General features: G+C 54.8%; 6 protein-coding genes across 14 annotated transcripts; 3 read left to right on the top strand and 3 right to left on the bottom strand.

Annotated features, from left to right (window-relative positions):
• Window positions 1–3,430: 3,430 nt before the first annotated feature.
• On the bottom strand, window positions 3,431–61,734 carry SETX (senataxin). 7 transcript variants are annotated; one of them, XM_079791225.1, is made up of 28 exons: window positions 61,602–61,664; window positions 60,625–60,724; window positions 52,908–52,984; window positions 52,607–52,796; window positions 50,983–51,196; window positions 48,583–48,692; window positions 47,159–47,378; window positions 46,270–46,389; window positions 43,418–43,589; window positions 43,209–43,296; window positions 36,912–41,051; window positions 33,593–33,692; window positions 28,457–28,630; window positions 25,146–25,378; window positions 24,151–24,318; window positions 23,482–23,632; window positions 19,509–19,610; window positions 19,199–19,314; window positions 17,225–17,296; window positions 15,952–16,101; window positions 15,052–15,159; window positions 14,760–14,847; window positions 12,393–12,582; window positions 11,771–11,863; window positions 10,063–10,224; window positions 9,085–9,183; window positions 8,040–8,127; window positions 3,431–6,729 (listed from the first exon to the last, which is right to left on the bottom strand). In XM_079791225.1, the coding sequence occupies exons 3-28, from the start codon at window positions 52,916–52,918 to the stop codon at window positions 6,049–6,051; spliced, it is 8,040 nt and encodes a 2,679-aa protein (XP_079647351.1). In that variant the 5' UTR covers window positions 52,919–52,984; window positions 60,625–60,724; window positions 61,602–61,664; the 3' UTR covers window positions 3,431–6,048. The 7 variants fall into 7 exon arrangements, with proteins under 7 accessions (XP_079647351.1, XP_079647350.1, XP_079647353.1 ...); XM_079791224.1 differs by lacking the exon at window positions 52,908–52,984 and having other exon boundaries at window positions 60,642–60,724; window positions 61,602–61,734; XM_079791227.1 differs by lacking the exon at window positions 52,908–52,984.
• Window positions 61,735–67,709: 5,975 nt separating this feature from the next.
• On the bottom strand, window positions 67,710–87,286 carry TTF1 (transcription termination factor 1). 2 transcript variants are annotated; one of them, XM_079791230.1, is made up of 11 exons: window positions 87,251–87,286; window positions 84,343–85,286; window positions 82,292–82,527; window positions 80,679–80,864; window positions 79,723–79,801; window positions 78,942–79,072; window positions 78,588–78,822; window positions 76,858–76,947; window positions 76,701–76,766; window positions 72,771–72,856; window positions 67,710–71,896 (listed from the first exon to the last, which is right to left on the bottom strand). In XM_079791230.1, exons 2-11 carry the CDS (start codon window positions 85,266–85,268, stop codon window positions 71,718–71,720), a joined length of 2,214 nt encoding a protein of 737 aa, XP_079647356.1. In that variant the 5' UTR covers window positions 85,269–85,286; window positions 87,251–87,286; the 3' UTR covers window positions 67,710–71,717. The 2 variants fall into 2 exon arrangements, 1 of the variants encoding a protein (XP_079647356.1); XR_013814560.1 differs by lacking the exons at window positions 67,710–71,896; window positions 72,771–72,856 and having other exon boundaries at window positions 76,697–76,766; window positions 78,595–78,822.
• A 2,859-nt stretch (window positions 87,287–90,145) lies between these two features.
• CFAP77 (cilia and flagella associated protein 77) lies at window positions 90,146–183,397 on the top strand (the record flags this gene model as incomplete). The annotated part of the gene is made up of 6 exons (XM_079791236.1): window positions 90,146–90,334; window positions 141,026–141,125; window positions 141,543–141,771; window positions 159,934–160,039; window positions 162,532–162,633; window positions 183,275–183,397. 6 exons carry the CDS (start codon window positions 90,146–90,148, stop codon window positions 183,395–183,397), a joined length of 849 nt encoding a protein of 282 aa, XP_079647362.1.
• Window positions 183,398–192,048: 8,651 nt separating this feature from the next.
• Window positions 192,049–199,158, top strand: BARHL1 (BarH like homeobox 1; the record flags this gene model as incomplete). The annotated part of the gene is made up of 3 exons (XM_079791235.1): window positions 192,049–192,520; window positions 196,222–196,444; window positions 198,867–199,158. The coding sequence occupies 3 exons, from the start codon at window positions 192,049–192,051 to the stop codon at window positions 199,156–199,158; spliced, it is 987 nt and encodes a 328-aa protein (XP_079647361.1).
• A 4,068-nt stretch (window positions 199,159–203,226) lies between these two features.
• DDX31 (DEAD-box helicase 31) lies at window positions 203,227–259,930 on the bottom strand. The gene is made up of 20 exons (XM_079790525.1): window positions 259,715–259,930; window positions 254,709–254,965; window positions 254,534–254,609; window positions 253,556–253,599; window positions 252,415–252,485; window positions 251,511–251,575; window positions 246,009–246,053; window positions 244,714–244,755; window positions 243,481–243,545; window positions 241,755–241,874; window positions 241,534–241,640; window positions 240,256–240,530; window positions 239,105–239,281; window positions 235,955–236,014; window positions 230,255–230,305; window positions 228,592–228,731; window positions 224,036–224,117; window positions 218,265–218,376; window positions 212,596–212,764; window positions 203,227–203,880 (listed from the first exon to the last, which is right to left on the bottom strand). The coding sequence occupies exons 1-20, from the start codon at window positions 259,814–259,816 to the stop codon at window positions 203,700–203,702; spliced, it is 2,241 nt and encodes a 746-aa protein (XP_079646651.1). The 5' UTR covers window positions 259,817–259,930; the 3' UTR covers window positions 203,227–203,699.
• Window positions 259,931–260,423: 493 nt separating this feature from the next.
• GTF3C4 (general transcription factor IIIC subunit 4) lies at window positions 260,424–277,415 on the top strand. 2 transcript variants are annotated; one of them, XM_079790523.1, is made up of 5 exons: window positions 260,424–260,929; window positions 267,883–269,706; window positions 271,065–271,195; window positions 272,876–272,964; window positions 274,797–277,415. In XM_079790523.1, exons 1-5 carry the CDS (start codon window positions 260,582–260,584, stop codon window positions 274,859–274,861), a joined length of 2,457 nt encoding a protein of 818 aa, XP_079646649.1. In that variant the 5' UTR covers window positions 260,424–260,581; the 3' UTR covers window positions 274,862–277,415. The 2 variants fall into 2 exon arrangements, with proteins under 2 accessions (XP_079646649.1, XP_079646650.1); XM_079790524.1 differs by lacking the exon at window positions 260,424–260,929 and adding an exon at window positions 266,698–266,741.
• Window positions 277,416–281,997: the final 4,582 nt, after the last annotated feature.

Below are 281,997 nucleotides of genomic sequence, written 5' to 3'. Positions count from 1 at the left end.
GCGGGCGTGGCCAGCAGAGCCCTCACCGCTGGCCAGGTCCGGCCCTGACTGTGACCCACAGTTCCCCAAGCCTGGGAGGTTGCCATCCCCTTCCACTATGAGCAAGACTAAACCAGCTTATTGCACTTTGCTCAGCTGTCCGCAGCGTGCCCGCAACGTGGTGGTGATCTGCTGAGAAGTCCCAGGAAGTGCGGGCCAGCGTCCTAACAGAGCGGGACTTCCAGGCTCCCGGGCAGGAACCAGGATGGCCCAAGCCTCAGGCCCCGTGTCTGCAGCTGCTGCCTCCTTCCAGAGCCCACTGTGGGCTAGTGTCCCGGCTGCACACACAATCTCGGGGGGGGGGGGGGCACAGGAGGGATGGCCAAGGGGACGGGGCAGTGCAGGGGTTGGGAGGGGAAGCGCTGAAGAACGAGGCCCATCAGCGAGGCCCTTTGCTGGGGAAGGCGCCTGGGCGTTTCCAGGGCCGCATATGGGGCGGGGGGGGGGGGGGGGGGGAGGGGGGCTGTCTGGCGCCTCATAGGGTGTTTGCAGCGTCCGGGCCTCCAGCCATTGCTGCCAGCAGCTCCTCCTCCCCATCTGATAACCAAAAGGAGTTGAAAACTGGGAGCAAACTTGCCCCAGGTTTAGGACCACTGAGCTAGGCAGAAGGAACATCATACCCATTTTACAGAAGGTGAGTGGAGGCTAGGAGAGGGGACCAAACTCACCTGAAGTCCCACTTGGTAAGAAGCAGGGGCAGGAGTTGTCTCAGGACTGCCTGACTCCAGAGCCCAGAGTCTAACCCAGACCAGTGCCCCCCACCGCCCCCAGGGCTGGACCCAACTGCTCCTGCCCCTCCCCGCCCTCCCTGCTGCAGTGAAGGCCCTGGAGAGCCGGCTTCATCGGAATGGCTTTGCTGTCAGGGGAAATGCCTTCCCTCCGGCTCCTCAGGGCGGCCTCGCCCTCCCCCCACCCCCCAAATAAGCAGACTGCTGCGTCTGCAGTTCCTGCCTCCAGTTGAGGCGGTTTATGGGCGCCCCGGGAGCTGTTGCCGGCCAGGTCGGAGCGGCAGGGATGAAGGGGGGCCCACCCCATGCCTGCACCCGTCCTGGTCCCAGCACTTCGGCTTCGGGCTGGGCTAACCTCCCCCCTCCCAGGCCCCTGGGACTCCCAGCACAACTCGGGCCAGAAGAGTTAGGGGAAAAGGCCCCGGAAGAAAAGCTTTCCTTGCTAATTTTTCCTTTTTAAAACACAAATCACGGCCGTAGGGAAGTTAGAAAGAGGCGAGATGATCATTTTTAAATGAAAATCACCCCCGATCCTCCATCCAGAGCTAATAACTGTTACTACTTCTGATGCATGTCTCTAGTGCTTCTCCTAAAGCACACCCGCGCAGACCACCGCCCCACACTTGCTGAGCCCCCTGCGCGGCTCTGTGCGGAGGGCTGCTGGCCGGAGCTGAGCGCAGGCCCCATGCACAGAGCCCTGTGGGCCGAGAACCCTGGGGCTCCCGTGTCCTGGCCAGGAGCTGAGGCACCACACCCAAAGGCCACTCCCGGTGACGCGGGCAGAAAGGAGATCCCGTGTGGGACTCAGGCCCACACACACATCAGGGAAGCTAGAGGCATGGGGAGGCCCTGGGAAGCCACAGCAACACCCGCACCCTGCCCAGTGGCCGGAGGGCCCCCGCTGTTGTCTCTGCGGCCCAGATGCTGCCTGATCACCACCCTTGTCTCCAGGCCTGCCTCCAGCTGGCAACCCTGCCTGCGCCCTGTGCCCACCCCTACATGCCCAGCATTCCCCACTCCATCAAGGGAGGTGGACTGTCTTTCCCTAACCAGAGGAAGGGCATGAAGAAACAATCACAATCCAGCACAGAGAGGGGAGGCAAGTTGCCCAAGGTCACACAGCCCAACAGAGGCAGAGTCCAGATGCAAATCCAGTATCGGCACAGAAGCCCAAGCTTGTGTCACTGGGTTACACAGATACCCACTTCCCCCTCTATTTTTTTTTTTTAACGATAAGCTTGTCTTATACCAGTGATGGCGAACCTATGATTCTGATGACACGCGGCCGCATGCCGAGGATGAAACATTTGCTGCTCCTGAGGATGAAACATTTGCGACTAGAGTCTTGGAGTTAGTTTTTTCCTCAAAGTGACACACTACCCGAGTTATGCTCAGTTTTTTGGCGAAGTTTGACACACCAAGCTCCAAAGGTTGCCCATCACTGTCTTATACACACCCTTCTTCAGCCTACTTTATAACATTTAGCAAGTTCTCCTGAACATCAAAGGCGATCTTTTACAATAAAAAAGGCTCCATGTGCCAGCTGCTGTCCACTTCCTCTCCCACCCGTGGGTGCAGGAGCCAGGCTCTACCCCATTCAACGGGGGGGTGGGGGGGGCGTGGAGTGGCAGCTCCCTTAGTAGCGGCCAGTTCCCACGCTGGGTGTCGAGTTTGCTGCCGATTTCATGGTCGGCCTTTCACTTCCCGTTGGCCTTGCACACACTCTACCAGAGGCTTTATCTCAGCAGAGCGGTAAGAGCTGCGGAGTGCGCGCCGGGCAGTGGCCCGAGAATCACCTGGACACACACAGGCCCAGGTCACCCGTTTAGCCCCGACTCGCTAACCTTAATTCACTGGCTGCAGACTCACTAAATCAGAAACTCCGGGCTAGAGCCCAGGAGCGGAGGCTTCAAAAGCTCCCCGGTGACACCAGACGTGCCCGTGGGCCGAACACTGGTCTAATGATTCTGTTCGCAGCCGCGCTGCTTGGGAACGGGCGGCTGTGTGCACAGCCTGCAGCAGCCCCAGGCCCTGTCCCACCACCCGCCGCCACGGCACCATTTATGCCCTCTGTCTCGGCCAATGTCCTGTGCAGGAGACGACAGTAACTCGGGTCCTTCAGAAACCCCACGTGCACAGAGACCGCCCTTAGCGCCACACAACATTGGACATTCTATTTAAGCTGGGCTGTTTTCGCTTCCTCCCTGAACTGTTTATTCTACAAACAACGAATGCGGGGCGATACCATGCGGGGGGCGGGGGGGGGGGGGGGGACTGCGCCTGAGCTGGCTGGAGGGCCTGTAAAACCGCCGCTTCAGCTGTGACAAGTCCTCAGACGCCTTGGTCCTGGCAGGGCACGCACCTCATTGACGCGTTTACTGTGCGGGAACTCCCAGACACGTGACTCCGCCCCCTGGGGAGTTGTGCTCCTGGCTGTCTGCTCGCTCACCCGGGACAGTGACTCCGGGCCGAGGGCACGTTCCTTCCAACAGACGAAGTCTGACTCCACTCCCTGAAGTTCCCGCTCTCATAAAACTGGGTCCACTCCTGTGCCCATCAGCAAGGGCCCCGACATGGCATCGGGGGGCCCTGGGGGCTCCTCTCAGAGCCTGTGCACTTGTCCCCCCCGGCCCCAATCTCAGCCTAGCGGGAGCATGCATTCCTGCGGGACCACTGCGCACCTCACTGCCTTGCAAACAGGATTCCAGAGAGAGCTGGGAAGCGGAGTGGAGGGGGCTGGAGGATACGCTTGACTAAAACAAATGCCGCCACGTCACTTGGCATAAAACAATGCGGACGGCAGCCCGGCGGGCCGGCCAGGCAGCACGCGGTACCTTAGTTGAGTAACAGAGAACTCCTAACCCACTCCAGTTGTGTTTCCACTTTTTAATTCTGCTATTTTAAAACGTAGGTTTTAACAAGGATAACAGGCCTAACGTTTGCCAAATCCCAGCTGGGAATTCAGAGCATAGAAAAAGTCAAAGCTCCAGCAAAAAATATAATGTGCACAACTCACTTCAGAAAATAGTTTAGGTACATTTTGGTTATAAAACTCATTTACAGATTATTCACATGTACTTATCAAAATTCTCCTGCTGATACATGAAGACATGTCACTAAATAAGCTGTGCACAGGGAACCCAGGCAGGTCACACGGACAATAAGGCCAACAGGTACATTCATGACGGACAACTGGGCTGAAAGCAGGTACTTCCTGTGACGCCCTGGCCTGGACGCAGCAGGCGCCCCTCCACCCGTGCGCTCAGCTGCCACGCACCGCCCGGACAGCCACGGTGAGGAAGCCACACGCACACGCGGAACGCTCTATGCAAATGCTTTACCAACTGAGCCGCCAAGCGCTCCAAAGGCAAGGTCAGGTACCACTGGGCCTGCGGGAGAGCTGCCAGGGCAGGCTTACCCTTGGAAAGGATTGTGCGGGTCTCCGACTACAGCACGCATCATCAGACCAGGGGAGCCAACACGCGTGAGAACAGGCCTCGAACTTCACTGGAAATAACACTGTTGGGCATGGCAGCAAAGCACGCCTCGGGGACACCTGTCCCTGCACCCGCCTGCTGTAGCTGAGGGTGACAAGCCTCCCAGTCTGGTCTGCCTCCTTCACTAACTTGCAGAGCGTTAGACTCTGAACTGTTGTCACTCTCCGAGGATCTGCTGAGCGGAGCATTTTCCCGGGAGAGGAGAGGAAACTGAAAGGAACGCTGATTTCTTCCCACGGCCCTGCCCCTCCCTGCGGCCCTGCCCCTCCCTGCGCCTTCTCCTGCGGCCCGGCCAGGACCCCGCTCCCAGCCCGGGGAACACGCGCTCCCAGGGCGGGGCTGTCCGGGCACTGTTTAAACTTGTGGCAGCCACACCTGCTTTCTAAGGATCTCACAGGAGTCTATGCGGCAGCTTCTGGCTGACAGAGCCCTTTCTGCTTAAAGCAGAGGCCCGGACACTTCCGACGGCGCTCACCTCAGGCTGGCTCTCCTACCCCGTCCGCCAGTGGCTGCAGCGCAGCGCCCCCTCCTGTCTGTATCTGTACGCGTTCGGGAAAGTGGACTCGGGAGCGGCACCCTCCTTCTCCGTCTCTGCCTCCCCACTGCACGCTCCCCCGCCACAGAAGCGGCTCCTCCCACCCGGCGCTCGCACCCCCAAAGACCACAGGAAACGCCCCGCTCTTCCTGGTTCTCAACTCCAAGTTCTCACGCCCTCTTCCAGCCTCTGTGAAAGGGAGTTTCATTCCTGCCTAAAATTCAGGGTGTCCCACACTGAGTGCACACACACTTTGGATCAACAGTTCAATGGGTGACATCCGAAAAGAAGGAAACACCCATCCAGCAGCGGCTGAGTGTGTACATTTCTTTGGGACACCCTGCATTATCCCCGGCCTGCCCTTGTGGTTCCCACGCTGCTGGGACCAGAATCCCCCACCACCGATGTGTAACATGGAGCTTTCCAGGCTCTACCTAAACTGGTCACTCAGCGGGGCCTCTGGCAACCTGCCCAGCACTAGCCTAGCCCTGGCCCGCCCTGAACTGGGAACTCACCGTTACAGGGAGCTCACGCCATGCTGCGGTGTCTGAATGCTCACTCAAGGCTAATTTCATGGCACAGTCTATTTCAGGAAGGAGAAGAATTTTTGCTGGAGAGCTGTGTGCCTATTCAAAGGTAGCTGAATCCCTCACAGAAATGCCCTGTCCGTGCCAAGGGGCCTCGTCTAGAAACGTCCATCAGAACCTGACCTAACAGAACTCTGCTTCCCAGTGCCCTGCCCTCACTTTGTAAACAGAACCGGACACACTGGCAGCAGCGCCCGCCTGCCCCAGGCCCGCCTGCTGCGCACCTGCAGCCAGAGTGGCTCAGCCCGCCTCTCCTGCTCCTCTTCTCCTTGTCACACAGTCTGTTCTGGTGAAAGGACTCACTGTGTAAGCAGGGGAAGAGGAGTGGGCTACTACATTCAATCTTAAAAGGGTTTTGCTATTTGCTATACAAATATACATTTCAACCTTTACAATGCTCGCTCCGGGCTGACCTAACTCTTTATAGAAGAACAAGAGGTCCACGTTGCAAGCTGCACGTCAGGGCATTAGACTAACACATGCGCCCTCTGGAGTCTGGCAGCTGACAAAAAGCACTGAACATGAGCAACAGGCTCAGGGTTCAGTGACACTTCCCATGTCCCCCAACAGCACCCCAACTCCTCCGAGAACAAACAGCTGTAGCTGGCAGTCCTCGTAGCCGCCTGTAGTTTGCCTGCGGCTGACGGCGCCCGCCCGGCTTACTAGAGCTTCCTCTTCTTCCAACCACTGTCCTCCTCTCGGGTTCGCCCGTCGTCCCAGCTGGCGCTCCTCTTGGGGTGACGGCCCCCAGGGCTGAGCAGCTCCTGGTCCCTGTCACTGAAAGCCCTGCTCTCTCTCTGGTGGCTGTGACCGCCTTTCTGGTCACTTTGATTGGTGGCGTCAACGCTGGCGGCAGGAGGGTCACATGGCACGTGAGGCCTGTGGCTGCTCCCTGTGGCCGTGCACGGCTCCACGGCGTGGCCCGGAGCCTGGGGAGTCGCAGGGAAGCTGGGCTCTCCTGAGGCGGAGGCTGCTCCAGGGTGCTGGGGGCCCCAGGGCTCTGGGTTCCGTGGGCAGTTCCCTGGGGCTTCCATCCTCCTGAACAGGCGTGGGTCCCGAGGCTGGTCCTTCACAGGGGGCCGGTCAGGGTCCTTTCCAGCAGCCTCCCTAGCGTCCAGGGATGCCTGGTTCGGGGCGTCATCCTGCCACGTCCTCAGCAGGCTGCTGCCCTGGGGGCTGGAGCCCTCGGGGGCTGTAGGGGGAGGGTAGGTCACACTCCGCTGCAGCACCGACTTGAGCTTCAGGGTCTTGATGACATCCTGCTTATAGTTCTTGTCGCAGGTCTTGATGATGGCGCCACGCCTCTGCGCGTCCTGAATCAGGTGGTTCCAGTGCTGATTGTCCTTGGAACCAAGAGAAGGGAGAACAGTCAGACCCAATGAGCACGCACACACTGGGCAAGCAGCAGGCCCAGCTTCGTTTATGAACAAAGAAGCGGACCTTCGCGAACAGGTTCTCCAGCCTCCGCTACTGGCCAGACGAGGCTGAAAGGAAAAGAAGCCGGCACAGCCCCACGCCCCAGAGAGGCCACCGTGTCGGCCAGAACCCAGCCCCCTGTGGCCATGCTGCACGCTGGACGGCAGCCCCAAGGAGCTATTGACATGTCGACCGATTAAAACCAAACACAGGAGGACTGCAGGAGCACCAGCACCTTCCACAGGCTCAGAGGCACCCCGACAGCCATCAGTGTGCTGGGCACACGGACCGAGCACTTCCGCTGTCATCCCAGGAAGTGCCCCGGCCACGGGTCTGGCCCTGCCAGCCTCGCGCGAGGTACTGCCACCTGGAACTGAAGGCCTGGCTTCAGAAAGGCCCAACTCCTGAGTGCCTGCCACTGCTCCAGACAAGCGCCGGAGCTTCCACCCAGTTCTCGGGGCCTCCCACACCCCAAAGGGCAAACCCCCTTCGTTCAAGATTGAGTGTCATGCCTTTAGCAACACTTAAGCTCAAGAATAGGAGGTACACAGCTTTAAAAAATTCTTTTAAGGGGTACAACAGAGTGGTTGAAGACTGGTGAAGAGTTCAATGAGAAAGACTGTATTTGAGCGCCCTCTGGTGGTACTAACCAAAATGGGGAAATCGGGCCTAAGAGAACTTGTTAGAGAAAATTAGGAAAACCGAAAGTCCCCCCTGAGACTCAGAGCAAACCGAGCTTTAGCTGACGCTGCTCTCACCAAGGGAGGCTGACATTTGTCCACCGAACCTGCTGGCCGCCACTTCTGGAGCCGGCACGCGGAGCCCCGGCGCCGCCGTCCGGGCGCAGCAGCTCTGCGCCCCCCACGCCCTCGGCCCTTGCTGTGGTGTCCGGCTGGGCCGGCAGCAGCCCCACGGACGAGTGCGAGCACTTCACAACTGAGAGTCACACCCCCCCCCCACCCCCCTATGATGCAGACACACTTTTTAAAGGTCATCTCCACAGGACACTTGACACCTGGGCCTCCGGCTGGGGCAGGTGAGCGGCCTCCATGTATAAAGCTCCAGGGAGAAGCTGCTGGGGACACACAACTCCGGGAAGAGGCTCATTCTTTCATGCCGCCATGTGTCCCCGAAGCCACTTCCATGCTGAGGGAGAATCAGAACTAACCATCGACCAACCCACTGTCAGTAACGCCAGACAGACTTGGAGTTCTCCGGTCACCAAGAATGTACCTACCATCAGGGTCCTCAGATGCCCAAGGATGAAGAGGCTGTACTTGGCTCGTGTAATGGCGACGTTCAACCTCTGCAGACTCGCCAGGAATCTAGGTGATCAGAAAACAGTTACTTCTTTCTATGGAGGACTCAGCACAGCAGGGAGGGAGACAGGAGGAGTTTAGAGTTTTTCGTGGGCTCTGACTTTTAAAGTCACAGTCCTTTCTCACTCGTCCTCCAACACAGGGCCCCTGGCACAGAAGCAATCCCCCTTAAAAAGAGGGAACAAAACACCCCGTGCATCCCTCAAAGGGGGCATCTGTCCTTTTCCTATCTTGACTTAAATGAGATGCTGCAAATTTTAACAGTATGATTTTTAAGCCTTAAAGACATCCTAAACAGATGATACTAGATCGATTATTCTTAAATAAAGTGTATTTGAGATTACAAAAATACGGTGGAACTAGGGCAGAAGCACACAAACACCGGACAAATCTAACAATAGGTCAGAAAGACCTGGGAAATAACAGAACTGCTTGCTACACGCTGAAGCTGAGATGTCAGGTTAGCTGGAAGAGAAGAGACTATTTACAAAATGGTCCGGAGCTAACTGGCCTCCTCCATGTGTATATGCAGACTACCTCCAGGCAGGGGCGGAGAGAAATTAAGGTGCTATTTTCCTTAAGAACAAGGAAACAGTTATAATCTGCAAATTCCATCTGCTATTTATGAGAAGAGAAAAACCTCAGAGCCCGAGACCCAGGGGAGCTTTCTGACACCCACACAGTGCCCGAGCACCTCTGGGAAGTCCACGGACCGCAGTTAGGTTGACAAACTCGGCCGAAGCAGGAAACACAGAGGAGGAGGAAAATCCACGTTACGACACATCCCGGGGAGAAGAGCAAGCCCCTGCAGAACCCACTTGGCCCAACGACTTATTTCACTCTTATTAAATAAAGGAACAGATTCACACCGTCATGGGTTAATTAATATACAAGGTATCAGAGAAGCAAATGCAACAGGGGAGCAATTTCCCAACTTAAAACGCCAGCACGACAGTTACTCACCCAATGGAGCCTTGCATGGCGTTTGCCCTGACACAGGTGACAATAACACAGTCTTTCTGGCGGCCCTGGAATGCATCCACAGTATCTACTTCTGCTAGCCTGTTTGCGAAAGAGAAGTGTTCACTGAGGAAAGAGAGTTATTAACCGGACCTATCCATACCGCACTGTTTTTCAGAAACCTTTGCATGGCACTGTCCTTATGGAGATGTGCTTCACGTAATACAGAACTCACATTTTAAAGCAGACCATCCTCAACGGTTTTTAAGCCCCTTCACTGTGGTGTGCAGCCATCATCACTAATTTCACAACATGGCCATCACCCAAGAGAGAGAGCCTGTCTTGATTTCCCCTCCCCCACAGGCCCTGGCACACGACCCTGCTGTCCATCTCTCGACTTCAACACTGACATTTCCTGTCAGTGGAATGCGAGCGCGTGGCCTCACCTGGCCGTGGTGGGCCAGAGCGTCCTTCCTTTTACGACTGCATATCTGACTGTATATGGACCAACATTTACTTCTCCATTTACAGCCCGCCCCGAGTTCTTCGTTGGAAAATATTGGATCACTAACTCCATCTCTTTACTCTTTCTAGAGTCACTGTCAGTAGTTTGTGTGTTTCTAGGGTAAGGCACTTTTGAGTTAGTGGATTTCCAACATTTAATCTTTAATTTTACTGCTGAGGTGAAAAGGAGACAGAAACACGCCAACGTGACCTCCTGCACCGTGTCAGTTAGAACTCGGACCGGCCGTCCCGGAACTAAAGGGAAAGGCCGAGAGCCGCGGTCAGCTCCGCCATCAGGTCTCCCCTGATGACCGGCCCGATGGCAGGAGGCTCTGTCCACAGGGCTGCCAGCGCGCCCACCCCGACCCAGTGTCCTGTGCGGGACCGACTGCCACCCCCACACGTTTCCTTTCCTTCTAGCCCCTCCTTTAAGCAAACGGAAGAATGGAAATATCTGTAGAAATGAGGATGCCTCACCCTTTCTCTTCAAATTCTTTGTCCAGCTCCTTCTGAATCATCATCTTCTGAGCCTTGTAGTGGGTTATTATGCCGATGGTGCGGCAACGCACGTCCCTTTTATCTTTGAGAAGTTTCACCAGTTCTATCACCACTTTGATTTCCTGAATATTCACATAGGAGCTAAAGAAGATGGAGAAAAGAACACATCAGAACGAACAGCAGCCAAACAAACCAACCAAAACAACAACAACCTGACAGCAGCCCAGCCGCTCACTGAAGTGCCACGTGGCTGCCACGACTGCACGGAGGCGGCAGGGTCAGCACCCAGGCAGCAGGGACTCCGAGGCCGACCCTGACCCTCAACCCTGCCGTCTGAGCCACACAAAACCAACGGCCGGGAAGCAAAGCTGTGAGAGACCGAGAGTCTGAAGTCGGCGGAGGCGGAGGCAGCCATTTCTCAAACATCTGCTAGAACGGGAGCAGGAGCAGGAGGAACCAAAGTGTAACGGAAGAGCGACTACTACAGATCGCTGTCCTCCAACACTGAGGACAGAGCCCCGCTCACCCTCCCTAAGGCCCCACCACTGGCCCCGCCAATCAGGCACCCAGGGCTGAGCGATGCCATCCACACGGATTCGAGTGGCGCGCCCCGGAGAGGAACGCCATGGGGTCCTGCAGCGGCCCCGTCCTCACTGTCCTCCCTGCTGGCCGCACCCTGCACTTCCAACTCACTTCCCACACAGCACGCTCCCTCGGTCCCACACCAGAGGCGACACGCAGGGCCCCGGGGGACACAGCACCTGCACCTGTTCCTGAGGCTGCCTTGCCTGTGTCACTTTAAAAGCTTTAAATATCCACCGCCCGAACGTCAACACTTACTACACAGACAACCTGCTAGCTAGCTGTCTCTTCCACCCTGAAACCTTTATTCTGCTTGGTCACCTCTCAGGTCTCCATTCCTCTTGCGACCTCCCATCCCCCAAATGCTCACGGGGCTCAGCCCTCAGCCCTCTGCTCCCATCCACAATCCCTCCGGCACCGAAGCCCTGGCCGCCGGCTTCTCTGTGGGTCTGACTTCTCCACCTCTGCCGACTACTCCCCGGGCCTCAGCCAGGGCATGGCTGCGCTGCGGCTCCAGGACACAGGTGACCTTGCCTGTCCTCTCACTTCAGCACGTACAGGTGGTGCTGGCCCTGGGCGGACAGAGGGGGTGCTGGCCCTGGGCAGACAGAGGAGCCCAGGCCCTCCCGGCGTCTCCTCCTCAGCGCCCACCCTCCTTCCTGCTGTCACGCACAGATCACCGGAACAATCCAGTCCATGTCAAGCCTGTCCAGCCGCTGCCTCGCCCCTCAGTCAGCTGCATCTATACTGATCCTTCCCAACACGTGAGCCAACGGCATAACTGACGACCTTGGTGACTACCTGGCGATGCCTGTCTTCCTATCAGACCACAGTAACTGCTCGGAGCTATGGCCGTGGCCTGGATCTAGTCAAGTGCCCACCACATGTTAGGTAACCCGATCCCTGTTATACACTTAAAATTAAAAGGCTGAAATATACAGAGAAAGACACTGGCAATTTATTTTTAAAAAGGAGAAGCTATCACAACCTGGCTAAATAAAAATGATCGTGCACAACATTGGACAGTGTTTTAAGTATAAATATGAACAAAAATACTGCGACAATTCTGGGACCTCCCTTGGGAGTGAATAAGGGGAGAACATACTCATTTTCCCGTCGTTCTGAGCCGTCTCTGACATCAAACACGAGGTAGGGCTGAAACGGCCATTTTGATAAACACCGAATGCTCTCAGTCCCCCTACGAGAAAGCAGCCCCATGCGGAGCACAGTCAGGTTATAGGAAGCGTTTTACTTATTACTACCATTTTCCTTGCAGAGGAGGAGGCTGGGAAATGAGGGCACAAGAAGGATCTTCTTCAAATGCAATGTGCTTTTGTGAAAGGTACACAATGCACTTTAATTCTATTCTAGTGCTAGAGAGAACGCGCTGTGTAATTAAAACATAACAATTACAACTGGAAAGTTACTCATGACACACGAAGTAAAAAAAGCAAGCCATTTAATTCTATGTAGGATATAGTATGATTTTTTTAGTTAAAAAAATTAAAAAGATGTGAATAGTCCACAGACCAGAAGACATACCAAGATGGTAGCAGTAACTATTTCTGGGCAGTATAAACATCGGTGGTTTCCCCCTTTTTTGTCTATCTACGACTTTATAATTAGAGGAAATTACTAACCCGGTGACAAGACGTAAGAACACAGTAAACTAGCTCTTCTTCTAACCCTACAAACAGAACGGGCTCTCAGGCGGGAGCGGGGCCCACCTGTTGGTCTTCAGGCTCTTGTTGTAAATGTAGTTGGAGGGGAAGAGACAGATGTCGGGGTGCATCCTGTACTGCACGGTCAGCTGGAGCACGGGCAGCCTGCCGCTCACGTGGTGCTCCACGTTCTCCTCCAGCAGCTTGCAGAAGCGGGCCATCATGGACTGCTCGTAGCCGTACTCCTGCGCCCTCTGCAAGGGGAGAAGGAGCAGTCACTTGGGAGGCTCCGCTGTGCTGTCCCAGTTAGAAGTCACTGAGCTCTAATAGGTACACGGCAAGGTTCGGGCCATTACCAACAACCATCAGAGAAAGGTGTTTTTTTGTGTGTGTGTGTGTTTTTTTCTTTGTTTTTTTTTTGTTAATCCTCAACCGAGGATATTTTTTCCACTGATTTTTAGAGAGAGTGGAAGGGAGGATGAGAGAGCCAGAGAGAGAGAAACATCGATGTGGGAGAGAGACATCGATTGGTTGCCTTCTGCACATGACCTGACCAGGGCAGGGGATTAAGCTTGCAACCGAGGTACGTGCCCTTGACCGGAATCAAACCCGCCACCCTTCAGTTCACATGCCAATGCTCTATCCACTGAGCCAAACCGGCCAGGGCAAGAAAGATGTTTCTGACCCTGACCTTGAGAAGGCATGGAGGTTGGCCAGGCAAGCTGAGGATCTTCTCCTCATGTAGAAACCCTCACACTGCCATGAAAGGACATGATCCTGTGAATGACCACACTGAAGCTAGTCTGATGCTAACGGAGGTCAGCTGACTCAGTGATGAAAGAAGCAAATAATGTAACACAGGTTTTAACCATTATTTCTGTGTTATGCCCTCCACAAACAGAAAGATTCCTTGTCACCGTAAACAAGCCCTTGTAAATACTGACTGCCTGGACCATCCTCCCACATACACGCAGCCGTCTCCGCCGCCCAGATCCAGCCTCACAGAACTGACGCTGGCGAAGGAAACAGACAACTGACTGACGGAGGTGACTTCACACACCCACTAAGGGACTCCAACTTACAGTCTGAAAAGCAGTCACCTCACTGGCAAACTGCTGTCATGTTATCGTGGTTGAACCTTGGGACATACTTTTCAATGTGGGCATCAGACCAAGATTTGAAAAGCATTTTGTCAAATAATCTAGAAGCAAAAATGTGCTCTGAAAAACACACTAAGGGGTACTCCTCCTGAGCGGTGGCGCGGACATGGGCATTGGAGCTGTACGTGCTTCACAAACTGGGAGAGCGGAGAAAAAGACATTACTTCTAATTAATAGATTATTTGTATAGGTGAGTTTAAGTAGGATTTCATAACTAAATAAATATTAGTAATCATTTCACAATTCCATTTACATCCCCAAAAGTTTATTTATTCAAATTAGCTGAAACCTCATTTTAAATATTCTCTCTGGGGGGGAAAAAAGGACTTATATGAAGCAACACACCTATTTCCAGAAAACAGCTGAGCCCACCCTAGAAAACAGCATCCATGTGCATATTCTGACACGGAAGGGTGCTCCTGGTTGGCAATAACCAAACTGCCACAGAAGGATCCTGCACCTTTAAACAAGGCCAAGCCCTCCACGTGTGCACACGTGCACAAACCTGACAGCCACCTGACACACATCCTTCGGGGACTTTCGTGTCTGCCCCCCGCTAGGATGCAAGCTCACGAGGGCAGGGCGGCCCTCCGTAGGTAAAGACTGAACAAGGTGCATCAGTGAGCATACAAATGCCAGTGAATCTGTTAAAATACTCCCTTAACTGTTCAGTTACTATCCTTGGAAAGAGGTGGAGGAAATGAACTTCGTACTTATTTTCTGAACTTTCCTCAATAAGCCTGTATAATTTTTGCAATTAAAAAAAAAGCCCAAATGGATTTTTCTCATTTTTATTCTTCATCCATCACCAAAGCAGGCAGTCAAATTGAGGCCCATCAACACCCCTTTTCATTATATGCTGCAGCTCTTCAACAAACTGAACCCGCGCAACTTTGAAATATGTGATTTAAATTTCAAAATCAGGGTCCAGCCCCTCAGGTAACCCCAAACACCCACGAAGTCCTGCATGGCGTGCCCTTCTGGGAGCCAGCACGCAAGGCGGGGTGTGGGGGGTGTGATGCTGGTGCCTGCCTCCCACACAGAGCCAGTCGCCCTCCCGTCACCTTCCCTTCCCGCGGGCGTGAGGGCCACAGGCCCTTTCTTGTACTACAGGATTCGGAACTCTAAAGCTGCAAATGTACCCTAAATGTGTCTGTGGAAGATTTTCCTCAGGTTTGCACGTGTAAATGTAAAGCAGTAGGTGGGGGTTCTTTTCCTTGCAGTTAAAGTTTGTTTTGGTGTTCATATATTAAAATAAATCAGATACGGCCCTTAACACAGCTGCACTCTGCCTGGTGCAGAGGAAAAGCCCAGCGCGCATGGAGTAGGTTCTCTCTAGCCTCTTGTCTCTGATGCGGCTCCTGTCACACACAAACACAAGCACAATTACCAACAAAGGGACATGGTCAGATACTTGAAGACTCAAACGGTGGTTCTCTTTTCCCAGCCTTTCCAACACCTTTCCTTGCAAATAAGAGATGATGATCCAACAAAGACCTTCCTGCCCCTCCCCCCTCCACCAAAAGGCACTTCCACTTTAAAGTGGTGGGAACAGGGGGACTCACCAAGGAGATGACTGTGGGGGGGAGCTGCTTCGGGTCTCCGACGAGGATTAGCTTGTTGCAGCGGTGGATGAGGGGGGTAAGGGTTTCCACTTCACAAGCCTGCCCGGCCTGAGTAGCAAAGTGCAGGAGAAACCAGCTCAATTACCTTTTCATTGATCCACGGGCAGTTTACCTACACAGAAGCTTTCACCCTTCAGAAAAGAGCCACACTTTCTCCTTCTGCACCGAATACCAAAACAACAAAACAAAAACACTCAATAAAGACCACACACGGATTCTGAAGTCAGCCACCATTCAGGTGCCACAGACACCTGGGAGCCAGCCACGAGCCAGCAGGCCACGGACTGCCCAGGTTTGGGTCCTCTGTTCCTGCTGGAGCTGCAAGTCTGTGACCCGCTCCCCCCTGCCTTCCTCCTGGTCCTCAGCAGGTCTGGCTTCCACTGGCTGCCGCCTCATCGTGCCCGCCTGCACGTTCTCACTGGGGACTAGGGACCCGGGGCCTCCTGGACCGACTCCCTGTATCTCATTTCCATCCCCTTTGTCTTCTGGCTCTACATCTGGCCAACAGTAGGCACCTAACAAATGCTCAGTGAATGAACGAGGAAAATACTGTGGCTCAGAGCTGTCCAAAGCTACATTTAAAATGCTGCAAAAGGCAGCCTGGCCGTTCCAAGCAGCTTAGTCAGGCCCTGGGAGGGTCTGTGAGGAAGTGTGAGGCCTCTTACGAGTCCAACCCCACCACTGGGCGAGCCCGGGAGGCGCAGCACGTTTCCCCGCGAAAGGCTACGTCACGGCAGGTGCACTCGGACGCGCAGTCCGCTGTGTCGACAGCTCAGCAGCCCTTGTTCGTCTACGACGCGGCACAGCACTAGTCCGCGCTGCACGCCGCCGCTCACTGACCTCATCAACGATGACACAACTGAAGGGGACTCCTCCTTGCCCCCGGAAAGCGGACTCGAGCAGCAACCCGCCGCTCGTGCTCAGGGTGCAGCAGATGATGTGGGACTCCAGGATGATGATGCTCTGGGTTTTCTGTGGGCGCCCTTGAACCTGAGACAACAACAAAGGCTCGTTACCAGTCAGTTGTACGTGGATTCTAGGCTACGGCAGGCCAACTTTACTACAAAGCACCCATCTTTGTTATGTGGCAGAATGACATTTAGTACATGTAAGGGGAGAACCACAATCTAGAAAAGCAGCGGAAACTTCAGACCAAAGACACACGGGACTGTGGCGGAAGAAGGCAGTGTGAGTGACACCGCACTGCACAAACCAGCGTTCTCAGCAGTCAGCCAGCCTGTTTCTGCTGACCCCAACATGACCCAGGCCCACGTGAGCTCGGGCCGGGGCGGCGACGGTGGGCCCCAGGGCTCTGGGGCTGAGCGCCGTCACCCACTGCTCTCAGCCGGTGAGGAAACAGCGCCCCAGCCCAGAGCAGTGAGAGCAGCAGGAACCTGGCTCCCTGCAAACCTGAGCCTCATCCTTCCATTTGGGAGAAGTTGAGTTTGGCTCCGTTTAAAATTTTACTGAAAAGGTTCCACCTAATTTTTAATTAAAAAAAACACACAAATTGCTAATGGAAATAGGCACTGAATTCAACTGTATTTATTTAGCCACACAGAGAAGGCTGGCAACACATTCAAGAGAGAAAGCTCCTCAGAAACACGGCTAGCCTCGCTGGTGGATAGTCCGCCCTCTCCCTGACCCCACGGGAACCTGTGCTGTTTGACAGGCAACGCGGAGCTCCAGTCACTGCGCTGGGCTCAGACACGTGTGGTTTTCTTTCTTCTTACTAGGGAACCACCACAAACTCCTCCTTATTCTCTATGCATCTGGCTAGTGACCAGCTGATGCTGCAGTTCGGGGGGAGTGGAGCAGAGCCCCCCACATGAGGTTTTATTAATACTTACCCAGACCTAGAAAAGGAAAGATATTCTATAATCGCTTCTTTCTTAGAAATCTCAGGTGGTGATAAGAACTCATGATTAGGCTAAAGAAACAAATGTAAATATACATGTAATTACACCACCTCCACTTTTGTATTTGTTTGAAATTTCTCAAAATGGAAAAAATTTTAAATGCAATGGATAAAAGCCCAGAGGTTATCTCAACTATGTCATAATGAAAAAAAGAAAAGAAAAAAACAGGAAAATGCTGTAAATAAACTACTTACCTCTTTAATTTTAGACGCAAGTTCCTGCCTTTCTTTTGAAACTTGGGCAATTTTTTCATCTAATTCGTGCCTCTGGAAAAAATCAGAACGCCGTCTTTAAAGTTAAGTAAGCATTGAAAATGCTTCCCGGTGGACTGCCTCACTTCCAAGGGGAGCCTACACTGAGCACAAGCCTCTGCGCCAGTCTGTTTTCTCTCTGCAGCGGGGCCTGACGCTCTGCATCACTGCGGACCCAGACTTGGGCGGAGCGACTCGGTGCTATCGCTGCCTCCGCACCCATTGCTTGGCCAAGCAGCCTGCGCGCCTTCAGCTGACACGGGCCCTTCATACAAGCCCATGCCGGAGCAGGAGCCCCGTCACAGCACCTGTAAGCTCCGGACAGATTTCCCCACCATCCTTGTGATCAAGTCTCCCTGCCCCCAGGGCCTGTTTGCCTTGACCACCCTTTACATAACACCCCCTGGGGAGTCTGAACTGACCGATCCAGCCTTAGCCTGGGAACCGCCAAGCACTCCAACTCACAGGCCCTAATAAAGGCACGAGCCCCAGGTCCTGCCTCCCTGTCTGCACTCTGCCTGGACCTCCTGTGGCCCCTCAGGATGCGCTGTGTCTTTCCTCCAGGGCCTGTGAGGGATCTACTGCTCTCCTGGTCTGCTGCTGGCCTCTCACCACCGGCACCCAGGCTCCTCTTAGCAGCAGGCAACCTGATCATTTCCACACCACGTACATTCCGCTGGGGCCAGTACACGGCCTGTGCTACCTCGGAGCATCCCAACCCTTGGGTTGTCATTCCTTCACTCGTTGCCGGGCAGTTCAAATGAGGCTCTCAATCACACCTCCTCCGCCTCTGGCCACAGCGGCAGCAGTAATGCAGGCCTGGTCAACCATGGCACCCTTTCCCTTAACCCGACCAGACTGCTGTACCGATTTTTCGGTAATTTTCCAATCTGCTGCTATACTGCTGTACCTAATTTTCGGTACTTTGCCTAGTACGTGAAAAAAAATGCGTCACCAACTAAAAATAACCAACCAATCGTGGTCAAACTTCATGGTTTGCCATGGCAAATGTCTGCCCCATGTGTCTGAATTGACTTTGTGTGGTTTGAGGGGACAGTTAGGTTCAGGGCCTCGGGTCTGGTAGGGTTAACACAGGGAGCAGACCTGCCTGCACACCCAGGGCTCAGGGGCTTTCTCAGCTGGGGAGGAGGCCCGAGACGCTGGCACTCAGTCTTGTCCGGGAGAAGAAATGCTGAGTCACAGACAAGCGGATCAAGGGGGAGAAATGGCATCACTTGCTGAAGTTAATCACTCCTAGACGTCCCAGGTCTAGGTGCCAGGGAATTCCGTTTTTGTCTAACTTAACTTTTTCTATATTTAAAAAAATTTTATTTACTGATTTGAGAGAGAGAAACATCGATGTGTTGTTCCACTTATTTATGCACTCATTGGCTGGATTCCTGTATGTGCCCTGACCAGGGACTGAACCTGCAACCTTAGCATATCTGGACGTCACTCTAACCAACTCAGCTACCCAGCCAGGACTTTTCTAACTTAACTTGGATTAAATTTAACTTGTAATCGAAAGTACCTAATGAATTTAGTGCAATTTTAGCATAAGGCAGGCAACAGCAAACTACAGCCTATGGACCAAATTCAACTCGCCATCTGTTTTTGTAAATAAAGTTTTATTGGAACATAGCCACACCCCTTTGTTTAGGATGGTATACCTCCTGCTGTTTCTGTGCTACCACAGCAGAGCTGAGTAGTCGAAACAGAGACCTGCAAAATCTAGACCGTTTACTACCTTGTCCTTTTCAAAAAAAGTTTAACTTTTTTGTAAGGCATACCACTTTTCTCTAAATTTTTATCAACAAATTATGCTATTTCACAATGAAAAATGGCATCAAATACTTATCAACTAGTTTGTGCACCTATGATATATTAAAAACCATTCAGCAAGAAGTGTTTAGCTACCTGGATTCCTCTTCCGTATCGGCTTAAAGCACGCTGGCGGGAAAGTTCATCTAGCTGATGGTCTAGATGTTCCTTTCTTCTATGCATCTCCTGGGCGTAAGAAGGTAAGTCTTTTTCTTAAAAAAAAAAAAAAAAAAAGGTAAAGACTTGTATGCCCACTCTCACACACACATATGCCTACCGAGAAGAAAACTAGTTGTCAAAGCCACACTACCTCTAAGGTCTCCCCATTATCTTAAATGCCCCAGCCACTGTCCACTATACAAAAGGGAACAGCGCGAACGTTAGTGTGACCGGATTCAGTACTTACTCATTCTGTGGTTCACCTGGTTGTCCAAGCTGAATTTTAGGACCTCACTGTTAATAGACCTTTCTGGACCCAGACGTACTAAATTGATATCGCCACAGTTTCCTGTTGATAAGAATCACACTTCAGAGATTAATGAGGACACTGCCAACCCCTGTCCATTATCATGTGTATTTCTAAGCAAATTCATTCATCAGAGAAGGGAGCTAATGTGAACTAATGAATTGGATACCTGCAACTCCCCTGGAGCTCCCTGCACATTGTTTTAGACAGTCTTCGTAACAAGCCTATAAGATAAGTACTTACCATTTCTACTTAATGAAAGCTGGCGAGGTTGTAAAACACATTACATTGCAAAGTTGAGATTCTATTATACTAATGTTTCTCAAATTATGTTTTTTAGAACATTCCATGGTAGAATATATTTGGAAAATGGTGAGTTAAAGATAAAAAAGATTTCTTAACCACAGGATGTTTAAAAAATATAGACTCTTCTCTATCACTACATGTGCGAATTTCTAAACAATCTTATTTGAGCATCAACCCTCATCTGCAGAATATACAGAACAAAGCTTTGAAACACTGCTCCCCCTCACTTTCTACTCCACTAGAAACACCTAGAGATAGAGGCCCCATAGATTACAAACATTCTTCAAGTTGCAGGTGAGTTCATAAGAAGGCAGGACAGCTCTAACTGGTTTGGCTCAGTGGATAGAGCATCGGCCTGCAGACTGAAAGGTCCCAGGTTCGATTCTGGTCAAGGCCATGTACCTTGGTTGCGGGCACATCCCCAGTAGAAGGCATGCAAGAGGCAGCTGATCAGTGTTTCTCTCTCATTGATGTTTCTAGCTCTCTATCCCTCTCCCTTCCTCTCTGTAAACAATCAATAAAATATATTAAAAAAAAGAAAGGAAGGAAGGAAGGAAGGAAGGAAGGAAGGAAGGAAGGAAGGAAGCCGGCCGGCTGGCCAGATTCTAGGTCCCAAAACAGAGAGAAAGCTGAAAAGCAGAGTTGAAAGCCCTGAGCTGCTGTGGCTGCCCGGAGGGTGAGGGTGAGGGCGAGGGTGAGGGCTGCTCGCTGTCTCCGTGCTCAGGTGCATTTAACATTCAATAAAATGCAGATGAAAATCTTTAGCTCCACAGAGTGTGACAAACAACCACACTGGCAAAACTACCATTCCAATCAAGATACAGAAGTCCTCTAGGCGGGCTTGGATTTAAAGCCCGACAGAAAGCCAATGGGAGGACGAGAAGAATGGACCTGTCTTGTCCTGGCTCAGCTGGGAAGTTTCTCTTCTGGGACTTTCCAATCAGGCCTGTGCCACAGGTGAGTTTAGAGACTAAATAGACAATTCAGGGAATGACAAAGGTGACCCTCGAAATAGAGCTGAGGTGTAAAAAATAAGAGTACAAAGAACAACTTTATACCAATATATTTGAAAACATAAATGAAGTGAAATTTTTCTTAAAAATGTGAATTAGCAACACTCACTCAAATCTGGAAAATTTGAGTAGACTTGTAACAATTAAAGACATTAATTTTATTTTATATTAAATATTTTTTTACTGATTTCAGAGAAGGGAGAGGGAGACAAAAACATCAATGATGAGAGAGAATCATCGATTGGCCGTCTCCTGCACGCCCCCTAATGGGGATCGGGCCTGCAACCAGGCATGTGCCCTGACCGGGAACTGAACCGTGACCTCCTGGCTCATGGGGCTCAAGCACTGAGCAACACCGGCTGCAGGAAACACTTCTCTACCTGTGCTGGAGAAACACCCACAGGTACAGGGATGTTCACTGCAATAAAGTATGAAATAACAAAAAATGGAAGAGAACCTAAATGTCTATCAACAGATAATGAATACACCGTGCACTCCTACAATGAAATACCCTGCAGCAGGTGATATGAGTGACTGTGTTGATAGACAGTGATATCCACAAAATCAGGAACCTCACAAACATATCGTGGCTGGGAAAGTGGCAAGCTAACAGTGTATTGTAAGTTTTATAGCCAATGAGGTCCATTTGTAGGCAATACAAAAAAGAAACCCGGTGTGAGCCCGCCCAATAAAGACGGCACGCCCAGGCTCTGGTAGCTGGGGTAGCCATGTGAGGGGGTTCTGGCCAAAAGGAAGCAGGCAGAGGTGCCACTGGCAGTGTGTAGGAACTTTCCTGAAAACAAGCTAGGATGTGCCTCTGTCCCCTCTTGGTCTTTTCCCCGGGACACATGCTGCGGCATGTGACTGCTGGAGCTGGAGCAGCCATCTACACTGAGCGGCCAGATTATCATGACCTCTGAGCGCATCATAATCTGGCCACTCAGGGTACTTCTCTTGAGTAACTCATTTATTTGATATCAAAGATACTAGAAATCGTGCACCTGATCAGTTTTCCCCTTTGCACTGGCTGATAGAAAGCTCAGGGCAAATAGGTGGTTGATCTCCAGCAAAAGTCTAGAATACTTTTGGTACCCATTTGAGATACAAATCCACTGAGTGGCCAGATGATTATGCGTTCAGAGATCATCATAATCTGGCCACTCAGGGTATGACCATGAGGGGCACTAAGGAATGAGGCCACACACAGTGGAGCAGCAGGACAGAGGAGCCCAGGTCTCTGAGACTCAACACCAGCACGTCCTGAGCTGCCGACCTCTGACTTTCCAAGGAAGAGAGAAACTTCTATCACACTTAAGCCACTGTATTTGCAGTTGCTCTTATTTGCAGCCAAATCTAATCCTAACTGATAAAAGGTCCTGGCGGGAAACCTCAAGAAAAAGAAAATCTGGTCAGGAAAGACAGGACATATGAGCTTGGGAAAGTCTAACCGTAACCACCACTCAAGGTGAGTGCCGTGGGAATGCGGGTCGGGCAGGCAGGAGCTATCTGACATCTGCACTCAGGCGTCCTCCCTCTTCTGCGCTGCTCTCTTCACCAACAGCAACTACAATGTGCTGAACGTGACCCTGGGGCACTACAGCCCTGCGCTTCACTCCTCAGTTTTCCTCCTCCAACACGGAGTTATTTAATCCTCAGCCCCGAGAATCGCTGGCACAGTGAGCACTGCTCCAGCTCTCCAGGCACCAAGTATCTGCTCAGCCCCAGCCAGGCACTGTTCTAGGCACTGGGACACCACAGTGAAGGAGTCACCCTCACCCTTGGGGAGTGTACTCCATTCCAGCTGTACTGACCCCGTTCCGGCTGTACTGACTCCGTTCCAGCTGTACCGACCCCGTTCCGGCGTACTGACCCCGTTCCGGCTGTACTGACCCCGTTCCGGCTGTACTGACCCCGTTCCGGCTGTACTGACCCCGTTCCGGCTGTACTGACTCCGTTCCGGCTGTACCGACCCCGTTCCGGCTGTACTGACTCCGTTCCAGCTGTACCGACCCCGTTCCGGCTGTACTGACCCCGTTCCGGCTGTACTGACTCCGTTCCAGCTGTACCGACCCCGTTCCAGCTGTACTGACCCCGTTCTGGCTGTACTGACCGAGCTGGGTGTGAACTCTCACCTCTGGGCCTTTTCACTGATAGGAATTCTGCTGGCTTCCCCTCCCCTCACACACCTGCCCTGGCCACCTCCTACGCGCTCGTCAGGTTTCACCGCAGGCACCACTTCCTCCGGAAGCCTCCGAGCCCTCACATGACTGAGTCAGGGGTTGTCTGAGGGCCAGGCAGCGCCCACATTTCCCTCCTTCTAGAGAGCTGACAGCTGGTCCTCTCCCTGCCCACGCCTCCGTCCCCTTCCTCCTGGACTGTCTTGCGGAGGCTTCACTGCTGAAACCTCGGCACTCAGCACAGCGCCGGGCACCCAGGAAACGCGTACAGTATTTGCTGCAAGAATCACTGAGGACAGAGGGCCAGGCCATGGACAGTTACCCCCAGAAAGGGCTTGCTCCTTATCGTTCACAGCTGCCCACACGCAACACTAAAAACAAAACAAAACACGGATGAACAGCCCCGCAGTACCATACCCAGAGGGTTCTTCTTGTCTTTACACCTTTCTTTGAATTCGAGGATGATTTTTTTCATCAGCTCGTCCACAGCTCCGTTGGAAGGCGCACACACAAGCACGCGGTTCTGCTTGATCTTGGCGTTGGAGTTTTCATCCAGCTGCCCCCTCTTCTGGTTCCACAATTCGCCACATGCACCGAACAAACGAAACAGCGATGAGCCCGATGTGTCGTGCATCCTTTCCTCCACCTCCACGCGTGTGTGGAGTTCCCCTCACAGGCAGTTCACATATCTAAGAGCAGCTACAGCTCACACTGATATTAACATTACTCAGGCACACAATCTCCTCCCGACCTCCTCGCGCCTTACCTCACTATTCACTTATTCTACTCAGTATTCAATCCGACTAAAATGTAGCCAGGAAGACCCTCAAGACGGCTGCCTGGCAGATGTGACCTATGATGAAACCAGAAGACCACCCTCTGGCCCTTAGATTAGTTTCGCCCAAGACAGCATTTTCTGCCCTTTTTATTTCTTAGAACCTCTCTCCCTCTGCTACCCGCCCCCCGCTCTGATAAAGTTCCACACGGTAACCAAGGCACACTGACAGGAAGAGAGGCACCACGCCGGTTAATTCAAGGGCAGCGGCACCACGCCCTCAGCCACAGCGCAGACCCCGGCGTCTCTACCTCGGTCAGCAGGCGGTACAGGAGGCCAACGATGGTTCTTGATTTCCCTGTTCCAGGTGGCCCATGAATCAGACAGATCTTGGCAACCGCCGGGGAGTGCTTCACCATGGCATACGCGGTCTCTATCGCTTTCTTCTGGTCTTCGTTGAAATCTTTTAAGAAGGCCGTCTGCACAAAAGACAGGAGTGAGAAGGACAGGGCAAGACCCCAAAGGGCCCCCCCTTAATCTAAAGCCACTTTCACTGTTGGAAAGGAAGGGGCTGTGTCTGTAGGCTTTGGCCCAGCAATGAACACAGTGCGTTTGTGTTGGGATTCTTAAGATGATGATGACAATCAGCTGTTCTATACTTCTCTGCTATTTCTTCTTTGGTCCTTCCCATTTTAGTCAACTCTCTCCTTAGACAGGAAAACAAGTGATACAGTGGAAAGAGCATGGATGTGGATGCAGAGCTGAGTCTAAACCTCAGTTTTACACACAAGCTAGGGCTCTTAACACTCTTAACCTCTCTTAGCCCCCAACTTTGTAGATCTGGGGCTCCTTAAAGGGTGAGAACTGACTGAGATGGCGCATGTGAAAGCCCGAGCACACTGCAGAGGGTAAAAATATTACGTTCCTTTTGCCTTTCTCTGTGTTAACTTCCTGGAATTTATATGAAGCTCTTCCAAAGAGATATGTGTACTTGCAACACTCAATTCTCCTACGCCGAACTTTAACCACCTAATGACATCAAGGCAGAATGCTCACCTAACATTTTAATGCTGCTCTTCAAGCACACTTCCAATTCTTTACAGTACCACACCTCTCTCCTGAGGAGGCAAGCTGACCCACTAACACACACTCTGCAACACCAAAGACGACTAAGCACTAAACGACATCCTTGTGCACAAAGTATGTGTTCTGTTGTTGACATAGGAATAGGCAGCAGATACCCATGACATGATGCGTTCACATCCTGACATGAAACTTTCCCTGTGATCATACAGTCATCACTCACAATTCTCTCAGACGTTGTAGTTAGTAGATCTTTTGTACAGAAGTCCATGGGGTTTGGATTCAGAATAGCTCTGGCCAGTTGGTTTCGACTATTCAACAAAGACATTGCTTTCAACTTCCTTTGTGTAGTTACCAGAGAACTGATTACAACACATCTCACGGTTTCATTTAATTTGACTGGGAAGTTATCCTGCGTCTGGATAGAAAGGGAACACTCATACTTCCCATTATGCACTAGATCAAGAAAGAGAAAAAGCAATTTCAGTTCCCAGTGAGTAACAATGTCCAGTTAAAAAGGCTAATCAGAACTGGGTATTTTATAACATACTAGTTGCCCGGTGCCTGAAATTCGTGCACATTAAAAGGGGATTAGAGGAAATAATTTAATATTGCTACTTGCCCTTTCTCTATAATAGAAGTGTCAGAGATGAAAGAAAATTAGTAAAGTGTATATGAAAACCTTCCTCCTGTCAGAGTCTGGGGCGCACCATGGGACCCAGAGTCAAGTCCCTGCCCACCCACATGCACCTCAAAATCGCGTGAGACCCAGACCCGGGCGGGAAACGCACCCTGAGGTCCCCTGTCAAGCCTTGGTGGGGCCGTGGCCTGAGGTCCCCTGTCAAGCCCTGCCGGGTGGGGGGACACAACCTGAGGTCCCGTCAAGCCCCATGGGGGCGGGGGAGGGTGTAGCCTCAGGTCCCTGATTGCTTGTTAAGGCTCCTTATGGGAACTTGGCCTCAGCTGTGGGTGCAGCCATCTTTGTGATGGACTGATGGTCAATTAGCATATTCCCTCTTTATGAGATAGGATGGTTTTGTATGACGTGCTATACAAATAACTCACTCAATAACTACTTCTTAAAGGCCTCCTTAGAGCCGGCAATGTTCCTCTCCTCAAGAGGCTTCTTTTCTCAGCAGAGAGGCAGACAACCGATAAACACATCCGGCGGTGCTAAGCAGTGCTCTGAAGAGAGCAGCAAGGGGATGAGGGCGTGCCGGGGGTGAGGGAGGGGTCGCGGCAGACAGGAGTCAGGGAAGGTCTTCCTGATCAGGCGATACTTAAGCAAGGACTTGCAGAAGGGCCACTCAGGAGGCTCCTGCAGTCATCCAGGGACAAGTTAATGGCAGGGTGGACCAGGGTGCAGAAGCAGAGTTGGGGCCTGGGTTCGGGGTACATTGCAAAGGAAGACTTGATAGGATTTGCTGATGGATTAGGTGGGGAGTGTAAGATGAAGAGGCTCAGCCTAGTAAAGGAATAGCAGATGTTGGATGAGGTTTGCAATGTAGAGATGTCTGATGGTTGGCTACATGAGGAGTTCAGGGAAAGAGACTACTTTAGAAATACGCATTGACAAATGTAATCATTTGCAAGCGTCAGATGCACGCCTGTGTCCCGTTACTGCTCTCTAAATGCATCCTACACCAAGACTGCGCTCTGGTCACACTGACAGTAAGCACGGCCTGCTACAACGCAGCCTGATGCTGAACTTGAAGGAACTAGTCGCTGTTTTTAAAATGTGATGCAAAAGGCAAAGAATAATAAAATCATGTCTCCTCCCTGGGACTAAGAAAGCATCAATGTCAGAAAGGCAGCCTGGCCTACAATAGAGGACAGGCACTTTGCAGCCAAACAAAAGGAGGCTGCAAGTCTGGACTTACATTTAATGATGAGCATGACCTTGGCTGCAGTACTTAACATGCCTGAACCCTCACTTCCTGACGGGTGGGAACCAATACTTCTTACTGCTTTGCAGGACTTGGGAGGATGATAAATGTGACAGGAAGGATAAGGCACACAGTAGGTGCTCATTAAATTCAAGCTAGCTTTTTTGTAATACTAACCTAGGGAAAGAAGTTCCTACAACCCATTGGATGGGGTGATGTAAACAGTAAACCCCTCACGTTGCCTCACATTTAGTCATATGTTTAGTCTTCACATTCATAATGAGCCACAAAGCCAAGGTTGAAATGTGATGTAAGATATAACAGGTGACTTACAGATTGTCTGTTTCATAACAAATACAATGCAGATGAAGAAATATACCACAAGGAAAGGACATTTCAAAAGGAAGCTTTTAAATTATAAGTGTAGAGCAATAAATACTGGACCTTTTCCAGATGAGTCTAGAAAAAATAAAAGAGGACTCTGAATGGCAAGTCATCAACCTAGAGGTCCAATCCTATCTAATAAAAGAGTAATATGCAGATTGACCATCACTCCAACACACAAGATGGCTGCCCCCATGTGGTCAAAGATCCTGCCCCCATGTGGACACAAGATGGCCAGCAGGGGAGGGCAGTTGGGAGGGACCAGGCCTGCAAGGGAGGGCAGTTGTGGGCAATCAGGCCAGCAGGGGAGGGCAGTTGGGAGGGACCAGGCCTGCAAGGGAGGGCAGTTGGGGGCAATCAAGCGTGCAGGGGAGGGCAGTTAGGGGTGACCAGGCTGGCAGAGGAGGGAAGTTGGGGGTGACCAGGCCTGCAGGGAAAGGCAGTTGGGTGGGACCCAGGCCTGCAGGGGAGAGCAGTTGGGGGGGTACCAGGCCTGCAGGGGAGGGCAGTTAGGGTGACCAGGCCTGAAGAGGAGGGCAGTTAGGGGCAAACATGCTGGCAGGGGAGCAGTTAGGCATCAATCAGGCTGGCGGGGGAGTGGTTAGGGGGTGATCAGGCTTGCAGGCAGAAGCGGTTGGGGCAATCAGGAAGGCAGGCAGGCGAGCAGTTGGGAGCCAGCAGTCCTGGATTGTGAGAGGGATGTCCGACTGCCCGTTTAGGCCCAATCCCACCAGGATCGGGCCTAAACGGGCAATCAGACATCCCTCAAGGGGTCCCAGATTGGAGAGGGTGCAGGCTGGCCTGAGGGACACCCCCCACCCCGCCGAGCACAAATTTCGTGCACCGGGTCTCTAGTGAATGTATAATTGACCCTTGAACAACACAGGGCTTAGACGTGCCCAACCCCCTCCTCGCAGTCAAAAACCCAGGTATAACTTTCGACTCCCAAACACTTAACTATTAATAGCCTACTGTTGACCAGAAACCTTACCTATAACACAGTTGATTAGTACGTATGTTGAATGTTACATGTATTTATACTGTATTCTTAAAGTAAGCTGGAAAAACATAACGTATTATGAAAACCATAAGGAAAATACAGTTATAGTATCTAAAAAATCCGCACATAAATGGACTCACGCAGTTCAAACCTGTTGTTCAAAGGTTAAATGTAGAGCAAACACACGGCTGGGAAAGGCGACTTGGGGGAAACCAGGGTGAGCTGACAGCTGGGACGTCTCCGCAATGTCTCATAGGTACTTACTGACTGGCGTGCGGCGGAATTTCTGGACATAAGCACAGTGATAGTCACGGGAAGCTTGGATGGAATTCCGCTCCATATCTCTCTTCTCGCCTTTCAGTCTCTCAGGAACCAAAAACACCAAGTCATTCTCCTTTGGATGAAGCTGTTTAGACAGTTCATATTCCTCAAGAAAAACTATAGGACAAGAAGAAGTCAGCCTTTATCTTAATAGAATTGTTTTAATTTTCAAATTATGAGAGGAATTTTATTCAGAAAGTCACGGAGGTAGTGGAAGAGAGCCAGCTGGCCACAGAGAAAGCTGCAGAAGCCGAAGGGCCCGGGAGCTCCGGAGAGGGCACGGCAAAGGGAACCTCGTGCCTGGGAAGCAGGGAGGACGGGAAGGCCAGGGCGTGCCCCGAGGGAATCCGCCCCGATTATTTTAAGGGCAAATCACAGGAGCCAAAGCCCGTGCCAAGTCCCCGTGCGTAGGCAGCACCAGCGATTCCCACCCACTTCAGATGGGCAGTCTACAAGTACTGATTGCACAGTACCGTCACGTTTCTTACAAACTGCTAAAAAGCCCAAACAGATGAAAACACAACATTTAACATTCAGAAGTAGCTGAAACATTTACTTCCCTTGAAGTTTAGTTTAGTTTTTAATCAAGAAATTTTATCTTTTGTTCCCCACTTTCAAACCCCCGGGGAAACCCAGAAGCAGATCCAAGCACACCTCAGAATGCTGAGCCTACTGGTGGCGTTTCAAACAGGGAAAGAACAGCTGAAAGTAAATGGGCTGGGAAGACAGAGCAAGCACCAGGATAAACATGTTCAGTGCCACTCGCCAAATCCAGCAACAACACACTGAACTCAAGCATGAAGTCCTGGCATGAGGCAGACTGAACCACTAAACCAAAATGCTTTTCAAAATGCAGCACATAAGAAGTATCTGTTTGAAGTCATCAGAGAACAAACACAACAATGAAGAATTCCTCTGCTGAGATCCAGAAGGGGCCAGCCCCGCATTTCCCTAGAAACTCTGAGCTATTCAGGGAGTGGCAGCCGGGTTAACCCGGGACGACCTTGCTCGCTGGAGCACACCCGCGCCTTTCTTCCCCCGTGTGTATCTTTCCCTTTTCTCCCGAAGTCCTAAGGGTCCCCACGAGACTTGCAACCAGGTAGAACAGCCGCTCATCCTGAGCTAACCCCCGAACCTGGGTCCAAGGCCCCCTTTCTCTCTGACTACCCAGTGGCTGACAGCAGCCCTGTCTTGGCTCATTTCTTTGCTGTAACATTTCTCGGGAGCCAAAGCAGAGTCTCCCCGCCCCCCTCCTCCCCCAGGCTCTCCTGCTGCTGCTTCTGCCCTAATTCCTCCCCAGCTTTAACAGACATCCTCTAAAAACACATAAAGTTTTTAAAAAGACAGCAGCTGGAGTCCAGGGCCTGCCCAGAGCTGGGTCCTGGTGGCCCTCCCGCTGCAGGGTGGGCCCATGAAGGACCACACCTGAGGGTGAAGCAGAAGTAAACCTGCCTTCCCGTGGGCAGCCCAGCCTCACGTGCCCTTGGTCCTTCAGAAAAACTCAGTCCCTGAAACCAGGCCCCACGCCTTTTAACACGGAAAGCTTAATCTAGGGCGATCCACACACAGGGCCCGGGATAGCTCTGCACCCGGTGTTAGCGGACACCTCTTCTAGGTGTTAAGGTAGTATCTTATGACCTGCAGCCGGCACAGGCACGAAACACACACACACACAATGCATTTGTTATGTTACAAATAAATTCTTACAAAGAATAAAATAAGAACTTTTAGGACATCACTGAGAGTCAAAATGCAAGCCCAAGTGGCAGAACGGCTTGCATCAGATTGTATGAAGAACCCCTTACAAACCAGTAAGAAAGAGACAACAGAAATAAAGCAAGCTGGAAAGGAGCCTGCAAAAGGCACTTCCCCCAAGAGGTTATTGAGGCACCTACCAACCCTATGAGAGGGCCCCACTGACTAGTACAAAGGCTATTACTAAATAAAGCCAACAGGCCATCAATACACACACGGTAATGGTGAAACTAACACGGCAATCAACACAGACGTGTTGGTGAGGCACACACTCCTGGGGGAGAATCCGCCCAGCAGGCATGGCGTTATCTGGCCAAGCTGAGCTTAGGTATCAGAGACCCTGAGACTCTGCAGTCACTTCTGGACAAAACCTCCCTAAAGGAAACGCCCTCACAGTAACCCTGAGTGACCACAGTAACATCACACATGAAATGCTGTGTGTGAAGTACCCAGCAGGCCGAGGCTGCAACCCTCCGGGAGGCCTGTTCACACGGTGGGCCCCTGGCATCTGGGAACGCGTATTTCGAACAGTTCTCTTCATTTGCTGACGAGAACGCTCACTGTGCCTAAACTGTGTGCAGAAAGAATATGGCTTATGCCAAACACCCGCTTTCCTTCCGGAAGTCAGGAATGCAGGCTGGGCAGAGGGTGCTGTGGGCACTGAATGCCAATGAGCTTCCCTGTGGGTAAGATTGCACCTGAGCCGGCAGGACTGGGGTTGGGCAAAGAGTGTCCTGCGTGACCCCATTGGCAGAGAACTCGGGAAGCGTGCTCCCAGTTTCCTCGTCTTCACCCCACGTTCTCTTTCCCTTTGCTGATTTTGCTTTGCATGCTTTGCCGTAATTAAGTCATAGCCACAAGCATGACAATATGCTGATCCTCTCAGCAAATCACTGAACCTGGGATGGTGTTGGAAAGCCCTGCTGGGGAAAATGTCTACCAACAGTGACAATGTGATGCAGTCATACAATCACACACAGGCTGTCCCGCTGACGTGTACACACTTCAACAGCTGGTAACTCCATCTCCACGCCTTCCGCGTTTAATTAATTTGAAAAATGGGTGAAGCCAGACTAAGCTTTGAACAAAGAAAATTTATCCTAACCCCTAACCGGTTTGGCTCAGTGGATAGAGCATCAACCTACGGACTCAAGAGTCCCAGGTTTGATTCCGGTCAAGGTCATGTACCTTGCTTGCGGGCACATACCCAGTAGGGAGTGTGCAGGAGGTATCTGATCAATGTTTCTAACTCTCTATCCTTCTCCCTTCCTCTCTGTAAAAAATCAATAAAAAATATATATACAAAAAAATTACTCTAAGAAAAAAAAAAAAGAAAAGAAAATTTATCCTAAAGTGCCACTAGACTTTTTTTTATGGGGATACATAAAAACTAGCAACAGTCGACAAATTGAGGGCACACAAACACCGAACGAAATGATTCTTGATGTTTATGATTCCATGCTTCACATTAGCAGCAGTGCCTGGACCAGAACAGTCAGTTTGAAAACAAGTGCTGACCAAAAAAAAAATTCAGGAGACATATATAATACTTTCAACAATAAAGAAATTTTAAAAAATCATTTCTGTAGATTCTTTTAAATTTTAAAAATGAACTGTATAGATGAATGCCATATAAATTAGTGATTTAAATATTTAAAACAAAGCATCCAAATGAAAAAGAAAACCTCCCTAAAGGAAAAAAGCACGAAGGGCACACACCATTATCCCTGCCCCCGACCCCCAACAGTACAACTGACAGGGAAGATCTGGGGGCAAAACCACCACCTCCAATGAGATCCATTTTCATATATAAAACTGAAAGAGTTTAAATCAGCAAATGCGGGAGATATACATTCTTACACCCAATAACAGAAGTGAAAGTGATATTCCTTTCAGTAGCAGAGGCAACATGAGTCAAAGTCTCAAAATGTGCTGCATCCTGTTTGACCCAGCACAAAGATTCATTCAGTGTTTATATTAGTGAAAAACTGTAAACCATGTGCACATCTAACTAGCAATTATCGGTTTAATGGAACTAGGAATATGCTTCCAATGGCATAACTCCAAGTACTAAACATGCTATCGCTGTTTAATAACTCTGAAAAGACGTCTACAATATAGTAAATGAAAATAAGTCAAATGTAAGCTTCATGAAGGCAGGAATTTTATGGTGTTTTTTTTTTTAACATCTACATACCCAGCATCTATAATCTTATGATCAGATAGTGTATACCAGGGGTCCTCAAACTTTTTAAACAGGGGGCCAGTTCACTGTCCCTCAGACCGTTGGAGGGCCGGACTATAGTTAAAAAAAAACTAGGAACAAATTCCTATGCACACTGCACATACCTTATTTTGAAGTAAAAAAACAAAACGGCAAAAACACCCGCATGTGGCTCGCAGGCCGTAGTTTGAGGGACACCTGGTGTATACAGAGTGGGGCAAAAGTAAGCTTACAGTTGATTGTATGAAAAATAATGTAGTTATTAATTAATAATACAAGAATAAACTTTCGGTACTCACCATTGCAAACCTACCTTTACCTCACTCTGCATAAAGCCACCAGAATGGTGGGGTTGTCTTTTTCACCGCTGGCTCACAGCACCTAAATCTATAATGAGCCTTTAGTACCTGGCCCCCAAAACAGATACACGTGCTTTTTTCTTAGGTGAATCTATGAAGGAGGATGGATTTGGGGGAGCATTTCATAATGCTACTGTGATCACTCATGTGTCCCTCAGTGTTTTTGTGAGGGCGTTTCCGTGGCGTGTGTCCAGAAGTGGATTGCGGAGTCTCAGGGTCTCTGATACCTAAGCTCAGCTTGGCCAGACAACGCCATGCCTGCTGGGCGGAATTCTCCCCCAACAGTGTCAGAGAAGTCACACCCTCTGTGCCTCACCAACATGCTCTCATTTCAGAGTTCTGAATATGTGGCTTATTTGTAACTGATACATAAATGCAATTATGTGTCTTACACTGATCATGAAAAGATAGACAGCAGGAATATTTACTCAGAATCTATAAAACTATTATTACAACCCACCCCTCACCCCATCTCGCCCCTTCACTCACCCTCTCTCCCATGCCGAGCTTCCATGAACACTTTGCCTGGGGTATTCTATTTACAGAATGATTAAAACCATAAATGTTCTATTCATAAATGTCCCAGTAATTATCCTCATTAAGACTTTAAACATATTCTTTGTAAGAGGTTACAAATTCATCTTAAGAAACCTATGCCCCAGAAAAATCAGTGATACTTCCTCAAATAGAAATGTCCAATTATTATATGATATGCTCCAAGTTACTTAAGAAAGAACTTACCCACAAACTCCCAGTATTTTTTATATTCTGCAGGAAATTTTCTTAACTTCAACTCATAGAATTTTCCTTTGTTTGGAGAGTTGATCCATTCCTGTGCTATCTATACAAAGCCAAAAAAAAGCAAATGAAGAAAACATTCTGGAAAGCCAATGCTAAACAGCAAAATTTCCCAAAACCACAGCAAAATCCACAACCTAGAATCCCAGGTGACAGAAACACTAACAATTAATTGGGGATTCCAGTTTCCTGATCAGCACTAAGGATCTTAGAAGTTGCCGCTCCATCCGAACAAAGTAAAAAACTGAACAAAGCGAAGCATCAACAACTCCTCTTCCATTCAACAGAGAAGTGAGGTTGCTGCCCACAACACTGGGGACAGGCAGGTGGATCCAGACCACCACACTCACAGAGCAGACCCCGTGAGTGAAAACCCGTCAGGTAGGAACACCTGAGCTCTCACTGACAAGTTGCTGGAGGCTTGGCATGGACAACTCGAATGTTAAAAACTCTAGGCCCCAGCGGGACCCGGGAGGGGGCCCAATGGTGAGCTTTACCCTGGGAGCGCTACAAGGGGCTCAGTGCACACTGGAGAAAGTCCCGCTGCTTCCAGCAGCCGGAGCGGAAGAGGGTCCATTCTGAAACCCACCAGAGCATTCCACTCCGATCTCCTTCACAAGGCCTGCTGTGGGGGATATTCTACCGGGGCCTAACTGCTGGGGAGAGTGAGAACCTCAGACATCGGGGGGAGAGAAATAGCCAACTCAGCCGCTCTGGCCTCCGTGTCCCACCTAGGACGTGAGGGCCTGCCAACGTGCACATGCTCAGTCCAGAGGCGGGGCGACCACGGGACTCCAGACACTGGCCCTCCCGACACGCCCCACATTACTGAAGGCCTGGTGACTGCTGCTTCTGTCACCAGTATAGCATGTCCACCTTCCCACAAAAACTGCAAGGCATGCACAAAGGAAAAACACACCATTTGAAGAATAAGCATGAGAACCAGTCAGATATGGCAGGAGTGTTGGAACTATCAAACCAAAGAATTTTAGAAATTGTAGTTAATATGCTAAGAGTTTCCTGGACAAAGTAGACCATGTAAGAATAGGTGAGTAATGTAAGCAGAGATATACATGATAAGAATAATCAAAGAGAAATGCTAGCGATCCAAAGCACTGGAGCAGCAATGAAGAACAAGAAGGCCTGTGACGGGCTTATTGTAGACTTGGCTGAGGAAAGACTGTCTGAGCTCGAGGTTATAGCCACAGAAACGATCAAAGCTCAAAAACAAAGGAAAAAAACAACAGCATGTCCAAGAATTGTCAGACAACCGCAAAAGTGCACCAGACATGTAAGGGGAACCCAGAAGAGGAAGGAACAGAGAATATTTGAAGCAATAAGGACTGAGAGTTTCCCCAAATTAATGTCGGACACCAAATCCCAGATCCAGGGAGCTCAGAGAACAAGGAGAATAAATGTCAAACAAACGAACAAAAATCCACACGCCTAGGCCAGCAACGCTCTTGGGTGCTAACACCAAGAGAACCATCAGTTGTTTTCCTGAGGTTCAAACCTAACTGGGAATTGGGCATTTCATTAGGCAGTCCTCGTCAGGGAGTGAGGGAGAGAGAACCAGGCTGGATGTGCTGGGGAGGGGAGGGAGGAGCTGAAGGGAGAGAGCAGCTGCTATAGTGAGTAAGAAACTGGAAGGACAAATGTGCTAAGAGAAATGTAGAATTTACTGTTTTTTGTTGCTCAGTGTAATTTATCCTTTGCCACCTCTCCAAGAGAATGTGAGTAAAGGCCTCCATTACTTAAAAAAAAAAACACACACACAAAAAAAACCCCAACTCAGCCAGTGTGGCTCAGTGGTTGAACATCGGCCCATGAACCAAGAGGTCACCGGTTTGATTCCCAGTCAGGGCACATGTCTGGATTGCAGGCTCAATCCCCTGTAGGGGGGTGTATAGGAGGAGCTGACAGACATTATTCTCTACTAGTGGCCCAGTGCACGAAATTCATGCATGGAGGGGAGGGGTTCCCTCAGCCCAGCCTGCACCCTCTCTAATCTGGGACCCCTTGGGATCGGGCCTAAAACGGCAGCCAGATATCCCTCTCGCAATCTGGGACCGCTGGCTCCTAACCACTCATCTGCCTGCTTGCCTGATCGCCCCTAACTGCCTCTGCCTACCTGCCTGATTGCCCCTAACCCCTCCGCCTGCCTGCCTGATCGCCCCTAACTGCCCTCCCTTGCTGGCCTGATCTCGCCTAACTGCCCTCCCTTGCTGGCCTGATCTCGCCAACTGCTCTCCCCTAATGGCCTGATTTCCTCCGCAACTGCCTCTGCCTGCCTGATCTTGCCCCCAACTTCCCTCCTCTGCCAGCTAATTTGGTTCTGATTGGTCAGTTTCTATGTCAGTCAGCGTCAAAAGCTCTGCTTCCTTGGCAGCCATTGGCTCCTCACAGTTGACCCAGATTTGGTTCTCACTGGTCAGTCTCTATGCCAGTCAGTGTCAAAAGCTCTGCCTCCTAGGCAGCCATTGGCTCCTCACAGTTGACCCAGATTTGGTTCTGATTGGTCGGTTTCTATGCCAGTCAGCATCAAAAGCTCTGCCTCCTAGGCAGCCATTGGTTCCTCACACTTCACCCAGATTTGGTTCTGATTGGTCGGTTTCTATGCCAGTCAACGTCTTTGGGCCTATCAACAGGGCCTGATCAGAAAGGTGGGCTGATCAGCAGCCCTGGTGGAGACCTGGAGAGAAATGGAGGCACAGCTGCTGCCCAGACTAGGAGAGAAAGAGAGAGGTAAGTGCTGATCAAAAGCTGCTACAGAGGCAATGGATCAGTCCCTGCTTCTCTCTTCAGGCCTCTCTCTGGCTCTAATTCGCAGCCCCCTCAGCAGCCCCATGGCAACTTAGTGCTAATACAGGACTGACTTCCAGTTGGTCGAGCCTTGGTTGTTACTGGTCATTATGACCCAGGGTTTTTATATATTAGGATTCTTCTCTCTCTAAAAATCAGTAAAAACATATTTATTTTTTTTTAAAAGCAGATGGAAGACTATCGCCTCTTTGCACTGACAAATGTGTCTTCCAGGGCTAGTTGAATTGTGCCTGTAGCTCCAGAGGGCAGAGGCAAAGGAAACGTCACCGCTGGGCCGCCAGCATCTCAAGCAGTACCTGGCACAGATGTCTGCTTCAAGAGAAACATAGAAGCAGCAGCACCCCGAGGCCAGCTGTTTTAACTGCACTCCATTGCTTACCAGGGTCAAGAAAAGAAGCAACTTCAAAGCCTGAATGGTACAATTAAAATCCATACTTACTGTTTCAAAGGCATTCAGTAGCAACAAAGGGAAGAAAACATCGAAGTAATCTCCACAATCTTGAAATCTGACAGGCACGGGTCTTGAGATGGCCTGACAAAGACTTGCTGGGGGCCCACATTGGTCAAACTTCACAAACATCTCATACTTCCATTTCAAGACCTCTTTGACAAAGGTGTCAGAGATGGACTGTGATGATAAGAGAATGTTGACCGGAGAAGAAGAAAAAGGTCTGCTTTCAGCAAACGGGAGTTTGAAAGCTTGCCTGCTGGAATTATTTGGAGTTGGAGAATGAAGAATATTGTATATACTCTTCGGTTCTGCCCTTGGCTTTGGAGAGGCAGGCTGTGGTACTTTTGAAGCAGGCTGTCCTCCATTTGACTTATTTCTTAGGCCTGGAGGTGCCGAGGCACTTTCCAAAGACTTGGAAAAATTAGCAAGTCGTGAAGTACTGCTTGAGCTAAAAATCTTCGTAGTGGAAGGTCTCAAAGGTTTAGACGCAGAAAGAGGCAGGGCAGGTTTACGAAAGACATCTTCATCTGCTGCTTTAGCTTCAGAGTGTTTTGAGCAGTATTCACCCTGGCTTTTCACAGTTTCCACACAATCTTTGTACTTACATCTTGCAATACTCAAAGATTCTGACTGAGGCCGATTTACAGAATCTTCTACCTGAACACTTTTCCAATGGGCTTCTTCAATGAGTCCATCATCATCATTCTGCATTTGTGAACATAAGTCCATATCTTCGGGATCATGTTGTGTTAAAAAGATATCATCTCCTTCCATATCACTGTCGGAGTCAAGCTGTCCCCTTTTCCAAGTTGGCACCTCTAAATGATGTCCAGTCAGGTTGCCACCACCTAAAGGGTGCTCCGGAGTACAGATCGTAATTTCACTGGTTGTTATTCTTCCATTTAACACAGGGGAACTACAAGGGCTCAAAAGACAAGCATCACCAGCCACCTGAGAAACATATTTTTCTTTCCCAGGTCCTTGTTCAGGAGATACACATTTTATTGACTGATTTCCACTACTGTTTGCCATGACCTCAGTTCCTCCCTTGTTACTGTCATCTGACCTACCTGTATCTGGTATAACACTGTCAGAATTCTGGGCCGCATGTGGTCCGGCTCTTGTCGTGTCTGCACTGTCATAAAGTCCTTGTCTGTTTCGATGAGATTTGTCTCTCCTCTGCCTTTGAAACTGAAGATCTTGACTCACGAGCAGTTTCTTATCATTCGCAGGAAGACTCTGAGGAGAAATTAGTTTAGTCTTTTTTGGGGTACCAATTTCTCCAACAATTTTGCCATGGTTGCGTAATTTATCTATACCGTCTAAAGATCGCTGAGACAACTCAGCTGCCCGACGAGGAGCCTTTTTCAGACCAAGTTTCTCAGCCACTGAGGTTGGTTCAGGACGCTGGCGAGGTTTTTTTGGTAGCACGATAGCAGGAGTGCTCCTGCAACTTATGTAATTTGAACCTTTATTCTGCCCTTTTTTGGTATCTGAATGTGTTTTCTTAGGTGTTTTAGAAACTGAGGCTCTCCGGTCCACTTTGGAGTAAGTTCGATGCTTTGGAGAGGACTTCTTCAGGGAAACCGGAGTGGCTCTCTCAGCACCTGAACCGGGCGATGTCCTTATGTCTGCAATTTCAGTATCATTTCCACTTAGATCTCTCTCATTAAGCGTATCAGATTGGTCCTTATTTCTGACAGAAGATGAAGGCCTTAACGAATCTTCAGCCATTGTTTTTTTTAATTGTTTTCTCTTGTTTTTTTTTACTTGAATTTCACAAACTTCCTCAACAGAACTACCATTTTGTGGTTTTGCATGGTGAGTGCCGTCTGCTTCATTTTTGGTAACTTCTTCAGACATAGGGTAATCTGTATCATAACCCCAATCATTTGTGATATCTGCTATATAAGTCAAACATGAAATTTTTTCATCCCCTTGAACTGAATTCCCATTGTCTGGTTTCTGATCTTGCCAAACTGAAAACACTTTCTGTTGGCTTTCAAACTCAAAAACCTGAGAACCAGAGTCCTCAAACTCCTCTATCTTTTCTTCCTTTGTTGGCTTCATGTCCACATTCATATTAGCTATTGAAGTACCCTGCCCTGGCCATTCTTTCTCAATGCACATTTTATCTTGTTTAGTGTGTTTCTCAAAATCTGGAATTTGTTCATCATCATCATCTGAAATAATAATAACTTGTCCCCTGCAGGTTTCCCTGACATGATTTTGGTTGGCTCTGAAACTTCTTTTACCTTTTACTTTTCTCTGTAATTGGGATGAGCTTTTTTGAGTTGAATCTGATGGAAAATTATTGACACTGGCTTGAGCTATTAAAGATAATTTGTGGAGGTCTCTGTCTATCTGAGAATCTGTTAAGGTGTCACACTGAGGACTGCTAGGGGCCTGTTCTCTCAGGTCAGAAGAAACCCGATCAGTGCTCTTATTAATCTCCTTATCTTTTGATCCAAGTAAAGTCACAGGATCTTTACAGGGAGATGTTTTAGGCATGAAAGTAAATGAGTTAAAATCTTTATTATCAACATGACATTCCTGTATTTGACAAACATTTTCATGGGAAGAAGGAACATCTAACTCTTCCTTCTTCAACTGTTTCAGCAATAAACTGTTATGAAATTTCTGTCTTTCAATTTTATGATCCAGACTATCATTAGGGTCTAAAGAAAAGTTCTGTCTGAAGCCATCGCCTTTCTGACCTGCAGTATCTGTCCTTGAACAGAAATTCTCACGGTCGGAGACAGTCACGTCTCCCTCTAAGTCCACAGTATTTTTGACCAAGGCACTTTTCCTGTTTTGCTTCTTTATTACATGGGATAACTTAGCACAAATGTCACTTTTCTGTGCCTTAGTTTTTGCTTTTGAGGTTTTGCCAACAACATCATTCTTTAGAGAGAAATCCTCTTTTGATGTGGGTGCCTTTTCCAGAGAATCAGTGTTAGAATCAGTCAACAAATGTGCTGACATAGTTACTCCTCTGTCACATCCCTCTTCTGGATCATTTCTTGAAGTACAGTTCTGTGGTGTACAGTAGGAATTATTTTTTACAGACTTCTGCTTCCTTGTGTGTCTTTTAACTTGATCTTGGGTTCTTTCAGTGGAACGGTTTTTACTACTCTGCTTTAAGTGTGACTCAGCTGAGAGATGGTCTTCTAGTTTCAAATCTTTTATGTCATTTTGCTCATTACCTTCTTTTTCTATAGTGTTACTTGCTTTGCTTACTATACTACTCGCTTGCTCTTGACATACATCAGCTTTCATTGCTTCTTTAGAACACGTTGGGCTGCAACTTTCCAGACAGGGGATGTCTTTTTCACACGCCTTCCCTATTTGTTCACTTTCTTCTTTACCATTAGAGGCAAGAGAGGTTTTACATGGAGGAGCCAGCTCTGCCAAAGCAGTATATTGAGGCATTTTGAGTCTTATGTTTCTAATAATTTGCTTTAAACAAGTTTGTAATTCTTGCGTTTCCTGACTAGTCAACTGCCAACCTAGAGATAAATTTTTTCGCAGGAATAAGTTGAGCTTATCCCAGAATCGCTTACAAAGAGTCTGCTGCCCAAGCTGATAACCTTCTTTAAGGAGACTTCTAATCAGCTGCACACAAGCGAGTTGTACAGAGTTAGATGGCACTGAATGCAGTGACAGAGACGTTATCACTACTGCTCCTTTGGAGCCACTGGCAGATGACTTCTCAGAATTTCGTGCAAATGCAGTAGTGGGAAGCTTGGCACATTTCACAATGGCGTCTACCCACTGCTGGGAGCTAACCCACAGCAAATGCAAACATTTTTTACTTCTATGTAGTTCAATCACCGAAACCAAAATTAGTAGAAAAAATTCAGTGACTTTGTCACACATCACAGTTGTTTGGTTGAGAACATCTTTGACTTGGGAGTACAGATGGTGAATGACCTCTACTATGTAAGCCATACCCAAATCATTAAGATCCATGAGGGATTGAACAAAAGGGATGAACCACAGAAATGTGCTGTTGTGAACACGCATGTCTTGACCAATATCTGACTGAAGCACGCTGGCTAATGTTTCCATTTCTTCATACATGTTAGGACAATAATCTGGGCAAATGGCTGATCTCCACCCTGAATCCTAAAATGAAAGAAATACTGACATTCAGACAAACAAGCACTATTCATGACAAGGTTAGCACACAAGTTGTAAACAAAAAAATACATGGCTCAATTTTCTGATTTTGGTTTACACATAACCCCAAGAAATTGAAAATACAGTTCAATTTTGAGGTGCAGGTTTCATGTAATGGTAAACTTACAACACTTCCATGTACTCTGACCCTCTTTCCATTAGCTGGTTCTGATTTCAGTCATGTCACTTATCTCCCCCATACCCAGAAACTTTCTACCCTTACTAACTGCACTTAAAAATTAATTTTCCAAAGTGTGCACATTGTAGTTTGTGGGGAAGCACGGAACTTAGTTGGAAAGTCTGAAACTCCAAAAGGTCAGAACCCCCAATGGGAGTTGGGGGCAAGCACCCTGCCTTGATTTTTCCAAACAAGTGTGTGTCCATGTGAGCCCCAGGTGTTTATTAGAATCTTTATGCTTAGTCTTTAGATGTCCTTGTTTAAAGGACACTACAGACATATGTGTCTTCCTCAAGGATGCTTACCCTACTGATAGTATCTAAAAGTTAATTTTAGTTCAAGCTGCTGTTGCAATAACAGCCTAAGGAGACAGGCCAATGGGGCTGTCTGGTTCCTATAGCCAGGCAGTCCCTTAGTCATCTCTTTCACAGCAATTGTGTGTCGGAGTAATCATTCATCCACAGCTCAGGGTCTGCTGGTCAGCCCCAGCAAGTGGTGCCCTGTGTGAGGAATGCAAGGAGACATGGCAGAAACCGCAAAAACAAAAATAACTGTGCAGTAATTGGAGCCTGCTGGGGATTTCCAAGTTCAAGGGGATTGTTTCTCAGCTAAGGTTTCACAAAGGGGCAGCAGCTGTCTGCTGAGCAATAGCAATATATAAGAGTACTTAAACAGTTATTGAAAGCAAATGGGGCCTTGGTTACAGAAGAACAATTAAAGGGCCTGTGGCAGACTGTTATAATTTACCTTGGTTCCCTGGTCCTGGAACATTAGACCTTAATCTCTGGGAACAAGCAGGCAGAAATTTAAGGAGAAAATGAGTGCCCTTGTCATCATTAACTACTAGAGGCCCAGTGCACAAAATTCGTGCACTGGAGGGCGGGGATCCCCTCAGCCGAGCCTGTGCCCTCTCGCAGTCCAGAACCCCTAGGGGATGTCCACCTGCCGGCTCACTGTTCCTTACCACTCGGCTCACTGCTCCTTAACACTGCCATGGAGACGGGAGAGGCTCCCACCACTGCCACTGCACTTGCCAGCCATGAGCCCAGCTTCTGGCTGAGCGGTGCTCCCCCTGTGGGAGCACACTGACCACCAGGGGGCTGCTCCTGCATTGAGCATCTGCCCCCTGGTGGTCAGTGTGCATCATAGCAACCAGTTGTTCCACCATTCAGTCAATTTGCATTTAATATATAGGAAAGATGTGGGTTCTTGTTCGAGCTGCACTATGCCTACTCCATATGGAAGATCAGAAGCCTACAAAACGCCAGGAGCAACTACCATCACTCCCTCCTCCTGAAGTAGAGCCTGTAGTATCTAAAGCCCCACCGCTAGAGGGCATATTTCCCGATCCTCCACCACCATTGTAGGAGAGTTCATCAACTAGATCCTCGGTTATGGGATCCTGTGTCAGGCAAGCCATGTTAGAAGAGCTTTCGGCTTGCCCACTTATGCAAGACCAACAATGTAATAGGATTCATGAGCCACTCTCCTTTAATATTTTTAAGGAGATAAGGAAAAGTACCAAAGAAAATGGAGCTAACAGCCCATTTACAAAAGGGACTCTAATTTATTAAGTCTGGTCTGTGGGTTATGCGTAGGAGTGTCTCTGTTGATGGTTGTTTTGTGTCTCTTTGCTATTTGGTTTTGCTAGCCAAGCAGTCCCTTAGCCCTCTATTTCACAGAAACGTGTGTCAGAGTAATCATTCATCCGTTGCTCAGGGTCTGCTGGTCAGCCCCAGCAGTGGTTAAAGCCCATTATTTCTCCTGTGCACAATACATCTGGTTCAACCATAAAGCCTTTATGCAGCAACCGATTCGGGATTAGCTACATGTCATAAAATCAGCAAGTCAACTAATTATGTAAAACATGGTCTTACAATGCAAAGGTTATAGAATGTCATCTAAATGCTCAAAATATTTTATACCTTTTTGGTCTTTTCTGGGTTATAATTGTACACAATCTGGCTGCAAGTCACCATATCATCCAGACACGACTCTGGTTCTGACTTGGCCCTTAAATATTAAGAAAAAATAGAAATTACATAAATGAAGGGGGAAAGAAAACACCTATTGTTAAGATACAACAGAGTTCCTAACAGATAACTTTGAGATCCTGACACATTATGGAACTAACCTCACAGAGCTGTTCCGTATATTCTGGATCTCTCTATTGTAGCTTGCATTGTCGATAATGGTCTGAAAGGCCTCAATAGGATCAATAAGTTGACCCCAGACCTTAGATCCCAGGCGATCCAAAATGACCATGAAACAGTGCAATGCTGGCCAGAAAGGATCTTCACTATCATCTGAAATACAATAGAGTTATTGCCAAATTACAAAGCAATTAGAAAAGATATTAAAATATACTAAGAATTAAGCATCTTTATCTTAAAACAAAGCAGCAAGTAATTGAAAGCAAAGCACTGCCAATTTCAGGTTTTAAAAAGCTGGCAAGCCCTGTCTAGCATGGCTCAGTGATTAGAGCATCGGCCCGAGAACCATAGGGTTGAGGGTCCTGGGTTCGATTCTGGTCAAGGGCATGTACCTGAGTTGCAGGTTCCCTACTCCTGTTGGGCTGAGTGCAGGAGGCAACCAATTGATGTGGGTCTCTCACATCAATGTTCTTTCTTTCCCCTCTTTCTAAAATGGAAAAAATATCCTCCAGTGAGGATTAACAACAACAAAAGCTGGCAAATTTTTAAATAGTTTTTGAATTTTTTCCAAGCAATACTCTATGCCTCTGTAAAAAATTTTTAAATGGAGAACAAATTGATATACTTTCCCACCATTTGCCACATCTGAAGCCATCTTTTCTATCCAACTCACCTTCTCCCAGAACTCCCTTCCTTCAATAAGTCACAGAAGAGAAGTAGAGGAAAGAAAAACTTGGTATTTCCAGATGTAAGCAAAGCCACACAACCTTTACCCACCCAACTGCAGCATGGCTTGTTGGAATCTACTTCCCTCCAGTGGCAGGAATTCTCATGACTGACAAGCTCTAACCTCTAGTCCAGTGGTTGGCAAACTCATTAGTCAACAGAGCCAAATATCAACAGTACGATTGAAATTTCTTTTGAGAGCCGAAAACTGACTTCTGCACAAGGGCCACGAAGTTTCAATCGCACTGTACGTGTGCGCTCGCACGTGGTATTTTGTGGAAGAGCCACACTCAAGGGGCCAAAGAGCCGCATGTGGCTCGTGAGCCGCAGTTTGCCGACCACTGCTCTAGTCCTTTCCCTCTTCTCTATCAGACATGCAGTGGCAAGATACTGCCCCACTCAAAGACCTCCAATTGCTCCTTAATGTCTTCTAAGGAAATTCAAAGTCCTCAGTCAAGCACTTAGCCTTCCTCTATTGCTCTTCTCCAGCTTTATCTGTCACCCTCCCACAATCACTCCCTAGCTACAGCACAAATAGCTGGCTTTTTCCCCAACAAGAACCAGAATGCCTTCACTATCAGGACCATCCCTCAAAGCCCTATTCACCCGGGTCCAGCTCCAAAGCTTCCGTCACACATTCCCCAGCCACGTCATCTTCTACAGTACCCTTCCTTCGGAGGCAAATGCTCCGACTCTGTGACAGTTGTTTTGTAGTCACCCTGAACCTCCAGTTTTATTGCCCTCAGGACGCTTGGAGTCTAGCTTTTCATCAGAGTCAGTCATGTAGACCATATCATGTTCTTTTTTTTAACGTATTTTTATTGATTTCAGAGAGGAAGGGAGAGGGAGATAGAAACATCAATGATAGGAGAGAATCATTGATTGGCTGCCTCTTGCACGCCCCCTTACTAGGGGATCGAGCCCGCAACCTGGGCATGTACCCTAGACTGGAATCGAACCTGGGACCTTTCAGTCCACAGGCTGACACTCTATCCACTGAGCCAAACGGGCTAGGACTCATATACTTTCTTATGCTCTACTATAGCTGACAATGTCTCATAACTGTCAAATTAAGGAAAAATGTCATCAGTTAGGTGAAGACAAAAAAAGTTTCAGAGGTGTGGCATTCTGAAGGTTAGGGGAGCAGGATTAACAGAGAGAACAAAATTATGTGTGCAAGGCATTCAGAAAGAAATGCACAACTTATGTAGTAAATGCCGGCAAACAAACTCGTAAAAACCTTAATTAGGAATAATCTAGCAAAAAAGAATAACATTTACATATTTTAGAATCTCCCACAAATGAGCTTATATCCACACTGAAGTTGCCTAAAGGGAAGTCAAAGTGGGAAAATTATATTCACAATGTTTTTGTAGGGTCTGGCTGCTTGGTCTTTATTACAGATTCAGTCCTTCATAAAGGAGACAAGATGAGAAACACTTAAGCACAAATCCTCCCTTGATACAACCATGAGCGAAGGAAAGCTGGTCTGATGATAAACATGACCACACGGTCCAGACCTATTTTCTGGATTCTCTGAGCAGCGCTGCCAGCGCAGGTCCTGTGGTGCTGCACATGCTCTGTAGCTGTACTGACTGCTCAGTACAGTAGCCACCAGGCACGTGCGGCTAAGTACCTGAAATATAATGAGGGGCCTGAAGAACTAACATTTTACTTTCACTGTAATTTGAACAGCCACATTTGGCTAGCAGGCACCATGTTGGACAGTGAAACAACAGAGAACTAAAATGAAATGAAGAACCAGGAAAAAAGGAAGACAGTGGGACAGGGAGACTTTCTGTACAATTTTAACTACGTTGCCATTAGAAACTTACCTCCTACAGACTCTACTCTTAACTCTACCACTAACCGGTGTTTCACCATGTAAAGTAAGTGACTTCCCTGGGCTTCCATCTCTTCTTTTATGAAAGTTGTTGAATTACACTCTAAAGGTCCATTCCAATTTAGGATTCTGCATCTGTGACCTAAACCATAAAACGTTTTCTTTCCTCCACACTATATACACAATTCTTGCAGTGACACCAGTATTTTAAAAGTGCGTCATCATCAGAGCATTCAAACGCACTTAAGGAATCAAGCGTCTTACCTTCTGTCTGCTTCTTCATGGTGTGAAGTATTGACTGCATGAAATCATTCTGTTTGTCTGAGCCCAGCAACAGTGAATCCATGGCTTGCTCCTCGAGAATGGTCAGCAGCATGCAAATACCTGGAAGATTGTTGACGGGTTTCTTTAATGGATTAAGTAGCACCACCCTCATGCTTCCTCTCGTTCAGGTGGCAAAGAATACCAAGGCAGAAAGATGAAGCAAGCAGAATCAAGTTTCTCTAACATTTAACTCTGATGTCTTCACAGACATCTATTCCTAAGTAAAAGGACTTCAGACTAATTTGAGAATAAAATGGGAACATGGTATGAATTTGGTTAGAAAACAATTTCTAAGATGACTACCACACAACCTATATTTCATCATGTCTAAGATGGCTTCATTTTTAAGATCATCATATTTCAAGTACCAACCACTGCCAAATAGAACCCACGACTGCAAGACTTCAATTCAATAAAGCAGGGTGTAACTACTTTGAGTCAGTTTAGAACTTGTTGAAAACCAAAGCTAGTATCTCTTCCTATCAGGAAATATTTTACAGATGGAAAAAGAGGCATTAAACCTTTTCTTAAACTAGATCAAACCCTATCGAAGTCAACTACTTTATCAATATTTTTAAATCTAATATTGTTTCAAATAAAATATCTATTTGCTATACTTGAAAATGTAAATCTTAGACAGATTGTTTCTAGGATAAATATTTAAAAACAAGATGTAGAGTTATGTCAATTTAATGACAAAAGAATTGGAAACTATGAAATCTGTATTTAGCAACTCTGAAAAGATTATCCAAAGAGATCACTTCTTTTGCAGGATACTCCTAAGAACTACAGGAAAACACTAAGGCTATTTGTGTAGTACAATACTTACCTAACCAATAGTTCTTGTAGTTGGAAGTGTCATACATGTGTGGGGGCAGGATGATCAGTTTACCCTTCTCAAGGACAGAAGTAGTATAAATGTCTGTATTTTCTAAAAGCCCCAACTCAATGACTTTAAAAAGGCAAGTCAAAACCTCTTGTAAGTCATAATAATCGTCTCTGTCCACTTTTCCCAAGCCTTTGGCAGTCAGGATAGCCCAGCGACGAACCTGTAAGCACAACACATTCATCACTTCATTCACCAAACCATTGTCTCCATCACCAAAACCTACTTAAGATCAGAGGGCTCCCTATAGATTTTAAACGACACAAATACTAGGTCCTGGTCATCTAGTTCAGCTGGTTAGAGTGTCATCAGACAGGCCAAGGTTATGCGTTCAATCCCTGGTCAGGTGCATACAAGAATCAACCAATGAATGCACAAATAAGTGGGACAACAAATAGATATTCCTTCTTCCTCCCTCCCTCCCTTTCCTTCTCCCTTCCCTCTCTCTCAAATCATTAAAAAAAAAAAGACAAAGACAAAAATAATTTTTTTTTTTTTAAAGACACAAGAGCTTTGGCTGGTTTGGCTCAGTGGACAGTGTCACCTGCAGACTGAAGGGCCCCAGGTTCAATTCCAGACAAGGGCACATGCCCTATCATGGGCTTGACTCCCACGGGGGGCATGCGGAAGGCAGCTGATCAGTGATTCTCTCTCATCATTGATGTTTCTCTCTCTCTCTCCCTTCCTCTTTGAAATTATTAAAAATATATTTTTAAAAAATGTTTTTAAACACAGAGCCATAGTCAGTTTCTCAGTGGTTAGAGCATCAGCCCATGATCCGAAGGGTCATGGGCTCAATTTTGGTCAAGGGCACATACCTGGGTTGCAGGCTTGACCCCCGGCTCCAGTTGGGGCAAGTGTGGGAGGCAACCAATCGATGTTACTCTCTCACATAGAAGATTCTCTATGTCTCTCCCACTCTCTTCCACTCTGTAAAAAAATCCATGGAGCCCTAGCTGGTTTGGTTCAGTGGATAGGGCGTCAGCCTGTGTACTGAAGGGTCTCGGGTTTGATTCTGGTCAAGGGCACATCCCCAGTAGGGGGCATGCAGGAGGCAGCCGATCAATGGTTCTCTCTCATCATTGATGTTTGTGTGTCTCTCTCTCTCCTCTCTCTCTCTCTCTCCCTCCCCCCCCCTTCATGTCTGAAATCAATCTTTTTAAAAAAATTAAAATTAAAAAATAAAATCCTACATAAAAAGGCTAATATGCAAGTTGGCCCCTTGACCGTTGTCTTCTGAGCTGAAGCAGCACCTGTCAAAAGTATTCTGACAAACATTTTAAACAAAATACGCATCGAAACCTCCAGCAGCTATCCACACGAGCAAAAATACCGGTGTCCTTCCGTCGTCTAACACTCATACTCACCATTTCGTTGGGATGGACCAAAAACAAATAGATTCCGGGCTGTTTCTCAAAAACCTGAAAGGAGCAATTGGCTTGTTCCATCCGACAAAGTGCTTCAACACATAACTCATCTAAATAGAAAAATAAGGCAGTACACATAAGACATACATTTTCTCAACTTACCGAGAGTACCTAAATCTGGCCCCTTCGGTTGTTTTGTAAGTAAATGAAAACCTGTCCCTTGTAAATGTAGGAACACTATGTACCTGTCTGAAAGAATAACTGATCCCAGTATGGTTCCTATGAATTATTCTGACTTTACTAGTACATACATTTTTTTATTTTTTACTCCTGGCATCATCATCTCCATAGGGTACCCTTTTACAAGTATGGTTATAGGTCCAATTCCATTAGAATTTTACATTTTGACTCATGTGGACTTTATCTGGTACTGGAACGATAAGGAAAGTCAGCTTCCCTCCCTCTCACCCCCATTGGCTATGTCAGTGGCCGGCAAACTGCGGCTTGCGAGCCACATGCAGCTCTTTGGCCCCTTGAGTTTTTAGCAAAGGCCAGCTCAGGAGTATGCTAATTAAGTTAATAACAATGTACCTACCTATATAGTTTAAGTTTAAAAAATTTGGCTCTCAAAAGAAATTTCAATCGTTGTACTGTTGATATTTGGCTCTGTTGACTAATGAGTTTGCCGACCACTGGGCATGATGTCCTGCTCTTATTTATAAAAAAATCCATTTTCTACACTGGTTTGAAATGCTACCATCATAAGACACTAAATTCCTCAAATACACCTGGTTAATGACTGGACACTTCACTGCTCCACTATGTGAGCACTGTTCTAACTCCTGCTGCTTTATGGAAATGTCTTCATTACTCTTTCAAAACAGACTCATACACTCACTCTATCAGATGAAGCAACTTTAGTTTAAGCTTCAAATAACATTGGCAGTAGCAGTGGCTGGCGTGGGGAAGAGGGATAAAGGCTTGAAAAGCATGAGGGGAGCTCTGGGCACTGACATCGTTTCTTTAGCGGAGTGGTGGCCACAAAAGCTGTGTTTGGTGGTGAAAAAATATCAAGCTTACATATTTTCCTGGATGTAGTATTCTTTAATAAATATTCTAAAAATGACTTGTTGGAATTTAAAAATCTATTTCTAATGTATTTAGATTTAACCAAATCTTTAGATCAACTTTCCAGTTTACTGACATAAGTTAAAAAACATCACAAGAAAGCAATGAGAGAGATCCATAATGTGCATATTCTATAGGGCAACTCCAGTCTCAACAAGTCACTTAAGGACGAAAAGAGCCACACCAACAAAAAGGTGTGTGGGCATGTGGGCATGAACAGACTCTTTTGGATTAAAAGAGATCTAAGAAAGGAGAGCCAAATGTAATGTATGATCCCTGACTGGACTCTATTTAAACAAACCAGCCAAAAACCATATTTTGTGACTGCTGGAAAAATGTAAATATGGAGTAGATATTAAATGTGTTATTTTGTTAGATATGATAGAGCAGGAAAATGTCTTTTACTTTTAAGAGATTCATATTAAGAAATGCAAACATAAACGACCAAAATCTAGGCAGCCATTACATACAATGCCATAGTGATTACTGAAAACCACTGCAGCCCAGTGGGTCCCAGACAGGCACGATTCTGCCTCTCCACAGCCCTGCCCTCAACTTCCAAGGGGCATCTGAGCACTTTCTGGAGAGATTTTTGGTTTTCACAAGTGGGGTCGGGGAGAGTGGGGTACTATAGCATCTAGCAGATGGAGGCCAGAGATGCTGGTACACATCCTACAGTGTACAGGACAGTCCCCACAACGAAGAACAATCCAGCCTACAATGTCAATAGTGCCGGCCGGCTGGCATGGCTCAGTGGTTGTCACAGCTCAATTCCTGGTCAGAGAACATGCCAGGGTTGCAGGCTCCATCCCCAGTGTGGAGAATGCAGAAGGCAGCTGATCAATGATTCTCTCTCATCTTGCTGTTTCTCTCTCTCCCTCTCCATTCATCTCTGAAATCAATAAAAATATATATTTTTTAAAAAAGTCTTTAATAAAGAAATTTAAACAAAAAAAAAAACAAAAAAGTCAATCATGCCAAGGTTGAGAAAAACACAAGAATGAAAATGAACTGAATGAAGAGATGAATAAAACATGTAATAAAGCAAATACAGTAAGATGTTCGCTACCGTGGAATCTATGTGTTGTGCACATGGTGTTTACTACATAATTTACTTTATGTTTGGAAACTTTGGTAACAAAATGTTGGGAAAAATATTAAATATCCTAATTATATGTTTAACAAACAGATTTTCATATAAATAAACCTAAATTCTTATAATTCTTGAAATAATAAAACTGATACAGCCTGTGGAACACCCAAGATACTCACTAACATGCTCATGTAAAAGCAGATAAGGGTATTTCAGGATTTCGAGAAGAGGAACTCGAAGCTTATTTTCAAAGTCTTGGCCAGTAAAGTCAAATGGTTGTGCATCTCCATTGTTGTCTATGATATATAATTCATCATCATCATCTTCGATTTCTCCTTTCATAGATTTTTCAAAGTGATTTACGAGACGTAAGGTTTCTAATTCCCATAAAACCTACAGAAAAAGAAAAATGGGCAGTGTGCTTTATATCTTATCAACAAAATATACTGGATGTCATGATTTTCCTAAAAGCCTTTTCCTAAGCATAAAGATGCAGAATTTTAAAGGAGACATCACAGCCCTGGCTGGTTTGGCTCAATGGATAGAGCGTCAGCCTGTGGACTGAAGGGTCCCAAGTTCGATTCCAGCCAAAGGCACATGCCAGGGTTGCAGGCTCAATCAAATCCCCAGTAGGAGGCAGCCAAGCAATGATTCTCTCTCATCACTGATGTTTCTATCTCTCTCTCCCTCTCCCATCTTCTCTGAAATCAATAAATATGTAAAGAAAAAAGGAAGCCAAATCTGTGTTTGGTATTTAATGTAAAAAAATAAAGTAGACATCAGATATTAGATTTATTTGAAGAAAATAGTCACTAACCATGGCCACATTTATGATACATGAATGAGTACAGTAAACCCTCAATTTTGCGGACCTCGATTTAAAAGACTTTAGATTTAACAGATAAAATTTCCAGTCCATATGTCATATGTGAAAATTAATACACTGTTAATTTTAAAATGCTTCTAACCAACATTTGCTTACAAATATTATTTTTTGTTATTACTTCACTGTCATTTTTTAAAATATATTTTTATTGATTTCAGAGAGGAAGGAAGACAGAGAGACAGAAACATCAATGATGAGAGAGAATCATTGATCAGCTGCCTCCTGCATGTCCCACACTGGGGATCAAGTCCACAACCCTGCACATGCCCCAACCAGGAATTGAACTTATTTTTTAAAGTATGTTTTTATTGATTACTAGTAGCCCATTTGCAGGAAGAATCCTGCAAGCGGCGGCTGCGGCCGCGTGCGCCGCCGCCGCCGCTGTTGTGGCTGCCGCGCCTGCACCCGTGCGCCGCTGCCGCCCGCCCCGCTCCGCCCCGCCTGCGCTATCCCTCTGGCAGCCACTTACTTTCCGCTTTTCCTCCCTCTTCCTTCTAAGTTGTCTTCAGTCTTCACTCCTCCCTCCCTCAGTGTATGCAAATTAACCGCCATCTTTGTTTGGGTAATTTGCATACTCGCCCTGATTGGCTGGTTGGTGTGGCTTTGGCTGGTGGGCGTGGCTTGGGCATAGTGAAGGTGCGGTCAATTTGCATATTACTATTTTATTAGGTAGGATTATTATGAAGGATGACTAAAAGTGAGAGGTCATACAATTCTTTTAGGTTTCAATTCAATTCCATCAGTTAATGGCCACTGATTCAGCACCTACTATATAGCAGGGAATGAATTAGGTACTAGAGGTATATATCAGCCTTTGAAGTTTAAATTATCAGTTCCCTGAATGCTTCTAAAGAGTTCAAATTTGTTCTCTTCCTAGTTATCAAGCTCCGAACAACATTCCCCTGTATGTAACTTACCTCATGCAAGAATGGCAGTTCGTCCCTTGCTCTGTGGTACTCGGTCACACACTCTAAGCAGTAGCAGAGGTCATCATCTGCTGTCTGGAATTCACTGGACTGGGTCCTGGATGCATAGCGCTGTAGGAACTCAATGGCGGAAACGCCACCTGGCGTACACCAGCAACATGTGCTCATTCTGTTCCTGGATCTAGGAAACAAAACAAAGACTAAAGATAAACAAAACAACACTTTAGGCCTGTTCTGTGTGAAGAATGGGTACACTTCCTCAAACGACCATCACCCTCAACTGAGAACGTACCTCAACCACATTGAGAACCACCTGCTGGCCAGCTGTCAATAATGGACTAACTCAAATCTGAGCCCACTCCTCAAAACCTTGACACATGAAAAATATAATAAAATTAAAGCACTTTGTTAGTTGTAAACATCATAAGGCAATACAGTTGTGCTATAAAAAAGGCACAAAACTATGTCATCTACATATATAAAAGGCTAATATGCTAAGTGTCCGACAGTCTGGGTAATGATGTCACGTAACAACGCCGGACTTCCTCTCCCTAGCAACTAGCTTCCTTGCAGTTTCTTCAGCCCAGGAACATGATTTGCTTTATAGCCAGGTGCAAACAATTCATACTTTAACCAAATGTCTGTGAAGCGTTTTCTCATGCCTCATCTCATTTGATCCTCACAGAAGTCCTGGAGTAGGTAGATAGGAGACTCAGTGGAATCCTATTTTCTTTTCATTAGCCGGAAAATGGAGATTTAGAAAGCTTAGAAACTTGACCCAATTGAGAAGAAATGGTGGACCTTGAAAATGACTTCAGGCTTTCTCACTGCACAGAATATAGTCAGACACTGCTGCAGTTAAATATTTTACCCTTTCTTCTCCCTGAGTGATCTACAATAATAATCTGCTTCGTGTTGATATTTATTGCTGTGTTGCTGACAATTACCTGAAAGAGAAGCTGGGGTGCTTCACTGGGCTAGAAAAAGTTTAGCTAAATCAGAAAGCAGGTCTAATTAAGCAAGTTTATTCTCTATATATAAAAGGCTAAGTTGACTCATGCATGCGCAATACATATAAAGCTCTCGCTGGCGCCAATTGCATGTGTGTATTTCAATCTGTCATTGTTAATCATGGATTTGGCTGACACTTCTATTATAGAGAAAATGCGAATAGTGATATTTAAATATTTCTTCTAATTAATTTCCTTTCAATGTGCATGAATTCGTGCACTGGGCCACCAGTATTGAAGGAAACATCTTCAGACAGAGAACTCTCTGTTTCCAAAGCATGGATTTTGCATGTTCTCCTCAAGCAATGAAGCAGATTCAAAAGCTCAAGAAACCTTTACATTCCCAAAAGCCACGTTCCAGAACTCCCTGGAAACATGAAAATCCGTAAGTATTAATCCACACCAACAACTCCCCCAGAGAAGGGTTTTCTCTTGTTTACAAAGTATAGATGCACATGAATTGGCCACAGTGCATTGCTGGCCATAATTCACTGCTCATCAATGCACTGTAACAGCTACAAATGTTAATCTATTGCTACTGATATTGATACTTCGTTTTTGACTGTCTCCAACTTTTAGTTTTTATAGTATCATCAGAGCCTCTACCACTCAAGATCAAGTGAAAAGGTTAAAATTAAATACTTTTCCAAATCCTAGCAGTCTCAAGGAGAGTAAAGTAGCAAGACCGTACCAGGAAATCCCAAGAACCAAATGTGTCAAAGGAATTGAATAAAGACCTATGAGGTAGGTTTATCAGAACCGCAGATGACATGAAACTGAGATTAGCAAACAGGATAAAAGCCAAAATCCAGAGAGATCTCCCACTCTAATGGGGTGTAATAAAAATAAGCGAAGATCTATATTTTGACCCTTAACTAAATGCATATAAAAACAACATAATGCTCATTGCCATAGCAGGGTATTGTGGTTAAATAAAAAGCAAATGTTTGCGCCCTAACCAGTTTGGCCCAGGTTCGATTCCGATCAAGGGCATGTACCTCGGTTGCGGGCACCAGTGGGGGGTGTGCAGGAGGCAGCTGATTGACGTTTCTAACTCTCTAACCCTCTCCCTTCCTCTGTTAAAAAAAAAAAATCAATAAAATATATATTTTTAAAAAGCAAATGTTTGCATTAAAATTAACAAGGGAGGGAGGGTAGCAGGGAGGGAGGGGCTGGGGCAGGGAAAGCACCAGGTGAGCCTGGAGCATCCTGTATTCCCAGAAAGAGAAAGTGCTCGAAACACAAAGGACGTGCAAAGGGACACAGGAGCCAACCTGAAAGAGCTCTCAATGGCCAAAGCTCAAACATTTTGAACAAAATGAATATAATACTGGATTATAACCCACAGTATAAAGCAAATATACATGAATCCACACTGCTATAAATGAGTGAAGAAACAAATATGGGAGAAGGGACAAGGGACAATTCTTCCTTAGAGAATAACTCCAAATAATATATTGATACTCCCCATTCCAGGAGGTGGCACTTAATCCCACCCATCTTGAGTGAATTACCTCCAAAGAAGAGAGTATGAAAAGGGAAAAACAGTAATTTTAGAGTGGAGACACCTGGCAAACACAATATTAACCAAAGGATCAAGGTTAACCATCACCGTGTCAGACATGTTTATAACCCGCCATAGTATGAGAAGGAAGCAACTTCAACTCTGATACATGCTTCTCCAAAACCCATGATGCCCCAGTCTCTGCCTGAGCAGAACATCAGACTGACCCAAAGTACCACCTCAACAGCGAACGGCCAGTCTGAATCAAGAAGAAAACCCCACCCAAAGGGAAGCAAGGTGTTTTTATTTTTTATTTATTTTATTTTTTTAAAATATATTTTTATTGATTTTTTACAGAGAGGAAAGGAGAGGGATAGAGAGTTAGAAACATTGACGAAAAAAAAAAAAAAAAAGAAACATTGACGAGAAACATCGATCAGCTGCCTCCTGCACACCCCCCACTGGGGATGTGCCCGCAACCAAGGTACATGCCCCTGACCGGAATCGAACCTGGGACCCTTCAGTCCCCAGGCCGACGCTCTATCCACTGAGCCAAACCAGCCAGGGCGCAAAGTGTTTTTATATGAAACTAATGACTGACTAGGAATTGGCCAGGAAATTATCCAACAAACCTCATCTTAAGAAACTTGACCTTAAGTATCTAGTGAATGTAAAATATCAACCTAATGGGGGAAAAGAGTTATAAGCCCAACTAAGTTCACTTCATAAACTAGATGGACCTAACCCGTGCATTCTCATCAGGGGTGGTGTCATCCTCAAGGAGATGAAATTGGTCAGTCCTATTCTTTTTATGTATAAAGCACACATATACATACAGTGCACAGATATATACCACATTGCTAGTATTAAAATTCATGGGAAATGCATAGGAAAGAAATGTCTCAAGTGTTTCCTTTCAGGAAGGGAGAGAAGGGACAAAAAAAGGTTAAGAAACATGAATTGAATACTTGGGTAAAGAAACTTGGCAGTTTTGAATGCATATTACCCTAAAATTCAAATGACATAATTTTGTTGTGATTAATCCTCAGCCGAGGATATTTTTTTCCATTGATTTTTAGAGAGTATAAGGGAGGGAGGGAGGGAGGGAGGGAGGGAAGGGGAAAGGGGGAGAAAGAGAAAGAGAGAACCATGGATATGACGCTCTAACTACTGGGAAAAACCAGCCAGAGCCAGATGACATCTTTTTTTTTTTTTAATATATTTTATTGATTTTTTACAGAGAGGAAGGGAGAGGGATAGAGAGCTAGAAACATCGATGAGTAAGAAACATCAATCAGCTGCCTCCTGCACACTCCCTACTGGGGATGTGCCCGCAACCAAGGTACATGCCCTTGACTGGAATCGAACCTGGGACCCTTGAGTCCGCAGGCCAACGCTCTATCCACTGAGCCAAACCAATTAGGGCCAGATGACATCTTGACAGAAATTATATCTTACTGCTGAGGCTTTTGTGGCATAATGCCAGTTCTTAAAATATCCTATATAATAAACGGCTAATATGCTAAGTGTCTGGTCGTCCATTCTACAAATCAAAGCATAATATGCAAATGATATGCTAAGGCTACTCAACTGCTCGCTATGACGTGCACTGACCATCAGGGGGCAGATGCTCTGACTGGCAGGTTAGTTTGCTGCTGGGGTCTGGCCGATTGGGACTGAGCCAGATGGGCTGTACACACCCTGGAGCCGTGGAGCCCTTCTGCAGTCCCTCCCCAACTAGCCAACCTCCCATGTCTCTCCCCGGCCCGGATTGTGCACCTGTGGGGTCCCTCGGCCTGGCCTGTTCCCTCTCGCAATCTGGGACCCCTCAGGGGATGTCAGAGAGCCGGTTTCAGCCTGATCCCGCAGGCCAGGCCGAGGGACCCCAGTGGTGCATGAATTCATGCACTGGGCCTCTAATATAAGATATAGATATATATAGATATAGATATATAGGTATACATAGATATTTATCTCAGAGAGGAAGGGAGAGGGAGAGAGAGAAACATCAATAATGAGAATCATTGATAGGCTGCCTCCTGCACACCCCTCACTGGGGATCGAGCCTGAAACCCCAGGCATGTGCCTTGATGGGGAATCAAACCATGGTTCATAGGTCGACCCTCAACCACTGAACCATGCCAGCTGGGAGCCAGTTCTTGAAAATAAATTCACTTTTTAGAAAAATTCCTTACTTCCTTCTTACATCCATGATTAAAGATTTATACATAAATGTGTACTTATAATCAAATACATGTATTTGCCTTAGGAATTTTTTTAATTTATTAAGTATTAATTGTGTACTTTCTTCATGCTCCTAAAAATAATTTAGGGCAGCTTTTAATATTTAAGTATGACATATAAAAAAAGGACATTTAAAAAGATTTAAAAAGAGATAGCAATCCAAACTTATTTAAAAGAAATTTAATTTCACTAAGTCCTAAATTAGGAGCTTCCTGAAAAGCTGAGCAAAAAGATAACACGATGAGGTACACAGTCCTCATTTGAAAAACAGAGAAAGTATGCTAGCTCAGCTGGAGAGTCCCGCCCTTCCCTGGCACTGATTCTAATCCCATTACATTTGATTAGTGCCCACACCTTGTCAAGGGGGCTGCAAACTAGGGACACCAAGTAACACTGAATATCATTAGTTTCTGCAGAATTTAAAATCATTTTATTTAAAGCAGAGTTTCTTGTATCTGAAAGGCCATCACAGCACCAGGAAGTTGAAAATCTGCAGAAGCTATTTTTCTGGTGATCTAATTCAACATGCAGAGTGAATTCAGATTCAAGAATAGAAAGTGAAACTTAAGAGGGTTCTCAAACAATCCATTATTTTGAGCTTGACTTGACAGGGAAAACTGAAACTCGGAAAAAATTAAGGGACTGAAGTAAAACAGTAACTTTGTCATAACATGTTAACAGAGCAGTCAGTAAAACCACCCTTCCATTAAGAACATTACGGAGCCTGCTCTTTATTTCCCTCACTCGGAGAGCTAGGCTACTCCACACTCAAAAGCAGGCCTTTTCTCCAAGTACATGGGCGTTACTCCCATGTAACAGATAAGCACCGTGGGATCTACAATACACAGAGAATGGTGCTGCAGGGCACGTCAACAAGAAACATGCCTCTGTGCTTCCTCTCAGCTGGCCATGTGTGCAATTATGGCCCCAAATGTGAATCCTCACTGTCCTGACAGGAAGCCCTGCAAATTCCGAATAGGACACAGGGTCATTTCCCTTGGTAGATCAGGAATCCTGTGAAGTTTCTGCCCAACTCAGTTCTTCTGAAAGTCAGTTGTGTTAATTTCATGGTATTTTTTAACTGCTTGGAACCATTACTGAACCACAGAATCAAGCTGTAGGACAAAAAAACACACCCCAAGCATCAAAAAGAGCTGATGTCATGCTGTCTACCTGGTACAGTGATGTGTCGATCACACAGGACACTTCACCAGAGGCGTAGCTGTAACTTTCCAGAGATTTACTCTGGGGACATCATTTCTCCTATTAGCTAGCCAGAATCTTCAAATAACAACCACTTTCTTCTCTTTCCCACCTAAACTTACTGGGGAAAAATCATCTAGATTCATTTCTTCAGCTCCTCGGCCCTCTGGTTCCTACCCTTCCTTTGACTAAGTGTTTCCACAGGAGCCCTTCACAATCTGTTTACCAAATCCGGTAGGTTCCTGACTCCTCTAAAGCATATGCAAATGCTGGCCACGGGGTGGGAAGCAGGCAAAGTGGGATGAATGGGGAGGGAAAGAGACTTTCCTTTTGGTGGCGAACCCATGATGCAGATGCTGTGTTATTGAGTTGTACACTTGAGACCTGTATAGTTTTGTTTTGTTTTTAATATATTTTATTGATTTTTTAGAGAGGAAAGGAGAGGGATAAAGAGCTAGAAACATCGATGAGAGAGGAACATTGACCAGTTGCCTCCTGCACACCCCCTACCGGGGATGTGCCCGCAACCAAGGTACATGCCCTTGACCGGAATCAATCCTGGGACCTTTCAGTCCGCAGGCCGACGCTCTATCCACTGAGCCAAACCGGTTTTGGCAAGACCTGTATAGTTTTAACACATATCATCCCAATAAATTCAATTTTTAAAAATTAAATTTAAAAAAAAGAATGTGGACAATAAAATGTTACTTATGCAGATTAAATTCTTAAATGTGCAAAAGAAAATACTGGCCATGGATTCCTTAGCTAAGACAACACGATTCTCGTTTCAGTTCTTCTCAGTCTCCTTCACAATCTCCTCCTCCTTCTGCCTCTGTAAGCATCCGTCTCCAGGGGGTGCCCTCAGGACTCGAACCTCATTTAGTATCCTCCTTCTGGGTGACCTAACTCAAGCCACAGCTTCAACTACTACCTATTTTGAAGTTTCCCAAAGACTGAGAATGTACGTAAAACTCTTAATGCAATGCTTAACTATAGTTCAGCTACTCAATAAATGCTAGCCTAGCCTAGAAGTCCACAAAGATATAGTCAATATCCAACTGCACAGTGATCTCTACTCACCTGCCAGGCACCTCAAAGTAAACAGAACAAGGACAAAGTCCTTCCCTTAAATACGGTATTTTCTATATTCCTGGCATCACCATCCTTTAGTTTTCAAACCACTAACCTGGGAATTACCCTGTCCTCTCCCTTAGCCCCCATCTCTCTGAGTTCCAAAGAGTCCACCTCCTCAGGTACATCTGACCTTTACTCTCCGTGAGACTGCCAGCGCCTAACTTGAACACATTCTCATTATCTGTCTGGATTATAGAAGAAGCCTAAACGGGATTCGTCTGTCTCTTGTTTTGATCCACCACCAATTCTTCCTCCAAATGCTGCCAAAGGGCAAGAAAACAGCGGGACTTTGAAAGCTAAATGACTCCTCCAGAGGAAGTCATTTGAAGTCTTGGGATCAACCTCAAACTTCTGAGCTCAGCACACAAGGCCCTGCCTGATCTGGCTGCAGCATCACCTCCTGCCACGCCAAACCCTCACCTGCTCTCCCGAAAATGCTTCCTGGTGTTTGGCGTTCCCTGCCTTTATGAAGCTCATCCATCTGCCTCGAGTGCCCACCCTTCACACTCTTCCCTGGTTCTTAACCCTGAAAGTACATCAAACTCACCAAAGAAACTAAAAAAAAAGGCGGGGGGGCGGGGGGGGGGGGCGGATGATACTACTGATAAAATTCAGATGAAATTTTTTCAAAGAATTCCATCAGTGATTTTTGACAGAAAGCTAGATTTGAGAACTATCCATGTGCAACCAACCCATCCCTGAGTGTGGTCATATCTGGGGCTTGTCTGACCCATACTCCCCCTTCTTCTCCATCACCTCAGTACTCTGTGTGTTTCTATCACTTCACTTCCCTGCTGGGCTGAGCTGTTATTCTCAGCAATTCTGAATCTGCAGGGCAAGGACCTCTTCTGTATAATCACTTTTCCTTTTGGCACATATTAGGTGACTGAAAAAACTTCTTAAAAAGTAAGTACCTGGGCTAATGGCTTACAGAGATGGGAGCCTCTCCGTCGAGATTCCTGGGTGAGGATTTTCTTTCATATATACCCAGACTCGGGTCTCAAAAGAACATTTCTGAAATAAGAAAAGAAAGAAAGATAAAGTAAAAAGCTGTTAAGCAGTTTACACTATCTTATTTGAGTTTCACATCAATCCTATGAAGTGGATCTAGAAGTTCCTTTTGATGAAAAAGCTCACGCTCACAGATTAGACACCTTGCCTGTGGGCACCCAAATACTGCAGAAATGATGCAACTGCGATTCTGACTCCACGGGGGCGGGGCGGGGGACTCATTTCACTGGGACTGGCCCCACTCAGAACAGCTGGGCAGTCTGTCAAAAGTTCCCCAGATGAGCAAACGCAGGTAAGATCAGCCCTGGGATCGTCAGTCACTAACTCATCTCTCACTTTAAACGTCAAACTCTTCCTTCTAACCCAAGGGTTCTTTGCCTGGTTCCCTCTGGACCATGCCAACCTTTCCACGTGAAGTGGGGTGGGCAGGCAAAGCTCCTTTGCTGCCAATTGAAGAACAGGTGGAGCAGGAACCACTAGGGAGAAGCACTCTCTCCGACGGGCCAGTCTCCGGAGCAGGAGAAAAGCAGGGGCGTCCAGAGGACCCGGGCTTTCTGCAGCTAGACCCTCCCCCCTTGCACCCCGGAGGCCACTACGCAAAGCCCGGACGATTCCGCACTGTAGACGCGGGAAAGGGAGGAGAAGGGGGTCCCAGCGCCCGGGACCCCGGGGTGCAGGAGACAGCAGGGGACTATCCACCAGACACCACGTGGGTGCTCCGGCCAGCAGCGCCGCGACCCTCCTCCAGCCACCGCGCTCGCGCCGCCCCTCCCCCCGCCCGCCCGGACCCCACGCGCCGCGACGGTTATCCCACCCGGCCCCGCGCACACCGGCCGCGCACGGGCCCACGTGTGCGACCCCGAGCCGCCGCTCTCCTCACCCCGCCTGGCCTCGCCTCGGCCGCCAGCCCACCTCCATGCCGCCGCTCCACAGGCTGGCGAGGGCGGAAGTGTCGGCTGCACCCCGCCACCCAACCCAACCCGCCGGCGCGGCGAGCGAAGGTCCGGCCCCTGCGCGCCGCCAGCCGGCCGCAAGCCCCGCCCCCGCCGCCACTTTGTTTTGGTGCGCGAGGGGCGGGGCGTGGGGAGGGACGCGCCGTGCTTGGCCCGGCGGCACAGATACCTAGCGCCGACGTCACTTCCGGGATGCGGGGCAGACCAATCGGGAGCGCCCGCGCGGTGGGGGCGGAGCTAGCCGCCGAGGAGGGCACGCGGCCCTGCCCACGACTTCCTCGCCGGGAGGACGCGGCGCGCCTCCCCAGTGCCCCGTGGGCCGGGCGCCTACCTTCTGCTTCCCGCCGTCCTTTTCCGTTCCCGACGCCTCAGGTGCTGCCGGAGGGAGAGCCGCGGGCCGCGAAGGAATTGCCCCCCTTCTTTACCTTTCCGTTAAAGACCTAATATGCAATCAACATGCCGTTGGAGGAACAGCTGTACTTGGGATTACAGAAAAAGGATGCATTCAGGACTGCCAGTTCGGGGGAGTACGTATGCTTTGCATTTCAGAGGAAGGATGCGTTAAAGGACCGCAGAGAGACACAGTACGAGCACCACAGGACGACCACAACCAGAAAGCCTCCCGCGCGTTTTTTAACACCTGCTGCTGGGATGGCTGCTGAGGAACCGCCACCGGCCTTGACTCTAACGAGGCAGAAGGACAAGTAATGACCAATACTGACCAGCGCTGCGAAGGAAAGGGGCCGCGATGGGCCCCTCAGGCCGGTTGGGCGACGGTCTTACCAAGGCGAACCTCAACCGAAGACTGAGGAGCGGGCAGCTGAGAACAGGGAGGAAAGGTTCCAGTGAGGGGGCGTGGCTGAGAGGAGGACCGTTATGCTAATGTAGTGACCGTTATGCCAATCTGACAACCGTTATGCTAATGTGGTGACCGTTATGCTAATCTGACGACCGTTATGCTAATGTGGTGACCGTTATGCTAATCTGACGACCGTTATGCTAATGTGGTGACCGTTATGCTGATTTGCCAGGCTGGCCCTGGACCTGAGAGCACGAGGCGAAAACCGTTAACCTCCCCGCTTCTAGGTGTTTCCACTCCGGGGAAGAGTGGGGCCGTATTCCGTGGACGTGTTCAAACGAGAGCGTTAGGAAACTGCTTCCAACAAGAACGCATTCTGAGTTGCACATGCAATGCATCCCTTTTAGATGGTATGTCTATGTAAGGCTCTGAGAAAAACACACCTGGATGGCTATCGACAATAAACTTTAAAAGATGAGGTGGCAAGAGAAGAGCCTCCTGAACCTCTGATTCCCTAGATGAGCGTTTTCACGCGCGTCCTGGCAGCATTCGTGGCAGCGGATGAGAGAAGGTTCCGGAGCGCCCAGCTGCTGGCCAGGGTGGGCAGCAGTGCCACCCTGAGTGCTGCCAGAGGGTCTTCCCTGGAGACATGCAAATCCAGGAACACAACCGAATGTTAGGTCGAACGTCTTCATGTTTAGTAATGTGCCTGTGTTTATAACAATCGGTCATAAAATACGATTTTTGGTGTTTCGAAGGAAAGCACCCATGAGGGCGAAGAGTGCCCGGGCCCACGGAAGGCAGCCTTTCGTCTTGCCCATGAGCCCCCTGGGCCTCCTAACTTCACATTTATGTTGACGCTGCAAGCGATACGTTAAGCTTCACGTGCTTTTTAACGGAATGCATTTTTCTGAAAGTCGCTTTTTACGCTCCACATCATGTCCCAGGATTGACGCAAGGTACAGTCAGGAGTTGTCGAGCCCGAAGCTTAAACGGTTTGAGGATGTGCTTAAAAGGACTGCAATAAAATGTCTGAGTGCAAAATTGGAAATAAAATCAGTATTTATCTGGAATGAATGGCACCAATTACAATTTTTAAATTAAAAAACGCTCCACAAATATTTTAAAAATCCAGACCTCCCCCAAACACACACACACACACACACAATATATATATATATATATATATATATATATATATATATATATATATATATATATGCAGCAAACACAACTCTATAAAAGTTACAGATTTTGGCTTCATCTACTCTACCTCACAATAAGGTTGAAGATCATTTTTTACAGGAAACACAATGATAATTCTTTTCTCCAGCAAGGCTGATAAAATTTTATTGAGTTTATAAAAGCTTCTTTTAAATTAATGATTTTGTTCGGCCATGTCACGTACATTTTTAGGGTTGCCAAATTAAAGAAAAATTCAATCTCTTCCCCACATCTGAGCTGGAAGATGTCAGAGCACATAAAGCTGCTGGCGTTGTGGCCGAACCTCAACCGTTGGAATCATGACACCTTATTACCAGGTTGTCATGTTTAGATCCATGCTGTGCGTGTTATATGTCCGGATTTCATGTCAAAATTCCAGTCCTTTTCCCCGTTTGATCACTCCTCATCGTTGACTTGGATTATCAACCATTTCTTTCCCCATTTGAAATGGTTCCCTTCTAATGCGTTGCTGAGTTTTTTGTTATACTTTCTATTGATTTCATCATCATCCATCCTCACTTTGGCTTCAGAGTCCACGTTCTATAATTTGCCCAATAAAATACAATTATGCCCGATAAAATACACCCACGCGCCCCCCGCCCTCTGGATGCTCCTTCCTTTGTCCGACGGGAAGGCGGGAGGCCCACAGCTGCCGCCTGTGTCCACCAAGCACTGTCACTGCGGAGTGGGGTGTCGGGAAGGAGTAACCCCACGATTTGTTGTTGATTTTACTCACCTGGTGGCTGCTGGTGGTTTCAGGTTTTCTGCTACTCAGAAGAACTAGCTGTTCCGAACAGGACTGGCCGCGTCTCTTAATGGATGTGCATTTCCATTCACTTGGATACGTAGCCAGGAGCGGAATTTCCGCATTCCGGGAGGTGTGTTTCCCAAAGGGCTTCGGGCATCTGAAAACCCCGGCAGCCTGTCAACACTTCCCGTTGTGAATGGTTTACATTGCGGGCATCCCCGTGGATTAAACGTGTACCTCGTGTGTATTTCCTCGACAGCGAATGCTGTGGAACATCTATCTAGTTGTGTGCTTATTGGGAATTAGTTTATCTTTTATGTGACTCTTTTCTAAAAGGACTCACGGGACTCCTGACCTACAGGACTGCAAGGTAATAATTGCGTGTGGTTTTAAGCCACTAAATTTGTAGTAATTTACGTCAGCATGGAATTTTAATCTAGATTTGTTTAAAATTTTTAATTCTGGCCCTGGCCGGTGGGTGGCTCCGTTGGAGCATCGTCCTGTGCAACGAAAGGTTGTGGGTTCGATTTCTGGTCAGAATACGTACCTTTCAGGTTCAATCCCCAGTCAGGACTGGTATGAGAGGCAACCAATCAATGTTTCTCACTCTCAAAATCAATAAAAACATATTCTCGGATGAGGATTAAAATTTTTTTTTAATTCTGTTTGCCACTGATATAGACATGGGATTGATTTTTATATGTTGATCTGGTCTCTAGCAACTTCACTCAACTGCAATGCATTCTCTATAGATCTTTTGGGTTTCCTCCATTCACAATCAAACCATCCGTGACTAGGGCAGTTTTAGGTCTTCATTTCCAGTCCATGTGGGTCTATTTCATTTCTTGCTTGACTGCACTGACAATAATGCTGAGAAGTGCTCCTCAATCTCAAAGTTTCACTTTTAAAAGGAAGTTTGCAGGTTTTCCAGGTACTCTTTCTCAGGCTGGGGAAGTGGCTCTCAGTTTTTATGGGATGGATTTGGAATTCATCTCAAATGCAAATAGTTTATATTCTTTGTTAACATAGTGGATTATACTGACGGGTTTCCTTTTTTTCCCCTTAAAAAGTTTTTTATACTGAAACAAACTCATAGACACAGAGGCTGGTGGTTGCCAAAGGGGGAGGAGGGAAGGAGGGGGTGGGTGAAAAGGTGAAGAGGTTAAGAAGTACAGATTGGCAGTTACAATAGTCACAGGGAAGAAATTAAAGCATCAGAAATATAGTCAATAATATTGTAATAACTGTGCATGCTGCCAGGTGGGTCCTAGAAATATGGGGGGGGGGGGGAACACTTTGTAAAGTATATGATTGTCTAACCATGATGCTATACACCTGAAACCAATACAAAATAAAATAAGAAAAAGTTGTTTTTAAAAAAATATATATTTTTATTGATTTCAGAGAGGGAGAGGGAGATAGAAACATCAAGGATGAGATAGAATCATTGATTGGCTGCCTCCTGTACGCCCCCTACTGGGGATCGAGCCCACAACCCAGGCATGTGCCCTTGACCGGAATCAAACCCAGGACCCTTCAATCTGCAGGCCGACGCTCTATCCACTCAGTCAAACCAGCCGGGGCAAGAACCATTTTTTGTGTGGGGTGAGGGGAACAGGGGCCTGAGAGAGGATTGGGAAGCTAAGCGATGGAAGACTGTGTGCAATCTTTGTAGACACTATGCCAAACATTCCCCCAAATGCAGTGGGAAACCACGTCAAGGTTTCCAAACAGGGCGGTAATGGGAGTGATGTCGCAGCTGTGGGGAGTCCAGATTGGAAAAGGGCTGATGCGTAACCGGCAGGATCTGTGCAATTCAGACAGGATGCTGCCTGAGACCCCGGTAGAGGTGGTGGAGGCAGACGGAGTCTGGCGGGTGTTTGCTCAGGGACTGGATGTGGGGGTACCAGCGAGAAGAGGCAGCCTTGAGAAAGGGGGTACCGGCTGAGATGAGAAAGCCTTGTCGTGTGGGGACTAAAATGTTGTAACAAGTTGGACTTGAAACATAAGACACCTAAATGCAGATGGCAAATGGGCAGATGCCTCTGAGCCTGCGACTCTGGCTGTAGCCACCCATCTGGGAGCCGTCAGCAGGGACATTTTGTTTGAAGGCATCGGAGCACGTGAAGAGGCCCCCAAAGCAGCCCCAGGGGGCAAGAACACCTAGAAGTTGGGGGGAAGCATCAGCAAAGGATCAAATTCTCTGATCTAACGTCAGGGGCCAGGCTGCAGGGCTCAGGTGGAGGGAATGAGCATGTAGTGGGAGAAACAAGTGTATTGGGGGTACATTTACCTGCTTGGTGGAGGACAGGGGAATCGATCCCTGATGGCTTTAGTGTTCTGAGTCATGAATAGGGCAGAGGCGGGGTGTGGGAGGGGGAATGTTTAAAACAGCTGATGTCAGGAAAAGAAAAGCAAGCCTAGCCCGGCTGGTGTGCCTCAGTGGTTGAGCATCAACCTATGAACCAGGAGGTCACAGTTCAATTCCCAGTCAGGGCACATGCCCCGGTTGCAGGCTCGATCCAGTGTGGGGTGTGCATGAGGCATCCCATCAATGATTCTCCCTCATCATGGATGTTTTTCTCTCTCTCCCCCTCTCCCTTCCTCTCTGAATCAATAAAATATATATGTAAAAAAAAGAAAAGCAAGCCTACAAGAGACTTAAAGCCAGCTCCTTTGGTAACGTCATGTGTCCATTTGAGGTTTACCGTCATTAAAGTGAAGCCAGCCAGCTGAGCTGTGTGACTTCCTTCTAGGAATACAGAGCTTTGGGGGCAGGTAGGAGGCAGGGGGAAGGACTCACCAGGTTTGGGGCCTTGAACAGACAAGTGTCACAGAGAGAGAGGGTGGAGAGCGGAGGGTGTGCAGGGAGAGGGATTGTAACAATGGACTCTGGCCACTGGCTAGGCGGGGAGTGGGCTGGTGTGTTGCTTGTGGAGGCTGAAGAACTGTGACTGTGGTGTGGCTTTCAGGAGATGACCTAGAGATGGTGCTCAGAACGTGTTGGGTTATGCAGCCTTTGAGAAAACAGGCGCCAAATCTCACTGCTCACTGCTGCATCTTAGCTCATTGTGCATGATCAACATGCTGGCCGGTTCAGTGGGTTAGCCCAGGACCAGCCGCCACTGCCCGCTGCTCCCTGGTTGCAAGTCTCATGGGGACCCTCAGCGTTTTGGGGGCAGGGGGAACGGCACAGGCATGCTCTGGGAGGGAGAGCGCCTTTTTAATCTCCTTTCCACTGCAGAGTCCTGGCCTCTGTGTTGCATAACGAAGTCTGTAAATGAAGATCCATAGCTAAAAAGCATGCTTATGGAAAAGGGTCACATGACCAGGAACTGGGCCAAGAACTGAAATAACGCCAAGTCAAGATTGTTGTCCCTTGGTCTTGTTTCTTCTGAGACAGGTTTCTTTTCCCCTCTTTACCGCAGTTGACTTCCTGCATCCTCTCCTCCCGAGTACAGGAAGTACTTGCGCTTCCTCCTCCGCCCTTTCACCCTCTAAGCGGGGGTTGTCGTTTCACAGATGACAAACAAATCCGTATCTCTAGTGGCTTTTTCTTCTGTCCATCCTCTTCCCAGCACATCCCAAACCAAAGCCATGGTTCCCTCGCACCCTCCTCCCTCCTGCACCAGCATCCGACACCGCCAGTCGCCCCTCCCACATCCTGGATTCTTCGAGGCAAAAAGGTTGTTGGTTAAAGGTAACATTTGTATGGCCAGAGGCACGTGGGAGATATAGGTGAGCGCTATAAAAATCATTTACCAAGTACACACGTTTATTGGGTCAAATTCATCAGTGAATGTAGACGAGTCACCGTCACCTGTGGTTGCTTCCTCAGTCCATTCACCTCTTCTGCGGAGGGCACCCTTTCTACTGGGTACCGACTCCCGCCGCCATTCAAGGGAGGCTGTGCCAAATCCCAGCTCCAGAAGCCCCTGCTTCCCGTGCAGTGAGCGCTCAGAGCCGGGCACAAGCTTCAGTCCCGGCATCAGGGACAAAACCCAGGACCTAGGAGCCACAGGAGACGCCTTTCTCTCTCGGAATGGGTGTCTGGGCTGCTGGAACACGAGGCTGCAGGGGGCGCCCGGGGCCAGGGCCCGTGTGGAGGAACAATGACGTGGATCCTGGAGAAGCCACACTTCGGTGGCCGAGCAGCAGGATTAGCCCTTAAAGGGAACCGCACCTCCCTCTGGGCTTCGCCTTCAGTTGCAGATCCCTTAGCTGGCAGCCCATTTTCTGCATCAGCATCAAGGGTCTATGCTCATAACCCACCGCCCAGAGAAAAACCAGCCACATGGGGCTTACTCTTCCCACACACTTTAATGGTTCTATATATACACAATTTCTTGTTTTTACTTCTACAAAGTCAAGAAAATATACAAACTCTTATGTTAACCAAACCTGTCAGCAATTAACATTATTGTACAACTAGAGGCCCGATGCACGAAATTCGTACAAGAGTAGGCCTTCCTTCCCCCAGCTGCTGGCAGCGGCTTCCCTCTGGCTGCCAGCACCCAGGACCCGGGCTTCCCTTGCAGAGGGAGGCCCCGCCCACCCGCTTCAGTCTGCCAGTGGGTGGCCTGGGCCTCTCTCTTTGGGGCAATCGTGGGGAGCCCTGATTGATGGCCATGCCAGCCAGTGGCCTGGGCCTCCCTCTGTGGGGCAATCTTGGGGCGATGGCTGGGCCCCCGACCAATTGCATCGCACCCACCTTGGCTGGCCTGGTACCAGTGGGTGTCATAATGTGGTCCCAGATGGTCGTCTGGATGGTCGTTCCATTGTTGGGCTGTTCAGTCAATTTGCATATTACGCTTTTATTATATAGGATATGCCATTCTAGGAATAAACAGTTATTTACCAGGTTTCCTAGGAACATGTGCATGTTTATTTTGCATGTGATAAAGGAGCCATTCTCGCACACCAGTTCCATGATCTCTTCAGGTGGAGAAAACAGGCACCAGGTCTGCCTGTCCACAGCTGCATCTCGAGCTCACTGTGCAGACAACTCCGCTTAGAGGGTGAAAGGGCGGAGGAGGAAGCGCAAGTACTTCCTGTACTCGGGAGGAGGATGCAGGAAGTGAACTGAGGTAGAGGGGAAAAGAAACCTGTCTCAGAAGAAACAAGACCAAGGGACAAATCCAATGGTTGTCCAACAGTCTCGACTTGGCATTATTTCAGTTCTTGTCCCAGTTCCTGGTCATGTAACACTTTTGCATAAGCATGCTTTTTAGCTATGGATCTTCACTTACAGACTTCGTTATGCAACATAGAGGCCAGGACTCTGCAGTGGAAAGGAGGTTAAAAAAGGGGCGCTCTCCCTCCTTCCCCTGAGGGGGCATTTCCTAAACGCTGAGGGTCCCCACGAGACTTGCAACCAGGGAGTAGCAGGCAGGATGACAGAATAGGTACATTCTTAGGGATCAGCTATATATAATGTGTGTGTGTGTGTATATACCTATATATATTTAAATATTGTTGCTGTAAGTCAGGTCTTTTTTTAAAAAAATGTATTTTTATTGATTTCAGAGAGGAAGGGACAGTGAGAGAGAGATAGAAACATCAATGAGAGAGAATCATTGATTGGTTGCCTCCTGCACGCCCCCTACTGAGAATTGAGTCCACAACCCAGGCATGTGCCCCCGACTGGAATCGAACCTGGGACCCTTCAGTCCCCAGGCCGATACTCTATCCACTGAGCCACACCAGCTAGGGCGGGATCAGCCATATTTGACTAGGCTGTCCTCCAAAAGGAACATACACTTTCTATTCCCATCAGCATGGAGACTGGTATGCTTGACAGAGAGGAGTGCCTGAGGGCAAAATGCTTTATAAAAAGTAAACACCCTTGTGCTTCCTGAGCATTTGTGAGTGTGTATTATCTGCACCACACTGTTCAGGTGCTGGGGATACGAGGGACCCAGGACCCCTAAACCGCGTTGCTCATCTTCCTTCTCCAACGATAGCAAGTTTGGAGAAATGGGGAGCGTTACAGATGAATGAACCAACATCACAGCATGATGTTACACAAGTGACTGACATCGATGAGAACACCCAGGGCACAGGGGGTGCATCCTGGCACGGACGGCGACACCCCCGTAACAGGACACTGTCCACCCACATGCTCCTCCCTGTGCTCCGTCCTGTACACACATGGCCAGAAGCCCGGCCAGCTGGGTCCTGCTCAGCTGCCCATGGAGACACCGGGAGACATCCTGTAGGGGAGGCAGGAGCGCTGTGTTTGGGAGACACACATTCCTGCTGAGGCCGAGTGGCAGGCGGGATGGAGCTGCCCGGGCTCCAGACCACCCATTAGGGGAGGAGCACGGGGTGCGCTGGGCCACAGGCCACGGCGGCTTCCCCTCGGGGCTCATCGCTGGGTATTCGACCTCCCCGTTTGCTCCCCCATCCCGCTTAACAATTTTGTAGCCTAGACCCCGATATGAAATCCTGTTTAACCCTTTGCACTCGCTTGCTTTTTTCTCGAGCTGCTACCGATGCTAACCGGGTCGAGTCACACTCGACATCCGAGTGCAAAAGGTTAAACATCGGGAGTGCTTTTGCTTTCCCGACTGCTGGGCTAGCCTGAGACTCCAGTAGGCACGAGTGTGCCCAACACGCACGTGGCACCTTCCACGTCCAGCAAAGCCAGTTTTCCGGAAGCAATGGAAGGGAGCGCTGGCTTTCCCTGCAGTTGACACCACATGAACTCAGTGGCTGGCTCTGAGGGGCATCCTGTATGAAGAATGCACATCTTTAAACTAGCGCACCCCCAGGAAGACCAGCTGGGCACCTGTGCCGTGTGCATGAGAACGGAAACCAGGCTGCGGGAACACACACCACGATTTCCTTCCAACGCTCATCTGCACTTCGCCGCCGAGAACAGACGTAAACAAGCGAGGAGCAGAAGCCAAGGCCAGGCACGCTGGGCTGCCGACGTCTCTTTGCCGCGGCCACACAGCTGAGTCAGCACAGCGAATGCTTACAGGACGCGCCCACCTCTGCTGCCCTGGGGGCTCGGGACACTGGCTCCACAGAAACCACACTGGTTTGCCATCGGACAGATATGTTAAGTCAACTCACATGTTCCTCCTCCTCTTCACATGGAAACACACGCATCAGCCAATGCTAGTCATTCTCAATGCTCCACAGCGAGGTCGTCACCCTCACGCCTCCCCGTGGCCACAGTCTCCTCCAGCCGCCGGCACTGAAAGCGCTTGCTGACACTCGATGTGATACAGCCAAACCCAGAGAGCAGGAGAAGGACGCCCGCTCCTAACTCCGCCCGCCTCCGTCCTCCTCCTCACTGTCGGCGTCGCAGTGGAAGATGTCCCTGAACCGGAAGACACGCCGGGGGGCCGCGGGAGGGGGCGCCGCGCCTCTTTTCTCCACCTTCTTCTCCAGCTTCTCTTTGAGCAAAGGCAGACTCGTCTCATAAAGGTAGTCTATAATCTCTAAAGAGAAAGATTGAACTTTGAAGTGATTTGTGCAAAGCCTCTTCCCAAGGTCAAGGGTCAGAGGGCATTGCTGACACGCCTGCTCCATGCTGTTCTCACATGCAAGACCCTGTTCTCACTGGTTTGCTTCCATTCGCTCACTCAACCCTCTCAACACTCCTCGGAGGCAGGCACGCTATCTGTTTCTCAAATGAGGGCACCCAGGCTCCTGAAACGTCAGGGACTCAGTCGGGACGAGGCCAGGGTTCAACCCAGGGAGTGGTGTCTGCTGAATGCACACGGTTCCTCACACTCCCGGGCGGAGTAGCACCCGAGCCAGGGGTCTCCAGACACGGGGCTGGGCGGCCCCTTGAGACACTCCTGCAGGCTTGTCCGGGGAATCCAGCCCCGGTCGCCTGGCGATGAGCATCCTGTATGTCTGGATGGGCCGCTATGCACACTTTGGACAAGCTCCTCACATGACTCTGATGACCTGGGTCTGGGAATCACATACCTATCCACTCACCGATGGCTGCAAAGAAGGAAGTGGCTTCTTATGTTTTTCCTAGAAGTGTATGTGCACGCATGTGGATTGAGTGTGTGCATGCAGTGTGTGTGTGTGTGTGCACACGGTGTGAGTGTGTGCATGTGACGGCAACCCAGGAGCCCTCTCGAGCATTCACTGAGTGCTCGTGAAGCCCCGAGCACCCTGCTGACCACATCGACAGGTCGCTATCTGACTCAGCCCTGCAGGTCCCGTCGGGAGGGATGATGGCGCCAGCTGTCTCCACTTGACAACCGGAGCTGAGGCTCTCGGAGGGAAGTCTCTGCCGGGGGCACGCCCAGCACGGGGCACCACACGTCTCCACACTCACACGCTGCACATACTGACCTGGAAACGTCTTCCTCTGCCAGAAGGGAACACAGGTGGCTTTCAGCTTATAAAACTTAGCTTGCACGTAAGACGGAGGAACGTCACTTTAGGAAGGAAAGGGGAAAGGTTAGTGTCAGTCTAAACCCTGATCGTTTCCGCCCTGAGAACTAACAGCAGTCACTGAGGGGGGACCTGAGCCTGAGGAGCTTTCCTCGCCTTGAACGTGAAGTCATCATGGCCACAGCAGTAATACAAGTAAGACACACGGGAAGCTGTGATCCCTGGTTAAACACACACAGAAGGAAGAAAGCCAGCAGTACAAGATGGGTTCTGTTTAGACTGGAATAATCTAAGGCACCAGCTGGGAAGACAAAATACCAGGTGTACCGGTTAATAATACGGATTTTATAATCAAAGAAAACACGGTAATTTCAAGAGAAACATCAAAAGTGCTTTATTCAAAGTAATGTCCATCGCCAGCTACACATGCCCCCATCTTTCAGGTAATTGGTGGATACCGTCCCAATAGAACTTTACTTGTTTTGAGGCAAACCATTCAGAGACCCAATTTTCCACTTCTTTGTATGTTTTGAAGTGCTGCTCAGAAAGTGCATGTGCCATCGATCGGAACAAGTGGTAATCTGAAGGAGCAAGGTCTGGTGAATACGGCGGGTGGGTTCATACTTCCCAGGCAAGATCTTTTAACGTGTCTTAATTGGTTTTGAAGTGTGTGATGGTGCGTCATCATGAAGCAAAATTACTTTGCCGTGTCTTCTGGCCCATTCTGGTCATTTCATGATCAAAGCGTGGTTCAAATTGATTATTTGTTGTCGGTAGCGATCAGTATTAACTGTTTCACCTGGTTTTAGAAGCTCATAATACACCACACCTTCCTGATCCCACCAAATGCAGAGCATTGTCTTCTTTCCGAAGTGATTTGGCCTTGCAGTTGATGTTGATGGTTGACCTGGATCAACCCATGATTTTGTGCGTTTGGGATTCTCAACATAAATCCATTTTTTCATCGCCAGTCACAATTCGATGCAAAACAGACTTTTTTTCGTGCCGCTGAAGCAACATTTTACTGATGACTTTTCGGTTTTCCATTTGTCTTTCATTCAGTTGATGTGGCACCCATTTTCCTTCCTTTAAAATCTTTCCCATTGCTTGTAAACGATCGGAAAATGTTTGCTGAGCAACGTTTAATCTTTTTGCAAATTGTTTTTGAGTTTGACACGAATCTTTATTCAATAATTCTTGTAATTGTTGGTCTTCAAACTTTTTCGGTTGACCCGGATGTCGGGAGCGACCTCAGTTGACAAAGTCCTGAGAGGGCAGGTTTCACAAAGTGGCCTGCCTGTTCCCAAGGTTAGTCATGCATCCTGCCCCCCTTAGGCTTAGAGACCCCTAAGCACAATAGTTTAGTAATCACACATTCTGCCCCCTAGAGCTTAGTTAACCTTCAAGCACAGTTAATTTATAAGCATAATTATCCTTCAGCAAGAAGCATGGCTAGATTATCTGATGGAAAGGAACTTAGGTGGCGTCAGAGGTGTATGTATAGGTATAGCCGTTGGGATCTTAGCCAAGATAAGGAGCTTTGTGTAAAGGTCAGTAGGAAACCTGAAACAAAGGGGTATAATTATGCTTACCACATTATAGGAATGATGTAATGTATGGAACGTAACTGACCCTGTATAAAAGTGTGGAGAAAAATAAACTCGGGATGGCAAGCGGGAAGTGCTTCCATCCTCCCGATCCCATCCTGTTTTCTATCTGTCATTTCTCATCCTCACCCCCCTTGCAGGTACTGTTCGACTGATGCCGGCAGGCTCCGGCACCCGGACATTCTTTGTCTTTTACATCGAAATCATCACTTTTAAAGCGTTTAAACCAGCGTTCACAAGTATCTTGAGATGGAGCATGTTCACCATAAGCTTCCCAAAGTATATGATAACTTTCAGCAGCACTTTTCTTCAAAATAAATTAAAACTTCCCGCAAATGCTCATTTTTTGGCACAAAACTTGACATTTTTAAGCGTAAAAATATCTATGATGTTAACACCTTCAGAAAATTTGACAGATGAAGTTTTGAAGCTTGCTGTCATTACAACAAAACAGCATACATATCAAATCGCATTTATATCAACATATGTGTAACTCCATCTATTGAAAAAAATCCGCATTATTAACCGGTACAGCTGGTATAACAGGAGCCAGCATGTGCCGTCGCTCACCTTGGACTTGGCCCTGCCCTCAGCACTTCCCACGTAGCAACCAACAAGCCTCACGGCCACTCTACCGGGGAGCCACTACTCTTCCTCCTCATTTTAGAGACGGGGAAACTGAGGCGCAGAGAAGTCCAAGATCTCACAGCTAATAAAGGGCAGAGCGGGGACACTTGGGTGATTTGACTCCAAATTCTACCCTCTTCCCTGTTACGCTTAGGATACATACTGGTCACCACTGGGAGGCACAGGGCCCTGATTTTTTTTTTGCAAAGCTAAAAAAGCAATGCTGATGATGTCTTGGTGACTCAAATACACTTGCACTTTATAGCAAGTAAGACCGAAACAACCAAATCTTAGTTTCTAAAGTGAAAAATCACTAACTTCACTGCCTGGACAATTTTTCTTAAACAGTAAAAGTGTGACTTATTTGTTTCAATAATTAATCTAGCAGTTAAGATGGTTAGGTTGATAATTTTATCTGTTAAGTATGTAGAGGCAAATGATGATTGGGTCCCAGGTTCGATTCTGGTCAAGGGCATGTACTTTGTGTGCAGCTTCCTGGGTCCTGGTGGGGGTGTATGCAGGAGGCAACCAATCTATGTTTCTCTCTGTCTCCCTCTCCCTTCCACTCTCTCTAGAAATCAATGGAAAAATATATCCTTGGGTGAAGATTAATAACAACAACAAAAAGTGATTTGATAACCTGAAGGGCGGGCTTTGTGGACATAGTCCTCAGGATGGAAGTTGGTGGGGTGCAAGGCAGGGTCCCCTTCCTTCTAAGCACCTGACACCATCCCCTCTGAGGACCCGGTACTGAAGGTGTGCCCCCTCAGGACAGCTAGCAAAGGAAAGCATTTGGAACCAGGGGCATGTCTCTGTGACTCGAGCAGGGCCTGTCACTCAGGGATTCCCGTTCTCCCAGCTTAAAAAAGGTGGATTATTCTTTGGCCACATCCCAAGGTGTACAAAACTACCCACCGAACCTGTTTAAACCCTTCCTGATCGACGGCAACTTCCCACCCGCAGCCACGCTCCTGAAAGTCAGCCAGGCTGCCGGGCCTTGCTCCTCTCCACCTTCCAAACGAAAGGCCACACAATCCCTCAACACCCACTTGCAAAGCCCACAACTCCTGCACCCCACCACTCTCACAATTTGCTTTGCTCAGAGGGACTTGGTACATATTTCATTCACTCCTCTCTGGTGTCTTTGGTGGGGGCGGGGTGGGAGGTCTAAATACACATACACATAAAACAACTAGTAGGTAAAGTCCACATGCAGCATGACTATTAAAATCTGATAGTCATTTCTTAAAAGTGACCTCTTATCTTTTAAGTAGCTTAATATTAAACAGACTAGAGGCCCAGTGTACGAAATTCGTATAGGTCCCTCAGCCCGGCCTGCGCCCTCTCACAGTCTTGGAGCCCTCAGGGGATGTCCAGGGAGCAGGCCTAAGCTGGCAGTCGGCCATCCTTAGCGCTGCTGTGGAGGCGGGAGAGGCTCCCGCCACCGCCGCTGCGCTTGCCAGCCGTGAGCCCAGCTCAGGCCTTCTGGCTGAATGGCGCTCCCCCTGTGGGAGCACACTGACCACCAGGGGGCAGCTCCTGCGTTGAGTGTCTGCGCCCTGGTGGTCAGTGCGCGTCATAGCGACCAGTCGTTCCGCCATTCGGTCAATTTGCATATTAGCCTTTTATTATATAGGATATAAGATGGTCTTACCCTATGGTACTAGCAAGATCTTCCCAGTCTATTTCATTAGCATCTTCCACATTTATTTCATACAACCTATGAGAAAACATAAATATTCAGTTTTCAAGCTCACTGCTGTTCTCGGGGCCAGGGCAGTGGTAATGGCAGCGCTGCTCCCGGGCCGTACCTCTCAATCAGGTTGATTTTGGCCTGGAGGGCGTTCACCCCGCGGTACACATCCCGGCCATTCGTCATCCTCTTGGTGAGAATTTCTGTCCTGCATTCACAGAAAGAGCAGTATAGTTCACTATCAGAGGCGCAGTTTCTGTTCAAGTTCCCTGTCTTCTCAGCTAAACCCCCTCCTCAGCACCACTTTCCAACTCCTGCAACTCATCCCTGCCCACATCTGCCACCATCCACCGTGTGTTAGGAAATTGCCATAATAAACAAGTTAAAAAGGGGGAAGCAGGCCTTTCAGCAGCTGCCTGAGGGCGCTGTGGCACTCGCTTTGGTTTAGTTGCTCATAAACAGACCGACATTGCTTTTCTACTGTGAGCAGCCGCTGGAAAACCAACTGAGACAAATTTAGCAAAGTGATGAATGATCTGATGGTTCCTCCAAGGCCAAAGCCAACGGCTGCAGGAAAGGGTGAAGTTCCTAATGAGAGGAACGACCCACTGTGAAATGTTTTAAAAGTCCTTGTCTTGCACAGCACGATTTGTCACCATCTGATGGACATTATCAGAGCCATTCCATTCACCTCCTTGCTAAGGGAGAGATGTGGTAATGGTACCGGTGTTCTAACAGCCATCCACGTACACTGGTGTGAAATGTGTCACTTGAGGTCATGTCACTGTTACATGAAGTAAACGTACGTTTAGGCTACAAGTGCTTTTTCCTTCAGATTGAGAAGCAAAGCAAGTCTTGCACGTCAATCATGGTGATTCTGGAGGTGGTCCCCTTGTTTAACACCGATCAACCCTCCAATGGAGGCTCGTCCCCCATCCTTTCTCAATCTAAAATGCAGGGGGGAAGGGCTCTGGTTCCCCGTCTTACACTCTCTCCCCGCAACATTATCTGCTCTTTGGAGTGTATTTCCCTGAGCGTAGTCCTGTTAAAATAACTCTGCAACGGAAGGTAAGGTGCATAGCAGTACACAGTATAACCTAAGAGTTTACTTTTAGCATAAAACACGCCAGCTCGGGGTTTCCTTCTCATCTGACAGGACGCCTGAGCCGCCCGGTGCGGGTCCTGAGCTGCCAGACCCCACCGGAGGGCGGGCTCTGAGACCCTCGGGGCGGGGAAAGCTGCACGAGGCAGGGCGCACAGAGCAACCCGGTGAGGCTCTCCCGGGTGACGATGGGCCGAAGAAGGGCTGAGGTGGAGAGTGGTCCCTCGGGGTGAAGGCAGGTGGACCGCCCGATTTAAAGGCAGAGCTCTATGACCAGTGTTTGCGATTTCTCTTCTGAATGTCGGTTTTAGTTTTTTCGAAGCACTATGCTTGTTTAACTCTTTGTTAACTGTATCTTTATTGTTGAAAGTATTACAGCTGTCCCCTTGTCTCCCCTCTAACCCCCTCACTCCTCCTGCCCCCTTATTTATCTTTTAATGCTACAAACAAAACCACCTTGTTACTCAGGACTTAGAAAGGGACAGACTGAAGACATCAGACGTCAGTATTCAGCATTAGGCAGCCTCAGTGCCTTGTGAGGAAGACGGACAGTGAATCGGGCCGCTCAAGCACCGCCTTGTACCAGATGCCTCCACGTGTTCTTATAACCTCACCATCCACCCGCCTCCGGGAAGTGTGTGTGTGTGTGTGTGTGTGTGTGTGTGTGTGTGTGTGTGTGGAGCGGGGGAGGGGGAGGAGAGAGAGCATGTCTTGTTGAAATTTGCATAAGAAGTCTTAAAACTTACCACTTACTTTTACACTGCATCCAATTTCTGGTTCCGACTTTAGCTTCGACTTCTACCCAAGATATGCCCTTGTAGAGTTTTTCCCGAACAACGGACAGGCAGCCTTCGGGATTCTCTTGGAATCTAGAATCTACCTCCTCTAAGTCCTGGGGAGACATTGTCTTTAGAATCACTTCTTCAACGGCTCTGATTAGTCTCTGGGTTTCCGTCTTACTCCAAGCACCATGGTTTCTTTCTATCGATAAACATAAAAAACAAGTCAGCGGCTCTCTCAGAGACAGGCCGCCAACAGCCCTGCGCACTGGCTCCTCCGCTCACCCGGCGAGCCCCCAGGCAGGCACGAGCCGCACTCACCACTGCTGATCTGGGAGAACTTGAGGGCCACGGAGAGGCTGCTTCGAGCCACCAAATCCCCGATCTTCTTCCAGTCGTTGCCATGGAGGGAATGGTACATCTTTAACTTCTCCGTATCCCCTTTGCTGTACCTACGACAGAGGGAACATGTCACAATTTCTTTTTCATTTTAAAACGTATTCTGTAGTTAGGCGAAATTCACATAACGTAACATTAACCTCCACCTTCCGATATTTACCGCGACCCAAGACCTGAGCCACGTGCTCAGGGAGCGCGGCACCGAGAGGGAACGTCGGGGCCCACGAGGAGCTTACAGGTAGCAGAGCAGACTTCCAGAGCAGCAGGGAGGCAGAGACAGCGAGTGTGGGAATGGGAGTGTAAAGAAAAAGCGGAGGCCCGGCCTGTGTGGCTCAGTGGTTGAGCATCGACCTATGAACCAGGAGGTCATGGTCCGATCCCCGGTCAGGGCATTGTGGGCTCAATTCCCAGTAGGTGGCGTGCAGGAGGCAGCCGATCAATGATTCTCATCACTGATGTTTCTATCTCTCTCCTTCTCCCTTCCCCTCTGAAATCAATAAAAATATATTTTTTAAAAAAGAAAGAAAAAGCAGAAGATATAGAGGGGAGACCACACAGGTTCGAGTTGGAAATGGAAAGAAGACATCACCTGACCGCAGGGGCACGCCTGCTTTCACACAGGTCTGCAGGCCTGACTCCTGACCTGGTGTCAGTGTCAGCAAAGACCAGAGCCGTTCTTGTCCAGCCGCTGACGCTGTCTTACCTGCCTTTGTAATTATTGACGTCAAACATCTTCTTGGCTCGGTAGTACACGAGTTTCCAGGGCCGGGCGATGCCCTTCCCTAAGTCAGAGAAAGACGGTCAGCGGGCTCGCGGTGTGGCAGGAGGTGGTCACGGGGGTAAAGGGGCCCAGAGCAGCCCTTTCACCACTAACTATCCAGGACCTGGGCAAGGCTGGGATGCCGGGGCCTGCGGGAAGCTGTCTTGGGAAGCGGATGTACACAATCCCCCGTTGCCTTGGAGACCTCTGAAAACTGGACACTTTGTATGTGGCTCCAGCTCTGGTCTCCCCAATTCCCGGAAAAGACCCTCCTAAGGCAAAGCAATGCTGACATAATGTGAATAGAGGGAGGCTGTGGGGGACACAGGCCAACAGCTCTCCGTAAGAACTCTCCAAACGAGTCAGCCCGCCTCGCTCCCCGAGCAGGAAACGGCCCTCCACAGGGCTCGCTCGGCCGCGTTCCTGGGCACACCCCAGCAAAATCCTCGGAAATTAGCTCCTTTAAGTTTGAGAGAGGTTTTCAGGCCAATGCTTATGGCTTCACGGCCTTGATTTCCAAGCGTCGCCTCCAGGAGGGTCCCGGCTACGTGGATGGCACACACGGCTACACTTCAAATGCTCAGGAGACCCTGCTGCCTCCGGGAGATGCTGGTGCAGTAAATGCAAAACATATGCCGCGAAGAACAGGAAGAGAAACCAAAACCATAATTACTACCCAGCAGGGAAGCTAGAGGTTGACCAGTTCATTCTTCCTACCATCTGCGAAGCCCTGTGCCTAGGAGGCACGAGCACATTCCTGACCCCCGGACAGGCTGCCAGCGAGACACGGGTCCCTCCGGCAGCGCTGACAGCACCCGGGCCGGCGCTGGCTCAGTGCTCACAGGGTCACCGCACGCGGTGCGAGGCCGAGGGCGGGCAGAGCGAACACCTGAACTCACCGATGTGCAACCGAAACGCGTACTTCCTCTTTAAGTTGGTGATGGCGGCTTTCTCCTCCGGGTACCTGTCCGTGTACAGCAGCTTGTCCGCGTTCTCGATTCCCGTCAGGGCCAGAAATTCTTGCACGTTTTTCTCTAACTGCTGATTTTCCTTCGCAGAAAACTTGCCAAATTTAATGGCGACACCTAGGGTTTGGGGAGGGAGAAAAAGTATATGTTGTCAACAATGAGTAAGAGCAAACCTCGCAAGCGCTCCTCAGCAAGGACAATGCAGGGGCCCGCCAGCTGTCCCCGCCCGGCTGGTGCGCGGGAGCTGGGCCTCCGGTCCCGCTGCGGAACCCGCTTTCCTTCTGATTCAGCTCAAGCCACCCTCTGCTCCCGAGGTCTCCCTGGTCATCCCACTCCAAGGGGCCTTCCTGACTCATCAACTGCCTATTAAAGTAGTTCTTTTTTTATGTTAGAAAGTGCACATATGTTCATTAGAATTCATTAAAAATTCAGAGTACGAAATGAAAGTTCACTCTCCCCTGCCCCCTGCGGCAGCCGTGACCCGGTGGATCTCTATGCACATGTACCAGGGAGGGACATATGACCCGACATTCTCCTCCTAATTACTCCAGCTCTCAGCTTCATTCCATGTTAACTGCATTATACAGTGTATTTCTATTAGACTTATTTTTAAAATATTTCATAAAATACTCAAACATCTCAGCACAGAATCTATAATAAAAGCGTAATATGCTAATTAGACTAGACGTCCTTCCGGATGACTTTCTGGACAAAGCCAGGGCTGTGAGGGAAGCCGGTGCCAGCAGCCGGGAGAAGGAAGGCCCACTCTTGCACAAATTTCATGCATCGGGCCTCTAGTATACAAATAAAATGGGATCATTCTATAGACACTCTCTATAAATTGTTTTTCTCGCTTAATTTATCCACGTGATTGTGTCCATAAGGCCCCCCTTCTTTCTCACTGACCAGTGGTACTGGCCGCACAGCAGCTCTGGGTAAACACTGCTCATTTTAGCACTGGCCTTACATCTGCAGCTTCTTCTTAAATCCAGGCGGCTTCCTGGGAGGCGCTTGTGACACAGTGAGATCGAGGAGGAGACCAAGCTGGGCTTGTCTGGCACCAGCCCACTCCCCCAGCTCACCCTAAGTCAGTATCTCAGGGACAGAAACGACAGCTGTGGAAGCTGAGGAGTTAGTGTTTACTTCACTTCCGTATCCTTCCCAGGCCACAACCAATTCGGCTCCTTCTCTCCTCCCCTTCCTTCAGGATTGACCTCGTCTGTGGGTGAGCTGGTCCCTGCAGCCCAGTCCTCCTTGCCTCCCTGGCCCGCTGGGCAAAGGGGAGACCTGTGCACTTCACTGGTTTCATTTCACAGTCAGACAATTCTGGGTGCATGATGTACTATCAAGTACACCGGAAACCTACATAATTTTATTTATCAAGGTAACCCTGACAAATTCAATTTAAAAAGCAATTCTGGATGGAGATACAGCCACCGTGGCTGGAGGACGGCCACAGTGACTCTGTAAATCTGAACCGCTCACAGAAGCCGGGTGAGGGGTGCTTCTGGGCGTTCAGCAGCACCGAGTGCCACACCGCTCACCCTGCGCCTTGAACTCCTGGAACCGTCCCAAGTCATCCCGGTACATGCGCTTAATCGTGGTGGCGGCCCTCGCCCCGATGCCGGGGATGAACTCCCGGAGCTGCCTCACGGCGGAGGCCAGGTCCACATCCGCATCGTCCGCGTCTCTCGAGTCTCCAGACAGATACTGCGCCTCAGAGTCTCGGGCCGAATCCAAATTGCTTTCTTCATCGCTTTCTTCATCGGGAGGTCCTAACCTAAGAGGGAAATTGAACTGATTAGCATTGAGACATCACTTAGCTTTTGTTTTTTAAATGCTTTTATTGATTTTTATAGAGAAAAAGGAGAGGTATAGAGAGACAGAAACACTGATGAGAGGGGAGCATTATTCATCTGCTGCCCGCAGGCATGTGCCCCGACTAGAATGAACCAGCAACCTCTTGATTCCTGGGTTGATGCTCAACTGCTGAGCCACACCGGCTGGGCTCTAGTAGTTTTTAAAGTCTTTTCCTGAAGTGACTCACTTCGACAAGAGGTGGTTCAGTGGGGGATGTCTGGACTCTTGGGGGTAACTGCTAACTCAGAGGTGCCTACAAGGCAGACGTGGCATCCTAAGCCGTTTCCACCAGAGATTACTTCTTACAGTCCTATTTCTCAATTATTGTTTTATTTACTTCCTCACAGGCTAGGTCCTCTTCTTCCCCCATGGACACCCAAGATGCCTCTCCCCAACCCTTGCAATGTTACGTTTTATAATAATGGTTATTAGTTAAATGATCCAGGGTTTCCACTGTTACTTCTTTTTGCTGTGGTCAGTAATGGCCACATTTCCCCTTTGCCTGGTTTTCTATGTATCGTTCACTAGCTAATTCATCCCCAAACTCTCTGCCAGATGTTCAAATCTCCTTTTCATATGTTCAACTGTATCAACTAACTGCTCAGACAGGAAACTGAAAAAGTGGTGTGCACTTGTCTAAGGAAAGGGGCAACAGTTTTCAGGGCACACGGCCCAATGGAAGTTAAGAACCATAGTCCTAGTCCAGCTGGTGTGGCTCGGTGGTTGAGCGTCCACCCATGAACCAAGAGGTAACTGGTTTGATTCCCAGTCAGGTCACAGGCCCGGGTTGCTGGTTCAATCCCCAGTAGGGGGCGTGCAGGAGGCAGGTTGATGTTTCTCATCAATGTTTCTAACTCTCTGTCCCTCTCCCTTCCTCTCTCTAAAAGCAATAAAAATATATTTTTAAAAAAGAGAAAGAACCACAGTCCTAGAGTATTCCTGCCTCATTATCAGTGTTCTGAAAATATCCCGGGTAAGATGGCTCAGAGGATGACGTGAGCATGGCCACAACTGTTATCCGCACCACCCGAGGGGGGCCTCTCCCATGTCACTGCGGTGGAACTATGTTAAGCCAGGACAACGTAGCAAATGTAAGAAAGCCACTGAGTAAAAATTGGGGGTTGGGGGAATCTGTCCCAAGTCCCAGAAACTGAGCATTAAAGTGATTAAAAAAAAATCCCTGCTTTTATTCATTTGACACTATCCTCAAATCTATAATAATAAAAGCATAATATGCTAATTAGACCCAACATCCGGACGAAGCAAGGGCTGCGAGGGAAGCGTGGGTCCGGGTGCCAGAGGGAAGCCGGTGCTGGTAGCTGGGGGAGGGAAGGCCTGCTCTTGCACAAATTTTGTGCACTGAGCCTCTAGTGATAATTATATAACTAGTATTAACATTTCTTTTCTTAGACCCTAATTCAAGTTTTTCCCTGCTCGGTAACAGTATAGGTCATCTCTTCCTTTCTTCTATCTCCATGCAAAGAGACACAGGTGACCAGGGGTCGTCAATGCCTGTTAGTTAGTTACAGAATTCCAGGCTGGAAGAGTTCTCAGTGCAAAGCTCATCTAACTGCCGTTACACGTGAAGAAAGGAAGCTGCCTGCGAGTCACATGGCTGAACGGCACGTGTCCTACCTCTGGGAGCCCTGCCATTCATGTGGACGTGCGAACAGAGGCCCAGACCCAGACCCAGCCCGAGGAGGGGCACCCTCAGAAGGCACAGCGGCCGCGTTACCTCGGCACTCCCGAACACGCCTGGCGTTCCTCCTCTCGGGGCCGGGGTGTCGCACTTGCCTCAATCGAGGAAGCGTTACCTTCCAGTGAGTCAGGCAGCGGGTCCTCAAAGCTGGTGGGGAGCCCCGAGGGAGCACTTTCAACAGGGGACCTTCGCCTCCTTTTCTTAGCCCTTTTCTTTAATCTGCAGGGCTCCCCGCTGCCTTCCGCAGTCCCCGGGCCATGGAGCACCTGTGACCCCTCGGAGTTCGGGGTCTCAGGACTCTCACATCCCTGGCGATGTGAGATCTTCCTCTTTCTTTTCTCAGGCTTCTTTTCATGAGCAGCGCCTGGCAGCTGTGTGACGGGGTCTCCCAGGCCCGCAGAAAGCGGGGACCCCGGCTGGGGCAGGACGCTGGCGCCCGGGCCTGGCCCCCCCAGCACAGCATCGCAGGACGCAGCTTCCCGCCGCAGCTTCTTTTTCTTTTTCTCCCGGACTTGATTGTACGGCTCTTCCCGTCGCTTAGTAACTGCAGGCGACTGGTCCGCTTCGGGCTCTCTGGGTGCCTCTTGTTCCCTGCTCATGTCAATATAAACGATGTCAACATTCCTTCTAAAATTCTTCGGCATGTTCTCGATGTTTTCTTTATCCACCATGACATACACGCCCGTTCCGTCCTGTATCCTCAAAGCACTCCTCTTTTTCCTCTTTCTGGCCGGAGCAGGGGCCTCCTCACTGAGTTCTGAGGTTTTCAAAGGAGCAGAGGCGAGATGCTGGTGGTCCTTCCTCTTCTGCCCCCTCTTCGTTTTGTGAGAGTGTTCGCTCGCCGGGGGGGCATCTCTGAAACTCTCATGGGCATGAAGCCGCTGTCTGTCCTTCTCTACAGAGTACTTCTTCTTGTCAAACACCGGAGTGTGGATGTCCAAGCCGCGCCATTCGCCTTCCATTTTACTCCTAGAGGCAAACTTGACAACAATGGCTTATTTGCAAAGCATCTTACACATTAGCCTCAGGAGAAACACACAATCACAGAAAGTGAAATCGTACGGCAAGTGACAAGCTGGAATCATGACTATCCATCGCATGCTATTCTACATGCTCAGGAGGCTCACAGTACCCCACTCTGCCTGCTCCCACGGCCAGGCCCTGCTCCCCACAGCGTCACCTTTTGCCTCTCCTTCCAACTCTGTGCTCCAGCCACACATGCCCTTTCCTGGTCCCACAGACGTGCCACCATCCTCCTCTTGGCTCCAGGTCTGATAGCACCTGGTTCCGTGTGTCTGGAACACTCTCCACTGCCTTCCCGGCCCCCTCCTCCTCCCATCCCCAGAGCTCGCCTGGAATATCACTGCCTCAGGAAAGCTTTCCCTAGTCAAAAGGATACACATTATGGTATCACGTATATTGAGTCTAAAATCCACAAACGCTTTTATGCATCTTTTCTCAATGCATACATATGCAGTAAAACTATGAACACAGAAATGAGGGTTACAATTGGCAAATTCAGGGATCCGGGACAAGTACAGAGCCAGTTTCTCTTACGGCTGTAATCTTTTATTTCTTAACTAGAGGCCCGGTGTATGAAATTTGTGCACTTGGGGGGGGGGGGGAGAGGGTCGCTCAGCCCAACCTGCGCCCTCTCTCAGTCCAGAAGCCCTCGGGGATGTCTGACTGCCTGCTCCCCGGGGAGTGGGCCTAAGCCGGCAGTCAGACATCCTTAGCGTTGCTGCAGAGGCAGGAGAGGCTCCTGCCACCACCACTGTGCTTGCCAGCCATGAGCCCAGCTTCTGGCTGAGCACCAGGGGGCAGCTCCTGTGTTGAGCGTCTGCCCTCTGGTGGTCAGTGCGCGTCATAACGACCAGTAGTTCTGCCATTTGGTTGATTTACCTGTTAGCCTTTTATTATATAGGATTGGGGTTGGAAGGAGAGGCAAAAGGATGCACCCATCCTCTCCCCCTAAAGTCCATCCTTTCCTCCCCTCACAGCAGCATCTCTTGAGAGAAACTGCTCTCTCCGTTTCCTCCCCTTCCACCCACTTCTCAGCCCACGTCTTTGTCGCCTCCACCCTCCTCCTCCCTGAGCTTGCTCGGGTAAGAGTGCCAGCACCTTCAGCCCTACATTCCACAGGCACCTTCCTGGCCCATCTCTCAGGCCTCTTCCTAACAATGCCCAGAGCAGATGATGCCAGCGAACATTCTTCTACTTTCCATCCATTTCTTTCTTTTGTGTGAATACCCAAGTCTCTCCCTCTGGTTGCTTGAATTCAACGCAACCTTTTAAATATATAGTCACTTCCAGCTAAAACCACGTTAAGGTTTCCCGTTATTCTTAAGATCAAGTCCCAAAACTTTCCAGACCTGCCCCGCCCACCTGGCCAGCTCCCCCTCCTTTGGTGCGAACACACCGAGGCCTCCCTTCCAACGGCAGCTCGTTCTCCCAGGAGCGCGCTGCCTCCGCCTTCCCTGCTGAGCTAACACGGGTCTGAAGTCCGAAAGTCACTCAGGAGGGCCTCTCAGCGCTTCCCCCGCTCCCGCTCCCGCTCCCGGGCACGCAGTGCTGCCCAACAACCCGCCGCTTCCCCGGCGCCCTCGGCTCCGCGGGACCGTGCCTGGCCCCCGCGCTCGGTGCCTCCGGAGCGGATTCGCGTTTATCTCCACTTCTGCGAGCTGACCGACCCCGACCCCCGCCGCCGCGCAGGGCCCTGGGACGGGCGTGCGGGCCGGAGGGGGAGCTGCCCGAGGGCCCACTCGGCCCCCTTTGGCGCAAAGGCCCCGGGTTCCCGCGCGACGGGGCCGGGAGCGGCCGCGGAGGAACGGGCGCCACGCGCACCCCGGGGCCCGGCCGCGGGCGCGCCTCCCCGAGCAACGACCTCCGCCGCTCGGGGTCCGCACGCACGTCTCAAAAACCCGGAACAAAACCCGCTCTCTACCTGCAGTCCGAGAGCGCCGCCGCCTTTCTTCCGACCCGGAAGTGCTGCTGCGGTGGAAGCGGAAGTGGCTGCGTCACTTCCGGTCCCGCTGCCACGCTGACCTGCTGGCAGCTGGACGGGGACGGAGGCGTGGTCTCTGCCCATTTTGGCCCTGGGGTCGGGTAGGAGGGAGCGGGGTCCTAAAACTAAGGAAGTGGGCCCGAATTCTCCCATGGGTGGCAGTGCATGCCTGCACCCCATTAATTTAGTGATTTCTGCTGAGCTCCATCCACAGTCCCGGCGTGGAGAGGGTGAGGGTCCTAACCGGAGGAAGACAGATAAACAAACCGGCCCAGACCGCTTCCCGGTCTCTGTGGGGAAAGTGAAGCGGTGACGCGATGGAGCGCCGCGGACACTGCGTGCTGCCGAGAGGGAAGGGCCGGCTCTTGGAGGAGGACATTTGAGCCGGGTTCTGAGAGTTCTGAATGCACAGGGCGAGCGCGGACCTGGGTGGGAGATGGCTCCAGGCTGGAGGCAAATACAAAGGCCCTGCACCGGGTTGCGGGAGGAGCTGAATGGAGGCGGGGCAGCTGGGCCCCAGCGAGTGGAGGGGAGAGTGGGCAGGGGCTGGCTGGTGCAGGGCCTGACGCAGGCCGAGCTCAGAGGAGGCAGAAAGAGCCTTCCAGACCTATTCCAGTCCTCCCATTTCAACTGAGTCCGGAAGAAACTTAGCCGGCATTGAAAGCGACGCTTTAACCAGACCATCCAGTTAAGACCAGGACACACACACCGCTCACGTCGTTAGCCTTACTGCATAGTGAACATAACCACGTTGGCACCTGTTTTCTCGTTCAATCCTGTGTTGTAGTTATCTTTGTGAGGTACCACTGGCCTCGCCTTGCGGGTGAGAAACTAGGGCTTTAATGTAACTTGTCCAAGAGGACTTACGTGGCTCCTCCACAGCTCCACTCTCCTGCCTCACGGCACCGCCTGACCGCCTCTGTGTGAGCTGCCCAGTGGCTTTGATGGGAACATGCACAGCCTGCGTTTCTGTGAGAGTCCGGAAGTGAAGCAGTGCGGAGAACCCCAGCACACATCACACCCACCCACATGTCGCCGCCCCAGGCTGCTGCCGGCCCTGGAGGAGCATGGAAGCTGTCTGGTCCGCTCTGGAAATAATGTTGGTGTTGTCCTGAAGCCTGGTAGCAATCATCTCGGGTAGAAACTGCAGTTTAACTTTAACCCTGCTGTTTTGGCTTCTGTACTTATTTGCTTGCTAAAATAATAGAAAAGTTACTTTGATTTTTGAACTTACGTAGGTTATCCCATTCGATTGAATACTCCATTGTTTGTGGTTTGAATATCCCATTGATTGTGATCGTACTGGTCATTCGAGACACATTCTTCTGTACCTGGAGACCAGGACAGCACAATTCTCTGAATTGCCTCAGTGGCTCCAGATAGTGTGTTTCCGTTGACTCAGTGGTCCCAAGACCCGAAACCATAATTATCTTTGTAGATAACTAACTTGTTTAATTTAGCTTCTGTAACTGCTTTTTGCAAACCAGGTTCCTCATTCCAAACCTAAAGATGTAATCAAGACCTTTGTGATACCTGCCTATATAAGCCTGGTGTTGCCACCATTTCGGGACTGGGAGAGTTGGAGACATTACTCCCTCTCAGGTTGCCAGCTTATTGGTTAAATGACTCATTAATTTGGTCTTGCGTCCTGAGTATTTACTCAGGGGGTACATTACAACAGTCCACGGTTGGCATGTAAGCCGTGAAGTGCAGGTCCGTGGTTGTGAAGCTTGCTCCGTGGTGAACTCCTCACCCTGAGCCTTGTGGGTAGTTGAGCAGTTACCGATGATAATGGTGGGGGAATAAACCCACTAAAGGTTGGAACTAGAGGACAAACTAGACCAGGTTGGTGGTCCCAAAAACACTGCACCAATCACCTGGGCAGCTAGTAGAAAGTGCAGATCCCACTTTGCATGTGAGGCACCATTATAGTATCGAATTAAAGTCGTGATAATGACATTATAGTTATGTATGAGAATCTCTGTTCTTGGCAGATACATGCTGAAGTGTTTGGGGTCAAATATAATACTGTCTTCAGATATTTTCAAAATAATTCAGCTGTGTGTGTGTGTGTGTGTGTGTGTGTGTGGTGAGAGGGTGTCTTTGACTTGGAAAACTAAATGGCCCTCTCGAGCCTGTCACTTTTTAAAAAAAAAAAAAATTATTTATTTATTTATTTATTTCAGAGAGGAAGGGAGAGGGATAGAGAGGTAGAAACATCAGTGATGAGAGAGAATCATTGATTGGCTGCCTCCTGCACGCCCCCCACTGGGAATCAAACCCGCAACGCAGGCGTGTGCCCTTGGCTGGAATCCAACCTGGGACCTTTCAGTCCACAGGCTGACGCTCTACCCACTGAGTCAAACCAGCTAGGGCGAGCCTGTCACTTTTTAACACCAGGGATTACTCTTGGGGTTTTCTCACGTCTATTTAAGAAAAAATCTGAAAACGTCCGCTTTGATGGCCGCCAATAGTTTCCTGAAACAAACAAACAAGGTCCACATGGAACCGTTGGCGTCCCGTCGTCATGGAGACAGGCCATTCCATCTTCCCTAAGGGGTGGTCTTGACTTTCTCTCCTTCCCGGATCCGCGGCGCGGCACCCAGAAGATGCCGTGAGGAGCCAGAGGGACCCATGTGGGCCGTTAGGTCTCCTTGGAACGAGGAGGCTGCCGAGGGAGGTGCGCCCCGCTCCGGAGGGAGCCCGGAGTCTGGGGCGCACCCCGCGGTCCAAGTGGTGGGGTCCAAGTGGTGGGCTCCTCGGGGCTCCGCGCGGGGCCCCAAGCTGGGAAGCGCACCGGGTCCAGCCCCGGGTCGACTCCCCGCGACCCCCAGGATGCCAGAGGCCAAGAGCTCCCGCCCGGACCCCCTGCGATGGACGAAGCAGCCGGTGCGCCGCTCCGTCAGCCAGATCTGCCCGCCCCCGCGGCGGCCCCTGACCGTGGCCGACATCCGGCCGGGCATGGAGAACGAGAGGCTGGGGGTCGTGCGGGATTCCATGTTTCAGAACCCGCTCATCGTCAAGGTGAGAGCCCTTTCGAGCTCGCCCCTCACTGAGCGCCCGTTCGTCCGGGGGTGCCCGCGTCCAGCCCTGGCCCCACGGCCCGGGTCCCAGCGCGGCGCTGGGGGCTCCCGCTCCGGTCCCCACAGACCTGGGCCCCCATGCGGTCACAGGCGGCATCCTCTCTGAGCCTCAGCTTCCTCATCCTCGAAGTGGGGTGATAAGGGCACTCATTAAAGGGAGCGATTGGGGAAACTGAACAGGGTGAACCCCGGGGGACCCCTGGCACAGCCCCCTGCCACGCGGCGAGCCCGCCATGCTGGCCGCTGCTATTACCCGGGAGCCTGCCTGGAGCCCACGGGGTGACAGGTCTCACACACCCAATGTCCTTACCCCCCAGTGGGCGCTCTGTGCCTCCTGGGAGCCCCGCTTCTCGCGGTCATTTCCTCTCCATCGAACTCTGGTCAGAGGTGCGACCCTCAGAAACAGCGCGAGTCCGGGCCCTGGGCGGCCGACTGCCGGGAGCGGGGGACCGAGGTTTCTCCCTGGATCGCCGCCCCCTGCACGGCACTTCCCTCGTTTAGTCTCGTTTCTGGGCTGGTGGTCAACCCACACCCCACGCTTTCCCGGGCCCCAGGCAAAGTCCAATGGAGGTTGGCTTTGGGCCGCGGTCCGTGGCAGATCCACCTTGCGCCGCTGGAGGGCAGTGTGCCTTTAAAAATGCGCAGCTGCCGAAACCGGTTTGGCTCAGTGGATAGAGCGTCGGCCTGTGGCCTGAAAGGTCCCGGGTTCGATTCCGGTCAAGGGCATGTACCTTGGTTGCGGGCACACCCCTGGTGGGGGTTGTGCAAGAGGCAGCTGATTGATGTTTCTCTATCATCGATGTTTCTAACTTTCTATCCCTCTCTCTTCCTCTCTGTAAAAAATCAATAAAATATATATTTAAAAAAAATACAATAAAATAAAAATAAAATAAAAATGCGCAGCTCCAGCGGTGGGAGGTGACCGGCGCCGCGGTAACCATGGATTCAGTAACGAGTAGTTACCTGAGCTCCAGGCCTGCTTGGAGCCTAGACTAGAGGCGTTTGTGGGTGGTCTTGTTTGGGGGTCCAGGGAGCCTGGGGTTTCTAAACATCGCGCTAGAACTCGCTGAGTTACTTGGTTCGTCGGGACGCATGGACTCTCCTCTTGCCTCCCCTCGCTGTGTGCCTGGCTCCCCAGCCCGGGAAGCAGCTTGTCACCCTGGGCCCCTTCCCTCACACGCCAAAGTAGAACAAGACCCTCACTTATTTCAGGGTGACAGGGCCAATCTGAGCGGACAGATGGGCCAGACAGATGGGGTTCACCATTCTGGGATCAAGGGGAGAACCAAGTCCCCCAACTCAGATCAGCCACTTTAGTGTTAGGTCATCGCTTTTACCCGGGCATCACTCTGGGGTGTTCTTACCGGCATATGAACTGGCATGTTGGAGTTACTGTTCTCCATGGTGACTCAGTCATGTGTGATGCCCATTTACACACATCTATCTATATATGTAAAAGCCTCAGCGACCATTAAGACCAGTCAACCGAACAACCGGTCAACCGGTCACTATGACACGCACTAACCACCAGGGGGCAGATGCTCAACGCAGGAGCTGTCCTCTGGTGGTCAGTGCGCTCCCACAGCCAACCTCCCACGGTTCCTCTCTCCCCCTCTCACCCCTCCCCCTGCCAGCCAGGCCCAATCGACCCTGATGGGTCGGGACTGGGCAAGACGGCCCCAATCGGCCCCGATCACCGGCCAGGCCGAGGGACCCCACCCGTGCACGAATTTGTGCACCGGGCCTCTGGTATATACATACACACATTAGACATATATATACATTGTGTACACATCTACACATACATGTGTATATATACAGAATACATACATAATATAATATAGGGGTGGGCAAAACTAGGTCTATAGCTGTTCCTATGGAAAATAATACAATAATTAATAAATTACACAAGGATAAACTCTGTTTCATGGACTCACAACTGTAAACCTACTTCTGCCCACCCTGCGTAGGTATGGAAATCACATTTCCTTCCTTTTCTCCTTGTGCTTGCCTCACTCCACTTCGAGATCAGCATTTGGCCTCTGGGTGGCGCTAGCTGCCCGGCTCCCAGGACAGATTCCACCTCGCTCTGCGCACCTGCGTTTAGGTTGGGGATTGCAGATGTCTGACTGAGGGCCAGGGGCTTGTCTTCAGGGCGCGAGATGAGGAGATGAGCGCAGGACTGCCCTGGCGGGCGGTGGCTGCGTCCCTGCGAAGGGGGGCTGTGTGCCCTCTCACTGAGGCCAGGGCGCCGGGGCCAGCGGGCCTTCCCTTCTCCTTCCTCCCCCAGTTCCTGATGGGCTGTGGGTACTTCCTGCCGCAGTTCTGACATGTCCACGCTTCAGCGCTAACCGCCGCCTCGGGCCTTTCCACCCCAGCCGGGCCCACGTGCGCTGGGAGCCTGAGAGGGAGAAGGAGCCCTGGCCGCCGCCTTTGCAGCCCCTCTTGCAGATGGCACCGCGGCGCCTGCGGTAGAAGCCCCGTCCGGCTCCCGGCTCCCGGCTCAGCAGGATCACCACTCCAAACAGCTTCCTATATAAAAATTTAAATTACAAACAAACTTTGGGGTTTTGACTTTCAAGAAAAGAAGAAGATTGAAGGTACTCAAGATTGTGGAGCCTTTTAGAAATCTTAAAAAAAAAAAAAAATCGGGCCTTACCCAGTGTGGCTCAGTGGATAGAGCGTCGGCCTGCGGACTGAAGGGTCCCAGGTTCGATTCCGGTCAAGGGCATGTACCTTGGTTGTGGGCACATCCCCAGTAGGGGGTGTGCAGGAGGCTGCTGATCGATGTTTCTCTCTCATCGATGTTTCTAACTCTCTATCCCTCTCTCTTCCTCTCTGTAAAAAATCAATAAAATACATTTTTTAAAAAATCGGTTGCTCACGTTTCTTTTGGGGCCTGGCTGGTGGCTCCTCAGGGTGGCACGCAGGTTGTGAGTGTATTTAGGTTCTAAGTCTGAACCTGAGGGCCGCGTCTATAGGGAAGGATATAGCCCCTTAGCATCGGCACTCGCTCCACCCTCCGGGGCCGTTGCTCGGGCTGTGTTCTCCGGTGAACAGGACCAGGCTTGCTTTTCATCTCACACGCACGCCACCTGATCAAACCAGCGGGGCTGTTCCACAGGCTCGGAGTTTACCAGGACGATGCACGCCAGTCTGTCAAGAACAGGCCTGCAGGCCTTGGCCGGTTTGGCCCAGTGGATAGAGCATGGGCCTACGGGTTTGATTCCGGTCAAGGGCACGTACCTCAGTTGCAGCCCCTTCCCTGGCCCGGGCCCTGGTCAGCGCGCATGCAAGAGGCAGCCGATCAATGTGTCTCTCTCACATCAATATTTCTCTCTGTCTTTCCGTCCCTTTTCCACTCTCTCTAAAAATCAATGGGAAAATATTCTCAGGTGAGGATTAAAAAAAAAAAAAAAAAAGAACAGGCCTGCAAGAGGCCCAGTAACCAGGCGAAAAGTGAGAAACTCAGACGCCCACACCCGCATTGCATCTCCAAACGCTCGACAAGGCTCTGCCTCGTTTAAAACCAAGCCAGCAAGGTGATTAGCAGAACTGACTTAACCAAGCGGGTGTTTCATGTGGTCCCCAAAACATGGAATTATTTCCCGTTAGAAAGAGCTTCTGCTCTGGTGTCTAAAGTGACGTGCTGTTAGCCAGTTCTCCTGCAGAGGCGAATTTCCGGGAAGAATAAAATTAAATAGAAGAAGAACCGAGCTTGCCTCTCCCCTCCCCAGAGTTCTGCAACTCAACATACGCCTTCAATCGCGCAGAGCCTGTCAGCGCGCACGCGCCCCGCAGCTCAGCGACGCCTGTCAATCCAGTTCTGGGAGAGACGGCTTGGTTTGCTCCCTGACAGCCTGGAATCTTCTGTCGCCCTGGAGAGGCAGCCATGTACAGGGGAATTGATTGAATCGAGCCCCCCTCAGAAAGTGCAAATGATCACGGCTGCCGGTTTTTTCCATAATTTATTGATGCTTTTGTTTTCTGTGGGGGTTTGTGTCACAAACAGGAAGTGCATGCACTTGTAAAATAGAGTCATCTAACCACATCGGAGGGGCTTGCAGACAGCTAGTGGATTCCTTTTTTTGAGGAGAGGCAGGCCCGGGGAGGGGAAGAGACTTGCGGGCGCCACTCTGACCGGTCACAAGGTGGGATGAGATTCTGGCTCCGGGCTCCCAGCCGCGTGCTTTTCGGCCCACAACACACTAATTAATTCGGGGCAACCCAGACTGGGTACACAGTGCAGCAGGCGGTCAAATGTTGACCCGCGAATCTGATGCTCACATTTCACTCAGCGCCCCTTCCAAAATGACTTCTACTCATTTCTCGTGGACTGTTGGCAGCTAAGAAATGCTTACCGAGTGTGTACTAAGCGCCCAGCACCTTCCCAGGCTTCCTTGGGGGCATAGAACCAAGTTCAGAACTGAGCCCCTGCCCAAGAAGGAGTTAACTATTTAGCTGGGGAGACGGAGTTTGTGCCGTGTATACTTCATGCACATATATAGTGCATATATATGGTGCTTACCACAGCACCTGCCTTAAAGGAAGCTCGCAGGAGTGTTAGCTCTTATTCCTGTGTGTGTGCACCCCCTGCGAGTTCCAGAGGAGCTGCCTGAGCCAGAGGGTTGATTGGAGGGGCGGGCGCCCTGAGCAGGTCTCAGAGGCCTGGTGAAGACAGGCCTGGCTGGGACCTTGCAGGGTGCAGATCACTGAGCCCCTGGGGTGCACCTTCTGCAGATCCCGAGTCCACAGGTTCCACCCCAACTCTAGTGAGCTTACGAGACTCCGTGCCGCCGCTGGGCCCGTTACCGCTATCGCCACGAGGAAGCACTTACTTAGAGCCAGTGGGTTCGGATTGGATGCGCCCCCAAATTAGGAACCTCGTCAGGCCCACGAACAGCCTAACGTCTGCGTAAATGTCGATGCTGGTGAACATGAACGCCTAGAGCCCATTGCAAAGCGGGCGGCAGCAAACCAGCCTTTTCCAGTAAAGCGTGAAAACGTTACACTCGGCTTCATCCCTTGAAGAGACGAGACTGCCGGTTGCCTGGCGCCTTTTACATTCGGTTGCGATGTAACAGGAGAAATGAACGGGGAGGAAGGGGTTAAAAGTGGCTGTCCATCCTGATGGCCCCGCCTGGGTGGCCGGCCAGCAGGTAGGTTTGTTTTTTGGGGAAAGCGGGGGTTCATCTATCCTTGCCACTTACCCTCTCGGTCCTGGCTCTTTCGGAACCAAAGCCTCCCCTCTGGGCGCAGCCACATCCTCCGGGCGCGCCCAGGGCTGGCCGCCTGGGCCACCGCAAAGGCTTCTCAGGGCGTCGCCCCGCCTCTCCCCTCCAGCTCCTGGCCGCGCTGTTTCTTCCCTCAGCCACAAACAGAGCCGTACGCCGGTGCCCCCCGCCCGGAGAGAAAGGCCAGCGCAGGGTGGGCGGCGGGCGTGGAGCGGGCGGCCCGAGGGCGAGGCTGGCTGTGCCGCCCGCCGTGAGGTCACTTCCCGTGAGCCTCGGTTTCCTCTGTGAACGGGCTGACAGCAGCGGGCACCTGGCCACGGAGCTGTGAGACTGACTGAGACGGCCCCGGGCGCAGGCCCCGGAGGCACGTCCTGCGCGGGCAGTTTGGGTATTTCCCGGGGCCAGGATCCCATGGTTCCTTCCCCGTCTGTTCCTCCAGACAGCCTTCTTATTCTCACCCGCTGACGCTGAGTAAACACTATCGATCTGAACTTCCAAAATAAAATTGTAATGACGCCCACCCACCCCGGTGCTCCCTCTTCCCCCGTGGTGTTCTCTCAAAGAATGTGGTCACCCACCCCGTCCCCGTGTCCTGCGCCTGTGTGCCCTGGAGGAGATGGGTGCGCCCTGGCGACAGGTGGACGGACACCCTGCTCTCCAGCTCTCCCGAGAGTTCCTGGGCAAGTGGCCTGACTTCTGAGCCTCAGTTTCCTCCTTTGTGAAGCACGAGTGCCTACTTCCCAAGGTGATGGAGACGGAGGAAACGGACTCCAGCTCGTGGAAGAGATTACGATGGAATTATTATAGATAGAGTTATGACAGATCCTTCTAGAATGAGACCAGTGGTCCTTGGTTGAGGGGCAGTTTTGCTCCCCAGGGAACACCTGCCACATCTGAAGATTTTATCACAACTCGGGGGGTGGGGTGCGGGGTGCGGCGGTGCCACTGGCATCTAGTGGGTAAAGCCGGAGATGCCGCTCAGTGTCCTCAACGCCCAGGACGCCCCTCAGATAGGGAATCATCTGACCCAAGTGTCAGTGGTGCGACGCTGAGGAAGCCGGAACCGGAAAACAGGAGCACACGGAGGATTCGCTATTAGTTCACCAGGCCCCAGGGGCTCTGAAAACCTCAGGCACAGACTGTAGAAATGAGACGTTCAGTTTTCATTGCTCCTCTCTCCATTGTTTGCTTCTGTGCCCCCCTCCCCCACAACACACACACACTTAACGGCTATTTTAAACCCTGCTCCTTTTGAATCCATTTCCTCGCCCTCAGTTGAGGCTTCCGTAAGTCTGCTGGCTTTCGTGTAGGCTTGTCTCCAGCCTCAGCCACGTTGTAGTTTAAAAAATAAAAAGCGTGTCCAGCACTCCCTGGAGGGTGGCCCAGGAAGGCGCCGGGGAAGCCAAGGGGCACAGGGCGGTCTGTGGCGTGATCTGGCTGGTACAAGCCTGGTTTCCCTGGCCACCACCCAAGGGCTGGGCTTCTTTCTCCGCAGCGTGAACTCCTCTGAGACGTAACACGGAACTGATTTGGTTACACCAGGAATTACACTCCGGTGGAGGGCCCCACCGCAGCCTGACAAGTCGCCGTGGCAGTAAGCGCAGCTTTTCAGGGAAGCGGATGAGTGCCCTTATAAAGAAAACAGCTGTATTCCCCCGCAGCGTAAAGGCACAAGCATCTCAAGGCGCTTCGGTCAAGAGACTGACCGACGTGGGTCAAGAGCAGAAAGATCCACACGAGCAGCGCCCCGCGGGGAGGACGCCCCCCCCCCCCGCCCCCCGGGACCATCGGAGGAAGCGCGCAATGAGCCCAAAGAGGCGCTGCTGAGCTTTTCTATGAACCAAACAACACACATTTGGGAGACCAATGAGCCAGAGCGGCAGGACGGATGCCTTTGTGCAGATCAAAATCGTTTGTGTTTGTCCAGAAGAGGGAGCGAGGAGGCTCCGAAGCGCTTTGATTCCAGGGGAGGGCGTCCGTGACAGGCTGCCCGCTCGCTGCCAGGGGCTGGCCATGCGTCCCAGCTGCATCGGCGCAGCGGAGAGAGAGCCCACAGAGACGGGGCTCCCCAAACCCAGGCGGAGAGGGGAGCTCGTGGCCGTGACACCGCGGTGCAGAGAACTAGAGCGGTCACTGCTGGCCGCTTCTACCGAACGCAGTGCTCTGGGCCCTGCTGCCGCGTTACACTCCGTCCTGGTGTCCCCGGGTGTGGGATCGCATCCCCTCCCCTGTCTCCCGAGAGATCACCAAGGCAGAGGCTTGGCTGTTTGTTTGTTTGTTGGTTTGTTTATGTCGGCATGCCGAGTGAGCCCATCGGTCAGCGAGCGCCGCAACGTGCAAGGTTCCGGTGGGAACGCAAGAGGGTTAAGAATTTGTCCCCATGGAGCTGTGGGCTGGTCAAGGCAGAGCCAGCTTGGCTCAGTCAAACCAGCAATCACCGTGATCACAGGTGGAAGGAGAGGGGGTGAGGGGCGAGCGTCAGCGAGAGGAGCGCCCGGCTGGGCTGTGGGACCGGTGGGCTCCCTGGGTGGACAGGAGAGGGAGGGCCCCCTGGGGCGACGCTGGCCTGGGCGCGAGGTGTTTTCCGCGGGCAGCGACGAGGCTAGGATTCTGTGAGCGCGCTGTGGGCGCTGCGGGGTCAGCAGGCCTTTTGGATCACCTCCTGTGTCCCAGGCTCAGACCTAGGCACCGAGGCTACGGGGGAAGCCAGCCTGGACGTAGGCTCTGCCGTCAAAAGGACGAACAATCTCGTAGACACTGGCATAAGAACAGACAGCAAAGTAGTACAGATGAGGTGGCCGCTGTCTGCCCGGATCATGCTCACCGGCAGGTCTCAGACCAGGTGGCTGCAGCCGAAAACTGACACAGACCAGGAGTGAGTGAGTGCAGGGGCTGGCGAGGTGGGGCAGAGGTGGAGCCAGGTTTCGTATGGCCTGAAGCTGAGAGACCAGAGACATGGACAGCAGATCCCGGGGCCAGCGCCTCCCTCCCTGCCCTGACGGGACAGCGGGCCCACAGGACACGCCCGACGGCAGGACACCGCGGTGCGACCTGGCCATCGCCAAGGCCGCCTCTGCTGGGCGGGGTGCGCTCACTGCCTCCGGCTTCCTACCAGGCCACATGTTCCAGGGCCCACGGACGGACGTGCGTGATGGTTAGGGCGGCTGCGATTTGCTTACTTTTTGCAAGTAAGACCAGCCCCAGACTGTCAGGCTCCGATTGTCACCGGGTCGTTAGAGGGAGCCTGCCGGCGTGCCTCCTTGTGGGGGCGGGGCCCCCGGGGCGCTGGGCTCCCTGCCGCCTCCCAACCAACCCTTTCTGAGCTGTAGGGGCTGCTCTCTGCGCAGGCGCCAGTGGGCATAGGTGCCGAGGTGTAAGCGGGTCTTTCCGGCTCCCCCCTTCCGGAGGGGAGCGTCTGTCTGGCGTCTGAGGGCCCGTCTCTCGGGCAGCGGCCTGCTTTCTCAAGGCGGATCCTCCCAGGCCGCCTGGCAGGTGCTCGGGGACCTGACTTCCCCCGGCGTCGCAGGGATGGGGGGCCGGGACGCTGGGCTTCCCGGGAGCGCTGGCTGAGGACCCTGTGGCCAGCTGACACGCCTGCACCAGCGGGCAGCTGCCCTTCGTGGAGCCCCTGTGTGCCTGGCCCTTCGTGGTCATCACCCCCTGAAGTCTTTGCAACAATCCTGGGAGACGGGGCTAGCGTCATTCCCATTTTACAGATGGGGAAGCTGAGGCTTAGAGAGGTTACACGAGTCGCCCTCAGTCATCGGGCTGCCGCGGGGAGGAGCCAGGCTTCCGGCAGCTCCCCACAGCCCGAGGGAGGCCATAGCTGCTGTGCAAGTCAGAAGAACTCTGACGCCAGGGCCCTGTTTGCTGAGTCCCGCCAAGTGCCAGACTCTCACAGACATGCTCTCAGCTCTGCAGGGTCCATGTTCTGAGCTCAGAAAGGCTCAGCAACACGCTCAAAAGTCACACAGCGGGGAGATGGCAGAGGGCAGGGTCTGTGCGCAGCCGCGGCGTGTCACGGTCCTGACGGGTTGGCCACACTGTCTGTCGCCCCAGAGCCTCCCTGGTCCTGACGGGAGAGAGGAATCCAGGTCATCTCCATCCCTCCAAAGCACCCACTTCCTCAGAGGTGCACGTGCTGTTCTCACAGAGCCTACGGCCTACCTGGGCGCACACGCACCACACATGCACATGAACCACATATGCCTATGCACAGGCACCATGTACACGCATGCACAAGATGTGTACCATGCACACACATGTACCGCACGCACCACACATGCACACGCACACCCACACGTGCAGATGTGGTCCGCACAAGGCTGAAACAATGGGACCAGGCTGGGGTCAGTCATGCCGGAGAGTTAGGAGCGTGAGGGACGGCCGTGGCCGTGGCCCGGAGTGTCCGGAAAAGCCCGGGAGCTGCTGGGAGGCCAAGCAGGACTCAGCCCCGCGGAGAGAGAGGTCCTCTCAGATGCAGAAACGCCAGACGAGGGAGACGCCGGGTGCCCGGAGCTTGGGTGTCCGAGGGAACTGGAGGAGCCTGATTGGGGGAAGGCCTCACGGGCGGCTTACGGAGTCCGCGCGTTCGTTTTAAGAAGAGACAAGACCTACAGAGAGGGGCGTGGACACTGCGTTTCCCACGGCGCGGAGTTTAGGTTCTTCAAAACGTGTGCGTCTGCGGGCGGGGCCAGGATGGCCGGGGGCGAAACTGCCACCCAGGCTGACCAGGGTGGCCTCAGCCGTTCAAAGGGAAGGGGTCCCTCCTCCCCCCCCGCCCGCCCCCACGCCGCCCCACCTCCCTAATCAGTGAGAGCAAATTGTTATCAGATTAGCGCCAGCCCTGAAAAGCACAGTCCGGCCCCCTCACAGTTAGTTAGCATTTAGATGGCCTGGGCCGGGCCCACACAACAGGCATCAAAGCCGGCTCCGGGGCGGCTGGGGGATTAATTTCTTTAACCAACAGGCCTGATCTGGCCCAACTCATTACCCTGCCTCGTCAGTGTGGCTGGGAGATGCGATTGAAGATTATAGCGTTGAGGCCCGGCCCTGCTTTCCACCGAGCGCAGGGCTGTTGAGTGGCACATTCTCCCTGCCCGCCAATGCTCAGCGGCCTGAGGTTCTAATTCTGCTTCATTTAAACTTCATCAACTTTTCCAATCAAGTGGAAGGATCGAGATGGGCTCTGTGAGCAGAAAGGCCGCTTCCCTTTGTCCCGTAATTTATTCTGTTTTCTCCTTTCCTCCCCCCGCCCTGCTTTCTCTCGCCCGCCTCGCTCTGCGCCCCCACCAGGCCCCCCTCCTTATCCCAATGCTGAAAATGAGATTACAGTATTTAAATGACTATGATAATCAATCCGGGGACCCGGAGCTGAGACTGAGGTTAATTTTTCTTCGCAGAACAAAGGCGCGCGGTGCCTCGGGGACGGGAAGGGGCCGCCTGGGCGCCTGCTGGCGTGTGTCTCCCCCTGAAGCTGCGGCTGAGGGCGTTTCCTTGTTGCTAACCAGGCACCGGGTGTGATGCTGCACGGTGGGCGGCAGCGCCCAGGAGAACAGGAATGTCATTTTGAACTGATAAACAGCGAACGGCCTTCAATCAACTATTTTAATGGGGGGAAAAAAGTCACTTGTAAGATAGGAGTCCAGAGCTAATGAAAGGGTGATCATTTACCTTGTTTATTTTTAAAACCCGCGAGGAATCACTTCCCACGGCGTTGGAACGAGTAATTGCAGCCACGCGGTGGCCCCTAAACTTTGGAACAAAGAGCCTCGTCACTCAGGCGGACTCCTTCCTGGCAGCTCTGGCGGCCGTAAAAGTTGAGATTTTGTCATGTTCCGGCTAATTGGAAACAGGGTCATTATCCATTGAACACCGACAGGAAAGGGACTTGTTGGGCTGGTACCTGTAGCGCGCGAGCTGGTACCCGCCGGCCCCCGCCCTCTCCCCCCCCACCACCCCGGCCCCGCTTCTGAAACAGAGAGAATCAAAATATGCAGATTTCTTTGTCTCCCTCTGCTAGCTCGTCAGGGCTGTTTTACACGCCGCCACCCAATGCTATCTTTTATTTGTGTCAGGAGAACGGAGTTGACAAGTTCCGTGTACAATGCGCGTTGGCGAGGCACATGTTTCATCCCGGGTTTGAGCAGGAAGAAACCGTCTTTCCACGGAACGAGCAGCAGCATTGGGGACGGGCTTCTTAGGGGAGCGCGGGGCTCCGAACCTGATCTGCGCACAAGGTCCAGCGAGGTCTAATACGTTTGTTACAAAGCAGGGTTCGGTTTCCACATGCAACCCTAGTTGGGGGGGATGAGAGCCAAGGTCTTCCAGCAGGGGTGCCTAATGCTGCACCCCCCTCCCTCCCCGCCCCCCGCCCCCGAAGTTGTTTTGGGCTGGAGAACATTGTTCCTCCTCCAGAGTAAAAGGACTGTTTCAGGCCCTTTAAGCTGTGGGCGAGTCTCTGACAGTTCTCTGCATTTGCAGCGCAAGGTGTTTAATAACCACCCTCGTCTGAAGGAGCAGCAAAAACCATCAGCAGCCTTATTGGTGAAGAGTGAGCCCCCCCCCCCCCCATCTCCACTTTCCGTCTCTGTTTACCTAAAAAAGGAGACTCTCTCGCCCTCTGTGCTACCAAATTCATGTGGGGCAGCGGTGTACGGTGACATTTTTCTTCCTTATAGCAAATATTGACTCACCGTGGGGAAATTAAAACTCCATTAGGCGCCGCTCCCCGGTACAGCGGCTGCAGCACGCCATGGAGCTGCCATTAATTGGGCTCGTCCTCGGGAAGGATGTAGGGAGGGCCGAGGGAAGGAGAGGAGATGGGTTCAAACTGTAATTCCTCACAGTGACACCGCCCCACCAGCCGAGGTGATCATTACACGCTATTCGTCTAAATGTAGAGAAGCGCTGCCTGATACGATGATGAAATGTGCCCACACCCAGAGCCCGCAGCGAGCAGTTTCCAGGCTGGGGGTATCTGCCTGCGGGTGCCAGCCTGGCCCAGATGTGGGCGACTCAGGCCTGGCCTCCCCGGGCACAGCACTGATTCTGCCGTGGGGGCAAGACTTTTCCTCCCTGAGATGAGACGAGATGCCCCTCTGCCCGCCACTGCTCCCTTTCCAACGCGAACGCTCTGGCTTCCTGCCCACCGTATCCCCTGCCCACCGTCTCCCCTGCCCACCTCCCCTCTGCCCACCGTCCCCTCTGCCCACCGTCCCCTCTGCCCACCGTCCCCTCTGCCCACCGTCTCCCCTGCCCACCTCCCCTCTGCCCACCGTCCCCTCTGCCCACCGTCCCCTCTGCCCACCTCCCCTCTGCCCCCCGTCCCCTCTGCCCACCGTCTCCTCTGCCCACCGTCTCCCCTGCCCACCTCCCCTCTGCCCCCCGTCCCCTCTGCCCACCATCTCCTCTGCCCACCGTCTCCTCTGCCCACCGTCCCCTCTGCCCACCGTCCCCTCTGCCCCCCGTCCCCTCTGCCCACCGTCTCCTCTGCCCACCGTCTCCTCTGCCCACCGTCCCCTCTGCCCCCCGTCCCCTCTGCCCACCGTCCCCTCTGCCCACCGTCCCCTCTGCCCACCGTCCCCTCTGCCCACCGTCTCCCCTGCCCACCGTCCCCTCTGCCCACCGTCCCCTCTGCCCCCTGTCCCCTCTGCCCACCATCTCCTCTGCCCACCGTCTCCTCTGCCCACCGTCCCCTCTGCCCACCTCCCCTCTGCCCCCCGTCCCCTCTGCCCACCATCTCCTCTGCCCACCGTCCCCTCTGCCCACCGTCCCCTCTGCCCCCCGTCCCCTCTGCCCACCATCTCCTCTGCCCACCGTCTCCTCTGCCCACCGTCCCCTCTGCCCACCGTCCCCTCTGCCCCCCGTCCCCTCTGCCCACCGTCCCCTCTGCCCACCGTCCCCTCTGCCCACCGTCCCCTCTGCCCACCGTCTCCCCTGCCCACCGTCCCCTCTGCCCACCGTCCCCTCTGCCCACCGTCTCCCCTGCCCACCGTCCCCTCTGCCCACCGTCCCCTCTGCCCCCCGTCCCCTCTGCCCACCATCTCCTCTGCCCACCGTCTCCTCTGCCCACCGTCCCCTCTGCCCACCTCCCCTCTGCCCCCCGTCCCCTCTGCCCACCATCTCCTCTGCCCACCGTCTCCCCTGCCCACCTCCCCTCTGCCCCCGTCCCCTCTGCCCACCATCTCCTCTGCCCACCGTCTCCTCTGCCCACCGTCCCCTCTGCCCACCTCCCCTCTGCCCCCCGTCCCCTCTGCCCACCGTCCCCTCTGCCCACCGTCTCCTCTGCCCACCGTCCCCTCTGCCCACCGTCTCCCCTGCCCACCGTCCCCTCTGCCCACCGTCCCCTCTGCCCACCGTCCCCTCTGCCCACCGTCCCCTCTGCCCACCGTCCCCTCTGCCCACCGTCTCCTCTGCCCACCGTCCCCTCTGCCCACCGTCCCCTCTGCCCACCGTCTCCTCTGCCCACCGTCCCCTCTGCCCACCGTTTCCCCTGCCCACCGTCCCCTCTGCCCACTGTTCCCTCTGCCCACCGTCCCCTCTTCCCACCGTCCCCTCTGCCCACCGTCTCCTCTGCCCACCGTCTCCTCTGCCCACCGTCCCCTCTGCCCACCGTCTCCCCTGCCCACCGTCCCCTCTGCCCACCAGCAATTCCCGTGGGGCCCACCTGAATCCCATTGCGACTCCCCTGCTCCTTCTCAGCTCTGGCGATTTGCCCCTGCTTTGTGGCTAGGACCGCCGTGAGGAATGACTGAAACCTGCGTGGCCAGAATCGGAGGTCGAGGCGCCGGCCCGGGGGCTCCTTCTGAGGCCGTGAGGTAGGACCTGTCATGGGCTCTGCCTTGGGCTTGTAGACGGCTGTCTCATGTTCACACGGCCTTCTCCCTACATGTGTGTCTATGTCTGAATCCCCCCTTTTTCTAAGGACATAGGTCATATTGGATTAGGGGCCCACTTTACTCCTTTATGACCTCATCTTAACGAATTGCCTTTGCAATGACCCTGTGGCCAAATCAGGTCACCTGCTGAGGTCCCTGGGGTTAGGACTTCAACATGTGACTGCTTTGGGCTTGGGTCCTGGTCCCTGGTCCATGAGTTGCGGTAAGGATAACAAGGTGACCCCTAGAGTGGCACTCGTCATGTTGAACTTGAGGCCACTCCCTTGATGGGGTCATGGAGGTGGCATTTAGAGCTCGTGGACCACTCATGAATAAACAGCCATGTGCTATCTATGGTACTTTCGTCTTGTCATTGGTATTTAAACCTTAAGCATAACCATCTGTAAGATACTCCTTGAGGTCATATCTTACACCATACTTCTTTTCCTTTCCTGCAGAGTTATTTATCCATCCATCCATCCACTCACCATCTATGTATCCATCCATCCTCTCTCCTTCCATCCATCCATCCATCCTTCCTTCCGTTCTTCCACCCATCCATCCATCCCCCCATGTATCCATCTATCCTCCCTCCTTCCATCCCTCCATCCATCCATCTACTCATCTATCCATCCATCCATCCATCCATCCATCCATCCATCCATCCATCACCTATGTATCCATCCATCCCCCCTCTTTCCATCCATCCTTCCGTCCTTCCTTCCTTCCACCCATCCATACATCTATCCATCTATCCTCCCTCCTTCCATCCCTCCATCTACTCATCTCTCCATCCATCCATCCATCACCTATGTATCCATCCATCCTCCCTCCTTCCATCTATCCATCCATCTATCTACTCATCTCTCCATCCATCCATCCATCCATCCCTCCCTCCCTTGATCCATCTGTTGTTTTAGTCAACAAATGCTTTAGTATTGACTGAATTTCCACTTATGTGCTAGGCACTGGACTAGATGTTGGTGAGCAAAATCGGACATGATCCCTGCCCTTGTGGAACCCTACAGTCTAATCGGGCAGATGAGCATTAATGGAAGAATCCAAGTAAATGTAGGATTGCAGATGTAACAAGAGTGAAGAAAGAGCAGCTCATGGTGCAGTTAATTGGGAGATTTCACGTGGCTAGGAGTGGGGGTCAGGGACGATTTCTTGGAGAAAATGAACATTGAGCTGAGATTTGAACTAACCAGGAAAGGAATGGGAGGTGGGGTGGAGGAGAGAGACAGGGCACTTCGGGCTCCTGGCAGAGCATGTGCGAAGAGCCTGGGCGGGAGAGAGTGCGGTGACCCCCGGCACTGAGCAGGGCTGGCGTGGTTGGATGTGGTGGGGAGAGAGTGGGGAGAGGCAGGGCTGTGTCTACTGGGCGGGATCATGCAGGGCCTTGTTGGAGGCCGGTTGTGGAGTCTGACCTTTAGCCGAGAGTCCTGGGAGCCACGGGAGGCCCGTCCCCACTGTTAGCATGCACATTCAACTGTCTGTGTGTGGGTTCCGTGTGGGCAGGAACCAGGTCTCCTTCATGTCTTATCCCCAGTGCCCATAGCTCTGGGCATAAAGTAGGTGCTCAGTAAACGTTTGCTGAACGCGTGAGCAAAGAAGCGGCTGACCGAGCTTCCTCGTGAACAGTCAGCCGGGCGTTTCCAGGAACGCCCCGATTTGTCTTCCAGTTCAAGGTTAAGACACTGCGTTTTAAGGTTATCGACGGGCTGTTCTCAGAAGGAAGGCACCGCCGCGTGCTCGGTGGGCGGCACCGACGCCCCTGCCTTGTGGCCTGGGGAGCCATGTCTGAGGGAACTCGGCGCCAGTGGGAAGAGGTCTGTATCAGCAGCACATGCTCCGGCCCCAAGCGCCGCAGAGCCCCATGGAGGACACTGCTGGGGGCGCGGGTGGTGTGGTCGGCCTGTTGGCTTGAGCATTTAACAAGGAAATCAAAGGGGGGGCTTGGGAGGTGCGCCCCCACGGAGCGCGGCCATTGCGCCAGGCGCCCAGGGAAAGAGGGAGCCCCTGGAAGAGCTAGAAGGAGCTCTGCTGAGGGGGGTGCTGAGCCCCTGGCAGCCCAGGAGAGCGTGCGAGTCATACTTGCCTGCGGAGAGGAAGACATTGGTCCAGGACTCGTACCCTGGGCCGGTGGGTCCCTTCTGGGCCGCCTCCTGGGGGTGCCGTGGGCCGTGGGGATTTGTATTGTGTTTGCACGCCGACAGGGTAATCCTGGGAACAGCGGGGCGCAGGCGACCGGGCAGGCTTCCAACCCGGCTGATCAAAACAACCCTCCTCTCCCCGAAGGCTCGGGAGACAGAAAGAGCGGGCTAATGAAAACGTCAGCGAGATTGCCCCCTTCCTTATTTATTTACTTAACGCGGCCACTTCCATCTCGGGTTCAGAGAGAGAGAGAGGAGAGAGAGAGAGAGAGAGAGAGAGAGAGAGAGAGAGAGAGAGAGAGATTGCAGAAATTTGCCGGAAGCCCCTTTCCCGATCCTTCGCTGTGCGGCATGGCGCGCGGACCCGCACTCTCCTCCCCAGCTGTGGGTGATGACAAGAGTCTAGGAGGAGGGGTGGCTTGTGTTCGCTTTGGAGCAAATGAAAGTGGAGGAGGCCAGTTTGCTATGGACGCCTCGGCCTCCCGGGCGGTGGCTAGTCCCCGAGGGGTGCTGAGTAAGACAAGGTCACTGCGCTCCAGCGGCCTTCACGGTGATCCTGGCAGCGTCCGGTTCTGCCGAGATGACGAGAATCCAGTTAATAGGGCACCTCATGGAGCCCGCGTGACCTGACCCTTCAAGACCAGGAGGGCACCCCAAGGGCCGCTTCATTTCTAACCCTTTCATGCTTGGTGCTGTCAGCTAGCGACTTCATCAGCACCACTGCCCACCAGACCAGTGAGAGAGAGCGAGAGCGAGAGCGAGAGTGAGAACGAGAGAGAGAGAGAGAGAGAGAGAGAGAGAGAGAGAGAGAGGGAGGGTTCAGCCTGGTGTGGACTTTGCCGCGTGGGCCTTTAATGCCGGCGAGCCTGAGGTCACGGTACCCAGAGGGTGCGTCTGGGGCTCACCATCCGTCAGCAGCAGATGCTCACCCCCCGGGAGACTCGGGCAGCGGAGAGCGGCCGGCCTGGTTGTGGACTTGGTAGGTGCGTTCGTCTCCTGTGGCTGCCATGACAACCACCACAACTGGACGGCTCGAAACAGCAGAGGAATATTAGCTCTGGAGACCAGGAGGCCGGAACCAAGATGCTGCGGAGCCCTGGGACCTTCCCCGCGTCGTCTGGCTCCTGGCGCTCCAGGCGCTCCTCGGCTTGGGACCGAGTCGCTGCGATCCTGCCTGCGGGCACGTGGCCTTCTCCTCTGCATCTGTACTCTCCTTCTCTTCCTTAGAAGGACACTCCCTTTGGAGGTAGGGCGCATGCGTTTAACCCAGGATGATCTCATCTCAAGGTCCTTTCACTTACTACGTCCGCAGAGACTGGTTGTCCAAGTGAGATCACATTCAGAGGTTCTCGGGCATATCTTTTGGGGGCCACCATTCCGCCTTCTTAGAGTTGGGTCAGAGAACGTTGTATTGGTCAGTGGATCCGGTCGATGGAGTGAGCATGTCCCACTCTTGCTTCGAGAGAGGATTTGTGCCCCGCCTCTTTTTTCACGGCGTGAAGACACATGCAGCGTGACCGTTAAAAAGAGAACATTCAGAAGAGAATTCGGCTTTTAGAAGACCTTGGTCACGACCATGTCGCCATCCACCATTTCCAGTGGGAGGCCTCAGTGCTGTAGGAGAGAATTATGAAGAGTTCCAGCAACGGGGAAATGCTCATGACAAAATAATGATCAGTGTGTGTGTGTGTGTGTGTGTGTGTGTGTGTGTGTGTGTATGTTGCGGCGGGAAGTGGGGGGGGGAGCAGAACACAAAATTCTACCTCTGGTTTGGTTACAGTTTTGCAAAAAGTATTTTTGTCCATGAACAGGGCCTGGCGGGAACTCTGAAAAGCGAAAACTGGTAACAGTTATATATGGGGGGGGGGGGGGTGGATATTCTAGGTGACTTCCCTCACCCCTATTTTCTTTCTTTCTTTTTTTTAAAGAACTCTTTTTACACACACACACACACACACACACACACACACACACACACATACATTATTGATTTTAGAGAGGAAGAAAGAGGGAGAGATAGAAGCATCAATGATGAGAGAGAATCATTGATCGGCTGCCTCCTGCACGCCCCCCTACTGGGGATTGAGCCTGCAACCCGGGCATATGCCCTTGACCGGAATGGAACCTGGGACCCTTCAGTCCACAGGCCGATGCTCTATCCACTGAGCCAAACCTGCTAGGGCCCCACCCCTCTTTTCAAATTCCTGTTATGAGGATAATCACCATCACCATCATCACCGTCATCACCATCATCACTATTCATATCATCATTATCAAGATCATCACTATTCATATCGTCATTATCAACATCATCAACATCATTCAATGAGAAATGTCACTATGATCATCAGCAACAGCAATAATAATAATAATAATAATAATAATAATAATGGCAGCTCACATTCCCTGCGTCCCCTCCATGGTGTAGCACTAGTTTAAACATGGATTCTCAAATGAAATCCTCACAACAGCACAAGCGTTGGTACCATTGTTACCCCCATTTCACAGATGAGGAAAGAGAGGCTCAGAGAGCTATAGCAACTTGCCTGAAGTCACCCTGCTAGTGGATGGTGGAACCAAGATCCAACCCTCAGTCGGGCGGATGCCAGAGCCACGCCTGGGTTCCCATCGACCCGCGACCGACAATCATGATTGGCATCGAGAGCATACGCGAGGGTGTACACAACGCCTTTGCATTTATCGTCTCATTTGCTACCACCCTGCCAGGCTGTCATCACTGTCATTCAGGGTCAAGGAACCTGAGACCCCGCGCGGCGACGGGACTAAGATCCCACAGGTGGCGGGAGGTGTTGTGGTTGTTGAGCGAGGGCTTGGGCCCCGCCGGCTTTGGGCTCCCTGGTCTACGCACCGTCCGCGTCGGGGCCGCACTCCCTCCGCACATCTCTCGCCGTGTGGCACTGCTGATGCCGCCTGCGTGTGCTCCCAAAATAGCTGCTGAGTGACAGTCCAGCCGCCGTGATTTGAAGCTGGCACAGACCCCTGTTTTCATCACTGTCACCCTTCTCTCCTTGCCCCTAACCACCCCCCACCCCCCGTGACCCCCTCTGCATCCTAAGCACGCAGCACCAGGCTCTGTGGGACCTCCGGCCTTTGTTTTCAAAGTGACGCGTGGAGACTCTCACCCCGTGACCATGCCACTGGCATCGCTCCTTTGGGAGGAGGGGAAGGAGGGGCCGGCTCCCCTCAGACAACTCTGCTCATTATTTACGCAGACAGGAGATATTTCGGGAGCTCCGCACGCCACTCTGAGTGACAAGGTGTGTTTCCGCGGCGCGAGGTGCAGGGAGACGGCAGCGAGGCTGACAGCCTTTCATGCGCGGCTGCGGTTCCTCGGAAAGGCGGCGTGTTGTTATTTTGGAAGTACAAGGTGACCGTTCATTAGCTGTGATTCGAACCGAGTTTACATGCTCGGAAACACAAAGGCGGAGGGAGCCGCGTGCTTCTTTGGGGGCCGCAGGCGCCCCCTCCCCCTCCCCCGCCTCCCCACCGCACAGGAGAACGCGTCCGGCACTGAGGGCTGCGCATCCGAGTGGACGTGTTTGCTTTGAAATGACAGCTTCCCTGGGAATCATGGGAAAATGTTGCCGGTCGCCTTCATCCTCCTCCCCAGGGGGACCAGCGGGTGCTCCGGCTCCCGATGCGGTGAGATCTGGGGAGACAGACGACCCGGGGTCTGACGCCCAGACCCACGCCGGTGGCGGGGCTTGGGGCCCGGCTGCCTGGACGCGCTCCTCTCAGCGAGGGCGACAGACCACAGCACCCGCGTCCCTGAGCCCCGGCTGCAAATGCAGAACCCAGTGCCCCCCCAGACCTGCCCCCAGAATCTTCCACCCAGGCACCTGTGTGCTCGTTCCAGGTTGAGGAGAGACGGCCAGAGCACCCCCCACACTCCGCCAGGCCAAGGAGCCCTCGGCTGCCCCGTCATGCATTTATTCGGCACACGTTGGTCTGGCATTTGCTCTGTGCCAGGAGCCAACTTAGGGACAGGAACCCGGGAATAAGGTAGAAAAGGCCTCCGCTCTCCCTGGGGAGCTTGCAAGGCAGCAGGGAAGCCAGCGTGGAACAAAGGACCCCCGGTGGGTAGATTCCAGAACCTTCCTCACCTGGACAGAATGGCATTCGCATCTCAATGGGACCGTAACTGGCAACACTTGTCCGAGTGAGAAAAACACCCCGTGTTCTGGTCGCGCTGCGTCCCTCTGCACAACCCCATGGCCAGTAGGCGAAGTCCATGTAACATACCACGCACCAGTTCAAGTGTACGGTCCGGGGGCGTTTGGTGTGTCCCCAATAGTCACCGTCTCCACCGCTCCGGTTCCTAACGCTTCCATCAGCCAGGAGAACCCTGTGCCACCGAATACCCTCTGGCCAGCCCGCTGCCCCGCCCCCCGCTCCGCTGCCCGCTCCGTAGTGTCTGTGGGGGACTGACAGGACGTGATCTGCCGTGTCTGGCTTCTCTTGCTGAGCATGTTTTATTCGCTGACGGACACTGATGCTCGTTTGAAAGGGCTCCCTCAATTGGAAACTGGTCTGCCTGCCCGGGGGAACCTGCTCATTTGAGATGATTACATTATCACGATGTCCGTCGTTGTCACTTAGTCTGTGAGCTTCACGTCGGAGCGTCACCTGGACGACAGGACTCCTGGGCACACGTGAGTGGGAGCCGTGAGCGCCGGAGAATCACCCACGAGGGTCCGCCAAGTGTGGGTTTTGCCCCCGTAGCCCGGCATGAAGTCAGCGGCAGTTCTGGGCATTTCCCCATTTCAGTCCATCGTCCCCGAGTTCGTGCAGCAGCCGGCCGGTCGGAAGCCTGGAGTCCCAGTGAGAGCTGAGCAGCCACCAGGCGAAGGGCTCCCCCCGCCCCTCCCTGGGTTCTGAAGGCACCCCCCCCCTTTCCCACAGAGAGGGGCCTCGCAGCTCGGGGGAGTCAGCTTGAGAATGACAGGCCGGGCCCACGCAGACACGCGAAGGAGGCGTCTGTGAGGATGAGGCGCTGGGGCAGCGTCCCGGCCCAGGAGACGGGAGCATCTGCAGCCGTGCTGCCCGGGGACCAAGCTGCGGGGGGGGGGGGGGGGGGGACCGTGCTGCCGGGGGACCATGCTGCCGGGGGACCATGCTGCCAGGGGACCGCGCTGCCGGGAGACCGCGCTGCCGGGGGACCAAGGCCACGCCGGGCCGGAGCTGCCGATCCACAGCCTGTCATGTGGGCAGGAGGTGCTCTCTCTCCTTTGAGAACCGCCTGACTGGCCTGGAGATGTGCCAGGGAGGAGGGACGAGGCGAAGTGAAGAAGCCGCACGCGCTCAGCACATCCTCCCGGATGGAGGCTCCCGGGCGCAGGTTTTGGGGTGCGGGGGTCCGAGTCCTGCGGGCTGGCTGCCCTCCGGCCGGGGGCTGCTGAAACGCTGAGGTGTCTGGATCCACTGGGAGCTGCGAATCATTGTTGCTGCTAGGAAAGCACGGGTTTGTGCAGGTCGCCGTTTTGTTCGTCTTTTAAAAAGTATTTTAAATCTTGGTGAAATACATGTAAGAAAATTTGCCATCTCACCATTTAAAAAATATTTTATTGATTTCAGAGAGGAAGGGAGAGAGAGAGAAACATCAATGATGAGAGAGAATCATGGATTGGCTGCCTCCTGCACGCCCCGCATTGGAGATCGAGCCCACAACCCGGGCATGTGCCCTGACGGGGCATCGAACTATGATCTCCTGGTTCATAGGTCAACGCTCAACCCCTGAGCCAGGCCGCCGGGCCTAACCATTTTCCAGCGCAGTCAGTGGCATGAAGTACCCTCACGCTGCTGCGCCACCATCACCACCATCACCACATCCGTGTCCAGACATTTTCCTCTCCCCAAAGTGAGACTGTCCCCGCGGCGCCAGCGTTCGCTGTCCCACCCCCTGCCTTGGCACCACCGTTCCTCCCGCCTGCCGCCTGTGGCCTGGTTATGCAAGTACCGCATGGAAGTGGGACCCACAGGACTCGTGCCTTTGCGCCTGGCTCAGCTCACTCAGCACCGTGTCCTCGAGGTGCAGCGCGTGTGGGAAGGTCATCCTCCTTATGGCTGAACTACATCCCATTGGAGGCTGGACCACGTTTGTTTATCCGTCCGTCGACGGGCAGGTGGGCTGCCTCGCCTTTGGCTGTTGTGATGCTGCTGCTAAGAACATGTACTGACGCTTAAACACCAAAACCGAGAAGAGCGTCCGTTTAGTCTTGCTCCTCTGGCTCTGGTGTTCCCTGCGCATCCTCTGGGGGAGGGCCTTGGGACCGGGTGGGGGCCTGGGGCCACTCCACCGCCTGATCGCAGCCTACGGCGAGGAGGTCTGCGGCCGGCGCAGTCCTGTGACCAGGGAGGGCCGTTCGGGTTTCCTGTCCTCTGCGTGACGGTGCTGGGGGCTTCCTCAAGGTCTAGGTTGCTCCCAGGCCCCGTGCGCGCAGGTGAACTTGACCTGCAGGCCCCGCACTGCGGAGAGCAGGTGGAGCCAAGCCTCCTTAAAACCTAGGAATTAAAGAGGCAGCGCGAGCAGCCCCAGAGAGGACTGCACTCTGACCTGGAGCCGAGGTGCCGCCCTCTGCCTGGGCCTCCGAGTCTGCTGGGCCTGGGTGGTCCTCCTTCCCGCTCCACCTAGGAACGCCGGCTCCAAGGCGGCGGGACAGAACCCTCCCCTGCGCCTCCCCCTGCCCCGTCCCATCCCGGGCGCTGTCTGCAGAGTGTGACGCGGAAGGGGGCTGGGGAGGGGGCTGGGGACCTGCCCTTTGGTGGCCGCCCTGGGCCACACCCACGGCACCCCGACGTGCTGATCGCGCAGGAGGCGGAACTGAATGCTGTTGTGGGGTGACATCCAGAGACGGGGTGAGGACAGGAGGATGTGTCAGAGCAGTCAATGCCTTCCCTGGACGTTTGGGAGGAGCGGCGGAGGGTGGGGTGGCGGGAGGGCTCACCTGGGTTTCAGAATGAACGCACACTCCCCGCCTCTGGTTCAGCCCGTCCCGTGCCCTCTGCGCTGAAGGCTGGATTCTAAGTAGGAGACTCGGGCAGGAAAGCCCAGTGTGACTGGGCCTCCTCTCACCCACATCGCCACCGTGGGCTCGGCCCCGTAAACTCGTGCCGGAGGCTGTCCACGTGCGTCCGCAGGGGCCGCGTTCTCATCTCGCAGTTAGAGGCGGGACCAGCAATCGAGGTCACCTGGGGTTTGCGGAGGGCCCCGCCCCGGAGAGCGCTGAGCAGAGCGTCGACGTGGAGGCTCAGGGCTTGGCGACTGTCCCAGACCCACCCGGAGCCTGACTCCAGGGCCCACACTCCCCTCTGCTCCTGCCTTTGTGTTTCCCCTTAAAGTCAACTTCTGAGTGACACCAGGCGCAGGAGGGCGGAGGGCACCCCCTCTTTGGGGGGATGTGCAGACAGTGGTCATGTTCTGTTTCAGGGGACGCCTCCCAAGGGGGAAAAAGCCATATTATTCTAATTCCGGTTCCATTTCAAGCCCAGCAAACAATTGAGAACAGGCCCCTGCGAGCCCTGGCCGGTTTAGCTCAGTGGTTAAGGGGTCTGCCTGAGAACGTAAGGGTTGAGGGTTCGATTCCTGGTCAAGGGCACGGACCTAAGTTGCAGGTTTGATCTCCGGTCCCGGTCCAGGCACATATGGGAGAGAACCAATCAATGTGTTTCTCTCTCCTCTCTCTCCCCCTCCTTCCTCTCTTCCACGCTCTAAAAATCAATGGGAAAGATACTCTCAGGTGAGGATTAACCAAAAAACACACACACAAAAAAACACAAACAAACACAACAACAACAACAAAAAAACAGGCCCCTGCGAACCGGCACGTGGGCTCTGTCTCCGCTCCCCGCGTGGACGTGGTCCTCGCTCCCGCTACCCGGAGTGTGGCCTCTCCCCGCCATCCCCCGGCAAAGCAAGGTGCGGACGTGGCTCGGGCCCACGCAGATCAGTGCGCCCTCCCTCGCGGCTCCAACCTCACCGCCCTCTGAGCTGCTGCCAGCCGCGAACTCGGGGACCGCAAACCCCCGCACGCCCTGAAAGGCCGGTTCCAGCCGCTCGAAGGTGGAACACACCAGAACGGCAGTGATTAAAGGGCCAACCTGCTCCCTCCCTTCAGCCCCGGCCCTAGATATTTCTTAATGAAGCCGCCCAAGTTCAAAGGCGGCTGAGGAGGGAGAGACCTGGGGGGGGGGGGGGTTCCACCCACAGTGAGTGTTTTACAGCCCGCGCTGTGTCTGCGCGAGGGCCCACGGGGAGGGCCACGGCCGTGCGGGGACACTGTTACGCGCTTTGCGTGGGCGGCGGCTTAATTAGGTGACAGGCCCGAGGTGCTAGCGGCTGCAGGCGGCGCTGGTCTCCGGGGCGGAGGGCTCGTTTAGCCTTTGGTTTAATTTGGAAATGAGAGGAACAGAGCTCAGGTTTTCGTGGATCAAGAACACACACACACACACACACACACACACACACGGTGGATATTATGTGAACATCACAAAACCTTGCTTGTGTGACCCTGGGAAGATGGAGCAGAGAAATGGAATGACTCTTGTTCCATGAGATTCCATAGAACCTCACTCCCACGGCGCCCGCCCTCTCACACACGGCACGGGCGGTGTCGCGTGTTTAAGGCACAGCCTAGACTCAGACAGACAGACAGACAGACAGACAGACCTGGCTTTGAAGCCAGCCCCAGCGCTCCAGCTGCCTGGCGTTGGCAGGGATTTATTCAGCCTCCCGGAGCCTCCGTTTTCTGTAAAAGGGGGATGGTAACCCCCCGGGGGCTGCTGCGCGGCTCCCAGGAGGACGTGTCTGTCAGCACTTGGCAGAGGTCTTGGAACGGGGTCTCCTGGTGACGAGGCACAGGGAGCAGAGCTGAGGGAGGGAGCCCAGGGCCTGCTCCTGGCCAATGGGAGGTAGACCGCCTGGCCCAAGGTCACGCCAGGGTCGTGGGAAAGTGCGACCACGGGGACAGGACAAGGACGGGCAGCGGAGGGGCGTCAGCGGCTGGTTTGACATGTCTTCTCCCTCATGGTGTATGAAGGAGCCGCGGCATACGATACGGTCCCCCGTTTCAAGCCCGCGGTTTGGTGACTTCCGGTAACTGCGGTCGTGTAGCCTCCGCCGCGGCCACGCAGAGCGGTTTCCTCGCCCCGACCTCCCTTCCTATTCCCGGCCGCTGGCCACCACGGCCGATCAGGAGTTGGGTTGGGATCATGGATGTAGACAGGGGGCTGCCCCACTCTGGTGTTCGGGGCTGGTGGTTTTAACCCCTGCAAGGGACTCACGCAAACTAGTGAGGGGCCTCGTCGCCCCAGCATCCACCCAGGGCCGCCCGCGTCGTAGCTCTCCGCCTCACTGCACGGCACTCATGGAGACCCCGTATCCCTCTCGCTTCCTCCCTGCCGCCCCCCAAGTTCAGAGCCATCATTGCTTGCTCCAGGCTAATTGCAATGGCCTCCAACCTGGCATCTCCCCACCTGCCCCGCCTCCTCCGCTCTGTTCCCACCGAGAGCTGCAGGGTCCCCATCACTCTCCCATTTCAGGGCTCCCCCGCTGTCTTCAGGGCGGTCACCATGCGTGTGTCCCGCCTCCAGTTGGGGTGAGCCTGCAGGGCAGGGGCCAGGGCAGAGCCCAGGGTGGGGTGAGCTGCAGGGCAGGGGTCAGGGCAGAGCCCAGGGTGGGGTGAGCTGCAGGGCAGGGGTCAGGGCAGAGCCCAGGGTGGGGTGAGCTGCCGGGCAGGGGCCAGGGCAGAGCCCAGGGTGGGGTGAGCTGCAGGGCAGGGGTCAGGGCAGAGCCCAGGGTGGGGTGAGCTGCAGGGCAGGGGTCAGGGCAGAGCCCAGGGTGGGGTGAGCTGCAGGGCAGGGGTCAGGGCAGAGCCCAGGGTGGGGTGAGCTGCAGGGCAGGGGTCAGGGCAGAGCCCAGGGTGGGGTGAGCTGCAGGGCAGGGGCCAGCAGAGCCCAGGGTGGGGTGAGCTGCAGGGCAGGGGCCAGGGCAGAGCCCAGGGTGGGGTGAGCTGCAGGGCAGAGAGCTCGTCTGCAGGTCACACCTGGTAACAGCGTTGCCGCCGTCTTCTTGGGAGCCTCAGGGGAAATGGAGCTTGTTCACAGCGCAGCCCTGCAGCTGCCGAGTGGCACTGCTTTGTGGAGGAAATACCGGTCCCACCCTCCTCTGCAGACAGCGCCTGAGCTGGGTCCGGTCGCCTGGGGCACAGTGGGCATGGAGGAGGGGAAGGCGGTGCAAGCCCAGACGCCATGGGGGGACCCGTCAAAAGAGAAGAAGGGACTAAGCTCGAATCCGATGATGATGCTCACAGCGACGGCGTTTCTGCTCTGCTCCCGCGGGAAACGCTGTTCAACTGCCTCAGACTGGGTCCCCGGTCAGGTCCCTGCCCGGCGGCTAGGCGGCTAGGACTCGGGACCACGACCTGCTGGAAGCTCCGGGGCCCGCAGCCGGATGGAACGAAGAGGTGCCCGGGACCGCGACCGTCCGCCAGTGGGTGGCCGACACCGCGACCGTCCGCCAGTGGGTGGCCGGGACCGCGACCGTCCGCCAGTGGGTGGCCGACACCGCGACCGTCTGCCAGTGGGTGGCCGACACCGCGACCGTCTGCCAGTGGGTGGCCGACACCGCGACCGTCTGCCAGTGGGTGGCCGGGACCGCGACCGTCCGCCAGTGGGTGGCCGGGACCGCGACCGTCCGCCAGTGGGTGGCCGGGACCGCGACCGTCCGCCAGTGGGTGGCCGGGACCGCGACCGTCCGCCAGTGGGTGGCCGGGACCGCGACCGTCCGCCAGTGGGTGGCCGGGACCGCGACCGTCCGCCAGTGGGTGGCCGGGACCGCGACCGTCCGCCAGTGGGTGGCCGGGACCGCGACCGTCCGCCAGTGGGTGGCCGGGACCGCGACCGTCCGCCAGTGGGTGGCCAGGACCGTGACCGTCCGCCAGTGGGTGGCCAGGACCGTGACCGTCCGCCAGTGGGTGGCCAGGACCGCGACCGTCCGCCAGTGGGTGGCCAGGACCGTGACCGTCCGCCAGTGGGTGGCCGGGACCGCGACCGTCCGCCAGTGGATGGCCAGGACCGTGACCGTCTGCCAGTGGGTGGCTGCCTCAGGCACAGGGGCGCCCCCTGTGGAAGTAAACGCCGCCGGAGAGCCAGCGGCCTCACAGGGAGCACTGGTGAGCCTGCGGGCCGGGCCGGCCAGTTGCCCTGTGGCCCTTTCTGACTCAAATTCTCTGATCCTTAAAGGCAGTTCTGTTCCTCACGAAGTGTCTGAGCGGCACTTCGTGGTGCCACGTCAGACTAGTGGCTTTTCTTTTGCCAAGTCTCGCCGTGACGAGGCCGGATGAATGTGGGCCCGGGTCACGACCCTGAGCTGGGCGCTCTCCTGTGCGCCCGGGGACTCCCAGCTCCCTCCTGTGAGCGGAAGGGAGTCCCCCAGTGAATCCTAAATCCTTCCAGATCGACCATTCGAGCTTTAAAAAAACACACACCAATACAATCCATATCTCTTGAAGAAGGAATGCATCTCAATGTTGGTTAATATCAGCCCGACCGTCGAGGCTCAGTGGTTGAGTGTCAACCCATGAACCAGGAGGTCACCGGTTTGATTCCCGGTCAGGGCACACGCCCGGGTTGTGGGCTTGATCCCCAGTAGGGGGCGTGCAGGAGGCAGCCGATCAATGATTCCCTCTCATCATTGATGTTTCTCTCTCTCTGAAAATCAATAAAAACACATTTAGAAAAGTTGATGTTGAGAAATAACAGAAACATCTGCATCGAAAGGGCTTCAGGGTGGGGGTGGGAGCCAGGAGCACCTATGTCCCCTCCTCCCTCTCGCGGCCCGTGTTGGCAGCACCGCCTGGGTCCCGGGCTCAGCGTCAGCCTGGCCCACGGGGTGCTTCCCCGGCCGCCGCCGCGGCCTCTCGCCTGGGAGGACACCGGCTTTTCCCACGTGAGCACCGCCTTCCGGACACTGTCCCTTCCTGACCCGAGAAAGGACGTCAGTTTAACAGATTTGAGTTTGATCAGCCTGCGTACTTGCACCGAAGCATCAGAACCATAAATTACGGTCCTAATCAGTAGCTGCCCCGAGGATGGTGCTGGCACCCCAGTAATTGATGCACGTTCTTTGGAATTTAGGGGCATCGTAATTTATCGGGGTTCATTTTTTTTCTATCCAATTTGAGGAGCGGCGGCACTGTTTTGTAAGCAATAAACTCTCTCATTGTGCTTCTTGGCTAAGCAGAGAAAAGCATTCTGTTGTGTTTTTTTTTGCCTGTTTCCCAGTTCTCACGGCAGCTTCTAGTAGCCTCTCCGTGGGCAGGAGTCCCTCCGTGCTGCAGTGATAACCTCCAGTTTTCAGGAGGCTGGGAAGGCGTCTGTTTAACGAGCAGATCGGGTGGCAGACGCAGCGCGGCTTTGGGTCCCAGGAGCCTGCCGGCTTCCCGACACACTCAGCACCCGGCCAGTCGGCCCGCTCCTTGCAGCTTTTCGGGGGAAACTTCGGTTTACCTCCCCCGCCCCCAACGCGAACAAGGTGGGATGAAGCTTCCTTTCCCACCGGAAGCGATGGGGTGTCCCCGGGGCTGGAAGCGCGTCTTCACTCATGCGCGATGGAGGTGTGTTCTGGGGAAGCCCCCCGTTTTCACCAACGGCGTGAGTCTAATACCACGGCCACTGGCTCGAACCACCAGGGACCCTGCTCTAGAGCGAAGGCTCCTCGGGAGAGCCAATCGGCGTTTGCCATCGGAGGGCGCGGCCGGGCAGCCGTCTGGCGGGCCTCCCTGGGGTGGACGGGCCGCGTACCCCAGGCACCCAGCGCCGCCTGCTGACCTGTCCCCGGACTGGAGCCAACTCCCCCGCCTACGCCGCACGCCAAGGCCCTTCTTTAAAAGCCCCTTAAGTCGGGATGATTGATCACTCGCATCCCAGGACCCCCCGGGGCAAGGACACGGGATGTCATGACACTCCACACGAATGCCACCCCCCCCCTCCCCGCCCCGGGTGGAACAGCCCCTACAGATGCTGGGCTGCTGGGCTGGCTTGTGAGCCCGTCAGTCAGCTGGTGGCACCCCAGCGAGGCACAGCTCCGGGCCGCGGCGGGAGCAGGCCTTGGCAGCCTCCTGCGACGTGACCCCACGCCCCTCAGGCCCGTTAGCCGTGGGGGTTGCCGGCGATGTCTGTCCCTGCCGCAGAGCCCATGAGCGCTTTGCTGTGCGTGGGGCTCTCACCCTCAAAAACAAACACCCCCGATCTCTCTCCACTCGGCCCCCACCAGGACACAGCTGCCGACCAAAAGCGGTCACTCCTAACTTTAGGGTTTGGGGAGGCCAGGGAGCGTGGTGGCCTACTAGCCGTGGGATCGTGAGCAAGTTCCCTAACTGCTCTTGGTTTTCTCACCTGTGAAACGGGGGTAACCACACGTACCTGGCAGCATAGCTGTGGGGCTTGCGTGAGAAAGTGTGAGGGCTGTGCCTGGCGTTCATTCATTCATTCATTCACTGCCTTCTTATGAAGCACCTGCTAGGTGTCAGGCACCGTCCTAGGCTCTGGGGAAACTGTGGTGGATGAGACAGAGAAAGTGTCCCTCCCTTGCTTACATCCTAAAGCGGGAAATACAGACAACAAATGAGAAACTAAAAAATAGCACTGCTTACTTCTTTTTGTGACAAAGAGCTGGGTGGGGGTAGGGAAGGCTGCTCGGAGCGGATGGCAGAGGAGGGACCCCATCCACAGTAGTTCCTGCAAGACCCATTTCAAAGGGCGCCTCCTCCAGGCAGCTGGCCGGACCCCCATCCTTGGCCAGCTCCCCGATCCTGACACTCCCTAGGGCACCTCGGTACCGTTCCTGAGCGCCAGGAAATGTGTTCCCCCCAACTCTAAAACGTGAGCCAGCGACTGGCGTGGACCCTCCGGGCGCACGGAGCCCTGGCCCCCGAGCGGTCTCCGCATTCACGTCGATGGACTGGTCGCAGGGGGCCCGGCCTCGCTCCTTCTCGGTGGCCCCGCCGGGCACCCCGGGCCTCGAGCCTGGGTCGTCTTCCTCTGCTCTTCACCGAAAACAGCAGGTCAAACGCCCGTTCAGTTTGGGCAACAGCCACCTGGCAGGTGATGGGACGAGCCGTGACCTGGCTGAGACGGTGGAAGGTCCTGCCGAGACCACACCACCCAGGCGGCCCCGCTGTGAAGGTGGGGGTGGTGAGGAGGGGCTGAGGGTCAAGCACCCCCTGGGCCGAGCCCTCTGCCTGGCGCCATCCTGGGCGCCCCCTTCCCAGGCACGCCCGCACTCGGCTCCCAGCCCCGGCGGCCGGCAGGAGGCCGCGCCGATGAAGGGAAGGGAAGGATGAAGATCGAGACTTGGCTATTATTTTCCTCTGATACCCGTGCGGCGAGGAATGGCTCCGTCCTGTCACCACGCAGTTCCTCACTCGCGTTTTTTGTTTCCTGCTTCAGTGCCTCCCCCGGCTGCGCCTCCCTCTCTCGCTTTGATCTGTTCGTCTCCCGCACGCGGGGTTGATAAATCACCGTAATGCGGCGCGGGAAGGATGGTGCTTAGGGCCCGGAGACACCGTCGCGCTAACGGCCCGGCGGGGAGAGGCCGGCGTGTGGCTGGGCTCGGGCCGTTAGTGATGGTGTTTGCTTTTTATGTCTGCGCCGCGCCGTCGGGCAGGGCCGCGGGGAGCCTCCGCACGCGTCCTCGCCATATTTCAAGCCTCCCCCACAGTCGCACAGGCTCCTGCTGGCTCGCAGGGAAGCGAGAGGGAGGCAAGCGAAACGCAAAGGCAGGAAACGCAAAGGGCGGAAAGAAGAGCGGGTTTCCCAGGATCCCACCACCGATAAAACTGGCCCCTACACACAGCCCTCTCTGCGCATCATCCCGGGTCCTGGGCCCCCCCCAGCACGGCGAGGAGGCTCGCAGCCCGAGGCCGAGGCCTCTGTGCAAGGCCCCCGCCCTCCTGCGTCCATGGCCCCCGCCCTCCTGCGTCCATGGCCCCCCGCCCTCCTGCGCCCATGGCCCCCGCCCTCCTGCGCCCATGGCCCCCGCCCTCCTGCGTCCATGGCCCCCCGCCCTCCTGCGTCCATGGCCCATTTTCTCGGTAGCTCAGAGCCGCAGAAGCGCTGGGCTCCGGGTGTGGGTTTCCTTCCCCTCCGAGCGCCCTCGCCCGCCCTGCGTGAGGGCCAGGCGGCAGCAGGGGAGTCCTGCCAGGCCTCAAGTCGGGACATGAAGAGGATGTGACCCAGGCCGGGCTGTGTGGGCACCGGCCGGGGCCTTGGGGCCTGCATCCCCCACAAGCCCTGTTTGCAGCTGCAGGGACATCCCCAGGGACTTGGACTTCTTCCTCAACAGCAGGCCTCCCCCCCCCCCACCCTCACCCCCCGCCCTCGGGTCTCCCTGGCAGGGGCGTGGACGGCTCAGCCCAGGCGCCTCATCGGGACCTTCCTCCAATCAGGCCGGTCTTCCTGTCACGGCGTGCCTGTCCACTGGTCTGGCCTGTGAAGGCAGAGTGTCGATTCCAACAACGATCTTTACTCAGAAGAAAATGCTTGTTCCTGTTCACAGGTCAGGTCTACAGGCCGGAGTGACAGGGAGGCAGTGACTGGGCAGTGGCCACACCCTGGCTCCCCACTTTATGAGTTGGGGGGCCTCGGGTAAGGGACTTGCCTTCCCAAAGCCCCCACCACCTCCTCTGTAGAGTAGACATGACAATAGCGTCCACCTCACCTCAAAAATGTATGAACATCCATCAGCAGGTGAATGGAGACACAAAATGTGGCATATTCAGGTGAAGGGAGTATTATACAGCCATAAACACAATGAGGTCTTGATATATCCTACATTGTGGATGGACTTCAAAACATATGCTGAGTGAAAGGAGCCAGACACCAAAGGTCCTATGTTGTATGATTCCATTTGTATAAAACTAGCAGCCCAGTGCACGAATTCGTGTACGGGTGGGGTCCCTCGGCCTGGCCAGCGATTGGGGCTGATCAAGGTCATCTCACCCAGTCCCAATCGGCTGGACCCCAGCAGCAAGGTAATGTACTGGTTGGAGTGTCTGCCCCCTGGTGGTCAGTGCACATCATAGCAAATGGTCAAGTGGTGGACCGAACAGTCGGCCAATGGTTTGGACACTTAGCTTCTATTATATAGGATTGTGTGACCTGGCTGGAATAGGTAAACCCACAGAAACTGAAAATAGATTGTGGCGGCCTAGGGCTGGGAGATGAGGGGCTGCTAAATGGCATCCATTTTCTTGGGGGGGGGGCATGAAAATGTGTTGGCACCAGACAGAGGTAGTGGTTGTGCAACATCAAGTCTGTAATAAATGCCACTGAACTTTACACTCGAAAACTGTCAGTTTTATATAATTTTTACCTCACTAAAAATTTACTTAAAAAAAAGCATGAACATTCCTGACATAGGGCTCTCAGCCAGAGGGCCCGGCCTTAAAAACAGGAGCGTGGCCCCAGCCAGTTTCCCTCAGTGGTTAGAGCATCGGCCCTCGGACTGAAGGGTCACGGGTTCGATTCCGGTCAGGAGCACGGACCTCGGTTGCAGGCTCGATCCCCGGGCATGTGAGGGAGGCAACCAATCCACACCCATGTTTCTCTCCCTGCCCCCTCCCTGCCTTCCTCTCCCTCTAAAAATCACTGGGGGAACATACCCTCGGTGAGGATTAACAGTAACACCCCCCACAGCGGCAGCGATGGCCGACACACGCTCTGTCTCCGCGGAACCTTCATCGGACCGTAGGCGTCTCTCGGATTCCCGGGCCTCGCGCACTTCCAACGTGACTGCACGGCGGGCGTTTGCAGACGGCTCCCGCCATCGGGGCCAGCAGAGGGCCAGCTGCTCCGGGTGAGACCACCCACACGTTGGAGGAGCTGTGTGCCCGCGGGCGTGCCCGGGTCCCAGGGGCACCTTTGCTCGTCTCTCTCCCTAATGCAGGACGGGGTCCACCCCACGGCCCCTCCCAGGGGCACCTGCCTCTGCCCTAGGAGCCTTCCCTCCGGCTCCGGGCGGCCCGGTCCCCTGCTCCCTCCCTCGGCCCGGCAGCCGGAGCAGTGTGGCCTGGAGGCCGAAGAAGCTATAAATCTAGAGCTTTAATCATGTCTTCACGACCACTCAGCGAAGAGCGACGAGGGTTCCTTCTGCGGGGACCACCCTGGGAAGACGGCAGGGGCTGTCACGGGGATATCGGTCTAGCAAAGGCAGACTGCCCCCCGCTCTCCCGGGAGCCGGTGAGCGATGGCCCCGTGGCCGTAACAAGGCAATTACCGGTGCAGGCGCTGCTTTGTTAAAGAGCGGCTCCCTGCGCGGGCCAGCCGGCCTGCGTGAGCCGCGGAGCCGTGTCCCCACTCCTGCTCCGGAGCCGCGTCCTTGAGGCAGCAGGAAGCATTTTTTAAACGCCCCCCGGGCCTTTCCAGCTTCCTCGGTGAATGTCGAGGAGCAGAAATCAGGGAGAGCCGGGAGGGCTCCGGGTCCTTGCACTAACACCCGTTCAGTGAACGTCTCCTCTCCTCCCCTCCGCTTTCGGGGAGAGGAGAAGCCCAGAGGGGGCGATCCGTCACCGCCCCCACAGCCGCCCGTCCCAGGGCGTCCGCTTGCCTGCGGCCTTGTTTACAAAGCTCCCTTTTGGAGCATCAGAAAGTGTGGGGGGGGGGGCTCCCCTGGGACGGAGGGAGGGGCCCCTGCCCGGTTCCTGGGTTCCTGGGGCGATCGACTGCTGTGGGCGTCCCCTGCAAGTCACCCCGGAAAACACTGACGTGCACGCACACTCCCTCCCCTTAGGTCTGCGTCGCTTCCTTCGCTCACTGACCTCACTGTGTCTGGCGGGGACGTGTTTTCGAAGCAGCAGATATTCCAACACGTCCTCCTGCTTCAGAGGCACATCTCCCTCTGTCCGTGGATGGGCCATAAAGAGGCAGCCTCCCCCACCCACCCCCCGCGCTCCCCCGCCGGCTCCTCGCCAGGGTTTCAAAGCCGTCACACCGCATGACAGGAGCGTGTTCGTACATGTACTAGTACTTCCGAAGGATGAACCTGTCGGGGCGTCGCTGGGCCAGAGGGCACTCACATTTTCCAACGTCCGAGGCGCTGAACAGCGCCCTCCAGGAGGGTGGCCACGAATGGCCGGAGAGCGCCGTCCTCCACCCCACGGTCTGGAAACTCAGCCGCCTTCTCCGGGGATATGCAGCCACACGCCTCTTTGGTCTTCTCTTACCGCCCCCACCTGCGATCTGGCCCTCTGCTGGACCGCCTGGGCACCCGTAGGTGCCAGGCCTGGCTCGGGAGCTGGGAGAAGACCCAGGCCAGCCTCCTCGGACCTTACTCCCGGCAGGAAGGGGCAGTGGACTGTGGATGGGGCAGGGGCCATTCATTGCGCGTCCCAGCCACGCCCCAGGCTCGGCCTCTGCAGACATTTCCCATGAACCTTCTCAATGACCCATTTTACAGATGAGGAAACTGAGGCATGGAGAGGTTAATAAGCAGAGGAAGGCAGAGCTGGGCTTTCAGCTCGGACGCACCTGTCTCCGAAGCCGCTCTCCGGAGGCCACGTGGCTGCGGAGCGTGAGGGTCTGGAGCAGCGCTGGCCCGTGAAAACCTGCACCGCCCACCGATGCGGTTTAAAATGTTCTGGGATCCGCATTAAATAAATAAAAAGAAACAGGTGAAATTAATATTAATCATATGTTCTTTAACCCAATAGATTCAAAATCTCATCACTTCTTCACGTAACCAGTATAAAAACTATCCACAAGCGACGTTACGTTCCTCTTGTGGACCATGTCTCTGAAACCCGGGGTGTGTTTTACACTCACACGTACTTGGTTGGGGCCGGCCACGTCTCAAGGGGCCACATGTGGGGGAGGGGCTGTGGGACTGAACAGCTCAGCTCGAGAGAAAGGACGGGAGCCGAGTAACTGACCTGGAAACGCCTCCCCTGGACTCGGGGTGGGAGCTGAGCTTTGGTGGAAAGCTGTCTCCATTTACAAAAATCAAGTTCACGCTTTGAGGGATCTCTCCCACAGAAATCTACTAGGCATGGCTATCCACTCAAGGATGCTTGTTGCTGCCTTATTTGATAAAGAGAAAAACCAAAATCTAAACAAAAGAAACATCCTGACCGTCATTAGTGGTTGTGGGGGGAGCTGTGTTCACACTGTGGAATATTATACAGCCACGAAAAGGCAGAAGTTAGGCCAAGACACAGGCCCTGGATCTCTGGAGAGTTGCAGGTCCCACTTGTGTAGGGAAAACCCTGATGTTTGTATAAATGTTGACATGCGTGCACATGTGTGCACATGCCAACGGGGAAGGCAGAGAAGGACACACCCCGGTGTCCGCACCGGCGGCCTCGGTGGGCGGGACGGGGAAGGAGGCCGTCTCTTTGTCTTTACGCAGGTCGGATTGCGTGACTTGTGCAGGGACCTGGCCCTGGAGGAAAGCAGGTCCTGGAGCTCGTGGGCGGGGCCAGGACCACTGCAAGCCCCACGCGGGTCCCGGACGTCGAGCTGCCCCCTGGCCGCACGGGCCACGTGCCGACATGAGGTCCTGGTGAGAGGCGGCTGGGTTGGCACGGGGACGCCTGGCCCACACAGGCCCGACCGGCTGCTTTTCCCTTTTAGGAAACGTAGTGGCACTATTTCGTCCATCGGCAGCAACATGGATGGACCTTGGGCACATTGTGCTCAGTGACACGTCAGACAGCAAAGCCAGGAACCGTCTGAGGTCACTCGTGGGGGATATAAAACTGAACCTCACGAACACAAACAGCAGCGTGGTGGCCGCCAGAGGGAGAGGAGTTGGGGGAGAAGGGTCCTGATAGGAGGGGACAGAGACCTGACCTTGCGTGGTGGGCACGCGCTGCCATAGATCTATACCCGGAACCCACCCACGAAACCTATGTGATCGTGGTGACCAGTGTCACCCCAATCAGCTCAATAAGAAAAGAGCAGCATATCGGCTCCCCGGCCCCGGGGCCTCTCTCTGGAGCCGCAGCCTCCTCGTCACACCCGCGGACGCGCCCAGCAAAGGGCCTGGGAGAGACAACCTCAATTCTTTGATCCAAGCGAACCGCTGACATTTGTCACGGCCACGTGTCCCCCGACCAGGACACCGGTTTGGAAGCTCTGTGGGTCAAGAGCTCGGGCGGAGGGTCACTCAGCAAAGGGTCACCCTTCCCCTCCTGCTGCCACGCCTGCAGGCTCCCTGCTGCCTCAGGCCCGCGGAGGGGGGCCCTTACGCGGCCACAGCCCTGCGTGGTCCCTCCACGGGCGTGCCTCTCTCTCCAGCCTCATGGCAGGGCAGGCTCCCCGGGGCGTGGCACACAGGGGCCCACGCCCCTCCCCCAGCCTCTGCCCTTTGCCCACCTCATTCTCACCCAGCAATCCCTCACCCTGCAGCTTTCAACTCAAACCCCTCTCCCCCTCCGGGAGAGACCAGGCTCCAGCCCCCTGACCCACTCCCCAGGAGCGGCCTGCTCTCTCTGACTGATCACCGAAATAATCAATGCATCGTCCTGTCATGTTGGCCTTTCTCATTAGAACGTGTCACATGACCAGACGCTGTGGTGGCTCTTGCTCACCGCTCCATCCCAGTGCCTTTCGCGTAGCAGGTGCTCACTGAAATCCTCCACAAGAACAGGTGTGAACCGCCCTAGCCAGTTTGGCTCAGTGGGTAGAGCGTCGGCCTGCGGACCGAAGGGTCTGGGTTCGATTCTGGTCAGGGGGACATGCCTGCGTTGTGGGCTCGATCCCCAGTGTGGGGTGTGTAGGAGGCAGCCAATCAATGCTTCTCTCTCATCAGTGATGTTTCTATCGCTCCCTCTCTCTTCCTCTCTGAAATCAATAAAGATATTTAAAAAAAAAAAAGAGAAAGAATGGGTGAGCAAACACACATGCATACTTGTGACAAGCCTGCACACACACAGCACCCATGTGTTCAAGCCAATCCTCAACCTACCTATACAAACCCAGGCCATCTTTTCAAAAGGGAAGGTCCAAAATAATTATTAGAGGCAACCTTTTTTATTTCCTCTGCCCCAAATTTCCTCTCTTTCTCCAATAAGGCGTAAATATCTGAATAGTAACAATCTTTACCACTTGCGTCTTTGTAATCAAGCTGAGCAGCTTTCTAAGAAAACAAAACGATGCTCCCTTATCAGGAAAAGGGGAGGGGGACGGACAGCTTGCCGGATAGGAGGGCTCTGTGAGCGGCACAGACCCCAGCCCGAGAGGGGCCGGGGGGCCGGCATGTGGATCACAGGGACCCTTCCCCCAGTGCCTCCCCAAAGAAGATGAAAGCAAGATAAAAATACCTCCCCTTCCCCCTAATCTGTAGTTTTCTGGTGTTAGCCGGGCTTACAAGACACATGCTCCCAATTAGCTGCTCCTCTTAATTTAAATGCTTCATAAATCATCTCCTGCGCGTGTGGATTATCACTTCATAATGCGAGTTAGCATTTAAATAAATAGCGGTGGTGTAGGAAATTAGAGAGGTTTACTTCGGAGGCGCCAGCATAATGAAGGAAAATACCACGCAGCTGAACGGGCGGGGGGGGAGGTATCTGGGGGGACACGCCGGCTCCTCCGCGCTTCCCAGAAAATGAGACGCATCTGCCAGGTCCACGGCCCTTCGCTGGCGGCGGCATTCTCTCTACGAGGTAGGTGTGTTTCGCTGGCTCTGTTTTTTTTGTGTGTGTTTTTTTTAAACTTTTAATTTTGAAATAATTATAGACTCGAAAGAAGTTGCCAAAATAGCACAGTTCCTGGTATCCGGGACCCGTGTCCCCCAATGGTGACCCCTGAAATCACAAGGAAATATGGAGGCCAGGGAGCTGACACTGGTTCCGGCTGCTCCACACACTGGTTGCTCCATCGTGTTTTAAAAGCGGGCATTTCTTTTACATACATACATACACATACATAAATATATGAATTGTTGATGTCAGGGAGGGAGATGGAGGGAGAGACAGAAACATCAGTGACGAGAATCATTGATCGGCTGCCTCCTGCACGCCTCCTGCTGGGACTAAGCCGAAAGCCGGGCATGTGCCCTTGACCGGAATTGAACTGGGGACCCTTCAGTCCACAGGCCAATGCTCTATCCACTGAGCCACACCAGCCAGGGCATAAAGGTGGGCATTGCAAAGGCCTCTCCCGTACAGCGATGACAGTGGTAACAGCTGCTCTTCAGTGAGCCCTCACAGAGGGCCAGGCCTGCCCCCAGGGCCTTCGCCAGCATCTCGCCCCGAATTACCACAGCGCTGGGAGGCTGGGGGCTCTCTGTCACCCCCACGCTACAGAGCAGGGCGAGGGCTCAGCAAGGATGCCCCCTGCCCAGGTCCCTCAGCTGCGAGGGGGCAGCTGGGATGGGAGCCCGGGGGGACGTGCTGGCTGCGTGTGAGCTGAGCCTTTCTTTGCAGCTGGCAGTGGCGCTGGTGGCGGGAGGGGGTGGAGCCCCGTTTCCTTCCATCTCAGCGTCTTTCTGCCGGTGTGTGGGCTGCCTCCCAGGCAGCAGGGCCCCCAAACCTGGATGCTTATTCCTTCTTGAGAAAGGAATTCGGGCCATTGCCCAAGCGAGCCCCAGGCCTCGAGTGCCGGGTGAATGGTGACGGGTGGACAAACGGCCACACGGGTGAATGGTGACGGTGGACACAGGGCCACACGGCACAGAACATCACGCCTCCGTTCGCCGTTACCATGTTGTCTTGCCAATGGATGTGTTTGTATTTTTCTTCTTCTTGGGAAAAAGAATGAAAACATCACTGCAGGGCCCTCGCTGGTTTGGCTCAGTGGTTAGAGTATCGGCTCACGGACTGAAGGGTCCCGGGTTCGACTCTGGTCAAGGGCGTGTACCTCGGTTGCAGGATCCCTGGCCCTGGTCCAGGTGTGTGTGCAGGAGGCAACCAATCCATGTGTCTCCCTCACATGGATGTTCCTCTCTGTCTCTCCCTCTCCCTCCCACTCTCTAACAATCCATGGGAAAATATCCTCGGGTGAGGATGAACCGAGAAATAAGACATAAACACGATCTTCGCAGGCCCCTTGGCGCCCTGTGCCCAGCGTGGGGCAGCCCTGCAGCAGGAGTCAGAGGCCCCGGAGGCAGGGAGAGCGCTGGCCTTGCTTAGGGCAGCTGGGCATTCACTCATTCACTTCACTCATTCACTTCACTCATTCACTTCACTCCCTCGTGAGCACAAACACGAGCAGGTCCGGCTGTGACTGGCCCCCTCCCCCAGGAAAAAGCAGGACCCTGTGACCGGATAAACGTGTCTTCCCGGGCATCAGGACGCTGCCGCTCACGCTGCCAGGGGTCAAAGGCCACTCCGGGATCTCGAAGCCCGCGGAAGCTCTTAGCCAAGGGGTTTCTAAGAAAGCGGGGTCCTTAGGACCAGAGGGAGGCTGGCGAGGCCGCCGGGGGACACGGGAGAGCTGTGGCGAGAGAACCAGCAGGGACCAGGCGTTGCTGATGGGTGGGCTGCAGGGATACGGGCGAAGGCGGGGAGGATGGCCCGCTGCCCAGGGCAGGCGGCTGGGGGTATCGGAGATGCCACCGGAAGTTCTCTCTGCAATAGTCAACATGGGGTCTGACTGCTTGTCTTTCCAACTGATCTACTAATCATATTTCTTCCATTTTTATATCCCTGACCCTTGTAAAAGGATTGCATTGAAGGCGCCTTTTAAGCTGCATTTTAATAAGTCGATAAGAAAGCTCAAAATTATTTAAAGCTTCTTAGAGAGGATTACATTTGATTTCTCGGGGGAGCTCTGGGTGGAGGAGAACAGAGACGCTGTGTCCTGCTGAGACGGCTTTACATTAAGGAGGCGCATCATTTGGGACGAGACCCCGTAAGACTCCCGCAAGAAGCCCCGTGCCAGCTGCCGTCGCGTGGACGGGGCCTGGGTCTCTGAGGGAAGGGCTGCATCCCGAGCTTTCAAGCGAATGTTAGACCCCCCTCCCCGCCCCCCGCCAACCCTGCAGTTGGCTCCCGACCCCCTGGAACCGGACTTTTCTGGTTTTCTGGAAAGGAGCCTGGGAGAGCCCACCCGAGAGCGTGCACGGAGGGGCGCCGGCCAGTCGGGTCAGAGCACGTGTTCAGATCCCGTGCTTATGCCCCAGCCACCACGGGGCTCCCTCCGAAGGCTGGTCTGCAGTGGGGGCGCCCGGGACCCCAGGCTGGTTCCAGTCTCCCTGCCCAGGGGGCGCGGGGCGGGGCGGGAGGAGGCCTCTGTGGGCTGAGCTTCCTCAGTGCGTGGCAGGCTCTAGGGCCGGGGTCAGGGAGAAACCCCGGGGAGCTGGCGGGCAAGGGGATCGTCCAGGAGCAGAGGAACGGGCGCTGGCAGCTTTCTTTGCATCGAATCACCTTTGAGCTGGAAAGCTCACGGGTCTTGTGTTGCCACCGAGTCAGGAGGGTGCTGACAGCCGCCCTCTCGGTTCTCGGGGGCGCGGGGGGGGGGGCACCCTCTTCCTGGCTTACAGAGGGCTGGCTTCTCCTGGGCCCGCACTCACCACGAAAAGGACAAGCGAATTCCCTGGCTGCTTCTCATAAGGGCACTGACCCCGCTCATGAGGGCCCCACCCCAGTCTCATCGCCTCGCGAAGGCTCCACCTCCTAACTCCATCGCACAGAGGGTCCGGATGTTTGGGAGACACAAACATCCAGCTCCTAACAGCGTGGCTCCGTGGTTGAGCGTTGACCTATGAACCAGGAGGTCAGGGTTCAATTCCCAGTCAAGGCGCATGCTCAGTAGTCGGGTTCGATCCCCAGTAGGGAGCGTGCGGGCGGCAGCTGATCGGTGTTTATCTCTCATCATTGATGTTTCTCTCTCTCTCCCTCCCCCTCTCCCTTCCTCAATAAAAACATTAAAAAACACACACAGAAAGACAGACAGCACCCAGGGGACCTCAGCTGGGCACCTGGTGTACCACACAGGTCGAGGGGCAGGGTGATCCCCCACCTGCTGTCAGCGCCGATGGCATCGGGGTGCTCTCCCCACTCCAGACTTCAGAGTGCACCTCAGAGACCTCGAGCAGGTCCCTTCCATAAGCAAGACCCACTGGCTTTTTCACGGACAGCTGTGCAGACCCGGGGTGTCCTATCTGCCAAGGTCTGAGAGGCCAGGGGCCAAAAGGTGGGGTTACTCCGAGGCGGGTGGGGCCCAGTGGCGGGTGGGGCCCGGGGGCGGTGGCCTGAGGTGACCAGGAGAGACTCCTGTGAACAGAGAGAGGGCTGGGCCCGAAGACACCGGCTCAGCCTCGCCCTTTAAACCAGAACCAGGCGTTCATTTGCATTTAGATCTCCTCGGCTCCCTCTTCATCTGAAGACAAATCCTCACAAAAGGCTGCTTAATTAGACCAAATTAGATTTCCGCGCGGCAGCTTGTCACTCATTAGGAGACGCTGCCCGTTTGCAGTTTGGTAATTACCGGCTGGTCCGCACCAGTGTGCGAGCGGGCGAGGGTGACGCGCATTCCTGATGCGGGGCAGGGGAGAGGAACACTTTCATAAAAGCTGCCGCTTTACACGCCGGCTCCAGCCCATGGCCGGGTCCGTCGCGGTAATGGGCATGCTCACTCTGAAGCCTTCAATGATTAATTGTAGGAGCAGCACGGAGCTTGGTAATTTCCCAGGCTCAAAGCTCAGTACAAACAGATCTCACGTGTAGCAATTACGCCGCCTGTTTGAAATCTGTACCTGAGTCAGGCAGCCGACCGCATCTGAGAAGCCGCCCCTCGAATCATTTACAGCTCAGCCCTTCTCCTCCTCCTCTTCCTCCTCCTCTTCCCCCTCCTCCTCTCCCTCCCTCTCTCCCTTCCCCTCCCCCCCTCCTCCTCCTCCTCCGCGCATCGCTCAGCTGCCTTGTGCTGGACTGTCCTCCGGGGCGCTGAGATCTTCTCTTTTATCGCTCACTCCCTCCTCCCAGCCATGGGCCCGGGCCGGTCCAGGGCTCAGTTGTGGACACAGACCCAGTGGGCAGTGCCCGGTGTCCAGGGAGGCCCTGGTGGACAGGCTGGATCTGGCTGAGACCTGTTAGCTCAAAAGTCCACCAGACCAGACTCAGATCGTCACACATCCAATTGCTCTCAAACACAGCCCGAGGAAGCAGGCTTTCAGCCATGTAGGGCCTGTCTGCTTTGCATACCCCTCAGACTACACTGGCACGCCGGGCCGGTGTGGCTCAGTGGTTGAGCATCGACCTACGAACCAGGAGGTCACAGTTCAACTCCCGGTCGGGGCACAGGCCTGGGTTGCGGGCTCGATCCCCAAATCCTCAAACTCGCTCCCTACACTCCTCCAGCCACGACTCGGTTATATGCATCTCTTCTGCCCCAGGGTACCAAGCAGAGGCCCTCACACCCTTCCCTATAACGCAGCAGCACAGAAGCAACCGGAAACAACCCTGCAGGCTGCAGAGAGGGCCGCCGCCCGCCGCCCACCACTGCCCACCGCCGCCGCCCGCCGCCCGGCTCCGTGCTGAAATCAACGGCATCCTTATTAGCAGGCTTCCCTGTGTGGCCGCGTCCCGGCTCCGCTACCCGGCATGCTAACAGGTCAGCTGCCATTTCGTGTTAAACTCCTCCTCGTTTATTACAATGCCGCTCTTATTGACATGGAAATAAAACTTACAATCAATGAGATGTCATGAAATATACATCAAAACCTGAGTCGCTGGAGCTGGCGTTTTCATCTGTTCTCGGAAGGAACAAGGGTTTATCAGGGGGAAAAGCGCCGAACATTTTCCTTCCCCGTTACACGCGCCGGTTTTCAATGAGCCCGTGAAGAACACGGACACGTAAACAGAGGGGCCCCGCAGCCCGGGCCCACCGCTGTCAGAACTTGAAACACGCGCGCGCCTCTGATCTCGGCTGCGCGCGGAGAAGTACACAGATCATCCTGAGCTTTTTCTCTTCCTCCTCTCTTCCCTCTCGGTTTCATTTTACTCTTCTGGACTTGCCCCTGCTGCCTCTGTGCCCACTGGCACGGACGCTGGCACTGAACTGACCAAACGCTCCCTTCTCACCGGTCAGCCCCACGCGGTAGAGGAGACCCCGCATTCTGTTTGTTTCTCGGCGGTCCAGAAACTTCCTCCTTTCCAGTGGACCCCACACCAGGGTGGGCTCAAAGGAGTTCCTCCCTCTCCCCACGCGAGCGGCCCCAGAGAGGACGGGAAAGGAAGAGCCGGCCCAGCCGCACACCCGCCTGCTGCGTGCCCCGCACCCCCGGCGCCTGGCCTCACGTCGCCTCGAAACCTTGTCTTTTCATCCTGAGTGGGGACGCGGGGATGGCTGCCGTTTCACAGCGAGGAGCTGAGACTCAGAGGTCACCCGGGGAGGAGGGTCAGACGGGGTTCACAGCCCTCCGAGAGGCCTGATCGAGTGGTTCTCTTTTTCCTTAAAGCCGTGGACCCCACGCAGGTGTGGGCATAAGAGTGTCCTAGGCTCGCCGGCCGGTCGGGATGGGACCTCCTGGCCGTCCACGGAGGTGCCTGCTCCTCTCCGAGCCCCGGAGCCTCGAGAGATTGTGGCGCCCAGAGGCAGACGGGTGTCCCCGGGGCAGACCAGGCTGAACACTAGCTCCCAGGCTCCGACTCCCAGGCCGGGGCTCCCCCCCACCCCCTCTTCCCAGCAGCCTCCCGACGTGAGACCTTGGGGCCGAGGGCCATGATGGGAGTGGGGCCATCAGGTCCGCTGGCCCTTGGGCTTCCCTCGACACAAAAGGTCAGGAGACCTCAGGTGCCGCCAACAGGACACCCGCACCAGCTCCGCCACAGGGACCATGAGAGCAACGAGATGGGAGGGGGCCCGACCTCAAATACGCAGTCCCAGCCTGGGGCTCCCCACGCCCTGTACCCCTGCACCCGCTCCCACAGTCTCCTCCTTTACTATCTCAGCCAGGAACTTAAGAGGAGGCTGCTTTCGCATTTTATCACTCAGGAACTTGGGGTGCCGAGTAACTGGGTCGAGGCCACCCAGCTAGACCTGGAGACCCAGCGTTGTCCCGAGAGCCACGCTGGTAATTCGGGGTTCGAGCCTCACCTCCTCCCTGTACTGGAGGAGCCCCCTCCTTAGGGGCTTGTGATTGGGCCGGGGTGTCTGGGCGCTCGGTCCCCGGCCGGTGGGTTTCCTCCCGAGTGGCCGGGCGGCTCACAGTCGGGGATGACCCCCGGCGGGTTTATTGTTTTTGTTTTGCTTCAGTCCAAACCTTGGTGACGGTTCCCTCCAGCCTCTCACGTTTGCCTTTTTCAAAACGCAGCGCGTCCCCCTCATCCCCCTAAACCCGCGGCTGAGTTACCGGCCCCCAGAGGCCCCGGCTCAGAGCGATGCGTCCGCGCTCCGGGCCGCCGCCTTCGCCGGGTGTAATCAAACATCAAGCTAAGTAGCAAATAAATCTCTCGATCTCATAAGCTGCACAGCGAGATCATGTAAATGCAAATGAAGGACCTGGCTTCAAGCTGTCGAGGGGGAGGGGAGGGAACGCGGGCCGGCACCGTGACCGCCTCCCGCGGCGAGGCCATACATCAGCCACAGCCCCGCAGGCGGCAGCGAGGGAGCTGCACAGGAGGACAGAGGAGCCGCCGAGGCCAGCGCCCCGAGGCCCGGTGAGGCCCAGCGGAGTGGCCGGGCGGGCGCGGAGGGGGGGGGGGCTGTCCCCACGCCGGCTCCCCTCGGCGGCTCCCCTCGGCCTGAGTGGCAGGGCTAACAACGACGCAAGAGCAGCAACCCGTCTACCGAGCGACACGCACCGGGCCGACGCCACGAATGCTCCGCGGGGCCGGCGGAGGTCTTCCAGCCCGAACCGGGACGAGACAAACGAAGTGACTTGCTAGGCGGGTGTGGCGCCGACCTAGGAACCAGGAGGTCACGGTTCAGTTCCCGGTCAGGGCACAGGCCCGGGTTGCGGCTCGATCCCCAGTGTGGGGCGTGCAGGAGGCAGCCGATCCGTGACTGTCATCACTGATGTTTCTATCTCTCTCTCCCTCTCCCTTCGCTCTGAAATCAATAAAAATATTTTTTTTTAAAAATTAAGCGACTTGCCCAAGGTCACATGGAAGGTGGCAGAGCTGGGACTCAGTCCTGTGTGACAGTAACATGCTGGCTCCCCATCCTCCCGCTCGGCCTGGGTTCGCCCACTCGGCCCCGTTATAAATTCACAGCAGTTATACCCACAGGGAGGGAGACCCTGAACTCTGACCCTTGGCGGGTATACATGGCACAGAAGCTACGGCCTAACTCTGCCTTTTGCCTTTTTAAAGTGTGAGTGAGATCCCGCCCCCCACCCCCCCTAAAGGCCGCCATCTCTAACCTCACGCCCTCACAGGAAGCTTCTGTGTTTCCTTCCAGTGTGTGTTTGGTGGATTTTCTCACGTTGCTGCCGCCGCCGTCTCTGTCAAATCTAAATCCTGCCGGGCTTTTCTCACTTGACATTGTTTTATTGGCTCGCACGTGGGTGTGGTCTCCTTACGTGTGGCTTTAGTGGCATTCCGTGTGCTCCCTGCCGGGCGCCCCGTGAAGCACTCCGCACCTCGTCTCGCAGGGTTGTTTATCGGCGGCTCTCGTTATGGAGATAAATAAATACCCTCTATGCTAATCATGACCACAATTTGCATTTATATTGTGCTTCTCACTCGAGGATCTTACGTTGCTGAGCAATAATGAACTACCCTCCGCGCCACGGCAGCGTGTGCGTACGCGTGCGGGGAGGGTTGGGGGGGCGGCGCACACAGATATTTAATAACTGCCGCGTAACTGGGGCTCCACGTGACCACCTTGAATGGGAAGCGGGGGAGAGCGGAGGCTTCTCCACTGTGGAACAGCACTCCTTTCCTTTCGACGCTGGGCTGGGGGTTAAGGAGCTGCCAGGAAGTGAGGTTCCTGCCTGGAGGCGGGTCCAGAACGCAGGCATGGAGCGCCCCCCACCCCCCAGAAAGCCCCGGCCTCGGAGCTGCCCCGGCCTGTCCGTCCAGCGGGGACCCAGCCCAGGCATCAGGAACAAAGCCGCCTGGCGTGGCCCATTCCTGCCTCTTGGGCGGCGGCACGCGGGGCCTGGTTAGCATTTATTACAGCACAGTGAGTGGAAGAGAATTAGACTCGAGTCGCAAGGCCTGGTCACCTGCTTTGAAGTTGTCCCGGGAAAACGGGCCTTGGCGAGGCTCCAGGGCCAGGGGCCCGCCTTCCGGAGCCGCGGGTGACGGCAGACGAGGCAGCCCCCGCGGTCCCCACGCTGGTCACGCTGGCCACCAGCTGCTCCGAGGGGACTTCCAGGCCGGGTCCTGGTTCCCGGCGCGGACGTCCGGGCCTGGTCCTCCCGGGCCTGGCCTTCCCGTCGGGGATCGGAGGCAGCTTCCGTGCAGAAGGAGCCCAGAGAATCCCAGGCCCCCCGGGACACGGACAGAGATGGTTTTAATTAGAGCGGAGAGCCGGGAAGCCAGGCGGAGGGATGACATCTTAATGAGGCTTAATGAAGCTGTCTGCTGATGGGGACAGCTGTCACCCAGGGCTGCATCCCAGCCAAGCCCGTGACAGAGGAAGCTCGGAGGGAGGCAGTGTGGAAGCTGCGGGGGAGGGCGGTGGTCGGACCCAAAGCCGGGACTTCCCTCCACATGCAGCTCTGGAGGCTCACACCCCATGACAAGGGCCGGCCCGTGGGCCCCACGCGAGTAGCTTCCGCATCTCACAGCCCACCGCGGAGCTGTGCCTCTCCAAAGGCCTGGAGGGTCTGCCTGAGGTGCCACAAACAGGAGAAGCGGGGGTTGAAGTGCATTGGTCTGCGACCTCCCGGAGCCTCCGTGTCCCCCTCCGTCCTGGGGGACAGCGTGCTCCCTCTGAGAGCTGTTGTGAGGGGCTGGGGTGGGGGAACACTGAGCTGTGGCGTCCGAGCGCCCAGTGGAACCCCACGATGTTTTCTGAAGCCGTAGCGATCTCCTTAACCCCCCGCCCACCCACCAAGGAGCAGACCTCGACAGGGGCTGAGCCTGCTTCACGCCAATTTCTCAGGGCATCTCTTCTGTCTACCCGGCGACACCCTGGTCTGGAAAGGTCAGAAAGGTCAGAGGAGAGGAAATCCTTCCATTCTCAGGGACTTCAGGTGGGGCCCTGCCCCCCGGCTCAGAACCACAGCCCGGAGAACCCTCTGGGAGCCGAGCTCGTTTGTCTGTCATTGTGCGCAGGCAGCCCTTGTCTGAAGGTGGGTCTCCCGTTCGGCCATTGCCCGTTGGACATGTGACCGCCGTCCCGGGTGAACGGGTGCGAAGGGCACCCACCAGGGGTCAGGAAGCCACAGGCCAGCGCCCCTCAGCCTCCTGGAGCGGCTTCAGCCACTGTCCCCGCCCCGGGGACCCAGGCCCCGGCTCCTCCCAGACAGCCATGCTGCACTTGAACCTCCCGGGGGCGCGGAGCAGCGCCGCCTTGCGCGAGGGCTTCTCTCCCTGGCACTGCGTGTGCGGACCCGGGGGTTGTGTACAGCTGTGCCCTCTCTCTCCGGGGTGCGTGTTGCTCAGCCGCGGCTCTCTGGGCATTAGGGCCAGAGCACGCACTGGGGGGGCTGTCTCGTGGGCCGTGAGGGGTTTAGCAGCCGCCCTGGCCCCGCCCCAGCTGGAGGGAGTAGTCCCTCCCAACCCCAAATGTGTCCGGACACGATTGGATGTCCTCGGGGGGAGGGGGCGCAATCACCCCAATGGGGAACCACTGCTATGGGGCACTCTATGGGATAAATACGTCACAACGGTTTCCCCGCCTGGGACGGCGTTTAGGGCTGTTTCCGGGGCGTGGCCGTCACATATCACGGTGCTGTGCGCATTCGCAGATGGGGCACTCGTTTCTGCTGGGGGCCATGAGGGTGCTATCAGGTTTAGCTTTAGTAGACGCAGCTCAACCGTTTCCCACGGTGGCCGCACCAGTTCACACGCCCACCGAGGGCGTGAGCGCGCCCGGTGCTCCACACCCTCCCCGACAGCACCGAGGCTGAGCACCTTAATCCGTGGGTCTTGGCTGCTTGGACGTCCTCTTAGTGATGTGCCTACTCAAGTCTTTTGCTCATTTTTCTACAGGATCTGCTGCCTTTTTCTTATTGATTTGTAGCAGCTCTTTACATAGGATGGACAAGAGTCTTTTGTCAGGTCCGTGGATTGCAAATATCTTGTCTCACCCTAGGGCCTAAAGTTTTTAGAGTTCGAGGCAATCTGTTCAGTCGTCCTCTTTGCAAGAAGATGAATTTCATGAGGGCAGGGGCTACGCATCTTCTTTGTTTACCTTCAAACTCTGGCACAGGGCTTGGCTCGGAGTCAGCAGAAAATAAATGTTTGTGGAGTGAAAAGACGAGTGAGCCTCCCATGGGGATGATCTTTGCAGCCTGCGGCTTCAGTGCGCGTCGGCAGCTGTTGGTTCCCGGAAACAGAGCGTGGAGCGTGAGGCGCCCGCCTCTTCCCCACCCCTCTGCCCGCCCGAGTGGCAGCCAGCTCTCGAGTCTGTCTGTGGATCCTCTGCCAGCTGGACGTCTGCCCACCTGCACCTGCCCAGAGGGGGGCCTCGCCCAGAGAAGTCACATTTTAATTAACTTCCCGGCAGTCATCAGAGAGGCCGGATCATCTTCATAAACAAATGAGAAGCCAGAGCTTCGTCTGCAGCTCAGAGGGAGTCGCGTGGAAGGAATTCAAACAAACCAGCTCGCAGAGGCCTGAGCACCGGGAACCCGGCACCGCCTGGAACGCTGGACCCCGGGGCGCTCCAGCAAGGTCAGGGCCGGGGTTGGAGGGGAAAGGAAGAGGGAGAAACCTAGCAGGTTCCGTGTGGAACAGAACCGACAGCCTCCAAGCAGGCCTTTCACTCATTCACTCATTCATTCATTCACCCTCCTATGTCCCAGCATCTCCTGAGCTGAGCCCTGGAAAGGAAGGTGAAAATAGAGACCAACAGGGGCAGGCAGATGGGAGCCTCCGTCCCTCTGCTCAGTGTTGCTGTGAACCTAAGACTTCTCTAAAAAGTAATGCCTATTTTTAAAAATTTCTTTTTTTTTTTCAAATATATTTTATTGATTTTTTACAGAGAGGAAGGGAGAGGGATAGAGAGCTAGAAACATCGATGAGAGAGAAACATCGACCAGCTGCCTCCTGCACTCCCCCTACTGGGGATATGCCCGCAACCAACGTACATGCCCTTGACCGAAATCGAACCCGGGACCCTTCAGTCTGCAGACCGACGCTCTATCCACTGAGCCAAACCGGTCTCGGCTAAAAATTTCTTTAATGAACCTTAAAATAAGTAAATAAAGACTGAGCTCACCGTCTACCGGGGAGACAGACATTAAACTGGTCGGCACACACTCTGTGACTCGCTTACACTCCCTTGTGATTGTCAACGGCTTTACTGTGATATCATTCACACCCTACAACTGACCCCCTTAAAGCTACAGCCCAAAGGCTTTCAGCCGGTTCGCAGGGTTGTGCATAGGAATTCAGGTCACTTAAGCTCTGAGCCCCAGGTGAGCAGAACAGACGGTGAGAGTTACCGGGGCCAAGGGAGGGAGCGGCCACTGTGAGTGCAAGGGGTGCAGGGAGCGGAAGGATGAGGACAGCAGAGGGGTGGCCCAGGAGCAAAGGGCATTCCGGGAGGCTGGGGGCCGGCGGAGCCTCGGGGGCGGGGGGAGGGGAGTGGGCTAGCCCCCCTAAGCTGCGGGGCGTGTGGGGGAATCTGGGAAGTGGAGCTGCGGGGACTGCCAGCTCCAGGGAGGCGTGAATTCCAGAGTGAGGAGCCACACGGGGTCCCCGATCACCTCCCTCTACGCTCAGTCCCGCTCAGGTCCCCGGAGCCGCGAGGCGGGACCTAGATGAGCTGGAAGGAGAAAGCGCGAGGACAAGGAGGGAGCCCGAGACCCTGAATACTGTCTCTGGACCCGGGGACCCGGCAGGGCCCTGGGTGGTGAGGACGCCGATGCCGCTCTGAGTGCGCAGGACAGGGCCCCTGGCCCCAGGGCGCTGCGGGGGGCAGGGGGCCGGTGGCCCAGGCCAGACACGGTGCCTTGAGGGGCTTTCCCACAAACCCCTTCGGGGCTCCAGGAAGAGTTCCCCAGAGACCCAGGAGGGAGGGTAGTTGCCCAGCCCAGCGCCCACGGGTGACAGGGGCGTGTCACGGGGAGGAAGGAAGCCACGGGGAGGAAAGATGCCCGTCCTCAATGGGGGCTCCTGGGGAGTCTCTGCAGGACCCCAAGTGCAGCCGCTCACCACAGGGACTGCGCCCCGAAGGCTGCCCCCGGGGCGGGGTAAGCGGGCATCGGTGACTCCGGCGGGCACCTGTGTTAGAGCCGTTGGTCCGAGACCCGGCCTCACCGCCGCTCTCTGTGCTCCCCCAGGCCGAGCTCGGGAAACCTCGGGAGAGGAACTGCAGCCTCCCTGGCATCGACTTCAATTACGGGCTCTACATCCGCGGGCTGGACGGAGGGGTCCCCGAAGGTGAGAGCACATCGGGGGGCTGGGCGGAGGGGTCCCCGAAGGTGAGAGCGTGTCGGGGGCTGGACAGAGGGGTCCCTGAAGGTGAGAGCATGTTGGGAGCCGGAGCTCTCGCCCTAGGACACCGTGGGAAATGAGTTGGGCCGGGCCGGCAGCCTCGGTCTGGTGAATACCCACCGTCTGGGCGTGGCGGGGGTGAAGGACCAAGCAGGGATCTAGGAAGGAACTCAGCCAGGGTTTAACCACCATGCAGGGCGCTCACCGCCCGCTGGGATCTCGGGAAACTCCCCCCCCCCCCACCCCGCAGCCTCCCGGGAGCAAGCAGAGGGCCGGCAGCAGCTCCGGTGAATGGAAAGGTGCAGGACCCGATGGCTGTGCTGCCCAGCTGACCTTGGCCGTGACCTCTGTCCCCGCCCTCAGCCATCGGACACTGGAACGTGTTTAAGCAGCAGCCCACCTGCCACCAGGAGCTGACGCGGGACTACATCGCCATGAACCGCGGGGCGGTGAAGGCCGGCCTGGTCACCGCCCGGGAGACGCTCCTGTACCAGAAGCTCAACGACATCCGCATCACGAACCAGGACAACCGGCGCTTCAAGAGGGAGCCCCCCTCCGTCCCCCCAAACATGACGTTCGGGATCCCGTCCCGGTAAGGCTGGCCCGCGGCGGGCGCCACCCTTCACCGTGGGGGGCGGGGCTTGGCAGTGACTCAATTAGGGCCTTCGGTGGGCGTATGACTCTGGGCTCCAGGGAGGGGCAAGCGACCCAGGTCTGGCAATCAGCGCACTTCCCAAGCCTCGGTCACGGTGACGGCTCAGAGGCCCACCGGGGCCCGGCCCGGCCCTGACATGCATGAGGTTCTATGGAAGTAGAAGCGGGTTGCATGTCATCAGTCTCACTCAAACGGCCTCGATAGCTTTTAAAGGGAAAGTCATTGGCTCACGCGGTGGAGGTAGAGCTTCGGGCGTGGCCGGATCTAGGTGCCGGGCGACCTCGGTATCTGTTGTGTCTCTCCGTGCCTGACGGTGCTCCCACTTCGGGCTCCGTCCTCTGACAAGCGTCTTCCTCCGGGGGCACGAGAGCCAGGATCAGTCCCATCCCATTCCCTCAGCGGCGCCAGTGGGAAGGATGTGGGAATCACAGAAGCCTTGAGATTCAGATTCTTTGGTCCAACTTCCGACCATGTCTATCCCGAAGCCGCCCCTGTTAGGTCTGTGAAATACACTGACTGGCCGGTCCTGGGTCACATGTCGGCCTCTGAGCCAGTTGGCGAGGCCAGCAGGTTCTGACGCTCTGATTGGCCAGGCCTGACCCCTTGCCCCTCCTTGGAGGGGGCTTGGTTGGAATCAGTCCCCCCAACCCACAGGGGCTCAGGGTGGGAAGGCTGTAGAGGTAGGGGCTCTGTCCCCAGAAGGGGGAGAACAGAGCACAGGAGCGGGTGACATCAGCAGGCGCCCCCGCAGCTGGCCGCCTGCCCCACACCCCCACGGACAAGCCCACCGTCAGCACAAAGCCCCTGGAACCTGCGCTCGGCACCAATAACGGGGCGCGCTCAGCCGGGCACCTGTGGCTGAGAAGCCCGTGCTTGCCCACAGTCAAGGGCGCTGACAATCTGCTTTGTTTGTTTGTTGGTTGGTTTGTTTTTTCAAACCATTTTCTCACTGTGGTAAAACAGGCATAGGATGCACCGTTCTTAAGTGCACGATTCCGTGGCGTTCAAGTACAGCCACCCTGTTGCGCCACCACCACCGCCATCCGTCCACGGAACTCCTCGTCATGCAAAACTGAAACCCTGTCCCCACTACACTCCCCCCTCCCCCGTCGCCCACAGCCCCCCTCTGCTGCCTGCCCCTGTGAGGTGACACTGAGCTGCCGTCCGCCTGGAACCGCGCCCGTGGGTCCTGCTGTGTCTGCCCTTTCACTTCCCACCGCGTCCTCAGGCGCCTCCCTGTGGTAGCCGGGGTCAGACGCCCTTCCTTTTAAAGCCGGTGACCTCCATTGTGAGCATGGACCCCGGCAGTGCGTCCGCTCCCCCTGCGGGACAGGGCCGCGCCCGCCTGCCTGTGAGCAGCGCCCAGTGCACGTGGCGAGCGGACCCTGCTCCGCCCCCGCTGGCAGCCTCCGGGCACATCCCCAGCAGCGGCGTCCCGGCTCCCGGGGGAGTTCTGTTTCGTGTTGGGGAGCCTCCACGCTGGTTTCCGCAGAGCGTGCCACCGCGCCCCCGGATGCTCTTCCCTCGGCCTCCTCGCGCCACCCTAAGCGCTAAGGCCCGCTTGTCCCCACAGCCCCGCAGCCCCGGCTCCTCGGCCGCCCCCCTGCCGCGGCCTCACCGCTCCCACCAGAAACGCCTTTCTGTCGCCGGCCCTCAGGACCCGGCATCCGACCTGAGCCAGAGGGGAAGGCCGCCGCGGGGCGGGGGGGGGGGGGGGCTAACTCACTGTCCGCACACTGTGCTCCCCCACTTTTGCAACAACGCCCCACGTCAGGCCCTCCAACACGGGGCGTCTCCCCGGCTCCCCCCGCCCCGTCCTCCTGCCGCCCCCAGCACCTGAGCCCTCCTGCCCTTTCCTCACACACAGCCCCTCTGGGCCCCCGGTCCCTAGGCTTGTCCGTGCTGGTCACCGTCTCTCAGAGCCTGGTGTCCGGAGCCGCCCTGGCCGGTCAGCCTGGTCCTGGTCCCAGCGTTGTCCCCGACTCTTTCCTTCCTGGACTCCGTGTCCCCGTCCGTAATAGGCTGGTACAGGGGTCACCGGGGACTCCGTGTCCCCGTCCGTAATAGGCTGATACAGGGGTCACCGGGGACTCCGTGTCCCCATCCGTAATAGGCTGATACAGGGGTCACCGGGGACTCCGTGTCCCCGTCCGTAATAGGCTGGTACAGGGGTCACTGGGGACTCCGTGTCCTCGTCCGTAATAGGCTGGTACAGGGGTCACCGGGGACTCCATGTCCCCGTCCATAATAGGCTGATACAGGGGTCACCGGGGACTCCGTGTCCCTGTCCGTAATAGGCTGGTACAGGGGTCACGGGCGTCCCGGGACTCGGTTCGCTTCATTTCACCGCCACGGAAGCTCTGTGCGGGAGGCAGGCAGGGCTGCGGCCAGCGAGGCAGGAGGGGTTTGCTTGACCTTCCCAAGTTCACACAACTTCCTCACAGCAGGGCGTGGCCTGGCCGCTCAACCTGGAGTGTTTATAGTTTAAAATGTAAAATATTAACATGTACAGACATCAGTGGTCACCTGGCTCAGCCCTTACTGAAAACCGGAAAACAGAAGCTCCGGGAGGTGAAGAGACGTGCCCAAGGCCTCAGAGCAAGTTGTGGCCAGACGGGAGCCGGCTCTGCCGCCAGGCGGGAGGACTCCCTGTCCAGTGCTCGCTCGTCCGCCTCCTTGGGACTGAGGTGCAGCCAGCACCCAGTTCCCGGGCCTGGGGCTCCGTTTTCCCCGCGTGCAATGGCAGAGCTTCCGTCACGGGGCTCAGAAAGGACATCCATTATGGTCCGCTTTCAACACAAAAACCTTAAATCGCTGCAAACCCCAGCGGCCACCATCCCAGCGCAGGACGTGATGGAGCGCCGGCCAGATCTCCCGCGATGGTAAATGGGCTTTGCATATGCAAATTGAATGGATTTTAAAATGGTATTTAATGACAATTTTCGTAGCAGACGTTAACATTAATTGCACAGAAATGAAAATGCTGCATTAGGTTGCTGTTAGCAGCAAATACCGCGGCCATAAAGCTTCATCTTCATCAGCGGCGGCCCTTCCGCAAGTGACAGGGCCGCTCAGCAAATTGCAAGCAAAAGGGCTTTTATGGAACAAAAATAGCCCCCAAAGCAGGCCCGAATCAGCATCAATTTCACTTTATTTCTCCGTAAATGGAGGTTAAATGGCTGTCGGAAAAGCTTTTACTGAGACGGCCCGCACGCCCCTCAGCCGTATAGCAGACGCAGGCGGCACAGTTAAAAAATCACCCCCCACCTCACCCCCGCCCCCCCCCCCCCCGCCCTGTAACGGGGCTATTACTTTAAAGTTATGGGGCTGAAGCCTCTTCTCCAATAATCGCCTTTTACAAGCCGCGGTTGTGTTTATTTCTTTACTTTAAAAGCGTGTTTTAAACCAGACCCGACCACACTCGACTACCCGAGGAGTGGTTGGGGAGATTTGGTCCAATAAGTAAGTAAAGAAACCAATGAGCACCGTCCACTCACAACGACTGAGATGTTAAAAAATAAAAACAAGTCCCACTTTAGACTCAGCACAGGAGCAGCTCGCCGGAAGCCAGGGATGCTAGGGAGCAGGGGGCGGGGCGTGCAAGGTCCAACTCTGACCAGGCTCCTTCCCCGCCCCCAATAGCAAAGCCTCCTGCCCTTTCTATGGTCTGCGATGGACACAATGAACAGACGGGAGGGGCCCTGCCCCCCTCCGCCTGCCCCTCCGCCTCCCAGCACCAGGTGGGACCCCAGCCTCGGCAGCGAGCCGATCTGGCTCCCGGGCCACACGTGTGGGTCACCGATCGCCACTCGCGGGGAAAGGTGCACTGACCCCACCAGCCTCTGTGGCTAAGCGGAAGGGGAGACCAAGCTCGCATCTGGAAAGGGGGTCTGTGTAGGCAGGCCAACCGCAGAGATGTCCATTCGGCCCAGGCAGTCATTTTTTTAAAAAAATGAAATGAGTCGCTTCATTTCAGAAGCCAGGAGATTTCATATAGACACCTGGATCTCCGGGTTCTCTTAAGACCGTGGTCGGCAAACAACGGCTCGCGAGCCACATGCGGCTCTCTGGCCCCTGGAGTGTGGCTCTTCCACAAAATACCACGGCCTGGGCGAATCTATTTTGAAGAAATGGCGTTAGAAGAAGTTTAATTTTAAAAAACTTGGCTCTCAAAAGAAATGTCAATCGTTGTGCTGTTGATATTGGGCTCTGTTGACTGATGAGTTTGCCGACCACGGTCTTAAGAAGTCAGAAGCCCGGGCACTGGCCCCGCCCAGCTGCTCGCTCACTTCCATCATCGCCTGGGCCCGCTGGGCACTGAGCCGGCACCGCTGGTGCTCCCGGTCACCGCCATCCCTCAGCTCCTGCTGCCTCTGCCCGTCCTCCGACCGCGTGGGGGCCACGGAGCTCCCAGGCAGCAGGTGTTTTGCACACGGAGTCGTCTGGGGCAGGGGTCACAGGAGGTCAGGGAGGGGGCAGCCTGGCGGAGGCGGGGAAGACCACCCCTCTGGCGTCAGGAGCTGGAGAAGCCCGTGTCCTCTCGCGACCGTGTGCCCGCCAAACCTCAGAATTCAAGTCGGGGAAGAATTTTCCATTTTCATTCCCAGAGGCTGAGGCCGTAGCCCAGATGGCAAAGCATGCTGGGACCCAAGGTTTATAAACAGATATGTCCGGAGGCCAGACATGTAACTATTAAAGAGGCACTTAATTATTGATGCATTTTAACAAGTGTTTGCAAATGTTCACATGCCCTCGGCACATCTTAATTGTGACTGCTCCTAATTGGTCCAGGGTTGTCCATGATGATGAGTCAGGGATGGCGGGGGTGGGGGTGGGGGTGGGGGAGGGGGGCAGGGAGAGCTGGGCAGCAGCTGGTGCTCCTGGCAGATTCTGGACGCCCAGGGTTCTGCCACCGCCCTGCCCAGAGCCTCATGCCACACGCAAGGCGAGGATGCTACCGGGGATCCACCACGCAGTGCCTGCCGGGAGCGGCTGGACGGTGGGAGAGCCTGCTTTGAACTGAAGTGGCAGCGATGTGTTATTGTTACTATTACTGGTCAGACAGCGAGCTGAGCCCTCGATGCCTCCTCTCCGTAAGTAACTGAACAGCCCCGTGCGTGCACGCCTGGAACTCTGCATCCCCATCCTACAGAAGAAGAGACAGAGGGTCAGAGAGGTGGAGCCGTTTGCCCCTGGCTGCTCTGCCTCGGGGCGGGGCTTGGTCCATCTGATCTGATCTGCCAGCCTCGCCAACACCAGGATGGAGGTGACCCCGTAGAGACGCTGCCTACGTTTCTCTGCACCAGAGAGGGGCTGGGGCAGGGTATCTGGACACTGGGAAGCCGCCCTGTCCGGGCTCTTCTGAAAGCCTTTACCCGTGATCTGGCCCCCAGAAACTCCAAACCCTGGGCGCTCCCGGCCGGCTTCCGCTCACCCCAGCGTCCTTGGAATCCGAATACGAAGCCGGTGACCGCGTAGTTAAGTAAGAGCGCCGGTAGAATACGCAGGTCGCCCACCAATTAGTCCAGTCTGCACCGTCCAGTCCTGGTGCTGGAAGCGTTCGGACCACAGAAAAGTGAGAAACACCGGAGAGGGAGGAACGGCTGCCAGCCAGCCGCCCGCCCGCCCGCGCTCTGCCGCCCGCCCGGCCCTCAGACGCCGCACAGCCCGACGCTGACAAATGTGAGGGACGAGGGAATTCTACAGGCTGTTAAAAAATGCCTGCTGCCTGACAGGCGTTTTGAATCTCTCTGCCAAGCTGATTTATTTTACAAATTTACAGTGGGCCCATCCATCACTCCGGAGCCGCGGGCCCAAACCCAAGCCGCCCACCCACATGCCTGTGAAATGCTAACAAGCCCCTTCCCAGGCAGCCCTCTCAGGGACGCAGGCCTGTTCCCCCACGGGGAGGCCAACCCCGATTTATTGGTGGCCTGAACCCCGGCTGAATGAACCCGGGCTGACCACAAGGGGGAGCCTGCGGGCCTGGCAAAGACCCTCACCCCTCCTGAATCGCACCCCTTCTGCCGTCAGCACTGACAGCAACCGTCCTTGCTGACGCCAACCACGTTAACTAAGACGCCCGCCCGGACTAACGACTAACGATGATGGGACGTCCAGTCTCTCAACGTTACATTCGCGCAAAAGCAATGCGCGTTCGGTAGAAACTGCTTTGGATTTTGATCTTTCCTTGTGACACTGGGTAGGCCGTGATCACAGGGTGAACAACTGACCTCTGAACAGCCGGGCGAGTGCCTTTTCCACGTGAGGTATTCCCACTGACGGTGGCGTTATGCAGCCGCATCCACCGTCAGTCGGGAGCGTCTGCCGCTCTCCGCTCTCCGCCCGTCTGCTCCACCGGACACCAGGTCCTGGAGGGCAGGGCCACCGCTGTGTCACCGGGTTCTCAGGCACAGCAGGCACTCGGCAAGTGTTTGTTGGGGAGAAATATGGCCCAGGGCCCTTTAAGGCTTTGAGGCAGCTGTTGAAAGTGAAGAGACCACGCCGCTGAGACCCAGCGAGGAGATGGTGAAGCCGGGAGTCCTGTGCCATTTAACCCTCTGCCGTGCTCCCCTATCGCTGCCGCTGTGAATCAGCACCGTGGTGATGCCGCCTCAGAGAACGAACGAATGTGTCCTTTGGCCAAATTACTAGAGGTAGCAAGTCCAGAACAAGGGAGGGGACCTTCCCACTCAATTCTGCTGCTTAGGTCACACTTGTAACGTCAAGTAAAAAAAAAAAAAAAGTGGGACATCGTACATTTGGGGAAGGCCCATAAGCAGGAGAGGGGATACATCAGGATGGTGGATGGGATGGGGGGAGGGATCCCACACGCCAGGCCCTGGGAGAGGGAGCCATTGACCCTCCCCAGCCCCATCCACGATGGAGATGGAGTGGCCCAGCAGCGGGATGGCATCTACAATGACAGTCACAGTGATCAACAGCTGGCGCCAGTGAGCACGTGGTGGGGCCTGCCTCTCCACAGAGCAACCCAGCACCTCCATTTAACCACGGGGAAACTGAGGCACGGACAGGTGTGTCCCTCAGCAAGAGGTCGCAGGTGATAAGTGGGAGCGTGGGGACTCCGGTCCAGGCAGCTCACGCCAGGACTTAGTGCCTAGAACAGACCCTTACAGGAGGTGAAGGTGCTGGCTGGCACCCCAGACCCACACATGCTGCCGGGCCGGGGCCTGGGACACCCCAAACTGGGTCCGATGGGGGCCCGGTCCTCCTCAGAGCCAGCTGCGTCCCTGTTAAAAGAAGCCCAGGCAGGGCCATGCCCTGGGGCAGGTGTGGGCAGGCCCTTCCCCCGCTCCTGCCTGGAGCCCAGCCTCTCTGGGGCCTCCCGTCCCCCCAGCCTCCGGCTCGCTGCTGCCTCCAACGCAGCTCTGTGGCCGGAGCCAGGAAGGAGACATTTTTCATACCCAGCCTTTCCCTCTCCGCTCTCCTGCGCCCGGACAGAGATTTATTCCCGGCCCCAGGCTGGTGGCGCTGGGAGCAGGGAGGGCTCAGGGAGGCGCTGATGGGCCCATAATGGATAGGGCCGCCGCTCCCCTGGGGCCTGTCCCGCCCGAACCCCGTCATCCATCAGGAGCTGCGGGGCCGGGGTCAGTGCTAACGAGGCCCAGCCGCTCCCCCTCGGGGCCTCCCGGCGCATCGCACAGGCTCCACGCCTGCTTTAGAATTTTCCAGAGCTGGGCCTCGCCCGCCCGCCCGCCCGCGTTGGTGGGCAAAGCGTGGGGCGTGGGCTCAGAGCCCGCCTGGCTGCCCCTCTCCTCACCTCGCAGCCTTCAGTCTCCACACAAATAGAGGGGTTGCTGGTTCTGCCCGTCCGGTGACACGGTGACCCCTGTGCCGTGGGGTCCGAGGAGCGGGTGCTGCTGGGAGCCAGCCAGGCCCGCACCTGAGTCGGACACATCGCCCCGGACCTCCCGACCGACAGCAGACGCAATCTCGGATGAGCGTGTCCTGCCGAGGACCAGCAGACGGTGGCTCCATCCATGCCCGCGCCCCGGCGCCCCGCTAGTTTTCACACTGACACTCCCAGCTCCTGTTTCTTCAGCTCCGGGCAGCAAGTCCCGGTGCTCCGTCCGCATCTTCCCACGGGGCCCTCAGAACAGCCCTCTAGGCAGCAACTCTCTTACCCCCATTTTACAGACGGGGAAACCGAGGCCCAGAGACATTGTGCACAACCACACGGCCACATTTCTCATCTCCGCCTGTGCTGCCTGTGCTGGGCATTACGCCAGGCGTTTGGCACACAGAGAGGAAATAAGACACAAAATACAACAGGCGGCAGACGGGTGAAACGGCAGCGGAGGGCGGAGGGAGGGCACGGAGAGGCTTGGGGTCCCATCGGACTTGCTACGGCTGCCTCCCCGGTCCTGGAAACAGTAGGTGCTCTGTAATGAGAGAGAACGGAGAGCTTGATGGGCCGCATCCCGCCCGGTGCGGGACACGGCCAACGCGCCAGTGCCGAACACGGGAGGTGACCAGCCCTCTCCGGGCGCGGACTTGCCCGGCCCTGGGCTTCAGCTCTTCGCGTCCTGGGGCCCCTGTAGCAGCTCACCGCACACTTGGTGGCTCTGAGACACGGAAATGCATTCTCTCATTGTCCAAAATCAAGGTGTCACCGGGCCGCACCCCGTCCGGAGGCCCTGGGGAGAGCCCTCCTGCCTGGCCGGTTTCTGGCAGCTCCTCGCACTGCTCGGCTTGCGGCCCCATCACTCCCACCGCTGCCCGTGGCTCCGTGGCCTCCCCTCTGTGCCTGTCTCCTCTCCTCCTCTATCAGGACCCTTCTCCTGGGCTTAGGGCTCCCCCAGATCACCCAGGGCGGCCCGTCTCAGCGCCCTTAAGTTAGCCTCAGTGCCTCCTTTGCCAGGCAGGTCACATTCACGGGTCGGGGATCAGGAAGAGGATGTATCTTTTGGGGGCCACCCACCACTCACCCCACCCACTGCGATCATCAAAGCATCTTGACACTAAGTCAGAACGTCCTGCATGTGGGAGTCACCCGGCTTTGAGGAAACCACCGTTAGATTCGTTAAGTGATGTTACGATGGCCGCCCCAGGGTCTGTTACACGTTACACGTTACACGTTACACGTTACATGCTGCCCATCACGTCCTTGTGGCGAGGGCGGGTGTGTGAGCAGCGAGGGGCGGCAGCCAGGGCAGGACAGGGGGCGCCTTCCTGAGGAGCAGCCGGTGCCGCGACCTCCCTCCTGTGTTTACGGGAAGCCCCTGGACCCACCGCTCGGGTGTGACACGTTACCGTGCAGCCGTGCGCCTCCCGGCCTTTTTGTAAAATGATTAAGGAATAACAGGTAACAGCGCCAGCTCGCAGCCCCCGCCCACCCTTCCCCGCCGCGGCCTTCCCTCTGCTCCGCGCCCTCCCGGGTCGGATGCACACGCTGCCCACCCGGCTCCCGTGTGCTGTCCCGTTAGAGCCCTTCAGTAACGTGTTTTGTTGGCGTGGTTTCAGGCCACGGAAAGCCCGTGGCATGGCCACTTGCTGTTTCACTCCCAACGATGGCAAACGTCACCCTGGTCAGCCGCCACATCTCCCGCCCGGTGCCCGCATCGCCCGGTGCCCGCATCTCCGCTGCCGAGTAGCCGTGCTTGTCCGGTGCCCTGCGCCCTCCCCCACGTGCGGGATCCCTTGGGCCCCTCCCCAGGGTGGCGGGCTGAAGTGGGACCTCCTCAGCTCATGCTAGACGCTGGGATTCTCATCCCCCCACCCCTCCGGGCAGGGACGCCCCATCGGATACTCACCTTCCCCAGGGCCGGGATCCCGAGTAGGTCCCCGAGTGGCCCCAGCCATGGCCATTGGGTCCGGCAAGCCTTCCCTGTCCAGAGGGGCTCAGGCCACAGCCAGCCGTGCCGGGGGAAGTGGGGTGCTTGGGGAGAGCCCCCAGTTTTGGGCGCGAGCACCCCAGGACAGGAGGAGCCCTCTCTGAGCCTCCAGCTCTGCAGCCCTCCCTCGCCCTCCCTCGCCGTCCGCTGGGCGCGAGCAGGGAACTGCTAATTGAATTCACCCTCGTGAAAATGTTAACAAATTGCAAATGACCTCTTAGCCGAATTTAGAAGTCAGGAGTGTGCGCTCCTAAGCCTCCCTCCTCTGTCATTAGCTTTTATGTTGGATCCACAAACAATTAAAAACTACCCAGCAGCCCAGAGGTCCCCGTCTCTAATTAGCGCTGAGTCCTGCCAGGGAGGGAGGCCGATCAGTCACCGCCCCTGCCTCCTGCTAGTTAGGAAAGACAGGCCCTCCGGCCAAGGAGGGACAATTAAGAAAAAGGTGGGGGTGAGGGGGCTGCAGCTGTCCCTTGGGAGGAGGGGCCCGTGGCTGCAGGGTGGGAGAGGCCTGGAACCCTCCAGGGTCCAGGGACCACGTGGCTCAGACTCTCCTCGGGAGGGGGCATCCCGGTAAATGCAGATGCCGGCCCCCCGGGCCCCGTGAGTCAGAATGTCCGTGGGTGGCGCCCCGGCCCCTCTATGGCTCATACGCTCTCTGGGTGATTCTCATTCACCTTCAAGGCTGTGTCTCTGGCCGCAGCATGCTGGGGGAGGGGAGGGCATCAAAATGCAATTTCTGACCCAGGCCGAGCCCCGGTGTCTCCGGGCTCCCGGGCAGGGGCCGCAGGCCGACTTCCCAAGCCCTGGGCACCCTAGTTTCCGTGAGTCCCTTCCTCCATTGAAAAAAAATTAGCTCAGCCGGCGTGGCTCAGTGGTTGAGCATCAACCTATGAACCAGGAGGTCACGGTTTGATTCCCGGCCAGGGCACATGCCTGGGTTGCTGGCTTGGTCCCCATAGGGGGCGTGCAGGAGGCAGCCAATCAGTGATTCTCTCTCATCCTTGATGTTTCTTCCTCTCCCTTCCTCTCTGAAATCAATAAAAATATTTTTTTAAAAAGAAATAAATACACAAATGCGCACGTGCTCACACACGTACAAGTCAGCTGGGGACATCTGAACGAGAGGGGAGACTGTCTCAGTGTCACTATCCTGGATGCGATTTTACCCTCGAGTTTCACAAGATACTCCCATGGGGGAACAGATGTCACCACGGGAAGGGGTCCTGGGACCTCTGTTTTCTTTCTTATAACGGCACTAGAGGCCCGGTGCATAAAATTCGTGCACTCAGGGCGGGGGGGGGGGGGGGCAGGGGTAAGGGTCCCTCAGCCTGGCCTGTGCCCTCTCGCAGTCCGAGAGCCCTCGGGGGATGTCCGGCTGACAGCTTAGGCCCACTCCTAAGCCATCAGTCGGCCATCCTTAGTGCTGCCACAGGGGTGGGAGAGGCTCCCGCCACCACCGCCGCTGCACTCGCCAGCCGTGGGCCCGGCTCAGGGCTTCTGGCTGAGCGGCGCTCCCCCTGTGGGAGCACACTGACCACCAGGAGGCAGCTCCTGCATTGAGCGTCTGTGCCCTGGTGGTCAGTGCACGTCATAGCGACCGGTCAGTCTGCTGTGTGGTTGATTTGCATATTAGCCTTTTATTAAACAGGATGTGAAATCTGCAATGATCTCAATTACATTTCAATGTAAAGAAAGCAAAACAATGATTTCACGGTGGCTTCGGTACCGTGCAGGCAACAGTAGTCAGACTTGCTCGGAAGAAAAACACCGCTGGGTCACGTAGGGCACAAGCGAAGGGCTCAGCACACGGGCACGGGGCTCACCTGGCACGCCGACGGACGAGCCCATTCAGGAGGCCTCGGTCGTGGGCGGAGGGGAGGCGGCCCCAGCCTGAGGGGCACCTCTGGGTGCTGCCCGAGCACACGAGGGCACCCTCCCCAGGCCCCACTCGGTGAAGGAACCCCTCCAGAGGGGCAGAGTCTTAGATGGGGCCCCTGTCGGGTGTCCGTCGTGGGCTCAGTTTTGACTTAGATCCCCAGGGGGAAGCCCAGCCCCCCAGCCTCCTCCCAAACCAGACCCTCCAAGGTCCACGGCGTGCCGAGAATGTCACACCAGCCGAGGAGACACGGCCGGTCCTGGTGGCCGCTGTCCACTCCGTCAGCCCCGAGGCCATGTGGGCGCCCGCGCCTCTGCCGCCCCCCGGGGCCGCCAGCATATTAGAGATGGATTTTAATTTTATTTTAACAAAATAGCTGTCTCCGCTGGAAAAAGCATCAAGCGTCAAAGAAGGGCCCGTCTGGAGCGGAGTCACGTTGAACAGACCTCCGTGCTGTCATTGATTTTCCGGGAAGAAAAAAATTGCCTCTGGCTACTAAACCGAATTAGTAGTCACTGATGACCAATTATTTCAGCCCGCTGTGAGCGGGGAGCGGGACTAAAATCCGGTTTGTCAGACCCAAGGCTGCCTTCTCCAACACCTTTCAACAAATGTGTACCTGAGTCCCTCAGAAGGTTCCTGCAGCTCCCCGCTCCGCCAACTTCGCCGGCTCCGCGAAGTTTTAATGAGCGGCTCCGCTGAAGACGGGCTGCCATGAAAGGGGCCCCTCTAATCCACAGAGCGCTCCTCGGCAGCCGGGAGCCGCGCGGGCAAATCAGAGCTGTCAGCCCTCACCCCCACTCACACCGAGTGTCAGCCTAATGTTTGCAAATGATCATCTCCGTCCCCCTCGCTCCCCGGCACCTTCATCGCAGATCAGCCCCTGGCCGGGGTATCAATCGCCAGGCCGCGAGATGGACTTGATGGAACTAATTTGAGGTTTCCTGCAGGCCTACCCCGAGCCGGCAGACTTCACCTCGCGTCGTCCCGCCTCCCGCGCCGTGAGCCCCGGCTTTGACACCGTTTTGTGGTTAGTGGGAATGTCAGGCCGGTGAGGAACTTTCCCGAGCCGGTCCTGCCGGCTTACCAGCAAGTAATTTGTCCAGGCCCTGAGCGGTAGCCTCGCCGTCCCCCAGGCGGGCTGCCCAGAAACAGAGGAAGCTCTGAGCCGAGAGACCACCAGGATCGGGACGAACCGGCGGCTCAGGGTAGAGGACACACCGTCGGAGAAGTCCGGGGAAGTCAACTGTAGAAAATTACAACTTGACTGCACCGGCCAGCCGGCCCGGAGCAGGGCCAGCGGCTGGGCCACCGGGACAAGCCACCGGGACCACTCAGACCCGCTTTGGGGTCCTGGCCCCCAGGGGAACCCAATTTGGAGCCTGAATCCGCCTCCTTGGCTGCTCCCAGTCCAGGAGCAAACCTCGGGCAGGTTGCTTTACTTCTCTGAGCCTCAGTTTCCCCATCTGAAAGCAGGAACGCTCGTCCTCACTTGCAGAGTCATAGGAGTCCCTGAGACTGTAGCTGACGTGTTCCACCCGGGCCCGGTGCAGTAAGTGCTCACTAAAACGGGGGCATGTGCGAATCTCAGTTGTTCGCCAGCGCCCATCAGGCCAGTCGCAAGGCATGTTGCCAGCCGGGCCTGGCTCCCTGGCTCTGCTCATGCTGGTCCCTCTGTCCAGGGACCCCTCCTGGCCATCTTCTGCCCAAACCCAAAGGCCCATCAAAAGGAGAAGAGGGGGCTTTCCTCGTCCCACGCTGCTGCTCAATGAACCGCCTTCTCCTCTGAGCGCCAAAGGCCGTCCCTACGCGGCGCTCAGCCTTCAGGACTGCGCGGGGCAGGGCTGCAGGGCAACAAGCCCACAGGCTTCCAGTGAAAATGCCGCACGTCACTCACTGGCTGTGTGGTCTTGGGCAAGACACTGAACTTCTCTGGGCCTCTGATTTCTCATCTGTGAAATGGGTATATTAACATCTGTCTCCAGAGTTGTTGTCCTAAGGACAGAAGAAGCAGCAGGAAGCCTGAGCTATGAATTATCGTTATGGCTGCTGCAGGCCCTGTGAGCTCAGAGTGCAGGGAGCAAGCACCTGGGAAGGTCCGGGGTACCACCTGGGCATGGCCAGGCCCCCTGGGTTTGGCCTCTAGCTGCAGCCGGCCTGCTGGCCTGTCCCCTTCGGTCTTTGCAGAGGTCAGTTGCACGTTCTCCTGGCTGCAGACACTGGCCTGAGGGAGTGTGCTGTGTGACCCTGGGCCAGCCATTTGACCTCTCTGGGCTCCAGCGTCCCCCATACCGTTCCCACCTCATTTAATGAGGATAAATAATTCAGACCTTCTGTGGGAACCCCTCCCGCTCCTCCCAACAGAGCTGCAGAGCACAGCTATGTCCGAGACCACGGGGCCTTCGGCCTGGGGCAAACATCATTCGTCTGGGGGTGGGGAAATGCCTTTCTGTGTTACAAAGAACTCCGCTTACCTTTTAAAGAACTGAACGTGTTGTAAGGGAGCAGCTGGAAACAGCTGTGGGAGAAAAGGAGAAAAATGGTTCCTGAAGATGCCTCCAGTGCAGCCAAGTACTCGGGGAAGATGCTAAGCTCCCCAGCACGGGGCAGGCAGGGCCGGGCTCCGCCAGGGCCTAACCCCGGCCCCGAGGCCGGCCACCCTCCCCCTCGGCTGCCTGTGGAGAAAAGGGAGACTCTGGCCTGATGTTCGCGGGGCTGTGCCTGGCGGGGGCGGGCTCTCGCCCTGACACGGAGCCTGGGGACCCAGACCCATCTCCCCCATCCCTGACACGGAGCCTGGGGACCCAGACCCATCTCCCCATCCCTGGCTATGTGGCCCCAGCCAGATCACACGACTTTTCAGGCTTGATTTCTTCCTTTTTCCCTCTTTCTCCCTCTCTCCCCCCTCTCTCCCTTTCTCTCTCTCTCTCTCTCTCTCTCTCTCTCTCTCTCTCTCTCTTTCTTTTGACTTTATTAATTGAAAAAGAGTCACATAAAACCAGTAAGTGGACTGGAAGGCGAAGGGCCCCCTCGCCCATCCCACCACGCCACGCCTGCCCGCGCCCCCCTCCCCACCCCCCCATCACTGGCCGGCTTCCTTCCAGTCTTTCTTCCATGTGTTCACACCTGTGTGGATGCACCTGCATGGGCTGGGCTCTTTCTCCCCAACTTGTTGTTTTGTTGTGTTGTTTTAAAAATACATTTTTATTGCTTTCAGAGAGGAAGGGAGAGGGAGAGAGAGAGAGAGGTGGAAACATCAATGATGAGAGAGAATCATGGATCGGCTGCCTCCTGCACGCCCCACACTGGGGTTCAAGCCCGAAACCCGGGCCTGTGCCCTGACCGGGAACGGAACGGCGACCTCCTGGTTCCTAGGCTGACGCTCACCCACCGAGCCCCGCCGGCCGGGCGTGTTGCTACGAACAGGTGTGCAGTGACGTGGCACGGGTCTTCCTCGGCATTCCCCTGGTGGCGGGATGTTGGCCGCTTCTCGTGTACGGATTTGCCGCCCACACGGCCTCTTGGAGAAACGTCTCATTTCTACTTGGGTTGTCTGTCTGTCTGTGCTGCCTTCTCAGGGTTCTTCCCACGTTCCCCGCAGGCCTCAGCGGACACGCGGTTTGCAGCTGTCTTCTCCCGGGGGCTCCGGCGCCCTCGAGGGTCTCGCCGAGCACGGTTCCTCCTTCGCAGGCGTCTGACCTCCTCCCTCCCCCGGGCTTCCTCCTGTGGGTCACGCTCTCGGTGCCAAGGCCTCGAACCTGTCACCTAGCCGAACGCGGGCCCCAGAGTCTCGCTGCCTCTTCGGTGGAAGCCCCTTCATTCTGCATTTTACAGTTACATCTCTGGTCCGTTTCCACTTACTTCCTGTATGAGGCGCGGCTGAGGTCGGAGCCGTTTTCTTGTTTATGGCAAAGACTCCTTCCTCCCCGAACGGCATCTCCACCAATTAACTCCCTTCACCTGTTATAACTCCATGTAGCCTAACGCATCACACGCTGGTTTATGCAGATTATACCCCCCCCCCCCCCCCCCCCCCGCTCAGCTTAGGCTTAGTCTAAGAGATGGGAGGCCATCGGGGGTGCTTTAAGAAGGGGTGATGTGCCGAAACCGGTTTGGCTCAGTGGACAGAGCGTCGGTCTGCGGACTGGGAGGTCCCGGGTTCGATTCCTGTCAAGGGCATGTACATTGGTTGCGGGCACATCCCTGGTGGGGGGTGTGCAGGAGGCAGCTGGTCGATGTTTCTCTCTCATCGATGTCTCTAGCTCTCTATCCCTCTCCCTTCCTCTCTGTAAAAAAATCAATAAAATATATATATATATAAAAAAAAAGAAGGGGTGATGTGACCCGGCCCGCGTGGCTCAGTGGTTGAGCATTGACCTATGAACCAAGAGGTCACGGTTCGATTCCTGGTCAGGGCACATGCCCAGGTTGCGGGCTTGATCCCCAGGGTGGGGCGTGCAGGAGGCAGCCGATTAGTGATTCTCTCTCATCATTGATGTTTCTCTCTCTCTCTCCCTCTCCCTCTCCCTTCCTCTCTGAAATCAATAAAAGTATATATTTTTAAAAAGGGGTGATGTGATCCCCAGGTCAGCAAGGCCCCACCTTAGTATCCAAGTTACAGATCCAGGGCAGACCCTGCCGGATGTCCCTCAGCCACGGCTGTGGGGTGGGGGGAGGTCACAGGTTCGTCAGGGCGCCTCCCTGCCTCTTCCCAGGCAAGAAGAACCTTTCCCGGGGCAGGGCACAGCGGTCAGCAGGCTGCAGGATGGGGAGGGGAGGGGGAGGAGGAGGGGAGGGGAGAAGAGGGTGAGGAGAAGGGGGGAGGGAAGGGGATGGGGAGGGAAGGCTCGCTGTGATGCCTGCCGTGGGGGCTGGGAAGATAGCGTCTCTGCGAAGGCCTCTGGGGTAGATGTTGCCAGATCACCGTCCAGTGTCACAGAAAGCGTGGCTGTGAATCCGGGGGCTCCGAAGCGCGGGGCGTGTAATGATTAGCAATAGAAGTCGCCGCCGGGTGAAGGGGGGACAGCAAAGAGCCCTGGGCGTGGCTGAGCGCAGGCGGCTGGGGAAGAGCCCTCTGAGCACCACGTTTCTCAGCCTGCACCTCCCTGCAGACTGAGCCCGGCAGCCGGCCCCACGGGGTCCGCGTGGGGAACGTCCGATTTGTGCGCGCTGACCACGAGGACCTCGGTGCGGAGCCAGGCTCCAGGGCTGGGCTCTCGGGTCCTAGCGGCACGACCTTGGGTGTTTGTCGTGTCTGTGAAGGAAGGTCACGGGCAATACGGGGCTCCCAACCTTTCCTGGGGTACACCCACCTCTGAGCATGTGGATGCTCCCCCCAGACCATGCCTGTGCACCCGCCCAGAAGGCGGTGTGCCCTTCACGGGACTCGGGGGCTCGGGGCGACGGCTGGACCAGGCACCCCAGACCACTGACGGGACGTGGCTCTGACGCTGCCCCGGGGTGGTGCGTGCCGCACGCCGTGGGGCTCGGGGTCCAGGCCGAGGACCTGCGCTGAGCGGCCCGAACTGCAAGCCATTTCTATCGGTGTTTCCCAAAGTCTGCCCGAGGAACCCCTGGGTGTCCGTGTCCTGGGCCTGCCGTAACAAACTGCCACGAACGTGGTGGTTTAACACAACAGAAGCGCTGGAGGCCGGGGGTTACAGCCGGGGTGGGCGGGGCCGCGTCCCCCGAGGCCACGGAGGGCCTTGCCCTGCCTCCTCCCTGCCCGCTCCTGGGGCCTGGGCTCCTGGCAGGGGCCCCCTCTCTGCCTCCTCCTCACAGCACCCTCCCGCCTCTGCGCCTCGCTTCCCTGTGTCTCACCAGGACCCCGCCCCGGCCCGGGCCCGCCCTGAGGGGCACGCACACCATGCTTCCCCCGGCTTGCGATCGCTAACTTGCCCCCATCGGCAACAGCCCTTTCCCCAGACAGTCCTGGCCCCCAGGTTCCGGGGGTCGGGACAGACATGTCCTGGGGAGCGGGGGAGGCACCATTCGCCCCTCCGCCCCGATCAGAACCCCGGCCTGTGTTTGTGACTAAGCTGTCGGGGTCCAAGGGCAAGTCAGGAAGGAGTGAATGGGGAAGACAAAGAGCTTTCTCCACTGTTTTGTTTTTTCTTTTTCTCTTTTTATGAAAAATTTCAAATATGCACGAAAGTAGAGCTAATAGGGCAACACGCTCCTGGGGTTACCCCTCACCTCAGCCTCAGCTGTCATCAGTATCTGTGGGTGACCATGCGGGGCACCCGCTCCTCGGGAGAGGGGTTTGCCCCGGAGCCCAGACGGTCAGTGGGTGGCGGGGGGAGGGTGGGTGGCCCCAGAGGGCGGCCGGCCGGGGGAGGGTGCCTCACACGCCGGCCTCGCCCGCAGGCCTTCCACGCCCCTGTTCGACCTGCTGCAGCACCGGTACCAGCAGCTGTGGGTGCAGGAGCAGAAGGCCGCCCAGAATGCCATCAAACTGGAGAAGAAGCAGAAGGTAAAGTCGGCCCGGCTCCCCAGCGGCCGAGGGCCGGGGCGGCAGAGGCGGGAAGGGCTGGCCCCGCAAAGCTCAGCTCTGAGACTGAGCCCCGTGCACGCCTGTCCCTGGGGGAGGCTGGGAACCACGCTGCTTGTGGCCTGGCCCACAGGCATTGTGGGAAGTTAGAGCCTGAGGGGGTCTTGGTGACGATCAGACTGAAGCCCTACCTCAGCCCCAAGACCGGAGATTCTGCGGGACCGGGCACCGGCCTGTGTGCCTGACAGAACCCGGCTCTCTCGCTCTCTCTCTCTCTCTCTCTCTCTCTCTCTCTCTCACACACACACACACATACACACACACACACACACACACACCTGCCTGGGGACTCTCCACCAAACCTCTGCACGGCCTCACACATCCGGAAATTAGATTTTTTAATATATATTTTTATTGATTTCAGATAGGAAGGGAGAGGGAGAGAGAGAGAAACATCAATGATGAGAGAGAATCATGGATCAGCTGCCCCCCACCAGGGATGGAGCCAGCAACCCGGGCATGTGCCCTGACCAGGAATCGAACCATGACCTCCTGGTTCATAGGTCGACGCTCAACCACTGAGCCACGCCGGCCAGGCCGGAAATTAGATTTACACTCATTTCTGTGCAGGCTGACCTGACCTCACAGAAAACTGCCCCGTGTTATCTACAAAGAAAAGGCTGAGACGGCAGAGGGCCCGAGAACGCCCGCCCGGGGCGGTGCCACAGGGAACACGCGTATTGCACTCGAGGGGTGCGTCCTGTTCCAATGAACGACTCGGGCCCTGAAAACACTTCCTGGGCATCAGCTGCATCATCTCATCGACGCCTCACAGAAGCCGGGGAGGGGGTGGCCCTGCTTCGCAGGGTGGAGGGGAGCTCCGAGAGGCGGTGCCCACACCGGGGCGTGGAGCCGGGGACAGGCCCGGTCCAGCCTCCGCCAATTCCTGCGGCACGAGGGCCGGACAGCCGCACGGCCACCTCAAAGTCAGCCCTCTCCGTGCTCACGGGGCGCTTTATCGGTCTCCTCAGAAGCAGGACTTTGGTGACCCTGGTCGTTCCAATGCTCAGGACCCATGGCGTCCCCCCGCCCCGCGCACAGGCCGGCGCGCACCCGTCTTCCCGCTGCCTCCTCCTGAGTACTCGCGGGGCTGGCACCTCATCGGGTCATCTCAGTCTGCTGCATGTTCAGATGAGGAAACTGAGGCTCAGAGTGACTGAGCAGTGGCCACAGCGTCAGAAGAGCCGGGCTTTTCTGGATGGCGATCACGGGAACGCTCGGGGACAGGGGGCAGGGCCGTGATGTCCTGGGGCCATGCTGGCCAGTGTAGGAGTCTTCCCGGATCCTGGGGCCCTCGGGCCAGGCCAGGAGAGGCACCAAGCGAGGCTCAGGGGCCCCAGGTGACCCCAGGCGCACGATGACAGGGAGCCAAGGGCCCCCCCCCCCCCAACGCCCTGCCATTCCCAGCAGTCAGAGTCCAAGACACCAGCGCATGACCGAGCAGAGCCCGGTAATAACCTTTTAAAAGGAGCCGGTGACTGCTTATTCGTTAACGGCTCGAGGAAGAGCGAACCTGCTGTGGGGTGACCAGTTTCGGGGCCTTTGCCATCACAAGCGGCTTTACCGCCCATTTGAGAGGCGAGTTTTTAATTAGCAGCTACTTACAGCAACTCAGAGCACTGCGAGTCCGCGGGACCCCGAGCCTCCCGGACCCACCTTCTGCTCTAGAGCGATCCGTGGCCAGTGGCCTCCTCTTTAGCAGAGCACCCCATAAAGTAGCTAATGCGAGTGGCTCCACCCCAGGCACTGGTTGGGGTGTGACTTCGAGTGAGTTGCATTTGGGAGGAGTCTCCATTGTTTCACTCAGCAAACAAAGGGTCCGATTAAATGAGGCCCCTGTGCCAAGCCTAGCACATAGTAGGCCCTCAGAAAACAGGTGTGGGACCAACCCCGGCGTTCTCCTTCCTCCTCTGAGAGCGCGCCCTGGGCCGGACCTGCCCCCGAGAGATGCCAACCCTCCCTCGAATCGTGCCTCCTCCACGCAAACGCCGTGGAGTCCCGCTCACTGCCGGGCTGCGTGAGCCTCGGGCACAGGACAGGAACGCCTGGGACACGGCCCCTGCCCTCCAGGCGGCTGCACGCCAGGACCCAGAACGACATGCTGGCAGCATCCACGGCCCCTCCACACACTGAGCCATGGCCGGGCACTGTGGGGGGCTGGTGCCCTGAAGTCCAATGTGGAGAAGGGCTGGGTGCAGGGGGAAGGGTACCCTCGGTCTGTGACACCTCTGCCCTCACCCCCTCCTGGCAGCTCGGCTTCTCTGAGCCACCAGCGGAGGGGCCAGGGGAGCAGCCAGGGGAGGGGCCAGGGGAGGGGTCAGGGGAGGGGCCAGGGGAGGGGCCAGGGGGGCGATCAGGGGAGGGGTCAGGGGGACAGGCCAGGTGAGCGCCTCCCCTCCGTCTCTCCGCTGCAGGTGAGCCTGGGGAAGCTGTACGAGACCCGGAGCAGCCAGCTGAGGAAGTACAGGCCGCCCGTGAAGCTGGACGCCCTCTGGCACATGCCTCACTTCCAGAAGGTCAGGCCCGCCCCCGCCCCGCCCCCGGGCGGCTCCCCTCACCTCCCCGGCGGGCTCTGCCGCCCTCGAGACAGCGAGTTCTGTGGGCTCCCAGCCACCCAGGGCACGGCCACGGCCACGGCCACGGCATAATACCAACAGCAGCAGCTGTCAGCCCTGAGCGCACCCTCCTGCCGGCCTGGCTCAGGTCACGACCTTCACCCTCCCTGAAGGGGCTGCGGGCTGAACCAGCCGTCTGACGGCTGAGGCCTGGGCTCTGTCCACGGGGCGGACACTGTGGGTCAAACCCCCTCCACTGAGGGGGCCGTTCAAACCCACCCCCTGCCCTGGGGATTTGGGGGTGCAGAAGCTCCACGCCACAGCGCTAGGCTCCCCGGGGGCATCCCTGGGAAGCGAGCAAATGCCTGGGGGCTGACGCGAGGGCGTGACCACCAGCTCCACCCTCAGGACTGAGTGGTGTCCCTTCGGCCGCCTGGCCCTGCAGCGGTGCCCAGACCGGCGTCCCCATGGGGGGCACTGTGCCCAGGAGGGAAACGGGGCGGCCTGGGGACAGCAGCGTCAGGATGGGGGGTGCACGCCCAGCTCTGGCCGGGGAGCAGCTGCACGAAGCGGCCAGCCAGGCCCGGCGCCGTGTCGGCTAAACTGCAATTTAGGCAATGAAGGGGCCGGTGCCTCCCTGAGCCTAATGCGACGGAACAAGCTGCCGAGCTCCGCGAGCAGCCGGCCGCCCCCTCGGCGCGCCTCCCGTGTCGCCCGCTGGCCTCTGTCAGCACGTGTCACTGACCATTTGCCCCGCCGCCTGTCCGCCGCCGCCCCCGCGACCGGGAACATGACGGGCTGTCGGAGGCCTCAGCCGCCGAGATGCAGCTGTGCGGCCGGTCTCCCCGCCCGGCAGCCCTCAGCCCGCTCTCCCCGTCTCTCCCGGTTTTCCGGCCTCCCCACCCTGGCCTCCCCTCCCTCTCGCTCAGCGCTGCCCGTCCACAGCCTCCTTCCTGCCCCCGCCCCCCCCCCCCCCCGTTGCCGTCCCTCCTTTGCTCTTTTCTCTCTGATTTCCCAACATCTGGGGGTCCAGGCAGCAGGGACGCTGCTCTGGGAGGGTCGGGGCTCCTGGCTCCGTGGCACCAGATGCCCCGCAGGCTCTCACCCTACAGCAGCACCTGCCACCCTCAGCTCCTTCGTCTCTGATGTAGGATCTGCCTGAGTCCCGGCAACGGACAAGGGGGGCTCAGGGGCCTCCCCCGCGGGGCAGGGAAAGCCTCCCCCGCACATACACTGGGGGTCACAGCGACTGTCCCGGGGCAGGGCCCTGCCTCACTCACCGCCCCCTGCAGCGCCCAGCCCGCCCGGCCCGCCCGGCCTGCCCGGCCCGAGGCACCAACAACTTCTACCCTCAAAAGAGGAGGCTGCTGAGCCCTGCCGCTCTCTCCCCGGCGTCACGGCTGTTAGAAAACGCTGCTGTGAGCGACCGGAGCCAGCTCTACTGCTCGCCTGAGCCCGCGCCGGCACTGTGCTCCGTCACCTGTGTGCGTGTCACACGCGTGTCCTGACCCCGGTGCAGAGCGCGAGGCCGGGCCCAGAACCTGCGGCCCGTGACTGCAGGGCCCAGGCTGAAGGCGCCCCCATCCCGCGGCAGGAACCGCGAGGGAGGGAGTAGGAATGCCCGCCCCGGGCAGGAGGGTGGGCCTCAGCTTGTCCCGATGCCCATGCGACTCTGGGAGCGCCTGGCACACCCAGCTCAGACCCTGGACCCCGAGTGCGGCCACCACCGATGGGACACTCAGTCCCCCCGAAGGGACATAACACCACGAGAGGGCCTCTGAGCGCTCGCCGTGCCCCGAGGGCCGGACGTGTGTAACCGCATAGACGTGAGGTCCCCGCCCTACTGACGAGGAGACTGAGGCTCAGAGAGGCCGAGGGCCTGGCCCTGGGAAAGGGGACCCGGGTTCCGTCCGGGGCTGCCTAAGCCTCTTCTCTTCACCACTGGGCTGTGCCGCCCCCCGGGGACCCCTTCCCTCACCGCCTGGCCCCACCCAGGCAGACCCCCTTCCCTGCACTTATCCACACGGCAGCCAGCGACCTCCCTGCGCCATACTGTTCGACGCCCATCTCCCCCGGGACGGTGCGAGGCCGTCGGGACCAGGCCTGTCCTGCCCCGTCACGTCCCCGAGCCCCGCACGGCCGGGCACGGGCGGGTGGCCAGGGGCTGTCTGTGGGAGGAAGGAGTGGAGTGGATGAAGGAAGAGCGACAGAAAAATGCAAAAACCTCTCATAGACCTGATGGCCCCCCTTCCCAAAGCTGACGTGCCAGCGCCAGCACCAGCACCCCGGCGGCCAGCGCCCGGGTCTGCACTCAGGAGGCCGGGCTGCCCGTCCACAGCGGCCTCCAGCGAGCGCCGAGCCCCAGGGGCCCTTTTCTGCCCGGTGCCCGATCCTGTCGCTGCTGACCCCGCCCGGCCTCCCGCCCGGCCCCACTGGGAAAGGAAGCGGCATTTCCAAAAGAGCGGAGCCCGGAGCCTGGAGCCCGTCACAGTGACGGATAACCCACACGGACCCTCCCGCTCACGAACAGATGTCGCTGCTGAACTCTGTCAGAAATAATTAAACGCCTTTCACGGGGACACGCTGCGGGCAGGCGCGGCCCCTCCCTGGGCTGGGTCAGGGCCTCGGGCTGGCTCCTCCCCGGCCCGCCCCGCCCCGCCCTGGGGCCGCCCCCCGAGGCTCCCACAGGGCCCCACGATGGAGGGGAAGGAAAGGGGGCACGAGCCTCAGGGCGGACCCCTCGGCCGCAGGGTCCCCGAGGACAGGTTCTCCGTGGGCCCTGCCACCAGCAGCGGCCGCGAATGGCCGGTGCCCAGAGGGCGGTCAGCCACCCGCTGCACATGGCCTTTCTTCAGGGACAGATGCTGAGACCTGGGCTGGCCGCCGGGCCTCGCCGGGCCTGTTTCCTCATCCGACAGGGGGTGGTGGGGCTAGTTCCTGAGGCCCCTGCCCACCGAGGGTCCAGGCCCCCACGTGGGAGGGGCGTGGGGCTCCCGGAGGTGGCGGCCCGAGGGCCAGCGTGCGTGTCGGGGAACAGCTCCGATTCCCATTTGGGGGACGAAAGGCGAACGCAGCAGGCGTCCCCCTCAGTGCCGGGGGCCTCGGACTCACATGCTGGGTCTTCCCGGCAGGACGAGCGGCCGGGGCGGGAGGGGCGGCCGTGTCTGTGTGTGTACGTGTGCGTGTGCCTCCAGGGTCAGGCAGACCCCGGTCCCATGGCGACCCTGTCCCCCCAGCCTGTCTCAATCTCCTGGAGCACCTCTGCTCCGGGCCCCGTGTTCCGCGCCAGCCCAGGCTGCTGCGGGGCCACCGGCCGGCGGCCGGGCGGACAGCGAGCGCCCTGACAGGCACACGGCCAGAGGGGGACGTTTGGAGAACTGGTGTCCAGAGTTTGCAGCCTCAAATGGAGGGGAGACACCCACCTTAGCTGTCAACTCAAGCTTGGGGTGGGGACAATCGCCATAGCGATCACCCCTGCACCTGTTCCCCGGCCGCTGACTGGAACCTCCTCGGGCCCTCCCAGGCGCCCGGCCCTGGCAGCCCACCTGTGTGTGTGTGTGTGGGGGGGGGGGATTATTAACAGCTCCGCCTTCTGCTCTCAAAAGTGACCCAGTCGGAAGCACAGGTCCCACCGCCGCCTAATATTAAGCAGGAAAAATAGATGCTTTATCCTTCGTCACCAACGGCGGCCAATGGTGACGGCCCAAGACCAAGGGGCGAGTGAGCGCTCCAAATATTTGCGACGTCGCCGGCCACAACGGTGGACGGTTGGGTGCCGCCAGTCAAGTGATGTTAGATACAGATGACCCGTGATGCTGTGAAATCGTGCATAGCCACTGAAAATGACCTTAGTCTGTACTTGCCGACACGCTACTAACACAGCATTGACGGGAAGAACCCGCGCCGTGCGATGCGTTTGGATAGAGGCGGCTGCGCGTGGTTACGGGTGTGAGTGCCCCAGGGCAGAGCCGGGAGGAGCCCCCCCCCCCCCCGACCCCCGGGCCAGCGGCAGAGGGATCTGGGGGGGGAGAGGGGCGGGCTGAGTCCTACTTTCTCTGATGCTCTCTCTGCTTTGAGTCCACGTAGCTTTTACAACACAAGTAAGGCGATCTTTTTAAATGTTTTCAAGGACGAGGACGCTCCCTCCCTCCCGGTGCTTGGCCCAGAGCGAGAGTCCCCTTTCAGCCCAGTTCCCTCTGCCGGCCCGCGGCCCGCGTCCGTCTGGCATGAAGGCCCGAGGCCGGCGCTGGCCAGCAGTGAGGGCGGCTGACCTGCAGGGTCCAGATCTTTACGGCCAAGTTCAGGTTGTAACTGAAGATCCACAATCCATTTGGGCCCCGGCCTGTGTGGCTCAGTGGACAGAGCACCGGCCTGCAGACTGAAGGGCCCCGAGTTCGATTCCGGTCAGATGCATTTACCTGGTTGCACGTGCAAGAGGCGCCCCATCAATGTGCCTCTCTCACATCGATATTTCTCTCTCGGTCTCTCTCCGTCCCTTCCACTCTGTCCAAAAATCAATGGAGCAGACATCCTCAGGTGAGATTAACAAATCCAAGCATCCTGAGGTCTCCACCTCCATCGCCTCCCCCACCACAGGGCCCATCCCCGACGTGACACGGTCATTCCGTCACTAACGTGTGGACAAATAGCCTCCACTCGCATCGGCTGTGGGCTCAGCCCCGCTGCTTGGGGAGAAGGCCAGGCTGTGACGCTAACGGGTTGGGTTACAAGCTCCTGCGTCCGGAGGCTGGATCGGGCGCCTCTCTGAGGAAGACTGACCCTGCGGGTCCCCCGGGCCCCTGGCTCCCCACAGAATGGAGATGTGGGAGAGCAGCGGCCAGCCACGCAGTGACACCCTGAGACGGGCTGGTGAGTGAAGGCTGCCGGGCCTAAGGGGAGGGTTTTCTCCCTTCAGCTCTTACAAACCCGCGCTGGCGGCAAAGTTAACTCTGCCGACCCCAGGGCGGCTCAGGGCCCATCCGCCCGCCGCCTCTGCCCCGCTGTGCCAGCTGTGTCCAGCCCAGCCACTCCCTGCAGACCCAGGAAGGGCAGCTGCCAGAGGTGCCGCCGCTCCGAGTGGCCCCCCGAGTGCCCCCCCCCGAGTGTCCCCCTGAGTGTCCCCCCGAGTGCCCCCCCGAGTGCCCCCCCGAGTGCCCGCCCCGGGATGTATTTTAAGGGTCCTGCCGCTGCGCTGCTCCGGAATAAGGACGTCCGTGCTGCTGTGTAGGGCGCGGGGCGCAGGAGGATGTGCCTCACGCGGGAGCGGGGCGACGGGAAGGGTGAGTCAGAGTCCCGCACAGAGCCCCCGTCACCGTTCACATCCGTCTGCAGAGGGATGAAGGCAGGGGCCTCATTGGCTTACAGCATCCGGTCCTCGGAGGCAGGGAATCTTTAGGCACCTGCTCGAAAGGTGACATTCCTGCTCCAAGACTGGCAGGTCACCGGCAGCCAGAGCGGAGGCTTTGGGACGAGGACAAATGGCAACGTTCCTGGGCCCTGTGGGAGCTGGGGGAGGGGCGCGGGGAACCGGGTCAGGGGGAGGACCAGGCGTCTGTGCGAGGGGGGGGGGGGGGAGCGTGGAGAGGCCGGCATCGCAGGGGACAAGGGGGCTGGCACTTCTAACAGGACCAGCCCTGCATCCTGGGGACCCCCAGCCGTGTCCCCTGAATCCTTCTAGCACCTGGGAACTTTCCATTTAATCCAGAAAGCTCTTCTCCCCAGCTGGGCATGAAAAAAATTCAAATGTTGTGCTGAACATCACCCGGAAAACAGAGTCAGCCCATTGTTTGGGCATCAGCTCTATATTCCTAATCTCCAGAGACGGCGAGAACCTCATGTTGAATTTTGGGCGCCGATGGGGCTGTGGGGTCCCCAGGTGATTCCTCCAGCTCGTCCCCAAGGGAATACATCCTCAGTGATCTGAAGAGACTCTCCCGGGCTCGAGGAGGAGTGTGGGCCACCTCGGGGGGGACTCGCTCCGTGTCACCCACGAATCCCCCATCTCCACGTGTCAGCCTCTGTCAGCAGGCGCCGATGCTGCTGGTGCGACCCCCCCGAAGCCGCGGAGCAGGAGGCCAGCCGGGTCCCCCCAGATAAACACCCTCAACGCTTCACTCAGGGCTCATGGTCACAGGTTTGTCAGAAGTGCGGGCGAGGTGGTACCCTCGTATCTAAAAGCCATGGCTGTGCCCGGCCGGCGCGGCTCAGGGGCTGAGCACCGACCTAGGAACCAGGAGGTCACAGTTCGATTCCTGGTCAGGGCACAGGCCCGGGTTGCGGGCTCGATCCCCAGTGTGGGGCGTGCAGGAGGCGGCCCATCGATGATTCTCATCATTGATGCTTCTCTCTCCCACTCCCTTCCCCTCTGAAAGCAATAACAATATATATTTTTAAAATAAAAATAAATAAATAAATGCTGTGGCATGAACACACCCTCACGTTCCCCTCGGAGACGCAGGCCGCCGGCCCCACACACAGAGCAGCCGTGCGGAGAAGGCGCGACGGGGCCGTGTTTTCTGGCCTCTGCTCCTCCTCTCCCCAGAAGTCTCGGGACAAACAACACCAAAAGCGGGGACTCTGGCCAAAGGCGGCGGCAGGCGGTGCTCAGGGAAGGGCATCCAAGAAGCTATTCTGAGCCCGTTCCCAGCGGCAGCCACAGTCACGGCCCCGCAGCGCACAGCCCGCACCTCTGCCGCGCCAGGCGGGGCGTTGATGAACGATCTCGCGATGTCTGTCCTCTCAGCAACCCGGTGCGTGGAGGGGAGTCGCTGTCCGAGAAAAAGAAGCTAAAGCTCCGAAGTTCAAGTCCGTGTCCCAGGTCCTGGCGGACCAGAGGCAGAGTGGGTGGGGCTGGCGCCCGTGGGCGCTGGCAGGGCCGAGCAATAGTAAGGCCCGCACCTGCGGTCAGGGGTCGGGGGGCCTACATGCCGGGCCTGGGAGGGCGAGTGGACGGCGGTCATGAGCTCGGGGTTTTATGGGTGTCCGGAGGGCCGTGCCAGCCTGGCCTGGCTGATTTAAGCCCTTGCCATAAACAGAACTCTCCACTGCCCTGAACGCCTTTAGACCTTGACAACACCCCTGAGCACCTCTGAAATCGTAGTTTGGCCCGAAGGCTAAAGAGGAAAGAAGCCATTGATCGGGGTCCAGGCTGCGGTTACAAAGGGCATGTGGCAGGGACGGGGCGTAGAAGGCGGGCTGAGCCAGCCTGCCTACCCGTCCGCATCTGAAAGTGGGGACAGCAGGAGAGAGGCCCATGCAGGTGCGTGTGAGGCGCTGGCCACGGCCCGGCTGGGAGACGGTCGGAGCAATCGTCTCTGGGTGGGACGAGCTTTGGCATCGGCCCTGCAGGTAGTTCTCAAGCTTGGCTGTGCCTGCAGGTCTCTGAGGGGAGGGCTGAGCTGGTCCAGTGGGTGGGGCAGGCACCAAGCCCGAGTCCTCAGCTCCCTGCGCCCCATCAGCGGCACCTGCACGGCTATAATTAAAGTATTTCCTGTGGCAAGTGGCTACGCTTTCATGCGTTCCATAGGAAGCTTGTCGGGGCTTCGAGAAGAAGCGAGGAGTATGAACTTCAGTCTTAATCTGCTCCAGCTGCTCCAGCAACACCCACAGCTGGGGGCTTAAACAGCAGGCATGTATTTCTCTCCGTTCTGGAGGCTGGTGTCCGAGATCAGGGTGCTGGTGTGGTTGGGTTCTGGCGAGGCTTTTTTCCTGGCTTTAAGGTGGCCACCGTCTTGTGTTGAGTGAGAGGGAGAGAGCTGGTGTTTCTTCTGAGAAGGGCACTAATCCCGTCCTGGGGGCCCCACCCTCATGAGCCCATCCAAACCTAATTACTTCCCAGAGACCCCACCTCCAAACACCATCCCATTGGGGGGTATGACTTTTAGGAGAACACAATCACCTGTTCCCACTTCTAAGTGAGAGCCATCTGTCCACCCATATATCTGTTCTTCCATCTATCCATCCATCAGTCCATCCATTCATTCATCCATCCATCCAATCTGTCCATCCATTCATCCACCCAACCATCCATCTGTCTATCCATTCATCCACCCAACCATCCATCTATTCATCCATCCATCTATCCATCTGCCCATCCATCCATCCATCCATCCATCCATCCATCCATCCATCCATTCATCCACCCAACCATCCATCTATCTATTCATCCATCCATCTATCCATCTGCCAATCCATCCATCCATCCATCCATTCATCCATCCATCCATCCATCCGTCCGTCCGTCCGTCCGTCCGTCCGTCTGTTCGTCCGTCCGTCCGTCCATCCATCCATCCATCCATCCATCCATTCATCCACCCAACCATCCATCTATCTATTCATCCATCCATCTATCCATCTGCCCATCCATCCATCCATCCATTCATCCATCCATCCATCCATCCATCCGTCCATCCGTCCGTCCATCTGTCCGTCCGTCCACCCACCCATCCATCCATCCATCCATCCATCCATCCATCCATCCATCCATCCATCTGCTCATCCATCCATCCATCTGTCCATCAGTCCATCCATCCATCAGTCCATCCATCCGTTTGTCTCCCAGCCAAGACTTGTTGAGTGCCTACAGGTTGTCCCTAACAGCAGTCACCCCAAGACCTCTGAGAGTCTCCTGTCTGTCCACGTTTCCCCAGAGCAGGGCCCAGAGGCTGGCATCCAGAGCCTCGCTCTCTAGTTGAGGACACTTAACTCTCATATTCTTATCTGTAACTTAACAGCCTCTTCTTAAAACACACCCCAAACACTTCTTCCTGCTCATTATTCCAACAAGAGAAACGGGGAAAGACAACACCACCCCTCACCGTGTGCATCCCTCCCCAACGGGCCGAGGAGCCGAACATCCGAGCGTGTCCCCGGCTCCCCTCGCAGGAACAGGAGCGGCTCGACAGCCCGATGCACACGCAGCACGGCCCTGCCAGGCGCCGTGCGGACGGCGCAGCGAGGGCTTCCTCTGCACCCAAACAGAATCAAAGGCTCCCGACCGACCGAGGAGCCACGTGCCCGGGTAACCGCCTGGCGCCACCTGAGAGAGCGCCGCCAGGGAAACTTCCAGAGAAAGCAATTAAGGCGTCCCCGCTGTCTAGACTCGGCAGCAAAACTTGGAGCTCTGGAATTGCATGCTCCCAGGGACCTGGTGCCCCCTCCCAGCCTGATCCTGCATCAAAAGCAGCAGAGGTTCCTGAGGGGACCGGCGGGCGTGGCCCCCGAGCCCCGTGCGCTCCTGACGTGTCGTCTCGTCGAAGACGCGGCAGGCAGCAGACGAGATTCGGCTTGTGGGACGGGGTGAGATTAACATACAAATGTGCAGGCCTCTCTGAGAGCTGGCAGGCGCCGATGAATATTCATCAAGTACCCACGGCGTTCATGATACCAACATGCAAAACATCAGCCCTGGCACCGGGGCGTCCGCACACAGCTCCGCGCTCGGCGCCTGCAGCCCCGCCCCGGCGGGGGCTTAGGCTAATATTTGTAGCGAGTGGCCTCCTCTTGTGTCCTCAGCACCTGGCCCCCCAGGGGAGTACTGGGGAGACACCAGCCCCGTCTCGGCGGGCTGTCTGCTCACAGAGCCTCCTCCAGCAGGCTCAGGAAAGCCTCCTTAGCTCTCACTCTGCGCAAAATAGAAAGACCCACTCTAGCCCTCGCCGGTTTGGCTCAGCGGATAGAGCGTCGGCCTGCAGACTGAAGGGTCCCGGGTTCGATTCCAGTCAAGGGCACATGCCCAGGTTGCGGGCTGGATCCTCAGGAGGGGGCGTGCAGGAGGCAGCCGATCCATGATTCTCTCATCATTGATGTTTCTCTCTCTCCCTCTCCCTTCCTCTCTGAAATCAATAAAAAGACACTCTCTACTGGGGATCCGTCTACCATGCACCCTCCGACCCCCTCGTATCCTGCTACCCCTCAGTGGGGTGGGCAGGGTAGCACCGCCGGACTATCCTGCCGCCCTTTTGCAGCCAGGCCTCCCGGCCACCTCCCAGGAGGACAGCGCCAAGCAGACCGCCGCCGCCGTCCAGGCTGCGGGAAGAAAAGAGGCCTCTTCCTGGCAGCTCGGCTTGTCACCGCGTTTGTTGACAACCGGCTGAAAACAGCCCTCGCCGCCTGTGAAGTCTCCTCCATCTCCCAGCCAGGCCTCCGCAGACAGGTTTGAAAGGCGAACACTCGGGGAAACATAGACACTCGCCCACCCCCAGCCCCGGCACGGCAGCGGGGCGAGCGGGGCGAGCGGGCTGACGGCCCCTCACCTGGCCTCGCGGCGCACCGCCTCCAATTAAATCAAAATGGTTTGTTTTTAATGGTCTTTTACACTGACAAGTGGGCGATCATTCTGGGCCCACGAGCTGTCAGGGAACTGAGGCAAATCCTCCGTTGATAATGCCCAATGCTTCCAATTAGGAGCCGCGGCCGCGCCTGGCGCGCTAACGATTCCCCAGCCGCCCCCAGGCCCCTTTGGCGCCGGCTGCTGCTTCTCGCCTCCGCCGCAAATTACTGACACCAAACGGAAGGCCCGTCTCCTCGCCACGCCAGGCCCGGGCCCTGTTGGGCTTAATGAGCCGATGGAAGTTTCGTGGCTCCGGCGCTAAATTCTTTTCTTGTTTGACAGCTGCTCGGCTAAGGCGCGTGTTGACCTTATAAAAGATTTAGTGTTTCTCATTATTTTCTGTCGAGCTTCACAGTGATGGCTCGGCGGGTATCATTTGCATCTGGGGTGCGTGCCTGTGCGCGCGCACGTGTGTGTGTGTGTGTGTGTGTGTGTGTGTGTGTGTGTGTGTGTTGGACGGGGCCTCCAAGGTGGAGATGGGGAAGAGGGGAGGGGCGTCTTCTCCCGTCTTGTCTGGCTCCTGCAAACAGCTTCCAGGTGACATTCCTCTCGGAGGAGGGGTTTCAGAGAGCGAAGCCCCGATGGCGGGAAGGACACCTGAGCCAGACTCGACGCCCAGGACCGTCCAGGGCCGCGCTCACATGCCCCCAGGAGGGCCTCCCTCTCCGCTCCGGCCCGCGTGGAGCCGCGGCCAGCAAGCCTCCTCCCTCGGCCCTGGCCCTGCATGAGGATTTACTGGCTGTAAAAGCGGAGCCGCTTGTTTAAAGGTGGCACGTGTCCCTGCCCCGGAGACGCCTGCGAGCACCTGAGAGTCTCATCTGGCCCCCGCGCCCAGGCCAGACCGGCCGTGCTCGGAATAACAAGGCTCCAGGGCCTCCTGCTCTCCGTCTGGCTCATCGGACCCGGTCTCCACGTCCTGGCCTCCCCCTTGCCCGCCCACCGGCCACCCGAGGCGGCCTGCAGAGGGAGGGGCACGAAGGGCAGGTGAGCGCGTGGACTCTCACTGGGGCTCTCCGCCGTCACCCTTGCCCCTCAGAGACTCTGTTTTGATCTTTTAGAGCAAAAACACGGCACCTCCTCCCCCTCCCCCCGAGCCCCTCCCCCCGTGCCCATGGCAGACCCTGCTCATCAGTCATCACACACTTTCTCACGAGCCTAGGCTCAGCCTGAGAGTCCTCTGAACGGGACGGGCACCAGCCAGCAGTCTGTGCGAGCTGGCAGGTGTCGCCACCCGGCCTTAGAGGGGCCGTTTACGTAAATCGCCAAGTACCCCGAAGCTCCTCGCCCTGCTATGCTACATTAGGGTGCTTTTTATAGAAAAGTAAAATAAGATATAACCCACTAAAGGAAAATGGATAAATTAAACGTCATCAAAATGAAAAACTTTGGTGCTTCAAATGGTACCGTCAAGATAGTGAAGAGACGCCCTGGCCGGTGGCTCGGCTGGTTGGAGCGTCATCCTGCTCACCAAGGGGTTGTGGGTTCGATTCCTGGTCAGGGCACACGCTGGGTGGCAAGTCTGATCCCCGGCTGGGGCACACGCAGGAGGCAGCTAACCGACGCTCCTCTCCCACACGGATGTTTCTCTCTCTTTCCCTTCCTCTCTCTCTAGAAATCAGTGGGAGCATATCCTCAGGTGAGGGTATAAGTAAATAAAGAAAGAAAGAAGAAAGGAAAGCGAAAAGACAACCCACAGAAGAGGAGAAAATAATTGTAAATCGTGTAGCTCATAAGGGACTGTGAATGCCAATATTACTCTTACAGCTCAGTATTGACATGCAAATAACCCAATTTTGAAATGGGCAAAGGGTTTGAATAGACGTTCCTCCAGAGACGATGCGCAGATCACCAAGAAGCACACAAAAAGCTCTCAGCATCATTAGCCTTTAGGGAAATGTAAATCAGAACCACCGTGAAAGACCATTCATGCCCACGAGGTGGCTACAACAACAGTAACAATAATAATAATAAAAAGACAGACAATAACAAGTGTTGGCAAGGATGTGGAAAAACTGGAACCCTCGCAGGTTGCCGGTGAGAATACCGTCGCACTTTTCCAAAAGGCTAAACCTCGAGTTCCCACATGACCCAGCAATTCCGCTCCTAGGTGTGTGCCCAAGAGAAATGAGAACATACGTCCACACATGAATGTCTCTAGCAGCTTCATTCATAAGAGCCAAAAAGCAGCAACAACCCAAATTTCCACCTTTAAATGGGTACATTTTATAAATTACTAGAGGCCCGATGCACGAAAATCGTGCAAGAGTAGGCCTTCCTTCCCCTGGCTGTTGGCACTGGCTTCCCTCTGGCACCCGGGACCTGGGTTTCACTCACAGCCCTGGCTTAGTGGGGAACGTCCAGAAGGACTTCCGGTCTAATTAGCATATTATGCTTTTATTATATAGGATATCTCAACTAGGGGCCCGGTGCACGAAATTCATGCTCGGGTAGGGTCCCTAGGCCTGGCTGGCGATCAGGGCCGATCAGGGCCTTCCTTCGCCGGCCGCCGGGTGCCAGCCAGGGCCCTCCTTCGATCTGCGCTGCCCCCTGGTGGTCAGCACACATCATAGCAAGCGACTGAGCTCCCAGTCTCCTGGTTGAACTCCGAGGGGACCCTTGGCATATTAGCCTTTTATATATATATAGATATAGCTGTTTTAAAAAAAGAAGATTCAGGCCACTTGAAAAAAAAATAGCCCATGTGAGTCAGGTCCGTGCTCAGCACCTAGGTTCAGTCTTTGGAGCCTGGAAGAGGGTGATGGCGGCCAAAATGGCCTCGGATGACGAGGGAGGGGCAGTGTCCTCGGTTTCCCCCAGGATGTGCTGTGACTCCCACTCGCCTGAACCCTGTTCAGCTCGGAGGCTGAAGAAGCAGAAGTGGGTCTTCAGGGAGTTCAGACAAACACCCGCACGGTCACCCTACTCTTCCTCCACCAGCATCTGGCGAACAGACTCATTGTTCGACTGGGACCTCAACTGCTGCTGACCAGCCTCCCTGGTCCTTGGAAATGACCGAGAGACATTGGTTTGGCTTCTGGAAACAGCAACTCGGTTCTCATTTTCAAAGGCATCGGGGCCGCCTCTGCTTCTGCCCCAGCAAGTCTCGCGAGCCCTACGGTCCGCGGAGCACAGACCTGGACCCTGGTCGGGCGTCCCGCTTAGCAGCTGGGCGTCCGTGGGCCAGGGTCTCCACCACCCCGAGCTTCAGCCTCCCCTCCCGCTGGGTGAGCCTGCCCCCTGCCCTCAGCGGCCGGCGCTCTGCCCGCTCACCCGCACGTCCCGGGAACCCCCCGGCAGAGCTGTGCGGAGCAGGAGGCTTGCTTTCCACGCCGAGCTTGGCTGTGCTCTGAGGCGCAGCGTGTCGGCCTGTGTCCTTGCTCGGTCTATTTCTGGATCACAGAGAAGAGAGAGCTGGGAGCAGAAGAGCGATTTCGGAGACCAGATGTCCCGGGAGAGCCTGGCGCCCTCGCTAATTAGCTCACCTCCCGGACCTGCCCCATCGGAGCGCGGGGCGCAGCGCTCACCGGCGACGCCCCGCACGGACCCGTGTTCTGCGGGGCCTCTGACCCCCGGCGGCCCCGGCTTGACAGGAATTACTGACCTGGGACTGATCCATAATCTCTGAGTGCCCTCATTAGAGGAGACAGCCCCTCAATCTTTTCAAGAAAACCTCGCTCCCGGTCACCTGAGCCCTTGTCACTTAGAAAAAAACAACCCTAAACTAAAATCTCTATAGCTGTCATTTTTTTACTTTTTTTTTCTGTTTGGCAGGTTATTTTTTTTCAACCTGGCTATTTTTTCTCAAATCCTGCCTTTTGATTTCTCAGCCCCCAGACCTGGCTGAGACTTGGTGCCCTCTGGGGGGACCATCCTGGGGCGGTGAGGGGGGCTGGGGTCGGCTGGCCCCGCTGCTCCTTGGAGGACGTGTGAGGCACACGGGAAGCCGCCCGGCCTGTGACGGGGCCGCGGAGGGCTGTCCTTCCTGGCTGGTGCACGCACACACCGTCGGCCGCGCGTGGGGTTGGCTTTACAGAGCAGGCCCGCGCCGGGGAGGAGGCGCCGAGGAAGCCACTCCCCACCGTCCAGAGCCCAGGGCTGGGCTGCCTCAGTGTCCCCGCGGCCCAGGCCTCCCGCTGCGGGGAGAGGAGCCAGGGCAGAGGAGGGAGAAGGCACAAGGCCACGGCCACCGGGCAGAGGAGATGACCAGCGTCTCGCCTGGGGTCTTGGACGCTTTCTTTTTTTATTTATTTCCTTCTTAATCCTCACCGGAGGACATTTTTTTCCACTGATGTTTAGAGAGGAACATTGATGGGAGAGAGACACATCGATTGGTCGCCTCCCACACACGCCCCGACCAGGGCCAGGGATCGAACCTGCAACTGAGGCACGCGCCCTTGCCTGACTCTCTTTCCACTGAGCCACCCCGGCTAGGACTGTAATTGTGTTTTATCACCATTTTCCTGGCTCTGCCAGACGAGGCTGCCTGAGTCCTCCCTGCACCCCGATGCCCAGCACGAGTCGCCACAGGGCGATGCTCGGGGGTATGCGTGGAGTGAAGTAATTCATGCATAAATGAAAGGACCCACCTGACCCCCTGGCCCAGCATGCGGGCACTCTCGCTGTCCCGCCGCCGGCTCATCGCACACAGGGATTTCCTGGGGAGACTGGACGGGGCTTTCCAAACAAGCACAAACACCAAAAACTCAACAAATACTGACAAGGCATCTGAATCACACTGATCACTTTGACATCAAAGACTTTAAATTAGAAATCAATCACAAAACGTAACTAATGAGCTTGCCTGGGAATTTTAAAGCATATATTTATGAATAAATGAAAGGCCAGAGAAGAAATTTAAACAGAAATTCGGTAGGTGTGAAATGAGAAGAGAACTGAGCAAAAAATAAATATACTCAATACTTGTGAGATGAGATAAAAGAAAATGCAGAGGGCAACATAGTTGCCAACACCATCTATCTATATATATAAAAGGCTAATATGCTGTGTCCATGGACTGATAGCTATAATGTGCCTTGACCACCAGGGGGCAGATGCTCAACACAGGAGCTGCCAAGCTTCAGTGACTTGGCAGCAGTGGTTCTCCGGTGATGCAGCCCGAAACCAGAGGGGAGGGAGCCCGATTCCTCACGGGGCCACACGATTCCACTTCGGCCATGGGTTAATGTTGTTGCTGGGGCACTGTCGGCCCTTAATCTGGTTCACTGCACATTTGTGTTTGTGTTCCACACCCTGCACGACAGCAACTTTTCAGAGCGCCCTCTCGCACTCCGGGACCCCTCGGGGGATGTCAGAGAGCTGGTTTTGGCCCTATGCCAGTAGGCCAGGCCGAGGGACCCCATCTGCCGGAGGGACTCTGCTGACTCTGCAGACGCCCTTCGAGCCATGGCGCCACCCCAGGTGCGGCTGGCCAGGGAGGGGCCATGGGAGGTTGGCTCCCGGGTGTGTCCGGCCCGTCTCGCCCAGTCCTGCCCTGCCGGCCACCTTCTAATTAATTTCCTTTCAGTGTGCACGAATCTGTGCACCGGGTCAATGGTGTTATATATAAATGTCAAGGTTAGAAAAAAGAGGAGTAGAGGGGGATTCTCGGAGCAGATGCCTCTAGATGCTAGAAAAGGAAAAACAGAGAAACCTCAAAGAAGGAACTATCGAAGTCAAGAGCAAAACTGGCGAAATGACGAGGGTATCTGATAATCAAGAGGATCAACCAAATGAAACGCTGCTCATTGAGAGTGGACCAAAAAGTGTGATGCTTCTGAATGACTGGGAAATGGAGCCCAAGAACCTGGTCCAGGGCGAAGTGGGGACCACAGCGGGCAGGGAGCAGCCGGAGGAAAGGCGATGGGTGTGCTGGCTGCCGGGCTCAGCTCTGCCCGGGACTCCCAGGGACCCTGGAGAATCGCTTTCCACCTTCGGGCCTCAGATTTCCCACCTGCAGAATGGGAGAGGGGGACCCAATGACCTCCAAGGTCTCTCCCAACCCTGGCTGTCTGGGAATCTTGTATTCCAATGGGGGGTGGAGGGAATTACGATTCCTCGGGGCAGCGTTGACTACAAACCTCTCGTCAGATCTGACGTGCTCACCTCCCGCCTCATCTCCTTGTCCCCCGGGCACCCTGGTTTGCTTGCATTTCTGTGGAGAGCGGCTACAGCGTTTGGACAGGTTCAAGCCTCGGACTGACTTGTGGCAGAGCCACATACAAGTCCCAGCTTGGAGGGTAAAGCCCTCCCAGCACAATTATAGCCAAAAGGCTATGGTGGTAAGCTTGACCTTATAGTCCAACCCTGCAGTCCCAGGTAGCTAAGGGATGTGGGCTGCAGGGGGTGCAGCAAGTGCTGCCAAAACAAGGCTCGATAGAGTTCAGAGAATGGCGACAACGGGAAGGAAGCAGATTTGAAACTTGCAGGGACGTTGTAAGCATCTTGCCCTTGTTGTGCTCCATGTGATCTGACTTTAAATAAAGCTTCGCTTACAGGCTGAGTCACTGTGTCTTCATCCAGGCACAGTGATCCACCCGGCCCCAACTGTATTCTCTTGTCTGTCTTCTTTAATCCTTCACGGCCCCTCCTCAGGTTCACCCCGGCCGTGCCGGACGCGGCTCACATCTCCTCTCGTTCTTCCTGCGCCAGGGCTTGGGCTGGCCCCTGCCCCTACGACACTTTCCCCTCCTCGTCCCGTCGTCTCTAGAAAGACCTTGCGGCCCCCACATGGAGTTAGAGTTCCCCAGACCACAGTCTTACTGTCGTCAAACAGTTAATTATAGTAGAGAGCGTAGACAAGCGCCCGGCCTGTCTTACTCGCCAGTGTCCCCCGTGGTGGCAGTGCCTGCTCCTTATCTGGGCAACACTGCCCATTCGAACAGGCCCAGCGCCTTGGCCCACCTGGGTATCGCCGCCCCCGCCCACCCACCGGCCTGGCCCTCGGACCGCTGCCTGCCCCGGCGCCCGCCCCTTATTTACCTGCCTTGACCTCAGCGACTCAGCTCCATTCAGCAAAGCTGTCTCCTGCCAAAGCCGTCACAGTTCCCCAGCTCCAGGCGCGGGCAGCCTGCAGACGGCTTAATTTAGAAGCGTCTCTGAAGGAATCCCGCGCTCCACGGCGCTCCTGCTTCCACTCGGGGTCTGCAGGGTCGTGACCACACACAGCGTGAGGCCCGGCTGGTAATGAGGATCCCCATCGCTGGCGGAGCTGCCGGGTCGGGAGGAGAGAGGGAGCATGTGGGGTCGGAGCCCATGTTCCCGGCAGCGACTTTCACGTTTCCTAAGCATTTAACATGGGGGTGGGGCGGAGCCACGAAGACCTGGGCCCAGAGTCCCCCGCTCTGGGTTCACCCTGTGCGACCTGGGCACGTGACCCTGCACCATGGAGACACATCGGGGTGCTCCGAGGCTTGTGTGAAATAAATGCCCGGCACCGGCAAGTCCCGGCTGGGCACGCGAAGCAGGCAGGGTGCCCGCGAGGCCCCCAGAGACCGGACGTGCCCGCCGCACGCAGCACCTCCAGCTGCCTTCTGGGAAATCATGTCACGGTGTCAGAATCAAGCCGTCCCTTGCCAGAGGCGACACCGCGGTGCGCGGAGGCCTCTGTTTCCGGCTCCTCCCCTCTCTGCTCAACACCCTCTCTGAGGCCACGTGGGAATGTCTCTGAAACTGGAGATTAAGCTGAGGACAAGCTCGATCGTGGTTCCATCAAACGCCTTGAACGCCAGGTGCCGAGCCCTGGGTCGGGTGGGCATCAGGTGACGGGTTACCAGAGCCGGGCATGACCCTGACACTGAGCCAAGAAACCTGAGCCCTGCGGCTGGGGCCCCGATGGCTCCCGGAAACACCGCCACCCAGGGCCCGTGAAGGGACAGAGGGCCCACGGAGGGACAGAGGGCCCGCGGAGGGACAGAGGGCCCGCGGACGGACAGAGGGCCCGCGGAGGGGCAGAGGGCCCGCGGGGGGACAGAGGGCCCGCGGGGGGACAGAGGGCCCGCGGGGGGACAGAGGGCCCGCGGGGGGGCAGAGGGCCCGCGGGGGGGCAGAGGGCCCGCGGAGGGACAGAGGGCCCGCGGGGGGACAGAGGGCCCGCGGGGGGACAGAGGGCCCGCGGGGGGACAGAGGGCCCGCGGGGGGACAGAGGGCCCGCGGAGGGACAGAGGGCCCGCGGAGGGACAGAGGGCCCGCGGACGGACAGAGGGCCCGCGGGGGGACAGAGGGCCCGCGGGGGGACGGAGGGCCCGCGGGGGGACGGAGGGCCCGCGGACGGACGGAGGGCCCGCGGACGGACGGAGGGCCCGCGGGGGGACGGAGGGCCCGCGGAGGGACGGAGGGCCCGCGGGGGGACGGAGGGCCCGCGGAGGGACAGAGGGCCCGCGGGGGGACAGAGGGCCCGCGGGGGGACAGAGGGCCCGCGGGGGGACAGAGGGCCCGCGGGGGGACAGAGGGCCCGCAGAGGGACAGAGGGCCCGCGGACCTCCGAGGCGTCCTGCACTGTTTTCTACGTTAGGACTTGGGGGTGTTTTTCTTCCCCGAGGAGAGAGTCCATGGCTTTCTGTAGAGTCTCGTCAGGGTCTACACCCCCCAGAGACGAAGACCGTGGTTTTATGTCCTGGAATAACTAACCAACAAACCTCAGCATGGGCAGAATATTCTAGAAAGAATCCAGAACGTAGTGCCTAGAGCTTAGGGGGTGGTGCCAAAACAGAGCTTGTCTGCCTCTGATTCCCTGTGGAGCCAACCCTGGACCAAACCCTCTCTGAGCCTCAGTTTCCCCATCTGTAAAATGGGGAATGGCCAAGTTGGATTCCACTGGGCCCGTGTGCACCCTGATGTTCCCGCTCTCCCCTGACGGTGAGCCTGGCCCTGGGACCTGAGGCCAGGACCTGGTACGGGTCTCGTTGGCCCTAAGCAGTGCCCAGACCTGGGGGGGGGGGGGGGAGGGGCGTGTCCTGGAGGCAGGCAGGGATGTGGCCCCAGGAACCACTTGGCCTGGGGAGAGACCTGCCCAGGTCCCTGCCTGCAGGACCCGCCCGGCACAGCTCTGCTAGGGTCATGGCTTTCCCGGCGTGAGATGCCCGGCCTCTTGATCCCTGAAGGGGCAGATTTCGGGCACCGAGCACAGAGGCCTTCCCTGGAGCTCCCCTCCTCTCCCTGGTCTTCGGTTCTCAGACCTGTCGCACCGAAAGCTGCCTGCAGCCCGTGGGCCGGCTAACCCCGGCCGGGGTGGGGGTGGGGGGACCCCGGCCTGGATTCTTGACCAGGGCCTGGGGCTTGGGTCCTGCTTTATCGGGAAGTCACAGCAGAGCAAACCCAGAAGGAACCTGCCTGCCGGCCCTTCTCCTCGGCCGCCTGGTAAACCCGGCTCTGATGGGCCCCGACCAGCGCCAGGCCGTCCCCCAGCCCCTGCTCACCTCCAGCCCGAAGTGCCCCCTGAGTGTCTGCCCCAGAGAGGCACCCCCTGCACCCCCACCCCAGCGTGGTTCCTTCCAGATTCACGCTCTGGGAGGGGAGGGGTCCCTCCCGTTTGACCCCGAATAAATGCAGGCGGGAGAGGAAAAGATAAACAGGCGAGCCTGCACCTTCTCCCCGGGCCTCCCTCGGGCTACCCTACAGGAGGCCCCGTTCCCGGGGTGGCCTCACACCTGGAGGCGATGGGACAGATGCAGGACACGGGGGGGGGGGGGGGGGAGGCGGCTCCCCCGCCACCAGGCCCTGAGGAGGAGGCTCGGCTGAGATGCGATCGCCCACGTTTACCTGCGGGGCTCCCGAGCCTGGGTCTGGCTCCCTCCCGGGGCCTCTGGGTGACGGTCCCTGGACTCTGGTCTGGTGCTGTGCGTGGGGCCCGGGACTCCCGCGTGGCCGCCTCCAGCCCACGGGAGGGAGTGAGGGCCAGGAGGCCCTGGGAGAGGACGGCTCGTTGGGGGGTTAGCGGCGGGGAAGCGGCTGGGAAGGATGGGCTGGCTATACCCCCCCCCCCCCCCCCCCCGCACAGTGACTGCAGCATCATCGGGGGCACCCGTTACGCACGCGTCTGCCGCTGCCGTGACTGGTTAGGGGGAAAACACTGCCACTGTCCTGGCCCGTCACCCCCCCCCCCCCCCCCCAGGACCCTCCCGGCCCTCCCTCCTCGTGCTGCGCCTCTGCTGGCTGTTTTATTATTTCTCCAACAGGAAGCCCAGCCCGGGGCAGCAGGTGAGGGCAGCAGGGAGGGGAGCACGGGGCGCGCCCCCCAGCCTCTAAGCCCGCCGACCATCTCCCCTCCATCTGCAGGTGGGCCCGCACCTCGATACCTTCCCCACCGAGGCCGATCGCCAGAGAGCTTTCAAAGCCCAGCGCGAAGAGTATGCCGTGCGCCAGGGGACCCTGCGGATGGGCAACTACACCCACCCCTAGAGCCGCCTCCGCGGTGGAAAACTCCGGAAGGACTCGCCGGTCTTGCCCCACTCCTGCTCTCACGTGGGCTCTGCTGCTGCGGGGACCCCAGAGTCAGGCCTTAGGTAGTTATTTTTGCTAAGAGCCCCCCCTCCCCTTTAGGTTAGGCAACACTCGCTCACCTTCGCCCAGCGCCCCTCGACCTGGGGACCCCCGTCCTCTGGCAGGCCGCCTGCCCTCTCTCTCAAGCCCTCACCCGACGGCATAAACCCAAATTACAAGGCAGACGCCCGGCTCCAGGCCGAGTCTGGAGGCTGTGCCCGCATTAGGGACAACGCGGTAACGTGCTCGCAAAGCCCTCGTTTAGACGCCAACACGAGTTTAGTTGCTCTTTCTGGGGTGCCTGAGGCCCACCACGCTGGCGGCAGGAAGACCCCGCTCACCCCTCGGGGCCTGCTCCCCCCTCGGGCGGATTTTCCCCCAAGACTGACCTTGAAGGTCAACCTCAGAAAGAGCGAGCTTTCGGGCGAGCTGCGGTGGGAGGGCACAGAGGAAGGAATTCTCAGCCAAACCCCCCGCGGCTCTGGCCTCCATCTCTCGGCGTGTCCCCCAGCTTCTCCCCACACACGAGATCCTGACCTATTTTAAATTAAAACGCGGCTGTCAGCCTCCTCTTGTGTCTTTATCTGCAAACCGGTACCGTTAGAACGGGTGCGAGGAGCAGCCTCGGACTCTGCCGACGACGCTGTGGCCGCGTGGAGACGCCCCGAGGCCCACGGCTCCCCAGGCCTCCCCCAGCGCCTGCGCGGAGCCGCCGCCCCGGCTTCCCAAACCCCTCTTCTGGCCTGAGGGTTCCTCCCCGAACGCCAGGCTCGTGTATCCGACTTGGGACAGAGCCCTTGACCTTCCCGCCAACCTTGCTGCTCCCTCCACGTCCCCATCTCATGAAGGGGACCACCTTCGACCCCGCGGCCAGAGCCAATGTGTCCCTCACCTCTGACACCTGACCCTTCAAGCCCCGGTCACTTCCAAGCCCCTCCTGGTCCGCCCCCTCTCTCCGGCCCCTCTCGCTGGGGAACGGCAGTGGGTCCCTGAACCCCCTCCCGCTCCCCTCACCCCGTCGCCACGGAGCAGCCCTCAGCACTGGGGGGCGTCCCTCCACCCGAGGTGAGACCCACACTCCTGCCCAGGCTGGGCGGGACCCCAGGTGAGAGCTGGGCCATCCCTCTGGCGCCACCCCCTGCCCACAGGGGGCAGCCGCTCACGCCTCCTGCCGCAGGAACCTGGGCCACAGGCGGTGCCCTGCCTGCCCCTGTCATTCAGACCTCAGCTCAGAAGCCAGGCCCCCCTCACAGGGCCTGCCCTGACCCGGCTCCTGCTTTCTCCTCCGGAAACAGTGACCCTGTGTGGGCCTGACTTCTCACAAAGGAAGTGGCATGGGGTCAGGAGTCTCAGGTCCAGGGCCCAGAGCCAAGGGCCCACCCTGGGGAGGGGCCCGGCCCGTGGGCAGTGCCCCCTGATATCTGTGGGAGGACCCTCAGCGTGAATGTTCGCGGTGACTCACGCCCCCTCCAGGCCGGTGATCAGAGATCTGAGTGGGTTCCCCTGGCAGCTGTGTTAGAAGCCGATTCCACAAAAAAGCCACACACGAACCCCTCAGGACTCGGGCTCAGCCAGGGCCTTCCCGGACACCACCCCGTCCCACGGGCCTGAAGTCCTCCTGCCCCCACAGGAGCCGGAGCAAAACACCCACCCCTCCTCTCGGCTAACACGGGGAAGCCTGCCCACCCCCAGGGAGCAGGCCTGGCCCCCGAGCCCGGCAGCCAGCCCCTCGGCCAAGGGCGCAAAGCCCAGCTCCACCCGGTCATTTCTGTGTGACCTTCGGCGAGTGTCCTAACCTCTCTGTGCCTCACCTGTGAGACAAAGCCCCAGCACAGGACAGGACATCGGCTCAAGCCGCGTCGGACAACGACTGCGTTAAAGAAGGTGGCCGGCCGCTTAGCCCGGAGCCCTAATGCATGTGAGTTACCACTTTCTTACCAATAAAGCGCACGGAGGGGCGCCGGCCTGTGACGCTGGAGGGCGAGAGCCTGTGGGTCCCGGGGCATCCAGAGGGGGAAGGTGTGTTTACCCAACACCCCTGTGCTCTGGAACCCCTCGCGCGGAGGGGGAGGGGCACGTTAGGACGCAGGAGTTCCTGAAACTAGGCTCTGCCCGCCGAAGGGCGGCCTGCTTGCTATGGCGACGAGGGCGATGCCCAGGGCGAGCCCCCACCCCCTCCCACAAGGCTGGCTGGGCCAAGAGGAACGTGTGGACTAGAGAAGGCTGCGGCACCTCTCACGCACCTGATCGTCACTTCCCGCCCCGCAGACGGGCGGGCAGCGCTGTGGGACTTGCTGGGGCTGTGACGGTCACCCAGGGGCAGCGCCCTCCGTCCTCTCCTGGGTCCCCGCTCTGGGTGCGCCCCGCCTGGGCCGAAGCGGCTCTCCTCCGAGGGTCCCTCAGCTCCTTGTCCTACAGCGCCACCCGCTGGCAGGCCCAGTCCACGGCCGCGGAGGCGCCCGGCCCTTCCCTCCCGCCTCTCCCCTCCCCCGCGTGGCTCGTCCCTCATTAATTATTTGCACCTGCACCAAGTCCCAGGTCGGGTTCCCATCTCACCCCACCTTCTTAGGTGTCCTGGCGCCTCTGCCGCAGCCGGTCCTCGCTGGTGCTGACCGGGCTGAGGGGTCCCTCACACACAACTGGGGTCCCTCTGCGCGCCCTTCATGACCCAGGATGGAGTCCTGGGCGGTCCCAGCCATCCTGTCTGTCCCGGAGCCCGCCCCTCGGACCATTTCTCAGAGATGGGCGGACACGGGGAGAGCCCAGCCCAGCAGCGGCCAGTGCCATGTGGGGACGGCCGTCGCCGGCGAGCGGCATGCGCCCGTTTTTGCTCACTCCCCGCTGATTGGCATTTGCGGACATTTTACCTCCTGGTTGGGTTTCCTGGCAACAGCCCATCAGAGATTTAACCGAGCCCAGGGGGGCTGTCCCCATGAGCTGGGGGGCCCAGGGTGAGGGGGCTGGTCTGGACCTTCACCTGGTCGGCCTGAAATTCTTGGAAGTGCCCCTGCAGCGGGAGGGAGGCGGTGCCCACGCTGGTGCTGGTGCGGGCAGGAGGGGGAGAGGGCCTTGCAGGGAGCCTTTGGGGAGACGCCAGTCCCGCCCCAGGTGCTTAGCAGCCCACGAGGCGGAGCCGACCTCTTGGCTGGGAGGTCAGCTTTCTTTTCACGCCAACCCCCCCCCCCCCCCGACTCCAGTCTATTTCCAGATCATTCTACCAAAGCCCAAACCTCATTCATTCTCTCACTGCCCCTCTCTCTCTCTCTCTCTCTCTCTCTCTCTCTCTCTCTCTCTCTCATAGAACCAGATAATTAACAATTTTCTTGGTGAGAAGACAGCGAGGGGGTGGGGTCCGGAATCTGGCTGCTGTGCAGGGTTTTAGCAGCGATGGTAGCAAAGAACCAGACAGAGGCGGTTCCTGCGACTGGCCGGGCCTGACGAGAAAGCATTGCTCATGGGCCGAGGATCCAAGCCAGTCCCGGGAGTCCCCGGACCCAGACAGAGAAGGCCTGGCGTTTTGGTCCCCCCATCCCAGCTCCCCAACCGGTGCTGGTCAGAGACCACAGATTCGGGGTTCAGAGGGAGCACGTCTCCATGGCAGCAGGCGGAGCAGCAGCTCAGGGGCCAGGGGGGCCTGCGTCCCGCCAGCCCGGCCTGCGCTCCCCATCACGCGCCTTCTCCTGCATTTCCCTCCTGGAGCGAAACCCCCTCTTTGCTTCCTTTCTTTGTACTTTGAAAATCTCTGATGCTTGAACCCATTAAAAGAATGTAAACAAGCCCAGCCAGTGTGGCTCAGGGGTTGAGCGCCAACCTATGAACCAGGAGGTCACGGTTCAATTCCTGGTCAGGGCACACGCCTGGGTGGCAGGCTTGATCCCCATTGGGGGTGAGCAGGAGGCAGCCGATCAATGACTCCCTCTCATTATTGATGTTTCTATCTCTCCCTCCCTCTCACTTCCTCTCTGAAATCAGTAAAAGTATATTTTTTAAAACAAAAGCGAGGTTGGCTTTTCACCCAGGTCCCTGGAGCTGAATGCAGGTGGGCGGTACCCTGGAGGGCACAGATGGGAAGTCCTCTATGAGGGGACGTGGACGGATGGGCGCCAGGTTCCCTGGGAGCTCCACGCTGGCACTGCCAGCAGCCAGCCTGCGCACCGCGTGTGCGTGTGCGTGTGCGTGCGGGGGGCGGCCTGCATGCGTGAGAGGGAGGGCGGGGGAACGGAGGAAAAGAATAGCCTCGCTCTGGTTTCAGGAGCTCCATGAGGTTTGGGGCCAAACCAACAAAAATGGTTGAGAACAGCACGACCTTGAGGCCCACAAACCCTCCAAATCCTCGTCCAACCCATCTGTTTGCAGAAAGCGATGCCGCACCCGGCCTGGCCTGTATCACCCAGCCCCTCCCGCTCCTCGTGGAAAACTGGTTTTGGTTGAAGGCCCTGGGCAAAGGGGGAGCTGACCTCTGGGGTGTGTGTGGGTGGGGGCGGCTAGGGAGACCAGCCTGGGCGCTCAAAGCTGCCAGGGAGCAGGCTCTGCTGTTGGCGCCAGGGGCTGTGCTGGGACACCCAGCATCGCCTCTCCCGGCCCACCTGCGTCCTCACGGCGAGCAGGTGACGACCGCGGCTCAGAAAGTGTTTGCAGGGGGTCCCCCCCCCCCCCCGCAGGGCCGGGACGGTGGCGAGGCCGGTAAGGCCCTCCCCTAAGGCACCCAGTTTACGGGGTTGCTCCGAAACTCAGTAACCAAGGCAAACCGTATATTTTGTCAATCAAAGTTTTCAAATCCCTGAAGGACAAAATAGGAACCGTTTCAATAAAGACTTGGGCGGCTCACCTCACCCGAGTCTCAGGCCTGGGTTCTGAGCCAGGTCCGCTCCAGGTCCGGCAGATTCTGGAGCCAACACGCAGCCGCGGGGTACCGGCCTCTGGCGCAGCTGCTCAGGGCGGGAAGGGTGGGACTCCAGCCGCAGGTCACTCCTGAGCAGAGGACGTCAGGGTCCTTCCCAGAGCCTGAGGCACAGCTCCCCGCGGCTCTGCCTGCTCCGGAAGGTGAGCAAGGCCGCCAAGGCATCCTTGTCCTGCTCCAGGCTGGGTGGCGCCTCTGGGGAGGGAGGTGGGGCTGGGAGGAAGGAAGCCTGTAGGAACCCTGACCCGCAGCCAAACCCACACCAAGAGCCCCGGTGCAGCGGTGCATCGATGTGATTCTGCAGCCAGGCTGCCTCCTCCCCGCCCCTGGGCCCCCCACCGTGGCCCCTCACTACCGACCCCGGGCCTTAGCATCTGTGTCCTACGGAAAGGCAGAGGTTGGACAGGAGGCGCGGCTGTGGCGAGGGGACAGGCCCCCCTGGGCAGCGCCCTCCCTGCCCCGGGAAGGGCCGCTGCTCTGTCTGGAGGCGTGTCTGGGGGGAGGTGGGGCCTTCTAGAGCTTCAGGGCCACGAGGAGCTGAAGGTTGAAAAGCAATCTCAAAGGACGATGGGCAGGGACTGGGACTTGCAGCTCGAGGCTCAAAGAGGAAGGGGAGGCGGGAGGAGGGGTGAGGGCCCTGAGGAGGGGCCTGGGCGCTGGCTGCCATTCTGGGCCCTTGGTTCCGGCCCAGTGTCCTGGCGGCCTGTCCTGGAAACGCCGTCTGACCCCGATTCCCCTTCCTTCCCTGCGCTTCCTCAGTGTGTGTGTGTGTGGGGGGGGGGGGGGGCGCTCAGCCAGGGGCAGGGCCTGAGGCTGGGGAGGGGTGAGGCCTGCCTCCTGCTCACCCAGGTTCACACCAGCCCCGAGGACCTCGTACCCTCAGGGACCACCAGGCTCCAGCCAGGAATAAAATGATGTTGGAGAGAGGGCGGAACCCTCCAGCAAATTCCACAGGAAACGGCTGGCCGCACAGGTGTTGCCTGTCACAAAGAGGCGACCACTCAGCACCAAGGTGTCCTGCAGCCGGTGAAACGCCCTGAGCTCCGAGAAGCTGCGAGAAGCTGGGGCTGCAGGGGTCCGGGTTCAGGAGGCTCCTTTCACCCCCACACCCGCACCGTCCCCCGCAGCGCCCCGCAGGCCCCGCCGGCCGCCCCAGGCCTCCTTTCGCTGGGCCCGGGATCCAAGCGCAAGCCTCCAACCGCGCGGGCCGTCTGCGGAGCAGGCCGCGGCCCCTAACGGGCCCGGGAGGGGAGTCCCGCTGAGCCACGTGGGGTGTCCCGGGGAGACGCGGGCGCAGCCCTGGGAAGCAGAGGTCGGGTGACCGAGCGGAGAGGGGCGCGGGGTCTCCAGAGCCGCCCAGCAGGACGAGGCCCCAGCCGGGAAGGGCCCCGGGACCAAGCCCCTTCTCCTTCCGCCAAACGGAGCTGAGCGGCCGGCGCTCGGCCCCCGCGGGAGGCGCCAGGGCGGGCCCGTCCGCTCCGGCCCCTCGGCGCCCGCCCTCCGCCGCCCCGACAGCTTGCAGCCGAGCCGGGATCGCCGTCCCCGGGGAGCGCCCGTCCTCGCCCCAGCTCGGCCGGCGGCGGGGCCGCTTCCAATCTGCCGGCGGGCGCGGGGGGCGGGCGCGGGGAGGGCGGGAGGAGGAGAAAGTTTCTGCGCGCGGGTGCGGGCCTCCCCGGGCTGGTCCCGGCGTGGAGAGGCGGCGGCTCACTCCTCCGCGGCGGCCTCCGGCGCTGAGCCGGACGCGGGGCCCGTGGGGAGGGAGGCAGGGCGCGCGGACCCGCCTCGGAGGCCCCATGGCAGGGCCGCGGGCGAGGCTCCCTCCGCCCTTGGACCGCAGACCCGATCCCGATCCCGATCCCGATCCCGATCTCGATCCCGATCCCGATCCCGCGCGCCGCGTGGAAAGGCCCTGGACGCGCTTCCGATCCGCCCACCGCGCGGGCCGCACCCGAGACGGACCCGAGAGGCAGCGGCGCGGGGCGGGGAGGGCGCGAGGGCGCGTTCCCGGCGAAAAGGCCGCGTCGCCCCGCCGCCTGGAAACGCACAGGAAGCGTCGGCGGGCGGCTGCCCTCGCCTCGGAGGCTCTCGCGCTCCCCGTTCAAAGGCGCAGAAACGCGGGGCCGGGGGCCGGGCCGCCGCAGGTTCCCGCTGGACGGGGTCCCTGCCGCCTCGGCGCGCTGCGCCGCCTCCCTCGGGCCGCCCGGATTCCTAGGGGCCCCCAGCGTCCCAGACACGACCTCCCCGCCTCTCCACCCCCGCCCCCCAGTGAAGCCATCTTCCCGGCCCCTCCTGGGCGCACACCCGCTCTGCCCGCCCGCCAGGCCGCAGGGCTCGGAGAGGGCAGGGAAAGGGCCACAAAGCGCCCCACGCGGATCACCTAGAACCCCCGTAACGCCCCCCAGGCGGGGCTCCTCCGCACACACTCCTCCTGCGCCGGGGTGGGTCCCTCTCCGCGGCCGGAGGGAGAAAAACGGGGGAGAGGCCGAGAAAAAGGACCTGGGACAGCCCCGGGGGCGAATCACTGGAATAACGGCCGGGAAGGGTCGAGGAAAACTTAAAAAAACTCACATCCCAGCCTCCGCGGCCAGCGGGCTCGGACCCCTCCCCGCCAGCCCGCCCCCCTCGGCTAATCACCCCCATCAGGAGCCTCATCACCGGCCTAATGAAAGCAAACCGTGCGGAATCGCCGGTAAACAGTTGGGTCTGGGCGGTAATTAATTCAGTGTCTCTTTTAATCAAACTGAAAGGGAATCGGGCCGCGACTCGCGGAGCTGTGACATCACCCCCAAAATCGGCCAGAGCCAATCAGCGACATCACTCCGGGGACACGTGGGCTAGCCCCCTTTAAAACACACACACACACACACACACACACACACACACTCACACACACTCACACTCACACTCACACTCACACACACAACATAACGGGGGGGGGGAGAAACAAACAAAAACGCCCAGCCCCAAAGTAAAAGTGACACAAGTTCATTTTTTAAAGGAAGGGGGGGAGGCGCAGGCGCGCTCGGAGGACCGGCCGGGAGCGCGGAGCCCGGAGGCGCTGTCCGCGGTGCTGACGGGCCCCCGGGGCGCAGGGAGCGCGGAGGAGGACCTGCCGGGCCCGGCGGAGAGTCATGCGCCGCGGGCCGCCGCCGCCGCCGCTCTCCGCGGTGCTGACGCCACCAGGTGCGCCTCGTCACGCCGGCCGGTAGCCCGCTCGCTGCTCACCGCGGTGCTGACCCCGCTGCCTGCGGCCACGCTCGCCCGGAGGAAGCGTGCGGTTCGGATTTTTAGACGCCGCCGTTCTCTACTTAGATCCCAACGTCCTCGCATCTCTTCTGTGCCAGAGGAGCGCTCAGGCCGCCCGTCTCCCGCTTTGCTCTCCCCAACTTGGCGCACCCTCCCTCCCATTCCTCCCTGACACTCCCACCGCCCCCCCTCGGTTCGGCGACTAGGCGCGATGCTGCAGAAGACGCGCTGAGCCCTTTTGGATCTAATGCGCAGAGGAGGTTGGCCCAGAGCTCCTGGGCTCCCCCAAGGCTGAACTCCATCCAAGGTGCCCGCAGGCTCCCTGCCCGCCTTCCCCATGCCAGCCCGCAGCTAGGGGCAAGGACAGCGCGGCTGGGCTGGGGTGGGTGGGGAGCTTCTGGAGGGGACAGGTGGACGCTTGGCTATGGAAGGCTCCAATGGCTTTGGGATCGACTCCATCCTCTCCCACCGTGCGGGCAGCCCCGCCCTTCCCAAGGGGGACCCCCTGCTTGGGGACTGCCGCTCACCCCTGGAGCTGAGTCCTCGCTCGGAGAGCAGCAGCGACTGCTCCTCACCAGCCTCACCAGCAAGGGACTGTCTGGAGACGGGCGCCCCGCGGCCGGGCCCTGGCGGGGCCCCGGGCCCAGGCTTGGACTCCCACCTGCAGCCGGGGCAGCTCTCGGCCCCAGCCCAGTCGCGTACAGTGACCTCCTCCTTTCTGATCAGGGACATCCTTGCCGACTGCAAACCCCTGGCGGCCTGTGCGCCCTATTCTAGCAGCGGGCCGCCCGCCGCCCCTGAGCCAGGTGGCCGCCTCGCACCCAAGGCGGGGGAGGACTTTAGGGACAAGCTGGACAAAGGTGGCAGCAACGCCTCGTCAGACTCCGAGTATAAAGGTAAGAAGGCGGGGGGTGGAAGCCGGGGGGATGCTGTGTGTCTAAAAACCGGCAGAGAAACTTGCGTGCACACGGAGGGCATACGCACCGGCCGGCTCCGAGCTCCCCCGGGCCCACGGAGCAGCCGGGCTTGCCTGAACCTTTCCGCCTGCCCGTGGCTATGCCTTTGAGCAACAAAGAGTCTGGTGGAGACAGCGGGGAAGCGGGTACTATGCGCCCCAGGAGAGACCCCCTCAAATGCACAGAGCAAACTTTCCAAACTTCCGCTGGGTCTGCCCTGCGAGGGGAGCTGGAGGGCAGGAGCAGGCGCCCATCTGGCCGGAGGCTGAGAAAAGACCGCAAAACAACCAGACCCCAAGGGCTCCGCTGGAACGCCCTCCTCAGAAGAGTGAAAACCGAGCAGAAGCCGAGAACAGTCAGAATTCTCCGCCCTTTCATCTGGATTTCCGAGGGAGAGAAACCGGGCTTCGCCTCCCCTAGGGCCCAGCGCGCTCTGGGCCCCAGGAATTATGCAAAAGGAATGCTCACTTCAAAGGAGAAGCAGCAGGCAGGCGGGGCTGGGAGGCTGGCTGGGAGCAGGTCCGAGGTCTGGTCCAGAGGGGAACTCTGCACCCACCCAGCGGTTCTCGCTGAATTTGATTTTTAAGAGAATCCAGCGATTTCCGGTTGTGTGGGACCCAGGGCTTCCCGAGTGGCCAGCCCCCATTCCCTTACCTGGGGGTCACTGGCCCTTCACTTGCCTCTCACCTCTGAGAACCTTTCCTTGTTGTTCCCTTTCATCCCGCCTTAACCAGGGAGCTGAGATCAAGAGGAAGAGGACGGGGAAGGGAGGGAAAGAGAAGGAAGAAGGGAAGCAAAAAAGGAGTGCCCTAATGTTATACTCGCCCGCCCGGGCCCCCTGCCTGGACGTCAGCTCTTTGACCAGTTCTTTCCCCGCAAGAAGTGGGGAGGCAGGCGGGGAAGGGGTGTCCGGGCTTCGGGGACGGAGCCCGTGTCCCCGGCAGCAGAAACCCGGCCTGGCCGAGGCCCTTCCCAGCTCTGTCAGCTCAGAATTAATTCCCGAACCCTTTTCATCAGACAGAACTTCCCTACGAGGGCGTCTGCTCTACCATCTCGGGGTCCTGCACCTCCAGCCCCTATTTGTACGCAGTCTTCACAAAAATGCAGAACGGCCCGTCACACTCTCCTTCCGGCCAAGAATTCATTTGTGGACAGGCCGTGACCTCAAACCCACACCCGTGTGGGGCCCCACACCCCATCTCGCTGTCCTCGGCTTCCCCACGCACCGGCCGGGCCACCTGCAGCCCAGCCTCGCCTAGGAAGCGGGCAGGCGGAGCTCGAGCACCCACGGGGAGTCCGAGGCGCGGGGCCCAGAACCCCTGCTTCACCCCAGGGCTGTTTCCCGAGGCAAAGCAACCTGCCCGGAGGAAGACAGGTGCCGGGAAGGCAGCGGAGCGGCAGGAACGTCTATTTATAACAAGGTTTTGTTGTTCGTAATTCTCAGCAGCACCAGCTTTGTGGTAGAGTGCGGGGCAGGAATGGCCAACGTTGCCTGCCAACGGCGGTGCCGGGGCGGAGAGAACCGGGCTCTTGCCTCCTTTTATTTGGGATTTTGAGGAGAGGTTTCGTTTAAGATCCTGGGAATATCAATGTCCTCCTGTCCGAGAAGTCATCTAATCAGGGAGCAGGGAGGGCCGGATGTCCCTGTATCACTCAGAGAGGTCAGAGAGGAGGAGGGGGAAGGTCTTCCCACCCACCCCGAGGCGGTGCCGCCTTTGCGCCTACAAAGCCCGGGGTGAAAGGGCGTGGGGACAGCCGCCGCCCAGCCCGCGAGTGGCGAAGGCTACTTTTTCAGGGCCGACCTCCTCCCTCGCGGCGTCCTTTTCTCCACGGAGGGCCTGGAGGGACGGTCAGTCCACCTTCAAAGGCTCCTAAGATAACGAAAGTCGAAAGTGTTGTTTGAAAGGAGCTACGCCAGGCTTTCGAGGAAGGAGGTCTGCCGTGACTCTAGCTGCTGGAGCCAACGTCTGTCCGTCTGTCCGTCTGTCTGCCAAGAAGCCAAGCGGACACTCTGCTCCAAACCAACCCCCACCCCGGGGGGGGGGCGGTTCTCAAAAACTCCGGGGCGTTGAGGTGTGGCCTCCAGGCTGGGATCGGAGGCCCCCGGGGGCGGGCTGGTTCTGGGGCGGCGCCGAGGCTGCCCGCAAAGGCTCCCGCCTGCGCCGGGAGGGATTAGAGAAAAGCCGATCTTCCCCACAACCAGCTCCACCCTCCACCCCAGCTCAGCCCTCAGCCCCCAGTCCCCAGAAGTGGGGATTTTCACCAATAGTCAGGCGGGCAATTAGGCCAAGAAGGTTTCCACAAGATCACGTTGGAGGTTCGGATCATTGTTTCCGTGCACTTCATTGAACTTTACCTGCGAGCCTGGACAGAAACCGGCTCCCAACACCATCCCAACGCCCCGCGGAGGCGGCCAGGCCCTACGTGGCCGAGCGGGGAGGGCAGGGGCGGCCGGTTGGGCGGGAGGAGGCGTTTTCTCCCCAGAGGCGCTCTCCCTGCCCCTGCCAGCCGCCTCGGTGCACACGGCGCCCGCACCCTCCCGGCTGCAAACCAAGGCCTTTCCGGTTGAAACGTCTCGCTCCCCAGTGGCTCAATTAACCGGATTATTGTTTCCTACAGAGAGGAATCAACTCGCATTCAGCTGAACCTTGTCACTACAAACGCCAGGCACAATGAAACTCACCATAAAGGAAAGCACGGAGAGGATAAGAGTGGGGGGAGCCCCAGCCGGACCCCCGTTTGGGGGAAGTGGTCTCTTTGGTTATACCCTCGCTTTAGGGGGAGAAGGAGGGAGATCGACGAGTTTGCTTGAGCCAGTGTGCGCTGCAGTTCGGTCAGCCCCATCGAGAGTCGAAAGTGTTGTTTGGGGAAAATAAACCCTCTTGTCGGGTCCTGCCCTTGGGCTTCAGGCGTGGGGACTCTGCTGGGGTGTCCCCACCGAGGGGCGGAAACACCCCCCTCCCCCGCAATGCGGAGCTAGTTGGGAGCCACAGGGGCGTAGTGTTGACCTGGGAACAGACTCAGCACAAACCCGTCGCTTAATTTTCCGATCGGGCGCCTGCGACTCGCCCTGGAGCGCAGCCTGGGGCACTGGGCGCCGTTGCAGTTTAAGAACCGGCGGGACCAGCATTTTAGATCCGCATCCACAGAGGGGCCAGGCGGGATGTGGGTACAATTTATCTTCAGGACCAGGACTCACTCCGGGGTGCACAGCTTTTTGTCCCTCCAAGCGGGTTTTTCTCCCCAGACTCCAGCCCTCAGCTTCCTCCCTCTCCGGCCCATCCGCAGCCAGAGAATCCGGGCGCAGATGCGGAGCCCAGGCCCGCACCCCAGAGTGCGCACCCGCCCGCGCAGCCCACCGGCGGGGACCCCTGGGTCCCCTCCCCCGGCGGGCGTCCAGCCAGTCGCTGGTTTACCCCTCCGGGGAGTGCAGGAAGGGGGGTTGCGTTCTCTTCGTTTTGGGCCATTTCTCCCGGAGGAGTCAGTCCTCCATCGGGGCCCGTGGTCTCGGTTCCCAGTGGCTTTGCCGCAGCCGGGGCCACTGCTGTCCCGGAGCCGCGGTTACCCGACCGACCGGGACAGCCGGCGGGAGCGGGGGCGGGAGGGCGAGGCTGGGCCCTGACGCGCCGCTGTCTCCGCAGTGAAGGAGGAGGGCGACCGGGAGATCTCCAGCTCGCGGGACAGCCCCCCGGTGCGCCTGAAAAAGCCGCGCAAGGCGCGCACCGCCTTCACCGACCATCAGCTGGCGCAGCTGGAGCGCAGCTTCGAGCGGCAGAAGTACCTGAGCGTGCAGGACCGCATGGAGCTCGCCGCCTCGCTCAACCTCACCGACACGCAGGTCAAGACCTGGTACCAGAACCGCAGGTTAGGCCGGGCTGTGGGGTGTGGGGTGCGGGGGGGGGGGGTGCGGGGAGTAGGACCGAAGGGGCTCCCTCGCCTTTCCTATCCACCCCTCCAGGGAGCATGTCCAAGGCCTGGCCACTAAGGAGGCCCTGGGCTCCCCCCATTCTGTGAACGCGGGGAAACTGGGACCCCAAGAGAGAAAGCCTTGCCCAAACCCCACACGCGTCACAGAGACAGGCATGAGCCCGGCCTCCAGCGCCCAGGCAGCCCCCCCGGGCGGGTGGACAGACAGACCACGGGCCACAGGAGGTCCAGGGCCTGTCCCGTCCCAGCCAGGTCCCACCTCCCCACCTGGACCAGCCCGAGCTCCAGTCTTAGGGCCACTGAGTCCGCCCAGTGGGAGCCCCAGGCCAGAGTGGGGTGGTGGCCTGTGTGCAGGATATTTTTCTGGGAGGACAAGTAGGCAGACCCCTGGGGGTGGGGTGGGGGTGGGGATGGTAGGGACGTATGGGGGCAGAAGTACTCCAACGCGGCAGCTGCTGGGGGGTGAGGTCGGGGAGGGCTCTGGGTTCTACCCGGCCTCTCTGGCTCCTCCTCTCTGGCTCCTCGGTCTTTCTTGTACTGAAACGGAGCAGGGAAGGGCCTGCCCAGCTCCTCCGGGGACCGGGACACCGGTGTTTTCTAATCTCCTAACACCACACTCAGGGACAAAGGTACACATATATAAACACACGCACACACACACTCAACCCATGGTCTCACACACACACACACACACACACACACACACACACACACAACGTAACTCACCGTCACACAGACACCCACACCCACAGGCACACACACACACACACAACATAACTCACTGTCACACAGAACACCCACACCCACAGGCACACAGACACACACACAACATAACTCACCGTCACACAGAACACCCACACCCACAGGCACACACACACACACACACACACAACATAACTCACTGTCACACAGAACACCCACACCCACAGGCACACACACACACACACACACACAACATAACTCACTGTCACACAGAACACCCACACCCACAGGCACACACACACACACACACACACACACACACCATAACTCACCGTCACACAGAACACCCACACCCACAGGCACACACACACACACACACACACACACCATAACTCACCGTCACACAGAACACCCACAGGCACACACACACACACACCATAACTCACCGTCACACAGAACACCCACAGGCACACACACACACACACACCATAACTCACCGTCACACAGAACACCCACAGGCACAGGCGCGCACACACACACACACACACACACACACACACACACCATAACTCACCGTCACACAGAACACCCACAGGCACACACACACACACACACACACCATAACTCACCGTCACACAGAACACCCACAGGCACAGGCGCACACACACACACACACACACACACACCATAACTCACCGTCACACAGAACACCCACAGGCACACACACACACAACATAACTCACCGTCACACAGAACACCCACAGGCACACACACACACAACATAACTCACCGTCACACAGAACACTCAGCCCCACGTCACCCGCACACTCGGCAGAGGCCCGAACGGTGCTCTCCATAAACAAGCCTCAGAACGCATCGCCCATGAATAATAAATACCGATCACTGCTCCGGGCATCAATAATTAAGGCCTGTTACAGTAATTACACAATTATGATGATGATGAATAATTCAGGGAGGGGAGCGGGTCGGTGTGGCGGAGCCAGCCTCAGTGGGACCTGAGGGGGCTGGCCCAGCCTCGGGTCCAGGGACACAGGTCCGGGTCCGTGCCCCAACCTCCTTGCCTTCCCCAACTCTTCAGTGGCCTCCGGATTTCGGCGCCAGACAGGCCGCAGGGCGCGCCCCAGGCCTCGGACCTGGGTGACGGGAGAGGGTGTGCGAGGCTGGGGCGGGTACCTAGGGGTGCAGCCCACCCCACAGGTGGTAGCAAACCCACCGGCCCCTGTCTTCTCTCCGGGCCATCTTGCTTGGGGGTGGAGTGGGGGGCGGATGCACCGGGGGAGTTGGGAAGACAGCTCTGCGGGCCGGGCGGTGTGCCTCCCGGAGCAGAGTGTGCGAGGTTGAGGCCGGAGGAGGGCCCTGCCACGCGGGGTGCCACCTGGGGAAATGCCCGCGCCTCCGTTTTCTTACCTGCAAACGGGGACGCGTGGCCAGGGAAGGCCGGCGGCGGTTTGAAGGAGCGAATGCGTGTAACACGGGCAAGCGGAGCCTGGCGCTCCCTTACTGACACCTTCCTGGGTCCCTCGGGGCCTCCCGCGGGGCCATGGGCCCAGCACCCCAGGGGCAGGGCTGTCGGGGGCCTCGGGGGGTGTCGGGGCCGCAGCCCTGACCCCACCCTGGCATTTATTTCGGTCCCCAGGACTAAGTGGAAGCGACAGACGGCCGTGGGGCTGGAGCTGCTGGCGGAGGCGGGCAATTACTCGGCGCTGCAGCGGATGTTCCCGTCGCCTTATTTCTACCCGCAGAGCCTCGTCTCCAACCTGGACCCCGGCGCCGCGCTGTACCTGTACCGCGGGCCGAGCGCGCCGCCGCCCGCCCTGCAACGGCCTCTGGTGCCCCGCATCCTCCTGCACGGACTCCAGGGCGCCGGCGAGCCCCCGCCGCTGCCCCCGCTGGCCGGCGTGCTGCCCCGCGCCGCGCAGCCCCGATGAGCCGCCCCTCCGCCGGCCCCGGAGCGGAGCGCGCGGGGTCCCGCCCCGCCTCCGGGTCCCCGCGCTGGGCTCTCCGGCTGCGTGTTCCCCGAAGGGCCAGATGCCAAGTCTCCTGCAGCCCGGACCCCGGACCGAGCCCCCCTAACCTCCCTGGGCGCCCTCCCTCCCGGCCAGTCCACCCGGGAGCCACCGCCACCCGCGGATGTACATACATTGCACCCCCTGCCGGCGCCGGGGCCACCCCGTCGTCCCGCCCAGAAGCAGCCGGGGCGCCCCGGCGGCACGCTGCCCCCCACGCTCCCGCTGTGCACCGAGCCCGCCCGCACCCCTGGCCGCGGAGGGAGGGGGGCGCAGCGCTGTACATACGGTGTGCAAAGTGTATATGAGGTTATTTATTCGTGACCATGAGCCCGTGACCGTGTCCGTGAGTCCGTGAGCCTGTGCCCTGCGCTGCGCCCCCCGGCGGAGCAGGTAGGGGCCGGGGCCTGCCCACCACCCGACCCAGCCCCGCCGCCAGCCTCGGCCGGAGCAGCCCGGCCCTCGGGCTCTCTCGCTTTTTTAAATGTCGAAATAAACTTCTTACAAAGGACCAGGCGCCTGTGCGCGCAGCGTCTCCACCACCATGTCCCCTCCTGGGGCCCAGCTCCTTCCACCCTCACGCCCCTCCTTCCCGGCTGCGGCCTGGCCGGTCCCCTGGCCTCGGCCTTCCTCTCTCCCGGGCGGAGCTCCGGCCCCTCCCCCTCCCCCCTCCATCTGGCCCGGCCGCTCCCAGCCTGTCCCGGGGGCCGGGGTGGGGGTCAGCGGCCGGGCGCGCGCTGCGGGCCGGGCTGGGGCCGCGGCGCCCTCGCTGAGCCGGCTCATCTGGCCGCGACAAGGGCGCCGGCAGCTGGTGACCGGCCCGCCGGGCGCGGGGCCGACAGATGGGCTCCGAGGCGACTCCCCCCGCAGCCCCTCCGCCCCGCGCCCGGGCTACGTTGGGGCTCCCGCCGCTCGCGGGCGCCCAGGCGGCTCCGGTCCCGCGAGGGTAGGACCCCAAGAACTTTCGCTGGGAACCTGACGCCCCAGCGGGTACCCCCACTTCCGCATCGCCTCCCTCCCCCTCCACCCCGAGTAAGTGGGGGATGAGCGGCAGAGGGGATCTCGGGGGAAGGGGCTTAAATCTCAGCCAGACTCTAGGCCTCCAGCTCAGGGTCAAAGGGCCAAGGTCACCTCCCGAGGCCTTTCCCTCTCCGGGAGGTGGGGAGGCGGCCAGGTGCTCCCCCCCCCCCTTACACACACACCTGCAGCTCACAAGCCCAGGACAGAAGACACGCCCAGGGCTGGGAGGTTTGGGGGCTCAACAACCTGAGCCCCTTCATTTGGTGGCACGGTGGTGCCCCGAGGGCTGCCTGGTGGTGGAGAGGTGGGGCAGCTTAAACCACACCCGCACCGCCCCGGCTACGTTGACTCCCTACCCCGCCCCCCCACCCAACACCCTCACACCGCGTTCCCTTTTGGGGGACGGAGAAGGTATTATTCTGATTCTGCAAAATGCACAGCAGCTAATTAAGTCGAGGAGCCCTGGCTTTGGGGTTCTTTTGCATGTGAATGGGGGCGGTAAATCCCCAGCTCGGCTGCGGCGGGGCGAGGGGACCGTGCCCGGCTCGGGGTTAATGAAGTGGGAAAGGAGTCTCTCAGAGCCTCGTGCAAACAGAACCCCCCTCGCGACAAACCCCGCCGGAGCCTGCGCGGACGGACTTAAACCCAGGGGATAAGTGCTCCAGATTAATCTCATTGAATAAGAATGAGACCAAACAAAACTCTTTTAAAATCATATTAAAAATCTATCAAAGGACAACGTGCACTGGGGTGCTTCTCGTTGTGTGCAAGTGGGGGCGGCGGCCGGGGCAGCGCCCTCCCGACTCCGCGCCCCGCGCCGCAGACACCCCCGCACCGTGTAATTGTCCTTGTACCTCGGAGGCGGCTCCCGTCTCGCACTAATGAAGAACAAGGCTCCCCGACAAGTTTCCAATTACAGTGTTTTACATTGTCCTGCGCTTCCCACCGGCAGTAACTGCACGGCCTTCGCGGCGAGGCGGGCTCCGTAGGTGGAACTGGGTTCTGTTCCCGGCCCCGGGGCTGGGCGAACCCACATTTAAAAGAGAAAAAAGTGTGATCGTCGCACTCCTCCCAGCAGGCAGGACAGGAAGAGGCACCCAGAAGCCTTCCCTCTGCCCCCTCCCAGGCTCCTGCTCCCGCCCCCCCATAGGCCTAGACTCCCAACCGGGAGGGGCTGCAGGGTTGGAGAGGTCGGATTCCGGGAGCCTTGGTGCAAGGCTGCGGGAAACAGCTGAGGAGCTGATTTAAAGGGCGCCCCGCGGCCCCCACTCTGAGGGTCCCACGGTGGGACAGATGACAGACAAGGTGATGTCCATGCAAGATGAGTGACGCGCCCTTTCCCGCGGGGCGCCTTCTCCCGCGGAAAAGCCTCCGTCCAGGAGGGGAGGCGGACTTCCTCCCACAGGCTTTCCCTTGAGGGGCTGAGGCCACCAGCAGTTTGGAAGACGCGTGCCTTGAGGGGTTCTCATGTACCCCCCTCGCTCGCTCCCAACCTCGCCTCCCTTCACCACAGCGAGAAAGAAATCCAAAGGAATGCACCGGGCTTTGTCCAAAGGCCCTTCGCGCGTTTGCTTGGCTCTAAGGCTCTAAGCGGAAGATGCCGCTCCGATTGCGTCAGCCGGACAGACAGACTCGGTTCCTCCAGGGCTCTGACGGCCCCTCTGGTGTGAGACCGGGCAGGGTCGCAGACGGGAGGGTGGCGTTAAAACCACATTCCACGGGCCCGCCCACGAGGGAGGAAGGCTTTAGGCTGCAGCACCACGAAACACCCATATCCTCCCCGACCTGAAATAGGAGCAGGTAAGTTTGGGAAATTAGAGGAAAGAAAAAGTAGGACGGATGGAGAAGGCACACAACACAGAATATGTGCAGTGGAATTAGGCCAAAGCTTTGCCTAATTGATGCCTGAACCGTCTGATCTGTCAGGAGCTGCAATAAGAAAGAGATTTCTTCTAAGGTTCCTTACATTTAGGGAATATTAACCCTCAGGCTGCTAAACCCGCGTTTCTTTATTAACCGGGGTGACTGATCGCCTCTCTCTGACAAGAAACCCTCACCTAAGTGTTAGCAAACGGAGCGGAAGTTTGGATCTGGGAATGCAGTCACTTACACACTTTGCACGTTTCTGGCCTTCCTCCCCAGCAGTGCGGAGCTCTCTGGATTCCCCCTCGTGGGAACGAAGAGCCGGGTCCCTTTGAGGGCCCCCCTCACGGGCGCTAATCCTGTTTCTCACACAGCTGGGCTCTGCTCTAGTTTGATCCCTCCTTTTCTCATCCAAATCATGTGAACCTTCATGCATCAAAATAAAGGGCAGCCTGCCCACCGTCCCGGCGGGTGCTGTGGGCATGAGGGTTACCACAGGGTCAGCAGCTCGGGGCCCTGCTCTCCCTCCTGCGGCAGCGGTGCCCGCAACTCCGTGCACACACGGGCGGAGGCCCACTCCGGCCCTCCGTGGTGCCCACCTCGCCATTCTCAGGGGCCTCCTGGCCTTCAGTCACGTGGGTCTGGAGGGCCTGATGCAGGGGGTGGACAGTGGAAGAAGTGGACAAAGCAGGCTCGACAGAGGTAGTTGGCTGTACCCCTCATCCTCCTTGGACCCCCTGGAGTCACGTGTCCAAATCTTACATTTATTGAGAAATCAATACACCGAGGGGGTCCTCTTTCAAACTTCCCAGAAAACACAATGGGGGAGGGGCAGCCGAGGCTGGGCCACAATACAGAGACCCCGAGTTCCAGACAAGATGAATTCAAAGCGGGGAAAGCGCAGGGCCTTGGCACCTTTTGACCTCAAAGGCAAATAATAGAGGGCAACGGTAAATCAATCGCCCCGAGAGTCTTCCGTGGACGTGAAGGGTGAGGATTGCGTGTGACCCTGGCACGGAGCCAGGTAGGCCTGCGGACAGGAGCCTGGAGTTTGCCGACCCACCAAAACCCCTCTGGTCCCCACAAAGCATTTGGACATCGACCATGTGGTTGGATAAATATTTTTTTTATTCTTTTACAAATTTAAATCCAGATCTTAAAACGTTTTACAAAATGCATGCCAATACAGGGGTAAACGTGGAACTTCTTCAGATCAGCGTGCAAGGCAGGTCGCAGCCCGCCGGCTGACGCAGCACCGGCCTCAGGGCAGGTGGGCCCCACGGCTCTGCGTGAGGATGCGTGGGCAGCGATAGGGTAAGCAGTGTAAGGTCTACGGAGAGATACAGGCTAACTGGCTAAGCTACACTGTGCCGCCGGGGCCCCAACCCCCGGGGAAGGGCTGTGGGCTGTCAGGGAAGGCGCACTGGGAGATCAGATAAGACAGGACGTGGGCCGGGCCGTGGCAGCAGTTTGAAAACACTTTCTGGGAAGTCCTGTCCCTCAGGGAGCTTTTCTGGGTTTACTTCTGTTTCATGGGGGCACTTTTTCTTTTTTTCCACGGCCCGGGCTGGGCGAGGGCCTCAGACGTCGCTGGAGCTGCTGGAGCTGCTGGCGCCGCTCGGCTCGCCCAGCTCGCCGTCCGCCTCGGCCTGTTTGCTTTGCTTTTTCGCCTTGGCACTGCCAGCCTCCAGCCCACTTGCGTATTCCGAGCGCAGGGCCTCGGCAAGGTGCTTCTGCTGGGCCCGCTTCCGAAGGTCAGGCCTAAAGAAGAGGAACAGCAGAGGAGAGAGAAGCGTGATTATTCCCGCTCCCGTCGGAAAGAGGCAGCCAGCAGCTGGTTCCGAGACGGAGCTGCATGCTGTCTGAGCAGCCGGTCCCTCCCAGGCTTGTTTTGATATTGTGAGCACCACAGATTAGACACGGCAATGGCAGATTCTCACGAAGGTGGCAGAGTAGCACGCGTCTTTGAAAGTGAGCCTTTGTTCTGTGTTGTTTTCCGGGGAAAAAAGAAGGCTGCACACTCACACTCTGATGGCAAACAAGGCGTCCGACTCGGCGGCTCGCCAGAGGACGGAAAAACCCACCTGAACCTCCCCCACCTCCAGGGGCTGAGCCCGACTGCCCAGCAGGGGCCACAGCCAGGGCTGGGGCACCAGACAGACATCTCTTCAGCGACTGAAGGGACCCTTGTAAATACTCTGAGTCGGAGAACCCAACCCCAGTGCGCTCGGCACCGGGTCCGGGTCGGCACCCAGGCCGGACTGCAGCTCCCTGGGCCCACCGGCCAGGGCTCCCAGGAGTCTCTCCCCACCCCGACCCACGTGGGAAAGGCCAACGGCTGAGCATCAATTTCAGGCGCGGAGACTTAGCGCAGGCAGACCAGGCCCTGGGGATGGTTGGGGTTCAGCCCTAGGCCACGGTGATGAAGCAGGCTGTAACCTTTGCCGATGGAGGGTCCTGCCCTCGGTGTGTACAACACCCATCTGTGATGCTCATAAAGCAAGCCCCAATCAGCAGAGCGTGCCAGAACCGCTTTCAAACGCCTGCCCCTCGGATCAGAGGGGAAACGTGTACAAGTTCAACGGTACACAGGAAAAATAATAATGCAAATTAAAGAGTAAAATAATGTTTCCTAATTTGGGACTTAAACCAAAATAGCAACAGCACCGTTACCACTGAACCCACATGACCTAAGTGGCAGTGTCTTTGGGGAACACCATTTCTTGGGGTGCTTACAAGAGGTAGATGTTGCCTTCGACTACTTATATTTGCAACATTTTTTTTGCTGTAATAATTGGAGGATAAGTCAGACTAAACTCATCGTCAAATAAATACAACAGAACTCCTTTAAAACCCCAAATTAAAACCAGGACTGATTAGACGGAAGTCCTGGGAGCCAAACACCAGGTTAAACAGGCACGCCCAGCCACAACCACGCGATGCAGGGTTCCGGCCGCTGCCTGTGACAGCCAGACAACGGCGTCCACTCGGGAGACACGCAAAGGCAGCTGCGCTGGGGGAGTGAGGCACTGAGCAAGGGGATGAGGGGCCCATGTGCAGGGCCGGGGCCAGAGGCAGCCAGGGAAGCGCTTTCTGGGTTCCATGTTGTCTCGTACAACCTTTGCTCGATGAGGCAGGGAAGGCGATCACCCTACTTTACAGACAAAGAAACTGAGACCTGAGGAGGGTGGGTAACTCGCCCAAGACCATCTCGCTGTAAGTGCAGAAGCCAAGATGCCAACGGCCAGGTGGACTCCAGGCCGCCGCTCTTCCCACCTGGCTGCTGGTCCAGGACGGACCATCGGGTGTGACAGGAGGGCCCAGCTCGGTCACGGTGACCAAGGACCATGATGTGACGGGGGTCCTTTGTGGTCGCACAGAAACATCTCAGTGGATGATGGGGCAGATGGGGATGGGGCCTGGCTCTGTGGCTCAGTAGCTCAATGACACGGAACTCGTGCCCAGGCTCTGTGGCGCCCCCACAGTAAACGGGGATGCTGCTCACAATACAGCTCCGAGGGTTTCGCAGGCTCAAGTAAAACAAGACACAGAGGTGCTACCTGGTGGCTGGCATGCGGGCTGCGGTCAGTCCGGTTAAAATGAGGAAGCTGAGGTTCAGAGATGCTCAGCGACTCCCCAAGGCCACACAGGAGCCAGGCTGACCCCTGTGCCGATTCATTACCGGGCCCTGCTGTGCCCTGGCTGTGAGCCCTGGGACCCTGCCCTGTCCCGCCGGGACTGACCATCCCGGGTGGACGCCCCACTCCAGGGGCTGGTATGGGATTGGCGGCGCAGGAGTCAGGCCGCCAGCTGAGCACTGAACTCCCCGAGCTGAAGGCTGCCATTCTGGCGCGCAGGGTATTTTTAGTTGGGTGACATGACAGACAGAGTGAAGGGTGTGACAGGAAGGCGTGCTTTTTCTTCCCCTTGTTTGAACCAGGCACTCACAATGTGTATAATTTTAAATGTAACAACCAGAGTTTCAAAATATGCAAAGTTTCAGTCAAAATAGCCTCCCAGCATAAACTCCTCCACTCACCTCAGCGACTGCTCCTGTCACAGCTGAAGCCAAGGCTGAACAGACTCTACCCAGGGGTGGGCGCACTAATGCGGGTGGAGAGGCTCAGGCTGCGGCTCGGCTGGCGGGCCCAGCAGACAGTGCCCAGGCCACACCCGCGTGTGTGACACATGGGCAGGGCCACACCCACACCCACACCCACCCCTCCCACTGGGTCTGCTCCCGAACACCACTGGGTGGGGCGTGAGGGGCACGGCCAGGGCACAGGGACAGCCACCAGGGACCCTCAGGCCCACACTGTGGGGCGATGTGAGGAGCAGGTCGGAGATGGCCCTGCTTGCTCTGAGGTTACGACCTCAGAACTTCCTAGCCATTTATGACTTTTCCCAGTCACCGGACAGCTGGCCTTGAAGAGCGCGGGCTGGGCGCTGACCCCGGGCACAGCCAGCTCCCGCCGTGGGTGGGAAACGCAGTTGTGCCTCGGACAGCACGGGTCTGACTTACACAGCGGGCCACACTGAAGTGCCCGCAGTTCAGACCTGAGTTGTTCAAGGTCAACAGTACTTGGAAGGTGGGACCCAAACCCAAACTCCAAGGCCCTGGTCGTCCAGAGAGCAAGCAGGGGGCTCGCATTTCCCAAACCCAGTCCCTGAGGAGGGAGCCTCGGGGTCCACCTGCAGGGCTACCCAGCGGGACCCACTCTCCCACCCTCCCTCGGCGGCTCACTGTCTCTCCCTTGTTCTGAGGCCGAGTGCTGGGAAAGCCAAGAGCAGATGGAAGACGAAACATTCTAAGCCCAAGCACAGGGTGGGCGCATGCGGTCACCCTTCTCCTGGCAAGCTGTACTTCTCCCAGAACCTGCCAGCTTCCTTGCCCTCCTCGCCCCCCAAATACCCAAACCCCCTCCAATGGGCTTCCTGAGCATCCACCCGCCTGGCGTTACCAGGCAACAGATCAGCTTATCTGACCACAGGGAAGCCCTTGCAGTGGAGGCTGAGCGACCCCCTCGCTACCCGACCGCCTCACTCCCTCTGGGCTGGATCACCCAGCAGGGCGGGCAGATGCCCCTCCCGGCGAGCGAGGAAGTCAGTATGCCTGCAGGTGAGCAGGGAGAGGAGGGCTCGGCTCTGGGGCAGGGCGGAATTTTTAATTTTATCTCCGTATCTTCAGGCCCATCGATGTTTCCTTTATGCTTCAGGGTCAGACTCGGAAAAGCTTCTGCAGCCTAGTTTAGGAAGAATCACAGAGCCGGGCCGGCGTGCCTCAGTGGCTGAGCATCAACCATGAGCCAGGAGGCCACAGTTCGATTCCTGGTCAGGGCGCATGCCTAGGTCGTGGGCTTGGTCACAACCACACAGACAGCCTCTGGCATCACTCCACGTGGAGGGCTGGGACGGCCCACTCAGAAAGGAGCCACGGCCTGTGGGGAGATGAGAGGAGACAGAGCAGCGGCTCTGAGGCGGAGGGTTAGGACGACTAACGCGAAGCTGCAGCGAGGGGGCAGCGGGACCGTCATGCTCGCTACTGATTTCTGAGGCGGCGTGAACTGGAGCGCTGCCCTGATGCACACACGGGCCCGTCCGGGCCGGCCCCACCTCGACCCGGTGCTCCGAGGGCTCCCGCAGCGAGCGCCGTCTCCAGCGCCCACCAGGAGAGGCGGGCTGGCTCCGGCTTTGTTGTCAGCCCGACTGCTCACTGAAAGCACAGCCTGGGCTCCCGCTGTCTGCAGGTGACCAGGTGTGAGGAGGCGCAGGTCACCCCGAGAGCCCGCTAATCGCCTCGTTAGCCGGTGGGGAGGCAGGGGTGCTTGTCCCAGGAGGCAGGGAGCTGGCAGTTGCACGGGGCAGAGAGAAAGGCGGTGGAAACAAAAGGCCACATGTAACAGCTGCGCGTGCTCAGCTGTAGTGACACCAGAGCCGGCGGCGGGGCCTACCAGCACATACCTGGCGCAGAGGGAATGGAAGCCGGGTGCACCGGTGCCGAGGGGAAGGAGCGAGGCCCCACTGCAGCCTGCGCCCGCATGGCCACCTGCGTGGACCCGCCTGTGAACGCAGCAATCAGCGAGGACGATGCAGCCCGAGACCACTCCGTGCCGGGCATTCACCACCAGGGGACGCAGCCACCTCCCACAGCACTCCTCCTGTCCCGTCTGGACACCGCTCCTGAGCACAAACGTCCCAAAGACCCGATCCAGCGTGGACTCCTGGTCTCCCGTGCTGCCCCCTCTACAACCTGAGCAGCTCAACAGGCTCTGTTCCCACGTGAGCCATCGATCCTAACTCCCTTTAAACAGAGGCTCTGCCAGCATCTCCCGCCTCCTGTGTGAGGACACTTCAGCATCTGCTCTGAGGACCACATGTGTTCAAGTTCCCGGGGTGGAACCTGGGTCGAGATTGGCGGACTTGGCAGTCAAGTTCATGATCAAGTCTGTCTGTGATTTCAGACTTGACTGAACCAAGGCCTCCTGGTTGGGACCTGGGCAGGTGTTCCTGTACAGCTCCCAGGAGCTTCTGAGAGAAGATTCTGTCCCCTGCTCACAGGACACGCACATCTGTCCCGAGAGCTACTCCTGGGCCCCAGCTCTGCAGGCGGAGGCTGGTGACCTGTCCCGACCCGCTCATCTCCGCGTCCTGTGGGCTGGTCCCCAGGCCTCCTCCGCCTGCGAAGTCGAGGGTCATCAGAGCACGGCAGGAACTGGGGGTGGGGTGTGTGTGTGGGGGGGTTTGCCTGTGGACACAGTGGCTGCAAGCCCAGCCGCAGCTGCTTGTTCTAGAAGTCCAGGAGACACTGAGGGGCTGAGCGCTGCCAGCCAGGAAGATGGGTTGGGAAGCTACGGAAAGAGACCTATTCAAGGAGGCCCAAGGTTTCGGTGGAGAATGCGGCTCCGGAACGGTGTAGAAGACAAGGGCATCAGAGGGGTAAGGCCACTTAGTGGCTACAAACTCAACCACCTGTGAGAAAGGGTGCTCTCCGTATTTATCATTATCGCATCAGCTCGCTTGCGATGGGGGCGGACAGCAGACGCCTGGCAGGTCGTCACCACAACACCAGGCCTCAGGGCCCACCCGCTTCTCTCTCCTCCTGAACCGTCTTCCAGAGCGTCGGACAGATGCAGGACCTGGGCTGGCTCCCTGTGCCTGAACTCGTTCTGCTCATGGGTGACGGTCTACACAGAGAGACGCCCTGACCCACAGCCCAACCCTGCTCCCTCATGGAGACGGTGCTGGCTCTCAGCGTCTCCTGGGCGGACACAAACCCTGGAAGGCATGTTAGCTTCGCTTCTCAGGATCTGCTGAACCCACCCGGCTGCAAACCCAGAACTGCCTTTCCTGGGAGGGAAATGCTGTGTTTGCACCGGATGTTGCCGGTGGGGGGGGGGGGGGGGGAGGCGCCCCGGCAGCGCCAGCTCCCCGTGTGCGTGTGTAGGTGTGCAGGGCGGGCTGTTTTGATGGGTGTGTAGGTGTCAGAAGAGGTTGTGTGTCCCCCTTCAGGACTGAGGACTGGGAAGCAGACAGACACCTGGTGATTAAGACCTCATTGGGGATATGAACCACTGATTTTTCTCTTCCTGAGAAGTGGTCAAGGCAAGGCACAGAGATGAGATAAAACTTCCCTCTGTCACTGCATGGAAATGGCCCATAATCCCCACCTGACCCACCCTGCCCCGCTGCACAGACCTGGGCTGGGGTCAGGTGAGGAGGACTCCGCCTACGGCTGCAGGTCCGCGGCGCAGACATCAGAGGTCTGCGACAACACGCACTCGTTCTGGGCAGTCGACACCACAGAGTGGACTGCGGACAGCGTGGAGAACGGGTGCTATCATTTCATCGCCCACACAGAACAGAAGGACCGCTCTCTTTGGGACAGATGGGTTTCATGGGAGACGCCGCAGCTCAGAACAGTCACTGGCCACAGCCAAGTCCCTGCACTTTGTAGGTTTGGTCCTCAGAGAGCAGCCACTGGCACTTGCTTGAGCCCCGACAGAGATGCGGAACACCTGTCAGGTTTGTGCCGCTGCTCACCCCGACCGCAATTACACGGTCCATGTGCAGATCAGCTGCAAAGTCATCCTTCCACCGGAGTGACAAGAGCTCCCCCAATAAAGAAGGGACCCACTGCATCCGAGTGCCCGTCTGCATTGGCGAGGCAGGGCAGGGGTGGGAGGATGTAAGGAGTGCGGAGAGAAGTGCCTTCAAGAGAAGGGCACAACCACGGGAAAGCCGCTGTACCGAGTGGTGACATGGCAAGAACAGAGAGCCGAATTGTCACGGCGCCGTAATCCCGTGACACACTGCTGTCATTCACCGCCGCTCCCTGCCTCGCCAGCCAGACATCAAAGGCCGCCCCGTACCATCTTACACGCTCTGTATCGGCTAATCAGCCCATTCTTCCCTGAAGAAAGCCTGTGAAATCCCCGCGCAGGGGCACGCCGTCCTGGTGCCCATCTGCCAGGAGGGTCGGCAGAGCAGGCAGCGCTCTCCCCAGTGGCCTCTCAAGGTAAGGACAATGCTGGCTCCAAGTCCCTCCCCCGGCCTCCGGCCTCCGCCCTGCCCCCCAGGCCCTGGGTGGGAGCCGAGGACATGCCAGTCTGAAGAGCGGCTGCCTGGGTAACACTTGCTAATGACACTCCAGTCACAGAGGAGGCACCTGTGACAATGGAATACTGGGCTCCACTGAGGTGCAGGGAGAGCAACTCACAAAATGTGCTTCTGACCAGTCTCACCTGGCAGGTCTCCCCCCACCTTCTTATGGTGTCAGGATGGCCAGGCTCCCAGATGGCCAGGTCACTCCCGCAGCGCAGGCCTCGTGGCTTTGTCACATGCTCAGAACCGGAGTTAATATACGCAGACACCAGCTACCCCGAACCCAAAGGCAGGCAGCCTCTGGTGCACCGAGCCCAGGCCCGCACAGCTGGCACCCGGGCGCCCGCCTGGCGAGACAGGGCTGTGTCTCGTCTCTCCGGGCAGCCCAGAGCTGCAGCGTGTGGAGGAGCGCCCGCCTCGGACACTGTCCTGCGCGAGTGGGAGCTGGTAATGAAGGAAGCAACAGCTTCTTACAAACGCCAACGCTGGAACTGGAGTAGGCAGAAGCTTACCCGCTACTCAGAGCCCTGTGGATGCCAAGCCCCTGCGCAGATCAAGCCGGAGGTTCCAGTCTTAACCCTCTGGTTTCCAGCTCTGGGTCCTACGGGGCCTCGTGTCTGGCCCTTTATGGTCCAAAAGGACATTCACACGTAATTCCTCATCCTGGTTCTCAAGACAATCTTGTAAAGTAGCTAAAAATAGAGACTTCCTTTCCCCTTTGTCACTGAGGAAATGGAGGCAAAATAGGGCCCAGAGCTCACGAGTGCACACCAGACGGGGCTGGACCTGTGGCCCACATCCCGTGACTCCAAGACCAACGGTCACGCCCCACGCCAGTGGCCCTTCCCTGCCATTTCACGCCAGAGAAACTGGGCCCTGACAAGGCTAATGATGCCACCGGCCCTCGCGGTGACGCTGTCCTGGAGCGTGCTGCTTGCAGGCTTGCCACTAGACAGAGGGCATGTGGGTTTGGGAATTTGCAATTAATGTGCAAAAATAAGGCTACACAATGCAAACTACCTGTCCAGAGCGCTCAAGGGTTCTTGTGCCCACACATCTGTGCAATGTGTCCTCCACCCACAGGCTGCAGGAGCAATAACACCAACCACCCCAAACTCCCTGCGATTCGCCTCGGCTCATGGACTCTCCCACACCGTGGTTCTGGCCTGGGCTGGGTCAGCTACTAGAGGAACGCTGTCTGAGGAAAGAAGTTACCAATGTACTTTGCTGAGGGACCTCCTGATGTGTGAAGACGGGCTCAGAGCCTGGAGCCCCTACAGGGCAATGCTCCTCACTGACTCTCCTCTCCCCGGACCTGGGAGGGTCCTGAACAAGCTTCCGAGGGAGGGAGCCACTGTGCTCACCTCAGGAACGCTCGGCACTGGGGCTGCACTTCAGCACCAAGGACAGCGGCAGGGCCCTGCGTCGGGGAGGGCTGCCTGCCTCGCTCACCGGGACAGGTGTGCCACCAGGTCCAACCTCAGGGAACCCACCAGGAGTCTTCGTACAAGCCCCAGAGGCTTTCCCGGGAGGAGCTCCGACAGTGGGAAGTCCCCAGTTACTCCACACGGGCAGTGAGGACAGCAACACATTTGTCTTGCTGCTCCCGCCAATCGGGACCCGACTGAAGACGCCACAAAAACTTCTGCGAGTGCCTTAAAAATGTCACAATTAAGTATTTAATCCTCTCGCTCCAAGCACTTATACTGAGAGAAGGACAGATACCTGTGATAACTTACCATGGAAATCAAAGCGTGCAGGTTACACAGAATGCCAGCAGCAACCGTCCCAGCTCCCCGCTGCGAACCTGATGCAGCTCCCCACACCCATCGGACTTCGGGCCACTCGTCACTGGACAGATTCTGCACATCTTACCTTTTCACGTTCACTTTCCTCTTCTTCACAGCTGAGCCACCAAGGTTTTGGGGGGCGTCTCTCAGCCCGAAGCTCTTAGCCACATGGCCCAGGTGGAGCAAGCGGATGTGGAAGATGTGCTTCAGCGACCGGGGGTAGGTCGCGTAGGCCCGGATGAAGGACTGCAGGGCTGCAAGGAAAACAAGGGGAGGGAGGCTGTCAGGGCGCGTCCCGAGGGCTGCACGCACCCCAGCCAAAGGCTGTCCTGGGCAGGGCACCTTGCCAGACCACAGCCAGCAGTACAACACACATCTCAACCTCAATCTATACTTGCATGCTGTTGGATTCTTCAGAGACAAATAAAATCCCCAACAACAACCCTCCAGGCTCCAATGATCACTTGGATAAACCCAGTATCATTTCAGACTTTACTGTGTAGCACTTGGTAACTCCAGAGGGCAGGGCCCGTTTCTTCATACGTCCCGGGGCCCAGCACAGTACCTGGCACACACAGTGAGTGTAGACGTTGCTGTAAGTGCTGCCTCCACCACAAGCCCCGCCTCCAGCTCCCCAATCCAGAGGAGTCACTGGTACCACTTCATCCAGTACTCACGGGATTTTAAAACCAAATTCATTCTCAAGTATCCAGGACTGACTGACACCGCGCATTCAAAGAATGTCCAAAAGGAAATGAAACAGAATTTTTTATTGGTTTTCTTTCCTTTTTTTTTAGAAAGAGGAAGGGGGAGATAAACACTGATGTGAGAAAGAAACATTGATTGGCCACCTTCCGCATGCACCCCAACTGAGGATCGAACCCGCAACCTGGACATGTGCCCTGACTGGGAATCGAACCGCCACCTTTTGCTGTACAGATGGCACTCCAACCGAGCCACCTGGCCAGGCTGTGAAGCAGAAGTTTTACAGGAGAAAGAAAAGGATTAAATTTCTAAAACAGCCCACAAAACAGCTCACCCCTGGGGGCTGCTAACAGCTTAGCGGTGATCACCCGACACCTATCACGCAAGTTTCAGTCCTGCTCTACAGTGCCGCAGCGGTCCCGTCCGAGCCCCGGCTGGGGACTCAGTCCCAGGAGGGTGAGCTCTGGCCCCTCCACTCACACCCCTTGGAGGGAAGATTTCCCCTGAGTATCTGCAGGGACAACGAAAATGGAGTGTCCGCCCTTTCTCACGGGCCGGGCGGGGCGGGGCGGGGCCGGGCAGGGCAGGGCGGGGCCGGGCGGGGCCGGGCAGGGCAGGCGGGGCTGCTCCCAAAGCGGCCCTGGCCATTGCTGCTCACTGTACCTCCCAGCCCGTCTCCTGCCCCCCGAGCCCAGCGGGCATGCCTGGGGGAGGCCGGCACTGAACAGCAGCCTCCCTTGCCGGCTTGCCGAGCCACTGGACTGGCAAGTTTGCCCGCAGCTTAACCGTAATATCCCAGCAGCACCCGGAGACTGGCGTTTATGAACAGTAATAAAAAGTGTCATTTTAGCAGATCAGCTCCGGGAAGGTCCTGGGAATCCATCAAAGCTCTATTTACTGAGCAAAGTGAACTCCTTTTCCCAATCGATGAGAAATAATAACCAAGGCAACTCCTCTGCACCCCTCTCTAAGTCTGTGCTTACTTCCCTTTTTCATATCTGGGGACTGGCTGCTTTTTTCAAAGAAAACCTCTAACGCTCCCAATGGCTCCTGCTGCTTGGAGGGTTCTGACAGCAGGCTCCAGACAGAGCCACAGATCCCGTCCTCAGAGAGCAAAGCACATGCCTGCCCGGCCCAGGAGCCCAGGCCTCTTCTCCCCCCTTTCCCAGCCCCCACCATTTCCTCGTCTAAGAAACCAGACTGAAGCCAAGCCAATGAATTGCGCTGTTCATGTCTATAACCAAACACTGGCTCAGGCCTCTCATTCAGCCCTGTCCTCCGTTGAAGCAGACCAGCCCCCACTTCTGCCTGCTCCCCATTCCTCCTCGCCCCACACCAACCCCAAGAGCCTCTGCCCCAGGAGACGTGGGGGCCACAGCCTTCCATGGAAACTGAGTTTGCCCACAAGTGGCGGGAGTGCTTTCTCCCAGGACCACTGGCCAGGCAGCATTTTTTCTGAACCTCCCTGTCCTCGAGGCCCCCGTCTCACTGGGGACGGGGACAGCTGGTCGTCCTGACACCCTAGCGTGGGTGCCCATGTTCGGATGACTCAGAGAAGCAGGCAGTTCAGGGGCACGGCAGCTTCGTGCAGGACCTTCCGAGGGGCCCTGTCAAGACTGTAGAGTGAACGGGCTGTGGGGCCAGGACAAGCGGAGAGCAGAGAAGGAATGGAAGCGGACGTTTACTTGGGACGAGGGAGGAAGCTGTGGCCAGAGTGGGAGCACTCCATAGTCACCGAGTCCCGGCTCAGAGCCAGATGGCTGATGAATGAGGGGAAATCTATGCTGAAGTACCCTGCATGGACATCTTGCCCTTTTTCAAAGGATGACATTTATTCCTGGCATCTGACCAGGAAAGATGGTCTTATGGACGCTTAGGGTCAAGGAGGCAGCAGGGAGCCAAGTCCAGCCTGGCCCCAGAGGAGCACCTGTCTGCCCAGAGTACAGGCCCCCACGCCTCCCGCCCTGACATCACTGCGACCACCACCCAGAGGAAGGGGCCGGGGCGGCTCGGTGTCCTCCTCTGAGCGACAAAGGCCCGGCCTGGCCTGCCTCTGACCCACTGCGAGGAGTGGCTGACCTGCCCGGCGCCCTGGGCTGTCCTGACTCGGAGAAGTTCCCTTCCAAGCCAAACGTAACTCCTCACACAGCAGCCCCTGCTCTTCGGGGAGGCCTGAAGGTGGGGGTGGGGGGGAGGGTGGGAATTTGCAGGGAAAGGATTCCACTTACGAGTCTGGAGCTCAAACTTTCGTTACCACTATTTTGCCACTTGAATCTCTAGCTAAAAAGATGCAGAAATGAGGGAAAAGGGGGTTAGTGCTTCTAGAGACCTACAACATTAATGCTGGTTACGAACAGTGACTGGGTCAGAAAATTCGAAAGGAAAACAAATGCGTACTTGGCCCAGTTTCCAACTAGTTTTCTGCCACAAAGGAAAAAACCCAGCTGCTTTGTTAATTATTCATGAGGTGGGTTCTGAAAAGGCATAAAGGGAGGCAAGTCAGGAGTGGGGTTTTGCATATGCAAAAGACTGAAATGCAAAAGATAGCATCACTTATGGGGTGTGGTAGCTGGCCCATGTTGTAAATTCAACATGTTTGCAGTGCAGTTACGTGTAAATCCCCCAAACCGCCCCCCCCCCCCCCCCAGCCCAGTCCTCAGTGACAGGAGAGACAGAGCAGAGCTGGAGGCCTGAAGGGGTGACTGAGACTCGCCACCTGCAGTCTGTCCCAGGCCACATGAATCTGGTGTGGAAATCAATTAGCCGATAAGAACAAAGATACATCTATTTCCTTCCTGGTATGAAATGGACGGGGAGTGGCCCCACTCCACTTGCCTTTCAAAGGAAGACAAGTACCTGTTTGCTTCTTGGTGTTAACAAGGTCAATGGTAACGATGAGAAGACACAAAACCACATCCCTAAGGATCAGTTCCTGTAACGTTCACTCCTACGACCCAGACACCTTCAAGCAGTTGGTCTCGCCAGAATACTGCCCACACCTGTGGTCTGGCTGACTTCTTTCACCGCAGTGTGCGTTAGCCCTGCCATTCGCAGCAGAGCCTCGTCATGTGCAGCACCTCAAGCTGAGTCTGCCTAACTCACTGCAAAGAGCCCAGCTCTGCAGAGCGCTAAGGTAGGTTCTTCGGAAACCCCTTAGGAGCTGTTGGATTCACGTCAGGGAAATGCCAAGATTTTGTTTAGGCTAGTACCAGACCCCAGGCTGGAAGGACGCATGCTGATTAGGTACCAGCGGTTATGGGGCGAATACTGGGACTTCACCTTCACCCTGTGCATTTGGCCTGCTCTCAGAGTGCTAAGTACATGACAGGCACTAGGTGATACTGGCTGACCGACCCACGTTTACCAGCTATTTCCTGATGGCCATGGTCGCCCTGTGGCCCGTCCCCCAGCTTCCCCCCTTCCCCCCAAATCCATTCTTTTGAAGCCCCTGTCAGGCCACACACAGCGCTGCCCCAAGCCCTCTGACAGCTCCCATCGGAGGCGGGTGACCCGGGCCCTTGCTGTGATCGGCCTCTGCCCCCAGGCTGACTTCCTGAGTCCCACTGCCTGGAATCCCGCCAGGGGCCTGACCTCTGAGTTTTTGCTGTCACCTTAACAAAAGGGCTCACTCTGACCCCTTAATTACAATGCGCTCTGCCCTGCCACCCCTTCGCAGCCCGTCTTCTGCTGCATGTTTTACAGTTCAGATCACCTTCTCATAGACTAATTTGTGTGTAATTTACTTAATATGTTCATTGTACTCGCTGTCACCCTCCCGCTGGAATGTCAGAAAGGTAAGGATTTTTGTCTGGTTTGATCCGGCGTATCCCAAGCACCTAGAACAGTGCCCAACTCAACACACATATTTGTTAAATGATTTTAGAAAAGAAATTTCAATTCATAAAAAGAAGAAAAGAGAGGATGCCATGGTGTTTGTACACAGTGAGTCTTCATTTAACGTCGTGGACAGGTTCTGCGGCTTTAAGCAAAGCGACGTATAACAGAAATGGCTTCCCCACAGCCTCACTGATTTAAACAAGAGCCGAGTTCCTGCAGCATCTCACCAACATTTTAACAAAACGATGTTGGACAAAACGATGTTATCTGAGGACCTGCCATATTGGTAAGCCAGCCAGGCATTTTTCTCAAAACAGTTGCCCAGTGGTTAGTGTTGGCCCCAGCACCGAAGGGTCTCAGGTTCGATTCCCAATCAAGGGCACGTATCTGGGTTACAGGTTGATCCCTGGCCCCTGGTTGGGGTGCATTCAAGAGGCAACCAATAAATGTGTCCTTCTCACATCAATGTCTCTCTCTCTCTCCCCCTCCTGCCCCCTCCCACTCTCTAAAATACCCTCGTGTAAAGATGAACAAAACAGACAGAAAACCAGCAGGTAACTACCCAGAACTGTGGCCCTCCCAACACGGAGGAAGTCTCACTAGCCCAGGCCACACGAGGCTCCTCCACAGAAGCCGCCAGCCCTCCACTCCGCTCCGCACTCAAGTGAACTGTTGAGCCCACACCTTATGCTTGGTGATCCCAGGAGACAACTTACCCTGTAAAGGGTCTGAATATTAGATTAATGCCCAACTCTTTTGTAAACGCCCTGAGAATTGGGTGCTTTCTCATTTTTCTTTGTCCTCTTAAACAGGCACTGCTTAGGTCGAATATCGCCAGCCCGTACGTCACCTCTAATTTCCATCTCTACAGGTATTTCTACTGACAGGTCATATCTCTCCTATCCAGTTTTCAAAGGAGAAAAATGGATCGCTAAGCCCCACACTGCTGGGTCAAAGCTCTAGTCGTGATGTAAGCCGAGATAAAGCCTCATTTGTGCAAACCACACGGAAGGATGAAATTAACATTTAATATCACTTTAAAGCCTTCCGTGCCTGCCTCCCAACCCCGCAGCATTAGGGAGATTGAAGGCTTTTGCCGGTGAGCACAGACGCCCGCTCGGCCTCTCGACCTGTCTGTTGGGTGAGCGGGCGGAGGGGAGCACGTGCTCTCCGCCGGGCTGGCCACCCACAAGCACCTGGAGACGGACTGACCTCTCTTTGCCCAGGCGACCGTCCCCTCGCAGGAGTGCACGTAATCCTCAAACACCGTCTGCAAGACCGTGGCTCGCTCTTGGGTTTCCTGGGGGCCAACAGCCTGGGGTTGCTGGGAGGGTGGTGGGAGGATTAAAGGAGAGACAGTCAGAGGCAGGAATAATGAAGCAGTTTATAATAGATTTAATAACAGTGAAATCACACAGTAACCACCTCGGGGCCAGCAGGGTAATCCTTTCAATATTACTAGGGAAAAAGGGGGCTATGAAGATGTTCAAGTCGGGCAAAGACGAGGATGGCTTTGCGACGGAGCAGACGCGGTCTGTGTGTTTATTTACTTATTTACTAACTTTTCTTCCTGGCCTCTCATCACTCACGTTCAAATTGAAAGCCCACTGGAGACACTCTGGAATTTTCCAGGTCCAATTCAGGCATTTAAAACACCAATGAAGCAAAGTTGTTCTCAAATGACTCTTGTACCTCCTAATGAGGCCCCAGATCTCCCCTCCCTCACCCGCCCTCGGAGAGTGGCTACTCCTCGGAGAGTGGCTGCTCCTCTGGGCGAGCTCCCGGTGAGCTGCCTGAACTTCGCCCTCCCCTGGATTCCAGAGAGCCCTTCCCGTTCCCAGGCTGTTCAGCTCCTCCTTTCAGCCCCGTGCGGAGTTCCCAGGGACCCGTTAAGGCATGGGCTGCCCAGCAACCCGCTCCCTGTAAGAAACCGCATCTGCATGCATTGAAAGACCCTACAGAGCGGACGTGTTAACAAAATGGTTTCATCCTTTAACCACTGCAAAGGTTTCCATGTCTTATAGGCCCCCCCCTCCCCCCGCCCCAATGAGTGTTTCGTTTCTCACACATCCTAAAACAAACACGCATGCTTGAAGGAGAAACGGAGACGCCAAAGAACACGCGGTGCAGCCCCATGTGGCTAACACGCTGACTCTGTGAATGGGGCTGCCAGCCTCTGCTGCACCCTCCCGTGAGGCACGGGGGAGAACCAGGCCGCCCAGCTCGGTCCTTCTGACCCCGCAGAGGACAGGAGCGCCTGGCCGGCTGCCGGCCTGACCCAGACGCCTGAGCCTCTCGCTCTGAGCTGCCAGGAAGAACAAAGGGAGAGAAGAAAAGCCCCATTCTTTAGAATCGACATCCACCTCTGTATTAAGAGAGACTGAACACCCTGAAAATGTTTTCAGTTTAATCAAATCATTCCTGCTCCCTGTTTGGCGGATGACAGTCTGGCTGATTTCACAGCACAGGCCCCTAAGGGTATCCTCCACTCAAATGGCAGGAGAAAAGTCACTGCGGAGCCGTGTTACGAAAGTGGACATTTGCTGTTGTCATTAACAAGGATTTCTTCACCCGCTTAACTGGTGTGAAATGCAAACTTTCTGTGCCGCCCTCCTTTCGTTAAGCCACCTCCGCAGCGCGACTGTCACCTTCCTCGCGTTTTCTTAAAGATACGAATGTGAATTAGCGAGGATGCCCTTTCCCCTGGCGGACAGAATCCTCTGTTATTAAAAAGTAAAGCACTTTAATAATGAAAACTTTTCCCTCTTTTTCCTGTGTTTTAACTGTTTAAAATTAATGAGAAGGGCAGAATGGCTGTCAAAGCGATATTGAAAGCCGGGCAGCCAGGACCGAATAAGCACAAAAATCCCTCCAGAGTGTTAAATAAACAGACTCAGCCTCCGAATCCCTCTGTTGGTTATTGTATACATTCTGTAACAGCTCTCAGAATAGATCTGAGAGCCAGGGAGGCAGAGAGGGTTCAGAATTCCAATAAAGGCCTCAAATTAAAGACAGCCTGGTGCGAATTCCAGGAGAAAATTAAAGAGACCTCAAGCTTAAGTGACAGGTGACTTGCTTCTGTGACACAACTGTCAGGGGATTTAGTGATAATATGGCAATATATTACAAAGGGCTTTTCTTATTCCCCCCTTTAGGTTTCAAAATGAGGCATCTTTTTTCCCCAACCAAAAAAAAAAAATTACATATACACACATATAAAAATGTGAGTGTGTATACAAGTGGAATATGTAGAAAGAGGCGTTAAAACTGGGTTCACACGTCTGAAATGATGAGGTCAGTTTTAGTCAAAATGAGAAAAGTTAGTGGCAGAAAATAAAATATACTTTAGAAAAAGCATGCCTTACCCCCCACCCACTCCCAGAGACACTCCATTTAAAAGTGCCCCTCCTGAGAGCGAGAGAGGCACTCCTCAGCTGTCTTCTGGGGAGGACAGTCTAAATTTAAACTGAAGACAGAGGGGCAGAGTGACGCAGTGCGCTCAGCCCAGACAGGTAAGCTGCTCCCCTAATGAGGGTGGGTCAGGCCCCGAGGGCACGTGAGCCCCACAGGACGCTCTGGCACCTCGAAGGCACAGACTCAGTGCTGGCTAATGAAGCCAGGCGGCGACTAGTGGACCGAGGGCCGTTTGGAAAGACACATTTCCAACAGCTGCACGCACTCAGCCCCTCTGTCTGGGAGACCCTACTGATCCGGAGAGAACAGACGATCCAAGGGCACGATGCAAGGGCTGCTGATCTTGTTTTAATTTCAATGTCTTGCGAGGCCAGTGACAGTTTTTGTTAGGATAAGTTTACAGGCATATTTCACGGGACAAAAAAACCTCACAGGAAAAACGTGTGTGCGCGCGCGCGCTGTGCAAACTTTGAAGACAATCCCACGCCTATCAAGAAACAACAGATGAGTTGAAGATTACAGCACCCAATTGTTGTTGTAAAGTGTTAAGTGGGAGCAGGAGCGGGGAGAGTGGTTTTGCGGAGGGAAGCCTGTGTCCTGACATTGCTAACTTCTAAGGCATTTTAAAACTAAGTGGAAGGATTTTGTTTTAATCACTTTATTGCCAAGCTGAGTTTTATTCCCTGGAAACTTCTGAGTGCTTCCCAGAAAAGTGGAAAGATCAAATGCATTCTCTTTGTAGGTGGGTGAGCTCGTACACCCAGGCGCAGCCATATATATTTTATGTGCCTAAATATGAAATATACATTTGACAGGTGCTTCCCTGGTTTGCTTTCTGTATACAGGAGCCCAGAAACGTACGTGCCAAAGGGACACTTACAACGGACTTCAACCAGGTGAGTGGGGAGGGCAGTGCAGTGAGCCGCCCGGCTGCGCGTGGGGGAGGTCCCCCCGGGCCCACTCCTGCCTGCCAGCACTGGCGTGGGCCGCCCTCGCTGAGAACAGCCACAAGACGCACTGCCCTTCCTGCGACAACCAGAACCGAAGGCCGGACCCAGCCTCCACTCTACTCCTCCTGCTGCTCACAACTCTCAGGCTGTGTCCACGTGATCATGAGTAATATTGTCAATTTAGTGTATTTGTTCTTTGTCCTCTGAATTCAAGATAAAATGGGTCAAACAAGTCAGATGTTCATCAACAGGACACCTAGAACCCAGGATGAGTAATTTCGTTTTCTAGGTTAACTGGGTGTTTTGGTGCCAATGAATGCCCACCCTTGCTTAGCACTTTTCTTTTTAAAAACAAGGACCATCAAACCTTAAAAATATCCAAACACTGCATCAGGGCAGGGGCCTGGGGTGTAGAGTGTGCGCAGGGTGCTCTATGCCTCCTCATTTAACCCTCCCACCGCCCTCCGAGATGGGCCCTCTGGTCCTCCCCTTACCGATGGAAAACCCAGGGCTGGGAGGGGCTACCGGCCCCAGTGCAGAGCCACTAGCTGTGAAGCGAGGACTCACCCCCGTGTGCGACCCTGGGTCTGGCCCTCTGGGCCCAGCAAGGCTTCAGGCTGGCCTCGGGCCAAGGCACAGGCTCGAGGAAAACCGGACCGCAAGGCCACAGGGGCGGACGCTAGGAAAGGGCCCGTGTCCTGCGGAGCTGCGCTGCTCCTCCTTCGGGGAATGTCCTGCAGGAGGCCCCGTGAGGCACCCCACAACCCGGGTCGACACCTCCACCAGGGCCGGCGCAGAGCGTCTCCGTGAAAGGGGCTGAGCGGACCTTCCTGTGTCAGCTGCGGCCTCACCGCTTTGCTCATTTCCCGCAGATGCTAACCTCCCGCTCCTGGTGCCATCGCAGAAGGCTTGGTGTCACTGAGCGGGCTCTGATGCCACATCTGCTATGAAGTGATGTGGCAATATGGCAATGATTGGTAAGAACCACAGCAATAATAACCAATGCCCTACAGTAGCTGTGCTGGGGTTTGGGGCTACTTCTTACTCCATCCTCCAGCGTCCTCATGAGAAGAAACCACCGTCATGTTTACTACGAAGGGACTAGAAGGGCCAGCAGTGCCCAGTCACCCCGCTGGGAAGGGGGCCCAGGAGTGACCTGAGACCGTGCTCTGAACCACTCTGCCCACGGCCCCCTCAAACAGCTCGCCCGGGGCCCTGCGCATCCCGCAGAGCTCTCCGGGGCCACCAGGAAAGTTGTGGGGACATTAAAAACCTTAACTAGAACCTGCACCCGCTCCAGAAGAGCAGAGGCGTGTCAAGACCAGGCGTGTTGTTGGTCACTGGTCAACTGTGTGGAGAGCACACTCTTAGGAAGGGTGGTCCTGAGTCCACTGAGGCTGGGAGGGTTCCCACCAAACATTGCCTAACAGAGCTTGTTGATCAGCTGAGTCTTTAACCACTTTCCTTACTCACAGGGAGCTTTGTTGTGTACCATTTATCGACCAATTTTCAGTTCTATAAAAACGGTTACCATGACCTCTATAAAAAGGAATGTAGTCCATTAGCTGCTACAGGGGGGATACTGGTGTGTAAGGGTGTGTGCTTTGAAATCAGACTGCTTGCTCTCGCATCCCAGGACGACGAATGACTAGTGTGCCCTTGCCAACGTCCCTTCACCTCCGCAGCCTCGGTTTCCTCATCTACAGAGTGGAAGGCTAAATGAGACCGAGCCTGTGAACAGCCTAGTGGAGTCCCGAGTCCAGAGCTCACAGAGGCGACAGGCGCTGCGATATTCCTCTCCTTTCCCTCCGTATTCTCCGACCAAGAGAACTTCCGTCAGGGCCAGGCAAACCCAGTCCCCGACTCGGGGAGAATATCGATCCAAATTAGCACACACGCTAACAGATAAAAAACCTCTTTAAGCTTGGTCTATTCGGCTCTGATTTTCCAGTCTATCCTCAGGCATCAGAAAACAAATGTGAAATATCCAAATAATTAGTATATCATAGACAAAGTTACTGACAGCAACACCACACCCTCCCTCGCACACTCACACACGTGTGGTGCTGAGTGAGGGCAGGACTGGTGGGGAAGGCCTGCCTGGCAGGGAGACCCGCAGGAAAGGAGCGGCCGCTGCTCAGGACCCCGTATGGAACTGCACGGGCAATAAACATTTTCCTTCTTAGTGACCTCAACTTCCCTCTTCCTGTGTACTGCACACGTTAAGCAAAGGGATGAACTAGTGTGTCTGCAAAGAGACGTGCTGTCTTGGCTGGACGGCCTAGTCAGTTGTCCTTGGTGACCATCGGACAGGGCCCGCCGGGCTGGGTGGGAAATGCCTGTGGACGCGGTAAGGCCGAGGGGTGGCCTGGGCGGGAAGCCTGCCGGCCTGCCGGGTGGACTTCCAGGAGGACGCTGGCCCATTCACTGGATGAGACCAGCAAACACCCAGAAGCAACGGAGAGAAAAGACTCAATCAGATTTGGCCTCATCTGAACTTGCTGGTCCTCAAATATGCACTTTACTTGATAGGACACAACCATCCGTACAGAATCCCCGCTACCCCAGTGGAGAGTGAGTCACATCTGTCAGCAGCAAACAGTAAACAGTAAAACTCACCTGGCCACCACCGCGTCTGGCTTGGAAAGAATCATCCCTTGTCAGAACAGACAGAATATCCTCCATCTTCATCTCAGAAGTGCTGTGAGAGGAAGAGCAGAGCAAAATAAACACTCCTTCTCTCCAACTACCCGGTCCGACGCCCAGGACCGGCCTTTCTCATGGCAGATGTAACGCAGAGGCACCGCACAGGGAGGGCCTGGCCTCACCCCCAGGAACCTGGGAGGAAGGGACGGGGGACTAGTCCCAGTAAGTCCCTGCCTCCCGGGGGAATTTTAAGTGGGCTGCATTTAGAATTTCCCTCCCTCCCTCCTTCCCTCCCTCCCTTCTTCCCTCCCTTCCTCCTGATTTTAGAGAGGGAGAAAGAGAGATAGAAACATCGATTTGTTGTTCCACTTATTTATGCATTTATTGGTTGATTCTTGTATGTGCCCTGACCGGGGATCCAACCCACAACCTTGGCGTATCAGGACGACGCTCTTACCAAATGAGCTACCTGGTCAGGGCAAATGTCATTATTTCTTAATAAACCTCAAATACTAAATAAGTAGGCCTGGTTATTGATGTATTATGTTGACTTGAGCAAGAGATGATAAAATAAAAACATTTCAGACAGTCCTTTTTAGAATTTAATGAAAAGGCGGGGCGAGCTCAAGATGCGTAACTGTTGGGGTGAGCGCCCAGGGAAGGTTAACGGGCCACCACCTGCTGTCTACTCTCCTCCAATCCGCCCGAAGGGTCTTCACGACGGTCTCCTCAGCACTAAGGTGAGGAGCATGCTCTCTGTGAGGCAGAGCGATGTGCGAACGGCTGAGAGCAGCATGTGGGCAGCAGTCACGGCCAGAGCCACGAGGGCCCAGCCAGCCGTCCCACCTGCCTGCAGGAGTCCACCGCGCTCAGCCGGCACGTATCAGAGACCAAGGAACCGGGAGCGGCTGCCGGCACTTCCCAGGGAGAAGGGGGAAGGAAGGGGGAGTTCTGGGGCAGAAAAACAGATCATAAAAAAATAAGTGATCTTCTCATACGTTGTTGTTTGTTAAAAAATGTAACGGCAGATTAAAACACGAACAGCAAGCTCTTATGTGGGACCAGGCACTGCTCCCCCTTTCCCCTAAAGGTTACTCTGCCGAAGCTATGAATGAAAATGTCACGTCTCTGACAGCCATTTACCTGAAATGTGTCACCACTTCCCTGCTTGCTCCCAGCCCGCAGCCCCCTCTCTGCAGCTCGGGCCCCATGGATACGGGAGATCTTTGTGCAGCAGCAGGAGTCAGCCGGGAAGGCGGAGTGGTTACTGGAGGGAAGGAGCGGGGGATGCTCCTGATTTCTTGGGAAATCTATTTTTCATACGAGAGAGGACTCTTCCGGCTTTGAATTCGCCTCGTATTTGTGCCTGGACGTCTGAAGGAGGGTGAAAACTCAGCCCAATCCCATCTTTTCCTTTGACTGTCTGACTTGCTCTATTCACCCCTTTCTTGCTGGAGGACAAATAAAGGAGGAATACAGAAGTAAAAGCAGCATAAGAACCTGGGGTCAAATCTTGAACAGGCAGAAAAAAAGGAATAATGCCATTCACAGTCAGGGACACAAAGAACTGAACATGCCACAGAAGGCCAGCTCTCCCCAGCGCACGGCAGCGTCGGCATGCCCGCCAGGGCCCGCTGCTACGTGGTGCGTGGGTCTGCATGACAAGCTGGACCACTGACCTCCGGGAACAGGAGCTGAGCGTGCACTGGGGCGCCTTACCGCGTGAAGGGCCCTCCTCCCATCCTCAGAAACCTTTGCTTCTGAGGAACAAAGCGCATCTGCTCTGCTTACTGATGGCTCTATCAACAGATCTGAACCACCCACCTTACTCAAGAAGAGGGAGATAAATAAATTCAGGGAACTGTCTTATGCCTGATCTAAGAAACACACGTTTTGATGAAGCACTTACATTTTAATAAACCAATGACGACTTTCCTTAGAAACTTCTCCTTTCATTAAAGTGGGCCAAGTGAAGGAGTTGGCAAGCACAAAGAAGTCAAAGGACTAGAAACCAAGTCCTCAGCGTTTCGAAGGAGGCGACCACGAGCAGGGCACCTGTCTCCCGCCCCATCTGCTAACGTGAACTGCAGAGTGTGAAGCCGGCAGCCAGGTGTGTGAGGGACTTGCTACCGTCCCGAATCTTCCCTGCAATTCACCAGCCATTCCAGCATCCCAGCATCCCGCTGCCTGGCTCTCGGGTTCTTGAGCATAAAACACACATACATTCTCCTCCTTTAAATTTTTAAAAAATATTTAGGAGTTCCACCCTGGTCAGGTAGCTCAGCTGGTTAAGAGTGTCATCCCTATACGCCAAGGTTTCAGGTTTGATCCCTGGTCGGGGCACATACAAGAAGCAACCAACGAATGCCCAAGTAAATAGAACAACAAATCGATGTTTCTCTCTAAAAATCAATTCATAAAAATTCTAAAAACAAATAATAAATATTTAGGAGTACCTTTTGGATCCAAAAATGTTTACATCTGCTTCTTTCCACAGTGCACTCTGCCATTAGTTCCTATGAGATTTCATTTTTTTTGTATTAAGTCTAAAAACAGTCTATATTAGATGTCCAACATACAATACACCCTTCCTCACGTGGACACGGGACGCTGGCGCCTGGCTGTGCACCGTGACCCGGGTCTGAGCGTCACTGAGCGGCTCACACTAGCCTGAGATGCAGTCAGGGGTTCGGGCCCAGGCACGTCCATGGGTGACTTTTTGGGGCAGAAGCCCGTGAGCTTGGACCCTACGGCCTTTCCCCTACATGAACATTCTTCCACCAGCTGGTACCTCCTGCCACAAGACTACACTCCCTTCCTCTCTCGGCATTCCCTATCCTCATCCTCCTGAACTTCCCCTCCAAGTCCAAGGTGAAGCTCTTGGTGACGAGTGAGTGGCCAGCATGAACTCTCTCTCCTAAGTAAGATAAAATAAGCAGGTCTTCCCGACACAAATGAAACCACCATTCCATGGAAAACTGTATCAGGATGAGAGACATTAAATGAGCCCACTTGAAACTGACCAGACTTCCGAGGAGGGGACCCCGCCTCCCCCAACCCAAGGAGATCAGACACATTTTCTGAATAAGCCGCAGGCCATGAGTGCACACCAGCAACCCCGACAGAGTGCCGAGAGGGTGAGCGCAGAGCCCTGCAGGTACTGGGGGGTGGGGGGTGGGGGGATGCCTTGTGCACCCATCTCTCCCAGTGGTTGGCCTGGGGTCCCCCAGAGCAGGAGCAGATGTGGGGGGCAATGATTGCCCAGGAGAGAGGCCTGCAGTGCTACTGGATGCTTTAGAGAGAGCACAGGCCCGGGCAAAGGGAAGCACCAGCAGGCGAGACCCCACACTCAGCCGCGCGGCCGAGCTGAGCGCCGGCGTCACCGGCGGCTCCCGGCGGCTCTCAGGGTACCCTCGGCAGACACAGCTCTCCCGGTGCCTCCAGGACATGGGGTGCACCGCTGTGCTATGTCTGACAGAAGTTCTGGAACGTGGACCAGTGTAAAAACTTTAGAAGCCTATCATTAGACTTTGTTAGGTCAGGTGCCAGAGGTTGTGTGGAAAACACGATAAAGTATTAATTCCTGGGCTCCTGTGGGTTCCTCGCGCTTGCACGGTAACTCCGGCCACGAGGAAAGCGCCCCTCTCAGTGCCTCTCCCGTCTCTCCGCAGGGAGGTCAGGTCTGACAGGAGCCCCTGGCCCAGCTCCCACGCCACCGGGTCCTCTGCGCCGTGACCAGGGCTGGGCCGGGGCTTCAGGAAGGGGACCGGGAGGTGCTGCCACCCGACCAGGCCTGACGAGATGGGGCCAGAGCTGCCTGTGCGTGTGCACACACTCCAGTGGCCACTCATCACTTCCTTCCGGGTTTGATCCCTGAGGGAAGGGGAATTGTGTGAGGAGTAGAAAGTATTCCTTTTCTCAAAGATAAACCATCTTCACCCTGGTTAATGTTGCTAAGTGGTTAGAACATCAGCCCACACATCAAAGGGTCTCGGTTCGATTCCCAGTCAAGGGCACAAACCTGGGTTTCGGGTTTGCTTCCTGCCCCCGGTCAGGGCGCGAGCAGGAAGCAATCAATTGATGTGCCTCTCACATGGATGTTTCTCTCTCTCTCCCTTCCACGCTCTCTGAGAAGCAATGGGAAAAATATCCTCAGGTAAGGATTAAAAACTAAACAAAACAGAACAAAGATAAACCACCTTTAAAGGTACAAAACATTAATTGCAAGAAATGAAAATCGTGAACAGAACAGTCTACAAGAAGCCGGCTGTCAGAGAACGAAACACGGGCCTCCCTGCGAGACACGGAGGCGACAGATCGTCCTGTGACTTAGTCTCACGACGCAATGGAAGTTGTCATGTGCTGATGGCATGAAGGGTTTTAGCTGTTGCCACTGGCTATTCTGGGACTCATTTAGGGATCACAAGGGTTAATGGCTCTTCGTCAGCTTACAAGGCCCAGCCGCTATAAGAAGCGACAGAAAGTTAATTAGGTGAGATCAGCCGGAGCCGCGCGGGTTTCTGACTCACTTGATTTTGTGAGAAGCCAGCGAGCTGACATATTCTGCCTCCGAAGGCGCCAAGAAGAGCAGGCTGCTCCCGTGGCAGCCAATGCGGGCGGTTCTCCCGATCCGGTGGATGTATTCCGCGGCTGAAGACGGAGCGTTGTACTAAAAAGGGCAACAGAAATGAAGGCATTCACAGATCAAGGGACTGCCATTAATTGGAAGTGCAATACCCCTCACCTGCCTCCAGGTATCCCAGGAATTAAATCCTGGTGCTATGGTTACCCTAACACAATCACAAGGAGAAGTCACTCAACCCTGAAACTCCTGCTTCATTGGCAATAACAAGGCTGACAGGCCGGCGTGAACAGCGGCCAAGTTTCAGATAAACGCGATGTCTCCTCGTCCCAGTATCTCCCTTCTAATTTTACTTCTCCACAGGTCTCTGCAGCTTCCTATTTGCATCTTTTCACGGAGGTAACTGTGCAAGGTGAAAGCGTGGGCAGGTGGGGCAAACCTCTGCAGACCACCACATGACCTTGGCCTGCTCCCTGGCAGACAGCAGTGGAGGCGAGGCCGCAGAGGAGGCTGACAGGCAAAGGGCAAGGGGCCGGTTACCTTGACCGGAGGTCAGCTCGGGGCTGGGCCCCAGGAGCTGGTCTCCGCCACCTGCCTGCAGCCCTCGGTCCCAGCGGAGCGGAGCTCCCTCCCCACAGGGACTTGCTCCTGCCCCACGGACGGTGCTCCTGACCCAGGGAAAAGGGGTTCTAGAACTCAGCGGGGTGTATTCCGCACAGCATCATGTGTCGTCTACGGCAAGAACTTCACCGTCATCAAAACTGACCCTATATTCATTCTCCTTTTTGCCCTCCGCTGCTACGTGAATCAAAGGTCAGAGGGCGTATCAGACTAGTCAATATTCACAATATAGGGCTCTAAATGGCCGCCTCTGTGTCTGGCCTTGCACACATCCCAGCCACCCTCGCCTCCTCATCTTTAACTCGCTCTGAGGCCAGCAGGAAGAAAGACTTGGCGCCTCTCGTCACACAGTGATCACCTGTGGGGAGCAGAGATTCCCCAGCCAGTGACAGGCGTGTGGCTGCACCAGAATGTGAATAAACCATGATTCACGTAAACAGGGCATGTCTCCCCTGGCCCGCACTCAGAGGGCTTGAAAATACCACTCTGCAGACTAACGAAAAGAAAAAACAACGAAAACCACCAGGCCCTAGCGCTAATGCCCATACCCTCTGGCAAAGTGTCTAAGGCTCGCGGTCTGTGTAAGATGCTGTCAGGGACTTAATTGCCCCCTGCAGGTCAATGTACAGGACACGGCTCTCAGGACAGCTGAGCCATCTCCTCCTGGACACCATGAGGCCTCCCAGGGGCCTGGGTAACTCCTGTTATTTTCAAATTGCTGGAACTTTGCGTGTGACATGCGTTAAGTCTGGAGCTGGGAGCAGCGGGCCCCTCCCAAGATTGCAGGCTGGCTGTTTGCTGCAGCAGCAGTCAGGTGGGCTGAGGTAAGGAAAGATGTCAGGAGAATTGTGCAGATAAGGCCGGTTGCTGCCTGGTTACCAGGGCAACACCCAGGAGGGTAATAATAATTATTCTACTTAAAGCCAGCGCATCTACTCATGATCATATATTCCTGCCTCGAGCTCACACCTTAACAACTAAAAAATTACCTGAACAATCCATGTGACTTGAGGGAGATCTAAGCCTCGAGCTGCAACATCCTTCAAAACAGGAAAGAAGACGGCTTAGGACTGAGTTTCTGAACCATGTGGGGGTCACAGATCTGTTGATAACCTCATGCAGAGGAAGAGGGCTTACACACACACACACACACACACACACACACACACACACACACACGTCTGCACACAGCCTCAGGAAGCCACCAGTCCATTTGCGGTTCCAAGTTCTGACTCGGGGTAAGCGCTTGGAACCCGTTGGTGCAGTGGCCACAGCCACTTCCCCACAAGACCGCCCCCCGCAGGGAGCCCAGGTCCTTACACGCGTCGTTCTCAGTTGTGCCTTGGAAGGATTCTGAAAACTTCCAGCGTGTCTTACCACTCTTACATTTTGTCTGAAACACTCTGAGGAATGCATTCCTGGGTTATCAGCCCCTTCCCTGCCCACCAGCAGAGCGAAGGACCTGTGCTGAGCCGAGGCGGGCTTCTGGAAGGTCACCCAGGCACCCCTCATGGAGGTGGCCGCAAAGCATTTCCTGCGCCTTTGCCTCCGAGCAGCAAGGCCCAGGCAGCGCCTGCCTGTCGTCTAAGTCAGAACGCGGCCAAAGACGGGCCCAGACAGGCGAACTCTGAAAGCCATGGGGACCGTTCTTCTCTCCGGCGGGCTGCCACCTGCAAAGCGGACTCCTCTGGCCATTCCGGCTCCTCAGCCCTCAGCAACCAGCCTGCACTGGCATTCGTCTTCACGCTGCCAATGCGTCCTGGCACTTCCACACACCAGACCCCGTGCGGCACTTCACCTGCATTATCCTGACGGATCTTCAAAACAACGGATTCCAAGGCCACGTTACATCCTCGGCCCCGACCTCAGAGAAGGCGCCACACCTCCCTGCGCTGTGCTGGGGAATTGGTAACACCCAGCCAAACTGCTATGTACTTGCCCTTTGACCCAGAGCAATCTTACATCTCGAAACCCGTCCTGAGGACACGCTGGCAAAAATACAAGTGGACTCTCAGGCACAAGGCTGTTGGTGTAGGCAGCTTGTGCTGCAGGCCTGGCAAAAACCCCAACGTCTAGCAGGAGACGGTGAACCCGATACGGCACAGCCCCCCTTATGTATGGGCCGTGAAAGGGAGGTTCCCAGGGAGACTCCCTAGGGTATATTCGAGTGTGGGTAACATCCTTTTGTGTAAGAAATGAGGAAAATAAAGTATATCTGCCCATATTTCTAAAAGAAATAATAAAGGGAAACCCCAAAAAGTTTTAAAAAATAGTTACCTGGAGAGGAAGGGAGAGGACAGGGAGAGGGAAGGAGGGAGCTAACTTCCGCCAGTGGGCCTTCAGAATGGACTCGGAGGCTGTGTAAAAGGCTGCAAGTTAAAAAGTCAGACGACCAGCTGTCGTGCCACATGAAGTGCAGGGTCACCTATTCTCCAAAGCAAACCCCCGAACCTGGGCCTCATTAGGGCCTGGACGTAACTGCTAGTTCAGAGGAACTGGGGGGGGGGGGGGGGGGCGGGGCAAGGTAAGCACCACGAGGACAGACGGCAAATCCGGATGGACAAATGGTCTGGTTCCTCCACCCAAAAATCCAAGGAGAAATAGGTCAAACCCAAACCCAAGCGAAGCATCACTCGGGTGGAAGAACGGCCAGATGGCGCAGCCGGCACCTGAGAACCAGCACCCGGAGAGTCACCCAAACTGCCAACTGACTTCTCTCCAGGCAGAGGGGCTGGGTGGTTTTTACTTTTCTTTGCGTTTTCCTGTTTTATTTTCCTCTTAACAATAGATGGATATATCCCCCAGACTGTCACTTAGAAAAACGTAACCTACGGAGAAGTTGGAGCAGCACGAGCACCTGCCTGCCTTCACCTGGACACGCTCGTGCGGATGGTCGGGGCGTCCGCCTCCTCTTTCCCTCCCTACACACACGCTTCTCTGAACCACTGCGAGTCCGCTGGGCGCCAGGACGCTGTATCCCTACAGACTTCAGCATGCGCCTCCTCAGTAAAAGCACATCCTTCTACAGAGGAAACGCAGTGCTGAGGAACACGATTTCCTAGGAGTCCCAGTTCACGTTTCTCCAGCGGCACTGCAGGACATGGGGGTGGTGTGTCCCTCCGCTGCCCAGCATCGCGAGCCCACCAGCGCAGTCCGTCCTGTATGGCCATGCTGTGTCCACTCGCCTGAGTGAGGGGCGCCCCCAGCTCTCTGCATCCGAAGGTACCTTTGCCTTTGTAATTAGTGAGAAACGGGGGAGTGAAACTTGGAGACTGTTCCCCAAATCCTTCCACCAGTGGTTTCAGCCTCTGTGGGTGCTGCCTGTCAGTCTGTTACCCCGATGGCTGCGAGGATGACTTCCTGTGTCGCACGCCTTCCTCCCATTTGAGAGCTGGCATCCTCTGCAGGAGCGGCCTCTGAGTCTCTCCCCTCTTAAGGAGTCACATTATTGTGGGCTTTTTTGAAAAATGATAATCCTATGCAAGTTCCTGCAAGGAGCACGTTAAAACGATCGCTGCCCGGGACCAAGGAAGACTGTGCCTGCCAGCACCTCGCCCAGCACGGGGCGCGACAGGCTGGTCCGCCTGCACCGCTCTCCTCGCAGCGGCGCCAGGCTGCCTTTCTGACGCGTTAAGCAGCAGTTTAACTAACGTACCAAGGGTACCGAGCGCCCACGAGGTGCTTGCAGGCAGCTCCCACCCGCCTGCAGGCCCGTCCCAAGCAATGCCTCTGAGAAAGCCAGCGCTCTCCTCAAAGGGCCTGGGACTCGCCTTCGGCACTGACGGCAGCTGGTGGCTCCAGTGTGCTGAGCTCTTGTTAAGAAATGACGTGTTACTGAGTGCTCCGCGGGGGGGGGGGGGGGGGGGGGGGGGTGCATGCAGAGAGGGGCTGCCGGAGCCGGACAGACAGGAGGGCTCGTCAGTTTAGTAAGTTCAACCCAGAAGCTCTAACACAGCGCCTGACGCTCACACACGTCACGGAGTGCACATGCGCTGAAGCGGTGAGTTAGGAGTGACTGCAGACCGCAGCCTCTCATCCGACCGGTCAAGGTTCTGCCTCCCACCTGGTGGCCTGGCTCACAGTGCTCCCTGCGTCCCACTTCTTGTGTGGGGTGGGGGGACCTCACCAACAGCCAACCACCCCTCAGCCTTGATCAGCTACGCCTTTAAGCCCGTCTTTCCATTCTGGGCCTGGCGGCCTCAGAGAGGGGGAGACTCAGAGAGGGGGAGAAAGTCCTCTCCCTGCTCCAGGAACCGAGGACGGACTTCAGCAGCCATTCGATCCGGGAGAGTCAGCTGAGCCCCGAGCCTCAGTTCACACGCCGAAGAAGGGCTGTAAGATCCACCCTCTCTATCTCCAGAGGAGACCGAATGAGGCCGGGCACACCAACACTGAGTGGCAATCTCATTTCACTTCCTGATGAAGAAGGACTGGGATGGTGGTGACCAGGCAGTAGGTGAGAGCCTCCCTGCTCTCTTCCCTGCTCACACCCTCCCCCGGGGGCAGGGGCACAGGCAGGACCCTGCTCTCTGCACCTGCGATGGCTTCAGCGGGCACCGGGGCACCAGGAAGCTGACCTGCTGAGGACTCAGCCTCAGCCTCAGCCTCAGCCGCCCCGTCAGAACTCGGGCCCAGCCTCGCACTCCCGTAACCTAACTAGGGCAGAAGAGCCGCTAAAGTCAGCTCTGAAAGACACTCGGTGGTGAGGCCGGGAGGGCGCAGCTTGACGACCGGCCGCCTCCACGAGACGGAGGAGCACAGATGGAAGGCAGCTTGCTCAGGTGCCAGCCTGTCAGTTGGATTAAAATGACTCATTTATTTACCCAAGATCCTCACAAAGTGCTTTTACTAACAGGGAGAGGGGCCACCGGCGCTCTGAGGAAGGGACGCAGCGAGCTCGCCTCTGCGCCGGCCCGGCCTGCCAAAAGTCATTACTGCCGTGCGTGGGAGCCAGCAGCGGGGTACAGGCCCCCGTTGTCCGGGTGACAGATTGGGCTGCGCAAACAGAGGAGGAAGGAGAGAGCGCAGAAGCTGTCAGAGGCGAGAGATCTTGGCTGGACCGCCAAAAAACTGGCAACATGAGTTAGCGTAACTGAGTAAACAGCCAACAGCCTACCAAGGATCTTGCCATTAACACAATGAAATAGAGTGGGAAAGAGAAACTTCACCTAAAAAACGCCCAAAGAAAACCGAGAGCCTCCATGCACTTGGGCTGTGGTCGGAGCTCATGGCCCCTGCGCCGCACTCCTTTGTCTCCGTCTCCTGGCAGCGGGAATCCCCGGGAGGAGGGAATTAAGAACCGCAGACATAACAGCGGACGGACTTCAAGCAAAATAAGCGAAGGTGGAGGAGAGCAGCACAGGTGACTAGTCCTGAACAACCCGTGCAGACCCAGCGGAGGGGGGTGCTCTGCTGGCTGGGGCTAGTCCCCAGGGAAAGCAAGAATGACACATTCGAGGACGTGGGAGAGGGGCCGGCTTGGTTGAGGGTAAGGAACAAGCAGGAAAGTGGGGACAGAGGAGACAGGAAGTGGTCCGGCCCCAGAAGGTACTAGTGGACATGATGGGAACTTCTGACAAATTTCTTTATCCCACAGATTATTTGGACTCTTCTTCAGTGTAGACCCGGGCCTTTGAAGATGGCTTTAGAGCGAACACTGGCACCTGACTCTGTTCGTGCTCCTAGAGGAAGAGGCTGCTGGGTCGGACTCAGACCTCTGAGGCCAGCACTCCCAGTAACTATTCTCCGTCTGGCCAACCACGCTCGGCACAGCCAGGTGGCCACACAGGAGAATCGGCACACTGCTGGCTGGCAGGCCGTCTTATGTATGACCTTACACAAGGAAGACAGGAGCGCTCACCCATACACTCTGAGTTCAGGGAGAAACCACCGCTCAGTAACACGGAACACGGAGCAGAAGTTCCTTAAAGAGGAATTCATTAGAGGCCTAGCGGGTGGTCAAAGAGCTATTCGTCTGCTCCTAACAGCACGTCATCACCGGGTTACTCCATTTACGGTGCAGTTCCCTGCTGTGTGGACAGGGATTTCTCAAACCATCACCAGAGATTAAGCTGCTTCACCACGACGACACACATTGGAGGGATTTTAATCTCGGGAGCGAGCAAAGCCCCGGTGAAGTGCGTCCCCAGAGAAGGGCCGTCGAAGGCGGGACTTGCCATCTCGAAAGAGCCTGAGACGTGCATTCAAAGGGCCAGCGCTGGGCTGGAGGCAGCCTCCAGGGTGGCAGCGACGGGGCGAGGCGACTGCCTGCACACTGGAGGGCACGTGACAGCCGCCAGCAGACAAACTGCCCACGGGCAGCTGCTCCTGGAAGGAGGTGAGCAAGGTGCGTGGAGTGATTTTGTTGTGGAAAGACTTTCCCAGCTCTAATTACTCCCGATAGCTGTAATTTACAAGTTTTGGGTGGCTAGAAATCAGCAAGATTCACACGTTTTCAGACCAACAGCTGCCACTATTAGTGAGCAAATAGCTGAGTCTTCTGCACAGTGGCGGCGGCTACCTGTGACTAAGTCAGGTGACAAACCAGAGGGGCCAAGGGCCCAGCCACACCAAGAGCCCTGGGGTTCTCGCTGTCTGTGGGGCAGCTGCAAGGCAGATTGTCGAGAGAGAAAAACTGCAACCACCAATTGCAAAAATGCTCCTTTCACCCGAGTACAGATGATACTTACCGTGCAAAAGAGGACGCCAGGGCCGGCCTGTGCAAATTCGCGAAACACTGCTGTTCTCTCCTGCAAAGACAGGGAAAGCCTCACAGCTGAGATCGAGTGCAGCGAGCAGGTCCCGCGCTTCCCGGTCTCCTTCTGCTGAGACTGCATTCGGGCCCAGAACAGAGAGGCTTTGGAGGAAGGGAAGCAATGAGTGCTCACATCTACCAGGCCCCGGACTAGAGTCTGGGCTGTCAGGAGGGCAGCGCCAGGCTGGGCCCATCCTCCAGGTCGGCCACCCCGGAGCAGGGACAGCCCACAGGGACACACTTCCCTGCAGGTGGACGAGAGGAATGAAGAACCCACCGTTCCTGCAGGGGAATTTTGTTAACGACTAATTTTTTAAAAAGGTCAAAAAAATATAAACCCCATATATTTTAACTGTAGAAAAGTTACATTTAAGGTGAAGGAAGAAAATGCAATTTCCCACCGCTCGAAGCACACCACCACCACTGGCAACCCCATGCCCCGGGCCCGTGCAAAGCATAGCCAAGGAGGGGCTCTGGAAAGATGGCCACACGACCTCTACTAGCAACACGCTCTTATCCGGAAGCAATAGGCCGTGAACATCTTTCCAAAGCACATCCTCTCGCTCGTGATGACAGTAACCAGCCGGGTGGCTGTGCCCCCATTGACGTGGCCGATGCCCCATTGCTGGCCGAGGCTGTGGCCGAGTGTTCTCACTACAAACACGCCGTGATAAAATCTTTATGGGTAAGGCCTGTGCACGTAATTATTCCCTTCGGGTGAGTTCCTAAAGGCAGACCTGCTGGCCAAAGGAGTGCACACCTAACGGCTTTCCTGTGAACTTGCAAAGCCAGTGGCGCAAGCCGCTGACACGTGGTGGCCATGTCCACCTGTCAGCAACAAAAAAGGGAAGTGACCCAATTACTACAAATTTGGAAAACAGGAACTCTCTCCCTCCACTTTGGCATGGCCCTGCCTCCGAGGGGAACCTCACTGCGGTCTTTCACACGCACGTGTTGTCGTAGAAGTGGGACCCCAGGGACCCCTCGCTTAGGACAGTGGACACTGACAACCAGCGCGCACTGAGCGCAGCCACGTACCAGACGCTGGCCTACGCTTTACACGTCTGCACGATCCAATCCCCACAGCCCCCCGAGCAGGTACCATTACCACCCTTTTCCAGGCAGAGAAACCAAGGCACGGGGGCCGAGGAACTTGCCAAGGGACACCCACACACACCACAGGGCGGACTGCACTTGGACCCAGGGAGCTGGTCCGAGTTGGAGCTCAGACCCTCCCGAGGACGACTGTGTTGGTCCGGTTCGCTGAGCAGTCTCTGTAAGGGACCGCTGGAACGGCTGCAGGGTACAGTCAAATCAGAACAGTTCCTGAAAGCAGGGACACACCTGAGGGCCCGCCTATGGATCCAGGTCTGGGAGGGGAGGAAACCTAACTCCCGAGCTTCCATCACAAGCACCAGGCAGCAACTTCAAACTGCACTTCTCTCCAATGCCCGTCACCTTGGTTGGGGTCACGACAATCATGTAGGGAGACCACAGGTCATGTGGAACAGTGGCCAAGAATACATGGTTTCAGCTCAGGCTGGGGTAAGACACTTAACCTCAGTACTCATCAGATGAAATACAGACACTCCCTCCCATCCTCTACTCATGGGGAGGCTGTGAAGGCTACTCAATAAACAAACAATATAAGTAAAATATTAACAATTACTAAGCTGAAGAACGGAACTATTCCTGAAGGAGAAATAACAATAATGACCCTTAACATTCACTGAGAACTGACTATGAGGCAGCCCTGTGCTAAGCACTTTATCTGCATTAACTCAATGAATCCTCTCAACCACATGAAGTAAGTGTGACTATTGGCTCCATTTTAGAGACATGGAAACTGAGGCACAGAGAGTTCCCTGAGGTCACACAGCCAGTAGACAGCAGGGCCAGGACCAGAAGCAGGAGTCTGCCGCCAGGGCACACAGCTAAAAGCACCCGAGACTGCCATTACAATAGGAGTTTGAACTAATTGGACTACAGAATCTCCTGTGTGATCTATTCAAATTCCCAGATCCTTCTGAGTGCACATCCAGCTCCTCCGTCACCTGACTCCCCTGCAGAATGCCTCTGGTGAAAACAGACCCAGAGGACTGGGAAACTAATTAAAAGAGAAAAGAAAGAAACACCATAAATGGTATTGCATTCTGAAATCAACAAATTCGATTGACTCAGGGATCCGCAAGGTAAAAAGAAAGAGCTGATAAAATTCACAAAGGCTCAAAGAGGAAATTCTATTCTATCTTGTGGCAAATAAGAAGCTGTGTCCTTGAATGACCTTGAGCAAAGTCACTTTTTGAACCTCCATTTCCTGAATTATTAAACCAAAAAAGCAAAAACAAAAGGGGAAAAGGACTTGATGACCTTTAAGGTCTCTTATACTCTAAAAATGTTACTCCTTTTAAATGTGGTTCTAATCCAAGCCCACCCTTATTTCTGAGCTGCCTGGTAACAGCCTCCAGGACAAGATGGCTCTGATCTCGGGCCCTGTGCGTCCTTCCCTGCATAAGGCAGTGACTTCATCCCACTCCGCACTCCGCCCCAACTCCCCAGTGGACTGAGTTTTGCAGCTCAGAACCTAAAATAAGGCCAACGTTCTCCTCTTCTTCCTGAACCAAAATGGTACTCAGAGCCGAGGCAGAGCGAGACACAGACCCTCTCGCAACCCCAAGTGCTGAGAGAGCGCTGCATCTTGTTGACAACGACAGCAGTCACGCTCAGCGGTACCATATGGGAGCCACAATTTAGCTCCATTAATGCTCTTAATTTGAAGACATCAAGCCCTAATTACACACTGGGTACTAAAAAGGCAAAACCCTTCCCTGGTGCCAGCTACTTAGTGGTGCTCTGTTGCCTTAACAGCTGGTTGAGGTAGATGCAGGCCAAGGGCCTGCGAGCTCTCAGGTGGACGAGCCCAGCTCCGGAGCAGGCGGGCGGAACAATAGGCTCCCCTCGCACACAACACCCCGTCCAGTTCCCGTGCGCCGCCCACCTAAGGGGACACCTGCCCAAGCCCCGTGGGAGCCAGTGCTGACCGTGGAGGGCGTGATCAAGTTGGATGGGCCCCGGGCTTGCTCACCTCCTGGTCCATGTTGCCATGCAGCCGCAGGAATGTTAATCGCGGGCCGCCAGATGGTAACTGCCCTGACGCCGGGGCCCCGGCGCCGCCCAGCAGGGTCTGGAAGAAGAGGTGGTAGTGGAACTCCACCAGCTCGCAACTCGAGAAAAAGACGATCAGCTTCTGGTCTGTTTCAAACTACACGGACACAGAGGGGAAAACCACCACAGGGTTTATTAGGTGACACTAAAACGAGTATTTTTCTAAAATACACAGTCACACTGGCCCTGTCTGGAAACAGATGACAGACGGCTTGGAGTTATTTCCAAAATTAACACGGATGCTCCATGCTACCAGACTGCAGGAGAGGGAACTGACAGCCATGACCTTGATCACGCTCCCACACCTGGGAAGAGCATGCTTCAGGGTGAGGCTGCCTATCAGCGCTGTTCTTCGTCCTCAGGCCTCGGCACACACGCCACGTGCAGCGCATCTGGAAGCTTCACTCTCAAGCCCTTCCCCCTACTGTTTCCCCATGTGCCAGAGAAAGTGGCACCGGAACCGGCCAACAAATATGCAAATACAGTAGGTCCTCGGGTTACGTCTATGGCGTGATTTCGCCATAAGTCGGAACCCACCTACATAAGCACCTACGTCACTCACATGGAGCACATACACAGCAGTAATGAAGTGAAACCGTAAAAGAAATTTAAAAGAAAGGTAACGATTCCTGACCTTTACTTGTGGTAAATAAATAATAAAAAACATGAAGCACATATGTACATACGTCGAAATGACGGAACTTTTTTTTTTTTTAAATAAATAAATGGGAGATGGCGACATAACCACGAAACGATGTACGTCCGATGTAACCCGAGGACTGCCTGTACCGGGCGTCCTTTAAAAACGCAAGCACAGGCCCCTAGCTCTGCCTCACATCCAGCATGCCCCTGCCATCCCTGCTGCTCCCAGCACCAGTCCCAGGAAAGATCCTTAAGGCCCACTTCGGGCGGAACAGAATGGCAGTCACTGGCCTCCGAGCTGTCCCACAGCCCTAGAACTGCTACGCCCACCAGCCGTTAGGCCGGAGAACGCGTCTCCACGGCTGCCAGCAGGGCCCGACACAAACGGCACCGTCCCCCCCTCGACGGAGCCGACCGGGCCCGTCCTACCTTGCACTTCTGCAGGATGAAGGCCGCCAGGCAGACCAGCCTCAGCTTGCTGGGAACCACCACCACGTACTGCTCAAGACCCTCCGGGATCGCAAAGCCGTCCAGCTCTTCATCGTCATCGTCGTCGTCGTCGTCATCATCATAGTCGTCGTCACTTAGAGAGTCAGAGTCGTCAGAAGACTCCTCATCTGTCAGGTAAGGCTGACCGAGGCCTTCGTCCAGGACAGAAATGCTGACGGGGTTGTGCAAACTGATGTCAGCGAGCCGTGTCACACCTGGAGAAAGCGAAGAAGTCACAGCAGGTGATGGCCCACGCTGGGGAACTGGTCCCTGTGCACGCCCGGGCACTGCACAGGCGGGCGAACTAGGCAACTCCCGACGGGTTTCACCGAGGGCCGCGCTATCTGCCCAGTTGTCAATCTGGTGGGGTGGACCCCGGACTTCTTCCCACAGGCCAAACCCCCCCCTCCCCCACCGGCCTTTCTAAGCTCGCACCTGTGGGAAACCACTGAGAGGGACATTAACAGGGGTCTGCCCGCCCCCCAGAAAGGGTTCTGTGGTTATGAAACCCCAGATAAAAAGGTCCCACAAATTCTTCCAGAAGGCTTTACAGGCCTTCTCAGGACCTTTACTGTGTGAAAGGGCACCACGAATCTCCAAGAGGAAGTAATGTGTGGCATTTCCCCAACTTTTTGAGCACAGAATCCCTTTCCCATGGATTATCTTAAGATTAACGCTCTCTGGAATACACTCAGAAGTGCCGATGAGGCGCATTGGTGGCAGCTGGTGTGCCGAGTGAAGCGGACACCAGACACAGAAGCTGTCCCGTCGCTGAGACAGGGCCTGCTGTGGGGTCGGTGCAGAGCGGTGCCACTTGGCCAAGCCCAGCGTCCCGTCTGCGAAAGGCAGCCGAGAAGCTCCATCTCACGAGGATGAAAAACAGAAATGAGCTTAAAGGACGCGAGACTTTTAGGTCCAACGCCGCTTCAGGAGAAAGGCAGGCTGACCGCAGTCACGATGCGCGCGGTGAGAGGCCGTCCTCGTCAGGACCCGAGCCCTGCGCTCGGGGGTCCCGGCAGCAGTGAAAGGCTCACGCAGGCATAGGAGGTGGCCGTCAGCCAGCCTTCCTCGTCCTCCCCACCTGACAGGAGCCCCTGCAGCACGGCCCAGACTGCTGGCCCCTCCCCGCGCCCGGGGGCCCTGAGACTCCTCCCCGCCCTGAGGCTGAGGGCCAGCGGCACACAGGCCCCTGGAGTTGCATCCATTCTCTCCCCTCACCTTCCGTGAGCGTGGCCGACAGCAAGACGTTCTGTCGCTCCTGGCACTCGGCGTTGATCGCGTTGAGTATCACTGTGATGGTCTTTTCAAAGCCCAGGTCCAAGATTCTGCGGTTTCGGGAGAAGAGAGTTGAATCTAAGGCAGACTGCATGTAGCCCAGGCTGCAGTCCCGATGGACAGCCAGCCTTCCCTGTGCCCTTCCTGTTCCAGATCAGCCTCACCTGTCGGCTTCATCCAGAACCAGCCAGCGGATGCGGCTGAAGTGAATGTTCTTTGTGGATTTTATATGATCCACCAGGCGCCCCGGAGTGGAGATGAGGATATTGATTCCTTTGCGGAGCCTGTTGGAAATGACACACCGTCAGACAGTACCTCACACTGGGCTGTACCGATGGAAGACACGGGAAAAGGCGAAGGAGACAGATGCGTGTCTAGCAGCATGTGCCACAGCTTGAAATCATGACAAACGTGATGACAAGTGGATACAAAGATCAGAGTTTTCATTTTTCTCTGAAGTTTCTCTCTCCTATAGAACAGAAATTGTTAAGATCGGCAATTATATTAAAATCGCAAAACCTTAACTTTGAAAGGAATCTTTACTATGTAATCTGGTGCCTTTTACCTGGTCCATGGATCCCTTCTAGCACATTCCAGACACATGGTCGTCTAGCCTGCTCCTGAGGCTTCTTTGCCAGGGAACCTCTTAGCTGAATCAGTTGTCCCAGAACGTCTTACACTGAACCCTTGCTGTGACTTCCATATAACAGGCCTGGCGTTGTCCCATAGACTAAGTAGAATAAATCTAATGGATGACTCCCCACACATCCTTCACCCCATTACCCTGGTAATAAGCCTCCCATTTCTAGCTGAGTATGTTTTCTAGCCTCCCCTGGGATCAGGTTAGCATGATCCCAGCCTACGCTCTAGATTGAGTAAGACAGGACAGAGGCGCAAACCCCACGAGTCCCTGTGGAGGGAGGGTCTGGTGATCTGTGCTCCTGCTGTAGGACATTGGCTGTGGGGGCGGGATCTCCACTGTGAGGTGACCTTGGGAATGGACGCCTCATGTCGTGGCACAAAAAGAGGAGGAGCCGGAGTCCCAACACTGGAGCACATGCTGGGCTGTCAGGCTTCAATGTGTGTGAAAGAAACACACACCTGCCCCCGAGCTGGTGGCACTGCTGTTTGCTGCCATTGTTATTCACAGCTGAAAATAACCCGAGCCAATATTTTTACATTTCCGCTTTCAAATGTACTCCTCAGTAGCAGGCCACACACATAGTTGGGTGTTACTAACAAGCGCTACTCTGTAATACAATAAAAGTTGTCTTAAAAGAATGCAGACAATTTGGAATTTACTTGTCCCAACACTTTTCTACTGACACCCATTACCAGTTCTAACATACAACTAGAAATCAATGCTTTGGGGTGTAATAAGCAAGGGCAAAGCATTATGTAAGCTTATGATCTTGTTTGTATAAAAACACAAAAAACACCAAACTCCCAAGGTACCCACATGGAGTACCACCAGGGGCTGTGCACTGAATAAGGGGGACTGTGGGGACCGGTTGGGTGGAGTTAAGAAGGCCATGACCACATGTAACATTATTGTATTTAAAATAGTTTTCTTGAAATATTGTTTATTGCATGTGACATTCTGATGGAGGGGGAGGAGGAGGGAGGAGGGAGGAGGGAGGAGGAAGGAGGGAGGAGGAGGGAGGAGGAGAAGGGAGGAGGAGGAGGAGGGAGGAGGAGGAGGTCATGACCAGATCAGAAGGAAACCCCCGCAGGTTCATGACTATCTTAAAAACAGCCCTGTCTAAACGTGACTGCTCCCTGCTGACTCAGTCTGTCCCTACACATGGGACCAGGTTTAGGACTAAATCTTACTGAACAGGAAGGCAGAAGACAGATTAAAAAGGGAATTAACAAACAAACCTCCCCTACCTGGCTTTTTCAGATTTTCTCTTCTCTCCTCCCATCAGCACTCCAGGCACAATCCAGGTAAATGGCTGCAGAAAGACATCAGACCAGAATCAGTGCACAGCCTGTTTCCTATAAACAGAGGCAGGTCTATCCTCCTTCTCCTCAAAGGTATCGGGAGGGGGCCCAGCCAGTGTGGCTCTGTGGTTCATCGACCCATGAACCACAAGGTCAGTGTTCAATTCCTGGTCAGAGAAGATGCCCGGGTTGCAGGCTCGATCCCCAGTAGGGGGCAGGAGGCAGACTATCAATGATTCTCCCTTTCCCTTCCTCTCTTTGAAATCAATAAAAATCTATTTAAAAATAGTAATAATAAGGGCCCTAGCCGGTTTGGCTCAGTGCATAGAGCGTTGGCCTGCGGACTGAAGGGTCCCGGGTTCGATTCCGGTCTAGGGCACATGCCCAGGTTGCGGGCTCGATCCCCAGTCGGGGTGCGCAGGAGGCAGCTGATCAGTGATTCTCTCTCATCATTGATGTTTCTCTCTCCCTCCCTCCCTCTCCTTTCCTCTCTGAAATCAATAAAATTATTAAAAAAGGAATCGGGAGGGGGGCTCGGGCTTCTCACGGCAGGAGGTGCTACTGTGTAGACAGGACCGGATTTAAGGCTGTGTGACCTCCTCCCAACAGACAGCAACAGGAGCTTTGGAAATGACTCATGCCTTGCTCCACGGAGCCTGAATGAAACACACATCTCAGGAAGCTGTGTGCTCTTGGGGCTAAAATGAAACCTAGGCACCCCCCCGCCACCCACCCCCCCCCCCCCCCCCCGCCGCGGTGAAAGGAAGGACAGACAGGGCAACCCTCGACCTAACTGGGTGGGCTGGCCGGCGTTGGCCCTGGAGCCGCTCCTTCCTGAACAAACCCCCGTGCAGCCTTTCCGGCGGCTTTGCACTGGCCCATCTCACGCTGCGATGCCTGTGAATGTCTGTCTGTGGCTTGCTAGCGCCTATGCTAAACAGATGATGGACCTGGAAGCTCCAGGAGACACCGGCACTCTTGCGAAGCTGGAAGCAGGTCGTCAGTGAGGGTTAGGCCAGTGGAGGCCTCCACAGGATTCCTGGGAGGAGCAGGGACACGCGGCGGAGGGCAAGCAGACTAACTCTAGCTCTCTGGGAACAAAGAAAAGGCTGCGGTATGTTTCTCTTTCCTCGAAAGGTCAAGGGAAAAAGGCCAAGCTCAAGTCCTGGCGTGCCTTACCTTGAGCAGTTTCTGGAAAGTGTCAAAGCTTTGTAGCGCCAGCTGTAAATATTAAAAAGTTACAATGAGCAAGGCATCTTCTTCCTTTTTGTGAAATTTAGATGTTAAGTGATTCGTATCCAAACTTGGACCTCAAGTTAAGATCCAAGAAAAAAATTAGTCCCAGCACAGAATCGACTCGAAACATACAGCTTGTGTGAGACTGACGGTGCGAGCTGTCGGCCTGCAGCGTGTGGGCAGACCCAGCACATGGATGTCTCGGACGGACACAGAAACAGTGCCGCGTGCTCCCTCTGCTGGCTCTAATCCCCGGAGTGCGCAGCGCAGCGCAAGTCTCGGAGCACAAGGGGGGAGAGGAAGGCGCCGACCTGGGCTCGGCTCTTTAGAAAGAGGCGTAACCACAGGAAGGGGGAACCGAGCAGTGGTGCCGCAGCCTGGCCTTCGGGCTTTGCAGGTGACGTGACTGTGTCCAGGAACATGCTAGGGCCAGCAGCTGACGGCCCGGAGAGGCCATTCCCCAGGGCATTAAAGGAAAGAAAACCAACAAGCCCAGCGGCATCGAATGCAAATGTACGGGGTTCCAGAACGCCTGCCCACAGCCCTCTGCCCAGAGACAGAGTTCCCACGTGTCCGGGGTTCACGCAGCGTCCTAGGGGGGAAACAGCCAGTTCGCTGCGGTCAAAATTTCAATAGCCTCAGGCCTGCTGCTCCCTGGATGGAGCGGACGGGGCTCTGCAGGATGTGAGGTGAGGACCCTCCCTGTCCACGAGCAAGTCTCTGCAGGGAAGTGGTTACATCTGACAAAGAAAACACACCTTCATCTGAAATTGTCTCCCAGGCAAATAAAATATACCAGACAGGAGAGATTTCCACCGAGAACGAAGAAAAATACCAAGAAGCTTAACTTTTAGGAACATTTGTTGGCACAGCAGCTTTTTTTTTTTTTTTTTTTTTTAAAGTTCATTTTCAGGGCCGAATGCTTTTATTTTTTTATGAAGTTGGGGGGGGGGGGTACAAAAATGTGATTATTTAAATTTCTTTTAAAAGGAAAGGAATTTATAGTGTGCTCAGCTTTTAGATGACAAGGAAACTCAGGATTTTTTCAGAGAAGTTGAATTTCTCTGGCAGGAACCAGAGGATGGTCCCCGAGCAAAGGGAAGGGCAATGTAAAGCGATTTGTATCCAAACATGGACCTCAAGTTAAGGCTGGCGCAGTGGAGAGAAAAACGGGGAATCCACTTACAAATCCAACAGGACGTCACTGAACACACTCATCCGAACGTGGGACTGCTTACCTCTCTCGTCGGCACCAGCACCAGCGCGTAGGGGCCGTCACCGCGCTGGGGACAGAGGAGGAAAGAAATGCTCTGAATGAAGGTCCTAAGCGTCCAGACACCAGGACCTAAGTGGCCACCGGTAACACATCACCAGCAGTCTGGGCCAAGAACAGGGACAAGCCCTGGCGGCCGGCTCGGCGGAGCATCATCCTATCCACACAAAGGCTGCAAGTTTGACCCCTTCAAGGTGCATATGGGAGGTAACCAATCGATGTTTCTCTCCCCCTTCCTCTGTGAAAATCAATAAAAACATACCCTCAGGTAAAGATTAAAAAAAGAAAAAGGACAAGAGTGTCCACCTCCTTCATTATCACGGAACACTGTTCTAGAGGTTCTGGCCCATGCAATCAGACAAGAGAAAGAATGTGTAAAAATCTGGGAAGTAGGAGGTAAAACTGTCATTATCAGCAAATATTTTATCCTAAAAAAAAAAAAAATCATTCGAAACTTTATTACAAAAAAGACAAGTCAATTAGCTGAATGCAAAATTAATATATATAAAAATCAACTGCTTTCTAACAGAGAAAAGTAGGAAATCCAAAGGAGAAAAAAATCAGTTATAATAGCAACAAAAAAGATAAACTTAACAAAAACGTATAAAATCTACATAATGAGAATTTTAAAATACCCCTGAGAAGCATAAAATAAAACTTGAATAAATGGCAAGATGTATCTTGTTCTTGGCTATTATATATAAGCGAATTCTTCCTAATCAATCCATAAATGTAATGCAATCTTAATAAAAATTCATATGGGCATTTATATGCACATATAAAATAAAAAATGTAACCAAACAAACTGATTTCAAGTTCATATGAAAAAATAAATGTGCAAGAATAACCAAAACATTTCTGAAAAACATCAGATATTTAAACAATTTAAATGTACAATATTTTGAAAAATTGACACTGATATATAGAGATTTACAACAGCAAAGAGGGCCTAGAGTAGACTCAAATACATGGAGAAATTTAGGGAATAAGGAGCATTTTATATCAGGAAAAGAATGGATAATTCAAAGGTCATTTTAGAAAAAATTTAGAAAAAATTAATTTGGAATTAAGTTGGCCTTTTTATAGATGACATAAAACTCAGAAACTATAAAACACCAATAAATTTTATCACATAAAAATTTAAAATTTCAAAATAAAAATATAATACCAAACAAAACCAAGAGTCAAACAGCAATGTGGGGAAAAATTACCCCACACATAAGAGAAAGGCCAATTTTCCTATCTTATAAGGAAGTTCTATAATTCAACTAAAAATAAAAACATAAAAGAAAACAACTCAAACAGAAAAATGGAGGAGGACATAAGAAGTTAACTTATGGAAATAATTCAAAATATGGCTTTTATACATATAAAAAGATGTTCAACTTTACTCCTAGGAGAAATTCATATTGAAACTATTATATAGTATTTTTCCCCTGTCAAATGAGCAAAATTAAACAGCCGATAGTGTGGAAAAGGGCACGGGCAAATAGGAACTCTCATACAATGTTGGTGAGAGTGCAAATTGGTATAACTCCTTTAAAGGTCAATTTTGACATTAGCTAGCAAATAAAAATGCAAATTCCACTTGTAGGAATTTCTCTAAAGATACCCTGGTACATGTACATAAACTTGTATTTTCCAGAATGTAGAGTATAATAGCCCTGTTTGTAGTAAAATACTGAACAAAACGTACATCCCACCCATGAAGGGATGGTTCAGTAATTTACTGCCCATACAGACAGTGAAATACGAAGTAGCCCTTTAAGCACAGGCTTATTCAACAGATAAGAAACCAGCCCCCAAACACATTACGTGAACAAAAGCCAAGCACAGGACAGCAGCATAACGAGCAATCACGTGTAGCAAACAAACAGATGCTTCAGTTAAAGCAGCAAGAGGACTGTACATGCTCGCATTTGCGTTCTATGCAGAGGATGCCCCGGGGAGGACACGCAGAGACTGGGGACAAGGTCCACCGCATCCCGACAGAATGTCCCATTCAGAGAAGGCAGGGGAGGGAGTGACTTCATTTTCACTCTAAATTTCTTTGGTGCTGTTTACATTCATTTGCCATCTACATTATATCGAAAAGCAATAACAGTAATAGTAACAGTAATAGTAACAATACACGAAGAAAACAAAGTAATCTGATGAAGGCCCCGAAATCACCCATGCCTTGCACCTCGAAAGTGCTCACAGACAGTGACTGGATCAAAACACCGAGAGCAGCAGCTCAGTGCAGACTTAGCAGCAAATTCAATCACAAGCGTGGTTCCCATGTTTTGCATAGGAGACATTTACCCACAAGGAGAAAAGGATTTGGAATTCAAACTAGAGCCGTCTGTACTCAACATCAACTTGGCGAGACTGCGCTGACGCCGGGCGAGGAACGGTAAACATGTTAGTACAACGGTATCAACGCGCCACAGTGTGACGGTAGGAGATTCTGACATTTCAAAGGGTGTTACTACACAGACGCGAAGGGAGAAAAAGCAATCCTCCCAGGGCAGGAGTGAGTGAAGAGGATGGATGTGATGTCAGAAGAATCAGAGCCAAAATGGCTGAGCGAGTGCGCACAGCAGAGCAGCCCTGCCCGTTTGGTTCCAAAGTAACTGAAGACTCCGTTGGGGGCCTTGAATCTGCTGCTCCCTCCACATGTGATTTTTACAGGTCAAATCATTTTACAATGAACTCCAAGGGTCTGTATGAACATCACTTGAAATAAGTGAGATAAATTTGGGCTTGGAAAACTCTACAGAATATTTCAGTCTTGAATAGAATGAGTTGTTCCTGATATTACAAATATTTGAGCAAATTAAAAGCAACTGCCTGGCTTGTTAGCGGTTCTGAATCTAAGCGAATCAAACCACTGCCCTTTACACAGCCCTGGGAGCTGCTGCTGCTGACAGCTGCCACGAGCAGGTGTTCCCCGGTGACAGGCACCCTTCTCAGCCCTCCACGTGCGCCCAGCCGCCTCGCTCCCCACCCCGGAGAGAGGCACTGCAGTCGCCATGGCACCCGTGGCGTCCGTGAGGCACAGGGTGAAATGCTCTGCCCAGAGTCACGCTCAGACTGGAGCACAGCTGCCCACCACACGGCTCCCCGGTGTGAACTCTGACCTCTCCTGTCCTCAGTCACCATCTAGGAGACCAGACAGTTTCGAGGTGCAAGGCACCCACTTCTCCTCTGTGTTCCAAGTGCTAAGGAAGCCCTCTGTGACTCACTGAGAGCCACGGGAAGGAAAACGCAGTCACCGTAGGAAATACAAATCTCACTTACCACCTCAGAGAAAACAGCCTGACAGTCTGCTAAGTATCTTTCTCATCTTTTTGTACAGATACACAGACTTTATCATCACTGACAAAGCTGGAGTCACACTCTATGTGCCGGTTTGTAATCTGCCTTGTTTCAATCAAATGGCAAGAACACAAGTTCACAAATAATACTTGAAAAAAAAATAGCACTTTTACTGGCTCTAGAAGGTTCCATAATTTGGATGATTGTGTACGACTTCTGTTTTATTCACTTAAAATCATTTACATAGAGTTTAAATAAAATTTAAACCGATTCATTTTGAAATAATTTCAGATTTACAAAACAATTCACAGCCCTGGCCAGGTAGCTTAGTTGGTGAGAGCATTGTCCCAATACACCAAGGTTGCAGGTTCAATCCCCAGTCAGACCACATACAAGAATCAACCAATGAATGCATAAATAAGTGGGGCAACAAATCGATGTTTCTCTTTCTCTCTCTTCTTTCCTCTCTCTAAAATCAATCAACCAACCAATAAAAATTGCAAAAGTACACAGAACTCCCTTAAACCCTTCTCCCCGCTGCCTCATATGGTATGGACTCTCAATACAGGACAATGATCAGAACCAGGAAATTAACACTGATCAAACACTATTAACTCATCTATAGGCCTTAATCACATCCCATTAACTGACCACTACTGTCCTCTCCCCAGACTAGGACTCCGTTCCGGACCAGACCTGCATGTAGTTGTCACGTCTCTTTTGTCTCTTCATCTGGGTAGTTTTGTGGTATTTCTTTGTCTTTTGTGACCTTAATACTTTTTAACAAGAGTACTGGTCAGCTGCTTTGTAGAACATCCTTCGATTTAGGTCTGGCTGATGTGTGCTTATGATTAAATTCGGGTTACGTGTTTTGGGCAAGAAAACTACGGAAGTGGAGCTGCATCCTCCGGACTTGCAGCACACGAGGACCCGTGAGGCCCACGTCTCAGTGGTGACGCCAGCTCAGATGGCTTGGTCAGGAGGCAGCCAGGCTTCCCGTTGGAAGGTTACTGTTTCCCTTTGTGATGAAGGAGTGCCTTGTGGGGAGCTGCTCTGAAGCTGTAAATATCCCATTTCACCACTTCCTCCCTCTCACGTTAGCATCTGTGATGATTCCTGCCTGAAACGCTCCCACTGTGGCGCCTGCCAATGCTGTTCTATTTCCATCTCTCGTTCTACATTTTCCTTTGCATTTCTACTATGAGGAAGGGCTTTCCCTTCCAGCATTTATTTATTTACTCAATCACTTCTTCATATCAGTTTGGACTCGTGGAATTTGTTTAAGTTTATGGGCTATAGTCCAACACTCTCATTATTTATTTTGGCACTCAACTATCAGATGGGCTTGACACACATCTAACCCTGCATGTCCAAACGAAGAAAAAAGGAGCCAATTAGCTCTTATCTGCTTGTGAATGCACCTCACTCCTATTCCTGACCTCGCTGTCTCCTCTAGAGACGAAGCGGGGCTGTATTTGTGGGGTTCTGGGCCGGGTTTTGAGATGAGACCTATGTCTGTGGAAGGTGGCGGTTAACTGGCTTCCCAGGGAACACCAAGGACCCAATTGTGGCCCAGGCACTAACTGGTTCACAACTGGAGGCAGCTTCTAGAACATGCTCAACACCAGGCGGCCCGTTGTCAAACTCACTAATTGGGTGCTTATTTCCACATCTACTATTCAGGACAAACCACATTTACATAAAAGGTTCACCTTTCTCAGGCGGAAGAGCTTCTCTGGAGCCACCGAGAACTGAGGTGGGAATGCAGTTCCCCGTTACTCGCCACGTGGTCTGCTAAGTTACTGAACTTCCCAAGCCTCCATTTCTCATGTAAACCTGGGGTAACAGTAATACTGACAACTCGGTGGGGCCGAGGCAGCTAAAGATTCAAGATCACACAGGCAAAGCATCTGGCACCATGTCTGACATCCGGGGAGCATCTGACACATGTCCCTGTTAGACCTGCTATGGCGACGGTGAATACCTTTCCTCTGCTGCATGCTGGGCACAGTCCTCAGAGGCAGCACGCTGTGTGGAAAATGAATTAGAGGTAAGGAAACAATGCGAAGTGGAGGCAGTCTTTCGGTCCCAGTATCACCGCTGTGCTTCCACCTGAGGGCTTCTTACGCACCGTGAACAACAGTGGAGAAACACACTGGACACTCACCTGTATCTTTGTTTTCATTGCTTGCAGGGACTGGACCACAGGGATGCAGTAGGCAAGAGTTTTACCTTTTAAAAAAGTAGAAAAGCCATTAAAACCAGAGCCCCAGTGGATGACAGTAAGGAACGCAGCCCCGCTCCCCGCAGGCAGCCCTGAATCTGGGGAAGGAAAGAGCAAGCCCACGGCCCGGAGGCAGGAAGGAGCCGCCTGTCCCACGCCTGTCCACTCAGTCCTCCCACAAACCCAGCCCTCCAGCTCCTTCCTCCTCTGACGGGGGCAGAGACACATTCCCTAACCACACAAAAGCCTGAGGGCTGTTGCCAGAGGCTAGACAGCTCCTCCTCTAAAGTGGCCTAAGCTCTCGAATGTGCTCGTGGCCAAGTAACTGTCCTCTGTGGTGCTCGAGTGGGAGGGGCCAGGCCGAGCCCCAGCCGCTGAAGACCAGGAGAAACCCAGGATGGCAACAACTTTGGGCTTCCCCCCACTGAATGACGGCCGAGTTGGGGGGAGTGGAGAACAGCTGATGAAGGGCACAAGAGGGTCAGAAGAACTGAGCAACCGACTGCCTCCAAGCAGTGTGCGCTCGGGGCAGAACTCTGTTTAATACAGAAGAAGATACTCATCGCCAGGGGAGTAAGGACGGGCAGCTCTGGCACAGGCGGGGCGACCTGCACAGCCCTGAGACAGGCTCTGAGGAACGAGAGCAGAACCTGACTCTCACGGCTCCCTCCATTGCCCGCTTCCTTTCACTACGTGAATTAATCCAGGGCTCTGATCAAAAGCATGGCCTCGCCTTCCCCAAACAAAACAAAGCGGCCACCACCACGAGCAGACGCCTCACCATCTAACCTAGGCCGTGACAGGCTGGGCATGCTGGGAGGGAGGGCAGAAATGAAATGCCGCTGACCTGAGCCCGTCTGGGACCTCACGAGAGCATCTCTGCCTTCCAGCAGCGCGGGAATGCTTTGCTTCTGGACGCTTGGGCCACCAAAAGAGAGAACATGGTTATCCACACAGTTACCCACTGCGGTTACGGCAGACAGGCAGGACACGCAAAACGCACTGCCCACTCGCTGCTCTACCGCTGCCTCCTTAGAAGTTACCGAAACATTCAAGTGAAGGCGCTGAGACACTGGTGATGAGCAGAAGGATAAAACCCTCAGTTAAGGTTCTGGAACTTAGCTGAAATGCTGAGGCAAGCTGGAGACTGGCCTTCCCCTCAGACCAACTAAAACCAGAATGGGACAGGCGGGTGACAGCCTGGAGCTAGCCTGAAAGCACCTGCCGTGCTCTCTTGCCGTGTGGAAGAGGGAACGTGAAAGGCGGCACAACATTAGGGGAAGACCCCGCCCAGAAGAGTGAAGGGAGCTGTGAGCCCCGAGCGCCAGGAACTGCTGCCCGCTGCGGAAAACCAAGACACAGCTGCAGGGACACACGGAGGCCTGTGTCCCCGTGTGCACTCAAACACCAGCCACTGAAAGGGGAGCGGACCATTGAAATCTGGGTGACAAAACTGAACAAAACAATTGGTGAGGGGGCTTACTTTACTCTTAACATTCTTGTTTTTACCCATGGAAGCATGCACACTCAGAGAGGACTCTCGCCTCTGCTCCACGCCTTTCACTACTGTAGTTTCTGGGAGTCTTCATTATTAACAAACATTTAAAAAAATTTTCAGTATCCCATTACATCCAACCAAATACTCACTTCTGTCTTTTAGGCTGACTATATCTTACTACTAAGAAACTGTACAATAAACTCTGAATTTTTAACAAATTATTTTCAGGGAAGCACGAACAATAGTGAGGTCTTATGCAGACATCTTCCAGGCCAGAGACCTCCTACAGTGTAGAGCTGAGGGTCTCCCCATTTGGCAGGTGGGGAAACCGAGGGGCTGAGGGACAGGTCTAGCCCTCGACAGTCAATAATCTGGTGTGTTCTCCAACACTAACACACATATTGGCTCAGTCCTCCACAGACAATTCAGATTCCATACAATTTTACCCACTTAAATCCTAAGAAAATCAGGACTCGCCTGGAACTCTTACCTGGTCATATGAAATATGTTCAAGACGGTATTTAGTGTGGAAATCTGAAAGAGAAGAAAATATATATATATATTCTTTAACTACCCAATTTTTAGTATAAATTTATACAAAATATAAATAAATTTTTATTTGGAAATAAGGATGCAAAAAAACACACAAACAAAACCCACCACAGGTGAAACTGGTTACCATGATCAAATTAAGCTCCAGCAACTCGGTGGTGCTCAGCAGGGGTGGTTCTGCCCCACGAGGCAGCCCCGGGAGAAATCTTTGGTTGTTAAAACTGTGGGGGGGGAGTTACCGGCATCAAGTGAGCAGGGGCTCGGGATGCCGCTCAACACCCTACAATGAGCTGCCACCCCAATGTGTCTGCCGCAGCAAGGCTGAGCAACCCTGCTCAGACCTGTGGGTGAGCCAACGAGCTGTGTAACCCACCTTGGAGGAGGAGGAGGTAAGCCAGGACCACGCGAGCAAAGGGAATCCCTAACGTTCACGGATTTTCTCTCCTTTCTCATAAAGCATGGCAAACTCAGTCAGGGGAAAGAAAAAAGGGTTCGTTTGTTTATAGAAAATGCGTGTTAAAATAGTCTTTCTCCTTCAATGCTTTATAACCACAGACGTTCATCAGCAGCAAGACGCAGTTCAGTCCCCCCTTATGGCCACTGTGACATCTGCGCCCAGAGAGCCTCAAAGTCACATCTACCCAGAAATGAGGAGGCTGAGTTAAAGCCCAGAAAATGGAGCCCAGTCCTAAACTGAACTAGGGAGGGAACGGGTGAGGGGATGAGGACATAGGGAATGACTGAGCTTGCCGCTCACCGCACTGCCCTGGGAGCGCGCCTTATGGATCTGAGCTCACACAGGTAACTGGGAGCAGACTCCCCTGAGCTGGGATGTTCCCCTAGACTGCCCTTTCAGACGTCTGAATGAATAAGCACACCAAACCAGCGACCCCCTGAACCGCAGAGAGGAACTTACCAAATGTGGGTGGAGGTCCAGCTCATGAAAAGCATCCGAAGAAAACACCTTTTCTTGCACCTGCTTGACCTCAGGTCTGCAAATGACGAACAAAATCGGGCATGAGCTCCAATCAACACGGAAAAAGGCAGAGCCCACCAGCCCCTCATTCCCGAGGTGCGCTCCCTGGGCGTACCTGGGGAGCTCTGGGATCTCAGGGTTGTTTTTAAACAGCGAAGAAGTCTTCACGCCCGGCTTCTGCTCTTGGCTTCTCTCACTCGCACCAGCCAAAGACTTCTTCCGAGAAAACACCTTCTGAGCCTTCCCCTTCAGGCTCCTCTGCGCTGGCTTAGCAGCGGTTTTCTTGGCGGGGAGAGAGGATGCCCCGTTGCCCCGTTTGGCTGCGGGAGCCCCGTTGGGCGCTTGGCGTTTCCTTTTGGTGGCCTGTGCGCGCTGTCATTCCCCAAAGGAAAGAGCAGCGAGAGGTGCATTAGGCCATGAAGACAGACCTCGGAGTGAAGCGTCACTGCCCGCGGAACGGCACCCCCCGCAGAGATCATTACGCCCCATATGGCAAGCAACAGTTTAGGGCCTGCGATCACACTCTTTGCCTCGGCTTTCTTCCTCCAAAAGCAAAAAAAAAGAAAAAAACAACCCCCCCCCCACCACCAAAGCTCAACTCACTCATCTATGAGACCTCACCATCCATCTTAACCACCAACTCAGCCATGATGAGGGGGAGGGGCAGGAAGGGAGCAGCATTTTTCGGGCTCAATATTAACCAGCGAGTTTGTGTTCAGAGAAGTGTGCCTGCTAAGTCAGTCCATATCGCTAGAAATCCACTCCCGGAGAAGCAGGCCGTGGAAGAGAATAAATCTCTTCTCTCCCAACAAAGCCCCGGGTGACTACACGCACTGCATCCCCGCTCGTGCCCAGGGAGCAGAAACCTCCATCACTGCGCCCCAGAGTGCTTGAAGGCGCCATCATCCTCCCCTCGAGCTGCTCCCCCAGATTCAGGTGGAGTGGAGACAATTCCTACTCGCAGTGTCCATTCCAAATGGGAATCCTGTCCCATCCATCACTCCTACCGCAATTACTTCCAACTCTCCTCGCCTTTCGATTCTCCACCTGACCACCGACTACAGGCTACATCACCAGGTTACTTTCTTGCCTGTTGATTCTTATTTCCGTAACATGAACGTGGTTAAGAACACACTGTCCAACCACCCCCAGGAGGAGAAACATCCAATTCCTCGATTTTCTTTGGCCTTCTCTTCCAATTGACACAGGAAAAGAAAAACATCATGTGAGCGGCCAGTGCCGGCTATTCTGGAGCTTTGGTTTCTCTGGGAATGTTATTCTCCTCTTAGCTTGAAATGATGACTTTCACGTACACACCGTGTTTTATTTTTAGCTTTAAAATATATTTTATTGACTTCAGAGAGGAAGGAAGAAAAAGAGAAAGCTAGAAACATCAATGATGAGAGAGAATCATTGATAGGCTGCCTCCTGCACGCCCTTACTGGGGATTGAGTCCACAACCTGGGCATGTGCCCTGGACCGGAATCAAACCCGGACCCTTCAGTCCGCAGGCCAACGCTCTATGCGCTGAGCCAAACTGGTAGGGCCCTTATTATTTTTTTTTAAATAGATTTTTATTGATTTCAGAGAGAGGAAGGCAAAGGGAGAATCATTGAGTATGCCTCCTGCCCCCTACTGGGGATCAAGCCTGCATGTGCCCTGACCAGGAATCGAACCATGACCTCCTGGTTCATAGGTTGATGCTCAACCACTGAGCCACGCCAGCTGGGCACACACCAGCTTGTTTTAGCCATGACAATTTACTTCAGACTAACCTACCAATAATAGCTATTTGTTCCTGGCAACCATAAGGTCTTCTATATCTAAGTAATTTAATAAACACACTTTAAACATTTAATAGTGATCATAAGTACTGGCCTACTTCATTTTACAAATTTATTTTTACAAAGTCCCAAGTGCATAAATTTTCAGATTAAAAAAAAAAAGAAACAAAGAAAGAGATGAAGTCAAATTTCAGGTCTGTTGAATCACCTGCAAGGCAGAATGAAATGTGCGGATTTATCCGATCCATGGATCACGGACGACTGGAGCATGAAAAGGCAGGAAGGCCACTCCCACCCCGCACACTCCCTACCCCGGGCTCCCTGACAGGTGGCCTGGCAGTTGCTGTCTATACACCTCCTCTCTGGTCTCATCCCTCAAGGCAGACCAGATTCTCGGGGTTTAGAAGCTGTTTCTGACCTTCAGGCAGGCTCCGCCGCCTTGAACATCTACCTCTGAGCCCGAGGTGTGCTTTCTGCAGCAACACGGAACGAGCACTTGCTCTGCACATCACGTTCCTTCGTCCATCAGAGGGCTGCTCTTCTCCCTCCTCTTCGGCTAAATATTCCCAGGAGGACACACAGTTTAGACCCCTTACCATCCGCTCACCCTCTACTCCCATGCCAGCTTCTCTCTCAAAGCAAGTACTCAAGAGTTCAGCATAGGAGACAGGCTTTCCATGGCTCTCAGGCTAAAATAAAAAATCTGTAATTTGATCTACAAAGCCCTCTAGAATCTGGCTCTGCCCATCTCCCCAGTCTCAGCTGTACCCTCTGCTGTCCTGGTCGTCCCTAATTCTTAGCATGTGCCACGCTCCTTCTTCCTCAGGGCCTTTGCACATGCTGTTCCCACACCCATGTCTCCAAGCCTCCCTCTGGCTGGCCAACTAATCCTCATCCTTCAGATCTAGGCTGGCCTGTCCTCAGAAGAGCCTTTCCTGATCTCCCTCCACCCAGTCGTCCCCTGCATTGGCTTGTGCCTGGCACAAAGTGTGTGTTCAATAAATACATGTAAGGTGAACGAATTACACACAATGGAATTCTCCCTTTTCACAATCTGGACACTTTTCAACCACTTGTTAGCTTCCCCCATCCACAATACATTAACGTGAAGTACTGACCACTCAGCAGCTCTCCGCAGCTTGATCCTGAGGGTACAAAGCTGAAAGATTTGCCAGCCGCGTGAGGAAGCACTCAGGAAAGAGACAAAAGTGCAAAACCAAAATCCAAACCTAGAGCTGTACCATAGGAGGCCTGTGCATAGGGTTACGAGAGCCCATGGCAAGGGGACAGGAATGCTTCTCTGAGCAGAGGAGCAAGGACATATCTAGATCTACGCAAAATTAGCTGCACAGCTTTAAGCAAATCACTTCTCTCTGAGGCTGTTCCTACCCCGTACAATGAGGGGCTATGGCAGATGACCTCTGGGGGCCTTCTAGATACCACGTCCTGGATGTTAATAAACATACTGAGTAGTTAGTGCTTACATGAATTAACTCATTTATCAATACAGGTACGGTATCATCTCATTTTGAGCTGAGAACACTGAGGTGTGAGGTAAGCTGCCCCAGGACCACAGAGAGAGCCAGGCTTTGCCCAGCATCGACTCACAGCCCAGGTTCCTGATGATAACGCTATAATACTATTTATTAGTTGTATGTTTTGTTAGAAAGCATCATGAATAATTTGATCCCTATTTTGTTTTGAGTTGTTTTCTACAAAGGACATATACCAGGCTTATGGGTATGTGTTTTTTTAATCGACTTCTGGAGTTTTCTAATTATTAATTAATATTTTCAAAATTATTAATTTTGTTTAAAAAAGCAGAAAACAAAAACTTTAGAAAGAAAATATTCTGCACCGAGTTCGAAGTCTTTCCAAATGCAGTGTATTAGCTACCCATCCCAAGTTCAGGCTACTGGCAAATTTGATCAGCATAATTCTCATTCAAGACACAAATGAAAATGTAGACAAGACCACTGCAGACACTTGTCATCACCTCATTAACACCCTTTTGACACAATAGTTCAAACACTGGTAAAATCAGACATTCTATGTTTATTTACCCAACTCACTCAGTTTCAGTAAATGCTTCCTACGTGTTAGTTACAAGGCAAGTACATGGTACAAGCGCCCCACGGACCTCCCGATGTAGCAATTCTATTACACAAAATGGAGCCCATGTGAACTTGTTTGTTTTATCACTGGCGTTTATTAAATGCCTGGTTCAGGAAATGTATAGTTTTTATGTATATTACCTTTTTAATCTTCCTAACAACCTCACATAAAGTAGAAGTTACTGTCCTCATTTAATGGCTAGGAAAAGTAAGGATCAGAGAGGTGAAGTAACTTCTTCCAGGTCACAGAGCTAGTGGGTTGCAAGGCTGGCATCTAATCCCAGGTCTCTCACTCCAAATACCACACTCCTCCCTTCAGTCCTTCCCTCCTCCCCCGCCCCACCCACCAGATGCTGCCACACCACTGGCTAGCCGAAAACTTCCAAATCCTAAAGTTTGTCACACACACACACACCCCAAATAAATAAATAAATAAATAATAAATAAATAAAAATAATCAAAGAGAAGCGAGACTCTGGGTGTTAGCTTATAAGAACTCAAGGAATTTCGGCTGCACTGAAACGGGGCAATAAAATTTTCAACAGAATGATCTGTTGCTTTTTCAAGAAAACACACACACACACGTAACATTTTGGTAAGAGATTTCGCTTTTTCTGGTGTTGGAAGTAACGAGATTTTACAACAGATTTTCTGCCCTAAACCCCTCCCCTTTTCTAGGAGAGAATCCATCGTCCTAGAAACCAGCTTTCCGCTCTGGCTTGGGTTCAGTTTACGGCTTCTCCCCCCTCCCTGGTGAGGGAGTTATATTGGCGAGTTTGTATTTACTTTCCCCCCCTCACTGCACAGGGACGAAATCGATGTCATTTTTCGAAAGCTCTTAAAAGAAATTCTGGCCTCTAATCCTCGTTGCTGAAACGAGCGACCCTTACGGTCGAGAAAACGATGGCTGCGAGACGTGGGTGGTGTCAGGCTGGGCCTCAGGCCCAGGCGTCCATCCTAACTGCGAGGGGCGGCGGCCTCCAACCCGGGCCTCCGCCTCCATCCGCCCGCAGCGCGGCCCGCTCTCGCCCCGAAGAGCATCCCCGCGGGTGGGGAGTGTCATCTGCTCCGGGACACCAGTTGCTCGGCGACACCTCCCGAATCGGCCCGACTCCCCCCACCCCACCCCACCCCCACCTCCGGAAACCATTCCAAATCGGGCCCAGCGGCCAGACGGCCTCTCGGGCCTGTGCAGACGGGCCTGCAGTCGGGTGGGCACTCACCCGCCTCGCCGGGGCCGCGCGGGGCCCGGAGGACGTCCCGGCGGCGGCGGCGGCGGCGGCGGGCTCGGAAAGCTGGAGGGGCGCTCCGTCGGTGACTGCCATGGCCGGCGGGGAGGCACGGACACTCGCGGACTAGCGGGCGCGTCTGGACCTCGACAACCAGGGCCGTGGCTCCGCTGGCGCTCACGTGGGACGCGCGCGAGGACCCCGCGTAGCTGCCCCGCCCCGGCCTGCGGCCGCGCCCCTTCCGGGTCCGCAGCGCCCGGGAGCGTTCACACGCCCCGCCCCCGGGGTGACCGCAGCCACGGCGCGGGCGGGGGGTGGGGGAGCGTGGGGCGGGGTGGCCGTCCCGCTTGGCGTCCCTCGGGGCTCGGCCTGTGGCAGCGGATGCCAAGTGGCACTCAACCCCAGAGTTCATGCTTGTGACGTTCTTTGTATTCCTCTGAGGAATGAGAGGCCGTGCGCCATCTAACCAACATTTCCTCCGTTTGCCCTCGGGTTTCTCTTTCCTCAGCAGTGGAGTGGCCCCGGGGAGGTCACTAAAGAGGGTCTGAGGCTCGGTCACCCGGAGTGGGGGCGCTCTAGGCTCCCTGCCCCCAGCCCACCCGTCGGCCAAGTGCAGGCGCGAGGGGCCCGCCTGTAGAGGTGGCACTTTTTTTTAGACAGGCAGCGCCTTGGCCACCCGGCCAGGCTGTGTCGCCTAGCAACGGCGGGGTCCTTCCTGGCTCGGCGGCGCTTTGGGCCTGAGGGGAGAAAAATCGCCGCGGAGGGCGCTGGGGGCCGGACGGCGGCGGGCGCGGGAGGCGGCAACCGGCCGGCGACGCGGGATTGGCGCGCCCGGGATCCGGCCGCCGCATCTAACGGGAGATGAACACGGCCGACAAGGACCGGGTGGGCCCCGCGGCCGACGGGCCTGCGCCGCCCGAGGAGGAGGAGGAGGGCGAGGCGGGCGGGAGGGAGCCGGCGACGGACGCGACCCCCGGGCCCAGCGACGCGTTCCGCCTCCTGGCGACTCGGCGGGAGCCGGCCGTGAAGCTGCAGCACGCAGTGAGCGGCCTGGAGCCGCTGGCCTGGTCCGAAGACCACCGCGTGTCCGTGTCCACGGCCCGCAGCATCGCGGTCCTGGAGCTCATCTGCGACGTGCACAACCCGGGCCAGGACCTGGTGATCCACCGCACGTCCGTGCCCGCCCCTCTCAGCAGCTGCCTCCTCAAAGTAAGCCATCCCGGCCCTCCCGCGGCCGCGTCGCCGGTCCCCGGGGACTCCCCGCCCGCGCCGAGTCCGGGGATCCCCCTCCGCATCCAGCGCCCAGGGCGGAGCGGCTGGGATCGCCGTAGCTGACCACACAAAACCTCGCAGCGATGTGTGCCCAGCGTGCAGGGTCACGCACCCCTCCCGACACACGCAGCCCCGAGGTGCCCTCGGAGCCAGGCCCCCTGCGCCTGGCGGGCTGCGGGTGCGGGATGCTCTCCGCGGCGGTGCGTCCTGAGACTCCACCCCCTGGTGACCCACCCCGGCCTGCCTGCCGCGGCTCCCATTGTCTGGGGCTCACGCCCCGAGGCCCCCGGCTGGCTTTGTTCGCCGAGATGTGCCTTCCTCTCCCTCCTCTTTTGCTTTGGAGAAGAAAAGTTGGTCCTTTCCGTGGTCTTAACTGTTCCCGCGACTTTGTTATGAATGGTTCTCACCCTGGGCAGATGGGCAGATCCTGGATTGGAGCTTTTCCTCCAGTTTTTCTTTAGTAGCTAAAAATGCTCGGGGAGTGGAATGAAAAGTCCAGTCCCTGGCAGCAGGCGAGGTCTTGGTGTAGAGTTAGTGCTGCCAGCTTCATGGAAAGGAAGTTTGCCTTCATAACTTGGGGTTCCTAAGTTTTACTCTAGCAGTATTCTTTTCAGATTCTTTTTTTTTTTTAAAGGTTCATGTTCATGGCTTAGAAGTCCAGTGTAAACACTTTCGCTGTTTCCTTTAAAGATCTGTATGTGTATATGTGATCTATCAAAGTGTAAATTCACTCATTGGACAGACGCTCGGATACCACTCTGTCAGTTCGGTGTTGACTTAGGTTCTGAAAAGGAAGCAGTGTACAAAACAGCCCCTGCTCCAGGGAGCTCACATTCTTTAGCAACTGGTGAACAAACACCAGTGTTCTGTCAGGGGGTGATAGGCGCTGTAAAGTTACGTACCTGTAGGGTGTCCCCCCGAAATGTATATATACTTTAACAGCTGGCAGCTCCATTGATGCTTCTTTTCAGATGTAACCCATTGGAAGTAATCATTATTATTGTGTGTATACATTCATTATTATAAGTGTGTATACATTTTGGGGGGGACACCCTATATGTACAGAGAATGTATTTATGTGAAAGTGAACTTAAAACACACAAAACCCTCTTACTCTGCAGTCATTTTAAATGCAGGAAGCCCACACCACTTTTCAGCATAATTCATTCAAGTTTTAAGCGGACAACTTGGTGTTGAATTAGGTCATTGGTAAACTTGTCTGACTAAGCCCTCTAAGGTCTTGGAGAAGATACGAACAAATTGGTCCAGATATAAACAGATCAGGTGGTGCTGTGAAGTGGAGAAACACTGGAGGAGGAGGCGGAAGAAAGGGGTTTCAGCAGAAGAAAGTTCCTCTGCTGAAAAGGAACTTCCTGTCTCTGAGCATGTTCACATGTATCTCAGCTAGAGAAAACTATGTGTCCACACAGTAGGGATTTGACACTAGAGGAGAGCAGTACAGAGGAGTAGTGAGGGGCGGCACTTCTGTCCGGGGAGTTACCTGGTAGAGGCTGCAGCAGGCCTACAAGGAGGGAGGGCGGGGCCGGGCCGGGAGAGGAAGGAAGGAGAGGGCGTTCCAGGGGGCGGGACGAAGTGCCCATCTCACGCATATGTATTTAAGGTGAGAGTGTCATTTACTACTGTTGGTCTGTAATGATGGGTCAACAGATGAGCTCAAATAGCCCTTCTAGAGAGTCAGAGAAAGTGCGGGGAGGCCAGTGCGGTGACATGGACAGGCAGTCTGAGGAGGTTGGCTTCATCCCATCTAGGAAGCCCTGGGTGCTGGGAAAGGCTCACCCGTGGACAGACCTGGTGTGGCTCAGGAAGGGGAATCTGGCTGGCCTGCAGGCAAGCGGATGATGGTGCGGGTATAAAATAGAGTAAGAGAGAGGGCTTTGGCACAAAATAGCAAGACAGGCCCATCTATAAAAGGGGATAATAAAACCTACCTGGTTTAGACCTTTTGGAAGATAATTACATATGTGTATATTTACATATATATACACTGTACACATAAACACATACATTAATCAGTGGCACAGCTCCTGGCTTACTGTAAATGCTCGAGGTGAAAATGCAGCATACAGCCCATTTTCACTGACCGGTGTGGCTCAGTGCATAGAGCATCAGCCTAAGGAATGAAGGGTCCCAGGTTCCGTTCCAGTCAAGGGCATGTACCTTGGTTGCGGGCAGATCCCTAGTGCGGGGTGTACGGGAGGCAGCTGATCAATGTTTCTCTCTCATCGATGTTTCTAACTCTATCCCTCTCCCTTCCTTTCTGTAGAAAATCAGTAAAATATTTTTTTTAAACATGCAGCATACAAGTATGGAGGACAAGAGTGGCTCAGTGCTGTGGTTGTGGATATGAGGCGTCCATAGTGCCCTGACAGCAATTTGACTCCATCTTGGGTCCCACACTGCTAACAAGTATGGGATTCTTTATATATCCCACTAATAATTGATCATAGCTTGCCGAAATTGGTGTCATCTTCCTCTTGTGTGCTGCCCTCTCATTAGCCTGGGGCTGCCTGCTGAAATATATTAGTTTGAATGAGCCTACTGCATATCACAATTACTTAACAAATTAAAAGAAATACTCAGATGCCCAAGTAGCCTAGGGCTGCCTGCTGAATGAAGCCGGATTGTCCCTGCGACTCTGAGAGAGATCCCTGGGATAAAACTGGCGAGAGGTTAGCATGTAAAAAGTCTGCGTCGGTACTTCGATGGCTCTGCCCATTGACCATCTGTGGGGTTTTAAATCTACTCGCTGCTGTCAGCTCGCCTCTGCTCTGACACAGGAAATGGACATTCTGCCACTGGATCACAGTTTGAGTGTGTAGAAAGGCTAGAAGGTTAGCCTTATGATTCTGTTCTTTAGATTATTAATTCCTTTCAGAAAATAAGCAGTTATATAATAGTTCATATAGCCACCATCTTCAGGTTACTGCCCTGGGCATTAGGGCTATGTGATATGAATCTGAAAAGCAATAAAATAGTGATTTAAGAAAGGTATAGTCTTCCCATTGGACTGCTGATGTAGAGAATCATGCAGTTGTATGTAGTTCCAAATTCTACTAATATATGTATAACTACTTTTATTGAGTACCAGTTGTTAGGAGCGTTTGAAAGTATTAACTCCACCTACTACAGGAAGTTAATAACTATTGCCTGTCTTTGGAATCTTATTCCTGCCCTCAAGGAGCTTATTCTCTAATAGCTTCAAGTAAGTTTTTATTTGTTAGGTTCTTAGTGGCCAATTAGAAAAGGATCCTATATAATAAAGAGCTAATACGCTAATTAGACTAGACAGGACAGCGGAATGACCTTCCGGGCCTACCTTCTGAAACGACCAGTGGGCAGGGGGTGGGGCTTCGAGGCAGCCGGGCCTGCAAGGGCTGAGGTGGCAGCTGGGGCTGCTGTGAGGGCAGGGCCCCCCCGCCCTTTTTTTTAAAATATATTTTATTGATTTTTTACAGAGAGGAAGAGAGAGGGATAGAGAGTTAGAAACATCCATGAGAGAGAAACATCGATCAGCTGCCTCTTGCACACCCCCTACTGGGGATGTGCCCGCAACCAAGGTACATGCCCTTGACGGATATCGAACCTGGGACCCTTGAGTCCGCAGGCCGACTCTCTATCCATTGAGCCAAACCGGTTTCGGCAAGGGGTCAGAGCCCCTTGCACAAATTTCGTGCATCGGGCCTCTTGTGGAATATAAGTAAATGGTTGACCGGGGGTCGGCCTCTGCGAGCTGGACTCTGAAGTGGTATGTTTCTTGGGCATCTGAGTATTTCTTTTAATTTGTTAGCTAATTGTGACATGCAGTGGCTCATTCAAACTAACATGTTAGAAATTACTGCACAAAACCGTGAGGAATTTCCCTGCTGCTCTCCACCCTCCCAACAATTCTTCCTGCATAAGAAGGACCAAGGGTTGTGTGAGCTCCTGTATTTTATCCTGTGCTGCTGCTTTGGGTTACAAATTCTGTAAGTTTACTTTTAGTTCTATAGTAGCTTTTATTTATAGTAAGTTTACCTATTCTAACTTATAATATTATAGGATTTGGTGAACAATTTTATATCTACCCTTCATTTGGTGGACAACATTACCCTACATTTTACAATACTCTTATGAGGTCTCATTAACGTTTACTTACCCCTCGGAGAATTAATAGCCATCATCATAGCTAACATTTATTGAGCACTTACTAATGTATGCTTTACACATATGGACTTATGTAACCTTCCTAACTCTATGGGACATGCAGTAGTATTCTTTTTTTTTTTTTTAAATATACATATATTTTATTGATTTTTTACAGAGAGGAAGGGAGAGAGATAGAGAGCCAGAAACATCGATCAGCTGCCTCCTGCACACCCCCCACTGGGGATGCGCCCGCAACCAAGGTACATGCTCCTGACCGGAATTGAACCTGGGACCCATCAGTCCGCAGACCGATGCTCTATCCACTGAGCCAAACCGGTTTTGGCTGTAGTATTCTTTGTAAATGAGGAAATTAGGGCCAGAGGTTGCCCAGTGTGTGCAGGGCCACGGAGCTGTTACTTGACAGCGCCAGGATTCGTTGTGTCATCTTTCACATTGTATCTAGCCATAGGAAGCTCTGGGCTTTTCTTAGCCTCATTTTATTAACCAGCTAGAAAGCTGCACCTGTCATTGGAACTTCCGGTTTATACTATGTCTCCAGCATGCCCGTAAGTGTATCCAGCAGATTACCTTAAGTGCCTTTTAAAAATCAAGATGGACTGCCTGAGACACTGTTCCAGAGTATTTTTTTAGGATGACCCCCCCCCCCCCCCACCCATACACACGCAAAGGCTGGTTTTAAAAGCTCGATACTAAGTCTCTGCGTGCCCTGCAACTCTTCAGGAGGAATGGCTAGAGCCACAGAACTCCTTCTCAAGGGACAATTTAGGGGAGTCGTGTGTGTAACACGCTTTAGGAAAAGTTAGTCTCCTAATTCATTTGTTGCACAGCTTTATATCTGCCTTTCATTTTACATGCTTATTTATGTTACCTAGCAGTTTCAGCAGAAGAGAGAACAACATCACATTTTTCCAGTTATCTTATGCTGGATTCTGATGGTCACTGCTGTCTATATAATCCAGTCATTTGTTAAAACATTGAGGAGTTTTATTCCCTAACAGGCTTAACGGTCTGTGGCTTTTGTTACCTATTTACGTTTTGGGGGATATTTTAAAACTTTCTTGCACTCTGGTTTTCTAACACATTCCCAGTTGTCCAAGCTTTATCAAGGAATGCAGTTAGTGGTGCAGAGTTCAACATCTTCCAAGTCCTGTCTGTGTCCTGGAGTGTAATTCCTCTGGGTTTAGGGACTTAAACTCCAAGTGACTTTTATTATATCTGTATATGTCTTAGGCTTGAGTTTTTTGTTTTTGTTTTTTTAATATATTTTATTGATTTTTTACAGAGAGGAAGGGAGAGGGATAGAGAGGTAGAAACATCGATGAGAGAGAAACATCAATCAGCTGCCTCCTGCACACCCCCTACTGGGGATGTGCCCGCAACCAAGGTATGTGCCCTTGACCGGAATCGAACCTGGGACCCTTCAATCCGCAGGCCGACACTCTTATCCACTTTGAGTTCTTTTTTAATCACATTTTTCTACCCGTTCCAGTTTGAAAATCAGCATATATGTAAAAGGAGATTGACACCAAAAAGGAATAGGAAGATTCTGCTTGCTTTCTCTGTTAGCCATTTCTCTGACACAGTAGGTCAAGTCCTTTCTTCTTGCTTCTGACATAACAGAAATCATATTTTATTTGACCTCTGCTCCCCCCCCACCCCCCCGGCTTTAGGCTTCCTGGCTATTTCCTTATGGCTCTGGACCACATTCTTTTGGTCATTTATCTTCCCCCATCTTTTTGTTTGTTTGTTATTTTTATTGATTTCAGAGAAAGGAATGGAGAGGGAGAGAGAAATAGAAACATCAATGATGAGAGAGAATCATTGATTGGCTGCCTCCTGCACGCCCCCTACTAGGGATCGAGCCTGCAACTCAGGCATGTGCCCCGTCTGAGAATCTAATCTTGACCCTGGTCCATGGGTCGATGCTCAACCACTGAGCAACACCGGCTGAGGCTCTTCCCCTGTCTTTAATGTCCCTTTACAATCTTTTTAAAGAGATCTCCATCATATAGCTAGGCACTGCTGGTGTACGTTACAAACTTGGAAGATGTAGAGGATGTTTGCATTTGTATTGCAAAGATATTGTAAGAATCCAAATATCTAACTGTATCAAAGATGTATATTTTCATGCATTTTAACACTTTTATTGTTTTGTGATTAGTTTAGCTAAATGCTCTGTTGACTCTTTAAGAATCAGCCTGAAAAAAAAAAAAAAAGAATCTGCCTGGCTGGTGTGGCTCAATGGTTGAGCGTTGACCTATGAACCAGGAGGTCACGGTTTCATTCCTGGTCAGGGCACATGCCAGGGTTGCAGGCTGGACTGGCTGCCAAGGATTCTCTCTCATCATTGATGTTTCTCTCTCTCTCCCTCTCCCTTCCTCTCTGAAATCAATAAAAATATGAAAAAAATAATTAAGTACATCTCTCTCATCCTCATTGCTTATGTCAATTCTAAGAAGATGGAAACCAGGCTATGAATAATGGCAACATTTATTCTGATCCTTTAAAAAAAATTTTGTGAATATATGCTTATTTAGTTTTAGGCTTGTATTTGATCTTTTAAATACATGTCATACTAAAATTAACAAAACTGATAGAAAAATTTTGTATATATATTTTGTATATAAAATTTTGTATATACTCAGTTAATATAGCCTAAGTAATATAAATATATTGCTAGAGTGACATATTTATCTGATAGTTTTTATACCTCTTATTTCCAGGTTGGCTCAAAAGCAGAAGTTGCTCAGTGTAAAGAGAAATTTGCCAGCTCTCCAGACCCCGCCATCAGCCAGACCTTCATGCTGGACAGGGCGTTCAACCCTGAGGGGAAGGCTTTGCCCCCACTGAGAGGGTTCAAGTACACCAGCTGGTCCCCCATGGGCTGCGATGCTAACGGCAGGTGCCTCTTGGCAGCTCTGACCATGGACAATCGCCTGACCATCCAGGCTAACCTCAACAGACTGCAGTGGGTCCAGCTGGTCGACCTGACTGAGATTTACGGAGACCGTCTCTTTGAGACCAGTTACAGGTTCTCTAAAACCGAGGCCCCCGCAGGGAACCTGGCGGACTTTGCCGAGTTCCAGAGGAGACACAGCATGCAGACCCCGGTGAGAATGGAGTGGTCAGGCATCTGCACCACGCAGCAGGTCAAGCACAACAACGAGTGCCGGGACGTAGGCAGCGTGCTCCTGGCCGTCCTCTTTGAAAACGGCAACATCGCGGTGTGGCAGTTTCAGCTGCCTTTCGTGGGGAAGGAGTCCATCTCTTCCTGCAACACAATCGAGTCGGGAATCAACTCTCCCAGTGTCTTGTTTTGGTGGGAATATGAGCACAATAATCGGAAAATGAGCGGCCTTATTGTGGGGAGTGCCTTTGGACCTGTGAAAATCCTCCCTGTCAATCTCAAAGCCATTAAAGGCTATTTCACGCTAAGGCAGCCCGTTGTCCTGTGGAAGGAAATGGACCAGTTGCCCGTGCACAGCATCAAGTGTGTCCCGCTCTATCACCCTTACCAGAAGTGTAGCTGCAGCTTGGTGGTGGCTGCCAGAGGACCCTATGTGTTTTGGTGTCTCCTCCTGATCTCCAAAGCAGGTCTGAATGTCCACAACTCCCACGTCACGGGCCTTCACTCACTGCCAATTGTCTCCATGACGGCAGACAAGCAGAACGGGACCGTATACACTTGTTCCAGTGACGGCAAGGTGAGGCAGCTGATTCCCATTTTCACTGACGTCGCCTTGAAGTTTGAACACCAGCTGATTAAGCTGTCAGAGGTGTTTGGCTCCGTGAGGACACACGGGATAGCGGTGAGCCCCTGCGGGGCGTATCTGGCCATCATTACAACTGAGGGCATGGTCAATGGCCTCCATCCCGTTAACAAAAACTACCACGTCCAGTTTGTTGCTCTCAAAACTTTTGAAGAGGCAGCTGCTCAGCTCCTGGAATCTTCGGTTCAGAACCTCTTTAAACAGGTAGATTTACTAGACCTCGTACGCTGGAAGATTCTGAAAGATAAATATATCCCTCCGTTTTTACAAGAAGCTTTGGAAAAAAAGATCGAAAGCAGCGGGGCCACCTACTTTTGGCGTTTCAAACTCTTCCTCCTGAGGATTTTGTATCAGTCGATGCAGAAAACCCCTTCAGAAGCCTTGTGGCAGCCCACCAAGGAGGACTCCAAGATCTTACTGGTCGACTCCCCTGGGATGGGCCCCGCCGAGGACGAGCAAGAAGAAGGCACATCCTCCAGACCGGCGACTAAGCAGGGCCTTCAGGAGAAGAGCAAAGAAGGGGACCCGGACGACCCCGCAGATGACTCGCTCACCCAGTCTGGAGATGCTGGAGGCCACGAGCCGATGGAGGAGAAACTGCTTGAAATCCAGGGGAAGATCGAAGCTGTGGAAATGCACTTGACCAGGGAGCACATGAAGCGGGTCTTGGGAGAAGTGTACCTGCACACCTGGATCACGGAGAACACCAGCGTCCCCACCAGGGGGCTCTGCGACTTTCTCATGTCTGACGAGGAGTATGACGACCGCACAGCGCGGGTAGGTGTTGGTTGGCAAAACGCTGAGACTGCAAAGCCTGCTGTCTACATTCAATTTCTAGAGCTCGGTTTGTGCTTCGACTGTTTTCGGTAGTTGAGCGGCCCGGGGTGCTAGAGGGTACTGGGAACGAGGGTTGGTGCAGAGCACATGTTCCTGTCACACAAAGAAGTTCTGTCCTCCTCTCTGAGCGATTGAGGGTTTGCGAGGTGAGGTTTCCAGGCTGAGAGTGCACTCCGCGCCGTTATCCCCGCCGTACCCAGCTTTCTTCCTCATTTTTGTCCCTTTGGGAGGAATATCACCCCACTGAGAAGGCACGGGTTAAAGTAGCACACAGTTGGGTGTGCACGTGCAAGGCTATTGGGAGCCAACGGCAGAGCCCTTCCTGGTGTAACATCTGAGTGCGTCTCCACGGGGAAAAGCAGGCTTTGTCACGGTCAGGATGTTGGCCTGTTTAGAACAGGGAGGGTGCTTGTCCTTGCTGTAAGGACCATAATTAGAACTCTTAAGGCAAAAAAAAAAAAAAGCCACAAGTTAATGGGCTTTACACCTGTAAACTATACAGAGCAAGTAGGTAAGACCCCCTTCAAAACGCCAGTAAACTAATTGTGGGGAATGGCAGGTGTAGAGGGGCCTTCTAGGGCTTAGAGCTCTAGTGTAAATGGGTTAAAAACGTCCAAGACTTTCCTTGTTGAAGTAGTGTAACCGCAAGACCAAACCAGAGAACGGGGAAGCTGACATTGGGACTAGGTCTTGCACCGGCCCGTTGACCTCTCCTCCCCCCTCTACTCCCCCACTATGGGTTCCACCCCACCCTGCCTCTCCGCAGGTCAGTGGATCTCACACGGCAGGCGACTAGACCGATCGCTCAGGGGTCTTGGGCCATCAGAAGGGGAAATTATTATTTTTTAATCCTGGTTATCTTTTCCTTTGTAAGCCTTTCTTGAAGAATAGACATTTGTACAATTCTACCAAGTTAGTATTTCACACAATATTTTGCTTATAGAAATTAGTGCTTTTCCTTCTTAAAATTAGAATATTGCAAGGAATAGCTGAATACTGTGTCTTCTAACAGGACTCTGACGTCCTTGTTTCAGAAGCAGCGAAAACAAGGCAAGTAACAGGCTGTGGTTTTCAGACGGTTTTCCCTTCAGTGGGTACGTCCGCCCTGTTGTCGGGCCCCGAAAGAGTCTCTTTTCCTCAGCCAGTGGGCACAGCTGAAGGCCTGGTCTTCACCTCCCAGACAGCGTGATGGAAATGGACTCTCCCGTCGGGGGTGCAGAGCTGCATAATGGTTCATTTCATTTGTGCCGGGCAACCCCGCGCTCCACTAAACATCGCCGCCTGCTTTGTCTCCCCAGGTGCTGATTGGCCACATCTCCAAGAAGATGAACAAGCAGACCTTCCCCGAGCACTGCAGTCTGTGTAAAGAGATCTTGCCTTTCACGGATCGCAAGCAGGCGGTCTGCTCCAACGGCCACATTTGGCTCCGGTAAGCCTCTCCCGCCAGGCCCTGCTCGCAAACGTAGCTGCCCCTGAGGTTGGAGAAGCTGCTGTTACCGGACCTGGCACAGGGGTGCTGCTTCCGGCTGACCGAAGGCAGGCGCCTTCAGCGGCGAGGCTTACTGCCTGGCATACACAGGAGTTTCTTCATGTGGGGAGTGCTGTTTTCCATTGAAGTAGCATTACATTTTAAAAAATGATCATTAAAGTAATACTTGTTAAAGTTAGTGGAATATAAAAGCACTGATGTACTTTTTTTGCTTAACTTTGTAATAAAAGGCAGAAGTCCTCCTCCTCCTCTGCCTCAGTCTCACTCCCACCTCTGTGTCCTCGTTTCGTGGACACAGTGGGCAACTCCCTTCTCCTCCTCCTCCTCCTCCTCTTCCTCCTCCTCCTCCTCTTCCTCCCCCCTCCTCTTCCTGCTTTTTTCTTCTCCTCCTCCTCCTCCTCCTCCTCCTCCTCCTCCTCCTCCTTCTCTCCTCTCCTTCCTCCTCCTCCTCCTCATGAAGCACTTCCATCACTGGCTTCCTGGACAGAGCACTCCCTGCTTTTCTCCCTGCCTCTGACCCTCCCTTCTTAGCTGTCTGCTTTCCGTCCTTGATGTCCATGTAGCAGCAGTCAGCTCATGACAGGATCAACAGCCGACATCTCGAGCACCAACGGCGTGGCAGGCGCTCTGCTGAGCGGTGCACGTGTCCTGAGTCACTGTTCTCGCAGCCACTGTGCATGGGGACACTGCGGTGATTTCCATTTCTACGGAGGAGGAAACTGGCCGCTGGGGAAGGCAGACCATTTGCTCCGTCACACAGGTGGTGGATGGCAGAGCTAGAGCCTGGTGTGCCGGCTGCAGAGCTCACAGGAGTAACTGCCACGCATACAGTCTCTCAGATGGGTTCTCTGACGAAAGGTAGCCTCGTGTTTGCGGATCGGAGTTATGCCAGGACGCCTCCGTATCATTTCTCCGCGGGAGAGGGTGCTGGCTCTCACCAGGTGTGAGCTGCTTCCTGTTCGCCCAAGTCACCTCAGAGTGAGCCTACTTGGAACCTCTCCCTCCCTCCTCTTCCTCTGTGTATTTTTCTGCTCCTTGGCTGCTCAGCTTAAACACTGTTGTCTTTTGGGAAAACCTCCCCTGCAGACCCAAAAGCACTCCTTCCCATCTCCTTGCGTTCCCTGCCCTGCCTGGCCTGGTCCTGGGAGAGGCGCGTGAACAGCATCGATGGGCTTGAGCCTGGGCACATTGGTTCTCGCCCCTTCTTTTTCACACCATTCGTTTTGTCTCTACCTCCTTCAGGTTCCCCCCCTGTGCTGTCAGATTCTTAAACATAGTGCTGGTTCCCAATCGTAACAGTCACTAACAAGAGTAATTTTCAGTGTGTTACGTGGTCAGTTGTCAGCCTACCACCCAGCCCAAGCACAGGGAGGGACAGACGTCTCCCAGTGCTGAACACACGGTGACCGGCTGCATTAGCAACTATCTGTCGCTGGGGAACTGACAGGCACGTCCCTCGGTGTGGGTGGGACTGCAAAGGGATGTGGGGTCGCCATGGATTTGTGAACAATGTCTGCCCCGGACTTGGTTAGCGTGGCTTGGTAGTGTGACTGGTGCGTTACCCTCAGCACTGCCGCTTTCCAGTGTTGGCAGAACTGACGATACCATGTCTTCTTTCAGGTGCTTTTTAACCTACCAGTCCTGCCAGAGTCTGATATACAGAAGGTGTTTGCTCCACGATAGTATTGCCCGCCACCCGGCTCCGGAAGGTGAGTGAGCCTCTCCCAGCTGTGGGTTGTGGGGGGCATGTCGGCCGGGTCAGACTCGCACTGCTCCCCACAGTGTTACCATGAAGCCACAGCTAATTAAAACCATGATCAAGATATGTCATGTTCAAGTCCATGCTGCATTTTAGCGTGTAAGTTTGCCGGTCTGCTCCTATAAGTCATTCATTCAGAAAATGCATGCAGTTCTTTACCTGATGTGTCTAGATTACATTTGAATGAAAACTGCAAATGATAATGCCCACGAAGACAGCATTGCTGGGCAGCTCCGGGTGTGCGCGTGGAGTCTTGCTTCTAGCAGCCATGACGAGGCTGCAGTCCTCTATGGCCCAGTGGCAAAGCCCGCATTTCTGAGATAACTGATTTGAGGTGAGATTAGCGATGTGGGCAGGAATTGGTGATGCAGACAGCCCCATAAATGTCACACTTATGCCCTGATGTTCACTAACATCACACTAACTGCATGCGCTAACTAGACACAATTACATCCATGTTCTGGGGGAACCTGTGGGCTCAGTGAAGTAAAGCAGAAAACATCCCGCATAAAACTACACCCTTAGGCTTGGCTTCTTACCTGGCAGCTTATGTTCTTTTTATTATAAAACTAGAGGCCTGGTGCACGAATTCGTGCACAGGTGGGGTCCCTTGGCCTGGCCGCCGATTAGAGCCGATCAGGGCCGTCTCGCCCAGTCCTGATGGGGGCTGATGGGGCCAGCCGGCCGGGAGGAGGGACCGAGGGAGGTTAGCTGTGGGAGCGCACTGACCACCAGGGGGAAGCTCCTGCATTGAGCGTCTGGCCCCTGGTGGTCAGTGCGCATGATAGTGACTGGTTGACCTGTGGTTCAGTCATTCGGTCACTTAGGCTTTTATATATATAGAAATGCCATCAGCCCTAGCTGGTTTGGCTCAGTGGATAGAGCGTTGGCCTGTGAACTGAAGGATCCTGAGTTCGATTCCGGTCAAGGGCATATGCCTGGGGTGTGGGCTTGATCCCCAGTGGGGGAGCGTGCAGGAGGCAGCCAATCAATGATTCTCTGTCATCATGGATGTTTCTATCTCTCTCTCCCTCTCTCTTCCTCTCTGAAATCAATACATATATATAAAAGAAAATTACATCATATACAAAAGTAGAGAAAAGAGCATAATAAATCCTATGTGCCCATCACTCAACTGTAAAAATTGCCCACTCATGGCCTTTTATGTTTCATCCGTGGTCCCCCATCCTCTTCCCTCCTCTTACTGGATTATTTTGAAACAGATTTGGGGGATTTATAAACACTCACTGAAAACTATGATATTTAGGCAGAGAATCGGGAAAAGATTGAAACAAGTTTTAAAAACACCCTGCCGGTAACTGGGCGCTGAGCCACATCAGCTTTGGGCAGGAGAAGCTGCGGGTCTGGAGGAGAGAGCAGTTCTCGGCCGGGGAGCTCGGCGGGGGGTTTGCCACGTGTTTCCTTCTCCACCGCATGTGTTTTTTAGAAATACGGGTACTGTAATTTTATAAGAGTATTTTAACTTCAACAATGTATGAGTGATACGCTCTGAAAAAATTACAGTCCTTTGAACCGAGTAAATTCAGCTCTGAATTTAATTCACTGCCTCGTTTTCCTCTTTCATTACAGAAGGATGAAACGTCATCACCTCTTAGCTTGGGGGCCACAGGTTAGCCCATCCTCACTTAGAGTGTTGGGGTGGGGCGCTTTGTCCAGGGGCACAGAGCGGGGGCAGAATGCCGCCTGGACACTGCAGCTCGTTCCCAGTCCTCCCACGGGCCCCTTCCCGAAGCCCACGCTCAGCGCCTGTCTTCCTTGCAGATCCTGACTGGATCAAGAGGCTGCTGCAAAGCCCCTGCCCTTTCTGCGACTCTCCTGTCTTCTGACCGGCAGTGGAGGAGTGGGCAGGGCGTGTGATCTGTGGAGAGCACTCCGGCTGGAGAGAGGGGTGCGCTGGACCTGGCCTGCACAGGGAGGGGCGCTCGTGGTTGGAAAGGGGCCCAGTGATCCCGAGTGCACCCTCTGTCTCCGCGGACGAGAGGCCGTCTGTGAGTGACGGAACGCCGGACCCAGTCATTTCGAGGTGAACGTCAGCCCCCCTCCTTGCCCAGCGAGGAGCACTTGCTTTTAAAGCGTCTTGACTGAAGCAGTTTGAACAAACGCCCTGTCATTCCAGGAGCAGAGAGATTTCTAGAGACTGGAGAAGGGCCTGTGGGCTACGTGAGGGTTTAATCCTGGCCTGGGTCTAGAACTGCCTTGTGGCTCCAGAGAGCGGAGGTGGCCGGGCCCGAGGTGGCCAGTGGCCAGCAGATGCTCACAGTGTCTGAGCGTGGGGCCCGCTGCTGTTCCCAGCAAACAGCCGTGGAACCGGATCCGCCAATCCTTGTCTGAAAACATTTTCCTAAACTCTCTATTCTTAAGAGGTTGAAGCCAAGACTAAAATTGGGTTTAGTGTGTCCAAAGGTCAAGTGACTCTTGTAAACAGATAATTGTGACTCACTTTTAATGATTTCCGTGTCATCAACTTCCTGCCCCAACGCCTCAGTGTGTAAGGATGCAGGTGCTCAGCTCAGGCGGCCACGCCCGCTTCAGACCGAACTGTGGTACCGAGCGAGACATCTGTGCATAGGAAAGAGTGCTTTCTCCTTCCAGTATTAAATCTTGGCGTGTTTTAATGTTGACGCTTGCAGAAGGTTCATGTCTGTCCGGCCAGAGTCTGCCTAGAGACTGCCAGACAGACGGCAGGCGCTTGCGCCCGGCACGGCAGGTGGGCAGCTGCTTGGCGAGCCGAGAGTTTCTCCACAGAGCACCTGCTCTTACAACACAGGTGTCTCTGTGGCTAAGATGTTCGATGTTCATTGGTTTTACAGCCTAACGCCAAAAGGAGCCGTGCTGGAACGACAGTGCTGGGTCTGCGGCCAGGTCCTGGGGACCGGTGCCCATCAGGACCGCCGGCACGCGGCGTGGCACGGGGCGCGTCTCTGGGAGGTTGGGTGGGAAGTACAAAGTGAAGTTCTGACTCATCCTACATGCCATCTAGTTTGCCTTGACTCTGCCACCGTTTCCTGCTTTTACTTCGTGTCCTTCGCGAACGACATTTGCCTCACTTGCTGCTTCTCATTTTGGTGGTAATTTCAAGAGCAGCTCTATCCAGCCTTTAGTGTCGGGTACATTAAGCTGATTTTCAAGAAAGAGGACCAGTCAGCATTAAAATCATGAGCAGCACAGCGGCAGGTGTGTGGTTGCAGGCGCTTTATGCCTGTAGCCGTGTCACTTCACCCACAAATGTGACAGTAACAATTGGGATCCTGTCAAGGAATCATTGCAGTTTTAATAATCATGGAATGCTCCGTTTCACTTAGGATTTGTTGCTACTCAGAGTCTGTAGCTTTATTGTCGGAGAATGTGGCGCTGCTGCCATTTAAGATGTTAAGTATTTTTTTAAAGCAACGGTGCGTTTGGGGGAAACTGAATTATTAGGCGTTAACTGAAGAGGGCCTCCCTAATGAATTATTTGCGTGTCTGTATAGGAATAATCATGCCACTCTTTTACCAGAACACGGCTTCTCTCCCTGGGGACTGAAGCCCAACCTGCCGCCGCCCAAATTCCCGCCCCCGTCCGTGGAGGTGAGCTCCCCGGCCTGGGAGAATGAGGAGCTGAGGGGACGGCACATTTTTAACCCTCACCTGAGGATATGCTTTTTATTGCTTTTTAGAGAAAGGAAGAGAGGGAAACATCCATTGGTTGCCTCTTGCACATGCCCCATCAGGGACTGAGCCTGCACCCCGTATGAGCCCTGACTGGGAATCAAACATGTACCGTTTGGTGTACAGGACGACAGCCAGCCAGCTGCGCCACACCGGCCAGGGCAGGAGGCCTAAATTTGTTTAAGGACAGGTATCTTCTGCCCTCTTTCCTTGTTAGAGATTGGGCAGCACACACAGTAAGACGAATGAGTGAGCCCTTTATAGTTAGCCCCACACGGACAGCCTCGAGCCTCTGCCTGGCGTGGCCATTCGTTGTGACTGTGTCCGTAAGCGCTTAAGCCGCCTTTTTGCCGCTGGAGGGTCAGCAAGGCAGTGACCTGCAGTGTGTGTCCAGAGTCCCCTCCCCCCAGGAGTCCAACCCCTCGCATGGTTTTTAGTGCAAGTATCCGCTGGCAGCTCTAACCAGGGTGTTAAAGACTATGTCTCAAGTCTCAGAGCGTTCAACTTCATCTGTTCCTTCTTTTTTTTTTTTTTTTTATATTTTTATTGATTTTTTTTACAGAGAGGAAGGGAGAGAGATAGAGAGTCAGAAACATCGATGAGAGAGAAACATCGATCAGCTGCCTCCTGCACGCCCCCTACTGGGGATGTGCCTGCAACCAAGGTACATGCCCCTGACCGGAATCGAACCTGGGACCCTTGAGTCTGCAGGCCGACGCTCCATCCACTGAGCCAAACCGGTTTCGGCTTCATCTGTTCCTTCTTGAATCTGAAAGGGGCTTTTGGAGTTAAGAACGTCACGTCTGCTGACATGATCTCTGCTTTCACACTGATTCTAGAGCGCGTGAAACATGCCTGTTTGCTAATGAGGTCAGAGGTACACGTGTAGCATGGCTTCCCGGATCTCAGTACGGCAGCCTCAGTGCCCGATGAAGCTGCTGGGCGTGCGGGGTTGTGCTTGTTCCCAGGGTACGGCGCCCCGTCAGTGTGGGGACTGTCACTGGGCTGCGGCCTCCCACGTGCAGATACAGTTTAAGACGGCTGTTTCTGAAAACTTGGTGTGAAATTAACAGATTTTTTTAAAAATATATTTTTATTGATTTCAGAGAGGAAGGGAGAGGGAGAGAGAGACAGAAACATCAACGATGAGAGAGAATCATTGATTGGCTGCCTCCTGCACGCCCCCCACTGGGGATCGAGCCCACAACCCAGGCATGTGTCCTTGACCGGAATTGAACCTGGGACCCTTCAGTCCGAAGGCCGACGCTCTATCCACTGAGCCAAACTGGCTAGGGCGAAATGAACAGATTTAACGGAAATGGCTTAAAGCTGTCCTGTGAAGAACTTAATCCTTTTGGTATATGAATCTTCCTCCCCCAGTCTTTATCCAGTTGGGTGGCTCAGCTTTTCGTAGCTTGCCTTTCCTTTGAGTGGTAGCTGTACCCCCGTGGGGAGTGAGTTTAGTTAGAGCAGTACTGCGGGGATTGCCACACGGTGTCTGTCAGTTCATTCCAGGCTTGGGGGGAGTTGAAAAGGGCCAGGTGGAACTCTCATGCCGACCAAGCAGGGGTGTAGGCTGTCTGGCTGAAATACTGTAAGTGGGTTGGGAGAGTTAAATTTCAGAACTCTGAAAGTTATGTGTATTTATAAGGTCAAAATTGTTTACTTCACCATCATGAACTCCTGTTACTTGCACAGGAAGATCCTGTAAAGTGGTCGCATTAGAGGACCTAAGAGGCACTTCAGACTTCATCAGTTTGTCACTTGCTAACCGACTGGGTGGGTTCAGGGTGTTTGGTTGGGTTTGGGTACTAGTTAGAATTAAATGCAAAAATCAGTTAAGTCTTTTCCAGACTGACTCAGATTTGTACTTTAATGTATGAAAGGAAAGGGAATATCAAACTTGTTTATACTAAAATAATTGTATAGAAAAGGAAGTCTGTGTTGTGTGTACTGATATGTAGTTTATGTTTACCCAGTGCCCATGCTATAATCTTTGTGTTCCGCTTTGAATTTTTGTATGTTTACATATGACATTTTTTGAAATAAAAAGAACAGGCATTTAAAAACTTAAGGTTATAAAAGGGAGATTTTAAAAATTTTTTGCCATCTGATTAGGTGGTGTGTTATTAACTCTTCGTGTTTAAGTGACAACTTTAAGAATAATAACACCTTTTGCTTGGAATATCCCGCCATCCAGAAAAATGGCTGCTCCTCTCCATTGCACACGTGTACATAGTGTTCATGGTTAGACTGTAGCTCCTCAAGGGCAGGACCTGTCCGTTCCTTCTCTCTCGGTACTTCGGCGGCACCACGGTCAAGTGCCGTACACCGGAAGCTGCTGTCGTACGGCGAGGGCGTGAGGAGCGCCCTGCCACCTGTGAGGGGGCGCGGTTCACTTTTCCCGGCGCTCAAAACTGCCAAGAACTCAGGACCAGAAGAGGGTCAACTCCTTTCTTGGGTTTGAACTGAGCTTGGGTTGATCCAGACGGTGCCATTTCCTCAGCACAGCCAGCCTTCCCTCCTGAGCATAACGCACCGCGTCCTGAGCTGCTCTCACGCTAGGCCGCGGTTTCTGGGGAGGCTGGAAGTGGGGGGGAGTGTAGAGAAAACGTAGTGGACGTCTCGGAGGGGGTTTGTCCATGTGTAGCCCCGTTTTCACTAAAGAAGGCATCACAGACCCGCTGTCTCTACCAGTCAGCTGCCCGCCAACTCTCCAGCTGACGAAAGACCACTGATGGTTAGCTTTTCTCCGTTTTGGATTTCCCTGTTGCTCATCGGATTCTAGTCCTCAGAATCTAATAAAGTTGCTGTGAATATCTAGTGCTGTACATAACAGCAGTTTTGTAAAAATGTGATGAAATAACCTCAAATATGTTGTGTTTTGTATGCAGAGCCACTAGTATTGTTATCCCAGACAACTTTTTATTCAAAATTAAAAAATAACAGAATCATTTGCATATTGTGTGCATATCTGATCAGGTTTGCATGAGTGGTAGAGATGCTCCGAAGCCTCTCTAGGCCTGACAGCAGCAGGAGAAGCTGTGCACAGGAGAGAAACGGCCATTGGCAACTACCTCGGAGTCCATCCAGCCTCCGGTTTATTCCAGAAAGCACATGAGGAATATAGGGGGAAACAATCAACAGAGCATCAATAATGTTAGACCACACATTGTCCACATCAGAAAACCAAGTACCGATTGCAATAATTTCACAATAAACATGAACTCAGACCAGCACTCCTGCTGACAACAACCAGAAAGCTAGACAGACCACACAGGATAAATAAGATGAAAAAATACGCCCAAACGTATCCTAAGACTGCTGGAAATCAAAGACAACAAGTTCTCAGCAGTGAAAGGAAAGAGACAGTCACCTTAAAGGAGGGGCAGTACAACTTGGAGCTGATTTACTGATGGAAACGGTGGGAGCGAGCTGGCGATGGGAGGCCCCGTCGCTGCTGCCACCGAGCACTGCTCACTGAGCAGCACTTCCGGCCACACTGGGCGCTGGTGGCCCAGGAGGCAAGAGCCGTCAGAAACAGCAGCCTGTACGTGGTGCTAGCTGCCCAACCACAGAGTCAGGAGTCTGAACACCAGCTCTGGGAGAAGGCGTGGTCCCTGGGAACCCCTGGAGAATCGGGGCCTCCACTGCCACGCTTTGAGACTTGGTGGGTGTGGAGGTTCTGAGCCCCAGGGGGGTCATGGGAACCTGAAATGGGTTTCTGCCTGAGCATTTCTGTAACACCTGTCAATTGTCCCTGGTGGTGAGGTTTGGTCCTGTTCCTCCCGCGTCCCGTGGGGGCACACAGTGGGCGCTGGCTGGCTGCAGACCCTCTCCTTAAGGCTGTTTCACAGATAATGCTGGCCCCTCCTTAAGCCATCGGCGGAGCTGACTCGATGTGGGCAGCCTAGGGGTGGGCTGGCAGGAGCCACTCCTGCCCCTCCCGGCCCTGTGGCCAGGTCCGCATTTGACAGCGTCTGCACCCGAGCATGTGTCTGTGCTCGTATCCCACGCGCTTGCTTGGTTGTGAGATGGCAGTCGTGTTGGGGAGTCACCTTTCCTTGGGGTGACTCCAAAACAGTGGGGGTGGGAAATGATGGGTGAACGTGGTCTCTGGGAGGGATGAGTTTGACGGGTGTTGCCCATGGAGGAGCCCAGGGGGACTGCCCCCCAGGTGCCCACAGCGGTGGCCTGCCTGTTACCTAGATGGTGTTGGCTCTCTCCCTGTCCTGTCTCCCATCCCACCCCCACACCCGTGCTGAAGCCAGTCTCGTCTCAGGGTCTGCTTTGATGGGAACCCAAATAACAGTTGCAAAAACCCAAAATAAAATATCATCAAACTGAACTTAGAACACATCACAACCAACGTGACTTACTCTAGGGATAAACCCATAGTTAACAACACTGTATGGTACACATTCGTTATTGAAAAACTTGTTAAGAGAGTAGACCTCATGCTGTATTCTTACCACAGGAAAAAAGAAAGAAAGAAAGAAAAAAGGTTACAGTGGCTCGTGGTTAAGGTCGACCTAGGAACCAAGAAGTCACCAGTTCCATTCCCATTCTGGGCACGTGCCCAGGTTGCAGGCTCAGTCCCCAGTAGGGGGTGTGCAGGAGGCAGCCAATCAATGATGTTTCTCTCTCATCGATGTTTCTCTCTATCCCTGTCCTTCTCTTTCTAAAAATCAATAAAGGGAAAAAATTGTTTAAAAAGTTACAGGGCAGTAATCACATTGGTGTTCATGCCCACTGATCTGGCCACCTGTCCGTCCATCTATCCATCCATCCATTCACTCCAAACTTCTAACTCGGGTCATTTCTAGTAAATGACAATAATGGGTTTTATCGTAGTGAGGATGGGAGTTTCACTACCAGATATGTTTCTGTTGTATGATTTTTTAAATAAGTAACATTTTAATAATAAAATATTTATAATGCAGTGATAGTTTTATTTTTTAAATGAAAGCATGTCCCATGATCAGTTAATATGCTTTTCTTTTATTGCCTCTGAACCCTCATATATGCCTCAAAACTCAGCCCCCAAGTCACTTCCATCTCCCCTAGGGGGTCTCCCATGAGTCCCGCCGGTTCCCACTGAGTCAACTCTGCTGATGTCTTAGGTGGAGGCCAGCGCTATCGTTAGAACAACGGGGCACATCTCCAGAACAGTCCTGGCCACACCACTGTGCCGCCAGCCTTGTCGGATGCCCCAGGCCAGTGGTCGGCAAACTCATTAGTCAGCAGAGCCAAATATCAACAGGACAACGATTGACATTTCTTTGGAGAGCCAAATTTTTTAAACTTAAACTTC

This window comes from Cnephaeus nilssonii (assembly GCF_951640355.1).
Source record: "Cnephaeus nilssonii genome assembly, chromosome: 14".
Taxonomy (NCBI): Eukaryota; Metazoa; Chordata; class Mammalia; order Chiroptera; family Vespertilionidae; genus Cnephaeus; species Cnephaeus nilssonii.
The sequence above is the reverse complement of the archived record's forward strand: the minus strand, read 5'-3'. Positions and strand labels throughout refer to the sequence as shown.

What these genes read in the sequence shown, in the direction of transcription:
- SETX (XM_079791224.1), bottom strand. Translation starts at nt 60,691, where the DNA reads ATGAAAGAAAATCCTCACCCAGGAATCTCGACGGAGAGGCTCCCATCT. An exon ending in CCAGGTGAACCACAGAATGA is followed by an intron (nt 19,315 to 19,508) that starts GTAAGTACTGAA and finishes TTTTTTTTTAAG; the next exon opens with AAAAAGACTTACCTTCTTAC. An exon ending in AAAGAATTTGAAGAGAAAGG is followed by an intron (nt 9,184 to 10,062) that starts GTGAGGCATCCT and finishes TTTCGCAAACAG; the next exon opens with GCTAGCAGAAGTAGATACTG.
- TTF1 (XM_079791230.1), bottom strand. Translation starts at nt 85,268, where the DNA reads ATGGAAGGCGAATGGCGCGGCTTGGACATCCACACTCCGGTGTTTGAC. An exon ending in GTTCTCCCAGATCAGCAGTG is followed by an intron (nt 78,823 to 78,941) that starts GTGAGTGCGGCT and finishes GTTTATCGATAG; the next exon opens with AAAGAAACCATGGTGCTTGG. An exon ending in ATGCAGTGTAAAAGTAAGTG is followed by an intron (nt 76,948 to 78,587) that starts GTAAGTTTTAAG and finishes CTGTGAATGCAG; the next exon opens with GACAGAAATTCTCACCAAGA.
- DDX31 (XM_079790525.1), bottom strand. Translation starts at nt 259,816, where the DNA reads ATGGCAGTCACCGACGGAGCGCCCCTCCAGCTTTCCGAGCCCGCCGCC. An exon ending in CAATGAAAACAAAGATACAG is followed by an intron (nt 246,054 to 251,510) that starts GTGAGTGTCCAG and finishes CTCTGTCCCCAG; the next exon opens with CGCGGTGACGGCCCCTACGC. An exon ending in TGCTGGTGCCGACGAGAGAG is followed by an intron (nt 244,756 to 246,008) that starts GTAAGCAGTCCC and finishes TAATATTTACAG; the next exon opens with CTGGCGCTACAAAGCTTTGA.
- GTF3C4 (XM_079790523.1), top strand. Translation starts at nt 260,582, where the DNA reads ATGAACACGGCCGACAAGGACCGGGTGGGCCCCGCGGCCGACGGGCCT. An exon ending in TCAGCAGCTGCCTCCTCAAA is followed by an intron (nt 260,930 to 267,882) that starts GTAAGCCATCCC and finishes TCTTATTTCCAG; the next exon opens with GTTGGCTCAAAAGCAGAAGT. An exon ending in ATGACGACCGCACAGCGCGG is followed by an intron (nt 269,707 to 271,064) that starts GTAGGTGTTGGT and finishes TTGTCTCCCCAG; the next exon opens with GTGCTGATTGGCCACATCTC.